This window comes from Eretmochelys imbricata, chromosome 11 (assembly GCF_965152235.1).
Source record: "Eretmochelys imbricata isolate rEreImb1 chromosome 11, rEreImb1.hap1, whole genome shotgun sequence".
NCBI classification, from domain to species: domain Eukaryota; kingdom Metazoa; phylum Chordata; order Testudines; family Cheloniidae; genus Eretmochelys; species Eretmochelys imbricata.
Genome location: NC_135582.1, coordinates 33,367,413 through 33,655,770, shown reverse-complemented (window position 1 = coordinate 33,655,770; position 288,358 = coordinate 33,367,413). Strand labels below are relative to the sequence as shown.

At 40.7% G+C, this 288,358-nt stretch overlaps 1 protein-coding gene across 6 annotated transcripts; it reads left to right on the top strand.

Annotated features, from left to right (window-relative positions):
- The first annotated feature begins 73,515 nt into the window (after positions 1-73,515).
- On the top strand, positions 73,516-282,845 carry RBMS1 (RNA binding motif single stranded interacting protein 1). Of its 6 annotated transcripts, none has more exons than XR_013347439.1 (15): positions 73,516-73,840; positions 184,796-184,971; positions 218,298-218,356; positions 221,156-221,247; positions 246,200-246,357; positions 250,341-250,420; positions 262,887-263,002; positions 264,737-264,786; positions 264,890-264,983; positions 268,614-268,664; positions 274,822-274,932; positions 276,073-276,153; positions 278,041-278,123; positions 279,132-280,218; positions 280,302-282,845. XR_013347439.1 is itself a non-coding variant. In XM_077829508.1 (15 exons), the coding sequence occupies exons 3-14, from the start codon at positions 184,820-184,822 to the stop codon at positions 278,116-278,118; spliced, it is 1,122 nt and encodes a 373-aa protein (XP_077685634.1). In that variant the 5' UTR covers positions 145,338-145,408; positions 154,085-154,161; positions 184,796-184,819; the 3' UTR covers positions 278,119-278,123; positions 280,302-282,845. The 6 variants fall into 6 exon arrangements, 5 of the variants coding, with proteins under 5 accessions (XP_077685631.1, XP_077685630.1, XP_077685632.1 ...); XM_077829508.1 differs by lacking the exons at positions 73,516-73,840; positions 279,132-280,218 and adding exons at positions 145,338-145,408; positions 154,085-154,161; XM_077829505.1 differs by having other exon boundaries at positions 279,132-282,845.
- Positions 282,846-288,358: the final 5,513 nt, after the last annotated feature.

Here is a 288,358-nt window from a genome sequence, read left to right as displayed (position 1 = left end):
CACACCCGGAATACTGAAAATTCATTCGACAAACAGATAACAAATAAGCATAGACTTCCATCATATCGTGTTGTGACAAACTACGGGGCAGTACCTGGTCAACAGCAAACAGAGGGTTAACTTCAGCCCAACTTCCCCAGCCATTGCACAGGGACCTGAGGGAAGGGTATTGTGGCATGATTGGAGACTGTAGGTCAATCAGGTTCCTTGTCCTGGGTCAGGAAGACTTCACAGGCAGCTTCTATAGGGCTGAGGTGGTGGTCTAGACTGGGGTTTCTCTCTTTACATTTTCTGGCAGTGTAAATCCAGTTTGGTTGGAATTATTATTCTCCACATATCGTGGCCTTAAAGATTGCAAGTGAATAACAGGTTTGTATATAACTCACTTCATCGGATGCTGTAGCTCACGAAAGCTTATGCTCAAATAAATTGGTTAGTCTCTAAGGTGCCACAAGTACTCCTTTTCTTTTTGCGAATACAGACTAACACGGCTGTTACTCTGAAACCTGAGGTTTGTATATATTTGGTAGTTACAACATTATTCTAAAATATTGTTATGATGAAGGTTGGGTAAAACATCATTTTGTGGGTGGGTGCAGTAGCCATCCTTCATTCAGAATTAATGTAAGAAGCAGCATGAGTCTTTTTTAGAGTCAGATAACTGAAACAATAGGAGCCATCACCACAAACAGAGGCCACATGCAAAGCCAGGCAGATGTTATGTGGATGGAAGGGTTTTGCTAGGGTCTGAATGCAAATGCAGGGAGCTGGGTATTGTTTGGAGCTGTGGGGAAGAGGGCAGAAACAAGACAGAGACAGACAGCAAGAGCAGCTCTGGTAACATGGTCCTGAAAGCAAATAGGGAGAGCTTTTTGGTCAGAGTGTTGGCTGGAAAGAGGCGAGGAACTTTGAGCCAAGAAACTGCCTCTGGTTGCTTGATTCCTATTGTGTTCAAAAAAGCAAGATGTTGTACTTTCCTTGTAATTAAAGAGGATTGCATCAAATAAATGCCTGACTCTATCAATTTCTCCAACTAACAGAAACAACCCACAAGACCCCAAATATTTGGCTAACTGCTGGGTAGTTTCTTTATAGAAAAACATAACAAACCACTTTAAAATTTCCATTACTACTGTGGAATTTCTCAGCTAGTTCTGCTGTACTGATGAACTCTGAACAGTAGCTCAGGACCAGACGAACCCTGCACTACTATTTACAGCAAATCCACTGAACAGGAATCAGTCTACTCTTCTGGGTTCATGTGAAATGGCTCAGGAAATTTTGAGCTGAAAGGCCAGAGAAGGAGTTTTCTCTGCATCCAGGAACTGGCTACTTACATATTATGAGAGCTTAATATTATGTGCTATAGTTCCAGGCTGCTTTAAAGCTTGGAGACTTCTTGGCTTAGTCCATGAACTCATTTTGCTTTAGAAAACTACTGACTTCTGCTTGATCTATTGTAAATGTGGAAGAACTGAGGACCTGACCCTTGTATATAATTAAATGCTTTACTTAAGTCCTTGGGCCCAAATGTTTCCCTTTGCTTCTGCAAGTGGAGGCGACCAGAAACCTGTGGATGCTGGCTAGAGAGGTGTAGAAGTAGGGGAAGGAAGAGCTGCATGGTTTTCCTTGTATCCCTGATTCTGCTCTTCAGGGTTCAGGCTCTCCTGGTGAAGAAGCTGATGCAGCCACTTTGCTGGGTTTTTCCACAAAATCCACAGGGCAAACTTAGGTCAGCATTACCTTGCACATCTAAATATTTTTTGAAGATCTGGAAGAAAGACTTCTAATTCCATGATACGTTAGCTCCCCAGATAGGAGGGACTCCCCAGGTGAGACAACCTCAACCATTTCCTACTTTGGAGTCCCTCTGCTAACTCCCAAAAGCCCTACAGGGATTTACTCATCTAACTCTGGGTACATCACTCCATCAGACTGCCATTTGTAATAGAAAGAAATCAATACTCATTTGGCTTGCAAAGAGGACAGGGAGTTCAAGAAACTTTTCCAGACATCCTGTGCTGGAAATACATTTTGATTTATTTAAAAAAAATCTCCATAATGATCTAAAATGTAAGGAACAATTGGAGTCTGTTTGTCATTTGTGAATAATCAACATTCCTTTCCTTCAGTATTTAGAAATCTGTGTTAATGTTAATCTTAGTAATTACTGTTCTACTGCTATTTATTTTGTTATAATATCCAGGCTATTTGAACACCACCAGACTAGGCATTTAATCAGAGTATGTCTCTCCATAATGATCTGGGAACTGTCAAAACACTGTCTGGAAAAGCCCATGTTACTTAATCTTTTCAGAATAGAGTTCAGAATTTTCAAAAAGTAAGTTAAAGGCCAAAATGAAGCTGCTGGTGGTACAAATTTTCCTTGTGCTGGGTTCTGGTAATCCACATCAGCTGAAGAGAAACTTATGATTCTATATTTCACTTGCATTTATATAAATGAGACTTAATTCTGGGGAAATCAATGGGTTTTCAGTGTCCTTAAACAGGCAGATAAAAGTTATTTTAGTAGAATAATTAGTTTTAAAAATACAAATGTTTTACATATAGGAAAATTTATATTATTTCATATTTGCCTTGTAGTCAAATGAGGAATAACATTGTGATAACACAAGACGGCGGGTTAACAGATTTTTCTAAAAACAATAATTACTTTTTCTAGGATTAATCAAGTTGGGACACAGGCCCCTCCAGGATGTAGCTGCAGTGCCTAATGAAAGTGGCCTGGCCTGTCATTCAAATTATTTAACCCTAGTGAAAACTGACAGAGTGGATTCTTATTTTTAAAAAAGTCATTGTGCATAATTATACTGTGTAAGCTATTGAGTAGATTACAACACTTAAAGACTCTCTCAGAACTGTGCAAAATATTTCCATTGAGACTCAAAGTCACTTGAGCTGAGCTTTAGGTACAAGGGTCCATACATTCACAAACCTCCGCCCATGTGCACAAAAGACTGCTACACGGACTGAGGTTGTTCAAACTAATAGGAAACTAAAGAGCCTGAAATCCACACCACCACCACACACCTGACAGATGACCCTGTCTCCAAACAAGGTACAAAGGAGGATTCCCAGAGCTTGTATGAGGGGAAGGAAATAGTTGTGAATATTTTCCTCTTGGCAGTTCAGGTTTAACTTCCAAGAAAACCTAAAGGGTGGGGAGGGACCATTCACTTTCAGCCCCAGCAAACAGAACTGCAAGTCCTTTGTGAACCAAGTGCTGCAGAGCTAGGCACATTTCTACACATAAACAAAACACTACATGCATACTGTGACAGCAGATAGTACATGCCTGCAGCTTTGTGTATGGAATCTAAAATTCTGTGATTTTCAGGCCTAGAAAAATGGAATTTAAAAACATCCTTCAGTTAAGATTGAATGAAGATCGCAATCCCTTCAAGAATGTGCATCTTTAAATAGATTTTAAACTCCTAGGGCTTGATTCCCTGATCCAACTGAGCTGCCCCTGCACAGGACTGGAAAATTGGGGAAGGAGTCAAGATTTTGCTACATTTTGTGGATCCTCAATCCTGGGGCTGGCTGGGGGTCAGTCCAGCCTCTACTTCAGTTGTGCCCAGATGCCTATGACCAAGCTACTCTGACAGCAAGGGATCACCAGAGAGTATCAGTGTTCTGATTCACTTCCTTATGGAGGAGTCTATTCTGGAGGGTCTGCATAATCTCTTTCTGTCAGTGATACCACTTATACAATGGGGCTCTCCAGATAGCTGGTTAAGTTGGCTTCCTGTATGCTTTGTACTGCCAGAATGGTGCAAAAGAGGCATTGCTGGGCCAAGAATCTGGCCCTGGTCTGTAGAACTGGAGTGTCTTTCCAAGGAGCCATTGTTTGTTTTTGCAGTAGAGATGGAAAGGTGATGCTGTTTTTGGCCAACTGTGAGTTTGTGCCAGGGAAGGGTTTTAGTATAGCTATAACCCTACTAAGGTTGAGGCTGGGTTTTGGGGTTACAAATAGGCCTTAAATAAGTGACTGGCAATAAGTTACTCAGTATTATGTTGCTTATAACTTAATGATAACAGAGCTGCATTGTTACCAAATAATTGCTGTCTTGAATTTATTTTGGTGGGCTCTCTTTATGAAGGATTCATTTTGTGTGGCTCAGTTTCTGACAGCGAGGCCCTGATGCTCAGGGTGCTGAGCTAGTACTAGTACTCCAGGTGAAGTCGGTGTGAGTTTTGAATGCTCCGAACAACAGGCCCTGGGATATGGAGTTCTGAAATGAAATTAAAAGGTCGTTCTTGAAAATCTGATCCTTATCTGCCTCATTCTCCCACCTATAGATTGGGAATTACATGCTTCCAAATGTATCATGAGGATTACTCAATAGTTGTACATCACTCTGAAGAAAATATATGGGGAAAGTATTCATATTATGTAAAATGTTTTATTATTTTTAACCTGCTTACCTTGCCAGTATTGATAAAATGTGTAGAATTCTGTTATATGTATCACTGTAACTTACACACACCCATTGAATGAGTATTGTCCTAACTTATCAAATGTGGCTGCAGAGTTGTACAATGAGTTCCAGAGTTCATTGTCATAGGGAGAATACAATGAAATAATACACTAGCCTCTGTTCTTTAGGTACTTAGGAGATTTAAATAAACAAATAGTGTATATTTTTTAAATTAGAAAATAATACATACATCCTCACATAAGTTGATCAGTAATTTAAATACAAATCTACACCATAAAATAAACGGAAACCAAAGAAGATATAGTGTTTAAAAATGAGCTTGTTAAAGCCACACACTTCATCCTCATCTTTCATCCTTAGCACACATGGAGTATACTAAAAAACTCAAAGCAAACAACTTTAGTCAGATTCGTAGTCCTATTTTTCCATTTGATATATTGCTTGGTTTATCTTTCTGAGGGCTTATAAAAGAATTGAACCTGAAAACAAGGAACAGTCAATAACTAAGTAAATGTCTTGCTGTGGCAGATATTTTTTCTTTTATGTTGAAGGTTAAAGCCAAAATTACTAAGATTTGTAACTTGCAAGTTAACTTTTTTGCTGTTTACACTATATTTTTTTCTTTAATTGACCAGATTTTTTGCAATGATGATTTAGGAGTTTTCAAAATGGAGGTATAAGCACATGAAACATAGAAAGAAATAAAATACAACCCCCCCACCTACTTTTTAAAATATTTTTTAGAACTTTCAATGACACTTTTAAAAATCAAGAGTTGGGGTTATTTTCATTTTCTAGCCCAGAAGTGATAACCAAAGTGGTATCTGTGGAACAGTTACAATCCCCAAGGTCCTACAACAAAATCAGTGGTGATCTTAATTGAGGAGCTGCACTATGAAGACAGCTGTCTGCAGCCTTCAAAGCTCCATCTTGATCTTAGCGGGAAGTTCAATGGATTTGGGGGCATGGCAAGAAGGAATGGTGGATCAAGCTTATCTGCAAACATGGTGGGCAAAAGTGCTTTTCATATCATCAAAACCCCCATTACTCTTTCTAATGGCACCAAGCACTGTCTTTTCCTGTTGAAAAAAAGGCTCAGGCCCAAATTCTGACCTGACTTACACCCCAGGCAAAAATCTCTTTTCACCACAAAATGGATGGAATTTTCACATAAATCTCAAGTCAAACAATTTAAGGATGCTCCAAATTGTGCACCCCTTCCAAAATTTGGTAGCCCTGATATCATCATCCCAGTCTCTCCCAGTTCAGCTTTTACCAGCAAGATGCTCAGCATTCACATGGATCTTCCTGATCTGGATAAATAAAACATAAACCTTGTACAATTGTCATAAGTGTCATTCTCTCTCTTGCACTAACTCATTCCCACAAGTAGCAAACAGGAAACGTGTGCAAGTAGTAACATAATTATTAAGCCTTTTTGTCTTTACAAAATGCAATAGGATTATTTGTTTCTGTTCTATGCTTTCATCTTCCAAATGCACAGCAGGCTTCATTTCCCTAGTTGATTGGGTGATTAGACTGGGTTATCGGTTCACATATTTGATGTCCTCAAACATTTTGGACATGCAAAAGTGCACATGCGCTTTAAAAAACTTGGCCCAAACTATTTTATTTTTAGCTCTTGGCAAAAGAGTGTTGGATATTTTCAGTGGCTATTTACAGGTCAGAGGAAGTTCCCACTAGATTATAACCATTTTAAGGAAAGTCCAACTTTGAGCCAAACTGCTTCACAGTTCAGTCAGTATCTTTTTAAGGGAGAAAATCTTTTACTTTGCACATACAGTCCTTGCATCTATATAAAGGAAATTTTCCATAAGAAAACTGAGAGTGTTGGACCTAAATGTAACATATCAGTAAATCTTTGCCTTTGTCATGAGACTTTGTTATGTCCCTGTGATTGGAAATGTAAACAAACTGCTGTAGGTCTGTTTTGATGAAAGAGCAGTCAAATGATACTATCCTTTATGCTGGATGGGAAACCCCGGGGACCGCAGTTGTAAAGATCCTGGTATCATTTTACTGTGACCAGAGAAATAAAATAAACTGGCTAAATAAACAAGTAGTAAATTTGACCTATCTTCAGCTGTAGGCAAAATAGTATACAGTGTAATTTTGTTGACCGTATTATAACTTTGACTCTTTGTTCTCTCCTGAAGATGTTTTTTTGCTGGAAGAAAAACAGTGCAGAATTTTCTTATAACTTGCATTTAATTGTTATAATTTATTGAGTGTACGCAGCCTGCTTAAAGCTAGCGGGAAACTAGCTCTGACCTAGCGGGAGACTCAGTCCTTGTCCCACAGGACTTTTTTATTACGAGAGAGAGCTTTGACTATATGACTTATATAAAAGAGATTAGTTCCAAAGATCAGCAGATTACTCAAACAAATACATGATGTTGTAGCGATCCAAGGAGCAATGCTATCTGCTCCAAACTTTGCATATATCATAAATATGGCAGGATGCACAAGCAAAAATCACTAAAAGCATCTGTCAGTGGTTAAAAAAACAAAACAAATCACCTTATTGGGAAGATGCAAAGGACAGCTCTTTTGACAGATGTTGATTAAATGCACAAATGTAAATCGGAGAACTCTGTGAAGGATTCTTGGATGGTAGGAGCTCAAGGGCTTTCTAAAAATCAGGCCCTGCCACTGTGTCTCAAGTTGGGCACCCAAAACTTTAGACACCAAAATCACTAGCCCCTTTTGAAAATCCTGATGTCAGTCTAGACACTTCCTCCTTTCATTCATTTATTTGTCATGATTGGACTCAACTGCACAGAATAACCAAAACCCCATGTGTTGTTCTCTGGGTTCCCTTGTTCTCTGGGTTCAACATAGAGCTGCACTAGAACTGTGTAGCAAAGGTGCATTTCTAGTTTCATCCTTTGGTTAAGAGTTATTGAATTTAATACAAAGCCTGTAATCTGGGATGGGAGGGAAACTACAAATCTTTTGAAACCAGCCCTCTGCAAACAAGTTCACTGAATGAAACCTGAACATTGCAACATCATCATGTTGGGATGTTACCCCAGAAAATCTGATCTTTGACAGAGATGGGTAAGAGAATCCATCATAGAATATCAGGGTTGGAAGGGACCTTAGGAGGTCATCTAGTTCAACCCCCTGCTCAAAGCAGGACCAATCCCCAACTAAATTATCCCAGCCAGGGCTTTGACAAGCCTGACCTTAAAAACCTCAAAGGAAAGAGATTCCACCACCTCCCTGGGTAACCCAGTCCAGTGCTTCACCACCCTCCTAGTGAAAAAGTTTTTCCTAATATCCAACCTAAACCTCCCCCACTGCAACTTGAGACCATTACTCCTTGTCCTGTCATCTGGTACCACTGAGAACAGTCTAGATCCATCCTCTTTGGAACCCCCTTTCAGGTAGTTGAAAGCAGCTATCAAATCTCCCCTCATTCTTCTCTTCTGCAGACTAAACAGTCCCAGTTCCCTCAGCCTTTCCTCATAAATCATGTGCTCCAGCTCCCTAATCATTTTTGTTGCCCTCCACTGGACTCTTACCAATTTTTCCACACCCTTCTTGTAGTGTGAGGCCCAAAACTGGACACAGTACTCCAGATGAGGCCTCACCAACGCTGAATAGAGGGGAACGATCACGTCCCTCGATCTGCTGGCAATGCTCCTACTTATACAGCCCAAAATGCCGTTAGCCTTATTGGCAACAAGGGTACACTGTTGACTCATATCCAGCTTCTCATCCACTGTAACCCCTAGGTCCTTTTCCGCAGAACTGCTGCCTAGCCATTCAGTCCCTAGTCTGTAGCGGTGCATGGGATTCTTCCGTCCTAAGGTGCAGGACTCTGCACTTGTCCTTGTTGAACCTCATCAGATTTCTTTTGGCCCAATCCCCTAATTTGTCTAGATCCTTCTCTATCCTATCCCTACCCTCCAGCGTATCTACCACTCCTCGCAGTTTAGTGTCACCTGGAAACTTGCTGAGCGTACAATCCATACCATCTTCCAGATCGTTAATGAATATATTGAACAAAACCAGCCCCAGGACAGACCCTTGGGGCATTCCGCTTGATACCGGCTGCCAACTAGATGTGGAGCCATTGATCACTAGCCATTGAGCCTGATGATCTAGCCAGCTTTCTATTCACCTTATGGTCCATTCATCCAGCCCATACTTCTTTAACTTGCTGGCATCCCCAGGTTGAAAGGAACAACTGATGATCAGTCATTGTCCTTGACACCAGCCCTCTCATCACTTATACAACATCTCAAAAAAAGGAAGATTTAATTCAGATTCATCCTTCATTTTCTTTTATTTTTCATCCACCTAGTCTTCATTATAACCCCTCAGACCACGCTAAATCAAATCTTCTCTCTCTCCTTAGTGTTTAAATCCTTCATATACTTTACTTAATTTGCTTTGTTTGCATCTGAAAGTGAAAATGTACTAGTGTTAGCACTAATTTGGAAGAAGAAAATGTTGTATGAGTAGCAACCCTAGTAGCAGCATATTGGACAGCCAAGCATTTATCTAATTGTTCAGTCACCTTCATTTTGGTATAAACTGGCAAATTCTTTTTCTGGGTTAGTAACTTCATTTAATCATCATCATGCTATGACGATTCATAGTTCAACCCTTCTAACCCGTGAAAAAACGTGTCATTGCAAAGTCAAGTTTGCAAATTAGTGATTAAGCTTCTGAGGTCTCTTTATAGCATGTACTAGATCAGTGTAGCAAGCAAGTATACTGCAACAAAATATATTTTTCTGAAAACATTTAGTAATTTAGTATAGATGCTACCACATTGATTTTACATTTCATATCATTTGATCTTAATAGTTTGCAAGCACACAAAGAATTTTGACAGATATAAAAAGGTCATTCTTTACTGGTACATATTTTTTAATTAAAATTGAAGAGAGAGAATTAGAAAGCGTCATGTTATTTATTGCTTTTTTAATGTTATGGACCATATAAAGATGAACAGTAAAAGCCTTTCAATGATAATCCATCTTGTCTGGAATGAATATATATAATTCTTAAAAAATGCACAACTTCCAGTGTGGTCCCTCAGTCCCCTGGGGTCCCTCAATCCATATTCCTAATATGTTTGGGAGCCTGATTCTGCACTGAATTGCAACTCCATTTGCTTCAGAGTAGTTGCAGGGTTGTAAATTAGGGCATAAGGCCCTCAAGCTGTATTTAACTCAGCGCAGTCCCTACCAACACAAATAGCCCACTAAAGATAATAGGACTCTTCACATGAGTAAAAAGATCTGCACTGTTGTACCCACTGTCAGGAACGATCTACTTCAGCTGAGCCTGAGGACTAGCCAGCCCAGCCTCCAGGCACATTAATGAGCTCAGCTGGGTTGTAATATGCAGGCAGATATAGCAGGTTCATCACCGTAATAAGGGAGTGCCTTATGAGGTCTATATGTAAGGATATTAATAGGATCTCTGCTTTTTTTCTTACTCTATTTTATTTTAATTAATACTGTGGGGAAGCCAAGTTGAAGAAGTGCACATTGCATTTTGTTCTGAAGATTCATGGTCATTCTGATCTCTTGAGGAAGTGAGTTTCTCAGTCACGAGACAGCTGCTGGCAAAACTCTGTTCCACACACTCATGAGTCTCATTCTTGTGGTTCGTAGATAGCTCCATTGCTCAAGTTGTTGTGGGAGGTTGTGGTTATGCAAAGTGAGAGATGGATGGTTTCTCAAGTAGTATAATCGAATCCAGTGGATGGCTTTGAAGAGTAGGACTAAGAACTTTGAAGATTAGACTCAAAACCTTGAAGTTGACACCAGAGAGCCAGTTCAGTGAGCAGAACACTGCGGTGGATGTGCCTTCTTTGAACTATGTTGTTAATGAGTCAAACATCTGTATTCTGAATCAATTGAAGCTCTTTCAAGTTGGCATATACTTTCTTTCCTAGAAGAAAAGCTTGAAGAGCTGCCCTATAGCTACAGGAAAATAGTCCACTTCCTAAACTGGCTTTTTATGAGAAAGTATTCAATCAGTAATGTGAAATGCTTATTTAATTCAATACACATACTTTTGGGGTTGGTGCTACCAGTATCTCCTCTCTTTTTAATTCAGTGGATGTAGAAAAAACATTTAATCAAGTAATCTGAAATTTGAAGAGTCTCACGGCCTTTAATTTTGGCTGAGATTTTGTTTCCTATGTTTCTCTTCTGCGCTGGGATCCAGACTATGTATAATTACCAGTACCACACACTCAGTCATTCCACTAAGCAGAAGGATGCGACAGGGCTGGGGGTTATTGTGGATCACAAATTGAATAAGTCAGCAATATGGTGCAGTTCTAAAAAAGGCAAATATCATTTTGGGGCGTATTAACAGGAGTGTTGTATGTAAGACACAAGAGGTAATTGTTCCACTCTACTTGACACCTGAGAGGCCACAGCTGGCGTGCTTTGTCCATTTCTGGGTGCCCCATACGCAGAAAGATGTGGACAAATTGGAGAAAGTGCAGAGGAGAGGGAAAAAAATGATAAAAGATTTAGAAAAACCTGACGTATGAGGAAAGGTTACAAAAACTGGGTATGTTTAGTCTTGAGAAAAGAAGACTGAGGGGGGACCCGATAGACTTCAGATATGTTAAGAGATGTGTTGTAAAGAGGACGGTGGTCAATTCTTTTCCCTGTCCACTGAAGGTAAAACAAAAAGTACTCCGCTTAATCTGCAGCAAGGGAGATTTAGGTTAGCTGTTAGGAAAAACTTTCTAACTAATAAAGATAGTTAAGTACTAGAATACTCTTCCAAGGGAGGTTGTGGAATCCCCATCATTGGAGGTTTTTACAAACAGGTTGGACAAACAACTATCAGGGATGGTCTAGGTTTACTTGGTCCTGCCTCAGAGCAGGCACTTCGACTAGATATTTAAAGTCTCTTCCAGCCCTACATTTCTACGATTAACTTCAAAGTTAAGGCTGGTCTACACTAGGAGCTTACATCAGTATAGCTATGTCTCTCAGGGATGTGAAAAATCCACACCGCTGAGAAACAAGGCTATACCAACCTAACCCCTAGTGTAGACAGTACTAGGTCAGTAGAAGACTTCTTCCCTAGACCTAGCTACAACCTCCTGGGGAGGTGGATTACTTATGATGACAGGAAAACCTTTCCTGATGGTGTAGGTAATGTCTACATTGAAGCTTTCCAGCAGCACAGCTGCAGTGCTGCCCCGTGACGCTGTAGCATTTCAGACATAGAAAAGCCCTAAGTAATTCCATTCTCTCCAACAGCCAACTAACATTAACCCTATTCTACTATGTTATGGGTTTATTATATTATTTAAAAAAAAAGATGAGGGAGGGAACAAATACAATGATGCACCTAAACTTTGTTATAATAATGGCCATGATTATTCTTACACTGTACACTACAGTGTTTATTTCCATTTCTACAGATTTGCATATTATAGTAATTCTGTCTTCAAGACAATTGCTATAATAAAAAAATAGGATTTTTTTTTCATTGTTTTGAAGAAGCGCTCAACAAAACTGAATCCTATCAGGCATGAAAAAGAATGAACTATGGAGTCTACTGTGTCATAATGTATTTAAAACAGGACCATGACCAGATTCTCAGGCTACCTCTAACTCAGACCAGTGGATTATATGCAATTGGTATCCTGTCTCCTTTTGTGTTTTTGTGAAAAGGACTATAAGCATCTTGGCTGAATCTTTGTCTAATTTGTTTATAACGTACCAACTGAACTGTTGATGCTCAAATTAATAAGGACACTGTTGCAATGCAGCACTGTTGGACTTTCCATTATAAACTGGAGTTCTCAGACCAGGAGGGGATTTTATTTGTAAAGTTCAGTCATATTTAATAAAAATATAATAGCAAAATACTCGTATAAATGTCAGTAAGTTAGCACGCTTATGTTCCAGCTCAAAAGCCTTTAAAGAAAAAATAAAGTATGCAGAGACAAATGTTCAGTCTAGTTGGGTTTGAATTTATAGCCAGAATTTTTATGGATGAAATACCATTTGAACAGAACAGTACAAAAAAGTTATTTTAAGGATTTTTCTATTTGAACTAAATAAAATATGTATGCAGGCAAGTTTCTGTGGAACAGAGGAAAGCATTCATAGAGAGCTGCTGCCTGTTTCTCTAAGCTTAGTAATACAGTAAGTAAAACTGCATGACTCACAGACCAAGAGCTCTATTCATTAACATATTTAGTTACGTGAGTGTATCTTCACATTTATGGTGGTTCACCAAGGCCAACTGCCTGTATAATCCATATATCAATCGTCATCAAGGAGCCAAGAAAACTGTATCCTATTCACAAATACCTGGTTAGGGATTATCTTGTCAAATACAGCAGAAGGAATTCCCTTATTAACTCCATAGAAGGTAACTGCATACTAGAAATAATTTCCGTCAGTGCAAAAGAACTAGAAACAAATAGGATTTAAGTCATAGCATGAAAGAACAGACCAATCGCAGTCATGTTCATTCAGACACTGCTGTTCCTAAAGACTAATGCCTGTGTATTCAATGATAGCCATGCAAGCCACTGAATACTTTCTGGTGGTGGGTTAACATTCACCCCTCCCCACCCAAGTTCGTCATAGGCCTATAAGATTTAAATCTACTATCTCTTAAACCTAATTATGCTGGTGCAGGAAGTCACATAGCATTACCAGTTGCTATCTAACATACTGTAGGACATTGATGAAGTACAGATGGGATTATGGTAAGATTCTGTAGTTCATCACAGTCCTGGTAGACTTCAAGAGAACCGTAAGAGAATAAAAACATAAATAAAAAGCAAGATTTTGTTTGCCTATATACAGTGCTTAGAAAAACAGAAATGAAAAAATGGACTCTAGCTGGTTGCTGGTGCCTGAATGCAAGTTGATGCTTAATCCAGTGGAGAAATTGCTAACAGCATTTCAACTTTGTGAAAGTATTATCCCAATAGTGTTTAAAGCCTGTGTGAGCCTTCGTTACTAGCCAAAAAGTGGCATCTACATAAATTAGGCTTGGCCTTTTAAGGATTTATGCTCACCTACCTCGGGCCACAATCTTTAATTATTATTTAATTTTATTACAGTAGCACCTGGAGGCCACAACCATATTGGGGCTTCATTGCACTAGGCACTGTACAAACAGTAAGACACAAGGAGTTTACAGTCGTAGTGTAAGACGAGACATAACAGGTGGGTGGAGCAAATGAAAGTGTCGGGGACCGAAAGGAGAACAGGGCAACTTTTCCCACAGATAACTGTGTGCAAAATTTAGAGGTTTGTTAATGAAGGGAAATAAGCCGTGGGCTGTCATTTCTCATTAAGGCCTCAATCCTGTGAAGTGCTTTGAGTTTTCAACTCTCATTGAAGTCACTGGGGGGTTAAGGGCAATAAGCACAGTGCAGGAGCGCTCAACACTTGACTTAGTTGTCCTAAACTGCTAGTGTGAATATTCATGAATACTGCTGCCACAGATTGTCCAGTGAAAGCCAATTCTCAAGGCTGTCTGAGAGCAAGTCATATGAATAGCATGTTATGTCATGTGATCCATGTGTAAAAGTCTGTACTGAATATCCTGGTATCTGAATGCCATGTAAGACTGGACAATCGGGACCAAGTTCAAACTTGGAAGTGATTGTAGCTGCATTGCTTTCAATAGAAATGTAACACCTTACGCAAGCTTTGAATTTGATCCCTAGTTTCTAGCTAGTATTAATGTTTCATCACTGTAGACGCATTTATTTCCTATTAGCAGAACTGAGGAAGGTGACATCTCATGCCCAAAATAACCAAAAACATTGAACTCAGCCTGCTGACCAGGTTCCTATGATATATCAATGAATGAATTCCAGCTCATACTTAACTCAGTCACCTGTCAACTCAGCTTCACAGCATCACATGTAGTGAGGTAGAGGTGGCCCACGGTTGTGCAGGAATCTCTGCCAATTAAGATATTTGGAACCTTGTGAATACATCCATAATTAAATAGTTTTTTAAATTATTATTCTTAAACACTCTCCTCTTTTCAACAAACTATTTCTCTTCTTCCCATCTGCTTTGCCTTCAGTTCTCCTTTCACTCAATTGCCTCCTTTTCCTCCACCAGTTTTGTCTCTCTCCCTCAATTTTCTCCTACCCACCACTCCTACATCTCTCCTCCACGTCCCTTCTTTTTCCTCTTCCCCTCCCCCACTCTTGTTTTATCCTTTACCACTCCTACATCTCTCCTCCACGTCCCTTCTTTTTCCTCTTCCCCTCCCCTACTCTTGTTTTATCCTTTCATTTTTCCACTCTTGTCATAACCATAAGGGTAGCCTAAAATTCCTCCTTACCTGTAAGGGGTTAAGAAGCTCAAATAACCTGGTTGGCACCTGACCAAGGAACCAATGGGGACAAAAGATACTTTCAAATCTGGGGGTAGGGGAGAGGCTTTGTTTTGGGTTCTGTGTTCGTTCGCTCTTGGAACTAACAGGGACTGGACATCAATCCATGTCCTCCAAACCATTCTGAACCAGTCTCTCATATTACAGAAATTGTAAGTGCAGCCAGGCAAGGCGTATTAGTTTATCTTTGTTTTCTCAACTTGTGAATTTTCCCTTTGCTGGAGGGAGGCTTATCCCTGTTTTGTTGTAACTTTGAAACTAAGGCTTGAAACTAAGGGGGTTCTTCTGTGTTTTGTGCATCTTCTGTTACCCTGTAAAGTTATCTTCCAACCTGATTTTACAGAGGGGATTTTTACCTTTTCTTTTTTTTAAAATAAAATTCTTCTTTTAAGAACTGATTGATTTTTTTTCAGTGCCCCAAAGATCCAGGGATTTGGGCTGTGTTCACTTTGTAACCAATTGGTTAGGATATTATTCTCAAGCCTCCCCAGGAAAGGGAGTGTAAGGGCTTGGGGGGATATTTTGGGGAAACAGGAACTCCAAGTGGTCCTTTCCCATATTCTTTGTCTAAATCACTTGGTGGTGGCAGCATACTGTTCAAGGACAAGGTGGAATTTGTGCCTTGGGAAAGTTTTTAACCTAAGCTGGTAAAAATAAGCTTAGGGGGTCTTCCATGCGGGTCCCCACATCTGTACCCGAGAGTTCACAGTGGGGAAGGAACCCTGGCAGCTCTCGTTTCCCTTTGTAGCATTTTCCTCTCTCCAGATCTCTTTGCCCAATATTTTCCTACCACCCATTCAAACCTTTGTGTAGTATGGGCGGCTGTCACTCACTCTGCAGAGCACGGGAATAGAGGAGCTGGAAGATGGCTGTAAGGGTGGAAACAGAAAGCTATTTTCACTTTTGACACCTGACTAAACATGTGGCCATGGTTAAGAGTAAGTCCTGTAAAGGCCCATGTTTAAAAAAAATTAGCTGAATTCCTGGAGGGTCTGCTCCTGAGCTGCTGTAAATTGGCATAGCTCCATTTAAGTTAATGGATCCAGGTTAAAATCAGCTTGGGATCTGGCTCTTGGTCTGTTCTGTTGAGATTTTGCCAGCCTCCTTTCTTTTTTCCATGCCCAGAGCATGGTGCTATACTCACTGGCTGACCATAAACAGTTGCTTCACAGATGGGCGCCGACTGTGTTGTGTCTGTCCAAAACATGGTGCCCTGCTTTCGCACACATTCTGCTCTTTTACACTGGTGAAAATCCAGAACAACTCCAGAGAATACAGTAGACTGTTACTTTGGATTTATACTGGTGTAAGAGCAGAATCTGGCCCTTGGTATGCCGATAGCACAAGCAAAGGGGCCCAACATCCCTGCAATGAGTGACAACTTCCATTAACTCCAGTGTGAATTGAAGTCCGCTCAGAGGATCCAGCATCACCAGTTTTCAGCACTAACATTAGCTCTCAGTGCTAATGATCAGCATCCTGGTGTTGTGCGCATATCAACTTTTAAACTAGTGTACCTGCCTTTAACTAAATTCAGAGCCAAAAAAAAAAAACATTTTAAAGAGACACTATCAAGGTTTTTGACCCATTCAAATAATTAATTTAAAAAATAATTTTGAGTTACATGTTTGGCTGTAATTTTCTGTTGACAACCAATCCTTGCAACAGCAGGACAAAATCATAACTGTGACTTCTAGGGCACTCCAGAAATAAACCAAGCTGTGTGTGCATATTCTCTCTAGCACAAGCATGCACGCACAGCTTTGTTTACAATAGGGCATAAGTCATGTTGTTTTTTAAATTCTTTTGACAACTGATCCTTGCAAGGTATTTAAACCAGAAAAGAAAAACATCTCTTCCTGTGTCCTAGGGTAAACAAAGTTGTGCAGGCAGAAAAAACTATTGTTAAAGCAACTCATTTTGTAAGCAAAAACCTTGCAAGAACTCCCTTTAAAGTGGTTATTAAAAGGAGTGGTGAGAAAGCGACATATGCAATGAATTCATGATCCATGTATTTGTGACCTCCAGGCTTGATTATGGAAACGCATTTTGTCTAGCAATGAAGCCATGTACATTGAGAAAGCTCTATCAGGTACAATATGCAGCATCCTTTCTCTTTAGCAATATGGGTTGCAATGAACTAGCGCTGTCAAGCGATTAAAAAAATTAATCACACTGTTAATAATAGAATACCATTTATTTAAATATGTTTGGATTTTCTACATTTTCAAATATATTGATTTCAATTACAACACAGAATACAAAGTGTACAGTGCTCACTTTATATTTATTTTGATTACACATATTTGCACTGTAACAGTCAAAAGAAACAGTATTTTTTAATTAACCTATTACAAGTACTGTAGTGAAATCTCTTTATCATGAAAATTGAACTTACAAATGTAGAATTATGTACAAAAAATCTGCATTCAAAAATAAAACAATGTAAAACTTTAGAGCCTAGAAGTCCACTCAGTCCTACTTCTTGTTCAGCCAATTGCTCAGACAGACAAGTTTGTTTACATTTGCAGAAGATAATGCTGCATGCTTCTTGTTCACAATGCCACCTGAATGTGAGAACAGGCGTTCGCATGGCACTGTTGTAGATGGTGTCGCAAAATATTTACATGCCAGATGTGCTAAAAATTCATATGTCCCTTGGTGCTTCAACCACCATTCCAGAGGACATGCCTCCATGCTCATGACGGGTCCTGCTCAATAATGATCCAAAGCAGTACGGACCAACACATGTTCATTTTCATCATTTGAGTCAGATACCACCTGCAGATGGTTGATTTTTTTTTTTTTTTTTTGGTGGTGGTTCAGATTCTGTAGTTTCCGCATCAGAGTGTTGCTCTTTTAAGACTTCTGAAATCATGCTTCACACCTCATCCCTCTCAGATTTTGGAAGGCACTTCAGATTCTTAAACTTTGGGTCAAGTGCTGTAGCTATTTTTAGAAATTTCACATTGGTATCTTCTTTGCATTTTGTCAAATTTGCAGTGAAAGTGTTCTTAAAATGAACAACATGTGCTGGGTCATCATCCGAGACTGTTATAATATGAAATATATGGCAGAATGTGGGTAAAAGAGAGCAGGGGACATACAATTCTCCCCCAAGGAGTTCAGTCACAAATGTAATTAATGCATTTTTTTTAATGAGCATCATTAGCATGGAAGCACGTCCTCTTCTCACTTTCAGGTGACATTGTAATTAAGAGAGGAGCAGCATTTTCTCCCATAAATTTAAACAAACTTGTTTTTCTTAGCGATTGGCTGAACAAGAAGTAGGACTGAGGGACTTGTAGGCTCTAAAGTTTTACATTGTTTTGTTTTTGAGTGCAGTTATGTAATAAAAAAAACTGCATTTGTAAGTTGCACTTTCATGATAAAGAGATTGCACTAGAGTACTTGTATGAGGATCAACTGAAATATACTGTTTCTTTTATCATTTTTACAGTGCAAATATTTGTAATAAAAATAATATAAAGTGAGTGTTGTACACTTAGTATTCTGTGTTGTAATTGAAATTGATATATTTGAAAATGTAGAAAAACATCCAAAATATTTAATAAATTTCAATTGGTATTCTATTGTTTAACCGTTTGATTAATCATGATTAATTTTTTTGAGTTAATCCATGAGAGTGATTAATCAATAGCCCTACAATGAACACATCGCCAGAGTACTCTGTGCTTCTGTCTGTACTGCCTCCCATTTGCTACGGAGTTCAGATGAAGATTGTTATCCTGCTATTCAAAGCCCTATCTACCCCCTCTCCCTCTGTGATCACAGCCTTCCACAACAACTGTGGTCCACTAGAATCACATAAGTTTTGACTAATGAGGGACTTTTTTTTACTTTAGCGTTTTCCTCAGTACATTTTCCACACACCGAAACACAGCATGCAGGCTAACATACACTAACAAACAGCTATAAAGTAACCAAGGTATTTCTCTTGCTGTCTGGGAAGGAAGAAAGAGATGTAATTGTTATTTATATTATCAAATACTGGAGAGGTATTTAGATGCTATTGCTATAGGGGCTGTATAAATACTTAGCTAGAGAGAGAGAGTGTATTTGTCTCTAGGAAAAAGTAGTTTAGATATCAAAATGAAGCCAGTGGCCCTTCGTTTTTCAGCTTATTCAGGGCAAAAAACTCTCAGAACTGCTTTGACAGGAATCGATTCTGCTACCCTATCCTCCCAACATGCACTTTAGCAGATGCTAAAAAAGTGCAAAAAGGACAAAGTATTGTTATTATTAATAATAATTTATTTATTATTATCTGTATATCAAAAATTTACATAATCCTGCAGCCAGTGAAGTTAATGCACAGGAGGGTTTTGGGGGCGAAGAAGGTTGTGTTCGTTGTGTTTAGCTACTGACTGCTGTTTGAAGAAGGATTTGAACCTGTAAACTCACCTCTCGCAGTCAGAAAGTTCCAAACATATCATAAGAGCTGAGTAGCAGAGTTGAGATGCACAAAGTAACTCTTAGAGTATATCTACACTGCAGCTGGGAACACAGGTAGACAGAAATGCACTAGCTCTACTTGAGCTAGCATGCTAAAATAGAAGTGTGGACGTTGCGGCATGGGTTGCAGCACAGGCGAGCTGTCCGAGGACAAGCCCTCTCAACCCCCTGGGTCTGTACATGTTGGCTAGCCGATGTTGCAATGTCTACACTACCCTTTTTAGCACACTACCTGGAGCAGACCCACCACAAGTCTGTTTACGCAGGTTGGGAGGCATGCTCTGAGCTGCAGAGTGGATGTACTCATAGAGGAGAATTTTGCTATTAAAGTTGCATGAGTTTACTGTAAGCAACATCTGTGTGTCAGTCTTATGTAAATTAGTGCTGTTTTATTGATTTTAGCATACTTAAATATTAGTGGTGCAGATTGTCAATTTAGTGTGAGCAGAAATGTTTCATTTTTAATAAACTACTAATGTGCTCTGCTAGCTACTGTATACTGAAGTGTGAGAGACATGTCTTTTTAAGGATCAAGGCCAAGAACACAATTATTATTTTTGTCTCTTACCATCCAGCTTTCACATGCAATTATGGCTCATGCATATTTTATAACAAGTATTTGGAGCTATTGCAGTGCCCCATAATATGGTCCAAGAATACTTATGGCAGTACATAGGGTTGTAGAGTATTACAATACAAACTGTTCTTTTAAATTTTAATCACTTATTTAAATTTCCATTTTCTGTACAATGACCAGATTATAGAATTATAATTTAAATCTGTGTGTATGTTTTGTCTATTGCAAATTAGCAGAAATGCAAAATATTTTCACCCATCTCTCTCACTTGGTGAGCTGGCACTTCATCAGAATGTAAAAGTGATAATAATAAAAAATAAACACAAAAATATGCAAATAGACTAATGATCCATCTAGTGTCCAACAGTGCTAATTTGTGCCAGGGCGTTCCAGCTTTAGCCCCGGCACCTCTAGGTTTAGCAGTTCATTGCCCCTGCACCTCTGGGCTTGATGCGTCAGTTATGAAAGTAAAAAAATTGCTTGAGCCCCAGTTCATGGTTTATGACAAATTAAACACTGGTGCCCAAACGTGTTTGCGCAAGCAATATTGTATGTAAATGAATCAAATTATATACAAGTGTAGATGCAGCCACTCACTTGCACATACATTTGTGCATATGAAAACACTACTCTCCATTTTTTAAAATTTGACCGTGAGTTTCAGCTACTTCAGGAGAAATTTGCAGGAATATATTTCTGCTCATATGTGTTCTGTAGAAGTTTTCCTATGCAGCGTTTCAGGGCTGTTACGCCCATAACTTTCCTATGAGAATGCTTGTTCTAATAACACTGAAATTAACTTCCCTGTCAGCATAAGCAAAGAGTTTCAGCAGCAAAATCCCCTTTATTCCCTTTTAACTCCAAACGCTGGAGAAATCTTCCATGCATGGGCAATAGCTTAAAAATGTAAGAAGCAGAACATTTGGCTGTGTGTAAGATGGCGCAGCAATTTGCCATCTCTGGCTTTCAAGCAGACATCTCAAAGCATCTAGGTAATAAATATCAAATTGTTACTTTGTTTTTAAACCTAGAACTTTTTATTCCTTTCACACTAACTACTGAATCAATATTTGAGAGGGCTGCTGTCCTAGCAGAAATTTTTTGGCACAGATAAGATTCCATAGAACAGAGTTTCTACATCCCCATTATGCTGATATTCTCATGAAACATCTGGTTAATTTCACAATAAGATTATAAATTTGGATTTAAAAAAACTGTATTTTGGCATATAGTTACACATTATGATTTATTCAGTTTCCCTAAGAAAACAAGCCTTTGGAATTTTGGCATATTTGTTGTTTGTAACACTATGTGAATGTAATAGCAGGATTGGCAATTCTGTTTTATCATGACAACACACAATCAGAAATTCCTTGTGTGTCTCATATTTCCAATGTGCTTCAGAAATAAGAGTTCTTATGTGAAATCCACATTATGGTAAATTAAAAAAAATTCTGTCAAAGGTTCATATTTGGGAGCGATCTAAATTAAAGCATAGTTTACAGTCTCTTGTGAATAACTAAATAACTTGGTTCAATGTCAGGTCACTGTGAAACACAGACTGTAACAGGAATACATAAAAGCTCTGAAGGGAGCAAAGAAACTTTATTCTGGAATGGTGAACAGCATTGCCAGAGTAACATAACCCTTGTGTGTTTTCACAAGGAAATGAGTCACTTGCTTCTGTTGGCCAAAACTTTGTTTTCTTTTAATTTCATATTTTAGCTGTCTAATATATTCTGATAGAACCCAAGTTTTCCAGTCTTTGGACTAAGATAACTTTTTAATTAAAGCTGAGCTGAAGGGTTGCATAGTAATTACACAATACCAAATAAAACTAATAGTAAATAAGACATCATCATATGTTGCATGAAAGAAAGTAGAACAAGTGAACCCTAATCCCTGTTTAGTACAATCCTATGAGGTTTTTTTATAAAGTTACAAAGAAAAAGTGAGGCTTTGTAATGAGAGTGTCTGTTTCTTCTCATTTGTAAAAAAAAAAAGTCATGGTTTTGTGTCCTCCTTCTTTAAAATGATTTGTAAGTTCTCTGACTTCAGTTTTTTGTGTTCCCTGGTGTGAGTTTAAGGATATAGGGCTCAATTCAATCCTGCTGCAGTCAATGGACAGATGCCATTAACTTCAAAGCATGTTGAATTGGGCCCATGTGTATTAAAGTAATTAGTATTTTTCCTCTTTGGACCAGACTCTCAGACCCACTAAGCTCACTTTCTACTGCTTAGATAATACAAAGGGAGCAAAGACAATTCAGGAGGGAATCCTGCCCCTCCAGTGTGGATGTGTCCCCAGCAGGAGTAGAGCCCTATTTCTCCCCCTGTTTCCTATTCCCTCCCACAGCTCTTGGCAATGTAGGTGAGGGGCTGGCAGGACATGTGGCCAGAGTGCAAAGGGCTTGAGCAGTGGGGAAACATAGCTAGCTGGTGCAGTTTAGGCTGCTCTAAACTGTGTCCAGGGCTGGGCAGAGAGTCCCTAACAGCCCCCCCCCTGCTGCGCCTTCTGTGAAAAAAAATGGTGTGACACTAAGCACCCTGTATTCACACACTATACACTATTGTAATAAGCTTTGTACAAAATATACCTTGTAAGATATCATTTGAAAACTAATGACTCCCTGATTATTAATATTCTTGTGTGATGTGTGTACTTAATGTGTATTAAGAGTTCTGGATATATGCTAGAATTATGACTAAAGTGTGTTCAAGCCAGGCATGCAGTGGGAGATGGTAAACAGGTCTGCCTTAGACAAAGGGACATGTATTTGATTCTCTCTGACCAGCCCAGTCTTCAGGCAAAGACAATGAAGGTCTATTTTTACATATTAGGTAAACAAAGCTATTAAGCTATCAAGTGGGGAAGAAAGAGCATGGAGTTTCCATCCCCACCAGACTACACGTCACCTCCCTCACAGCTTGAATAAACTTTACTTTGAGGGGTAACCCTCAGAAGAATCCATTTCAAAGGCTTACTGGCCTATAAAGACTGGGAAAGGGCCTCAAGTGACAAGCAATTGAATCGACTGTATCCATTATTACAAGAGTGTATGGAGTGATGTCTTTTTTGAAAGCTAAGGACACAGTGGTGATTAATATCCTTATAAAATGTATGTATTAATTCTCTATGAGGAAATATGGGTTATTGATGCATTTATGCTTCCAGTCTGTGACCAAAGGGAGAAACAGGCTTTCCCCCAGACAGGAGGGAAGGCAGCTATCTACCTGTTTCCAATGAAATTAAGCACAGTGACCAAAAACAATGGAAGCTCCATTTACATAGAACTCAGTTACACAGAAGTTCACAGAACTTTGGAAGATATCTGCAAGGATGGAAGCCATTTTTGGCATCCATCACTAGACAGACACAAGAGAACAGAGCTCTTGCAAGCTAAGAATGATGGGTCCTTCAACCAAGAAGAAAGCCAAGGAAAGTGTGGGACCCTTACTGAATGAGGGAGGCAACCTAGTGACAGAGGATGTGGAAAAAGCTAATGTACTCAATGCTTTTTTTGCCTCTGTTTTCACTAACAAGGACAGCTCCCAGACTGCTACGCTGGGCATCACAAAATGGGGAAGAGATGGCCAGTCCTCTGTGGAGATAGAGGTGGTTAGGGACTATTTAGAAAAGCTGGACGTGCACAAGTCCATGGGGCCGGACGAGTTGCATCCGAGAGTGCTGAAGGAATTGGCGGCTGTGATTGCAGAGCCATTGGCCATTATCTTTGAAAACTCGTGGCGAACCGGGGAAGTCCCGGATGACTGGAAAAAGGCTAATGTAGTGCCAATCTTTAAAAAAGGGAAGAAGGAGGATCCTGGGAACTACAGGCCAGTCAGCCTCACCTCAGTCCCTGGAAAAATCATGGAGCAGGTCCTCAAAGAATCAATCTTGAAGTACTTGCATGAAAGGAAAGTGATCAGGAACAGCCAGCATGGATTCACCAAGGGAAGGTCATGCCTGACTAATCTAATCGCCTTTTATCATGAGATTACTGGTTCTGTGGATGAAGGGAAAGCAGTGGATGTATTGTTTCTTGACTTTAGCAAAGCTTTTGACACGGTCTCCCACAGTATTCTTGTCAGCAAGTTAAGGAAGTATGGGCTGGATGAATTCACTATAGGGTGGGTAGAAAGCTGGCTAGATTGTCGGGCTCAACGGGTAGTGATCAATGGCTCCATGTCTAGTTGGCAGCCGGTGTCAAGTGGAGTGCCCCAGGGGTCGGTCCTGGGGCCGGTTTTGTTCAATATCTTCATAAATGATCTGGAGGATGGTGTGGATTGCACTCTCAGCAAATTTGCGGACGATACTAAACTGGGAGGAGTGGTAGATACGCTGGAGGGGAGGGATAGGATACAGAAGGACCTAGACAAATTGGAGGATTGGGCCAAAAGAAATCTGATGAGGTTCAATAAGGATAAGTGCAGGGTCCTGCACTTAGGACGGAAGAATCCAATGCACCGCTACAGACTAGGGACCGAATGGCTAGGCAGCAGTTCTGCGGAAAAGGACCTAGGGGTTACAGTGGACGAGAAGCTGGATATGAGTCAGCAGTGTGCCCTTGTTGCCAAGAAGGCCAATGGCATTTTGGGATGTATACGTAGGGGCATAGCGAGCAGATCGAGGGACGTGATCGTCCCCCTCTATTCGACATTGGTGAGGCCTCATCTGGAGTACTGTGTCCAGTTTTGGGCCCCACACTACAAGAAGGATGTGGATAAATTGGAGAGAGTCCAGCGAAGGGCAACAAAAATGATTAGGGGTCTAGAACACATGACTTATGAGGAGAGGCTGAGGGAGCTGGGATTGTTTAGCCTGCAGAAGAGAAGAATGAGGGGGGATTTGATAGCTGCTTTCAACTACCTGAAAGGGGGTTCCAAAGAGGATGGCTCTAGACTGTTCTCAATGGTAGCAGATGACAGAACGAGGAGTAATGGCTTCAAGTTGCAGTGGGGGAGGTTTAGATTGGATATTAGGAAAAACTTTTTCACTAAGAGGGTGGTGAAACACTGGAATGCGTTGCCTAGGGAGGTGGTGGAATCTCCTTCCTTGGAAGTTTTTAAGGTCAGGCTTGACAAAGCCCTGGCTGGGATGATTTAACTGGGAATTGGTCCTGCTTCGAGCAGGGGGTTGGACTAGATGACCTTCAGGGGTCCCTTCCAACCCTGATATTCTATGATTCTATGATAAGTGTCTGGGAACTGAATATAGGTGGGATAAGCATCCTGCACAAAGCCTGTACCTTGCTTAAGTTTTAGACTTTTAGTTGTGTTTTAATTTTTATTAGCTAGTAACCCTTTCTAAATTTATTCCTTTTACTTGATACCACTAACCTATGTCCTGTTGTTAATACATTTGTTTTATTTTTACTATAAACCAACTTAATACTGTGTTTAAATGGAAGTGTGTATTTACCTCAGTTAAATTAACAAACTGTGATGTGCTTTTTGTGCTTTCAGAGGAATTAATGAACCTTATTATTTCTCTGAAATGCCCAGGAGAGGGCTGGACATTACTTAGCACATGGTTTTGGAGAAATTCAGGACTGGGAAGTGTGTTGGGGTCACCTTGCTGGTCATAACCAAGGCTGATGAAAACTGGAGTGGGGTTGTGGTGCTGTCTACAAGCTGCTGGAGACAGCTGCTGAACTAGGGCTGTCTAGCCCACAGACACTTCAGGGTGTGACCTGCATGCTTGTAGGCTAGTTGTGTGCATCGTAGGCTGGGAACTGCAGCAGCAAAGCATTGTAAGAGACCCAGGATTGGCAAATGGTGTCACAACCCCACATTGGTCTGAATTGCTCCCCAGAACATCACAGGTTTCAGCAGAGAATCTGGCCTGTTGTATTTAGCAGGGGACTAAACTACTAGAATATATTTTAACTGTATGGTACGTCATCACCAGAAACAAAAGATTTGGGGGTTTTAGTGACATTAGAGTAGGTGCATGTCTATCAGTTTATCAAGACATCACTGATATGGTTTGATTTATTTTTATAATTTTGTATTTGTGTGTATATATATATATGTATTAGGATTGTCAAGAGATTAAAAACATCTATCGTGATTAATCACACTGTTAAAGCAATGTAAAAAACAAAGGAAATTGTATTTTTCAATTCACTTAATACAAGTACTGTAGTGCAATCTCTTTATCATGAAAGTTGAACTTACAAATGTAGAATTATGTACAAAATTAACTGCATTGAAAAACAAAACAATGGAAAACTGTAGAGTCTACAAGTCCACTCAGTCCTACACCTTGTTCAGCGAATTGCCCAGAGAAACAAGCGTGTTCAAATTTGCAGGAGATAATGCTGCCCACTTCTTGTTTACAATGTCACCTGAAAGTCAGAACAGGCGTTCACATGGCACTGTTGTAACTGGCATCGCAAGATATTTATGTGCCAAATGAGCTAATGATTCATATGTCCCTTCATGCTTCAACCCCCATTCCAGAGGACATGTGTCCATGCTGATGACGGTTTCTGTTTGATAATGATCCAAAGCAGTATGGACCGATGCATGTTCATTTTCATCATCTGAGTCAGATGCCACCAGCAAATGGTTGATTTTCTTTTTTGATGGTTCAGGTTCTGTAGTTTCCGCAACAGAGTGTTGCTCTTTAAGACCTCTGAAACCATCCACACTTTCTCCCTCTCAGATTTTGCAAAGCACTTCAGATTCTTAAACCTTGGGTTGAGTGCTGTATCTTTAGGAATTTCACATTAGTAACTTATTTGCGTTTTGTCAGATCTGCAGTGAAAGTGTTCTTAAAACGAACAGTATGTGCTGGATTATCATCCAAGACAGCTATAACATGAAATATATGGCAGAATGTGGGTAAAACAGAGCAGTGGACATACAGTTCTCCCCCCAAGGAGTTCAGTCACAAATGTAATAAACACATTCTTTTTTAATCGTGATCAATTTTTTTGAATTAATCGTGTGAGTTAATTGCGATTCATCAATAGCCCTAATTATATATACACCTAACTCTGTGTATGTGTGTGTGTGTATGTGTATACACAGACAGAGTAAGGTATCTGGCACAGTATGAGAGTCAAATCTTACAAGGTCTGTTCCCCTGAGTAAAGTTTCCTCACAAGAGCAAGGCTTTGTGATCAGGCTTTAATAATATAAAACATTATACAGGCATTTATATATTATTTACCAATAACAACACTTGCCTGTCTATTGTACCTTTCATCTAAGACTCATCTAAGACTCTCAAAATATTTTATTATAATTAAAGCTCTCAACACCCTTGTGGAGTGCAAGAGAACCCAGGAGTTCTGGCTCCACAAGGTATCTTGCACAAACCATTAGAACATGGGTAAGCAATTAATGCTTTCTGAATATGATTGCACTCCATTTTCTGAGCATACTAATGTGATATTCATTTTTGTATGTAAGCATGATTTTAAAGTAAATTAATTACTTCAGAAATAAGACTGTAATTCATTTTTAAATGTACTGTGCAACTGAGTTATTAGGGATTGGGTTTAAGAGAGAGCCTGCAGAAAATACCATCTTGAAAAACACTTACTCTTTGGAGTATATTAAACACCTCCCTTTCTTTTTTACATTCTCAGTAAGTGATTTATCAATAGGGGGCAAAGTTATCATGGAAATTAAAGAAACACTCCTTATTCACAAGCATTGTAGTTTGGTAGTTACTAATGAAATGGTATTCACAAATGTACAAGGCTGTTCAAGAATAACATTAACTAACAAGTCATGATTTTTATGTGATTGTTCATTTCATTATACTTCCCATTCCTTTACTCTAACTTACAATATCTCTCTCATCTCTTTAACTAAGTATTTATCTCCATTATGCACCATGGTATCTCAATGCCTTATAGAACCATATGGGTGCACCATGAAGTCTTAAAGGATTTGATCCTTTGGTTCTCCTCTTGGAGGAGAAGGAGGGAAGCATATAGCACATGCTATTGCTTGTTTGTGCATTCTTATAAATGTTGTTCTTGTAAGAGAGCTCTGGCAATGAAATGAGCCTTGCATATTTTACTTTGAAGAAGAAAACTGTGTCTCCTAATCTTACCAGTCTCAACTATGTAGTCAAATTAACTCCATTGTTTCTGAGGAGCATGGCCATTGTGGGAATACGATTGCCATACAGAGAGAGAGAAAAGGTCTCTGAGATAGCCAAGCCCAGGCCATTAAGGATCCATTCCTGAAGATACTGAGCATCCCAATCTCAGAGTCAGACCCTGTGGGCTTTGGAGATCAGAACTAGAACCTTGGATTCAATGGAGAGCTAGTGCAGTACATGGAACACTGAGTAGATTCATTCATATTGCTTTTTAGTAGATGGGCTGCCAGATTTTTTATGTTTTGCAAACACTAACTAATTATGTCAGACCCCATTCCCCATATTTGTAGTTAGTATCAAATGATGTTTGAAATTTGATGTTTCGCTGACAAATCCAAAAAGAGATATTACATCCCTACTGCTACCAAGTCTCCAGTGAAACTTTCTGGCTTCAGAGTAGCAGTCGTGTTAGTCTGTATCCACAAAAAGAAAAGGAGTACTTGTGGCACCTTAGAGACTAATCAATTTATTTGAGCATAAGCTTTCGTGAGCTACAGCTCACTGAATGCATCCGATGAAGTGAGCTGTAGCTCACAAAAGCTTATGCTCAAATAAATTTGTTAGTTTCTAAGGTGCCACAAGTCCTCCTTTTCTTTTTTCTGGCTTCAGTTTGATATTGTTCCACCCTCTATCTGCCATGCTAAATATATATTTCTGCAAGTGATGACTCATGACAAGAAAAATCTGCAGTTTTGGCTGTACCTGTGCAGGCTTTCCCTCCAACATATGCTAATCTGTGAGGAGGAAAGAAGTCCAGATCTGAGGAATTTCTTCAAGGATGTTTATTTTATAATCTATTATACAGAATTTCTACTCTTTTATTTTAATACTAAGTGTCATTCTAAGACATAAAGAAGGTCATTCAAATATAATATTTATTGCACTGTTTGCATTGTTGCACTTTCAGCTTGGTTTGCACTATTGTTTTATTTAAAGATTTGCCTTTTGTTGGTTAGTGAGGAGATTATTTTGGTAAATGTATTTTCAAATAAAAAGATTTATGTATCAGTTCAATTAAAACATTATTTTTGGCTTTGTTACTGTTGTTTCATAATAAAAAACATTTAAAATCAATTTTGGTCCATTATGACTCATCACTGCATGTAACACACAAAATCCTTTAAATAAAGCTAAAATAATCCACAAAGCTTTACAAAAATAGATATAGAAAATGTCCCATTTCCACCACTCATAAACAATACTGAGCTGCTCATAGTCTACCCCAACCCTTTCTTCCACCCCTCCCTCCACAGATTAGCAGCTGGCTGTGTGACTACATATGTGGAAGCCTGAAACTCAAAATATGAACAATAGGCATCCCTGACACTATACCCCTGGTGTTAGCATTCTCTATGGGACACCTTGCTGGCTGCTTGAACCTCCGAGCAAGTCTCTGCATCTCAGCCTCCCACCCATCATTAAGGTTTTCCTCCTTGGTCTCACAAATATTGTGCAGAACACAGCATGCAGCTATAATGGTCAGGACATTTTTTTCTGCTGCTTCCAAATGATTCTATAAGCAGCTCAATCTGCATTTCAAATGGCACACTTGAGCACCATTCTGCAGCTTCTTGGGCAATAGACAAAATGTTCCTTCCTTTTGTCCAAGCGGTCTGTGAATAGTTTCATTTGCTAGGGCATCTGAAGATAAGCCAGGTATCCCAGAATAACTAGACCATCCTCCACACCATTAATATCCACAGTGGTTCTGGGGGCAAACATTCCTTTCTCCATTAATCTAAACCCAGCTGAGTTCCAAAAGGTCCTCACATCGTAGACCCTTTCAGACAATCCACCATTCATGTCAGTAAAACTGCCATAGTGGTCAACTGTGGGGAAATATCCCTTTCTCTTTATAAATTCTGTGCCCTGCTGGGAAGGAGCAAATGATAGACAAAGGAGTTCCATCAACTGCCCCTATACAGTTTGGGAACCATGCATTCAAAGCCATCGATAATCTCCTGAGCATTGCCCAGCTTTAGGTCCTGGTTAGACAGCACCTTAGCAATGGCATAGAAGACTTGCATGAGAATGAGAACAGTGGATCTTCCCATGACAAATTGGTTGGCAGAGACCGGTAGTATTCTGGGGTTGCCGGCTTCCGATGGCAATGACAACCTGCTGCTCTGTGGATACAGGATACCACATGTTGGTATGCTGTTGCTGCAACTCCATGGTCAGTTCTGCACAGTTCTCAAAAGGTAGCCCTCCCCATCCTGAAATTGTCTCACCACAGCTGGTCATCCAAGATGTGCAGAACAGTCCTCTCCCACCATTCCACATGGGTTTGCCAGGCCCAGAAACAGTGCTGCACACCGTGTAGCTGATCCAGGAACTGGTCCTCTTGTTCCAATAACTCAGCAGCCTTGTCCTGGTGCAACAGCTTCGGTGTTCTGAGGCTGCTGGACGAACCGCTGATGCTGCCGTTGAATATTCTCCTGCACCCACACCAGCTGCTCAGTGTTGCAATGGAAGTCCAATGCTGAATGTGTCTGGGTTTGATGGCTGTCATACAGCCCAAGCAGCCTCTGCATATTCGTGCTTACCATCATAGCAGCACGACACATTTTGGGGTCCATGCTGGCAGACAGTGATTCACAAATGGTGCAAGCCCATCCACAAAGGAAATTTGGGATGGAAACAGGAAAAATATGGAGTTTGAGTTTGTTTATTGGGGGAGAGGGGAGGATTTAAATTGAATCTGCCTGACTTCTGCTTTGCATCCCACAACTCACAGCAAAAACAATCCCATTCTGCATGCTACTCGGCCATAAAGCAAAGGACCATGGGATACCCCTCAGAATGCTACTTCCTCAGTTCTCAGCAAACCACTGCCATGTGTATACAAGATGCAAATTGAAAATGGAACAGGCATCCCATGTGCACGCTATTGATGTGAATTGTGTACTGTGAGTTACCAGAGGCATATCAGAAAGCTTTGTACTAGCTTCCCAGGTAGACATAGCCTAAGTATAAGATGAGACAACAGGTGGATACAGATAGGTGGTGGAGTACAAAGAAACAATGAGGCCTTGTCTACACTACAGGGGAAATTCGATCTAAGCTATGCAATTTGAGTTACATGAATAGCGTAATTCAAATCGAGGTAGCTTAGATCTACTTACCACAGGGTCCACACTACACGATGTCGACGGGAAATGCTCTCCCGTCGACTCCCCCTACTCTTCTCGATCCAGTGGAATACAGAAGTCGACGGGAGAGCGATTTACGGTTGATTTAGCGGGTCTTCACTAGACCCACTAAATCAACCGCCGATGCATCGATCACCGCTCATCAATCCCCCAGTAAGTATAGACAAGCTCTGAGACAGTATTGGTCAGGATGATGGGCCATGGTATCAGCACACCAGTAATCTAACTGTTACTAAGTTCACAATAAAGGAGGCGGAGGCTTGTTTGATTTTAACTTTTTATTAAGGCAAAGTTACAATAACATATTACCATCCTACATTGTACATTATTTATTATTTGTTCAGAATCAGGTTAATATTCAAAGAACCTGGCTAAAGATTATAGAAACTTGGTCATGCTTTTTAGTGTATTCGGAGGAGAGCTCCCTCACCAGCAAGCCAAAGGAGAGTTTTTTCAAGGGGGGATTTGATGGAGGAGTTTTGCAGATGTTTATGAGGAACTCCTTCCAAGTGTGAGGGGCAGCATGAGAGAAAGAAGAGAGGTGCTTGTTTGAAAATTTATCAAATGGGTAATGGCGACTGTTATCATTGGCCAATCAGAAGAGGGAACTGACATTTCAGACGTGAATGAAAGATGATAGGTAAATGGGGATAAGTCATGAAGGGCCTTGAAAGTGAAGATGTAGCTAATGTTTCATGTGATAGCAAAGGGGAAGGCTGTGGAGGGATTTGCAGAGATGGATGATGGTCAAAGTGATTGGCTAAGAGAATGATCTTTCCAACAGTTTTGTGAATGGATATGAGTGGGACAAGATTGCATTTATCAAGGTCAGAGAAAAGGATGTTGCAGTAATCAAGATGCAGGATTATGAGAGCCTGGAGTAAAGTTAAGCATACAGATGTTTGCAGGATTAGGCCTATATTTTTATCTCTGTTTTAAAGATAACATCTCACAGCTGTCTGAATAATCAGAAGACTATTTAATAGATGCATGCTTTGCCTATGGAATGGATCATCAGGACATGATGGGTACATCTAGCAACAGAAGACTAGATGCTTCATTTACAGCAGACGATAGTTTTATGATTAATAACATTGTCATGTTAGAGAGTCTGACTGGATTGCAAGATTTTTATGATCACAAATTCAACAAGTCAGAGATTAATCAGTTTACACAATCCGAGCAACAAAAGGTGTTTAAGATGAAAGCTAGGTGGCTGTTCATCATGAAAGTTATTTTCTTTTCAATTAAATTCACCTGTATTTGAATTTGCAAAACTGGAACAATTTTTATTGTAATTTTGAGATTGACAAAATGTCACTGAAAAAATCTAAGTTAGTGGTGGGCAACCTGCGGCCCACGGGCCACACGCGGGCCTGTCAGGGTAGTCCACTGGTGGGCCGGGAGACAGTTTGTTTACATTGACCTTCCACAGGCACGGCCGCCTGCACCTTTCAGTGGCCATGGTTAGCTGTTCCCAGCCAATGGGAGCTGCAGGAAGCTGTGACCAGCACGTCCCTGTGGCCCACGCTGCTTCCCACAGCTCTCATTGGCTGGGAATGGTGAACCGCAGCCACTGGGAGCTGCAAACAGCTGTGGCTGTGGACGGTCAATGTAAACAAACTGTCTCGTGGCCCTCCAGCAGATTACCCTGGTGGCCCACGTGCAGCCTACAGGCCGCAGGTTGCCCACCACTGATGTAAGTGCTAACCACCACTTTCAAGGTCAGGCCCAGTGTCAGTAGAGTGTTAGTCAGTTTCACACAGGGGACAGAATTTAGGACCTCTCAGGTTCCAACAGTCTTAATCAGCTATTTCATGGGACTTCCCCTCCCGTGCCCCAAAAGTACGTTTGGGTTCTTTGGTTACCTGGAACTTGCTTGTAAAACTTCAAGCTCAGACTTGGTTTTGCAAGCTGATCCCTGAAAAGTGTTGGCACCTGTGAAATTTTACACAGAATACAATTCTACTGACAAACAAAGGTACCAGGTATCTGGGAAATATTCTATCTGTTTCTATCAGCCCTACTAGGTTACCAAACTTCACATTCTGTTAAAATGATTAGTTTAGGCCTTGTCTGCATAAGGGATTTGCACAGATTTCAATCAGCAGTGTATCTGCATCAATTGAAAACGCTAGTGCACACAAGGAAAGCCATGATTTGCATTCATTCAATTTACCCTTGCCTGAAACCAGACTAACCTGCCCAGGTGCAAATCATGACTTCATTTGTCCACAGTAGGCATTTGCACCAGTGCAGCACAGCTGGCTAGAATCAGGGCATGTCCCCATTGTAGTCAAGGCCTTAGATTCTGGAGAATTCAAACAACACCCCCTCTCCCCCTCGAGAGTGTCAATCTCCAGAGTACATAGAGGTCTTCTGCTTTCAGATTTATGCTTTTCCAGCACATGGGTGACCAATGGCATATGCTGTTTCCAGAAGTGACAAGAAGCGGACCTGCTGTCAGGAGCAGTAAGGAAAAGCTTTATTCAAATTTTCATTTTATATTTGTAAATATTTGCTACCATAGACATATACCCCCTCTCTTGGTCTTTTGAACAAAAATGTATTATAGGTTTCAGAGTAAGGAAATACATTTTCCAGTTTGCCTAAAATGGCAAAAAAAAAAACCCTGGTTCTGGGTATGTGAAATGGTAATTACAGAAATGTTATGCAGATCCACATTACATTCCATGTAATCAGTCCTCTGTGACCAAAAAACGTTTCCTTTATGTCTATGTGTCACTCATATGTATAGCAAAGCAGTTATTGTAAATCATCCTACATGCTGGTATGTGTCTGCAGAATATTTTTTATGCTGATTCGTCTTTTATGAGAATGAATGATAACTTTGAAGAAATCAAAGGTGTATTAAATTAGCTTGACTCTCCTTTCTGGTCTCAGTCATGGGGATTTATTTTAGTGTCTACAACGGTGTAGTTTGGCACAAATAGTATTTGTATGTACTGAGTCTGCAGTTTGATGGTGAAATGGCAATGCCTGAAAATAATCACATCATTTTTTTAAAAAATGAGAACTAAATCTAAGTCTTTGCCACATGTAACTAAAAATCAGCTATCAACTAGCATGTTAATATTAAGCCAATGTAAAATATGTGGTTTAAATTTCCATTCAATGTAAGCTTATTGGCTAAATCTCTAAACTGATCTGAGTTCAGCTCTTAAAACAGGTCTGAATTTGGCCCATTTGGGGCATTATACTTCATTAACACAGTGCTTTTTACTACCTCGCCACTTGACAGATATTAACTAACCAATCCTCTCAAAACCTTTGAGAGAGAGGAGGTTTAATATCTACAAATAGAGGGATCAGGCATGGACGGTGAAAGGCCATAGGGACAATGGCAGAATTTGGATCACAATGGGATTAAATTATCTTCTGGCTTCCTTTCCTATGCTCATAACTCTAGATTACACTCGGAGGCTGCAGGAGGACTCACAAAAGCTAGAGAAAAGGTCAGAAATCTTTACATCCATGTATCAAGTTGTCTTCCATACGCAGGCTACATCTGTGTAGCAATAACATTCTAAGCAAAGCCATCAAAAGTATTATTTTAACTGTATATTGTAAATTCATTTTTTCAACTGTTTTTACAAAAAACAAGGCCTTGTATAATGTCTTAAAATGGACCTAAATGGCCAAATTTGGATCCAGAGCCAAACCTCCCATAGTGAGGGGTATTCAGATCCGGGTTTTGGCTCAGCCTGGCATCTACCAAATATGTTGCGTAGCAACTCTGTGCATATCTCTGAACTTGTGTATAGTTCCACTTGGCTTCCACTTCATGATTGAATATGGAAATGTGTTTTCCTTTAGCATCTTTAAAGATGGAAACAAAAGAGTGCAGGGCATGACAGACAGGCATAAGCCTTGAGCTGGTCTCAGGATTGCAGTGCATAGAGGAAGGCTATGTATTCTCCCCACCCCACCTGTGTTGGGTGTGGCTCAGGATCTGACCCCAAGATTCCAAACTGAGTATCTTAGGTAGAAGAAAGGAAGGAAACAGACTACGAGATAAAATCACATTCAGCTAAGGGGGCACTATTCTTATCAGCCCATTCCAGGCCTATTCGCCTTCTCTCTGGGGAAAACTTCCTGGTGTGGGCTAATCTCTTCTCTTCACATGAAATTTGTCCCTTGTTGTTTTGTTGGTGGGAAACAGGTTCTTGTTCTATCCCACATTTCTCGTGGAACAGACAGCAGGGCTGGTCCCAAGCCTCACAGATCTAATAGAATCATGCTGCCAGGATTCCTGTAACTTGCAATTGTGCCTGGGATCCCCCTTAAAGGGGAATCTGCAGCATCAGAGTCATGGGGGAGGTGAGAATGGGAGATGCTTAGAGTTGTATTTTTTTCCATCCTGATCTCTGCTTGTCTCTTGGAGCAACCACTTGTCTCTTGGAGCAACCCCTTCCCTGTGAGGATCCTCAGAACCAGAGCACACTCCAAGTAGAGAGTGCCATGGAGGCAAACCCAGATTAAAGACCTTTAGGGAGTGTGCACAATTGGCTTCCCACCCCCCATATTGATGGAGGAGCAGTTGGGCCAAACATAAGCAATGTTGGAACCCTGTGCACAGGGTTCCAACTCCACCCACCAAAATCCTGAGATGGGGACCCTGTGAAAATGTACCAAATGCCCATTGTTTAATCTGGACAGTGTGGAGGTAGCTGAGTACAGTTTCTGTGGAGGAGGGGTGGGATCTGTGCATCCTTTCTACATGTAGATCAGGTCCTCAGATTTTAGACTCCCCATGTAGCATTAAGGGTTGGATTTACAAGGGGGGTGTTCTGGGCTGGGTTTCTCTCAATTTCTCCTGTTCCACTTCATGTAATTACTTAAATACTCTTTCAGTCAGAATGACTCCATAGCTGGTGGCTAGGGCACTGACTCGGGAGATGGAAGACCCAGGTTCCATTCCCCTTCTCCAATTAATATTTAAGGATTTCGGAAGCCTGTGTGCATGCCCAGGTGCCAAAATGTAGGCACCTCAGGGATTTTAAGAGTGGAAACTCCGATATCTGGGGACTTTAGGCGCCAGTATGGTTAGGCGGCAGCTGAACAACGGTTTTGTGAATGCCAATGGTGCCTAACGTTCAACTAAGACATCTACACCCTCCTTTTAAATCCCATTCTAAATTGTCTTCCCAAGCTGAACATTCTCTAAAGAATGGTGCATTGTAAAGATTTGCAGATACGCTCTAAATTATATCCTCAGCCCCTTTTTTCTATTGCAGAACTAACAGTTAACCCAAAACATATTGCTCCCTAGGCAAAATTATGGAAATGTTTACTTTTTGGTTTATAAATGCAAAGTCCCAGTGAGATCCAAGATCATCAGCTGCGAGTGCTTGCAATATACAGTGCTTCCTAGAAAAAGTGCTGGTGATGTTTTCCCTGTTCTCAGAACAATCCTGCCTAATCTAGTTATTGGTGTTTCTGGTTTTTCTCTACATCTTAAATTATCTGGCAGTAAAGTTTAAAGTCAGGGAGCTTCTTTGGCCTTTAGCAGCTATCAGTAACCTGCAGTTAGAGCTTGAACTTTCCCATGGCTGGTAGTAGATAGACCCTCTGCCCTAGGGTGTGGGAATCTGCATCTTCTAGCACATTGGTGCTGTGCTCCTACACTTTCTCCCAGTATAGTTCCTCTCTTTCTCCTAATATAATCATTCAGTTTTTCCACCTGAGTTCCTGAGAGACATTGTACCATCCCTTTATTTTTTTAATAAAGGTTTTGCTGTGTCTAAGGTGGGTGAGGTAATATGTTTTATTGGACCAACTTCTGTTGTGAGAGAGACAAGCTTTCAAGATTACACAGAGCTCTTCTTCAGGTCTGAGAAATGTACTTAGGGCTTGTCTACACTGGCACTTTGCAGCACTGCAACTTTCTCGCTCAGGAGTGTGAAAAAACACCCCCCCTGAGCTCAGCAAGTTTCAGCGCTGTAAAGCGCCAGTGTAGACCATGCACCAGCACGCAGAGCTATGCCCCTTGTGGAGGAGGGTTTTTTAGAGCGCGGGGAGAGCTCTCTCCCAGCGCTGTGCCGGGACCACACAAGCCACGTTAAAGTGCTGCCATGTAGACCAGCCCTCGGTGTCCCAGCTAAATACATGGTAGAACAGACTGTTTAGCATAAGTAGTTAACACACATTTCAAAGGACCATTCAAGGTAAAGTGGCCCATTAGTACCCTGTCAGTCATGGGGGGAGAAAGAAAGGAAAAGCACTGTTAGTGGGTTATAGGTTGTTGTAATAAGCATAAATCCAATGTGTCTATACAGTCCATGCGTTTTGCTGTCTAGCAAAGGTATGGATTTAAGCTCCCAGGCTTAAATGGGGTTCTGTGAAAAGTGTTCACTTAGGGCATGGCTACACTTGCAGATGTAGTTAAATCAGCCTTCAGAGAGCGCAGTAGGGAAAGTGCTGCAGTCTGTCCACACTGACAGCGGCATTGGGAGCGGTGCATTATGGGTAGCTATCCCAGCATGCAAGTGACTGCAACATGCTTTTCAAATGGGGGGGGGGTGGAGCGTGACAGGGAGTGTGTTGTGTGTATGTGGGGGAGAGAGAGAGTGGGTTTTGGGGGGGCTGAGAGCATGTCAGCATGCTGTCTTGTAAGTTCAGACAGCAGCAGACCCCCTCCGCCCCTCTCTCACACACACAGCATTCCACACTAATGGCTTGCTTTGTCTCAGAGCAGATAAGCAGCCGGCTGTCAGAAACGGAGCTTTCAAAGGGCATATCCGCATTCCTGCAGCGATTCAAAAACAATGAGATGAGTGGCCACTTAAGGGGATTATGGGACGTTTCCGGAGGCTGATCAGAGCACAGTAATGCAACATCTCGTTCACACTGATGCCCGAGTGTTTCAGCCAAGATGCGCCAAGCGTTAATCTTCTCACCGAGGTGAAGTACCAGGAGCGCTCTAGCTGTGGAGTCAGAGCACTCTACTTGCCTTGCCAGTGTGGATGGGTAGTGAGCTAGGGCGCTGGGGCTGCTTTAATGAGCTCTAACTCGCAAGTGTAACCAAGCCCTTACAGGTGATAGGGAGTCTGAGTCTTTTATCATTTTCCTGTGTGAGTTCATTCGAGAGCTTAGTGATTTGTCTGGTTTCACCCACATAGTTGTTGCTGGGGCATTTAGGGCACTAGGTGAGTACACCACATATTGTGTAGAACCCCTGGACCTTGAAAGCTGTGTTGTGGGGGGTATAGATCATTGCAGTAGTGGAGATATGGCTGCAGGTTTTGCATCTGTTTGTTATGGCAGGGTCTGGTGCCACTTTGAGTTGCCGTGTCCTGGCCCATTTCCTACTCAGATATGGTTTGCCTAAACAGTGTCTATCATTCTTTTCCACGTTTCATCTTTTACTCACTGCTTCATTGTGGTTTTCCAAGTGGGCCAGATGTTTGCAGTATAAGCCATAGGCGCTGACTCTGTAGGTGCTTGAGGGCCAAAGCACCAATGGAAAAAAATTAGTGGGTACTTAGCACCCACCGGCAGCCAGCTCCACCCCCACGAGTGTCTCCTGCCCGCCAGCAGCCCTGCCGATCAACTCTTCCCCCTCCCTCCCTCCCAGTGCCTCCTGCCCACCGCAATCATGCATGCAGGATGGAGGGGGAGGAGCGGGAACAGAGCGCTTGGGGGAGGGGCTGGAACTGGGCAGGAAGAGGTGGGAGCTTGGAGGAAGGGGTGGGGCCTGGGGCAGAGCAGAGGCAGGAAGGAGCAGGGGTGGGGATTTGGGGGAACGTGGGGAAGGGAGGGTGTGGGGGCAGGGCCTGGGGGAGGACTGAGGGTTGAGCACCCTGGCGGCAGGAAAAAAGCCAGTGCTTGTATTACAAGCCACTTTTCAGTCTTTCACCGGGCCTGTGTGCTGTGGGGCCATCATCACTCTGTTCATCTGCCTCTTTCTCCTCTATGGTCTCTGCTTCTCATTCATTTCTCACTGGGTGTATTTTTTTTTAATATCAACTGATAATCATAAGGAATATCAGAGTTACATGGTGGTTTGTGGCTTGGCTTTTTCTTTCAGATGTTTATATGCTTTCCTTCCTCCACCTCAAGCTTCAGAGAATCACAAAACCAATCATTCTGCTGATGGTAATCAAGCAACTGAACTGCCACACCATCGCGTGAATAGTTGTTCCAGTATGTCAAACCATACTCTGAGAACTTCATTAACTAGGAAACTTGTAAAGAGTTTGTTTTGGGCTTGCATCTAAAGGAAGTTTCTTCTTAATCTTGCATGTTTTCAGAGATACCCAAAGCGTATAATTTGGCTTCCAGTCTGATAGGTATATTAAGGGTGATATGGGTGTGGTGTTATCTGAATGTTTCATTTTATTTTCTGAAGGGGAAGTCTTAATGATCATGAAAAACTATGATAATTACCTAGATTCTTGATGACTTCAGCAAACTCAGGAACAATGCTGTCTGCTATCGAATTTTAAAACAACAATGTGTATTACCAAGGCTGTTACAAACCATAAACTGCTTCTTTGCAGTGCTATCAGCAGCCACATCATTATAGTGAAGAAAACTGTAGCTTGGTGGATCAAATTCTGATTTCGATTTACAACATAATTCCATTGACGTTGATGGAGCTAATCTGGATCCACCTCAGTATCAGAGAGCAGAATTTCGGATAGCATGCTTGTTCTGCATGGAACATATTTCCGTTCTTATTCGTAGATTACACTGGCTTTTAATGGCTTTTAGCTTTCAGAGTACTCTACCCTTCTTCCTCTTGTAATATAACATCTGACTGATGGCATTAGGAACTCTCCTTGAAAAATCAAATCACAAAAATCTGAGGAGCCATTTAATAACATTTCTCATCAGCTCTCAGATACCAGAACAATTGTTTGTTTTCCAAATGAGCCAGATTTCTTTATTGGGCTGTCAGTGTTCCAAAAGCTGCATTTATACAAGAGATTGTCATAAAAAATGTATGTACTTATTTCAGCCTGTAGCAACAGCCCTGGTCTAGAAATGTGAATCCTCAGTAGTGAAGTGCAGAGGATATAGTGCAGGAAAACATCTACAAAACAGAGGACGTTTTGTTCATTTTCCACTGAATGCATCCGATGAAGTGAGCTGTAGCTCACGAAAGCTTATGCTCAAATAAATTGGTTAGTCTCTAAGGTGTCACTAGTACTCCTTTTCGTTTTGCGAATACAGAGTAATACGGCTGCTACTCTGAAACCTGTCATTATACAAGAAGCTTTCCTCAACTACTGAGAAATGAGAGCAGCTTCCAGGGTTGTTCCTTTTGAAGCAGCTCTGCAAGAATAAATGTACATGTTAAACATTGTTGGGTTCATGCACTTGAAGAGCCCCCTAGGACTGTATTCTAAAGCCTTTTCATGGCCTTGATATTAATAAATAAGGGATCTACTGCATTTAGACACATATCAGGATCACAGTGAATGTTTGAATTAACATTCACTCTAAGGAGAATAAATGCCCTAGCCCTCATTAATGTCCACCTCTTAGGTACGCCTAAAGATTGAAATAAGAGGATTTTGAAAAACTCCTGTTCTGTCCTCTTTTTAAAAAGAGGGGGAAAATACTCCTTTAAAACTGCCAAGCAGCAAGATAGATGTGGGAGTTTGCAGTATCTTTGAAAGCACAGTTCATACTGCATGGGTATACTCTATCAATTTTCTGTAATAAAAACTACATGGCAACAAATCAAAAAGCTATCCAGGCATTCAGACATATATCTGCCAATTAACAACTGTAAAATACTCCATCCTAATGATTATTATCAGGCACTGTGATGGGATATATCTCGAAAACCTGCGATCATGAAGTCATGTTTGCCTGGATCTTGTATCTTAGGAAAACATACAGGGTCATTCTCATTGACTTACGTTTATACTGTGTAGGTTTTATTACTATGTAATTAAACACGGCTATATATATTATTCTGTCCGGTGGATGTGTTTTCAATGTTGCAAGGCATGCAACTCGGGTCTGCTGCATCTGGAAATGTACCAACCAGTCTGGATACACAAACACGCATGAGCTCTACTTAAGCTACTGCGTGAAAAATGTGTTGACACTGTGGCATGGGCTAGTCATCAGAGCATCAACCCAGCTTGTATTTGGATGGCTGTCCCATGCTGCCATCTGTGCTGCAACATCCACGCTGCCATTTTTAGTGCATTAGGTCAAGCACAGCTAGTTCATATCTGTCTACCTGGGCTGGGAGGCTCACTTCCAGCTGCAGTGTAGACATAGGCAGGCATGCAAAAGCAGGATTATTTTCAGATGTATAACTGAAATGACTTGTGCAACTGAAAATAATCCTAAGTTTTTGCATGTGCACCTACATATTTTGCACACATAGCTCAGATGCATTGTTTTAAATATGTTTGAATTTGTGTCTAAAACAAGGACAACAGCAAAGTAGAAGGGGCTTTGCACTACTCAGCAACCTGTGCTCCTCTGAATGAGCGGAAGTTAATCCAGAGTGTAGTTGGCATATGGTACGTAGGCAAATGGAACTGGGCTGTGTTGCTTGGGCTGGGGAGGATAAGCTACTTCTTTCTCTTAGTTTGTGATTGGTTCTCTGGGCTCTATGATTGGGTATTTCTGACTGTAGAAGGGGAGCGCTCACCTTTTTTAGTACTGTTACCCCTTTAAACCTGATTTCTAGCCAAAAACTCAGGGTCTAGTAGGTTGTTCCAGTTGGATGGAGAAACTGGTGATAGTCGGGTATTGCTTTGATGTAGTTTTTGTTTATTTACAAAGAATGTACAAAATCCTGTGTTTCTAAATACAGAAGGAATCAAATAGCAGGAAACAGTTTATTTTGCTCATGGGCACAAGCTTCTTTTCTGCCAGCACCCTGATCCAAAAACTTCTCCCCAGGTTTCTTCCAGGGTCAAACCTTGTGCTTTCAGCTGCTTCTTCAGACTCTGTGTGGCTTTCTTGCACGGTTTCTGGATATCTGTTGGTTTCTATGTGTTCTCCCCCTACACCCCCCACAAATAATACTCAACAAAACTCTCTGTCCACTCAGTCTAAACTGCTTGAGTGGGTTCACAAACTCTTTTGTCTTAGGTGGAGGGTTTGTGATTAACTTATCCTGACAATTGTGTTAATAGAAGGATAAATTCACACACATAGTTCCAATGAGATTTTAACTCGGCCCATAACAAGGTTTCACACAGCTCATGAAGTTACCTTCTAACTACTCTTCTGGGTTAGTGTCCTTTGGGAAAAGGATTTTAGCTAACCTGAATCTCTAACCACACTCAATCCCTCATTCACACAGACATAAGCAAGCATACAAAGGAAAACCCTGTCGGACTATTTCACCTACAGGTTACGAAGGAAAGGAGAGCGATAAGTTGTAGATAACTGGGAGGAGCTGAAATGCAGTGATAGGGGGGCCATATAAGCACCTGTAGAGACACTTTTTTGGACTGGTGGACTTGTTTTGACCCCTGAACATTGGCCAGTGCCTCTGTGCCTAAAAACCAGCTGAAACAAATCTGGGACTTGAAATGGAAATCCACGTTCATCTTGAAAGGTTTTCCAATGCCTTAACCTGGTCCTACGTGATCTCAAAAGGCCAGGCTTCCTCTTTTAGAACAGGATGATTTTATCATCTCTGTGATTCACATTTCCTCTTTGGCGGTGAAAATTGATTATTATTTTGCCCCATTGCAAAGGTTAGAGAATTAAATAGAAGGGTTAGAAAATATTTTATCCAAATCCTACTGTTAAAATGATCATCTTCTACTGCTGCTCTTACCATGTCTCTCCATCTTTGAAATTGAGTCTGTCACAGAGTCCTTTCACTGGTTTGCTTTCTCTAGGGATGGATTAAGACTAAATGGGGTGCGGATCTAATCCGGTGGTTCTCAACCTGTGTCCCAGGGGCCACTCGCAGCCCAATCAGCACACAGCTGCCCCCCATGGGACATCCTTGGGGCCACGCAGATCGCGCGTGTGTGTGTGTATCTATTATGTGGCTGCGGCCCACATAACACATTGAGCTGCATATGGGGCACACAATGGAAAATAGGTTGAGAATCACTGATCTAATCCAACCCAAGGGCCCTCCACAACAAATCAAAGTACTGCAGGCGCTCCTCGTGGGACAATGGAAAAACTCCTGCTTTCAAATAAGATATAGCTTTCTGAGTTCTTCAGCTCTACTGTGGAGGGGAACTTAAAGTGATCATGTGTTAAGGAGAGGAGAAATGCTTATACTACAGTGCGAACAATCAAATGAAAATAGCAGATACTCATTCTCTTTCAAACTTTAAATTAAAAAAAAATTGTTAATAGGGAACTGGAAAATATAGAGAACGTTGCTTAAAAATAACAGTGACTACTGGGCAGTATTGAAAGGGCTATTGTAAGAGAAGTAAATGGGAAGGTTTAAATATTACCTGAGGCTTAAGAGTCTGAGTCTATATTTGGAATATTATGTAAAATAATAAAAGTATATGGCATTCCTTTTAAACAGTCACTTATGCTGGAACAAATGCATCCCTCTTGTAACTCAGTTGAAGGCAGTGGAGACATACCAGTGATAAGTTTGTCTCTCTGAATTCACTGATGAATCAAAAGATATTGTACCAGTTAGTAACTTCAAGGACTCACAAAACTCATGGCTGTACAGTAATCTTTTCATTCAGATGTTGAAATGGATTGAGTCATGGATGCAGATAGGAGGAAGAAAATTTTTATTTCCAGGGATGTAGGATCTTTCTCTCTCTTGAGTGCCCCCCCTCATCCCCCCACCGCCGCTCCAGCTTACACAAAACCACTGAGAATCATACCAAGAGATTTGTTTCTACTGGGGAAAGAACTGCAAAATATTGGGCCAGAGGTATCCGTTTTTCATCCTGCATATTGAGGGTAATTTCTAAAAGAATAAAATATGCTTTTATTATTTTGATTCAGCAATTCATTTTACGGCTACATAAAGTAACCATAAAAATGATTCTCTGATATTGATCAGCTTTGCACTGAGGTTGAGACATTTATAAAGAAATCAGGGCCTTATAATTAACAACAAAATCAACTCTCTCTTGCTTTTTAATTTTTTCTTACAATTTCTGCATAATAAGGGCAAAGAAACCAAAGTGTGGAATGGGGCATAACTAGGATAATTATTGGTAGAAAATAATCTCTGGGTGAAATTCACATGCCCCTGCACAAAGAGTAATTGGGCTTTGGGTAGGGAAATCCATGTGAATGGGGGAAGAGAATCCATCCTCCAACCAACTTACAGGCAGGGAGCAAAGCTACAGTGTATGGACTTGAATACTGGCCACAGCCCCTTCCAACTCCATTCAGGCATTTATGCCCCTTGCCATGTGAAAGTGTGTATTCAGTGGCACACTCCCAAACACACTGTTCAAGATTAGTATAGTGTACAATCGGTTAATTTAATAGGCTTCATTGAGATCAATTTTCAAACCTGGACAGCTCATTTAGGGATCCTCATTTTGTGTTTCCCTTACATCACATATTGTATAATCAGTGCTGATGTGTCCGTTTGCCCAAGTAAAGATCTCAGTGCCTACATCGCCATCTCTGAAGCAAACCTATAAGAAAGCATTTCATAGTGGGTCACTGTTACCCAAGCGATAAACTAGTTACAGCTATCCTTTTAACAGGAAGTCTCCTCCTCTCTTTCTCTCAATTGCTTTACCTTCTTGATTATTCAAAACTACAAGATTCCTGAAAAAATTATAGGCCTCTACCTGGAGGATAGTTGGATTACTGAGTTAAAATGACTCATTCAACATGAGCAATCAAGATTTGTGAAAACAAACTATCTTCAGGCAGCATGATTAGGCTGTTTAATGTCTTCCATGTTGCTAGAGACTTCCTTTTGGCAGCACTCATACTGCCTGCACCCAGAGAGAGGAGAAAGGGAGAATTCTCTTTACTAACCTCACTGCATGATTCATAATTAGACACCTTCCAGGCACCTTTCCATTCTATTAAGCTCTAGTATAACATATAAGTTTATAAATCCTATGTCTAATTTGACCTTTTATGCCCCAAATGAGCAACATATGGCCATCACTCTTCAGCAGAGCACCTAAGTATGTGCTTGAAGGTAAGCATGTACTATAGTGCTTTGCTGAATTGGGGCCTACATGGATAAAAACATTTCTAAAGTGGTTGTTCATATAGATATTATGGGCCCAACTCAGCGCTGGCTTAAACAGATACAAATTTCAATAGGAGTTACCGTTGCGTAAGTCAGTTGTTCTATTTCTGACTTGGCATTTATTTACCCGCATAACATTTTGGTTTGTATTGTTTTTTGCTCTTTACAAAGGGATCCCTATAACAATATGAAATTGCCAGGGGTGTGTGTGTGTGTATATATATATATATGTGTGTGTGTGTACAGACATTGAGCACGTTGCATCCAGATTTTCATCAACCATGGGCAGAATGCCATGCAAATATAACGGCACAGTGAATGAGGATATGCACAGTGGTTGGCAATTTGCCAACGTCTGAGGGTCAGGGTTTATAGTTCACATGCTTTGCCAAACTTTTTGGGTCTGCAAAAATGAACTGAAGAGCATTTTATCACTTGCACATCAGATCCCAGGCTAAACATGGAAATGCGGATGATCATGAAAGAAATATGTATGAAAAAGAAAAGGGTTTGATGCAGATTCAATTTGTGCATTGGGTGGAGGTTCTGGGCTGCTCCCATTGTATTTCAAACAATTTTCCCATCCATAGAATGTACAAAGACTCAGGCTAGGACCTTTCATCTGAAAAGATGGGTAGACACATCACATGGAAAAAACAAAAACAAGACTCCCTCCTATTCTTAGTAATTAGCATGTGTAGAGCTGGACCTCCTCTCACACAGCTGTGCACTCCAGTACTCTAATTAAAAAGGCCTTTGTCCTTCCCTCCCTGCCCCTTAGTGAGACATGGGGATAAGTTTCCTTCTGCAGGGAAGTCCTGATATTCATTTAAACTTAATTAAGACTGACTTTATTTGTGAGTAATTATGGTAGGCTTGCTGACTTTTTTACAAAAAATTGTGCTAGGAGTCAGATTTTTGCAGGCATGGAGCTTTATTGCTGGCATAAGATGCACTGAAGCTCACCACTGTCTCCTGTACTGCAGCAGAGCAAAGTGCATGAAGAGTTACTAGGAAATGCATTGTATGCTGCTTCCACGAATATGCAAAAACACATTTTTGGGACACCTACTACAGCTGTAACATTAAGTTACTAAAAGACTCTTTTTTTCCCCCCCTCACCCCTTCATATTCCTCATCAGCTTTATCACCACCTCCATCTAATGTTTAACCCGAGCAGGTATGTTATGTAGTACTGCCAACTCCAGGCATTCAAAATTCATGACTTAGATTCTTTTAATCACATTCTGGTTTCTGAGCCAGTAGGTTTGACATTTTTAAGCTTTTCTCCACAACTGTGAGGGTTGGAAACTTTTTTTTTTTTTTAAATTAAAGCTGACATTTCCACATAATCACGTAAACACCTGATGCTGTGCTTTTAGGAATAAATAAAGAAATACAGAATATGATCATGTAATAAAAGACTATCATAATGCATATGCACAAGGGGAGCCAACTTAAGGTTCTAGAGGCAAACTTTATTCTAGCAATTCTTGACTTTTGAGGGCTTGACTCAGCAATCTTAATTTTTTTTATATTACATATGAATATTACAAATATATAATATTAAAAACTAAGTTCTTACGCTTTTAAAAATCAAACTGAAAAAAACAGAAATTCCATTATGTGGCATCCTATTGAAGCCCACATCATTTATCAGCAGGGCTAGAACCTGTAGGTCGACCACACAGCCCTTACCACTTGAGCTAATGGAATAACTGATAGCAGTGGTAGGTTGTCATCATCTGTATGGATCAGCACCAGAGAGGAACAAGACAGTGGGTTTCATAAATAAGTGCTGATGGCTGAGGAAATCTCTAGAACCCCTGGATCTTGAGTTCCATTCCAGGCTGTGGAGGGGAGTGAGCACAGACTCTCTTCTGTCTGTCTCCCGCATCACAGGCTCCTTGCCCCAGTCTCATTATCCTTGCCTACCAAGTCCTAGTCCCCATTCCTCAGGTTTCTTGTCCCAGTTCCAGTCTCCTTGCCCATACATTCTTGGTTTCCCCCCTGGGAGCTTGCTGCGTGAGTCCCAGTCCCCTTAGCTAGCTCCTCATCCAATCTCTCTCTCCCCATCCCTGCAACTAGGCTCCTAACCTCCATAAGACATCTCATCCAATCTTCATCTCTCTCTCCCACCATACTCTTCCTGGCTCATTATCCAAATCTTTTTGCCCAGCCAATCCCAGTCCTCACTACATCCTGTCTTCATGTTAGATCTGTCCTCCCTCATCCCATCCCCTGTTCCTTACCCCACTGGTTGCTACACCCAGTCTCCTTGTCCAGCCTGTCCCAATCTTCGCTCTCATCCCATGATCTCAGCCAATTTCAGTGTTTATGCCCACCCAGCCAAGGCTCCCAGTAGCAGTTTCTTTCCACCATGACTCTCAGTCACAGTCTCCTTGCCCAACTATTCCCAGCCTGCCTTACCCCTAGCTGCCAGTCTTCTTGCCAAACCAATCCCAGTCTCTCCCCCTTCTAACTCCTAGTCACAATCCCCGCTCTCGCCTCCAGTTCCAGCCTTATCAGACTCCTTGTCCTAATCTACACCTTTCCCTCTCCCCAGTCCAGCTTTTGTCCACTGTATTCAAAAGCTTCCTCCTTCATACTGCCTGGGCACCAGCAACCGGGTCATTGAAAGCACAGGAGAAACATGCTCCCTGCTCTGTGCCCAGACTGGAGCAGCTGGAAGGACCAGTTACAGGGAAAGTCCTTCTTAGCCACTGTTGTCATGTTAGAGCATGCTCAGTTGCTCTGTGGGACTGGCCCATGCCCAGTGTAGTAAAGAAAAGTTATTTACTTCTTCCCATAATCTAAGAACTAGGGGTCACCAAATGAAATTAATGGGCAGCAGGTTTAAAACAAATAAAAGGAAGTTCTTCTTTACACAGCACACAGTCAACCTGTGGAACTCCTTGCCTGAGGAGGTTGTGAAGGCTAGGACTAGAACAGGGTTTAAAAGAGAACCTCCATAAATTTACACAGTTAAGTCCATTAATGGCTCTATTAGCTAGGATGGCAGGAGAGAGATCACTTGATCATTATCTGTTAGGTTCACTCTTTCTGGGGCACCTGGCATTGGCCACTGTCAGTAGACAGGGTGGTGTCTGGATGGACCTTTTGGTCTGACCCAGTATGGCCATTCTTATGTGGTGACACATAGGAGCTGAGAGGCTTAAGCATGCTCAGTGAGGATGGAAACTTTAGAGATTCTATCTGTTCAAATCAAAGAAGACTCTACTGACCATGGCCGAACTGTGATTTCCAAGGCTTTGCCAAATGTGAGCAGATTTGTATGGTGATTGCAAAAGGCACATCCCTGATACACAGGCCACCTCATAGCCAAATTTCAAGTCCCTGCTCCAAAGCATGGGGCTCTAGAACACTTCAAAAAAAAATCTCAATTTTTTAACATGGGCAAAACAATATATTTTTCCCTAGTCTTGTTCTCAGTAGCGGCTGAACTGTTTTGACTTCTTCTTCTTCTTCAATATCAGACTGAGGCAGATACCTAGCATGGAAAACTTCAACCCAAATGGTTAAAGTTTCACAAAGTTACAAGCAACTGAAAACAGGGACTTATAATAGAAAGTGTAGGGCAACCTTAATAATAAGTAGAGCTACCAGCCCCACCTGTAATTTATGTATGTATTGCCTTTGGCAATGCTCCTGAAATATTCTTCCAACCAGTCAGTTTTATTTTTACAACAACAAAGTTATTCACATTTTTGTTTTCATTTTAAGTACAAATCCTGAAAGTTCTGTTTACATACTATCACTCTCTCTGGTTCATCTGATGAAATCTGATTTTTAAATCCTCTCCTACATCTCCCTTTTGACTATATTATATTTATTTTTATTTAGTAATTTTTACCAGTTGAAGTCTTGGACAAGGAAGACAAAGAAGAAAATTCAGAAGGTGACTAGGAAAAGTTTTCTATGACTACTAAGGAAAGATTTGTGACCCCCTCTAAGGATATCAATCCATTTGTGAATTGAGTACCATCAGGTACTCCTTCCCCTACCCAATGATCTGACCATATATTTCCCTCTGTAATATATCTTCTCTTCATTTGCCCGATAAGTGAGCATTACTGGACTGAGCCTAAATATGAGTCCTCACACATGCAAGCACTACAGGATGCCTAAACCTTTCATTTTTTGATAGTGCTCTTTTAATGAGCTGCAGGTGCCACAAACTTCATGTTCCCTATAGCTCTTTATTGCTTACTAGATAATTTATAGGGTGCCAACTGTTTTACTGCATCAAGTGATGATTATATTCATGCCCTCAAAACAAGAAGAAAATACTCTGTTAACAGCATATTTCTTCCAAAATGTGGTAATGAGATGTGTTACACCTCCTAGAAAGAACTTGCAGGGTGACTCTCTATTTAGATTGCTGCAGTTTGCATATCTATTTTTGGCCCAGATCTCCACAGTAAGAACTGATAGTGGCTCTGTAATCACAAAAGTAAATGCATATTTCCCATAACATTTAGCTGCTTGGTAAAAACAAGAGTATGATAAAGTGATGTAGTTAAAACAGGAAAAGTCAAAAACATATTTATTAATAAGATGCTGCTGTTAATTTTTTAACAATTTTCAGATTAAAACTGAGCAATGAGCTACAACAAATCAGAATGGCTTAGCCAGGCTATTCTGCTATTTTTCCACTGTTCCAAATGTCCCTTATATGTGAACACTCCATGACAGGCACATGTCAAACGGTCATAGCATCTCTGAATAGCATAGGATGCTTCCAATCTCTAATAAGCTTCTTTAATACACTATTCATATAATGCCACTCATCGGTACAAATTACCTCTGCAAGGTCAGTGAATGTTAATGTTTCCTGCAACAGAACCTTAAGGAAATAATATAGCCCCTCTCCCTCTCTCCTCCTAAAATAATTTCATGCTAAGTACTATTCTTACAGAAAAATAAATTAAGAAATACTAGAGTGTGTAGTTTATACTGACCATGTTTTTGTAATGCCCAAACCCACCCTAGATTTCTCCTTGAGTGTAATAATTATTAATTTAAGTATTAAAACAAACCTGTCAGAATTCTGTCATCACTGTAAACAACCAGGATGTTTTGCCTGTGTTATTCACACAAGATTAATCTTTAGATTTAGAATCTTCCCATGGGCTGTACTATTTCTATGCAAGCAGAGCAGAAGTCAGGGTATGTGTAGAAGTTAAGCTGTCTGAGATAAAGCTGCAATAAATTCTGCTTGCACATCATTAAAATGTTTCATTTTAATTACAAATTAATTTTATGTAGGTGTGTTTTTGGGGTTTTTTTTTAACCAAATCTTCTACTTCCCTGTTACCCATTTTAGCACTCTTTGTCACAGTTGGGGGGGAGAAATAAAGTTAAGAATGTAGGTGAATATCACAGTTGAAGGCTGACTTTTCCATATTCAGGCCCCACTTCAGGAAAGCACTTAAGCATATGCTTAAATCCAGCTCTTATTCAGGACACCATGTGGGACTTAAGCACATGCTTAAAGTTAAAGATGCCCCCTGAATAGGGGTCACAAAGCAGACTGGTTTTAATAAATTTAAACGTTAGGTGTCAGCAAATAAATTCTTCTGTTTAGCAAGAAACTATTTTGTCTTCTGGAGATTCTGCTGCTCTTTCTTTCACAACTAACTTCAACCACCTGTCATGTTTGTAGTAGACTATTAATTTCAAGGCATACAATTAGTATAACTAAGAATAATCTCTAAACCATATCACCTTCTTATTACTCTTTTGTCATGTGTCCCAGCCCATTGACTCATTTGTGCTCAGCAATTGCATTTACGTTTTACTCTCAGGCGAATCCACAAAATATTACCATGATAAGATAACAAACTGACACTGCTCATTATGCTTTGTAATAACCATAATTAGAGGGATAATCATATGCTTATATTTTACTCATACTTCACTGGCTTTAAACTCTGGTCATTGATAACCTTGTTTTATGCTTGTATCTGTGCTATTATGGAGCTTGAATAACATATTAAAAGACATATAATAAAACCTGAGGAGTTTTTTATTCAAAAGAAAGTTTAAGTATGGGTAGAAATGGGGTAAATTTCTGCCTGAAGCTTTGGCTAAGCAATATCTCTGAAAAGATGCCCCCAGGTTTTTTTATTTTTATTATTTTAAATTATTTCTATTAAGATGCTAGGCACCAATTAATTAAAATCAGTTTCACGTGGTAACATATATTAGTTGAAGAATGTGATTGCCTTGTGAGAACAGTAACGTATATTCTGTGGTGTGCTGTTCCTCACCCGATACATAATTTATACATACAAATGCTCTGCAGATATTTCAGCATAACTATAATTAATTGCTGTAGATCCACAGATGAGGCTGTGTGCCTGGGTGCATACACTACACAGACAGCCTCATTTGTGTTTATTTCAGGCTAGAGACTATTCCTGTGAAAAGCATAATAGGTAAAGGGAAAACATTCCTTGTTTAGTATTTAAAGACCCACATTGTCTTGCAGAATCTGTGTGGGCAGAACCTTGCAGAAATGTGTGCAGTCCACCAGGAAACTGATTAAAGTGACATGAGGTGAGGAGAAACAATTCTCCCATACTAATAGACATGCCCTAGCATGGTACAGAAATATTAGCATAGTGCAACTCAGCTGGTATTTATTTCATGTCACTTATGCAATGGTTATGCCACCGTGTGCCATTGATTAGTATAACTATTGAGGAAATGTTGAACATCAGGAATGTCCTAATAAGACTTGTTGATAGCTTTCCAAGATGGAGTCTTCATTGCTTTCGTAATTTTAGATAGATAAATCCCTAGCAAATATTATAAATAGGCTCAAATTGACCATCTTGAATATGTCAGAGTATGGAGCATTCAGATCTGGGATTTTGGTATTATAAACATAGGGGACATTTTGGCAAATTCTGATCCAAATTCCAATCAATATTGTAGGGTTCAGAGCCTGGGCTTTAGTTCAGGATACTCAGTAAAGAAATAATCCCATATTAGCAAAGAGTGGACTAGATGATTGAATAGGCCTTTTTCTTTTCTAGCTTCAGTGATTCCTATATTGATAATACAAAGTAGATGATGGCACAAAGGAAAAAATAAATGATGTTTGAAACATCTCTGAAATGTTACATTAGCAAATTGTTAACGATGTTCAGTAGTAATCAGATTTTACCATTGATGATAAATTCATTGATCGTATTCTGAATGCCTAATCAGACATTTTTGCACAAGAAAGAGTCCAGCAAGACCTTCCATTGTTGTTCAGTTTCTATATTTTTCCTACATATTTTTATTTAACTCTTTTTTTGTAAAACTATTGTAATAGCTGCTCTACACTTTGTGATTTTTCCATATTAACTATTTCACGTGTAAATTGAAGTCCATGACTTCACTAGGAGCTGGGTTGCTCAATGCCTGTGAACATCAAACTACTGATTTCTCTAACACTCTGGGTATATCTGCACTGCATTTTAAATCCATGCTTGAGCCCAGGCTCAAGGCAAATCCCCTTGCTTCTACACTGCAATTGTGCTAACCCAGGACTCAGACCAAACGACCCTGCCGGGCTGGAGAATCTGAACACAGTCAAACTGGGACCCAGGGTCCAAGCCCTCTTGATTTGTAGTGTAGCCACAGCCCAGCTTGCTCAGGTCCTAGAAATCACCTGGAAGTACCCAACAATTCCATAGGACAACTTCCTTTTGTCCTCTCTATCCCAACAATCTGCAGTCTATTGTTTTGAAAATGGAAGCCCCTCACCTTGGTAAATGAGAGCAGCTCAGGTCAGCGTTAACCATTCCATTCTAATCACTGATCTGCAAGCACACCATCAGAGTATATCTTGGCTTTGCAATGTTGAGTGAACTGATTAAGCTTTTTGGAAAGTGAACTACTTCCTGGTAATGTGCAGGGTGGGCAGTAAAGTTTTCCCACAGTGCAGCACATTTCTATGGTGACAGTAGCTACATTTTGTGGGGAGGGGCACTAGGGACTCTGGGATGTGGTCAGTTTGATTCAGGTCTGTGCACTGCAGAGTAGACACCAGAGTCCTAGGTTTGAGCATGGATCAGAAAATTCTTAACCTTGGGTTAAAATACAAGGTAGATGCTCAAGCCCTGGGTTCCCTAACATGGGCTTACATTGGAGTGTAGACATACCCTCTGTGAACAATTAGAGGTCCTACTCTGACAATCATTTCTGAGTAGAGCTCCCAATGGAGAGCTCTGTGTAAAAATGGACGACAACATGGTTCTTTATCACTGTGATTGCTTTGTGTTGCATCTTGTTTGTTTCTGTAATATAAGGTAACAAGAACTAGTCTCAATGTTATGGCTTCACTGAACCCTTATGCAGTGTTAAAATAGTTCCTTCAGCCTGGTATTCCATGCATCTTTTTATGCTTTCCCAGAATTCTGATGGCTTGATTTGATTGATTTTTGCTGATGACTATTTCAAGGTTTAGGTCTGTATCCATCTTGTGTAAATTCCAGATCCCTATCCTGCTTAGTATTGCACATTGAAAGCCCACTCAGAGTGTACTGATTTTTCTTGTTTTGTTTTTCACTTAATTCAGTATGGCAAAAATTTTTTGAAAAGGAGACTACAGTTAGGCTCCTAAATCCATACTTTACTTTCTCACAAGCCAATCTGGTTTTAAGAGTGCTGAGCAGCCAGTAGGGATTTGGAAGAGAAGAGGGTAAGGTTTTCTGTGCTTAAGCGGCAATGTGGAAGAAAGTACTGAGATATGTGGAAGAAGTGGTCAAATGGTCATTCCAAAGAGGCATTCTGGATGGGGTGGAGCAAGACAATGAGAGACAAAGACAGATAAGTGAGGAGCAGCCCAGAGTTAAGAATCTTAACAAACATTTGTGAATCTTGAAAATTTCACTAACGTTTGCACATGCTATCCAAAAAAGTCTTCCTGGATGTGCACTACTCACTCTTTGCTACTTGGCATTTGGTAGTCTCCTGTTTATAAAAGTTTTCAGTGAAGTAAACCAGTTGAGAGAAGAAAAACATGTGACTTAAGTGATGGTCACATAGCATGAATGAGGAATTCATCAATATGAACAGTTCACAAACAAACCATAGGCAGAAATTTATTCACATAAACTGTTCAGTACATTAATAGAAATCAGAATCAGATTCCAAGTGACAGAAAAGGCTAAATTTGCTACATATATTATTTTCAGTGAATAATATAACTATTTGTATTTGACATACTGAGGTTAAATTATTGGTGTGTTCTTGGAGCCTAGCTTCTCTGGATACTGTAACGGAGATAGGAGAGAAGAGGATCATGCTTCGTCTATCCACCACCACTAGTACCATTAAGGAATGGGAGTTGCAAGTGCTGACACTCCTACTTCATGTTGTGAATCTGTGCTGAGCTCATGTGGCCCGTTGGTTGGCATGTCCCATGTTAGGAGATGCATATTAAGAGCAACATATTGGAAGCTATTTGCAGTACATTTATTTATTTAAATGTACTTTATTTAACCTGCTAATATATTGATGATGATAATACAAATTCTTATGTGCCAGTAGATTGTGCTCCTTCTATTCACTACATGCACACAAATACAGAGCACTCTTGTAACATTGTCTTCCTGCTGCTAGCTGCCTCTTATGATCTGAACTATCTCACTGCATCGTAACGCATCTCATAAAGCATAACACAGTAGTATACTAAACTGAGGCATAAGAGACAACATAGGGAAGCCAAGACCAGTGCCTGCCCCCAAACAATTCTGTACATGCTGAGCATCCTGGTCCTGGGCTTCTCCATTAGTGAAGCTGTATGTTTTGTTGAGCTCTGGACCCCTGCCAGCTAAGTCTTGGGTCCACAGCTTAATGGATCTGTTCTTAATCTACCATTGCTTGCAGAATTGTTGGGGGTTCTCCTAATGTTGTGGCCTCCTGGAAAACATTCACTTTCTACTGTAGATCCGTCTGACCTTGCTCACTTTGACCACCAGCTTGATCAGCCCTGAACTGGAGAGACTCCCTGTGGAAGTGAGTAGTAGTTCTGTCTCCATCTCCATTCTAGTCCTTAGCCTTTCTGTTGACACTGCCAACCTTGGTGACATTGGGATGGAAGATTGTGCGATATGGACTACTGTCTTGTAGAAACTAGACTGAGATCACCAACAAAATGGATTTTGGGTGCATAGAAGGAACAATAATCAGGATAGGGTAAGGAGGTACCTAGAAAATTATGGTTAAGACTCACTAGCATAGATTCATAAGAGAGAGAATGTCTAATTTACACTGTAGATTTTTTTGACCCAATTAAAAAGCTGACATAGTAGATAAAAAGATGACTATAATTAAGCCAGTTCTTAAGAAGCCTTTTGAGACAATGCATAAAATACTAGTCTATGTGTTTTGTCAGCATGGTACATGGAGCAGAGCAAGTATTATAGCTTTTCTGAGGACATGCAAGAATTGCCTGGAGGGTGTCAATTTGTCAGAAAAGAAGATAGTAAGCAATTTGTTTATGGCAAGAGCTGAGGTGTAGCTAGATAAAATGTTCCTGCACTTAAAGTGAGCTCTAAAGGCATTATAGAAAAATAGCCAGGATTTGGTCCCTACAGGAAACTTTGTAGAAGATTTTTCTCTCTGAGGGAAACATGTTGGGGGTGGGGGGGAAGAAGAAGAAAATCTGAAAAGTTTTATTCAAAATATTGTAAAATTCTGAGATGAATGTTTGAACTGTTCTGGACAAGCAGGCAGTTATTTTCTCTAGGATAGTTTTGGTGCTAATTCAGACTGATAGTCCATGGGAAAAATATTGCAAATCCTTGTAAGACAGTTTTCTGTCTTTCATCAGCTAACTGTTAGAAATAATTTTGGGGGGCAAAACAAGAGACACCGGGCCATATATCCAACTGGTAGAAATCAATGTAGCTTCAATGAAGCCAGTGAGGCCACAGTTTCATGCCAGTTAAATATCTGGCCCATCAGATACTTTATCACAGTTTCCAGAGATGCTAACAATGAAGACCACACCAATTATTTAATAATTACACTATCCAGAGAAACCAGCAACCACAAGACCCCACAGATTATTTCAATGCAGCATCCAAACTAACCAGCAACTAAGGCAACTTCAGCTATTAAACTACAGCAGGGGTATCAAATATTTTTTGTCAAGGTCCAAATTTCTTGGTCAAGGTCCAGACGCCACAGAAAATAATAAAAACATAAAAATATTTCAGGGTCCCTTTAAAACCATCTGGTGGTCTGGATTTGGCACATGGTCCGCCTATTGACTACCCCTGTTCTAGCATGTTCTCCTGTGCCTCTCTGCAGAGCAACTAACAATAATAGGTTTGTGGTTTGGTTTTGTTTAAATTATTTCAAATGCCAGAGGAATCAAAGAAATTTTGAGTACAGAACCAGACAGACTATGGCCCAGTTGACCTTTATTTGGGAATATTCTGTGCAGGGGGTCAGGAACTCCAAAAGCTAGAACTTATAGTTTCCACCTTGATCGCTCCCTAGGAAGATGGGATTTTTATCTTGTAGCAATGGCAGAAGAAGTTCATGCATGGAGATCTTCCAAGGTTTGCCAGAAGCCCTGTGACCTCTGTACTGCTTCCCAACCTCATCCCACCCCTGCTCTCTAAGGCAATACAGCTCCTTTAAGAGTCATGTTCATGTGGTTTCTCTAGCTGGTACTGCCCTACTCAGAAGGGTTCCCATTGTGGGGCACTGGGAGGAATAAAATAAATGCATGCAGTGATGTATGCTGGGATGATGGTGTTGAGAATACTGTCCCCTCGTTCCATCCCTTCCTTACGCACACAGCCCAATCCCCAGGCGTACCCTGGAGGGGTTTCCCAGGATCAATGAGAGCACACTGCAGAGCCAGCACTCTTCCCTATCCCACATGCTTTCCTCACCTGGATCTGCTGCTGTCTGCTCCCTTCTGCTCACAATAGCAGAAGGAAATATTTTCCATTTACTTTAGGAAGAGGATGTAAAATAAAGTGTGTTTAGCTTTGTTTTCTCTCTCGTTCCTTCCTCTGGGCTTCCCAGTGTATCCTGTCTATTTTGTGTCTGTCTTGTTTAGATTGTCAGCTATTTGGGGTAGGGAATGTAAATTGTATGTGTCTTATACAGCACAAAACATTGTCAGCACGTAACAATAATAATGGCTTAGCTCAGAGATCAATTAGCATCTCAGTCATATAATTCCCTGCTTAATGTGTACATTATAATGCATGTCATTTTATTTGTGCACTAAGGTCATAAATGTGTTCAGTGTTCTCTGCTGGTTCCAGAATATTTGCTGGTAAGTATTTCTCTGCTGGCTTCCCGCCTACTATGCATCACTATGTAAATCAGTGAGAGAGACTGGCATGCTGCTAACTAAGGATGGGGTTTTGGATCCTTGTTTGGGAAAAACAAGAACCAGCATGAACCTAAAGCTTTTTTGAGGTTCAAAGACTTAAACTTTTTCTTTTCTATATTCATTTATTTCTAAATGTGACTCTCTGTGATTTCCTGCTTTCTGCCTGGCACTAGAGTGGGAAGCCCCAAAATATCATGAAAAGAGTTGTTTATGTAACATTTCTGGCCTTGCCAAAAGCAGGAAGTACTAAACATGTCATAAGACCGTCACAAGAGTCTCAGCTCAAAGCTATTCAACAGATATTTATGTTGCTGCTGCTATTATTATTTATTTTTATGGAGGCCTTTTACTTGGTTGAACACACTTCAGTCCCACCTGAGGGCACACATTACAGCTTCATGTTATAAACCAGATATATTAGGGATGACACCGTTTATTACAATCATGTAAAGGCCCTATATTTCTGCAAGATCCTGCAATGGTATAGGGAAGATCTCCATATATATGATAGTGATCTTGGATTAGGTACTCCCCTCCATATATATTAGCAGTAGCTGGCAGAAACTGGATAGGGGTCGTAAAAGAGAAAGTAGTAGTTTTGTCATAATCTTCCCCCTCCCTTAAGTAAGCCACTCTACAACCATGGGGCATGTTGGGGCGAGGAGAGGTTAAACAACAGGAGGAGCCCCTATGCATAAAGAACAAACCTTCACAGCAGCAAAAAAAGAAAAAAAAAAAAAGTAGTTTACTTTATGCTCTGATCTGCATTAACTCCCCAACCACAGCATTAATTCCCCATGGAGGAGGGAGCAGTGTGCAACCGCAGTGGGAAAGCTAATGACAAAACAACATGGAAGCTGGTTGTGCTGCCACAGGGAAGAGGGATCCATTTTTTCCATTGTGTTTGGGGATGTACAGGGCTGGGGACAGAACAACCCACACTTCTCTGATCTATGCCAGGTTTGTTGGGATCCTATTCCCCATCTGCATGACCAGCAACCCCAACCGCTGGATAGATCTAATAGATTTGGAACTCTTACATTTTATGGATATTTGATAGGTAAGGTGTCCCTCCAGTGGGTTTGTGTGAGGTTTTTTGGGGTGGTGCCCCTTGAAATTAATGAAAAACAAGCCATAAAATGAGTTATCTTATGAAAAATAAATAGATTGCTCATGTGTGGTTAATAGATTTTTATATCCTACATACAGGAGACCATGGATCTCTAATAGCTTAAGGAATTAAACACGTACCTAGAAAGGTTACCAAAAGAAGAAGAAAATGAAATTATCTTTGGTCCATCTGGGAGCAAGGGGAAAACTGCAAAATACAGAAATTTGTAAAGCTGACCTAACTAATCACTTCTGAGAGAAAAGTAACTCGGCAACGAGCTGTGGAAGAGGTCTCGGGGGAAACCCAACACTAGTATGGCCTCTGAAAATGACTATTTAAAATAAATGAATCATTACCATTAAAAGCTAAGCCAAAATCCTCTACTGATATCCGAGACAGTTTCTTAAAGTAGTTGCTGATGGTGAAATAAGCACTTATTATGTGGCGATACCCTCTTTACAAAGTAACTCACCCACCTTACTGAATGTGAAAAATAGAAATAAGCATGAGCCATAAAATTTTGATCCAGACTTAGATCTGAAGCACACCAAACACTGGTGATGTTCATACTGAGGTTTTGATTTGGACCACTGTGATAGGGATTATTTGTTAAATTGGGATCTGGATCAAGATTTGGGTTTTAACTCAACTCTCCTTCCAAAATTTGGGGGTGTTTAGATCTTGGATTTGGATCACATGCTACCTTTGGAGCAAAGTTCTCTGCTTCCAATAGAACTGGTGCATTGTGTATATACTCCTAATATGACTCAAGGTAATTTCATCATCTTTCTCTTTTAGTAGCCTCTCCAGGTACCTCTTTCAATCTTTAACTCCTTATACCAAGATGATAATGCTCTGTATGTGAAGGAAAATCATACAAGGCACTTGGGAATCAAAGTAGCAAAAAACTAAAGACCCTTGCAGCTTACCTGCTGATTTTTTTTACAAGAGATTTAGCTTTAAACTTACTTGACTGACAACAGCAATATGTGAATGCTGTCGGAGACTTATGTCTCTATTTTAAATTCTCATATAAATATATTGTGAAAAACATGGGCAGAAAATATAGAGGCTGGTGCATTTAAAATTGTTTAATATTTTTTCCCTCTTCCAGTTGTCTCAGCTTAATTTAACTTTCCTTTGCAATATTCTGGATGGTTTATTACTCTATACCGATTTTAAAAGAAAAAATGTTCACAGCATGTCAGCAAATACATAATAAACAGTAAAATGATCTCACAAAAAGTATAATAATCAGTAGAACTGAAGCATACAAAAGAATATGAAGAAAAAATTACAAAAGGAAGAATTGAAAAGAAGAGATGAACAGTGCGGAAGGAGGGGAGAATGGGGAGGAAAGCTGGCCCTGTATTAGGGGAACAGGACCTTTGAAATATGAGGGGAAAGATGAGATGAAGAGAGGGGTCAAAGAGGATGGCTATGATGCTGCTGTTGTGTTGGGTCAGAACGGGAAAGGAAAGGGGAGGGGATAAAATATAAAAAATTATGAAAACCAAATATTGTTTTGCACCCCTTGAAACTCTTTGTCTGCCTGTGGTCTAGGCAGATTGAGCACCTCCTCGGAGGAGGCAAGTGCCCACAGTGAGAGATAAATACCTTCAAAGTGGCTCCACTGAGAACTCAGGGCATTCACAGTTTAAGGGGTTGATCCTATGAAATGTTGAACTCTTGGGTCAAGACCACTTACATACTAGCATGTTTTTCCTAGTATAATAACAATGACTTCATCTGGGGGAGAGGTATCTTTATTTCATTTCTTAAAACAAAATTATATGCTTGCGGAAATGGGTGCATGTGTCCAGGGATAATCAGATGCACATTTTTCAAACTATAGTGGCTAATTGTTGCAGACAAAATAAAAAATATACTATTTATGGCAAGCAGCACCAGGTTGCACTGTTATACATGGTCGCCCAAGATTTTTTCTTTGCATATGAACAAATATTCAGTCTTGGGAAGAGATGCTATGGTGTTAGTTTTGGGCTGTGCATGGTTCTGTGTAGAGGCAGCTTTGGGAGAGAGGGAACTGTAAGCATATCCGAGTTCACTCTCTGACTGGGTCTCTGATTAGAGTCACTTCTTGAAGCAGAGTTGCTCCTGGGTACGAGGTACTGGCGTTGGCCTGAGATTCCTAAAGAAAGAGGGTTCCTGCATGGTGTTTGACCACCTCTGCTCCAAGACTTAGACTGGTATGTGTGTAAATAAAACAAGCATATTCAGAAACCACCAGATTTCTCCTGCACTGGGAAACTCATCCATAAGGCCCAGGACATTTACTACTTCTCTTCAGCAGTGTGACACTATGTCAGAACTTGAGACAGTGGTGTTGGAAGAAGGAACAACAATATAATAAAAACAAAACCGTCGGATGTGAGCTATTACTCTAAGCTTCTTTCAGTCATTGGAAGGGTTTATCTACTATACTTAAGTTTCTGCACTTCTGTGGCTTTTGCCACAGGGCTCCTGGCACACTAACAGTCATCTCTTAAGTGCCCTGCAAATCTGATTAGCTGGCTTTGACAGCGCTGCAAACTCCCAGAAGCACCTAATTTTCCACTGCCTTGCACATGTGTAGTTGTCTACTCCAAAAAAGAATGGTATCACTTTCCACAGATGTAAAAACAAGGGGTGAGGTCCTGCTGCAATTGAAATCAATCATATTTTTTTTGCTATTGACTTCAATGGGGCCAGTATTTCATCCCATCTATGAATCCATGAAGTTTTTGCAGTATTTTACTTCAGGCTTCTGTAGCCATTCCTTTGGTAAAGATATTCCAGAGTCTCTTTCTCTGGTTGAAGTGAGCTGTAGCTCATGAAAGCTCATGCTCAAATAAATTGGTTAGTCTCTAAGGTGCCACAATTACTCCTTTTCTTTTTGCGAATACAGACTAACACGGCTGTTACTCTGAAATCTTTCCTTTTAGTTTCTCTTCTTGCCTCCCAACTACTGTGGTGTTTTAAGAGCCAGCTAGTGGCTTCTACTCTTTTACATAATGGAACAAGGACTTATCCATGGAGATCTCACTTCTGCAGTAAGCATGCCACAGAGTGTGTAGGCCTCAGCAACTCAGGGAACTGAGGGAACATAGAGGAAAGCAAAAGGGTTTAGTCAAATAAAAAAAATAAATATTCTTTAACTTTGACTAGTTGCTATAGGTTGGGCTGGGACTCATCATCTCTGCTTGTTGTCTCCTGCATTCCTTGGTAAAGTACACACCTCATCACATGTGCCTGGCTATGTCTATGCTGCGCTGTTACTCCACGTGATTGAGCACCCAGGTTAGCCAAACCTAGGCGTGAGCGATTTCCTATGGAGATGCTATCTATTACTGTATCTTTACCATTTCTGCACTCACCTATGTGGGTGGGTGGGTGATGGGCATGGAGGCATAGTCCATGGTTCTTTGTGCTGAGACACTCTAGAATGCTTTCTCAGTCAGTCATGTCAACTACAGAAGAACTTGTTTGTCCTTTGGGGAGAATTGTGGAAAGGGCATTTTGAGGATTATCAGCACTCAAGTGATTAAGCCTTTTATCCTCACTGTAAAGTGGATAAGTTCCAGCCCAAGTTGAAGTGGAGCCCAGGCTCTAATGCACATTCCCAGCTGGGTAAGCTAGCCTAGGTTTACAGCACCTCCAAACCTGGGTCAGTGGCTTTTCGGTACGTATGGTAGGAGGAAGGGAGTTAAGGCTAAAACCAGATAAAAGCCTGGGTTAACTGTGCTCTGCAGCATGGTCAAATCCCAAATGATATAATGGGGTTGTAGGTATGTAGGTCGTTAAAAAGACATGGGAATTAACAATTAGCATTTCATGCATAGCCCATACCCTTCTTTTTTCTGGTTCCTCGATGCTTCTAGGTTGTTCGTTTTAATCTAAAACCAAGCATATTGGCAACAGATGACCATTAATGCGGTAGAGCCAGAATAGCAACCATAATGATCAGAAATAAAATGTTACTTTAGTTATCAACAGAATAGTCTCTTGCATATTGTCTCATGGGATGTTTAATATTTTGGGAACAAAAACAACAAACAACCAGTGGCGCTAGAGGAGTGAATAAACTATATATAATATGGGATAAATTTATTTTATCAATGGATATTCTTATAAAAAAAACAAAACAAAACAAATGAACAAACCCCCTCACCGCACCTCTAATGTTTTCATGGCCAATACACTGGTCTCTTTTATAGCCACATAAAATAATAATTTCATTTATCAAATATAACTCGCACATACTTTTTATAATCTCTAAATTCAACTTTTGCAGTTTTTAAAGGTAAAGCATTTTTTAAAGAACTCCATGAAATTAACAAACCTTTGGGCACAGGCCTCACCTGAACCAATCAGTCACAAAGGTCACACTCCAGCATCTATTGTAGGCAAGGGAAGTTATTTCACTGAGTTCAGCAGAAGTTGTGTCAAGCCCAGAGACAGCAACTTTCCATGTGTATTTCCATTATTGACCAATATGTGTATTGACCAACACATACACAATTTCTAACATGCAGTTGAGGTCATTTTTAAGACCTATAATGTGTTTTGACTTCACATCTTCGTGAAGCATAGATTGGTCTTGCGATATGAGTGAACCTTGAACAGTTTAAGTATCTTGTACATTCTTAGCACTCATCCCAGAGTTTTAAATGCATCCGTATATACATGCAACCACCCAGATATTAACTTTTGAAAATGATGTTATAACATGTTTGCTGTGCTCTACGTTTCCTATGAAAAGATTAACATTCTCCTTGTCATCCTGCAGATGTTTTAATTTTTTGCTACAGAGGTGTAGCTCAAATTTTAGCTGGTTGGATTAACATTTTAGTATGTCTCTTGAGAAAAAACTCATAGTGTTTTGTGCCATCCCTTGTGAAAAGTGAATCTCTGCCACATCCATTTTGGAAGTATAAAGGCCCATGTTTATTTAACTAAACACCAAACTATACAAAATGGATAAAATCTTATAAAATGATCCAACAGATCCTGCCAGCCTGTGGTCTTTCTGGAGTAACATCCCACTGCAACTGGGGGAACCAAACATCCTACGTTCTCACAAATCTATAATCCCTCAACTATCTGGCTAGGAAGATAAATAGAGATTGGAAGGGTGGGAAGCGAACTGGAGTGACCAATGGGACATGCTAAAAGCTGAGGGGTGTGTGTGTGTAGATAGATAGTTAGTTAGATAGATAGATAATTTTAAGCATCTTGCTGGATCAGGAGCTAAGACAATTGTTGTGTCCCCAAGAATCAAAATTCTAATTGCAATCTTGTATTTGGGTAACTTTTCAGCAAAAAAAATTAAATGAAGTGGAAATTTGTTGTGCAATACAAGATTTGCAAGGAATTTTAAATGCTAAAAATCTTTCCACTGTGGATCTGAAGCAGAAAAGTATTCCAGCTACGTTTCTTAATGCTTCTGACAAGTAGAGGAAAGAGTGAAGGTGAGATCCCAAAGCTTTTCTTGGATTTATTCTGTCACAGAGCCACATGTTTATATCAGGATTAAAACCTTTTTGCTAATATTAGGTTGGTTCAACATTAGGGGGCTAGTCTTGGGGTCAGGACATCCAGGTTCAATTCCCTCCTCTGCCAAAGATATCCTGTGTGACCTTGGGCAAGTCACTTAGTCTCTTTGTGCCTCAGTTCCCCATCTGTAAATTAGATATATTTCCCTTACTCACAGGGATTCTGTAAAGATAAGTACAACAAAATATTGTGAGGCACTCAGATACTGAAATAATGGGTGCAGAGGACGAGCCAATAGGTACCATAAACAGCTCCTAGAAAATGTTCAGGTTAAAAACCAAAAAAGTCAGGTTTTGTTCTCACAATCCAATCAAGGTGCAGGCTGAGAGAGTGCGGTGTTGTATCAACACACCCTGACGCTGGAGGATGCCAACTTATTAAACTGGTATTTCACTGGTTACCAATTTCAAAGAAAGAAAGCCCTTTTTTCAGGCCATCAATGAAATGCATCAGAAAGAGATAACTGAGCCTTCAACTAAGTGCCTGGACCTCACCCTTACTTCTGCAAGAAGAAAAGAAGTACTTGTGGCACCTTAGAGACTAACTAATTTATTTGAGCATAAGCTTTCGAGAGCTACAGCTCACTTCATCGGATGCATGCAGTTTTTCCACTGAATGCATCCGATGAAGTGAGCTGTAGCTCATGAAAGCTTATGCTCAAATAAATTTGTTAGTCTCTAAGATGCCACAAGTACTCCTTTTCTTTTTGCGAATATAGACTAACACAGCTGCTACTCTGAAACCTGTCATTAGTTCTGCAAGATAACTGCTTAACATTACTGCTGGGCTGATTATAGAAAACTAAACAAAGTCACTCTACAGGTTACCGTACTCCTCTTTTGCCACAGTAGAACATTTGTGGGATATTACAGCTGGATGAATTTGATTTTCCACCCTAGGAGCCTCCTCTGGTGTAAATCAGTGTAACTCACTGATGAGGACCTGGCCCTTGATCTCAAAAAGGGGATATTTGGAAGCATGGGCGGTGTTTATCACAGGCACGGCCTACCCCACGCTCTGCCCAGAGGCCCCCTCCTGCTTCCCACTCTTCCCCTGTGGCCCAGGCTGGGGCTAGGGTGGCCGACCTGCAGCCCAGGACTCAGGGTGGCTGGGGCCAGTGCTCAGACTGTCTGACGCTCCAGGGCTGGAGGCACTGGGGCTGTACCACCCAGCATTCTGGAGCTGAGGGTGCTCGGGTGGCTGGGCGGCCGGGGGCTGTAGTCGGGGGCTCTGGCAGGAGAAGGGAAGGGGTCTTGGGCGGAAGGGGTGGGGCCTACCTCCCCGAACGGCTGGCTCATGCACTACCCATGTGAACTAGATTCAAAGGAGGGGGGGAAGCCTCCCCTTCTACAGCAGATCCAGGAGTATGGCAATTTAAAGTAATGCCTTTTGAATTACTCAGTGTTGTTCCTGCAACCTCAGTTTCTCAGTGCTGGAGAAGTTCTGTGTGGCAAGCCTCTCTCTTATTTGCATGTACCTGGATGATATGCTAGTACATTCTAAATCATTGCAACATGCATTTGCAAATAGTTTGTGATAGCTAGAGAATGGCAAATTGGAAAGGAACCCCCAGTGTTTCGATCAGTAAGAAAGCAATTTCCACTGACAAAACTAAAACTGAGTCACTACAGATACCCATTGTTCTTATTGTAGAAGGTGGGGTTTTTTTTCACTTTGTTAAAATTGTAAAACTACAGAATGAATTAAATTGCAGCTTGACCTTTAAGAGGTCATCAAAGGTGGATTACAGGGTTAAAAGAGGATCTCATGATTGCTCCACTGTTGGCTTACTCTTTTTAACATGCCTCCCATGCCAAACACAGCTGGAAGTACCTACATATTGGGAATAGTTTTGGGCCAACAAAAGGAAGGAAAGGAAAAAATTGTGACATTTTATAGATTTTATAAATGACATTTTATTGATGATACATGTGGCATCAAATTTAATCACAATTTGCCTTGTAATCTGCTTAAAATCAGTAATACAATATGGCCCTAAATTCTGCAGAAATAAGTTAAATATATTTACTCATTTGCACCTTTATTTATATGGGACAAAATTTGTGCACAGAACAGTCCATCTTTGAAATGACTCCTTGGATTCAAGAATATCAAGGGATGGTTGGTCAGATGGCTGTGAAAACAAGAATGTGATATCCAGTCACACACAGACCTGGGCAGGATAGAGAAAACCTGATGTTTTCTTCACTAGTCCCTGTTGAGTGGTAGGTGGATGGGAAAGAATTGCAAGTATTGTCCCAAACAGGTCACAGAATTGACAGGTTATGTGCCAATGAAGGAATCGTACTCATACAGGTGCCCAACACTTGCAGAAGTGCAAGTATTCTGCTCCTTGTTTCTTTTCTGGAACAATAGAGCCAATATTGCTAGTGACCCCAGAGCAGTTAAGAACTGCACAGATGGAAGAGCCTAATAAATAATGTATAACTAGAAACTAAATTCTCAGCTTTGGCCACATTCCCTTAGAATACCACTAGCTTGTGCTGTCAGTGAGGGGAGTATATAATGTAAATACAAAATAAAGAATATCAAATGGATAAGTGAAATCAACCAGTGATGGGTGCAAGTGTCAACTGGTTATATGAGAAATATTTGAAAAAAGAAGTATTAAGATCATGATATCATCTTAGAATCACTGGATATTTTAGGGCAAGATAGACCAGAACATAGAAAACTACAGAATATGATGGTTATGTGGCAAAAAAGGATTTTATTCTTCAGGTTTTTATTACCCTAGAAATATTATCGCTACTGGCCACTAGAGCAGCTGAACTGGTGCTGAAAACAGTTCAACTGCAATTATAGATGAGACCAAATTTTGTTTCAGCACCAATCCAACTGCACCCCTTGCTGATACCCATTGTCAATAATGGATATGTTGCATAATGTAGATGAAGCTTAGGAGAGGGAGAGCCCCATTGCAGAAGTGTCATGTAGGTACACCAGTGGAACACGTTGGTATGGTTAAGCTTGGCAGTCTGTATGACCTTGTGTACCTTCCAAAACTGAATTGTTCCTGAACACAGCTGTCAGTAGCAGGTGCAGCTGAACCAGTAGAGAAGGTGGTTCAGTGCTAAGTGTAGACAAGAACAAACCATATTCAGCTAGGTGTCAGCTAAGTGTTGTTAAACCTTGGTTGGTGTTAAGGTAAAGATAGTTTCATCTCTTCACTTAATTGAAATAAATATCTGAGTCTGGAACCCACTGAAGAGGTTAATAGTTGCTGCAGCTACTGTGTTGATTTAAATGACAAAAACAATGAAATGCTTTTCATCTTGGTGGCCTATCAACAGTACCATTTATTTAGCCTTTGTGCTTAAGAGGGTAGCCAATTGCCACCTAAACCGAAGGGTCTTTCATCTGTGTGGCAATGTAGTCAAGGCCATAGGCTAGGGCTAAGGGTGGCATTACAACTGGAAGGTTTTGCAACTAGAGAGTAATTGGAACAGTGTGTGAAAGCAGAGCAAAAAACAGACTGGCTGAGGATTTGAAGCTGCAGTATGCCAGTCCTGTGAGTTCTAAACTGCAGTTTGATTTTTGTTATCCCACTTGTGAGTAGATTAGGACACAGTGAATATCCTATATCACCTCAGCACTCTCCAAGTAAAAACAATACCCTACTTCTGCTGCTGTTACTATGTATATTATGGTCACACCTAGAGGCCACACTATGCTATGCACTGTACAAACACATAGTAAGATACAGTCCCTGCCCTGAAGAGCCTACAAGCTAAATATACAAGACAGACAAGGAGTGGAAGAAGGGGACTATTATCCTCATTCTACATATGGGAAAACAAGCACAGGGAGATGGAGTGACTTGCAAAATATCATAAAAAGTCTGGGACAGAGCTGAACCCAGATCTTTTAACTGTTAGGCTGAGATCTTAACCACAAATCCATTCTTGTTCATTTCTTCCTGAGCATCAGCTGACTGCACTGACCTGAAAATGATCCAAGTGTTGATACCAAAATTGTCATAGCTTCTGAATGAACAGTGTCATGCACACAATTAATGGAATGAGTTCGGCTGAATATATTTCAACTGCACACTCTGCATTGTATTTGATTCCCATCTACTTCTTGGTAAAGTTCAAGGGTGTTGGATTTAATCAATAAAGCCCAATATGATTTTGGACCTTGATAAGACAAAATGCTTCTGCCTAAACACCATTGCTGTTGATGGGAGCACAAGATGTGTTTTTACTCACAGGCCTTGTTTACACTACAATTACTGTGTTAATAACAATAATAATAATAGCAACACCTAGACCTCATGTAGCTTTTTATTAGTAGATCTTTACCAAGGGACTTGGTATTCCCATTTTACAGGCATAGAGGAATGAAGTGACTTGCCTCACATCACTCAGTAAGGCAACAGCAGAGCTGGGAACACAGCCCGGGTTTCTAGAGTCCCCAGGCCAGTGAGCTAGCCATATGGCCACAAAATTAAAATATTGCTGTCTCTCAATCATATTTTAGCACTGTTTAGTTTTTTTCTGTTTTGACCAGACCAAGTCACATTGTTATCATGTTGAGGAAACAATGTTAAAACAACAAAGTTTAGCATTATTTCCTCAACATGATTATAACACAATTTGATCTGGTCTGGATAGGCACAACCCAACCACATTATAACATGGATAGGACACAACCATGTTGTAGCTGCACTCCCTAAGATGGTTAACATTGGTGCTCAAACACTCATGATTTACACTCTGGAGGCAGGGAATTCTTTAAAGGAAGGTTCCCAGCTATAGAATTTATTCAGTCTCTGGAGGCCGGCAGAGCCCAGACCTGTTAGCCAGCAGAGCAGGGTTTTCTTTTTATCCAATCCATCACCTGATAAGGCCTAAACTAGAGAAAGGAAGGATTTTCTTTAATTTTTATTATGTTTTTTTCCCCCTAGTGAGTGGGTAGTACATTGTAAGCAGTCTTAATTTGATTGTTTTGTTTGATGCACCCAAATGCCATGGTTATGGGCACAGTCTAAGATATTAAATACAAACATTACCATCAGTGCAACGTTAAATTTGACAATTCAGTCATTATTATTCAATATTATCTGAACTACATTGTGCAAACTGTGACGTTTATGTTTTAGTGTGATGCACTCATGCCCCATAATTATGGACACGTGATAGGCTATTAAATGAAAAAGCATCTATACAGTGCCAAAGTTGAAAACTCTGTCATTTGCATTTTATTCTCTGCTTCTCTATAAAATAATAACAAACATTAGTCACTTTGAAAATGTATAAATGTTTTTGGATACCTCAGTTTTCAAGTGCCTGACTTTAGACATCTAAAAGGGGCCTGATTTTCAGAAAGTGCTGAGCGCCCACCCTCTGGGAATCCACCCCACATTAATGTTTGTTAGGTTGGACACCCAAAAATTGGTGTCACTTTTGAAAATTCATGTCTTGGGTAAACAATGTTTACATTTAGCAAGGAAAATAGGTATAGGAAATATATTTATGTGCACTATGGAGGAGCTAACTATGTGTTAGAACCTTAACTCTGGGGAAATTCCTGACTTCTGAATACTGGATTCCTCTGACTTAACTTTTGCATTAAAGCAAAATTAGTTTCTTCTCCATTTAATCACAGAATATCAGTAATTAACTCATTCTATATGAAAGGGACACCACTGAGTCACCCTAAGCCTAGATAAAGATGTCTTACATGAGGCTTCCTCCACTGATCCATGCTTAACAAATATGTATTTAGGAGCAGTCTGCCTTAAAATGCATCTTTGAGACCAAACAGAGAAATTCTAATGGGCATGTATTTAATTGATGCTGATTTTAAAATTTAATTTCTTTAAATCTTCTGAACTCATTCTGAATTCTAGCTCAGAATCTGTGGAAGAGACAGGAGCAGATCTTCAATACACTGGAAATAAAAATATTAAGATGGATGCTTGGAATTACATGTTTGGAATGAATGAATTAGCGGAAGTGTGAAGGTGGTACCAATTACAGAAAAGCTGAGGGATTCCATGTTGAGATTGTTTCGGCGAGTAAAAAGAAATGGGAAGAATACACCAGAAACAAGGTGTTAACGTTAGAAGTGGAGGGTAACAGAAGGGCTGGAAAACCCAAAATTAGTTGCATGGGATGTCATACTAAGGGATTTGATTAGCTATGGAGTTGCTGATGAACTGCTTCAAGACTGGAATGGAGAAGAATGACTGGAAGAGCTGACTCCATATAGTTGGGACCAAGCTAAGAAGAAGTCGTCTTCTGAACTCATGTTAGTCAAACTGGGGCATGATCTGCAAATCCTCGCTCATCTTCTATAGGACTGAAGGACTGCTAAGAAGAGTGGAATTTTGAAGCATCAGGTCCTTTCCTTAATTTTTAAATTCTCAGTGATAAGTACAGTACCCGATAACTTTGAAATTTGTAATATCTGCTATTTTAAAAATAATAAGAGCAAATATTCCAATTGGAAGTAAGTGCGTGTGTGTGGGGAGCAGGGTTGGTAGAAGATCTAGCTCATGTAGCTCAAAAAAGTTGGACTCAATTTTGCTCCAACTTTAAATAAAAGAAATCACCTTTGGGGCAGAGACCAAGCAGGGAACATTTCAGATTAGAAAGACTTGGGGGTGGGTAGTTTTAAGCAACTGAAAAGGGGGATTAGAATGGAATTAGGAGCCCATCTTTAGTTATAGCAGTTGATATTAATGATCACAGTAATAAAATACTCTCTTAGCCAGATTTGTTCTTTCATGCTTTCAGCAGCCATAGTAACAGTGTGTATTACTACTCATCTCATTGGCAGCTATCATGCATTCCCAGTAACTTGACACAACTAAGTTAAAGATTGCTGCAGTCATAACTGCTGGAACTATATAGACCAGAAGTTCTCAGACTTTTTCATTGTGTGGATCACAGTTAAGAGATTTTGTCTTCTGGACACTTCCCATTCATGAGCCTCCACATTATAGACTGCTAACATTCTTGTGGCAACTACAACAGTTGCTTAGGTAGAAAGGAATACCAGGGAAACAATTGTGTATTTCTAATTGTCTTTAGTGCAATAAGAGTTTTATCCCTTTCTTAAAAAAAAAAAAGTTATTCACACTGTCTACTGTTGCTTTTCTTTTCCCTCTCTTCCCCCACATCCTAATCTGCCTCTCTCAATAGGAAACCAGGAGAATCAACACTCTGTGATCTTTGAGCTCTCTCTGCTGACTACTAGAGATCCTTGAACCACAGTTTTGGAAACCTCTGATGTATAATTACCAAGTTGGTGAGTCGCATCAAGTATTTTGGCCATGGCCACATACTTGTCAACTGTTTCTGAAACCCCACCCGTACCTACAGGTGACCACACATTCTTGTGTGACCCTTATTCATTACAGCCTCCTCACCTCATCCACTGCACAGTCCAGATTCCACAGCATAAACTCAGAGTCTTTGAACTGCATCTTTTCCAGAAGGAAGCTGCTTCTGTCCTGTGCTGACTTGGCTTTTTCAACTGTCTGACCTACTACTTGTGCTACCCTGGAGCATGGGATTATTATGGCATTGGCCCTTCTCAGCCACCTGATAGTTCCCTTTTGCCAGACTTCTCTCTGTCCATGACCTTTGTTTTTCCCCCAGGAAGGTCACCAGTTCAGGTACAAACTTCCTGTGTTCAGCCCCATTCCCTTTGGGGTTCCAGGCATTTCTAGCCCAAAACCCAAGGAACTCCTGTTTCACCCCCTGGATGCAGAGCCTCCTTACTATAGCCTCTACTTGTCTTTGAATCAGTGTGGTCCATAAGTATAGTAAGAATTTCCTCCCATGACCAAACTTGCAAATAGACCTGGCTTTTAGTGACAGATCCACTAATTTGCAGCATCATTATCCTGCAAACCTCAGAGCAGAAACCTAAATCTCTTCTCTAGGATTGGGTGAATATCTGCAGTCACCTATCCATACCTGGGCTAGTAACAAGATTTGATGGTTGCAGGATGCAGGGCTGCTCAAAAGCTGCCTTTACACTTTATGCAGGGATACTTGTGAATACTAAGCTTTTATACCACATCTTTCCCTTCCCCTCCCCCCCCCCACATTTTTAGCTAGGTTAACCCTAATAAGCAGAGCAGCTTTCATGGAGCTTGCAAATATATTTAATTAATAATCTAGCGCTCCTGGGACACAAACCATAATTTTCACAGCCTGACAAGAAGTGGCATCTGTTTAGACTCTCTGAGAATTCATTAAGTGCATGTTGGAAAATGCAGCATTAGGTAAGAGGAGGATATATACTCATCAGGAGCAAATCCAATCAGAAGAAAATGTTTTTTATTACATTGTAACCTGTTTTCCTTTGCATCATTAGCCATGACTGAAAACTTTCTCTAAACTAAGTTTGGGAAAGTCTTTTTAAGAAAACAAAAACAAATAACCATGCTTATAGTCTAAAGGAAAATATACAGAACTGTAGCCACCAACCGTTAGAATGGATGTCACACCTCCCCCGCCCCCGCATTTGATTACACTTGAGGATGAGGCCCACCAGTTAATCTACACTTTAGGCAAATCTGTAAGTGATGTACTGGGGTCCTGAGAAATTTCTAGCTAGGAATATGTACCCCCTGCAAGTGAATGTTAAACCTATGCTAGTTTTTTCTGAACGACATCCACTTCTGCACTGAGGCTTGTGCACTGCATTCGTGCCAGCTATCACAAGGCTCAAAGGAGATGATAAAGCAGAATCCAGCCAGCAAGGTCATGCACAGCGTGCGTGTTGCAGTCCCCCTTGGGCAGAGCGGGAATATGGAGTCCTTCCTACCCAGGAGCGTTAATGGCGAATGAGTTTTCCAGGGTCAGAACCGCTCTTGCTCTGATCCTAGATCACTTGTCGGCTGCAACCATGCTGCAGCCTGAGCCCGGGAGCGAGCATCCTTGCCCGGCTCCCTACTGCCAGTGAGTCCTGAGTGGTTCAACTCCAGCCCACACCTCGAGCCCAGCTGGGCCTAAGCACCGCCCCTGGCCCCCCTCCCCCAGCTGCCTGGCACCGAGCGCTGCCGCGGCTGCAGTTCACACTTGTATTGATCGCTTCCCAGCGCGCGGGGCCGTCGGAACCGGGCTGGCGCTGCTGCCGGGCTGTGGCTGGGCAGGGACTTGAGGAAACTTGTGGGGGGAGGAGAGCGCGAGCCGGAGGGGGGGGGGGGGGCGCGCTGCGGTCTCTCCCTGCTGCTGCTGGGAGGAGGAAGGTTTGGGCTCCGCTGAGGAGGAGAAGCAGCCGCCGCCGCCGCCGCCAGAAAGGAAGAGGCAGGAGAGAGGCATTTGGAGCCCCCTAAAGTGCCCCCCGCCCCTGCACGGCAGGCGACATTTCCAGCTTCATGGGCAAAGTGTGGAAACAGCAGATGTACCCCCAGTACACCACCTACTACTACCCCCAGTATCTGCAGGCTAAGGTACGGTACCGCCGGCCTGCCGGGCGCGGGGCGGGGCGGGGCTGGGCGGCCGGGCTGGGCTGCAGCGGTACTTGCTGAACGTCGTTCACTATCGCCCGAGGCCGGGAGGGGGCTGCGGCGGGGGAGGGGATCGGGTTACACACGCAGACTCAGACAGGAAAGAGCCGGCAGCCCCTTCCTGCCTCTGCCGCCGCTGCTCCTGTCCCTCCAGCCCGGGTGAGGGGGAGCGGGGGCTGGGCTCGCTGCAGGCGGCACAGCTGCCTTCTCCTCCTCTGCCGCCTCGCCCTCCTCCGTCCAGCTCTGCCTTTCCCTCCGCTGCTCCCCCACCCCTTGCCTTCGCTGCTCGGCCATCCCTCTCCTCGGTGTTCCCCCCGCCCCATCCTCCCGCTCCCAGGGGGCCGTGGCGTGTCTCCTCCTTCTGAGCCGTGTCCTCAACAACCCCCCTCCCCGCCGTTAAACAGAGATCAGGGCTGCGAAGGGCATTTCTGTGCCCCCGTGGGGCTTTATTGGGCATCTCCTAGGATTTAGTGTCGCCTCGGTCCGCTGTTACACGTTCATTTTAAGCAAAAAACCGAGCCGAAGTTTAACGCTAAGCGCCCAGGCTGCTGCTGCTCTCTATTGTAGCTGCTTTGTAACTTTCAACTGGGAGGGAGGGTGTTTTCAGCTCAGCTGCTAGATCTCAGCTGGAGATGTTTATTTCGGTTTTGTTTTTAAATCGTGTGTTTAAGTGTAAAATAACCGCTAGGCTGGTTTCACCCACACATTGGTTCTCGTTGTCTGTTGGTTACACCTTCAAAAATCATTTTTCACAATTGCTGAACTGAATTTAAAGAAAGTGTCAAAATCAAACTTCTGCCGTTAGTGTTGTGCCCAGTTAGCTGCTGATTGCAGATAAACGGTTGTTTAGTTGCTTTTTGTTAATTGGGTGGAGTTGAAGTCTCTCTCCGCCCTTTTTTGGAGTCTGTAAGGGCCGACAGTCCCACTGCTCTAGAAGCATCATGCTGCAAATTGGCAAATGCAGAGGTGGTTGCATCAGCTGTCTGGGACATTTAGCATAAGCCTCTTCAACCACCAGTGTCACTCCTCACAAATCACAACAGGTCATGTCTGGATACAGTGTAAAAAGAAAAGGAGTACTTGTGGCACCTTAGAGACTAACCAATTTATTTGAGCATAAGCTTCTTGAGCTACAGCTCACTTCATCGGATGCATACTGTGGAAAGTTTAGAAGATCTTATTATATACACACAAAGCATGAAAAAATACCTCCTCCCACCCCACTCTCCTGCTGGTAATAGCTTATCTAAACTGACCACTCTCCTTACATTGTGTATGATAATCAAGGTGGGCCATTTCCAGCACAAATCCAGGGTTTAACAAGAACGTGGGGGGGTGGGGGGGAGGTAGGAAAAAACCAGGGGAAATAGACTACCTTGCATAATGACTAAGCCACTCTCAGTCTCTATTCAAGCCTAAGTTAATTGTATCCAGTTTGCAAATGAATTCCAATTCAGCAGTTTCTCACTGGAGTCTGGATTTGAAGTTTTTTTGTTGTAAAATAGCGACTTTCATGTCTGTAATCGCGTGACCAGAGAGATTGAAGTGTTCTCCGACTGGTTTATAAATGTTATAATTCTTGACATCTGATTTGTGTCCATTTACTCTTTTACGTAGAGACTGTCCAGTTTGACCAATGTACATGGCAGAGGGGCATTGCTGGCACATGATGGCATTGCTGGCACATGATGGCATATATCACATTGGTGGATGTGCAGGTGAACGAGCCTCTGATAGGGTGGCTAATGTTATTAGGCCCTGTGATGGTGTCCCCTGAATAGATATGTGGGCACAGTTGGCAACGGGCTTTGTTGCAAGGATAGGTTCCTGGGTTAGTGGTTCTGTTGTGTGGTATGTGGTTGTTGGTGAGTATTTGCTTCAGGTTGGGGGGCTGTCTGTAGGCAAGGACTGGCCTGTCTCCCAAGATTTGTGAGGGTGTTGGGTCATCCTTCAGGATAGGTTGTAGATCCTTAATAATGCGTTGGAGGGGTTTTAGTTGGGGGCTGAAGGTGACGGCTAGTGGCGTTCTGTTATTTTCTTTGTTGGGCCTGTCCTGTAGTAGGTGACTTCTGGGAACTCTTCTGGCTCTATCAATCTGTTTGTTCACTTCCACAGGTGGGTATTGTAGTTGTAAGAATGCTTGATAGAGATCTTGTATGTGTTTGTCTCTGTCTGGGGGGGTTGGAGCAAATGTGGTTGTATCATAGAGCTTGGCTGTAGACGATGGATCGTGTGGTGTGGTCAGGGTGAAAGCTGGAGGCATGTAGGTAGGAGTAGCGGTCAGTAGGTTTCCGGTGTTTATGTGACCAGTGTTTGTTAGCACTGTAGTGTCCAGGAAGTGGATCTCTTGTGTGGACTGGACCAGGCTGAGGTTGATGGTGGGATGGAAATTGTTGGAATCACGGTCAGCTTTCACCCTGATTACACCACACGATCCATCGTCTACAGCCAAGCTCTGCGATACAACCGCATTTGCTCCAACCCCTCAGACAGAGACAGACACCTACAAGATCTCTATCAAGCATTTTTACAACTACAGTACCCACCTGCGGAAGTGAACAAACAGATTGATAGAGCCAGAAGGGTTCCCAGAAATCACCTACTACAGGACAGGCCTAACAAAGAAAATAACAGAACGCCACTAGCCGTCACCTTCAGCCCCCAACTAAAACCCCTCCAACGCATTATTAAGGATCTACAACCTATCCTGAAGGATGACTTAACACTCTCACAAATCTTGGGAGACAGGCCAGTCCTTGCCTACAGACAGCCCCCCAACCTGAAGCAAATACTCACCAGCAACCACATACCACACAACAGAACCACTAACCCAGGAACCTATCCTTGCAACAAAGCCCGTTGCCAACTGTGCCCACATATCTATTCAGGGGACACCATCACAGGGCCTAATAACATCAGCCACCCTATCAGAGGCTCGTTCACCTGCACATCCACCAATGTGATATATGCCATCATGTGCCAGCAATGCCCCTCTGCCATGTACATTGGTCAAACTGGACAGTCTCTACGTAGAAGAGTAAATGGACACAAATTAGATGTCAAGAATTATAACATTCATAAACCAGTCAGAGAACACTTCAATCTCTCAGGTCACGCGATTACAGACATGAAAGTCGCTATTTTACAACAAAAAAAACTTCAAATCCAGACTCCAGCGAGAAACTGCTGAATTGGAATTCATCTGCGAATTGGATACAATTAACTTAGGCTTGAATAGAGACTGAGAGTGGCTTAGTCATTATGCAAGGTAGCCTATTTCCCCTTGTTCCCCCCCCCCCCCCCCCACATTCTTGTTAAACCCTGGATTTGTGCTGGAAATGGCCCACCTTGATTATCATACACATTGTAAGGAGAGTGATCTCTTTAGATAAGCTATTACCAGCAGGAGAGTGGGGTGGGAGGAGGTATTTTTTCATGCTTTGTGTGTATATAAAAAGATCATCTACACTTTCCATGGTATGCATCCGATGAAGTGAGCTGTAGCTCACGAAAGCTTATGCTCAAATAAATTGGTTAGTCTCTAAGGTGCCACAAGTACTCCTTTTCTTTTTGCGAATACAGACTAACACGGCTGTTACTCTGAAACCTTGATACAGTGTGTGAACTTTCTTGTGCAGGTTATAATCAGGCTTTTCTTGCTAACGAAAATATATCTGGATTTGTGGCACTTGCAGAACAATAATCTCTTAAATTGTGAACTTGATAAAATGTCGTTTGTTATACCCCCTGTTTTAAAGTAAAACATGAATTATAGTATTTGGCTGAAAAATAAAGTTAGACAATCATGAGAGAATTTAAAAGTCAACAATGATAAGGCATTGAAATGCATTTCATTGTAGACCAAAACTGATAGGAATATTATGGTGAAAGCCATTTAAATGATATTGAATTACTAATTTTCTCTTAAATGTGTAATCCACATTTTCAAAGATATTGAAGTGAAGACTACTTTGTGTAAATAGTATTGTAGTTTAAAGAAATACTGTGGAATAATCAATGAACTACTTTTTAGATGCCATGTATGTTTAATGTATCTTTTAAAAATAATGTAGCATAGAGTGTCTAAAGGGAAGCCTGCTGTATCATTCAACACTGAGTTGGATGAATAATAAATAAATACTCTCAGGTGAAAAAAACACTTGTATACTGGAACATTCACCTTCGTGATTTGTATGTGCCATTAGTAAGTTCGAAACAAAGTACATAACATTTAATATAGATAATGCAATGCCACTTCAATTATTTACAGGCCAAAAACAAAAAACAAACGAAGAGGGAAACTGAAGAAAGATAATAGCTTGCACTCGCAATTAGGGTGTCGTTTATGATTCTAGAAATCCATGATCCTATGAAATAGTTTTAAGGCCCATCTTCTAAAAGTGTGCTTCCTGTATAAAGTTTTTAATATTGATTTGTGTTGCCATCAATGACATCTTCAAAACATATCTTGCAGTCTTTGCTATAAAATTACTCAGACTGAAATCACATTACTCCTCATGTATTTTTTTCAGCTGAGTAGAACCCACATCCATTTGACCCACATACACGAAATCACAGATTTGGTGATTAAATCCAAATTTCCTGTGCTCGAGATGTCCTGAGTTAAAAAAAGAAAATTGTGGTTCCTTACAACAAATAAAAAGGCAGATAACTGTATGCCTCAATATTAAAGTATGCATAATTCAGATGATGTAAGCCAGTTTCTCTTCATAAATCTTGTCTGAAAGTATAGAAAAATTACTTTAATTCATAAAATTCAGTTGCACTATTGTTTAGATCAGAAATAGACTATGTCACCTAATATGTTTACATTCTCTAGTAATTGAAGTAAAATGTCTGTGGTCTTCATTTAACAACGGTTGCAACTGTGCTGAACAGCGTTTGCTAAAGATGTAGCATGAGGGTGAGATATTACTCTGGTTAAAGGAATATACTCTCCTAAACCAGAGCGTTTTTGCTTCACCTTTTGTCCTGATCTGAATAATAATAGACACTGATTAAGAGATGAGCTGCAAATGTATAGTAGGAGATGGCTGGGACAGTTTTGAAGACTAATCTTTCCACAGAAAAGGTCAAAAAGTATTAATTAAAAATTGCAAAAAAAATTTAGTGGACCCGTAAGATCAAATGTTCATATTGTAAAGGACTTTGCCTCAAAAATACATTATGCAATTAAAATGATCCACTGTATATTTTTACTAACATATTCATGGCCCTATTAATGAAATATTCAAATTATTTCAGCAGTATACTCTGCTGAAATAGGGAGAAGGGAAATAGTTTGCTGTGATTCAATGACCCCTCCAGATCCAGATGCTGAACACAGTAAAATAGATTATTGAGGCCAGGGACTCCAAAAAATGTGTAGAATAAACAATGAAAGAGAGTGTCCTGGCTTTAGCATGTAAAATAAATATTTATGGCTATTTTAAAAAAGTTTGAAATTGTTCAAAATAGAAATTGAACAACACTCGGTGTCCTCTTAGGAGCAGCAGTATACATACAAGCCAATGAGTTATATGATTTGACATGTCTACTTAGTCTTTTGTACGTGTAATAAATGTGTATTTATTTTGACAATTCTTGTATCACATTATGTGTGGTACCTCAGAGATGCAATTTTTGAAGCATCATTGTAGAGAACATCAACTCTTTGAAGTTTGGGGTTTCTATATATCCCTGTGTGTGTTGCAATAAATGAGACTCTTTGTTTTTCACATTTCAATTCATTTTTATAATAAACTTTATTATGTAACTCTTAGGTTTCTAAGAAAGAGATTCTCAACTTTCAAATAAAAAAAAAATTCAGTGAGTGTCTGTATTGTGGTAGTGCCCATAGGCTTCAGTCAGAATCAAAGCCCTATTGTGATAGGTGCTGTACAGAGACCATCCATAATGTTTTCTTATGTCAGTACATATCACAGCAATGGGACAAATCCTGCTTACCTTACTCAAGTGAGAATTTTCATGGATACTGGTTTTACAATAAATATATATATATAGTACATAGTTTTTAAAAATACATTCATGCTTTGTTTTCCCTTTGTTGAATATGAAGTGGGATTCAGGAAAATCTCAAAGGATGGTCTACCAACTGAATATCATAAGCAGATAGACAGCTTTCCTTACATTCTAATTCTGTTGACTGGTTTCCGTTTTATAGTGGTGATTTGTTTATATAAAATATATTGTCTGTGCATGATGATGATAATTTCTTCATGCTGTTTGACAATATTTCTTTAAAGATTTTATTAATCTTTATTTTTAATTTAGACAATAATTTTGTGGTGGTCTGTTTAGTTGCCAAACACTTTACAGTAATTAATGAACACCATTTATATTATTATAGAATCATATTTCCTAAACGGTACAGTACTAAGATACAACCTTTCAGAAATGAAAGCTTGTATCTCCGAATGAAGTTTTGTTGTAGTATTTTGTAGCATGCTTCAACTGTGTAATTTGATATCAGCAAAATTTAATGTAGCAACTATGAAAGGAACTAATATTTATAGAACTTGATGGTGCAGGTTTTATACCTACGAAGTATTACTCTAACTTTAGAGGTAGTAGCAAAGACTGTAAATTGATGCAGAAAGCAGATACATTTCATTAGGTAAAATAACTTTTTTTTACAGGCAGATAGCCAAACTTAAAAGGGGAAATTGAAATTTTACACAAGCCTACAATGGTGATGAAAGAGCGAATAGAGAATTTATTGAAATGAATGTTTACATTGCTGTTAAAGCATATATGAAATTGTCTTATGAAGTGACAAAGGACAGTCCTCACTATAGCATTTTATGTGTCAAACTAAGCAACACACTGCTGTAGAAGTGTCCAATGCAGCATGGTATCTTGCTAGTACAAACATCTTCGCTACTTTATCCAGAGAGCTCTATATGCCACGTAAGTCTGTCATCCTTTTAAATGCACCATAAGACAGGGGTGAAAGTAAGATAAGACTTACCGGTACAGGGGCCTGGTGGGGTTGGGGGTCAGCTTCCCCCAGCCAGCCCTTCCACACTGCCGCCTCTAAATTGCCAGGCTCCTGGGCAGCTGCCTTTTTGTCCTCCCCCTCTGCCCCTTCTTCCCTTCATTGACCCTGGAGAGGGGAGCAAAAGGGGCAGCGATGTTAAAGTGCTGCAGGGGCAGCGCTTTAACGTCAGCTGTGTACGAGCCGGTACTGGCGACCACTTCTTACCGGTACACCGTACCGTCCCACTTTCACCTCTGCCATAAGAACTGCTAAAAAGTTTGTAAATGGCTTGTGATCTTATTCCTTAACTATGCAATGGAGACACTTAAAGGTAAATGAAGAGGTTTTTCAAAGTTGTGGTGATATATGACCACGGTCAGGGTTTTAATCAAAACTGAATCCCATTATTCTCTAAAAAGTTTAAGTTCAGATAACTTTAACTTTTGTTTTGTGCCCATTAATGTATTCACCACATCTCACTACAATGAATTATTCCTAATTCTAGTTAATTAGTCAGGCTTATTCTATATGTACTATGATTATGTGTAATATCTCTACATACAAAATTTGTTCTGGCAAGTTAAATATTACAAGAATCTAAAGAATTAGCTGTCTGTAGCCAGAGTAGTTTGTAAGATTTGATAGTCCTCTGTCACACTGTGTATATCAGCATTTTAAAACTTATTTTCATTTTTAATACTCTACACAGGAATAATCAACAGAGAGGAGTAGAAATACCATGAGTTTTAACTTGTGAAATTTTCATGCCATTCTTCCACAGAAGATAAAACTTTCTCCCACTGTTTCTCATGGGAGAAGCTTGGACATTCCTTTCTTTAACCCCTGGATTTCTCTTGAACGAAGAATCCCCTGGAAGCCAGGGGCATCTCAGGCAGGCACATTACTTCTGCACTCTTCCTGGTCCTGTTGGCTGCATTGGCTTTTGGACAGCATGCTCTGGCAAGGGCTGTGCTTTTTTCAACTCCCACAAATATAGCTGCCCAAAGAATCCCTTCAAGGAGGTTCCAAATTATGGAAGGGGAAGAAGTCTAAGTTACTACAGACTCCATCTGTGTTTGGAGGGGGAAGAATCCAGCAGAGCCATGACAGCTAAGCTACCTCCTCCAAATCTGGAGTCCTCCCAGAGACTTATGCAGGGAGCAAAAGAAACATTCTGCAGAGGTGGCACTCTCTTTTTCCCAGCTTCCCAGGCCGAGGTCTGCAGGTTCAGGCTTCCCTCCACATGAAAAATGACCCTGTTCTTGAACCGCTCCCCCCTCATATATCAGTTTGTTAAAGAAAGTATAAGGATAGATTTGTATTTGGTTTTTCAAACCAAAACATTTAGAGAAGGCAACCTCTACTCTTGTCCCAGTTAAATCTCCTATTAGCTTTATGGCTTGTTTTGGTAGCTGACTATTAACAAGGAGTTGGAATAAAGCTGTGAGGCTAGTGCAGAAGTGTAATGATAAATTGAGCGACTTCTTTCCAGTATGTATGAAAATGAAGGTCTGGGTCACCCCAGGCATAAGCTAGATTTGATGCTGTTTATAGGACTAATTTAACAACTACAAACCAAATGTTGGTCCCTCTATGTGAATCAGCTTTGCAATAGACTTAAATGGGACCACGATTTGGTGCTACCAGTCTTATGGGAAGGATGCGCCATTAAGCAGCAATGAGAAGCAGATATACCCTTTTGCAAAGCTTTGAAAAATTTACCCAATGCCTGCTCACCAAGGCTCAGCCTATTCACCAAGCTCAAAGACACTTGTGCCCCTAGCCTTAACCCCTCCGGAGCCAGGCTTCTGGCTCCAGTCATGCCCGTTCTGCCCCATCTCACAGTTGTGTGGTCTCTGCTGGTTGGTTCCAAAGACCTTAATCTCCTGCTGGCTGAATTTTGTGCCACTAATTAATGCCAGCCCCACCACATCTACATCAAGTAAATTAATTAAGGCTGCCCCTCCACTAAATCATTTAATCCTTGGCTGATCTCTACCATCAAACCTCCACAAAATAAATTAATTCTTAGCAGCCCCTTTTACATAATAAATCATTTTGTGTCCTCTCCGTCCACACAAGTCTGCAGATTCCTTTGCTGAGGTTGTAGGAGACCCACATATATAGAGGCTGCTGGTAGGGTGAATGGGGCTCATCACACATAGAATCATAGAAATGTAGGATTGGGATAGACTGCAGTAGGTCATCTAGTCCAGTCCTCTGCATTGGGGAAGGACTAAGTATTATCTAGACCAGTGGTGAGCAATCTGTGGCCCATGGGCCACATGCGGCCCGTCAGGGTAATCCTCTGGCGGGCCCTGAGACAGTTTGTTTACACTGACTGTCCACAGGCACGGCTGCCGCAGCTCCCAGTGGCCATGGTTTGCCGTTCTCAGCCCATGGGAGCTATGGGAAGCGGGTTGCCCACCTCTGATATAGCCCATCCCTGATAGGTGTTTGTGTAACCTATGCTTAAAAACCTCCAGTAATGGAGATTCTACAACCTCCCTAGGTAATTTGTTCCACTGCTTAACTACTCTGACAGTTAGGAAGTTTTTCCTAATGTCCATCCTAAATCTCCCTTGCTGCACAATACTTGCACAGTGGTTGGGCCCCTGTTGATTCTCCTGCTTCAGAGGTGGCACTGTCTGAGTATGGGTGTGGCAGCATCCTACTCCTAATGACAATGGTGGGTAACCCTGTCAGTCACCCTAACTGCAGCAGCGGGAGCTGAGACATCCTAACTTCTCTAGCAGTGATGGCAGCCAGACTTGTCTCTGCAGATTCAGGAAGACAGCACTGCATTGGTTATCATAACACCCACAAGGCCTAGAAACTCTTTTATATATGTATTTATTTTAAGGAAAGCTTAAATTCAGCAGAAGTTGATGGTTATCACTCGGGAAAGATCCCTACTTACCCAAAGTGGAATTTCATGCCCTGCTCTTTGCCTTCTACAATAGGAAAGGTCAATAACAATTTTTCAAATGTAATTTATATTTATATTTTTGGTGCTGGTCCAGCAAGTGGTTAGCACATCTCAGGATCAGGCCCTTAAATTGTTTCTCAAAACTACTGGGAACTTAAGCATACTTAAAGAGAGAAAAGGAAATACAGTTTTTTCAAAGGGTTTACATAATAAACAGGGTTTTCATAGTTTTCAAGCTTGCCATGGCACAGAGCATAAGAATTACTACAATATTGACTTGACTTTATAATAGTATTATGTTAAATCATATTTCCATAAGAACTGTAAAAATGGATTAGTGGCAGTCTTAGACTTTATATCTAACTAATCAAATCGTGTCAAATCCATATCTGCTCCTCTCTCTTCTGATTTTTAGCAGAAACAACATTCTTTGCTGCTTTCACAGTCATGAAGATGTAAGACTCTCTACCTCCACAAATGTGGATGGGATAGAAAACTATGATTTGATGCACATTTTCCCAAATACCCTCTTAGCAGAAACAAAGTGTGTCTTTCCTTTTAATAACCAGGGTGTAGATGTATGGTAGAATTTTGGAATAATGTACTAATTGTTGTAGCAGGTTTGTAAATCATATTACAGAATAATATATGATCAACAGGAATCATCATTATATCAGCACAACATATGGTATGGTTATAATTTAGGGCTCTGTCTGTCTCCACCTACCTTTGAGAGTCTCCTGGATGAAATCAGTAGAGCAGTTGTAACAACAGAATTAACCATTTTCCCCCCCAAAATAGGAAGATTGGAGAATAAATTCCTCTTGGAAAACTGGTAATTTTTCAAAACCTAATCTAGAATTTCTGTTTCATTTCACCAGTGTATAGCAAACAATCTCTTATTAGACCAATAATGTGTGGAGTGAAACTATACATTTTAGAATGTTAGTTCTCTGCTCCACTCCAGCAAAATGTTCAGAAAATCCCTCAGCTGTAATCTTGACAACTTCCATTGATTCTTTTAAATTACCCAGTCATTTGTGAATAGTGTCTGGGCTTTTAGATATCCACAAATCCAGATTCTGTGGTGAAGCCACTGACTCTGCTTATGATAGGAGACCACCATCTTTGCTGCCCGTCTTCTGCAATTAAAAACTCCTTTTCCTGGGCCAGTGGGTTTTTATTTTTTCATAAGTCTGACATGATAGCAACTACATGTCACTAAGCTCAGTAAGAGGAACTATACCCCATCTGATAAAATTGCTTTGAAAATGTTTTAAAGCTCAAGAATTTAATTTTTTTTATTTTTATTTTTGGAACAATATTTAAATACTGAGCCTGACTGTACAATCCTTATGCACACTGGTGGGCACTTACCTTTGACTTCAGTGTGACTGTGTGTGTGAGCAGAGAATGCACAATTTGGCCCTGTGTGTTGCATGCTATCATGTATTATTTTAGCCAGGTAAGTACTGTGGAATTATATAGAATCATGTTATACATCCATGGTTACACAATCTAATTTTACAAGATTAGGGTACATTCTGCCTGGAGTTGGAATAGAAGGGATTATTCTCTGAAAATCATTGGGGGATAAAGGATTTTATACCTGGTAAGGCACTGTCAGTGTAAGACACAGGGTATTCTTAGCTGTTCAGTCATGGGAACATGAGAAAATTAGCTCCATGGTTCAGAGTTTAAGATTGATGTCTGTACAGTACCATTTTCTACTGAAAGATATGTGTCCCCAATTCAGTGTTTTTGGAATAATCTCACAAACATCTTTTGATGATGAATTTGAGTGTAAATAAAGTGCCCTGCATGTGGTAAAAAATGAAAGAACAAACAGACTAACATGACTCTTTGTTTAAGGGGTTGGCCTCTATTTCCCTTGTTATTGAGGAGTTGGAGCCAGCCTCTTTCTCCCCATCTAGTGAAGGATGCTTCCATATGAGAAATACATGAAATAGATGTGCCAGTCTAGTTAGGTTTCATGGTACCCTTTTCTCTACGGGAGGTTTGAAATGCGAATAGAGAAAATAGTATGGAAGCATGGTTCCTGAAGTTGGAGAACAGATACAACCATGAAGTAAGATGGCTTTCTTAATCCTGAAGACTAAAATCATAATAAACAACTGTTAGAGGCCCAGGAAACCTGGTGAGCAGCATAGGAATGGGCTGAGGTAATATGGGTCCCCTTGAGAGCATCAGTATAGAGGCCTTTGTACTTTTTGCAAGATTGTGAAAATGAAACCAACTTTAAGTCCTGTTTTCTCTGATGGGGAAGTGGGGTTAGGGGCTGGTGTCTAGGGCCAGGACAGGAATAGTCATCAGTTGGAGGTGCCCCCTGATCTGAGAACCTTCGTGGTAGACAATCCCAGCTCAATTAAGTTTGGATACAACAGGAATCCGCCTGACTGAGATGCAGTGACAGAGGCCTGCGTTCAGAAGAGTTTGAAATCAATATGGTATCAAGAACACTGTGGTTTCTGTTTTAATAGAGGCTAAACAAATTCACGAGCAGGTAACAGACAGAAATATAATTTTAGGTTAATTGGATATAAACTGGTGAAATACTCTTTTCTATATTTCTTCTTATGGACTTGTCTGGCCATTATACCTGTATTAATGGTGACATGATTAGTTACCAAAGGTTACTGTTTAGTTTTAACATGGCCCTTTAATCTATTTTTAGTGAAATTATTATGCTATATTGCATGTAAAGTAGTCTTTTGAAAATAATTTTTGGCCAGGCCTGAGCATATGACAAAAATAAAAATCTGTTCAAATTCATCCACCACCCTACATTCTGCTACAGCATAGTCTATCTATCTGTAAGACTACATGAAAAAGGCTACATTTGTCTACATGCAAAGTTGCAGCAGTTTAACTAAAAGTGTGATTTATAATGGAGTTAATTAAACTGGTGCAACAAGCTGTGTGGACACTCTTAAATGGATATAAACTTGGCTAATATCACATTATCTTATGCTGATTAGGAACAGGGTTAAGATAAATTGAAATAAGCCACTCTTAAAGTGAAATAAGTGTCCATACAGGGTTTTGCATTGGTATAACAAAATTTGGCTTATAAACTGGTTTAAGTGAAATCAGTGCAACTTCAAGGCCTACTTCAGAAAGAAAGGGAGAAATACAGAATCAGTTACAAACATATCAAAAGCATTATACCTAGGGTAGGAACATACAGCCATATTTTGCACTCTTTCCTCATACACAAATCCTATTGATGTCAATGAGACTTGAGTGAACTGAATGCAAAAACCTGGTCCTCTGAAAAAGATTTGGAGGTTGTAGTGGATAATCTACTGAAAATGAGTTCCCAGTGGGACACTGTGGCTAAAAGGGCTAATGTGAATCTTGGATGCCTAAACAGGGAAATATTGAGTAGGAGTAGAGTGGTTATTTTACTTCTGTATTTGGCTCTGGTGTGACCGCTGCTAGAATATTGTGCTTAGTTCTGGTGTCCACAATTGAGGAAGGATGTTGATAAATTGGAGAGAGTTCAGAGAAGAGCCAAGACAAGAATGATTACAATTTCAGAAAGATGTCTTAAAGTGATAGATTTAAAGAGCTCAATTTGTTTAGCTTAACAAAGAGAAAGGGGTGGTGATTACAGTCTGTAAGTACCTACATGGGAAACAAATATTTGATAATGGGTTCTTCAATCTAGCAGACAAAGGTATAACATGATCCAATTACTGGAAATTTAAGCTAAACAAATTTGGACTGGAAATAAGGTGTATATTTTAAAATGTGAGCATAATTAACCGTTTGAACAATTTACCCAGTGTCATGGTGGATTCTCCATTACTGTCAATTTTTAAGTCAAGATTGGATGTTTTTCTAAAAGCTGTGCTCTAGGAATTATTTTGGGGGAGTTCTAGGGCCTGTGTTTTAAGGGAGGTCAGACTAGATGATCACAATGGTGTGGAATCTGTGCCGAGCCAGAGTAAATGGCCTTTGCTGTTGGGATTTCCATGGGGGTTGAGAACAGAATTCCCCTGTACCTCAGGCTGTGCAGCACCAGCCCAATTTCTATAACAACCCATGGGCTGTAATAGCATCCTTAGCTCCTTCTTTTCCTTAGTGTAGAATATTTTGTTGAGTTGCATGTGAGGTGTTTTCGATTCTCACAGTTATGGCCCCACTGGCCACTTTCCCTCTCTACTCCTGGCCTGTTGCACACTGCTGCCTCTCTGGTGAGAATCTCCTGTCTGACAGAACCATGGGGTTTACTTGGCTGGGATTAGGGCTTCCCACATCCATGAGAATGAGGAGGCATGATCTGACCCTGAAAGAGGGCAGAATATAGCTTTTAGGTTGCCGGCATCTATTGAGTGAAGTTGTGCGTATGTAACTAAGAGCAGTATTTAGCCCACCGCATGCTATTAAACATTTTAAGTTCTTTGTTTAGGTATCTGAGCATCAAATGGTACAAACCATTCCAGCCACAGTAGAGTTATTGTTTCAATATTTGTGACTGAAGGATGTTGAGGGAAATGGAACAAGCTGCCTTAATACATGCTGTGAGATTTTAAAAAATAGATACAATATTTCAGCTCTAAAGCCATCAAACATGACCTACAAAGAAATAAATCAAATGAATGAGAATGGGACTTTTGGAGGCCTTGCAGCAAAATGTCACATCTAATTTTCCATTTTCAGCATACTGTAATATTGATATTTTATTTCAATCAGGGTGGTAGTGGAGGAGGTTAGTACTTCAAATTATCAGCAGCTGTAGAGTTAAAACAAGGCTATTAGTGACTCATTTGAAAAAGCACTGGCTAAAACATTCTGTTTCTAAGAAAAAGCATTTAGGAAGGGGCATATGACATAAACTTTGAATTTCATGAATAATGTCTGTGACCTTCTGCTTTCCACTTGGTAGCAGTACTGATTAATGACAAAAAGGCTTTTGATAAATGCAGAAGATTAGAGGGAAAAAATTGATTGCATGGGAGCATTTGTTGGGGGACATCTCTGTTAACAGGATCAGAGACTCTAATATGCCTTGTACAAGGTAAGTCTAATATCAGTATCATTGTTTTGAAGAGAGAGGATCTGAAGGTTTGTTGCCTTTCTTCCTTCTGTGTTTCATCACTGTGAACTCTTGGCATGGTGTGCAGAATAAAGACATAAAAGGGATTCCCTTTTCTAGCGTATACAGTCTACAAATATGCAGATGGAATTTTACTAATGATTTCAGACTCCATTCCTTATCCTCTTTGGGCCAATATCTGGGGCAAACTGTTTAAAATGTGAGTTTCTTCTGCTGGCACAACACTACTGTTTTACAGTAAATAAATTATGGTTGAGACAGCAATTTCATTGAGTTTGTTTTCAGGCACTTATAAAACTAGAAAAACCACCTCTTTAGGCAGACATTTCCCATTCTTGTTCTTGCACCAAAGGTGAATTTGTTAGAAAAGTTTGGTCAAGTTGTACAAAATTATATACATGCACAAGCAAAACAGCTGACGGGGGCTAGAGCCATAACTTTGGATTTCCTAATTTTGACTTTAAATGATCAACAATAATGTTACATTTACAGTTTTTACACTCACTACTACATGTGGTCATTAGTTCTTTTGAGCAAACAATGTGAGTTCTTTGTGTGCCATCGCCCTGAATTATGGCCATCTCATTTAAATGAATGATCTGTTATGGTGTGCTTGTGAATTTGTTATTTATAAAAGATGCTGGATTGTGATCTGTGAAGTCCTTCGTGGGTAACATGGTCAGACACATGGTAACTTTTTCTACACCGCCTCACCCATGTGCTCAGTCTCTAATCTAGAGGGATACCTCTTGGTTGAAAAAATAGGTCATTTTCCAAGTTCATTAGAATCTTGGTCTTTCTATTGAGACTAGTATCCAATATCCCATTTATTTTGTAATTCCTTAGCCACAGAATCCACCCCGTTCTGTAGAATACTGTGCTAGAATCTAAGCTTTCGGTTTTTCAAAATAAATTTAATTTAGTATCAAAATACATTTCAGATGTATTTTATTAAAACTTCCATTTTTAATTTACATAAGGTTGCTGCAGAATTTCCAGGCTGCACCAGATGACTGTTTATGCCAATCCAGGGATTTTAAATCAGAATGTAGGTGCAACTTGCTGTGGAGCACATGGGGCCTTGCTGATATCAAAGGTGCTAAATAGTGTCTCTTGTCCTGATTATTTCTGTCATGTACATAGCTGCCAGTGTGTGTGCAGCTCCATATGTGACATTTCTTGTGACATGGCAGAGGTAGGACATGAAGCTATCGAAAACTGGACAGCTGTGGCTGAAGGGTGTCTGGGAGTGAGAAGCTGCGGTAGCTGCTGGGGATGATGGTGTTGACAACTTTTGTGATTTTAAAGTGAGGCTTGTGATCAGTATTTTTAAGAGTAGCATGGGCAAGAGAGAAGAGGAAAGGAATGGGGGAAGGCTCCAAAAAGGTGCATGACAAGATTAGGCCAGCCTCCATTACACATGTTCTCCTTTGGTGGCAGGTAAAACCATAGGCAGCTTCTTGAAAGCCACCTTCCATCCCTACTCGCTCTGGCTTCTTGCATCTAGCTACAGGAGTAGCTTGCATTAACAGGGCTGCAGGCTCAGGGATGAGCCTGCTAGCTCACATTTCTCTGCTCCCTTGGTATTCAGTTCATCGGGGCGGTTCATTAACTGGTCCCATAAAGCTAAGAGTGGACCAGACCTCGGACTTATGTTGCCTTTTGAGATGGGAAAGGGGTGAGGGGAGAAAGGAAATGAATAAAAGAGGAAAATAAATATGAAAGAGGAAAATTGCTAGGGAAAAAAAGACAAGGGGAAAGAATAGGGCAGAAAAGGGAAGGAGAAAGAAAATGTACAGAATAAAGGAGAGGATATCTGTCTGGAGATACCTCTAGCTGCCAGGCCAGCCAAGGGGAGTTCTAGTTCCAATACAGAGAGGTTGGAAGCAGTGTTCTGTAGGAGCTTATGTTCTCATCTCTAATAAAGTTCAGTCAGAGTGAAAGGGGTGATTTTTCCAAAAGAGTTGAGGTTTGTCTGGGCTGTTTGGTTTAGCTGGTGGGCAGGACTGCTGTGTGGGTTGTTCTGATAGTTTTGTCAGAGTGGATAAGGTGCTTTGGAGGGAGGATATGGGGGTTTATTTTGGCAGTTTCTTCAGGGCTGAGCTGTTCCAGCTATGCTGTGAGAAATTATCTATGCCATGGAGTTGTGTGACTTGGGTAATTCCTTGCTTGGAATTGAAGGTTGCTATTTCTATTCATTTCCTGTAGTTTATTGCCAGGATTTTTCCATTTGTGTCTAGTGCCTGAGAATGGGGTGAATGTCAGGGACTTCCTGACGGAAGGAAGAGGAGAGGCTATAAAAAAAGTTTCTGAACAAATGAAGCTTCCAAAAACTCTTAAAGTCACCCTCTTCCTCCCTTTTAAACACATACCTAGGTGAATTTTTGAAAATACAAAACTATCACAATGTCCCTGGGCATGTGTACAAATCCAAATAAAAGAAAAAATTAATATAGCAAAAACGAAACAAAATACACACCCACCTACCAGTCAGACTGTTAACATACCTCCTCAGGCACAAATGAGTAAACAGGTGAGCAGTGAAACAAGCATCTATCACAGCATGTGTATTTCTAGAACAGTATGTATATTAAATATTGTATTACAATTCAAAATGTGCAGCATATCAGCCAAAATATCAGTGACCTAAGCTTTATATTTTCATGTCCTCAAACTGTGTGCACATAGATATGTGCTTTCTTACATGAAAGTTTATATCATTTATAGTTACACGCTCTCCTATTTGTACCAATGCAAAATACTTGTCTGTCTGTCTGTAATCAATGTGAATTCAGGCATGTGCCAGAGCATGTTATGCTGGTTATGTGTCAATAGCCAAGGAAATTCACAAGAAGTTTGCTTGAAGGGAAAAAAAGCCATCAATTGGATGGGTGGACCTGTTACTTGGAGTAGAAGCAATATCCCAGTTTCCTCCAGTGAGTGGATAGAAGAGCTGAATGCTTAGCTTAAAGGCTCTTGGGGCCTCTCCTTCTGCCCCTCAACCCCCACGACATGATACAGTTCTGCGGTGACCTGGAATCCTACTTTTGATGCCTCTGACTCAAGGAATATTTCCAACACACCTCTGAACAGCACACTAATCCACAGAAACCTTCCTACCGACACTACAAAAAGAAGGATTCTGTGTGGACTCCTCCTGAAGGTCGAAACAACAGACTGGACTTCTACATAGAGTGCTTCCGCTGACGTTCACGGGCTGAAATTGTGGAAAAGCAGCATCACTTGCCCCATAACCTCAGCCATGCAGAACACAACGCCATCCACAGCCTCAGGAACAACTCTGACATAATAAAAATGGCTGACAAAGGAGGTGCTGTCGTCATCATGAATAGGTCGGAATATGAACGAGGGGCTGCTAGGCAGCTCTCTAATACCACATTCTACAGGCCATTACCCTCTGATCCCACTGAGGGTTACCAAAAGAAACTACACCATTTGCTCAAACTCCCTGAAAAAGCACAGGAACAAATCTGCACAGACACACCCCTAGAACCACGACCGGGGTATTCTATCTGCTACCCAAGATCTATAAACCTGGAAATCCTGAATGCCTCATCTCAGGCACTGGCACCCTGACAGCAGGATTGTCTGGCTATGTACACTCTCTCCTCAGGCCCTACGCTACCAGCACTCCTAGCTGTCTTCAAGACACCACTGACTTCCTGAGGAAACTACAATCCATTGGTGATCTTCCAGATCTCCTGGCCACTATGGATGTAGAAGTCCTCTACACCATCATTCCACACAAAGATGGACTACAAGCCGTCAGGAACAGTATCCCCGATAATGTCAGGGCAAACCTGGTGGCTGAACTTTGTGACTTTGTCCTCACCCACAACTATTTCACATTTGGGGACAATGTATACCTTCAAGTCAGCGGCACTGCTATGGGTACCCGCATGGCCCCACAGTATGCCAACATTTTTATGGCTGACTTAGAACAATGCTTCCTCAGCTCTCGTCCCCTAATGCCCCTACTCTACTTGCGCTACATTGATGACATCATCATCATCTGGACCCATGGAAAAGAAGCCCTTGAGGAATTCCACCATGAGTTCAACAATTTCCTTCCCACCATCAACCTCAGCCTGGACCAGTCCACACAAGAGATCCACTTCCTGGACACTGTAGTGCTAATAAGCTATGGTCACATAAACACCACCCTATACTGGAAACCTACTGACCACCATACTTACCTACATGCCTCCAGTTTTCATCCAGACCATATCACATGATCCATTGTCTACAGCCAAGCTCTACAATACAACCGCATTTGCTCCAACCCCTCAGACAGAGACAAACAGCTACAAGATCTCTATCAAGCATTCTTACAACTACAGTACCCACCTGCTGAAATGAAGAAACAGATTGACAGAGCCAGAAGAGTACCCAGAAGTCACCTACTACAGGACAGGCCCAACAAAGAAAGTAATAGAATGCCACTAGCTGTCACCTTCAGACCCCAACTTAAACCTCTCCAGTGCATCATCAAGGATCTACAACCTATCCTGAAGGACGATCCCTCACTCTCACAGATCTTGGGAGACAGGCCAGTCCTCGCTTACAGACAGCCCCCCAACCTGAAGCAAATACTCACCAGCAGCCATACACCACACAACAAAAACACTAACCCAGGAACCTATCCTTGCAGCAAAGCGTCTCTACACAAAAGAATAAATGGACACAAATCAGACATCAAGAATTATAATATTCAAATTATAGCATTCAAAAACCAGTCGGAGAACACTTCAACCTCCCTGGTCACTCAATTTCAGACCTAAAAGTCACAATTCTCCACCAAAAAACCTTCAAAAACAGACTCCAATGAGAAACTGCAGAATTGGAATTAATTTGGAAACTGGACACCATTAAATTAGGCTTGAATAAAGACTGGGAGTGGATGGGTCATTACACAAAGTAAAAACTATTTTCCCCATGCTAATTTTCCCCCCCTACTGTTACTCACATCTTTTTGTCAACTGTTTGAAATGGGCCATCCTGATTATCACTACAAAAGGTTTTTGTCCCCCCGCTGATAATAGCCCACCTTAATTGATTGATCTTGTTACAGTTGGTATGGCAACACCCATTTTTCATGTTCTCTGTGTGTATATATATCTTTCTACTGTATTTTCCACTGCATGCATCCGATGAAGTGGGTTTTAGTCCACGAAAGCTTATGCCCAAATAAATTTGTTAGTCTCTAAAGTGCCACAAGTACTCCTCGTGGTTTTTTTTTTTTTTTTTTTGCTTAAAGGCTCGGTTATCCCTCCTATGGAGTGAATAGCAGGTCCAGCTGAAGATTTGGACTTCTGAGTGCACCACAAGATAGCATCTTAGCATCTCATGACTAATAATTAAAATTACTATTTTAATGCCTGATTTTTTGAATTGTTGAGTGTTCTCGGCTCCAATTGTAGCCCATTGTGGGGGAGGTTGTCACTAAGAGGTCACACACAACTCGTCTTTTTCTGGTGGTGGTCTGCCACAGGGGACCATCATCACCCAAAAAGTGGATGCTGCTGTTTGGGAAAGAGGATAGATGTGGGATGCAGTGATTCAGTGCCTCCCTTCAGTAGCCTCTGACAGCAAGTGTCTTATGAGTCCTGGCACATAACATAAAGTATCCTTCCCTCTTACCTGTCAGAAAACCCTGAGGGTAAGTGTTCGTGATAACATCACCTGTTCTCTTGCTAATTTCCCCAAGATCTAGTATCTATTTCTAGTACAGATTGAAGAGTTCTGATAGTTTTTGTTTTTTTGTTTTTAAATCTCCCACAGTGCTGTTGATGCTGCTGATTGAAAATATGACAGTGAATTTTAAAAAAATCTTCCATCTTCCTCAATAGCAATAATCCTTTGAGGTTAGAATTTGGTATCTAGTTCCGTTACTCTGATATCACTGACCCTTAGGTAATAGCCGTACCGCTGGTGTTTTGATGCCCCACTTCAGTAGCAGAAAGCATTGATGAAAAGCCAGAGGTAGGAACTTTGTGCGTGTTACTTCTCCCATTCACTGTAGTGGGAGCAGCATTGGGCCCTAAAATGAATTATTGACATTGAAGCAAACTAAGTCACAGCACTGGAGAGTAACTAAGGACCGCAAGCTGCAGTATATTGCTGCTAATAACACACATGGCTTGTCTGGAATAGCTATTTCAGTAAATTGCCAAAAGTAGACAAGCCCTTTAGTTAGTCAGATAGAATGGGCCAAATTCATCCCTCGTGTAACCTCCATTGACTACATTATTCTGTAGTTAATTTTTTTTTTCAATTTGTTTTTTGTTAGCAGATTCGCTAAATCTGCTAATACAATGGAAAAGTAAATAAATAACTCTACAATCTGTAAATATTCATTCACTCAAGTCACTGGGAACTTTGCCTGAGTAAGGAACACATCATTGGACCCCAAATTTTTCTTGGGAATACAAGTGAGATTCTTCATGCCCTTGTATTCTGCTTTTTTAGTAAGTTATATTCAAAAGCTGTATAACTTATTTTTAAAATTGAAATTACAAATAAAAGTACAGTTTTATCATAAGAAACTCAGGCCTTATAGTGAGATAGCAAACCCAGGAATAGGTTCCTTCATGTTACATACAAGTACAAATTTGAAGTTGTTAAATATATAATATACCATATACACAATGATCTTTTATGAGCTGTAATTATTGGAGCAGGAGACACATTCTACCGTGTTACATCCATGCAAACCCACAAAGTATAATGAGGTTGCATGAGAGTTCCAGAGAGTAGAATTTGACCCCAATATGAAGAAAGGACTCCATTTTGCTATGTGTCAAATTGTTTCAGATATACATGTGCAACTCCGATTGACTTCAAATGGAAGTGTTTTGCATCCAAAGGCAGAATTTGGCCTTCTTTTTGGAAGCATAAATTCTCTCCAATTACTACTTCATAAGGATGGAATGTATCCCATGACTGATATGTAGCTAAGAATTCATAATCAAATTATGCATTAGAAATAGTTGAAACAGATAATTCTTTTTGCAAAGAAACAGATCATTATGTAACTAATGTTTTTCAGTTCTTTCAAGAATGGCCAAAAGTTTAAATCAGTTAACTGTAAACACAGGTTAGCAGCGGGGGAGGGGATATATATTTGTGGCTTTTAAATGTATATGCGTTCATTTCCTGTTTATTCTACTTCTAATATTTGTTTGATGAGAAATTAGAATTTTTTTTCATGTAGCTGGTTTAGCCGTTTTGTTTTTTAGCTGGACTCTCCTGAGCATCCAAGTTTTTATTTTGTTGTTGATCAGGGAAGGTCTAAATTTGTGATGTTAAGTAACTCATTTCCTAATGTACGGATAACTGTTCCTGCAAGGAAGGAGAATTTGCCCCTAAATCCTCATTGGCATCCGCACAGAAGCATCTGCTAAAGCCTTATCAAGTGATATTTTCATATAAAAATAATCTACAATAGAAAAAAGTATAGCATTTATTAACTTTGTTATCCATGTTCAGTGCCACTGAAATCAACAAGAATTGTATGAATTCATCTTCTCAATGGGTTAGGGAGTGTATCAGAGCAGCACTTGGTGCACATGGGGAAAGTGGAGCCATAGGTAGCTCTGTGCCCCCTTTACTTGCCTTCTGATCATGCAGGCCGCTACTGAATCAAGTCCTAGTATAAACTGGAGCTCTGGATTGCCAGAACACGTTGTTCTCCAGCCCCTCCTTCTCTTGCCTTGACTCCTTCCAACCCCAGCCTATTCCAGAACACTTCCTATTCTATGGGGGGAGGTAAAAGGGGAATTCTCAGATGCTACCACTGCATCAGCACAAAGAATTTCTGAGGATCTGGCCCAGTAACTTTATTTGAAGAGAGAGACAAAATGTTGTAGGGTTTTTTTCCTCAAATGGTAAACAGTATATTTGGAATTGGAATCAACAGCAAGGAAAATACTGTGGTTCTTCCTATATCTCCTCCTCCATATATTTCAAATTAATAATTTTGTAACTGCCAAAGACTAAGCATGTGAAGAACTTTTTCTGCAAAGTAAACGCCAAACTAAAATAAAGATATTTTTCTATAATTTCTTTTGTGTCTAAATACATTTATAAAATATTGCTTACTTTAAGCTAAGTCCCTGTCCTGCCATCTGTTCAGTGTGAACAGACCTTTTGTGGCCATGCAGAACCTCCTTGGCTTCATTGGGTCATGGTAGGTATAAGGGTTGTTGACGATGAGTGCTGCTAAAGTCAGGGAGATTTTGTCCAGGGATGCACCTTTGTGGAATAGCTTGCAGGACTGGGGCCTAAGTGATTAGCTTGGCTCTTATATCAATTTTCACAATATTCAGCTCTTCCATGCGTGATCCCCCAAACACTTAATCATGGGAACAGTGCTTGGAACTATTTCTGTGGGTAGAAACTAATCACATGATTAAAGTTTTGTAGGTTTAGACCCGAAGTGCAATCTCTTTTTTTACCTTCAACTCTATGGTGGCAAACTATGCCAGGAAAGTTTATCTGTATGTGAGACTGAACATTGTGTAGGTTGTTAGATCCACATGTAAGAGATTGAGGGCAAGCTGGAGAAATGGAGAAATTCATTATTTTATTTTGTTGTAACACAGTAAGACGGCTAGTTATGAAGAGCACATCTTGCAATATTTAGCACAGAAAAGGGCTTCTGCAGCTGAGAAGACTAGCATTTTATACCAGTTCCAAATAGTTATTTCTTTGGAGAAATTTCACTGCCCTGCTGGGATTTTCTTTCCTTTATGCACTAAATACAGAAGCAATTATATAATGGAAACTTGGAATGTGTAAGTGAGGTCCTTTGGACAATAAGTGAACTTTCTTCTTATATAGAATTAAAGTTCAGGAATGTACTGTTCTTTGTCTTACAGTTCTCTGTCTACACACCCAGTCTGCAGTTTCTAATAACAACTCACCACTCAGGGATTGCACATATTCTTGTATTTCTTGCCGCAGATGTATATTTTTGTAGTCAGAAGATTCCTTTACATTGAGAAAAATAACTTCATAGAGATTATAGATTATGATTAATGGTGCCGATTTCAAATGGTTTATGTGGGAGAATACCTGTTAGAACATGGCAGAGGTATTTTCAGACTAACTATAAATTGTGAAAGCACCGAAGTATTTCTGATTGCAGCATTTGCAGAATATGTGCATTCATTTTTCATTTATTAAAGCTATCATTTGTTAGGTTGTAATGAATATCTTCTCCAGTGCAAAAGAGACAAGCAAGCCAAAGATAACAGAACAGTGTCTGTTCAGAAAAATGGCACCACATGAACAGAATATTAGGCTGGGGCTATAAATGGCAGCTTGTCATGCTGAACAAGAAAACAGCCAACGCACTATGACATCCCTAGCTGTGATCTAGCACAAGATAAACATAAAATCCTAAAGAAAAGATAACTGTCACTTAAAGTTAAGAATAAAAAGCACAAGCTTCATTATTGTGCTGATCCTGACACACCTTATGCAATGTTTACAATAAGTATTGGAGAGTTGCCTAGCACTGGAGTGTACACAATGAAGCAGCAGTTGAACTGAGCTTTCATTTCTGCATACTGCTAAAAGACCTTCATTGTACTCATATGATAGTCATTCTTGGAACTTTTAACATAAACAGGAACAGAAAACATTAATTTGTAATTTTATCCCATGATATCTGAGTGCATGGGGAACGTAACTTTACATTTTGAAACTATGGAAACTAGAGATTAATTAGCTATATAATGATAAGGGCATTGCAAAACACAAACTCTCTTCCGACTTGTGGATGTTTGCATTTGTTTGCAACCGTGGCTCAGTATTCAGCTAATCAGTTTATTGCAAAGTTAATTTTGATTCCAATTGTGCACCTTCACATCTGCAATAAATTAAGATCAACACATTGGTCTCTCCCTTGATACAGTTACTCAGAAATAGCAAATAGACTATAGATGGAAAAAAGTAAAGGTATTTTTAAAGTGATGGACACATCATTGTTTTAAAATTGGATTAAACTGAATTGAAATTTCAATTTGGTATGCCAATAATACAATAAATGCTTCAGAGCGGTTCATAATAACAACAGGAAAATAGTGACATAGATAATTCTGTTTTTTCTATGAATTTTTTTAAAAGGATGATGAAACTTTGTGAAGGAGCATAAGTTTATAAAACTGTGAATCATAAAAGTTCTAAATGTGTTTCTAATTCTAAACTAATCTAATTTTTTTTAAAATTAAGTGTCTGTTAAGAAATATAAAGGCTATATTCTGCTACTTTTTAAATGAAAAATTCCTGTTGATATTAGTGGAAGTTCATGCATGGAATGATGGCAGTATATGGGTTTAAATTGGTAATATTTGAACTATCTAAATCTAGGGGAATTAATTAGATTGGGTGACATTTATGCTGGACTGTAAAAAGATTAACACCAATCATACTATACGTTAAAGCATTCTTCTCCAAGTTTTCATTAGTATCTGCAACTGATGGAGCACATTTGAAAGCATGTGAGTAACAGAAGGAATCCATGTGCCCAAAATACTCTACGTACAGTTTGGGGTCAAATTCTGTTGTCCTTAACTGAGCAGAATAACCATTTGGCCTGTGGTATTTTCTAGGAGTAGAAAAGGTAATTTCAGATAATAATTCAGCTATGTTAGAATTTTTGTAGAAATAAAATATCAATTGAAATTGACATGTTTGAACTACCTTTTCTCTTTAGGTTCAGAGAGCCGTATAAGTAGAATGAAAAATTGTAAATGCAAATCAATATAGTTATGTCACAATATCTGTCTGACTATTTTCTACACTGTAGTAGAGTTCGTAGTAAGGGGAATAAGGATGCAGAGTTGAGTTAATCTTTCTTTCTTTCCAGTTTTGAGACAGTGCCATCTTGTAATTCAAAAATAAAATACTATTCATATGGCGAGCACAGGCTTGATAGTATTATTGCTTTACACAGAGAACTGAGATATAGTGCAGTTGATGGACGTGCTTTTCTGAAAATAGGAAAGTTAAACAGAAATTCATTGCAGTCTTGCAGCATATTTGCTAATGATGTTAGATGGAGCTCTTCTAAGCAGAACCATCAGGTGATCTTTATTATATACACAATGACTTTGAGGCTGTTTAAAATATATTTTCTCCACCTTTATTCGCTGTTCTTTGAATTGGTTCTTTTTTCCCTGGATGGAGAGCAAGGTATCATCATTGTGCACCAACTGCTGCCATGTTGTATCCCCCATAGTCTTTTTCAATAAGAGAATGCTCATTCTGTAACTAACAAATTCTTCCTTTCCAAAATAAGTAGGTTTTTCTATAGTGTGGGAGGTTCCAATAGAGCTCCTAGCATTTAGAGTAAGACTGACATGCATTTGTACACTAACTGTGTAAATTAAGCACCTGTAATACTGTAAAATTTGAGTGGGATTCATGTGTGTTATGAGTGTAAAATAAAGTTAAGTTCATACTGGGTGGATGGGTACTGCTTTGCATAATATGCCTACACAGCTGAGGCCATCCATGGTTTGAGATAGGGTTTGTTATTCAGCTGTGCAAAAACTGTCGCCTAGTAGGCTGATGAGGAGGCAAAAAAGAATGTATAAAGCTAAAGGATAGGTTGTGATAGTGCTGCTGGTCATTACAGTGGAGGGCTGGCATCATGGAGTAATAATAGCTGTGTCCACTGTGGATCATCAAGCTCTGCTAGCTCATTGAGATCATTCTTTTTTTATTCTGTATTGTATATCAGTAATGGCTGCTGGGAGGCCAGTGTTCAACAAAATTATAAAACTGCATCCTGGGGAAATCCTGTTTCTTCCTCCGTGTCTGCAGAGGGCCCTCTGGCAGCTGCACCAATGATTTCCCTTGGCAATTCCATGGTGACGCCACACACAGCCAAGTGTGGGAGGAATGGGGCCAGAGGTATAGTTGTATGGGGGGGTGGAACTTACTGCAGCCACTCCAGCAGCCTCTGGGCAAGGAGGATTTCTATCCCCACATCTGTGCACATCTCCCTGATGCTGAATGCTTAGGCTGGGCACTGGTGTGAGGATTTGGCCTGTCACGTAAGCTCCCTCAGTGGAGCTTCTTGCCCCACTAGCTAAGGAGGAACTGAAGCAGCAACTCAAGCCTGAATTGGTACCTTGTAAACTACCAAACAGCAGCCAGTACCCATCAACTTCACTGCACAGAGTCCCTGTTTCTATTGCACTGGTTCAGATTAGTGCATTTTAAAAGCCTTCGCAAACCTGAGGGCTTGTCTACATGCAGAGTTGTAGTTGTGTAATTAAAAGTGTGATTTTTAAATTGACTTAGTTAAACTGGTGCAACAAGCTGTGTGGCCACTCGTAAATCAATATAAATATGACTTATAAAGATTTAGTTTAAGTAATTTAGGTTTAAGCTACACTGAAATAAGCCACTCTTGAACTGAATTAAGTGTCCACACAGGGCTTTGAACCAATTTAAGTAAATTGGATTAAAAACTGATTTAATTTACTCCACAGTGTCCTGGGAAAGGAGAGATATCACAGCATCTCACATCTTAAACATTCAGAACTTCCTTTCTCTTAAATGCAGAAGGAACTCAGCACTGCGAAGGAGGATATTTTCTGGTATTGGTCCCAGAATTAGGTTGATATAGGAGTCTTGGGCTACATTCTGCTCTTTTGCACAAATGTAAATCCAAAGTAACACCACTGATTTTAACAGAATTTTGACTTATCTGTGAAATTCCTCACTTTGAAACATTTGGTTTTGATAACTTTAATGGTCTAAAAATGACGTACTAAATTAACATATGATTACTTGCAAACTTAACTCGGTCCTGAGTTTTCTTGACCAGGTATATACTTTTACTTTCTGCTCATTTCTGTAAAAATACGTGATGGTATTCAATGGTAGTTACACACTATCTACTCTTTGCACTGGTGCCATTCGTTCTACTGTAGATAATGGGCTATCAATGTTTCCATAATAAATCGCTATTAGCAAGGATTAGGGCTAGACTGCAAAATTTCTTTCTGGATTAAAACTGAAAACAAACAGGGACTCCACTCAATAATAATTTTTAAAAATTGGAAAAAATGTTTTGTGATCTTTTTAATTGCAGGAGGACAAAAGAGACTTTTTATTTTTTCATGCTTTACTATCACATCGGTAATATAAAAACAATTTTTAAAGAAATGAGAAATGAAGTGACGTGCTACTCCAAAATTTTGGGGTAGTGCCTTTAGACAATAATAATAATTAATAATACAATTAAAAGTCAAAAATTCACATTAACGCAAATCATTAGTAAAAATGACATGCACATGCAGAATAAACCACAAATAACGTAACCTACATCTGAATGTAGACTTTCTCTTTGTGGATCTGATTGATTCCTGTACAGAGGGCTAACACAAAACATATGTATCACTTGAATGGCATTAGGCCCTTAAAATAGGGCTTAAGTGGTGCACAGGCCTTGCTCTGATCCTCTACACCAGAGGTGAATTTCACCCTATTTGCAATCCATGCATTAGTTTCACCGATATTATTTAGAAGAAGATCTCCGTAGATCTGAACTGCCACCATACTGAGCCAAATCCTGCTTGCCTCAGACCCACGAATAGTCTCATGACCTCAGTGGAACCAAGAGTCCAGTATTGCTCGGAAAGAAGTCATGGTACTGACTTCATTCACTCCTCCCATTCACTTCACGGGGGAAATACTATGTGAGCAGGATTTGGTTCTTTGTTTTGTCTGAAGAACTTTTCACCAGTAGTTTAAGTCATGCAGAGTGGTCCCATCAACATCAATGGAATTGCTCAGATGAGTAAGAATTGTAGACATGGACCATAAAATGAACTTCCCTTGAGATTATAACATTGTCTCCAGAAAGTTGCTTTGGTATAGTCTTAAAATAAAAATTATGCTAAATTCTATGCAAGCAAATGCTTATAGTATAAGTTCCCAGAAAGTTGCTATCACATAGCCTCATTAAATATTTCTCAAATTTAAATATCTTTACTGATTGAAAGAAATAAAGGCTTAGTTTGCCTTAAATACTAACTCCCTTTGAGGTTTGATAGATTTTTTTTTTTAAATAAGTTGAAGAGATAAAAAAGCAGCAAGAACCAGGCCAGCTTCTAGAACTAGAAATATAGTAAACCCCATAATTTATTAAACTAATTGTGATATTAAAATAAAGCATCTTCACATGCTCGTCTTCCTTCCATTTGTGCAGAAATTAGACAAAAATTGACAGAGTCCATGTGACACTACATGAATTTGCAGTCAGAAAAAATACACTTTAGTTTTCAAAAAAACCCTTTGAGGATGTGATCCTAAAACACTTACTGCCAAGCATGTCATTCCACTGAAGGCAATAGGATTACTCACAGCTGAAGCACTATGTTTAGTAGTAAGCATTTGCCTAGGATTGTTGCAGGGTTTCCAAACAACCATTTTGAAGCTCACAGGGTAAGCATATCTTCTAGAAAGTTAGCAGTTTTAACATACAGAAATCAAAAAAACAAATATGAACTTTTCTTATACACAGTCACACTACTGAGGGTATGTCTTCACTGAAAAAAAGTGTGTTCTTAACTTGGGTTAGCAAGCCTGGGTTAGCTAACTCGGGTTAAAATAGTAAATTGGCTTTTAACTCGATCTGTTAACCTAAGTTAGAAGCTGAGTTGCTGTGTCTTCCTTGGTATTTTAACCGGAGTTAGCTAATTCAAGCTAGGAACATGCTTTTTTTGGTGTGAATACCTACCTGGAGGCACCAAGAACTCTGAGTTATCAGTTTTTAAGCAAAACTCCCCATTGCTTTCAGTGGCATGTTCTGCATAAAAATTGATGACAAAAATATGACCTTCTGTGTTCTATGCTGCGAGCTGAATGACGGTGGGAGGCCAGCTGTGGAATGCAGGAAAGTGGTTGAATTCCTGTAGTCATGCAGGGAATGTTGAATGTGTCTCCAGGTGGCCATGAGCTATGCTAAACACTGTGGGTCTGATTCTGTGCAGCTTGTTATGTGCCTATATGGAGCCCACGTACTGATGTTTGTTTTCCTTCCAGCCTTCTCTTGGAGATACCCAGATCAGGTTTGGGACTGTGTTCTGGATGGAAGGATTTGAATGTTTACCGAATTAATGCAATTAATGACAATGATAGCAACAGAAGTGTTAACTGCAAACTTTGCCATTGGGGAGACAAATTAAATGTTGTATTTTAGTGAATAAAACCTGAAAATTGGACTTTGTGGTGGAAATTCCACTATAGTGGCTCTGATAGAATGATAAGCAAATTTGCCACCTACTCTGTGTCATCTTTGGAATACTGTAGCTCTAAAGAAAGATTAGCTTATTTAACTTTTTTTTCCTCCATTGTTTGTTTTATGATTTCTCCTATCGGACAATTTTCATATGACTTTTTTTTTTTAAAACCCCAGGCAGAAACGCAGTTTGAGATCAATATTGACAGAAATATCCTTTGGTTAAAGATGTTTTTTGTTGTTTGTCGATATTTTCATTAGCTACAAAGAGACTTGTATCTATTTTCAAAACTGAATCACATAGAAGCGTATGGTAGATATGATGTAATGAACACCAACAAATTTATTATTAAACAGTCACATGTGACTGTCAAGTTACAGAGCACTTTCTACAGCAACCTTTAACTGGAAACGCCCTAATGAGAGCTGTTGACAACAGGACTAAAACTTTGATTTATTGAGTAAAAGTGTTGATCAGCTGGTTTCTAGTTTTTATTTAGCCTGGTCATAAACTATTCTGTTGTTTGAATCATAATTCATATTTTTTAAAAAATGCCAGTAGCATAGAAATGGCAATGGACTCTCTCTTCTACTTTCTAATCCCCACCACAAGTAGGAGCTAAACTCTTAGGATAGGGAGTGGAGAAGTGAAAAGAAGAAAAGTTTTTAAGACTTTGTCTACATGAGAAAATTATACGGTTTTAACTTAAGGTGTGATTTTTAACCAATTTAGTTCAACTGGTACATAAGGCTGTGTGAACAATCTTATTTCAGTAGAAGAATGGCAGGAATAACTCCACTTAGCGGCAGAAGAGAAAGAGGTGCTCTGTGGGATAGCTGCCCAGAGTGCACGGCTCCGAATACTGCAGCAAGTGCCGCAAGTTTGAACATGCTATATTGCGCAGACAGCTGACAGTGTGAACACACAACAGCAGTTTCCCTTCAGTGCTCTCTGAGCAGCACTGTAACTTTGCCAGTGTAGACGTGCCCTAAGAGTGTCCAGCCGTTTGCACCAGTTTAATTAAATTGGGTTTAAAATACATCTTAAACTGGTGTATCTTTCTTAGGTAGAAACTCCCTGAAAGTTAGGCTTATTCTTGATACAACTGCTAAAGAGGAGTCCCAATTTCAGAAGTGACCACAGGATTATAAATCTATTGGTTGGTAAAAATTGGAAGTACAACAGCAAAATAAAGATGCACTTGAGTCCACTATGTCTTGTAACCAGTAAAAGCCAATGGCTGGGGAATCATTGCCTCTCTTTTTTAGCTTTCTGTAACAGGTTATGAAATCAAACAGTTTGTAGAAATGGAAGATTTGAAGGAGAAGATGAACATAAGTGGCATTCTGTGATGGATAAGCATTTGTGCTCTGCTATCTAGGATCAAATGCCACCAAAACCAAATCAAACAAAAAAGAACAAACCCGCCACCAAACCCAACAGTTAAAAAATTGGTGTGTTTTAATTTAGTGCTGTGAATTTAATAGCATTTTGGTATCATCTAGTGTAGACGATGCATTATAACCCACCATTAAAAATATCAGGTGATGCACACAACAAAATCTCAAATCTATGCACTGATAAGTGATAATCATGATTGTTCTTATTAGTTTATCTAGAACTTTAAAAAAAAAAAAGTTGTACAAACATGAACTATAACTAATCCTCACAACACCTTTGTGAATAGTATGCCCGTATAGGGGCCCTTCTCTTGAATTGGGGTCTGTAGGTATTAATGTATTACAAATAATAAGTAGTACAAATTACTCCATTTTTACAGTGGGGAACAGGAACACAGGGTCAGTGGTGGAGTCAGGATTAGAATTTGGGAGTTCCTGGCTCCCAGGCTTTCAGTTGCTTCTCAAAAACTTTGTGTAGTATTCCCAAACGAGCAGCACACATTCTTGGTAAAATATTAATTAAAATATACAAATGAGTAGCTCTGTATTTTCTTGATGACAAATGAACTGAGAACTCAACATTGAGAAATGAATAGCTTAGCTAGTATCCGTTGCAATATATGGAAATGGGGGAAAATGGGGTGTGACTTGTCTTCAGTAAAGGGTAACAAATATAGTACCATCGTGGGTTTTGGTTTTGTTCGTTTTTTTAAGGACCAACCATTCTGCTCTCATTGATTGAATTGTCTTGTCACCACTGGACATGAAGCAAACTCATCAAGTGAAAATTGAATGAAGGTAGTCTGCTATAGCTGGAAAAAATAATCATATCTATAAAGGCTGAGATACCACAGCTGAAGTATTTGTAAATAGCAATCTTGGTTGATAAGGCATGGCATACTATGTTTCATTTCTGTGGTTAGTTAAAAAAGAAACGTGACAGGGTGTGTGGATGTTGAGATGTTGGCACACTTTGGGTACATAGTGAGGCACCATGCCAAAGGCAGAGTTCCTCCCACACCCATGGAACTGTTTGCCAACCTCTTATAACATCACAGTGCCTTGGAGTAGAGTGTTCAGCTTATAAAGGAGAGCATTTAAAAAATAGTTTTAAGAAATACTAAGATGGGGAAACTATTTATTAGTTTGGAGTGTGATTATGCAATTTAAAACATAGTATTTTAACCCCTGTGTTTTAATGATTCATAAATAGCACAAAGGAACTCGATAGCTCAGTGGATTGGTAATGGCTTCAAAGATTTACCTGACACTTACTAGACAGAAAACTAAAGCTTCTGCCCCAACCTACATATAAAGAAGGTAGGGATTTGGGGGGGTTAAACTACTAATGAGGATCAAAGCAGTGTCTAGGAAGGGGGAATTTCCTGAATTTTCGATCAACATGCTGTCCCTGGACCCTGCTTCAGGGCTCCATCTTTCTTAACTAGTGTCTAGCTAGTGGGTGTCCTCTAAATGTGAAGATCCACTCCACTCCTCCTTCCACGCTAGAAGGAAGAGGAGCTCTCTGTCTCCTCTACCTAGCTGATGCAAAGGGTAGGGCTGAGCATAATGATGGAAGAGAAATCACTGCTAATCTCCTCCTGCCTCTTTTGTCCTGCTCCTCCGGAATGAACTACTCCAGCACACAGCAACAACATGAAAACAGCATGATTTCCATAAACTTCTGAATAGGTCTTGTTAATTTCAATCTGACCTGCCTGGCATAGTTATGAGAAGTAGCAGAGACATGGGAGCTAAATTGCAGTGTATTGATATCTGTGACATGAGATGCTGGTCTCATTTTTCAGTAATTTATGTTAGGAAGGCCAGTCATTGTCACCCTTTGTGGTTTGTGGTAGTCTCAGCAGAAAGGTCAAAGAGCTCTAAAGGCAGTCCCCCCAGAACAAGTTTGAGGCACATTGGCAGGTCTGTATGGGGAATGGCCATAGTGGCTAAATGGAGTATTGTTCTCGCCACAGCTGTCAAATCAGCTCTAAATTTACTTTAAAAATATAGGGGGGGGAAAGGATTTGAAGGTTAAAACTCAAGATCTTAATCCAAAGTTCAAGCAAATGGTTGACTGAGAAGGTAAACCTTGTGAAAGCGAGCAAACTCTGGCTCCTGTGCAGTGTCAGAGGACATGAGTTCCACAGCTAGAAAACCCCTTTACTGAGAACAGCCTGCCTCCTCCATTCCTTGAATTCAAGGGAGGATGGTCAACAGGAACACCTTGTAGGTTAGTCTAGAACAGTTGGGTCATCAGCTAGATTGTAAGATGTGAGAGGGTATCAGTGAGGTGGAGAAAGAACAGCCTATTATTCCATGCAGCTGGTATGGAAATAAACAGTTTTAGCTAACATTGGCAGTTGTTAATTTCTATCTGTTTTAGTTGGGGTGGTTAAAATTGGGATGGTAATTATGGCTAGCCATAATCAATGTATGTACTGTGTAAGTCAGGGAAAAAATTCAGTCTGGAGATTTAAAGATTCTAAGGATCCCAAGGCTTTTTATGCTTAGTATTGCAGCTGAACAATTTTGTGCTTTGTTACTGGGCAATTTAAAAAAGCAATTAACAAACGGGGGAGGGAGGAATTAAAGATTTACCCCGTGCAGTTTATTCTTGGGTAGTCCGCTATAGACATTTGTTTAGGTATTTCACCATCTGTGAAGTGGAGCCACTAATACCTAACAACACGAATGTTGGGGAAATTCATTATTTGTGCAATGCTTCAAAAGTGGAAAGTGCTGTATAAATCTTAAGTGTGTGTCTGGGTGTGGATTGGAAAATCGTTAGCCAATATGATCATTCCCTATTTTGGTCCATTTTTGTTTAATTTTTTTTTAAAAGGCGTGTTATTTTACATGTAGAATATAATGTTCATCAACACAAATAACTCCTGAAGTGTTAAATTACTATATGGAACTGCAAACAAATGTCTGCTTTTCTAGACAGCAAACATGGCTTAAGAACATGGCATTTGAAAATAAGAACACATTTAGGAAATCTTTAAGTGACCATCTCTATCCTCCCATGAGTGAGCCCTATCCAGCACTCCTTCGGTAGCATAAGATCAATGTGATCAGGCCTTTCTTGAAGGGAGTGAGGATTAAAAATGGGGAATCCTGGATCCGCTGAGGATGCTCCTTTCCCCTCATTGATGCACAATACACTTCTTAGTTACAGTGGATCAAATCCTGCCCCCATGGAGAAAAGCTATTGGGGATGCAAGGAAGCTAAGTTGAAAGTTATGGACTTTCCTGTGTGTCATCCTAGTGAGGCATTGATTGCTTCTCAAAGAGCAGACTGAGAAAGAGCCTTCCAAGCCTGTGAAAGTTTTATTATATGAGGCAAATCCCACAGCTTGTGGGGTATAAGCATTTAAACCAAGTCCTTCGATGACGTGTGTGCAGCACCTTTGAACCTCCATACATAATTGCCCCCATGAATTCCCTTCCCATGTATGGCCCACCTCTGCTCTCCATGACCCCAATGGGATTTGAGAATGTGGAAGGGTCCTTCATGTAATTTAATAAGAGTCAGTATTATCTTACTCTGGGGAATTCTGCTGAGCTTGGAAGGGAATGGTGATGCTCAATGGTTCTCTCTACCTCCAAACTTGGCCATATCTTTTCACACAACAGAAACAAAATTCCTGAAGATCATGCAGAAGGGCTTCATGCAGTGTGGGTGGGAGAAGGAGGAGAGGCATACTGTTGCCTTATTTGAAAAAATGAACCAGTCCTTTGAACTACAATTGGAAAGAGAAAAGCAAGTCTGAAATACAATGGTAGGCAACTCTCAACACCAGCAATATAGAGAACCATACGTACAACAGCACACATGCCTTCTTTTACACAGGAATTGTTTGAATGATTTTTAAACCCTCAGTAGTAGTAATAATAATAATTAATAATAATGATTCTTATTAAGTTTGTCGCCCATATACGAGAGCAGATCTGACCTATGCCTGATTCTGTTCACTTGCATTTAAATGCTTTCAAGAGCTGCAATTATCATTTATTCCCTTCCTCTTATTTTTAATTAAGTGAGAACACTAAGTTTATTTTAGTCAATAACGGTTTGCCCCTTTCTGCCTCTTCGTGCAAGATGCAAAATTGGCATGTGCACTTATGTGTCTTTATCAGAGCCTTTGTTTTCGTAAATCTTCTGCCCTTTGTCTGTGTCTTGATTTCAGCTTTAGTCAGTATGTCTTAATAGAAGCTAAATGGCCACTAGCTATGTGACCCAGAAATAAAGCAGATAGTTCTCCTTTGTTCATTCAAAATATATCCGTTACTAACAACCCACTTAAGACTATTCCTCAATATAGAGAACTGAGTAATGTTCATATGCAGCCTCCCTTTGAAAATATAGGGTAACTGAAATATTTACTGTGCAGAAGGTCTCCTTGTCACAGGGCAGGCCCTCCCTCTCCAGAGGCAGGAGCAGCCTAACCCTGAAGAAAACAAACAGCAAAGCCAAAGTCTGCACTTGTATAGCGTGCAACCAATAGTCCAACAAACCAATAATGCACTAGTCCATTGAATCTTAGTCCAAATGAAATGCCCTTCCCTCCGCAGTGTTTATCTAAAGTCTTTGTAAAACAAAAGTTCTCCCCTTCTAGATTTCAAGTGGGAATGTGCCCTTCTTAAACTGGGCAGCCTGATCCTGCATTGCCCTGCACCTTGTGCAGTCATTTATATCCGTGCCAAGAGGGTACCATGATGATCTGGCAGGGTTTTGTAGGCATCACATCAGAACTGATGGAATTAGGCACCAGACTAGGACACTGTATTTTCAGGCTTTGAAAGGCCTTCTCTATAATAGGGATTAGCCCTGATTTCAGCAGTTGGTGATTAGAAACTGATGTAGTTGCTCCAGTGCAGACTTCTAGTGTAGACAAAGAAAGCTGGAATTTGTATTGGTGGAGCAAATTCTGCGTTCAAACAGGGTTAAGCTCTCAGTGCAAATTATGGCTGTCATTGACTACAGCGGGGATTTGCACTGGTGCAGCTTTACTGACCACCAATTGCTGAAATCAGGACTAATTTCCAGTATATACAAGGCCTTTAACTAAAGGTAATCTGGTGCATACAAAACCCTGCTAGATCATCATGGCTAGGCAGGTGGCAAGGAATGATTTCGCTCTTCACCTTCCTTTTCTCATTTATACTAAGTGCCTTATTCCTGTCACTGCCTCATAACCTACCTTTACTCCCAGTTAAAAACATCAGTAACACAAAACTGTGTGAGTCATCACCGTGTTCATTTACTTGTATGTACTATCATCAACCCCAGCCATTCATCTGTTCTTGTGTCTTTTAGACTGCAAGGTTTCTGGGTCAGGGACTGTCTTTTGATCTATATTTGCACCACTCCAAGCACAATGAGGCTCCTCCCCCCAGAGTAAGGCCCTTTGGCATTACCGTTATATTAGTAATAATGTAGTAGGAGTAAAATGGGATCAGTGAATATTATGATCATAGTCCCAAATATTGCCTTTTTTGCCTATTCTGGAAGGTCATAAAATATAAGTGTATCAAGACCCTTAGGTCAATGGAAGAATTAAAAAATCAGTCCATCTAGTGGTTTTCCGGTTCCTATTTGCTCAGGTGCTAACACAACCTGCTGAATAGGCCTTAATTAAATACTTCAGTAACTCACATTTTCTGTCACAATACCCAGATAATTTTAAAGCATATGTCATCTACTGCTTTCTCTATCTCTGCTTTATTGTCACGGGGCCCAGCTCTGGCCCTGATTCAGCCAGAACTCAAGCACTTCCTTAACTTAAAGTATAGGAATAGTTCCACTGAAGTGTTTTACTGAATTAGCATCTTTAAATGCTGTACAACAATCCACTATCTAAAAGGAGTTTAGAATAAACATCTAGATGTCTGAACAACTGACATGATACCCTGCACATTGCACTGTGTAACATGCATCACACTCTTGTATTGTGCAAGCTTATGCAGCGTATAATCAATTTAATCTTATAGCCTTTTTACTTAAAGTCAATATTTTAAGGAGTATTATTGGTGCGTATTAAAATTAAAGCAAATCTTTGATAAGTAGAGTTTGGGTTTAAACATACAGAATATAATTAAAAGTTGTCTGTAGAGTGATGCATGATAACTGTTTTTGAACTGTTGGGAAAAGTTATGTAGTGTGAACAGAAAAATAACAGTAAAATCAGCTGTGAAGAATAACGATAGCTTCCCATCCCATTACAGCAGCATGTAGCTCTTATATAGTGCTTTTTGTTAGTAGATTCCAAAGCATCTTACAAAGGAGGGTCAACATTCTTCTCTCTATTTTAGATGGGGAAACTGAGGCATGGAGCACGGGGGTGACTTGCCCCAGGTCACCCAGCAAGCTAGTGGCAGAGCCAAGAATAGAACCCCGGTTTCGCATGTTCCAATGTAGTACTCTGTGCACTAGGGCACACCTACTACTGAATGCACGATTTGCTAAGGGCCAGCAGAAGGCTACGGATCTTGTAAGTCCCACTTGTGCTGGTCCTCTGAACATGGGTGAATTTTATCCTAAATGTTTAGGTGAAATAAATTAATTCAAAGTTGGTATAAAGCCTGTAGACCGTTAGAAACTGAGAACTAGCAAACTCCAAGCATCCATTCATAAATGTAGGGTAAAAGGATTTTCCAAATACATCAGTCATCCTTACTAAAAGCCTTTGTATTCACATATAGTTTTGCCAGTAATGTAGAATATTAACACTCCCATGCAGCAGAGTGGTCAGTGGGTTTGCACCCATGTACAGTACAAGAGAGCAGAATTTGGCCTTCTATAGGTCAAGCACTGATGCAAACTCAGGGAATTAACTGACACAAAATAATTATTTTTTGATCTTTATGTGGCATGAACAAACTTTGATAAATCTGTAGCTTTATTCAAAACTTTAATAAAATACAATTTGTAAAGAATAGATTGACCTTTAGATAGGCAAAAATATAGTTTTAATACACTTTGGTTATTTGTATGACTTACACATTTTAAGTATTCATAAATTCCCATGATGGATGAGTTGTCATATGATTTTAGTTGATTTGTACTGGGTTAATATGTTTTAGAGAAAATAATTCTCCATGATTTATTCAGGTTTCATTCCTGTGCATGAGGGTTGAGAGAAGAAGCAGCATAACTTCCATACAATCTGTACCCAGTCCTGCAAAGTTTTAGGCATGTGCTTAGCTTTAAGCAAATGGATAGCTCCAGTGACTGCAGTAGGACTTCTCCTGGGCTTAAATGTAAGCATGTGCGTAAGTGCCTTGCAGGATCAGGGCCAGAGCGCTTAACACCTTCAGCATCAGGCTCTGTGTGAACAGGACCAAATTCTGTTATGAGCAATTCTTTAACTGCTGAAATGCAAATCTCAAGTTTTTGTACAAACTTGCTCACTCTCCTCTCACATGGAGGAAATAATTATAATAGGTATATTACTGGAGGAGGCATTTTTAATGGGAAAAGCAGACAATTCTGGCTTTGCTCTTAGTTCACTTGATAAAGGCGAAATTCACCTCTCCTACACAAAGCCTGTGAGGCACTGAGTGGGTGCTTGGGCAGGTGGGATAGGAATTTATTCTCCCTACCTGCAGGCAGGTCACAGGTGCATCCATGACTGCTACGGCAATCCATGCGCTGAAATAATGGCTCTTCCAATCTGCACTCAATATATAGGGTTTTAGGGACACTGGATTCATTTAGTTGGTAGAGAGGCCCCATCTGTTCTTGTAGAGACAAATCCTGATCCCATTTAACTCAATGGCTAAATGCCTATTGAATTCAGTGAGGCTAGGATTTCATCCCTATTCCACATACCCCAATACAGCCCTGCTGTGGGACTTAAGCAATTATTGGTTGTTTATAATATGTAGGGCGTGTGTGTATGTGTATATGTATATATGTGCGTGTGTGTGTGTGTGTATATATATATAAATTGTACACACACACACGTGAATGCGTATGTCTCTTTGTGTGTTTTACATATACACACATGCATACATACATAAAAACTACTTTGATGCAGGGACCTCGCCTTCTATTATATCTCTAAAGTTGTTACATGTCTAGCACACTGTTAATAACACTAAATATAACCCTCGTCCTACAAAGACTTAGGCCAGGTCTATATCTCAAACTTACTTACATTGAAAAATCCACTCCCCTAAGTGACGCAGTTCAATTGACCTAACCACCAGTGTAGACAGCATGATGTAGACAGCACTTCTTGTGGTGGTGGATTAACTATGCCGATGGAAGAAGCTCTCCCATCGGCATAGTAGCATCTTTGCTAAAGTGTGGACATTTCAAGTGTGGACAAGCGCTTAGTCACCTGTTTAACGTTACACCTTGTGAAGAGTTCCATTGAAGTCAATAGGACTCTTTAGAAGGTGTAAAGTTAAGCATGTTCATAGGTCTTTGCAGGATCGGGGTTTATGCATGTATGTTGAAGGGGGTATGTAGTGTACGTAAACACAAATGTACAAAGGCTTTGACCAATTAAAAATTTCATTTCCTTAGTCTAGTTAAGTATAATTTTATTCCTACTAGCCGAAGAATTTCTGAGCTCCCTCTAGTGGCTAACTGAACACCTGAAAAGTCTTGTGTGTGCTTTTTTTCCTTTTTCTTTTTTTCAGACTATGTAGATGATAAATAAGATGGCTGACACAAGCTACAAAAGACTCTAGATTCAAAAAATCCTGTTCAAAGTCTGCTGTTGATATTTTCTTTGTTTTCAATAAAAAAAAAGTTAAGGAAAAAATTTACACAGCAAGTACAATGTGCTCATTCTAATTGAACTTGTCTGAAGCAGAGGCTATGATGTAGAATGAATTTAATAGAACCTCATAAAATAAAATTTCCTTAATGTGTATTGTAAAATGGTATCAAGTTAAAAATCATGATCCTCATTGTGCCCTGCAAGGGCTACTCCTGCAGAGGGAACAGGAAATGCAGTGAGTTTTAACTCTTGGGAATTTACTATAAATTCTTCTGGGAGGAATGTTGGATTTGTCCCTTTACCTGCAGAAACCCCCCAAATAGCAGATCCCCAAGACACAGGGCTGTCGGCATGGACACTCTGTGCCCAGCACTAACTCTTGGCACTTTTCCACTCCTATTGTCCTGTGTCATAGAATCATAGAGTATCAGGGTTGGAAGGGACGTCTGGAGATCATCTAGTCCAACCCCTACTCAAAGCAAGGCCAATCCCCAATTTTTGCCCTAGATCCCTAAATGACCCCCTCAAGGATTGAGCTCACAACCCTGGGTTTAGCAGGCCAATGCTCAAACCACTGAGCTATCCCTCCCCCCCGAATTGTGTCTGCACAATTGTGCTGCTGAAGAGTCTCCCACCAGCCCCCAACCATAACGCAGCCCCTCCTAGGGAATGCTTTCACATTGCAGTAAGGAACATGGGTAAGTTAATGCCAACAGTGTCAGTATTGACTTATCCTCTAAAGCCCCCTGGGATGGGTTGGAACAGTGCCACAGAGTGCATCTGGGTCCCTGACCCCATTTTCTGCTCTATCCCTGTAGGGGATGGGATAGCCCTATATATATATCAATAAGAAACAAAACAAATGTACTAACCTATGTTACAATAAACACTGTAGATGATTAACAATGAAAGAACTTTAGAAATCTCATTTACTCTTGACCATTTGTTATAGAGCGAACTAGCCTCTTTTCCATCACAATCAGTTAAAACTTTTATTTATAATCAATTTTCTAGTGATGTCCACTTCACAACCTGGTTCTCCTATACTAACACAGTGTTTGAACTGCAAACGCTGAAGGGGAATTTGTGTTTATGTCACAAGAAAGATTCCATTTGTTTTAATTTTTTTAAAGGCTTAATTTTTTAAAAACCTACATTTTGGACTAATTTGACCTGTCAGTGTCCCTTTAAAGACTATAATACATAAAGAATGTAGTGTGTTGTTGTCTGAGATATATGTGCTATAAAAAAAAAAGCAAATTGTAAATTATCCCAAAGAAAAATAACTACATAGACTTTTGAAAGATGGATACAGAAGTTATATAGCTTTAAATGTAATGATTTATGTATTATGCTTCTTATTTTGGAGGTATTAGAGGGTGGAAGAATTTCACTGAAACGATTAAAACAGCCAGTGAAAAATTAGTCGTCATTTCTTTCCCATACCTCCAGCATAGTTCAACATTTATAACTGAGTATGTCTCTCTTGTGGTCTCGATTACATCCTGTGTTTTTAGCTGGCAGCATTTCCTCTGCAGAGGCCTCACTCTATATGCCACGGTGCATTTCTGTGTATATTAAACCAGACCAGAACCAAAATGAAATAGTGAGTGGAACAAAAGAGCTACCAATGAGATTTTAATATTGGTGTCTGAAACAAAGCAAAGGGTGGTATATCATAGTCTTTCCTGCACTAGCAAATAATATAAATAACAAGACTGTTAGCATTCTGTTGTTTAAAAAATCAAATAGTTGTTTAAATAAGCACAACTGTTGCATAGAAAACTTTTTCTTATAGTTAGAATCTTTTCATATTTAAATAATATTTTTTTCAATAATGCTTTCTAAAAATACAGCCTGGCTTCCATGAAGTTTGCCACTCGATCAGAATCATACTTGTGGGACCAGTGAAAAGTGAATCCACACCTCTAGAACCCTTTTTTTCAGTTTGCATAAAAACATTTTTTGGAACAGTGGACTCTGCTAACAGCTGTATTCAATCTCGAGTAAAGTCATTTCCTGAAAAAAGTTAAATTCAGCTTAATATGCATGCTTGCTTGGAATTTAATACCATGGAGTCAGGGCGCTTTGTGATTATGAAACTGAACACACACACCCTGCTGAGGTAATTTCTTGTAAGTGGTTCACTATGCAAATCTTTAATCAATGTCAGTGTTTTTAAAACTAACATTCATATGTTTTAAATATACTTTTTATTTCTCATCAGTTCAGAGCTAAGTGTTGTTTGCTGGATTTTTTCATTAGTTAATTAGACATTTTCTGATACGGTTATTGGGGGGTTCTGGAGGCATTGAAGAATTACAGTGTCCTCTACAAGCATGAGTCAAGTTGATAAAAATCATGAGAGTGACTTAAAAATAATGAGATTGTAAAAATAAAACATTTTGGGTTCTTTTGTTTGTGTATGGTGTGTGTGATTAATTTTTTTTATTTTCATAAAGAAACAGACAATAAAAAGTACCAAAAGGTAAATGACTTACAGCTTGTGTATGTTTCCAAATACTGCACACTTCACGGAATCTCCAATCGCATTATGCACTTATGCAATTTTACATCTTGTTAAAGCTGCAAGACCAGACAGTACAAAACTATATAGACATAACTTGGGTGAAGGTAACTGTAATAAAATAGGCAAAGTGAAGACACACATGAATAGGGAGAGGACGGGTGGGAAAAAGAGAACTGAGTAGGTGGAGTGGAGGCCTGGCATTATTTGAGCCATCTGAACACTTTTATCCAAAAGTACCTAAAAACGGAGTCCACATTTCTTCAAATTCATAATAATTGCTCTCTCTGGCAATAAGTTATTATTTGTTTAGCTGCTAACTCAGGTCCAAATACCACAGCTCTGTTTGGGCATAAGCCTTTCCTTCCACTTTTGTAAAATCATGCTTTTGGTGATCACTGCAGTGTGCAAGAACCAAAGTCTTTGTGGCAAAGATTAACTTAGTTTAGGAGGTAAATAACCTAGGATATAATTTTTGACTGAGGTTTGACTTCTGAAGTTGAGCACTATTTTAACTCGTGTTCACCTCTTTCCACAGCTGCCTGGCTGTTGGACAGTCTCATAGCATGTGCATCAGAGTTTCTTTTCCTTTGTTACAGCGCCAACAAACATCAAAGGACAAGGCCTTTATCTTGCACAACTTCTGTGGCGCTCAGTACATTTTAAATAAAATCTTTTGTTGTAGCAAGCGTAGTTTGAGACCCTCAGAAGCCTTTCTAACATAACATAATATGCTCTGCCATTGGGGTTCTGTTAAGGGCTGTGACACTTTCACAAAGAACTCTGGACTAATGGAGTTCCTTTTCATTAACGAAGTATTCCTAGATGACATGGCCCTGAGGAGTTTATGAAGCTTTTCTAAGGTTCCCAGTAGTTCTGGAGTGTCTGGCAGACCTAGTGCACCCAGACAAAATTGATAAGTTAGCAAGTATCTTAGTTGTAAATGCTGCCACGCTGCGGAGGGTGCCAGGTCATAATCTTGCTTTAGTATTAGAAAAGTGACAGAGTCCTCATCACAGACAAATTGGGGAACTGAATCCATAGAATGTCCCTGTTCAACCAGTTCTTCCAAATTATGGGTTTGTTCCTAATTTGCATAGCTGGGATGCCCCAAATAGGTGTTTTTGGATGACAGCAAGGATGAACTTGGTACCTCTCAGCTAAGATAGCCCAGACCCTTTACTCAACCACCACTGTAAGCACCTTATTTTCTCCATTTTTGACAAAAAGAGGAACTGAGGAGACCTGCAGGGGGAATTGGGTGTATTAATATACATTCAGTTTCCAGTCACATGGGTATAAGAGTATTAGCACCATTTTGAGTTCTTTTTATTTGCCTTCCTGTATTTGAGCCTTTAGCATTCCTGATTTTAAGCTGTTTTCCATAACCCTGAGGGCTAGAAACTTAACTTTTGTTTTGTTTAGTTTAAATGAATGGTGAGATTCTGATGTAATCACCTGATTCCAGAAATTGGGGCTTGAAGAAAAATACCAAATATTGTGGGGCTGATGATAAAATCACAAGCATTGGCACCACTGGTATAACTATATTTAAATTTCAAGTAGAGTAACAGAATACTTAGTTTCATGTCATGCCACGCCACCAACTTTAAACCCATACTCTACCTTGCTTTGAGCGAGGAGTTCTGCTTAAAGAACAGTGGCATGATATGGCGTGTAAAGTTTAGTATCTCAAACAAACAGAAAAAGACAGAGAGGAATGTATTTGAAATATTGTAAGAGCACCAGAGAATGCTCTGAATGCATTGATTTGAAGCAGAAGAATTTACATTCCCAACCCTTGAAAATAATTGAGTGCTGAACCCTGGGCTGCATTTAGCTATCAAGATGTATGCAGAATTTGTTTCCTGTGTCATCTTGTGAATTCAGAACAATTTTCCTTCAAAAAATGTAAAATATGCCTTGTAACAGTTAAATATTAAACTCATACACCAGCATCCCTCCCCCCATTTAATAGGGACAGTCCCTAATTTGAGTGATATTTGCCATTTTTCTGATTTGTCCCTCTAAAAGCCTCTTTGGGCAAAATTCTCTCTGTTGGTGTAAATTCGTGTAGTTCTTATAACCTGATTTTATATCCTGTCATATCCTTATTTTCTCCTCAGATATCCCTATTCACAGATTTCTAGTGTTGGCAAATATGGAAAATGCAGATGTAAATTATTCAGCCATAATATGTCTATTCTTTAGGCATTACAGCAGAAATACTTTTCCATATGGAGTATTGAGCATTAGAAATTTTAGTGAAAATAAAAATAATTATTTTCACCCACCCAAATCAATTATACTTAGAAACACCCACAGAGTGTACCTCCGGCTTTCAACAGCTTTATGGGCAAAACAGATATTTTAGTTGGCCTTCTTGTGAAATATAGATTATATACTCATCTGATGGGAGATAAATCCTTCTGGGAACAGAATGTGTTCCTATTTCAACATGACTTCCCTCTATTTTGTCCAAATTGATATAGCTAATATTAAAATTATATCCAGCCCCAACCATCTTCTATTTTTTTTAACTTGACCTCCAACAAAGTACTGAGCATTTTTTCCATTGCTTGCCCAAATCATTAAGTTGCCCTTGAGGACCTTTTTTACTGTGTCTTCTCATTCTTTTTTCCTTGACATGCTCCCCTCCCTCCAGCAGTGAGATACTAATTAAAGAGAGGACACTGTGACGCTGGGTTGTTTAGAAGTCACAGAGAGGGGTGGCGGCACAATGACAAAACCATGCCTGCAGGAAGCCTGAGTCCTAGCACAATACTTACTTCCATTACCTTCAAAACCCTTTCAGTTTGGAGATCCAGCCAAGAAGGGACTTTACCCCCACCCTTATTAAAGTATCTTAATTATGCACAAAAATTAAATATCTTGTCTGCATTAGTCCATTTGTGTAACAAGTTTGTTATCCAGTATTTTATAATAATAAGTGTAATTTGTTTACTCTTTTAGAGCTTTTCAAAGGAAAACACTTTTAATACCCAGATGTTGTTGAATTTCAGTTATATTGCCCTTTAATTTCAGAAAAGAAGCCAGTGGTCACAGTGCACATCACATGGCAGAATCAGGGCTTATACATAGTACAAATGAGTTACATAAAGTAGGTGCAAATTTGATATTTCATGCTGTTCCCAACATTATCATCTCTCAGTATTACGTCAAGGGGACGTTTTGTTTTTTTTTGTATTTTTAAACAAATAGCCTTCACAATCGATAAGGTCTTTAAGCATAAAAAGGAGAAAGCTATTGTCTAAAATTTATCCCCGTGAGTCACCAATCAATCCTGACCACAAACTGACTCCGTAGGTTTAGGTAGTCAGGAGTTTCGTTAAGCCCTCTGCGGAATTCCTGCATTAGGTGCTCAAATGCACTTGCTCTCTTCTGATTTTCCTTAACGTTTTCACAGTGCCTAAGAGCGCTGTCTTCTGGAGGTCACTGATTGTGATGTCTTGTATTCCTAAAGTGTCCTTGAGCTGCTTATTCATATCCTTAGGGATTGCTGCAAGTGCTCGACTAATCACTGGGATTATCTTTTTACTAGTTTTTCATAATCATTCCACTCTGTGGCAGAGTTCTTTGTACTTTGCTGTCTTCTCTTCTTGTTTCTTTTTGATATTTCTGTCTGCTGCTATGGCAATATCAATTAACAATATTATTATTATTATGCCATTGATGTACATGGCTCTTTAAAATTGTGTGTGAAGAAATAAGTGCAAATTCTGCTCCCAATTATACCCATGTACATTTGAACTAAGGGAATCACTTTGGATGTACACCAAGTGTAGATGAAACCTCAGTTTGTCCCTAAAACCCTACTTTGATAAGTTTACAATCTAAGGACTAGGTCCTACAAATTGATCTGTCTGGGCACAAGTCTGACCTTGTGCAGTGGCCAATTGGGAGAGCCCCGACACCAGAGGTGCAAGCACATAGATCCATTTGCAGGATCTATCCTTCATACCCAATATTGTGCAGCACGCAGAGACCAATTGATTTTAACGGATTTCCACATAAGTTTGCATGCACATATCAGATTGTAGGATCAAGGACTTGACACCGCTCCCATTGAAATCAGTGGAAAAAATCCCATTAACTGACAGAAAAATTGAACATCAAAATTAGACACATAAAACTACATATGTATTAAAAACTAACATGAGAGTTTTTTTCCATTTTATCTTTTTTTTAAAATTTTAATTCAATGCAGTTTAAAAAAAACACAAATGAGCTGGGAAAAGTAATTGAAAGAAATACTATCTTTGGGGCAAAATGAAGAAAAAAAATCATGTCTCACCTTACAGCTTGTATAAATCATCCTCTTCCTGGATATAAATCTGAAAATCTCAGTTTTCACTTTGTTTTAGAAATTCTTAAGGATATATTGGTAGCTGAAAAAATAATCAGTAAGGTATAGTACACCCATTTCTCTGAATATTTGTCTCTGATAGCACATGTGTTTTTGTTTGTTTTTTGCAGCAAGATTTTCAAGCTTAGTAATCAAGTATTGTATAGTTAGCTAATAATTAAAGTTAAAGTGTAACCCAAACCGGAGTAGGCATGGAGATTACTTTAGGATCTGTTAGATTGATCCGTTCTAGGTACCTACCATCCCTGTAAGCCTTTTAGTAAGAAATGTGCCTTTCCCTTTAAGTGCTAAAGAATGTAAAATGTGTTATAGTAAACTTGTCAAATGTAATATTTGTGTGGCTATTTTTCAAACCTTTTGACTATTCCAATCAGAAATGGCATCTTTCTGGCCAAATGTGATAATTCTTTGTAGGAACAGCAGGCAGCAGAAAGCAGAGTTCTGATATCATTCAGGCTATGAACTGGCCTCCTCACTCTTTTTTTTATGATGACATGTAGTAACTCCTCCCTAAACTAAGGCCTGTGCTGTTATTCATGATCCCTTAGAGCTAGTCTACACCGGAAGCACTACAGCGGCGCAACTGCACTGCTGTAGTGTGTCTGGTGGAGATGGTCTATGCCGACGGGAGAGCTCTCCTGTTGGCATAATAAAGCCACTGCCACGAGAGGTGGTGTCATAAATATAAAGGGAAAGGTAACCACCTTTCTGTATACAGAACTGTAAAATCCCTCCTGGCTAGAGGCAAAACCTTTTCACCTGTAAAGGGTTAAGAAGCTAAGATAACCTCGCTGGCACCTGACCAAAATGACCAATGAGGAGACAAGATACTTTCAAAGCTGGAGGGCGGGGGGAAACAAAGGGTCTGTCTGTCTGTGTGATGCTTTTATCGGGAACAGATCAGGAATGCTCTTCATAACTCCTTAAGTTAGTAAGTAATCTAGCTAGAAATGCGTTAGATTTCCTTTTGTTTAATGGCTGGTAAAATAGCTGTGCTGAATGGAATGTATATTCCTGTTTTTGTGTCTTTTTGTAACTTAAGGTTTTGCCTAGAGGGATTCTCTGTGTTTTGAATCTGATTACCCTGTAAGGTATTTACCATCCTGATTTTACAGAGGTGATTCTTTTTCTGTAATTAAAATTCTTCTTTTAAGAACCTGATTGCTTTTTCATTGTTCTTAGGATCCAAGGGTTTGGGTCTGTGTTCACTTATGCAAATTGGTGAGGATTTTTATCAAGCCTTCCCCAGGAAAGGGAGCGTGGGGCTTGGGGGGATATTTTGGGGGGAAGACGTCTCCAAGTGGGCTCTTTCCCTGTTCTTTGTTTAATACGCTTGGTGGTGGCAGCATCGGGTTCAAGGACAAGGCAAAGTTTGTACCTTGAGGAAGTTTTTAACCTAAGCTGGTAAGAATAAGCTTAGGGGGGGTCTTTCATGCAGGTCCCCACATCTGTACCCTAGAGTTCAGAGTGGGGAAGGAACACTGACAGGTGGTACCTATGTTGGCGGGAGAGCGTCTTCTGCTGACATAGCACTGTCCACACCAGTGCTTCTGTCAGTAAAATTTATGTCGCTCGGGGGTGGTTTATTCACACCCCTGACTGACAAAAGTTTGACTGACAAAAGTGCTAATGTAGACATAGACTATGTCATCTTAGTGTCTGTAAAGCATTTAGTTGTGTGTTCCTCTCCAACCCACTCTAAGGAAGCTGAAGAGCCAATCATCTTGGAGAAGGCTGGCTTTCTGTGCAACAAATCTTGCAAGTATGACTTGCCTATACAACCAAAGACCTGTAAAGAGGCTATTGTCTATGCAGCAGATAGGTTTTGACTCTTGCTATCTTCTGATTAAATCAGACCAAACGGTAACAGCAACTGTTATTTTCATCACTTATGATTATTATATTGTCCATGTGCCTGTCTGTTACTGTTCAGGTTCCTTTATGGTTTTGTAATGATTGTATTTCAAATTAAAGTTCAATGGTTTTAATTAAGGAAATGACTGAATAGGAAGTAAGTGTAACCATGAGTTTAGCCTTTAAAGGAAGATTTTTATAGAGAGAAATTTTGAACTTAAGTTTTCTCATTATACACATGTGCTGAACACATGCACACTCCTTTTATATGTATAAGACACTGATATTCAGACATTAGATTCAGATTGGTAAATCACAGCATTTTTACACTCATGTTAACAGTTACACAACTTCATTAATCAGATTTCAAACATACAGTAGTACATGGTACTCTGTTTATTACTGCAATAATTGTTTTTAAACAAAGATGGCTTCATTTGCAAATCCAACTGAGGGTATGTGTTCCACAGGACAGCTACAGTGGCTCAGCTGAGGTGCTGAAGCTGTGCCACTGTAGTGCTGTGGAGTAGATGCTTCCTGTATTGACGGAAGGGATTTTTCTATAGATGCTGGTAATCCACCTCTCCAAGGAGCAGTAGTGAATTGACGGAAGAATTATTCCATTGCCCTAGCTGTGTTTACAGTGTGGGGGTGTTAGGTTGACCTAACTAAGTCATGCAGGGTGCACAGTTTTTCACAGCCCTGAATGATGTAGGTTGATCTCATTTTTAGGTGTAGACCAGGTCTCAGATCTGAGGACAAAAGCCATGGGCATTTGCTAATGTATTTTTGAGATTTTCAAAAGGAGGCTGGATAGCCATCTGTCTTGGATGGTTTAGACACAACAAATCGTGCATCTTGGCAAGGGGTTAGACTAGATGACTGTTGCGATCCCTTCTTTAGTACTATGATTCTATGATTTATAGATGTGACATTCCAGTACTTAAAACTATAAGTAGGTGTTTACTTTCTGTTTTGACTGTGGTCAGAGCTGAGAGTTCAGTGAAAAGAGGATATACATTCACCACATGATTCTACCAGCTCTTCCAAATTACATTTTGATTAGTTTGATCAGCTACCAAATAAGCTTAATAGTACAGTAAATAGCATTAAATCCTGTACTTCACTTGAAATCTGGAGTTTCTCGGCATGAAAACATTATTTTTTTGCTTATTCGGTGCTTTTATTTTATGGTTCACAACTCTTGAAAGAAAATTTTAAAAGTAACAATTTAGTAGTCCACCACAAAATAACATCTGGAGCAATGTATCATAAAATAATTCCCATCATTAAGTGAGCTGCTAATTTCATGTAATCAGCACTGAGAATCAGGTAGTAGCTGGTAGTTAATGAGTTGTTGATTATTTAACAGTTTTATATTTTAACAAATCAATTGTTGTGAAATTGATTCAGTGCTTGAATTTTGACAGATTGATGTAATGCAAAATCACTAATTAACCAATTTTCATCAATTAAACCAACAGAATAATTGTACTGTGGAAGATAGAATACAGTATATTGATAGTAAGGTGATATAATTGTCTTAAATTGAAATGTTTGAGTAATACATGTTTCCATTAACCTTTTGGTAAATTGACAAATGGTGCAATTTGTTTTATTAAAGTCTTCAAAAGTAGTCTAAATTATTGACGTATATATTCTGAGGAATAGAGGCATCGTTCCTGGGGAAATGAACACACTCTTCACTGTCTGCTACATTGGTATAATGTTAAAATATTTCATCTGAAAATTGTTTCAAAAATGAGTTTTTTCTTTTGAGTGAATCTGCTCAAAGGAATTTCTGACAGGGCCTTAGCTTTCAGACAAAACTTTACCTTTTTTTGTTTAAAAAAATATTTTTCCATAGAGATCTAGCTGTGTTTGCATTTTAAGTAGTTATCCCTATCTCAGGTAATAGCTTCTTCAGTTTCCTGTTTTCTTTACATGAATTAAGAGCATTTGACCAAATTCATCTGTGGTCTAATATGTGTTTGAAGATAATTAGTAATCATGAATTACACCAGAAATTAATTTTGCATCCTTTTTTTATTCACTCTGGTCCAAATCCTGCAAAACCATGCACATAGAAATTGTGCTCACATGAGAAATCTTACGGTGTATCTTCACTTGGAAAAAAGGTGGGTTCTTACCTGGAGTTAGCTAGCACAAGGTAACATGAGGTAACACAAGTCAATTTGTAGTGTTCACATATACTAGCAGGTTGAATTAAAGACTATGGGGGAACCTAGGGTTTACCTTGACCTAATAACACATGTGAACACTACAGATTGACTTGTCACTAGGATTTTACCTCGTATTAGCTAACTTGAGTTAAGAATACACCTTTTTTCCTCATGTAGACAAAGGCTGTAGTATCTTCAAGACCACTCAGATGAACATATGCTTTAATTGTGTGCATGCTTAATTGTTTTGTGTGGTATATTGAGGACTGTTGGAATTGCAAGTGATCACTTCAAGAGTGTGTGTGTGCATATGGTGGTGGTAAGGGGTTTTCCTGGTCCTGCTTGCAAACTAAGGGACTCTGTAGTGAAGTGTCTGGGAGCAGCAGTCAGTCTGTAAACAGCTAGCTTATAGTAAAATAGGGTGAATTGTGTCTCACTGTTTTTACGGAGCAGCTTGTTTTGTCTCTCTCTGTTTTATGGCTCTGGTGTGTTAGCAATTTGATTTCTAAGAAATAAAGTCGTGTTACTTTGCAGCCTTCCAGCAAGAGTAGTTAGGTTTTTATCTAATTTTTCTGTGTGTATGCAGCGACCATAATGTCTTGCAGGATTAGGATCTCTCAGGAACTGGTCTTTCTGTGGAATGGAATAACAGCCTTGGTGAAAGTACAGTGGGTAGGAGGAATAATATACAAAGATCCCAGCCTTTTTTAGGTGTTTAACTTCCTTTTCATATTGTCTGGTTTATTGGGGCCCACAGTCCTGTTAAGATTCATCACAAAGTTCTGAAACTGGGGCTCTATTCATAAACCAATCTGAAATTTCTTGGATGTGAAATGTATTTTTCACTTTGTAGAAAAATGTGATTTATATAACCTCTCAGCTGACATGATCTGACATGATTTTTATGAATTCCTTTGCAAGTCAAAAATGCCTCCAGTGCAAGTTATAGTAATGAGACTGCCTGCTTTAAAATAGCTGATTATAATGCAAATATAAGAAGCACGTATGTTTGCTTTTCGAAGTTGGTAACCTCTCATAGTTTATAAAGTATGTCTCAGTATTACAGCACACAAGTTACCTGTGGGTGTACAAAACTCACCTGTTTTTCACAGCTTACTTCACCAGACACAATTGGATGTTGTTTTGGACTAGACTGTGACACACTAGATTACATTAATGACCTGAAAGACATAACATAGTCCAAAGCAGTGTGTGATTATGTAAACAGATTTTACAAACTCCCAAGCCATATCTTTTCAGTTATATTTACAATGTGGAGGGGTAAAATACTTATCTTTAATAGGATGGAAGGTGGTATTTATTGACTTTCACCTCTTGTTGGCACATCACCAGAAAAGGTATCACATAAACATAATCAACCAACTTTTAACCCTGGTATTACTCCATGGGCTTTATTGGAGTTGTGTCCAGTTACACCAGAGACGAACTTGATAAAGAAACATAGAAACTAATGTGTGCAAATGCAGATGTCTGGGCAGTTGCACAATTAAACACCATAGAGAAAATAGTTCAACTCTACCTGTCAGATACATTCCCTAGTTCTTCCCAGTAACAAACCCTAGAGTGACCCTATGGCCAGCTGCTGAAATCCTTATTGTTCTAGAGCAGCGGTTCTGAAACGTCATTGTATCACCACTCCTTTCTGACAACAAAAATTACTACACAACCTCAGGGTGGGGGGGAATGAATCCTGAGCCCACCCGAGCCCCACTGTCCGGGGGGGTGGGGGCAAAGCCCAAGAATTTCAGCCCGGGGCAGGGGGCCTGTAACCTGAGTCCGCTGCCTAGCACTGAAGCTGAAGCTCATGCCCCGCCACCCAGGGGTGAAGCCCTCAGGCTTTGGCTTCAGCCCCAGGCGGTAGGGCTCAGGCTTTGGCCCCAGGTGGCAGGGCTTGGGTTTCAGCTTTGGGCCTTCAGCCCCGGGCCCCAGCAAGTCTAACACCAGTCCTGGTGGCCCCATTAAAATGGGGTCACGACCCACTTTGATGTCCTGATCCACAGTTTGAGAACTGCTATTCTAGAGTTCCATAAAGTCTGAACAGTGTTTGCACTGAACTCCATGGACCGACATTTGGTAGTAAGCACTATGCTCAGAAATAACTGTAAGTCAGTGGATTGCTGGCAGTGGGACAGTGTGAAGGTCCTGTCACTGGCCCTGATGCAAGTCTCCTTTTGAGATCTTGGAATTGGGAGACCCCTTGCTGTGTGGAGTCCCAGGGAGGAGCTGTAACTGGCTAAGATAAAGAAGAGTTACTAAAGCAGTGGAGTATGTCAAAAACGTTCAGGTAATGGGCAAAAGTTCAGGCTTGTTCTTCCTTTTCCCAGACTAGCTCACCCAAACCTATCGTAGTACAACTTCACAATGGGGATGAGGTCAGATCATTGTAGCAACCTTAACTAGAAACTTCCTGACTTTTCTGGGGCCCAATTATATGTGCACTTGTAAAACTTAACTGTCTGCCATATCCTAGGATGAAAAATAAGAGCCCTGTATGAAATCCTGGCTCCTCTGGAGACAAGGGCAAGATTCCCATTGGCTGCTGCAGTGCCAGGATTTCACCCCATGTTCTACTTTAAATTTTTGCCCATTCTACTGATTTCAGTAGGGATTTCATGCACAGACCATTAAGTGATTTCAGTGGCAATTGATCAATAGAACTTTCAGAATCTGTTTAATAAAATAAATATAAAGCTTTATTGTGAACGTAAGTCAATTACTTCACCAAACTTTTTTCTGAAATACTTTCCCACAGTGATTTGCACTGTTGCCAGCTTGAGACACTTAATACAGAACAGCTAGTAAATAGCTTCGTGAAAACTAAGTCTCCTTAAATTGGTCCCTGAAATAAAGTGCTCCTCGTCATCTGTGATGAATTTAATGATTATTGAAGATAAATATTCACCTCGGAATTTAGAGTGACAGGAATTGAAATGATGGCTCTAATGAGGAACACTGTAAATAATTTTGCACATAAATGGCAATTTGTTTTCTTATGTCTACTGCACAACATCACCTCAGAATAATAAGTGGAAAAATGCAATCTTTGAAAGTAGTAATTGGTGTTGGAACTATTGGTTGGACTGATATTTAGTTCTTGTCATGGGAGTTGAGGGAGTGAATGGGTATGGGGGGATGGTAAAGAAATTCACTGCTAGTTATAGCTCTGAATGGTGGTAGCCAAAAATTGTTTTTAGTTGATAGCTGTTCAGCGGATTATGAAATAAGTTTGATGGCCTTCCTCCTTTTCACACAGCAGCTGACACTCACGGATACCTTCTTGGCAGCTTGGAGGCCAAGAGCTGGATCAGTACGTCAAACAAATATAACAGTACTTGGTTCCAGGAAACATTTTCTGAAATCACGGTTTTAGAAATTAGCAAGAGTCCGTGTTGGGACAAAGGCATAGTTGGGAAAGTGTCTTGATTTTTGTTTTTGATCTAAGATATCGATGTGAATACTATCATTGGTGGAGGGGGAAATTCTTCTCTCCAGTCTGCCATGTGGATCTTATGCAAGTTCAGAACAGGGGATAGTTATCGGAGAGGGCGTTACAGAGGAACCTTTTGCCCTTTATTTTCTTCAAGGTTTCTGCAAGCATGCAGCTTGGGGCTGGTGGCCTAGTGTTGCCATTAATGGCAATAATGTCCCATGTTCCTGTTTGTCACATGCTTGCTATTCTTTTGTATGCTATGCCATATTTTAAGTTACTCCTTTTTCTGCTTCTATTTCCTTTTTTTATAATGACCTATTTTGGCATAGCCACGTACATCCTATCATTATTGATTGCCAATCTTCTTCATTGTTTTATTAGAGAACTTGTTTCAGTTAAGAATAGTATTTAACTTTCATTCAAGGGTTTACAAACATCTTCACAACATCTCTGTGAATCAGTTAAGCACTTTCCCAATTTTATAGATACGAAAACTGAGCCACAGAGAGATTTAGGGCCACATTTTCAGAAGTTCTGAGCACTGAAATACCCCACTGGTGTCAGTCCACAGTCCCAGATACGAAAACAGTGACACAGAAGGGAATAAAATGCATAAGTTTTACTAACTCTCAGTTCCGTATTCTAACCACTAAATAACATTCCCTTTCTTTAGTATTGCTGACTATTTATTTTATCTTCAAACACATTTTGATTGTGAGTTTCTCTACATTTCTTTCTGTCTCTTCCTTATTTCTGAAGTTTCTAAGAAATAAATAAAACCCAGCCAGTTTGTAGTAGGAGAAAAATATTGGCTCACATGGTCCATCCTCTGCTGGAGCACCAGCATATGTAACCAAGCTTTGCTTTATGGAACACCTTTATTTTGATGCTTTACAAAGTATGCTTGGGAATTTCCAGATTTTCTCTCTTTTATTACCATCCTTAGTTTCAACATACTCGCTCTCTTCCCCCCCTCCCCCCCAATGTACAAAACAGTGAAGCAAATAATTATATCAGAGCAGCTGGGTATTTTAAGTCTTACCTCAAGTGTATGCAACTCTTGATGAAGTAATGAACTTGCACTGTTTTCACTGCTTTACTGATTAATATTACCTATATACTTTATCTCACTCCATCTTTATTACTTTGTTTTACAGTGAATCTGGATTCTTTTATACATTCCAACAAGTGTCTGGCATCATTATCATACCAATGGCAGAGTTGAGCTCTTTTGAGCCACTTTGGTTATTTTCACAAACCATGATTGGTTTTTGTCCTGTGTTGTCATTACCTAATTTGTCAAATATAAGCAACTTCCTTAGATTACTGTTGTATTATAATGCATTACAGTAATATCTTTCAGTCTTAAACTTCCCAGAATGTACAGCATATGATAAGCAAAGGGGCATTTGTTTTGACAGTGGAAATGCTCTTATGAAGTAATGTCTTGACCATAGCTTTCAAGAAATAAATAATACATACCATACCAGCACTTTGTAATATTATGGAATTAACAATAGATTGGATCATTCACTATATTCACATTATTTGCACTAATAATCAGTGAAGACAATCAGAAAAATTACTGATTTATGGTGTGATTTGCTTTTATATGTCCTTCATACAACATTTCACAAAACACAGAAGTCAGTCATATATTAAAATGGAAAGGTAGATTTTTAAGGGTAAATTTCAAAAGAAGAACCAACTCAGTGGCCAGAGCATTTCATATACACTAAATTTGGCAGCATTAATAAAAGAGTGAATATTACTCAGAGAGAGTTGCAGGGAAAAGACAGAATAGAGCTTTGGAACAGATGGGAAAAAGGGGAGTGGGAATCAGAGATTTAGGCTAGAGGAAGAACTTGTTTTGAAAAAGGAGATGAAATGGTAGGGTGGGATTTGAACTGGATTTCTGGATAGGTGAAGGTGACAACGAATGGGTGTGATATTAGTCGTAATACAGCATTTTTTAAAATTGAATTCAAAATTTAAATCTGGATATCTTACTGCAGCTGTTTGAGTCAGCCCTGGTGAAAATGGTTTCCCTGAAGAATCTGATCTGTCTTTACCTTTTGCTCTTGAATGTAGGAAGGAGGTTGCATTCTTACTTTTGACTATTTGACTTCTGTATATATTCCTGTGACTATTTTTGTAATGTTAGGAATATGTTCTTAAACAACTGTTTCTCATTCTCTTAGTTTTCTCTGTTTTGTATCTTTCTTCTGCCTCTTAGTAACTTTTAAGTTTTTTTGCAGAAATCATTGTTTTTTCAGTACGTCCTTCCTTTTCCCAAGAAAAATGTCATATTGTAGTTTATGAATAGAAGATGCTTTGCATGTTCATGACTTCAATTTCTTCCATGTTCTGCTGACCTCTCCCTCACTTTCTCATTTAGCAAAATATGATTGATTTATTTTTTCCTTTTGGTAATCCAGACACTTAACTTATGATACATAAAGCTTAAACAAAATCAATTAATTCTGAGATTATTTAACAGTCTCTAAAGCAGCTTTCCTTGTAATTTAGTTTGCTTTATTCCATGGGCCATATCTTAAGAGCAGGAGCAAGGAAAGCATTTAACAGTTTAGTGCTAAAGTTAAAGTCTGATTTTGTGTGATGCTGTGAGCTCTCTTGACAGCATTTCCCCTCCCAGGAAATGCTCAGCACCCCTAACATGCAGTTTGTTTTCATATCCCATCTAACATATTTTAAAGTGTTTCTTATTCATTGTTCTGCTTCTCAGCATCCTGCATGACCTGTTTTGTGTCACACACTGGAAGATCTTTACCCAGTGCTGTAAATTGACTCTGAGCATTCCTTTGTGTCAGTATGGCACACCCACTTTTAGATTTAGATGTCACTGTTCATGATATGTAGAATACAGTCAATTAAATTACAAGGAGAAACCTCTTTGGAGCAGCGCTGACTGCAGAAGTGATTACAGATTTTATCCTTTTGCTCAGTGGGTTGGGCTTTGTAAGTTGACACATACTGTGACAAAGGACCATGATGGTAGTGTAAACCAGGGTAAAATACTATTTTTAGGGTCACCGGTGCCCATGCCGCTAATACCTGTGACTTTCCCCAGTCACGTGACTTGATGTAGCAAATACAAGATTAGTGTCCCGTTGGTACGCTTACTTTGTTGGGGCCCTTGACACCAAAATTCTTCTCTGCAGTGGTTTAGCAGTGTGGCTGACTGGGTTCAGTAGAGTCCAAAGAACTCACAAGTGGGAGAAGGTGGTAAATCCCTTCACACAGGTTTAATATGCAGTATGTTATAAAATCCCCAAACCCTTATTCCCTGGCTTGAGAACACAGTTCAGGGAGTGGGGGTCCCCAAAACGAATTCCCTGACTGACTGACTAACAGGTGGTGCACTCACAAACTCCATGAATGATCCTCAGGTCCAGAGATGACTCTGGACTCCTCAGTCACTGCAGAGGGGCTGATCTCTGCTGGCAGAGATCCTCTTCAGGCAGGAATCAGGCTGCTTCGGTCCCAGGATTTCCCCTCACCACAAAGGGGTGCAGAGCTCAAAGTGCAGATTACACAACTGTTCTAAAATCCAAACTGTAGTCTCCTAGCCCAGCATCCAGGCACACTCACAACAGGCAACAGCCCTGAACTAGCAGACAGAGCAGAGCTGACCATGTGGTGACTGATCTCACCTAGGGAGCTGGAGGGCTAACTCAGCCTGGCTGGGGAAGTTTCCCAGCAAAACTCTACAAACTGGGAATCATCAGCAGAGAAGGAAGAGCCCAGCTGAGGGAACTTGCTTTCAGGTCCCTAGGGGCCAGTTCTCAGCGGGAACCCTGCATGCAGGCCTGGGGGGAGGGATAGCTCAGTGGTTTGAGCATTGGCCTGCTAAACCCCGGGTTTTGAGTTCAATCCTTGAGGGGGCTATTTAGGGATCTGGGCCTAAAATTGGGGATTGGTCCTACTTTGAGCAGGGGCTTGGACTAGATGACCTCCTGAGGTCCCTTCTGACCCTGATTCTATGATCTATTGGTTGCTGGGCAGACTCGGAGTTGCCTTGGCTCCCCCTCCCTACCAGGGACAGTGTGCCTCTCACTGAGCTACTCCGCAGACAGAGCCCCAGGAATCTAGGTAATCTCCTTGTGGGTTACACTCTCCTTGGGCAAAAGTTCTTGCCGTCCTCGGCAAGGGTCATTTAACCACAACACAAACATGCAAGGTCCTTTTCATCAGGTAATAATAGACATGGCTTAGTGGACAATAAATGTTATTTGCCAACAAGTAAGTATTGCCGTGTCCACATACTATATATGGTATATTAATTTAAAACAACATTAAATTGTTATTCTGTTTACATTAATAACATTCTTACTATATTGAAATGAATGACTTAACCTTGGAGTCTCCCTTGTTAAGTATCAGGCACAAACAATAATAGGCCACCCGCATCCATCTATTTACTAAGTGCAAAGGGACAGAGGCAGAGGTCCCTGGAACGTCATACGTGAGTTTCTGTACAGGTTTTCGCTCTCGTTCTGAATGTCAAAGTACAGGAGCTTCTTTATTCTGAGGGCTCTCAGCAGTAATAGCTGCAGGACAATCAATGATTTCTCTTTCTGCAGGTTGAATGGTTTTTCCCACATCCTCTGCAAGTGGACCCATACTAGCTGGTAAACCACTTGCCTCTTCAGGTGGTGCCAGCAGGCAGGGGTTATCATGCTGTATTGTTGGCAGATGGGATACAAATGGTGCAGCTTCAGGGTTAAGTATTTGAGCTAGAGGAGGCCCAGATTCTCTCTCTGTAACAGTTTCTACCTCACGTAACAGCTCATGAAGCATAGGAGATGTGGAAGAAAACTCAGTTTTCACTCTTAGGTTATTTGCAACAAGTCAGAGACAATTTATTTATGCAATTGCAGGGAAGACAGCAATTAGACAGAAAAGGAGTACTTGTGGCACCTTAGAGACTAACCAATTTATTTGAGCATGAGCTTTCGTGAGCTACAGCTCACTTCATCGGTTTGTGAATACAGACTAACACGGCGGTTACTCTGAAACCTGTCAATGAGACAGAGTGTCTGTCCTTAGGCAAGTCTTCAAAGTACAAACAATATAAAGCAATATTTATACCCTTTTGTTACATATAGCTGTGTCCTGTTTATACATTTTTCTTCCCATTATCTTAGTCAACATTGCATTCCAATCTTATCTTAAAGCAAGGTCCCTTGTAGTTTTCCCATCCACCTCGCACAAACTCTGCTTCTGCAAATCTCGCGTTATTAGGGTTAAGGTTGGCCTGTTTCTTGCTCTGTCTCTTAACCAAACTAAACTAACTGCACACAAATCCTCTCTTCCCTTTCACGCTTCTACAGAGGCGTTAGATAATAGGGGAAGAATTTCTCCTCACAGCTACTCTGTGAATGAGGATCATTTTCTCCAGGGGAGGTTAAAGACTTGCTGTCTGCCTTGCCAGCAGATTCAAGTTGTGCAGTAAGGCTTCTTTCTGCAGGAACTTGCTTCCATAGTCTTGAACGAGTAATGGGTGGCATTAATTGTTCTCTTCACCTATTAACTGCCCTGCTGGCAAGAGGTGGTTTCGGTGAATAGTCTTAAACATTTTTTCCATTTTCCATCCTAAGGCGGTACACAGGAAAGTCTGGTAGCTTATCAACCACTATGTAGGAGTTTGTATTCCACCAGTCAGCTAATTTGTGCTTTCCAGTGAGACCTAGATTTTGGATTAAGACTCTGTCTCCTACCTGCAGATCCTGTTCACGGACCCGACTGTCACATCTCTGCTTGTTGGCAAGGTTGCTTTTTCTGGCTGCTTGAGAGGCCAGTTTGTAAGCTTTCTGCAAGTCACGTCTAAGACTCTGAATGTACTGGAGATACCTTTTTTTTGCTAGCTTCATCAGAGGATATCCCGAAACATAAGTCAATTGGTAGCCTTGCTTCTCTACCAAACATTAAATAATAACGCGAAAAGCCAGTGGACTCATTTTTAGTGCAGTTATAAGCATGGACAAGGTAACTGACATGGCTCACTCCATCTGATCTTTTGGGATGGATGCAGAGTTCCCAACATGTTTTGCAAAGTCTGGTTGAATCTCTCTGGTTGTGGATCTCCCTGAGGATGGTAAGGAGTGGCTCTGGACTTCCTTATTCCCAGGGTTTTTGTCAGTTCGTAAATTACCGGTAGTCTGCTTTCAAAATCTCTTCCCTGGTCGGAATGGATTCAGGCAGGGAAACCATAATGTATAAAGAATTTATCCCATAAAATTTTGGCCACTGTACTGACTTTTTGGTCTTTTGTGGGATATGCTTGGGAATACCTTGTAAAATGGTCAGTAACTACCAATATACTGGAGTGTTTTTTTCTATCAGGCTCCGACAACAAAAGTCAATGCACATGAATTGCATGGGTGCATCTGTAGCGATGTTCACCACAGATGCTGCCTTTTGTGGCAGGGTCTTCCGCTTAACAAAAGAGCACCATTTGCAGTGGTTTTCCACAGATGCTGTCATTTTGGGCCAATAAAACCGGTCTTTGACCAATTCCAAAGTCTTGTCTATCCCCCAAATAACCATGGTCATCGTGCAAAGACTTCAACACCATCTCCTGGTATTCCCAGGGTAAGACCAGTTCTTTTCGCACATGGCCCCTTATAGTCTGGATGTTCCGGAATAATCACTAAACGATCCCACTCTTTTAGGAGAAGAATTGTGCCGGGGGCAAAGTTAGCCTTGGAGATGGGTTTTTTACCCTTTTCCACAGCTTCCAGCATAGGCCCAATGTCTGAATCTTTCCACTGAGCTCTTCTCAATTCAGTCGGAGTTATCTGGGGCAATTCAAAAGTCTTTAGCCCAACAAGGTTTGCATAAATTGTGGGTATAGCCTTGTCAGATAACCCCAGGGTGTCAGCATATCTTTCCTCATTTATATAATGGGACTGCAGTTTTCCTATTATGGTCTTGCAGGTGGCACAAATAGCAGGAGAAGGTATTTCCATCCACTCAGACTCTTCCTCGAGTGGGTTATGAGGGTGAAGGGACAGTGCATCTGCATTGGTTTGACCCGATCGGTACTGCAGCTTAAAGTCATAAGCAACCAAAGCAGCCATCCATCGCTGACCAGTAGCATCTAGTTTAGCTGTGGCCTGCACATAAGTAAGTGGGTTATTATCTGTTTTTCTACAAAGGTCGCTCCGTATAGATGATCATGAAGTTTGTCCACAACAGCCCATTTGAGAGCTAAAAACTGAAGTTTGTGCACGGGTTAGTGTCTTTCAATGCAGTCAGCCCTTGACTGACAAAGGCCACGGGTTTCCACTGATTCTCATAATTTTGATAGAGAACTGCTCCTAATCCATCAAGACTGGCATCTACATGCAGTTCATAGGGCTTGGTAGGGTCTGCAAAGGTTAACACAGGTGCAGTGGTGACATTCTCAATAAGGGCATGGAAAGTGTTGTTGCATTCCTCAGTCCAACGGTCCCCAAAGGGTTCATTCACCTTGAAATACCTCTCAGGAGGACTCACAAGCTTATGTTGGGGTGTTCTCTTCCATGTTGGGGGGTATCCCCTTGTAAAATTGGTGAGTGGTCTCACAATGGAGGAGTAATTTTTTACAAATCGGTGGTAATAACCACAGAAGCCTAGGAAAAATTGTAAAGCTTTCAGGTCTTTGGGTATAGGCCAGGTGGTTAATGCCTCAAGCTTCTCTGAGTCAGTCGCCACACCTTCTGCTGACACAATATGGCTACATATTTTACTCGGGTCTGACAAAATTGACATTTGTCAAGTGACAGTTTCAACCCACTAGCTTCCAGGCGGTCTAACACTTTCATTAGTCGAGCTTCATGCTCTTCCAGAGTTTTCCCCAAAACAATGAAGTCATCCAAATACACCAGCACTTCTAAGAAATTCATATCCGGCACTGTCTTCTCCATCAAACACTGGAATGTAGCAGGAGCTCCCAAGATACCTTGGGGCATCCTCTCAAACTGGTAGAATCCCAAAGGGCAAATGAAAGCTGTTTTCTCTTGTCTTCAGAGCTGATCGGGATCTGGTAGTAGCCGCTTCATAAATCTCAGACGGAGAACCATCTGCTTCCTGCTAGGCAAGCTAAGGCATCATCTACCCTGGGTACAGTGTATTGATCTGGGATTGTCCTTTTATTCAGTGTGCGATAGTTCACACACATGCATACAGTCCCATTTTTCTTCCGCACCACCACAATGGGGAATGCATAGGGGCTTCAGGATTTAGAAATTATTCCTGCTTCCAGTAGTTCTTGGATATGCTTTCTCACATCCTCAATGTCTGCAGGTGCCAGTCTTCGGGACCTCTCCCTAAAAGGCCTGTCATCTGCCAAATGAATGGTGTGTTCCTCGTTAATGGCATACTCCACATCCTATTCCTCAGTGGAAAACACATCCGGTCTCTCACTTAGCTGTTTTTTCAACCAGTCATTCCAACTGGGAGACATAGGAGAATCACCAGAATTACAAAGATCAGGATCCAATGCCTTACAGGGCTTTCTGCCTGCAGTTGCAGGGCTCACAACACTCTCTACCCTATACAATCATGCTAACACCGTTCCTTTCCTGATGGCTATCGATGGTTGTTTTCATTTCTTACTCTTACCATAATGCCAGCTTCCTCCATCTGTAGTAAGGACAGTAAACCTCTCTGAACCATCAGACCACTAGGGAAGTTATCTCCAGCAGAGGACACCATCATCACTGTATGAGGAAGGCTGCAACTGTGCTTCTCAAGTTTTCTTCTCAAGTCAATCTCACCATGTGGGGGTATGGACAAAACAGCTTTGGATACTCATACAACTTTCCCTAGTGACTCATCAACAGAGCTATCGTGGTCATAATGCATTGTGGATGAGCCCAGGGTTGGCTCTTGCCAGGGAGGGCGAAACCATGCCTGGGGTCTTCTGGCCCAAACGACCACAAAGAGTGGCCAAAGACTGGAACATGTTGCTGTTGATTGCAATCAGTATGGGAATGCCATCAGAATTTTGCGTCTCAGGACAAATCAAAGCCAGAGTATCACAATCCTGGAAACATCCAGCCAGTTCTGCAGAAAAACTTAGAGTCACTAATACATATCCATCGTACAGGTAACTAGCATTGCTAAGGTCCCATATTGCCAATCCCTCTAGAGCAGGGGTCAGCAACCTTTCAGAAGTGGTGTGCCGCGTCTTCATTTATTCACTCTAATTTAAGGTTTTGCGTGCCAGTAATACATTTTAACATTTTTAGAAGGTCTCTTTCTATAAGTCTATAATATATAACCAAACTATTGTTTTATGTAAAGTAAATAAGGTTTTTAAAATGTTTAAGAAGCTTCATTTAAAATTAAATTAAAATGCAGAGCCCCACCCGAACCGGTGGCCAGGACCCGGGCAGTGTGAGTGCCACTGAAAATCAGTTCGCATGCTGCAGGTTGCCTACCCCTGCTCTAGAGGCTAGATCTTCACTTGAAGCAGGAATTGCTGATGGAATTCTCTAGTAATGATGGTGACCTGAGATCCACTGTCCAGCAAGGCCCTACAAGGAATCCCTTCTACCATCACATTAACTACTGCTGTTGGGCCTATCAATCCCTCTGGGAATGGGCTCCAGGAAGGCTGTTCATAACACAACTTAGTGGAGCTCTGACTGTAATGGCTCCAGTATGTTCCATTACTGGGATCCTTGGGAGTTTCCCTGTAGCTCCCTTTTTCGTTGTGCTACCTTCTTTTCGTTCCTCGGGTTGTCACACTGGGTGGCAATGTACCTTTCCTCACCACATTGGTAGCAGAATCTCTTGTTCCTTGGGAGGGTCGCCAAGGTTTTATTTACAGGTTCTCTGTTGTGGTCCCCTCTCCCTGGGCAAAAGGAAGGGTACTTTCTTTCTGTCAAAGTTGGTGGAAGAATTTCACTAGGTGACCCCTGAGGCATCTTACTTGTCATAAATTCAGTGAGCTGTGCTGTCAAAGTTTTAAGCTGTTGATGGAGGTCCTCAGTGGTGGACAGACAAGGGTCATCCTTCAGTTTGTTAGGAGCAACGGTCCTACTTACTGAGATCTTATTCCTCTCTCTAATAGTTCTCTTTTCCTCCTCCTCCCGGACTTCTCACAGCAATTGATGGAATTCTGGAGGACTGTCCAATCGGTCTACAAGTTGCAGCTTCATAATTAGAAAGTCATCATAAATGGCACCTCGTATGATCTGTTCTAGTTGTACTCTGTTCCTTGCTCCTCTCGGTGCCTTTATGGCGGATGCACAGTTGAAGGGATGGTTCCAATCTGTGAAGATAGAAAGATAGTTTTTTACCTGGCTGTTGGTAACAGGACCGAAATTGAAAGTAGCGGTCTTCCCCTGTCTCTAGGCTCCCAAAGGCATCCTCCATCGCTGAGAGATAGTCATCAACAGTGGCAACAGGCTTGCTGGCTTTCAATGCACATTCCCTGCAGGTCCTCGCAGGCTTTCTGCCACACGTTTCCTCTTTTCAGCCTCACTACATTGCCATTCCTGCATCATCCGATTTAGTTGATGCCTCCAAGTGTCATAGTTATCTTCCCCTACAGGCACTGGTTTAATGCCTGAAAAGAACTTCAGCTTTCTGTAAGGGCCCAATTCATATACTGTCTTTATGGACTCTCCTATGGCTTGTCTCATAGCAAAAATTATTTGGTCCGTAGACCTGGGAGGAGGTACAGGATTATTTCCCAAAAGAGTCCTTAATTCAGTCATGGTCGTCCCTTCCTTCCTAAGAAAGTCCCCCAATTTGGACTGAAAATTGATGGTTTCAGATGGTGGGGAAGATGGGGAGGGAAAATGTGATTGTGCTTGTGTGGTTACCTTCTATCCTTCCTTCTCTCCATCTGGTAGAATTACATGGAGGATCACTACAGTAGACAATATAATCTTGCCCTCTACAAGAAGGGATAAAGTAGCTTCCCCTTTTGCTTGCATATGACTCCGAACCACACAGGTTCCCCATTCTCTAACATTAGCAATCTCATCTTCAATTTGTCTAACTTCCCATTCAGTGGGTACATTAGTGAGCAGGAAGTGGCATTCAGGGTCACCTTCCTCCAGCTCACACCAAGTTACAAGCCTCTTCTGGCAATCCATACTGGGAATTTACTTAATTTCCCAGGAAGACAGCAGGGGTGTATATAAGGTCTGAGTTTAAAAGACGGGATCCCAGTGGTGCCTCCAATGTAGTGCCCTCTCTCCATCCGGTTACTTTCTTTAATGCCAGTCTGCTTACAGGTTTTGATGGACAGGTCTGGGTTTTTCTGGATCCCGCCACCCACTCAGCAGAGTGTATCTTCTTTATTTTTTCCGATGAATTATTTGGTGGCCTCCACCCCCCTCGCTCCTTCCTGGCAGGGTCTCCAGGGCAGCTTGGGTGGAAAATTCTAACCACAGAGTAATCCCCACTTACTTGCCAGATAGTTGGAGACTTCCAAGAAATAACACAAACACATACAATATATTCAACACAATAATTATATTAAACAGGAGACAAATATAACATAACAGGGAAAAACACTATTTTTAGGTTCACCGGCGCCCACACTGCCAATACCTGTGACTTTTCCTAGTCACATGACTTGACGTAGCAAATGTAAGATTAGTGTGCCGTTGGTACACGTACTTTGTTGGGGCCCTTGATGACCTATGACACCAAAATTCTTTTCTGCAGTGGTTTAGCACTGTGGCTGACTGGGTTCAGTAGAGCCCAAGGGACTCACAAGTGGGAGAAGGTGGTAAGTTCCTCCACACTTGAAACAGGCAGCAGGTTATAAAATCCCCAAACCCTTCCTCCCTGGCTTGAGGACACAGTTCAGGGAGTAGGAGGTCCCCAAAATGAATTCTCTGACTTACTGAGTAAAAGATGGTGCATTCACAAACTCCATGAATGATCCTCAGGTCCAGAGATGACTCTGGACTCCTCAGTCACTGCAGAGGGGCTGATCTCTGCTGGCAGAGATCCTCTTCAGGCAGGAATCAGGCTGTTCTGGTCCCAGGATTTCCTCTCACCACAAAGGGGTGTAGGGCTCAAGGTGCAGATTACACAACTGTACTAAAATCCAAACTGTAGTCTCCTAGCCCAGCATCCAGGCACACTCACAGCAGGCAGCAACCTGAACTAGCAGACAGGACAGAGCTGACCACGTGGTGACTGGTCTCATCTAGGGAGCTGGAGGGCTAACTCAGCCTGGCTGGGGAAGTTTCCCAGCAAAACTCTACAAACTGGGAATCATCAGCGGAGAAGGAAGAGCCCAGCTGAGGGATCTTGCTTTCAGGTCCCTAGGGGCCAGTTCTCAGCAGGAACCCTGCATGCAGGCCTGAGACTCACCAGCTCCCCACACAACCAGTCCTGCCCTTGCCCTGGCTGGCTCCAGAATGACTAAAAAATGTCTTCTCCTCTTTCCTGAACTCCCTGGGTGAGGCATCTCACTCCCTATTGGTTGCCAGGCAGACTCTGAGTTTGCCTTGGCTCCCTCTCCCTACCAGGGACAGTGTTCCTCTCCCATTCTGCCAGCAGACAGAGCCCCAGGAATCTAGGTAATCTCCTTGGGAGTTACAGTAGAAAGACCCAACTGGAAGGGGAGAGTACAAAGTGCTCATAACCTTCCCTGCACCAGGGGTGTGTTTAGGCAGCCCCCCAAATGGGTGGCACTGGCTCACGAGGGGACATGGCCAGGGCAGCTGGCAGAATGCATGAATTCAGAACATCCAGACTAGGCTCTAGAAGCCCCTAGCGGAAACTAAAGTTACCCTACTAAAACAGAACCTTCTAGGGAGGGAGGTGGTAGAAACAGTAACTGTCCCACCACAGCAGTGAATGACCCTTGATGGAGGGTTTCCACAGAGTTTATTTAGCTTTGTGTAAATTAAGAAACCAGGGGTTTGATTTGAATCATGAAGCTGTGATTTATGGATGTGGAACTGTTTACAGAATAAGGGTTTGGTTTCACCAATCTGCTGTTTGCTGAGATTGATGGTAATTACTTGGAAGCTTCCAAATTTTCCAGATATTCTCTAGCTCCTTTGAAGGCTTCCTGTTGCTGTCTAAATCTTCAGATACCCTTTAGTGGTATGCTCAACTCAGATCTGGCCTTAATTTATCTACAAATACGCATCTTTAACTGTCTCTGAACAATAAACATGCAATGCATGAAGATTTTAACCACAAAATATAACTAGCTCTGCTCTGCAAGCCACCTTCTTTTTTGACTGAGCAACTCCTGCTAGTTAAAGAAACTGTCAAAATATTAATCCAGGTACCTTTAGAACCTCCATGCTTACCAGTACTCCTCAAAAACAAACTGAAGTACATATTTATAACTTTAACCAGGAAGGTACCTGCATACTAGTACATAGGTTCACATCTGTTATAACACAATTAATATGCATTTCCTTGACAAATGTGATTTAAATTTCCACTTCTGTATACATTTCAAAGAGTCTGTTTCAATATTTTTACTCTTAGCGGGGTAAGACTGAGGGTCTTATCTGCAAACATGTAATGATCCTTTTATCCTAGAAAAGATGTAGGGAAAGTGCTTAGTAAAATCCTAAACCTATATAACACCTTCCCTCCCAGAAGGTACTGTCGAGCCTTATTAGTCTTCTCTCTCTCTCATGCACACTCACTCCCACACACAGAAATCACTTCACCCACCATCACATCACTAAAATGCCACTACCGGCTCTGGGGTAGAACATAGCTATTGTTTAACAGCACACAAGGCAAGACTGTTTCATAATTTAGGGCAAGAATTGAGGAAGATTACCTTATCCATTTGGATATGCAGGGAGGATTTTGGTAGGCTGAATGCTACTTTGGCCAGGACATCAAGGCTAACACACTTTCTCCTCTGAAAATGCCATTGCAAATCTCCTTTAAACAAAAGCATAAATAAAACAAATATCTCTTGAGGGTGATATTTTCTATCAAATTTTCACTGAATGGTTTAATGTTACATGTTTTATACCACAAATGTTAGAAAAACAGAGTATGTATTGTCCATGAAAAAACATGTGCCACATGGTGAATCCACGAAAGGGAAATCCACATCCTCTCTAAAGAATAGCAACCTGGGGATGAAAGTGCAGAGTTCCTCCTTTTAGAGTTCCCTTTTGAAATGTTCTTAAATCTTTTAATTCCTGTAATGGTGTCTAACTACCACAGTGATTGGTGCCTTAAAAATACCTGTGATGGAATAGGAAATGTCTACATCCTGCCAGTTTTTAATTGTATTGGGAAAAAAGGGAAAAGTAAAGTTCCTCAGAATCCTTTGTCATCTGGGGGGGAAGATATCAATTCCCATGTCTCCTATCCCCAAAGTCATTTTGTAAGAGTAGAGGATTCGTGAAGATCTTTCTCACTTTTGTTGACTATTAGAAGACTATGCTGCCAGTACTGTGCAGTTCTTCTATTGCCTTAGAAATACTAATTCAAAGCATGCAGAATTAAGATTGCATGTGCACATACCACACGCTGGGCATGGTTTTTGACTAGCTCTGAACAGTTATTCAAAGGTCAGGTTTAACATGGAACGTAACTGTGGATGAGTTTTTAGGTGCTGTGTGGGGTTTTTTTGTATTTTGGCGGTGTTTACTGGTACACAGATAACAATTCTGCCAAGCAGCACTGCTTTCTCACTGTTCGCTATACTAGAATAGGCTGTTGTCTAGGGCAGCAAAATGCAACGGCACGAAAATATTTAGTGACTGCTTATTGCAAAAAGTAACTGAAGGTTGAGAGGGGTGGACATTTTCCAAGTTGCTACCAGCACCAAACACTCTAGAGCTGGCATAGCTGTTCTGGGATGCAGCTCAACATTTCACTGGTGAACCAAGTGGCAAATCTATGTTTCTTTCCAGCAATCTATGTTCCCAATCAATTTTTGGAGTGAGTGCTTACTATCAAAGAGAATTTAAAAATACCAAAGGAAACCTTGGAACTAGGTGTCCTCAGTGGAAGGTCCTCTTACAGAGTCACCTGTATGAAATTACAGAGTTGAACAAAGTCTAATTTTATTTTATAGATGAGACTGCTAGTTATAACCAATGATGGGTACACAACAAAAAGGGTTCAGAGTTCTACGTAACACATCTAAAATTTGGAAGGCAGTTGCAGCCCTTTCCCTCAACAAACCTGAGGAATCTAATTTTCCGGTAACTGCAAAACTTCCCAAGGCCCTAAATTTTGGCAGAAAAATGGGATTTCCCTCCAACTTCAAAAAAGCTTATTCGGAGGAATTGGTGAGATTTAGGATGGATGAACTCCCTAAAACTGTGCTAGCCATCTCAGACTATAAGGCTAGACTTTGGACTTTATGACTTTTGTTCCTTGTTCAGGCCATGAGGGACAATTCAGTTGATTTCACACAGGCAAAATCAACTTGTGTAAGGCAGAGTCATGTATTTTGAATTAAATCCTATCGCTACTGAAATCATTGGCAAAATTCCTATTGACTACAGGGTTCGGTCCTTTTGAAAAGTAAATTTGCAATCTCTCTCTGACCTTGTGTATGTGTGAGAAGGGGATCAGATATTTGAAGAGATGTACACAAGTTGCAAAGTTCTGAACTAGATTTCTGACTATGGTGGCGTCTCACCCCAAAGTCCTGGGTGTTTAGATCCAGAGTTTTGAGCTGCTGGAAAATTCCAGAGCCAGATGCTGGTTTTCAAACCCCCGGCCACGTGAGAAGTCACCCCCTTCTGATCCACTGAACGAGTTTCGATCCATTCTCGATTTGCACCTGGTTTCCACCTTGGTCTAGAGGTCGAGCATGCAGAACCTCAGGGTGGCCGGTTCTGACCCCATCTCCCCCTGCGCTTGTGCGGCTGAACTGTGCGTCCGGGCCAGGGCTGCCCAGCTCTGTCGAAGGCGCAGCTGTGGGGGGAGGTGCTTTGCTGCTGGCCCTGCAGAGTAAAGGACTAGAGTAGACAGCTGCTGGCTGCATACTCGGGCCCTTCCCCAGGTGAAGCGGAGGCGACACGTCCCTCCTCCTGCTGCGCTCACCTGGCCGCGGAGCGCCTGGCCCAGGGGCGAAGTGCTGCCGCCGCTGGTGCGCAGGGAGCTGCTGGCTGCACCGTGGAATGTGCGGAATGCGGGGGCCAGAAGCAACCATTCGGCGGGGCAGGGGCGGCCGCCGCCTGCTCCTCCGGGGCCCCGCGCAGTGGGTGGCTGCTGAGCGCCCCTGCGCAGAGCAGAGCGGCCAGGGCAGGAGGCGGCAGCGTGCGGGGCAGGCCGGGCGCAGGAGCCGGGCGCAGAGCCTGCTGTGGGCCGTCTCCTGCGGCGCCGCGCTCTCTCTGGGCGGTGGTTGAGGCCGCTGGTAGGTGGGATCGGCTCTGCCGCCGCTGGGGAAGCGCCCGCCGCCGCCGCCAGATCAATGAGCTCCCTTCGGCCGCTGCTGCTCGTGCGGGAGGCGCTGCGCGGCTGATCCCCGGAGCGGAAGGGGGAAAGAGGCGTCGTCGTGCGTGGACCTCCGGCTCGGAGGCAGCCGCCGGGGAGGGAGGGAGGCACCGCAGCCGCCCCTGCGCGCAAGTTGGCACAAAAGTTGCTGCCCATCCCGAGGGGAAGCTGGGGCTTAGGCGGGGCGATGATTTTCCCCAATAGCAGCAGTAACCCGGCGGGCGGCAGCAGGGCTTCCTATAGGAAACAGGTAAGAGAGCAGCGCTCCCCCCCCCCCCCAGGGGAAGGGGAGGAGTGGGTACGTCGCGGGGGGGGACCTGTAAGTTCCACTCCCTTAGCGCTCCGCTGCGCGCGTCCCGCTGGCTTGCACGGAGAGTCCCCCCTGCTCCGAGGCTGCGTGTGACCTTGTTGGGTCCCCGAAAGAAAGGCGATCTGGTGCCGGTCAGGCGACTTCAGCCGGGTGGCCCTAGCGGTGGAGGGGGGTGTTGTGTGGCGCCTAGCGAGCCCTGGATGTGCTGGGCGCTGCGCCACGGTTCTTTTTTGTTTGTTTTGTTTTTTAAAGGAGTGAAGTTGCAACATGCATTGAAAATCGAAACTTCAGGCTGAATGTTTTCCTTTCTGATAAAATGACAAGAAGGGCGAACGTGCTTTCAAAACAAACAAAAAAGCCCCATACGCTCCAAAAACCCCTCTGCTGTCGCGGCTGAGCGTCACCCGCCGCCGCCCCCGGCCTCCCCCTAGCAGTGCGAGGGAAACCCTGTGACATTTTATGAGCAGATAGTTTCGATAAGCTTGGACCATTCACATCTATGGAACTGTTTTGAAACGGACATTTTAGCATCTTAAGTTTTGAAAGCAGCTGGAATGATTAGACCAACATCCTCTGCTGCGGTGGGGGTGGGAGAAATTAGGAAAACTGTTTCTGATTTTTAGTGTTGGCGTCGTCACACAATTATTTACTACAAAACAGACCCGTTTTCATTGAACCTTTGACCAGACAAACAAAAATCACGTGCTTCAGGTTTGTCAGGAAAAGTGAGGACCCTCGTGTTTGTATAGAAAAGGTTACATGGATTAGAAGTCAGTGACAAGATGCCTGGTTGACCGAAAAAACAATCAACTCACAACCACCCCCCACTCTCATGTATTTTCTTGGGGCTGGGGAGGGAGGAAACATAAATCCCCTTTTGTGTCCGCCCCCCTCAGCAATAGAAACAAATCATAATAATGGTAAAGGAGGTATTGTCACTCTCTGTGGAGTTGGGATGCATTAAAGATAGAAATATCAGATCACATCACATTGTAATGGAGAGTCACTTTACTACAGGGCTTCATAGAATTATTGATTTTAATGGATTTTTTAAAAAAATTCCAATTCATGTATGTTTCTCTGATAGGTAAGCATGTGAATTATTAGGATTATGATAACCAGTGCAACAGTTTACATTAGGTTTATCTTTACTTGGAGTTTAAGTGAGCTTTCATAACTTGCTGCTCTCGTCCCCCATTTTAAAGAAACATCCTTATTATAAAAAGAAAAGGAGTACTTGTGGCCCCTTAGAGACTAACCAATTTATTTGAGCATAAGCTTTCGTGAGCTACAGCTCACATCATCGGATGCATACTGTGGAAAGTATAGAAGATCTTTTTATACACACAAAGCATGAAAAAATGGGTGTTTACCACTACAAAAGGTTTTCTCTCCCCCCACCCCACTCTCCTGCTGGTAATAGCTTATCTAAAGTGATCACTCTCCTTATTGTACAAATCACTTACAATGCTATCTCAACAACATTTTGCAGATGACACCCAACATTGTGTCATCATCATTGCATCTTGCATCTGAAGTGTGTGTATGTGATAAAATATTATTGGGTGGTGATTTTTTTTTAAATAAATCCCCCTGATACAACCACAGTGTAGCTCTTGTATCGTGTGTCTACATACTTTGTAAGGGAAGCCAATGTATTAAACACTATTTTCTTAAATTACCTGACAGGATAGTTAATTAAGGCACCTTAGGGTCTGGTGTGTTCATTTGTTTGTTAGCGTGCAACAGGGTGTTAGCGAGGAAATAGGGAGGAAAACTCTGAGGGTGAGGCCTTTTTACTGGAAGGGTTGTATGTTTTGTGTAGGGATCTGAGTTAGCCTGCTGGTCTGGAGCATGCTGATAAGATGCTCTTCTTTTCACAGTGCACTCCTTAGATTCAAAGAGCTAAAAGGCCTGACTGAATTAGAAAAACAAACAGACCTTTTTTTCTTTTTCAGTAGCAGAGAAAGAAATGAATGTGTGGGTATTATGTAGTCTTAAGACCCCGGGTACCAAAGCATTCTTTTGTTAGTGTTTAGCCATTCTGTATTCAAACATTTCCTACATAGGGAGCTGGGGTTTGAGAACTTTTCCCACTGAAGTGTGTGCAAAACTCCTATTGACTTCATTGGGAATAAGAGTGACTTGGTGATTTCATTTTCACTGAGACTTCACCTGCATGGATGAATTAGTGTCACAGGATACGAGTCTAATCCTCCATTTGTTATAAAGTAGATTTACTAATGTACAATTAAATCTAATCCATTTTCAGAATATTTGTATTTGTATTTTATTCTAAGAGGCTAGTTTTCTTCTATGGTAAAAGGGAGTATTCAGTATATGAGACAGAGGAGTTAAAAGAATTTTAAAAATGAAAAGTAAATACTCTGGGATAGCCTGTGCTGGCTTTTTAATTATAATGTGTTTTTAGTGGTAGCAGAATGGTGTAAGATTTTAATAGAATCCTAAATCTTTGATAAAATAATATGTTTTTTCTATCATAATTTCTGGTTGGTGCCAGATTGTGGCTGAAAGTTGACTGCAATCTATCAGCAAAAGGAAAGAAGTACCCTGTCAGTTTTAGTGGGAAGGAATTGTAATATAATTTTGCCTCATTGTAATCCATGGCAAAAATCCCAGTGGTTTTAGTGAGGCCAGGATTTCACTGATACAATCTATTTGTTGCCTAAAAGTAATGTTAATTTTACAAAGGAATCTGTGATTACAGTACTATGCTTGCTATCTGTGTCTCTCTGTGTAACTCAGGTTTCTAGGAGCCAGTCAGCTACTTCATTTTCAGGTCAGACAGAGGTGGGTGGTGCCTAATCTTTTTCTCTTCTATAGTGGTAGGGTGAGCAGCAAGCTCTGGTCTCTGAAGTCATCTGTGTTAAATAGGATTTGCCTGCATTGCGGACAGACAAGAGCACATTAAAAATGCTCCTACTGAGCTCATGTCAAAGTTTGAAGCTGCAAAAGTGAGTAGTAACTTGGCAGGTAATGCTCTGACAAAAACAGAATGCAGGTTCAAGGCTGGCTGAAGAATGTGGGCAATGCATTGCCTATCCCAGTTGGTTTTATACTTCAGTAGTTTGTCTGTCAAAACAGTTCTGATTATACGTGAAAGTGGCTAAATACAGTCAAATATTTTTACTCTTCCTTTAAAGGAGGATATTCTATCTACTGTGAAGAGGCTATAATAAGTGGTAATACCTCTTCACCCGCTGCTGTAGACTCTTTTAGGTCTCTCTTCAATACAACCTACGTATATAAGGAACCTGAATTTTCACCTTTCAGTTACGCCTGTGTAAATCCAAAGTAGTAACAATGAAGACAACATATTTACGCCTGTGTGATGGAAAATTGGGTCTCCTCCCTTCCATCTGCTCTTTGTATCTGTAGAGCTGCTGTAGACATTTGATTTGGGATTTTAAATCACTGTGTTCAGCCCACTTTTCCTCATCTCTGATTTTTGGGGGCCAGAGCAAGTAGCTATTTAGGTTTAGGATGAAATAACCATTGAGTCTCACCAATAGATGCTGGATCGGTATCTGAGCTTCTGTAAGAAAGCCATGTGTTTTGTTTTTTTTTTAATTTATTTTTAACAGCTTTGCCTGGTAACAATGGTTCTTGTTACATTTTGATGACTGTAATGTTTATCTCACCAGTATAAGTAGATTTACATAGTTTGCTGCTTTCAAGCAGATTAACTGGGTGTAACTGCAGGTGAGGAATCTAACTCTGATTTAGTGTTTTGCCTTGTTTAGAGACTGACGTACTATGCAGTTGATTAATCCTTTCATGCAGCTCTGTTCACAGCAGTTTCTATGTCATCGGTGGGGTTTTCTTGGAGTTTGAAGATAAAACTGGCATTTAGAAAATATTTAAATGAAACAAACCATTGCTAGTCTCAAGTAAAAAATGTTTCACTTTCAGGATGATGGGTTTAAGGTATCAAGATGCTATACCTGTAATCCTATATACCATTTGACAGCTCTGTAGGGTTTTTTTTTTTTTTTCTTCTCTTGCTTCAGTTTTCTTTTTTGTAAACATGCATGTCAAGTGACCTCATTAAATTTATGAGATCAAGAAGTATAACTGGCATGGTCAGAATTTAAAGCATGAAACGCTGTAGAAAAATCTAAGAAATAGTTCTTGCACAGTACTGTTCTATGAATGTGCATGTATAAGGGAGGGGGAGGGATTGGAGAAAGAGACCAAATACACTTTTAGTTTATAACTGAGTTTGTTGTATTATGGTTAGTAGTTTATTTTTTCAAATTGGTAAGACTTGTATTATTTTATTCCTTGCATTGACCTGATCAGTTGCATATGAAGTATGTTTGACATTAATGACCTTACATGGACTTAACCAGACTCTGAGCTTTTCTATTGAATATCAGTGCAGAGAAAGCTCACATTTATTATTATTTTTTGTAATGCTCCTATAAAGATGTTTGTATAGCACTGAGCAAATCTGATCTCTCAAGCATAAATAATCAGTGAGTTTCTATAGGTATAATACAAACTTGAATGAAAAAAAATAAAAGGAAGCGCCCTAACCAGTCAGATATGACATTCTAGATTAGAAAAAGTGATCGATTACGTTTTCTATATTTTGAAAAAATGAAATTGCTGTTTAAGATTTCTTACAGGTTGCTGCATTACCCTTTTGTCTGTTTGTTTGAATGCTTAATTGTTTTACAGTGTGTGTATATGTAAATATATATACACACGCACACATACTTGGGAGAAAACAAGTGTATGTTTTGTCTTGAATGTCTGCTGTTTCTTTTTTGAAACTTTCAACTCTGAAGAATGCTTGACTTAACACATTTCAGAAAGCGTAGTAAACTATAAACCAGGATTACTCAGTGGGTGGGGGGAACCTTTTCCAGAGGCTTGACAGGGTTTATAATACATCACCATAGTGCTAAAGTCAAGTAAATAAAATACGGAGAAGGTGGTTTAAAATGTGTTCTCACAGGAGTTGGTGAAAATGGTAGCTGTTACTAATACATCTCTTTTGTATTGGTGAGTGCATTTTTCATAGCTCTAAACATTCTATTATTGGTCTAGATTTGTTTTGAGAGGCAGGATAAAACAAAAGTTATAAAAGGTCATGGAGACTAGGAACTCTGTACTAGCATTCCTTCAGAGCTCGCAGTCTTCAACGTCTTATGAAAGTTTTTAGTGGTCTGTAAAGCAGATGCTTTTATTTTATAATGAGAGCTGCTTAGGGGAAAATGTTATGTCTTAAAATTTTATGCCAAATTAAATATTTTCCAAAAATGTATCATTTTCATTCTTGGTGAACTGTTAGAAAGGATTTCTAGAAAGCCAAAAGAACCACATTAAATTCTGCCTGTTCTAGCTTGTTGAAGTAGTTGTTACATACTTTGCATAAGTTTCACAGTTGCAGTACACTGTGGTAATTATAACAGCGCCCTGCAGAAGCCACTGTATTTACAGTTTCCTGATGCAACAGGAAAGGGAACGGATGAGTTACAAATAGAGAGGGGAGAAGAGTGCAGGGGAGAACCATGTGTTAGCTAAGCAGAGAACTTAAACTAGCATTGTTTCTAACTCAAATGTTAGAGGACTTATCTACGCACAACTTGCACACGTTTCACTAAATTGTTTCTAGTAGATTTTAGTTTAAACTAGTGTAAACTCCTGTGTGGTCACTCTTAAACTGATATAAAAATCGGTTTCTATTGATTTAGGTTTTGCCACTAATTTAAGCTAAGATCAGCATAAACTGGGTTTAAATCAGTTTGTGTGTCTATATACAGGAGTTTTCACTGGTTGAACTACATGGACTACTACTTTACCCAGAGTTGCACTGGTTTAATTAAACTATAGGCCTGCTTAGTCTTGGCTTAAAGTTAATTGGTCTCAAAATATGCTCCAAATATAGGGAAAACTTTTGAAGGAATCAGAACTACAGCTTAAACTTGTTTGGGTGTTTAAAAACCTTAAACATGTTAAAAAGTTGGGAACCTTTCATGGAAAGGAATGCAGAGTCATAATTCACTGTATAATATTTTTGTTGATTTGAACTTATTAAAAGTGCTAGTTAACAACAGAGTATAGTATAACACCAATAAAAGAAAAAGCAGTATTTCTTTATTTGTTTTATGTAGTGACCTGGGGAGCTGCTTCAAATATTCCACAGTTTAATGATCTACTTACTATGGGATTATGGATGTTTAATACAAAGTAAAAAGATTAGGGGGAAATAAAGTCCAGCATTACTTCGATGCTAAGTCTGAAATGTTAATTGCACGAATGTCAAAATTATGGTCTCATCAGCTCTCTTCCCTATTGCCCACAACATGGATAGAAAGCTCAATTTTACAAGGTGCTTTTGCTGCAATGAGAGCTGAGGGTGGTTGGTCCAGTTGCAGGAGGCTTTCAGATTGTTTATGAATTCATATAGAAGGTGTGCAATAGGGAACATTGTTATTTCTTCTTCCAGTTAAGTTCCTATGGACTCTTCACTGCAGGTGCACAGGCACCTCTCAAGCCCTTAATTGGAGACTTTTCTGCTAGCAGTGCCTGTTTGGCCTGCACATGTGCCCTGTGCCGCCTCATGCTGGATGCTGAGTCTGTATAGGGATGCACAGGTGAACCGCATTCAGTCTTCTTCTCAACCTGAGATGGATCTCTAGCGTGCCCACCTCAAGTGTGCCTCCGCTATTTCACGTTCTTTTTATAGTGGTTTGTTTTGTTAGTGTCGTTAGTTGTTTTTAGTAGTTATTAGGGCTGTCGATTAATTGCAGTTAACTCACATGATTAACTCAAAAAATTAATTGCAATTTAAAAAATAATCGCAATTAATTGCAGTTTTAATCGCACTGTTAAACAATAGAATACCAATTTAAATTTATTAAATATTTTGGATGTTTTTCTATATTTTCATATATATTGTATTCTGTGTTGTAATTGAAATCAAAGTGGAAAGGAGTACTAGTGGCACCTTAGAGACTAACCAATTTATTTGAGCATAAGCTTTCGTGAGCTGAAGTGAGCTGTAGCTCACGAAAGCTCATGCTCAAATAAATTGATTAGTCTCTAAGGTGCCACTAGTACTCCTTTTCTTTTTGCAAATACAGACTAACACGGCTGCTACTCTGAAACCTGAAATCAAAGTGTATATTATTTTTTATTAAAAATATTTGCACTGTAAAAATGAAAAATACAAGTACTGTAGTGTAATCATTGTCCTGAAAGTGCAACTTACAAATGTAGATTTTTTTTATTACGTAACCACTCAGAACCAAAACAATGCAAAACTTCAGAGTCTGCAAGTCCACTCAGTTCTACTTCTTGTTCAGCCAATCTCTGTGACAAACAAGTTTGTTTACATTTACAGGAGATAATGATGCCTGCTTCTTGTTTACGTCACCTGAAAGTGAGAACAGGCATTGGCATGGCACTGTTGTAGCCAGCGTTGCAAGATATTTACATGCCATATGTGCTAAAGGTTCATATGTCCCTTCATGCTTCAACTACCATTCCAAGGGACATGGTCCAGGCTGTTGATGGGTTCTGATCGATAACAATCCGAAGCAGTGCAGACCGACGCATGTTCATTTTCATTATCTGAGTCAGAGGACACCAGCAGAAGATTAATTTTCTTTTTTTGGTGGTTTGGGTTCTGTAGTTTCTCTTTTAAGAATTCTGAAAGCATGCTTTACACCTTGTCTCAGTCAGATTTGGGACAGCACTTCAGATTCTTAAATCTTGGGTCGAGTGCTGTAGCTGTCTTCAGAAATCTCACATTGGTACCTTCTTTGCGTTTTCTCAACTTTGCAGTGAAAGTGTTCTTAAAATGAACAACATGTGCTGGGTCATCCTCCAAGACTGATATAACATGAAATATATGGCAGAATGTGAGGAAAACAGAGAAGGGGACATACAGTTCTCCCCCAAGGAGTTCAGGCAGAAATTTAATTAACGCATACTTTTTTTAATGAGCATTATCAGCATGGAAGCATGTTCCCTGGAATGGTGGCCGAAGCATGAAGGGGCGTACAAGTGGTTAGCATATTTGCGACATAAATACCTTGCAATGCCGGCTACAAAAGTACCAACGCCTGTTCTCACTTTCATGTGACATTGTAAACAAGAAGTGGGCAGCATTATTTCTTGCAAATGTAAACAAACTTGTTTGTCTGAGTGATTGGCTGAACAAGAAGTAGGACTGAGTGACTTGAGGCTCTAAAATTGTACATTGTTTTATTTTTGAATGCAGGGTTTTTTGTACATAATTCTACATTTATAAGTTCAACTTTCGTGATAAAGAGATTGCACAACATTGAAAAATACTATTTTCTGTTTTTGTACAGTGCAAATATTTGTAATAAAAAATAAATATATAGCGAGCACTGTACGCTTTGTATTCTGTGTTGTAATTCAATATATTTGAAAATGTAGAAGACCTCCAGAAATATTTAAATAAATGGTGTTCTATTATTAACAGTGCGATTAATCGCACGGTTAATTTTTTTAATCGCTTGACAGCCCTAGTAGTTATATTTATTACGTAAGTGTTAACAGTGAGAGGATTGTTTATTTGTTTTTGTTTTTCCTCCTCCTCTCTCTTTCTTTCAGAAGCCTTGTCTTCCTGGTGGGGCATGCCTGGCTGACCAGGCTTCACATGCAGCCTATGCTGCCAAGAGGCTATCCCAGTAAGTGATGGCTACTCTAAGTGTGCTCATTATTTGGAGGAGTCCCATGTCTCCCAGAAGTGCAATTTCTGCCTACCTGTCAGGTTGAAGGCAAGGAAGAACAAGGAGATTAAGCTGAGACTGTTAATGACGGAATACTCAACCAGTGTCTGAGGCAGGTTAGGAGGGTAAGCGCCCCTTTTTAGTACCATCAGGCTCAATCCCTCAGTCTGCACCTACCAATTTGATACGCTCAGTACAGAGCAAGCAATGGTGCCAGACTCCATCAGGGGGGCTTACATCGGCACACCTGCCATAGACGGTATCATAAGCTTCAGCTACTGCATCTCGGTGTCCATGTCGGTACCAATTCCCTACTCAGTACCGTAAGAATTTAGATACACAAGAGACCCATCCATATCAGATGAGCCTGAATCCCGGCTCCTTGTAGGTATGAAGTGTCTTTTGGTACCAAGACCTCAGTCTCCAGCGTGCTACTCTCCCCCGTTCTGCGGGACTCTCCATCCTTTTCTCTGGAGGCTCTTCCACTGGATGAGGAGGATGAAGGGGACTTAAAATCAGTCTTTTCTGTTTCAGTCCAGGGTTCCCAACATGTCCTGTCAGGACCCATTCGTTGACCGTTACAGAAAAGATAATGACCATCATCAAGAATGGTGGAACCAACCCTGAAACCCTACTCTTCTGTATGTCTCTCTTCCCTCCCCCCCCACAGCCATACGGGATCCTTCGGCTGCTTACCAACAGCAGTTCTCCAGACCACTGGTACCATCTCAAAGGGAGACTAGGATTGTTCAGTCCTCTCCTCCAGAACCAGCTACCTCACAAAAAGCAGTTATACTTCCACCACATTCCATGGCCAACAATTTTCAGCAATTGCAAGACCTCATAAAGAGAATAGCTGTCATTCTTCAGATTCCACTAGAAAGGGTCAGGGATTCACAACACGAGATATTGGCTGTCCTACAGTCAATAACACACTTGAGGGTGGCATACCCATCAGCGAAGCACTCCTGGATCCAGGTAAAACTGTGTGGCAAACACCTGCTACTATTCCATCAGCATGCAAAGGAGCGGATTAAAAAGTACTACGTTCCCCCTAAGGACTCTGATTTCTTGTTTTCCTACCGTCTACCTAATTCCCCTCTGGGGAACCTGCTTAGAAGTCCCCTGACGTGGACCACCCACAGGGACACTACTCAGAGAAAGAGAGGAGTTATTCATCTTATGCAGTAACTGCATTTCTTCAAAGTGTGTCCCCCTTTGGGTGTTCCACAACCCATCCTCCTTCCCCTCTGCTTTGGACTGCTCTCTGTGGAGACATTCAGCAGGAGAAGGAACTGAGGGCAGTTTGCTCACACATTCTTATATAGGTGCCTGGCACAAGGAGGCATAGGGACGCATGTATGAGTCGAATGGGCACTGCGAGAGGAAAAGTCTCTGATACAGGGCTCAAAGTTGCATGTGCACTGAAGGTGGCACACCCATAGGGGGGTACATCTTGAAGAACTGCAGTTATTGCACAAGCTGAGTAACCTCTTCTTGCTGTGGAGTCCATTCTTTCAAAGTTCCTGACCTTGTGTGAGCTCAGTTCTAATGTTGCACTTTATTAACATCATTGTTGCTTTTGTAAAGATATACATTATCTATAATGTATTTCAGTACTAATTTATGTTGTTTTTGAAATGCACTCATTTTATCTGAGTATTTGAGCCTGTAAAATGGCTGAATGGAACATCTTCAAACCACTCCACCCAACTACGCCCCTGCCCCACCCCCCAAAAAATAATTGGGGGTGAGGGGATGACACCTCCCAGCTAGAATAACCCTGAATTATTAGCTCTACAAAGACTCCCTCTACCCCCGAAAGTTTTAAATCACTGAAATTAATGGTTCAGCATCAAAGTGTAATCTCAGCCGTAAATATATATGTATGCATTGTTGCAAGAATAAGTTAGTCATAAAGCTTCATGTGCACAGTTCAGAATCAAAGTGACTAATTTGGTGTTCAAATACTGCCTGCCATACGTACAGGAGTAGTCTCATTGACGTCCAGGGGAATACTTGTGTTAGTAAAGTAATTGGGATTTGCCCCCAAATTAGGATTATGGTTTTTTATAAGAAGTCCATTCCAGTAACAAATTGGACTGATGACACCAGTGCCCAAGTCTGTAGTTTGCTTATTCAGTTAAAGGAGAAAGTGTGTTTCAGCAGGAGTCCTATTTCTGGCTAGTAAGCAAAAGTTTTGTGTATGAAAGATGCTTAATTCAGTCACAAATTATTGGTCTTAATGCAGGAGTTACAGGCTCTCAGATTTCACCTAGTATTATGCAGGAGGTCTAATTATGTGATCACAAGGGCCTTAAAAGTTATGAACCTATATGTTTAATTAACTCCTTTTCCCCCTTGATGTCTCCTTTCCAAATATTGAATGGGCTCAACACTACATAGTTTATGAAACCAATGCAATCAGAGCTACTCAGACTCACAGTTTATTCTCTTCTGGATCCAGCCCCTGGTCTTTCAATTTCAAGCTAACATGGCTGCTGTAATCATTTACTTATTTGGATGCACTTGTAAATCATTATTAGAGTTTGTTATAAACATTAAGAATTCAGTAGTTACACAGGTTGACATGTTGCAAAGGTAGGATTATTGCTATAGGAAAATGAAGTTGAGCAATTCTTATCTGGTATACCAGGACCAAGTTCTTTAGAGTTTACGTACATGGGAAGTGACTATAATAATGCAACTACAGCTGAGTGAATAATTCTCACTTAGCAGCTAACCACTCATGGAATATCTGCAAGCAGATCCCCTTTACTATATTTGGCAAATACAGTCTTGAATTTTCCTCTACAGTTTAGGGCCCCATCAATGATTTCCTGTCCTGTTTAGGGGCAGGATTTTTAAGCAGTGCTGATGTACCAACGAATAGAGCACCACTGGTAAAAATACAGCTGAGGCAGCCTCAGTGGCCACTTCGAGCAGTTTTATTTTTTTGCATCTGTTTGACAGGAGACTGGTGCCAAGACAGGGAGGGAGAAGTGGAGATGGAGTGAAGTGTCCTCCCACCCCACAACAGAACACTGTTTCAGGCAGGTGCTCGGCTCATGTGCACCAGCTGTGATGCCAGCAATAGCGTTAGTATCCTGGCCAGCTGCCTGCACATGTGTTAGTAAAGTGGTTGCTGTTGTGGCACTCTGTGATTATAGTGGATCTGAATAAAAACTGTATTATAGTATCAGTATTTAGTACTAATAGGACCAGATTCACATCTAGCGTCAAACAGTATAGCTCCATTAACTTAGTAGAGCTACATCAGTTTACATCAGCTGAGGATCTTGACCGTCTAGTGCTTTACCTACATTAAATAATATTGAGAAGTTTTTAGATCTATCTTTATTCTTCTCCTTTTGAAGTAGACCATGTTCAGGAATGGCTATGAAAATGATTGATTATACTATCATACATCCCATCCCTGCAGCCTTTCACGGTGCTATTTTCCTTATTAACTTAAGCATGCAGTGAAGAGCAGTGTCCTGCTCTTGTTGAACGTTCATAATTCTGTTTCAAATCCAGATTTCTTAATGTGAAGGATACGTTAATCATTCTGGACTAAGTGTATGCCAACATTTTAGTTTTAAGACAAGGCAGTTTCAGTTATTTTGAGCTCCAAACAACTGAACAATGTTCTTAATAGCTTAAAACCATTTTTATACTCGGATAAGTAAAAAATGTCTGTTTCATCATCACACTTTCAAAAAAAAGTTATCTCTGGGTCAGGCAAAAACTGAAGTTCCAGGCCCAAAGGCAAATTGTTGGGAATAAGTTAAGGCAGTGGTTCTCAACCTTTCTGGACGATTCTACCCCTTTCAGGAGTCTGACTTGTCTTGAGTACCCCTAGTTTCACCTCACTTAAAAACTACTTGCTTACAGAATCAGACATAAAAATACAAAAGTGTCACAAACAGCACACTATTACTAAAAAATTGCTTACTTTCTTATTTTAGCATATAATTATAAAATCTAGCCATTGGAATATAGGTATTGTACTTACATTTCAATGTGATACTGAGCCTGTTTTGCACTTGTGAGCCTTGTCTGAAGCCCAAGCTCTGCTGCCTGGGGCTGAAGCGTGTAACTTCGCTTCGGCTGTGGCCTGGGGCAGTTACCCTGCTTGCCACCTCCTAATGCCAGCCCTCCATTTGCAAACCCCCTAAACCTGTCCCATGACCACCCTTGAGGCTGCAAGCACCAGGTCGAGAAACACTGATCTAGATGAATTGAGTACTCCCTGGAAGACCTCTGAGTATATGTACCACTGGTTGAGACCCACTGAGTTATGGGTTTAGTTTTGGATGTGCCACCTCTACCATCACTGTATAATTGCCATAACTTCTGATTTCAAGAATAACAGGAAGTGTAGTGTAAAACACAATTGTAATATGACAGTGAGAACTGCAGAATGGAAGATGTCACTTATAAAGGAAATTATTCTCCACAATTCTGATGTATGTTGATTCTGATAAGGGACAAGCTCTTGCTAAAAATACGTCCACATATAATCATTTTTCATGTGGATTTGCAAATGTTTTTTAAATTCAAATTTAATCGTTTCCCTGTGTTGCAGGTTTATTTTTATGCTATCTTTTTTTCAAACAAGGCAGTGTTGCCACATGTGGTACTTTCATGGGTTCATGTATGTTGATATGTTCATGCCCTGTGAGCATTTTTGCCTTCCACTCATGATGGTCAGTCACAGGAAAAACATTTGGTACAATTCAACTGTGACTCTGTTTGGGAGATATGAATATCAAATGTATTTACTACCTTTAAATTAGCGTATACATGTCAATTTAAAGTCTGTTTCATTTAAAGAGCTTGATTTTTAAGGTCACTAAGAATCTTTTGCACCATTATTTCCCTATAATAGGTCTGATTCTAAGATTGCCAAGAATCCTCTGTGCCACTCTACCTGCCTGAAGGGGACATAAAGCTGGTTTAACAGGCCAGGTGGGGCTTCCCTCAGCATGCTTATGCTGGCTCTGTGCCACCCCCCTTTGAAGCTGCTGGGGTAAGGTGCTCAGCTGGGGAAAGGGTGCTAAGTGATTTTCTGCTACTAGAATGGCCACTGACAGTAGGGTTCAAATTGAACTGGAGGCTTAATCAGACCTCTGCTGGACCTAGAATTGAGTGGCCTAAAGGTGATGTGAAGTCATCTTTGTTTCTCCCTTTGGGGCATGCACTAAGCACAGTTTGGCCAGACCTCAGAATGTGGCCAACTGAATTAACATTTTTTGACATTACAACAGCTCACATAACCAACCTAGGAACTGTTAACTCCTGATCTTCGAAGCCTAAGGCTCCTGTCTAATCCGTCTTCCCTTTGAGTCCACTTTCCATCCCCAACCTTGTCAGGACCTGATTTTTCTCAGTGTCCTTTGCCCAGGACATTGCAACAACTCCAGCTCCTTCTTCAGAAACTGCTTGGACCTAGACATAAGTGCGGGTATTGGCAGTCCATTCCTATTGCACTAGTTTAAACCTACTGGGGAACCCCACCAGCAGTTACTCCTACAGGAGGGATGTCATCTTTGGGGCATTAGTAGAGTCCTCTGGACAAGCACACTTTGACCACCAGTGCTTTTTAACTTGTTCTAGGTGTAGAGCTTGGAAAGTATAAAACTAGACTGGGAGTGTTTTTTGCTTTGGTTCTGTTTGTAAAATATTGTTTGCTTTTATGTCCATTTTAGGTGAGTGTATTCCCATGTGTTTTGCATTGAGTAAAAGCTGGTATATTACATTTTATGTTTGTGACTTTAGAAAGTTTGTCTTTGTGCTTAATATGTTCTGCAGTCTAGACTGGTGACTTGAAGATGTGAAAATTACCAAAAGGTTTTAAAAGGTTGTGCACATGCAGATTAATTGCATTTCACAGTATACTTGCCACTTCTATAATGATTTCAGTAATTTGTCTTGATGAATGGAAGAGTTGCTTCTAAACTGTGGACCCCGACCATCAATTTTATTCTTATTGATGTAGTGCAAGGGAGAGTAAGCCTCCTGACTATGCTTTGCCATAACACTTCTCATTTTTTCAGCTGGTAGTCACTAATGACTTGATTTTTCAAAAGTGCCGAGCACTCTCAAATTCTGTTGAAGTCAGTTGGGGCTGAAGATGCTTAACAGCTCTGAATATCGGACCATAAGGCTTTTTGCTGATATCAGGAGCATAACTGCTCTGGTGGGCCACTGCATGTAGTCGTGTACCAGTGTCCTTGAGCTAGCTAACATCAAACAAAACTAAAGCCACCTTCTGATCCAACAGCTCTTGGATATAACAGATATTTGGGGAGGTTATCATTCTACCAGGACATGAATCAGGCTGTGAATTCAAGACTGTCATGTAGATGTGGAAATAAAGAATGCTGGTCATCTGACCTGCACATAAGAATGGTGGTATCCGCCACAAATATAGCATCTGTTTCTTGGAAGTAGCACTTAAGAAGAAGCATGTAGAACTTGCTGATACTTAAAGGGAAACTCTCAACATAAAGTATGCACTTTAAACAAAATTTTTAGAGAGTGTTTAAAGTAGTTTCGGATGTTACACCTGCCCCTATATCCCCCTGCCGGTTTTTGTTTGTTTGTTTTACAGTCACATTTTCCTATTTTAAAAAATGTTTTGTGTCTCTCTTGTCATTCTCACAGAGAGGAATTGACTGGCTACATAGGGAGTTTCCGTGATTAGGTACACAAAGTGCTGCCAAAAGCACAAAGCAAACAAAGTGGAAAAATGAAGAGAGTACGTTTCCCTATAACCTCTTTGAGTTCCAGAAATCTTGGGAGTTACAAATAACTGTAGCAGATTAGACCTTTTCAGACAAAAATGTGTGGGCTTTTTAATTCCTATTTTTTAAATTGACTATCCCTTTAATAGAAATCTTTGTAAGACCATTTCAGTTTATGATTTTCTTTACCCTTTGTATAATACCTGCTTTCAAAAAAATTGGTTATTGTGCAGTGTAACCTAAAGCACCCCTTTCCCCTGTCCCGAATCCAGGAGTTTGAATGCAGAAGGGGTTATTGTAACATCATCCAAGAGAACACCATAACTTCAGTAGGGGATTGAACAGCTATGACAGATTAATCTCAAAAAAGCAAAGGTGTTGTCCTCATGCACATATTCCTTATTAAAAAGGGAAAGCAACCCAGAGAAGCACACTCTTTCTGTTCCTCATTGCAATCTAGCCAGATTTCCCTAGACATTAGGGAATTGCACTTCTAAATCATGTTCTCTCCTTTGAAACTATGGAGGTAAGTTCTCTTGTCTCTCCCACCTCTAGGCTTAAACAGAATTCACTTTGGCTGTCCTTCTCTGAGGTCCCTTCCAACCCTGATATTCTATGATTCTACGATACCTGGGGTTTATTCTCTATTGTCTGTCGCCCTGTGTAGTCATTTACACATGAAAAACAGATGTAAAACTGATTTGGCAGTATTGTATAGCTATTTTGTGCTCACTTTGTACAGATGTAAATAACTAAACAAGATGCAAGACAATGGAGAATCATATCTATGAAGTGTATTTAAACTACACCACTAGTGGTTTTTTTTAAATCTTAACAGCCTTAAACAAATGTGGTTTGGTTTTCAAATTAAGGTCCTGGTAGTTGGTTTTTAAATTGTTAGAGAAAAGTCTAGCAATTTAAGTTTCTTAATTCATCCTTAAAGAGCTGCTGATTGTTTATGGAAAACATTATTGAAACAGCTCCGTGTACTTCTGTATACTTATAGCAATTTGGAAAGGAGATGCATAGAAGGATCAGTAATATGCAATACCAGCATATAGCTTTCAAGTATGCCTGGCTGGTCTCTTCTGGTGATATCACAGACCTACACCTGCTCCCAATGATGCACAGCTGGGGCCTGGTCTCTCAAATGTCTGCACCCATTATATGAGATGGATGTATGGGACAACACTGATTGGGGGAGTATATGGTATGGAAAAGGGTGTTAGGTGTGAAGCGGCTGAAGGAGAAAATAGTGACAGGTTTGAAGTCCCATTCCTTTCCATTGAAGGCCCAAACTACCATTTCAACAGCAGTTTATTGCCCTTTCACCCACTTTTATCTCTTCTTCAAGTGTAAAGGAGAAGTTGGAAGCTATTTGCTATTACAAAATGGTTTTCATAGAAGGAAGTGAATTGAATTTACTCCTGGGACACAAACTACAGCTGCTTGGCCAGGTGAGCTTCTGGGGAAAGGGAATTAGGAGAAGGGGTCTGAATAAATAAATAGTCCAGGTCCTTACAAAGAGAGAAGAGTGTTGGTAAAATTAATATGTATAATCTCAAAACTGTAGAGAAATTCTATTTATAGCCTTTTCCCTACTTTCCCTTAGTGAGGAGCTACTTTTTGTGGTGGAAGCATAGGTATACGTAAACATGAATCAAAACAGTTTGTTTTTTTTTAAATGAAGGAAAATGAACAAGCCAAACTTTGCTAGCAATTATGCACTCTTGCGTGTGCATTAGGAGGCCACTGGTGCACTTCTCTGGTAGATGAATTTGAGCCATGCACCAGTAGCCTCCTAATAAATAATGCACATCCTGTTGTGACTTATTCCTATAATAAATGATAGCAGCTCTATCTTTATCATGTTGCATAATACAGAGGCAAATGAGTGTTTGTTGAAATTAAAAAGCAAGCAATTCAAAACTAATTATACAATGTTTTGCTCAACATAATCTGCACAACTCACTGCCACGGCAAAAGTATAACAAGGAAATATTTGTACTTGCGTAGGTTCACAGTGAGAACCCAAGCACATGATTCTCTATTGTCCGCACCTTGTGTGGTCATTCACTCTAGCGCAAGGTTGTGTAAGATACAGTACTACCATTCTGATTTGGTAGCATTTTGCACCCAGTTAGCTCTTCTTGCATGGGTGTAAATGACAGCATGAGGTACAGAGCAACTGAGATTCAGACTACAGGGTAGAGGGCCCCACACCAACCAGAGTAAGCAATGCTGCTTCAAGCCTTGTGTTGTGTTGGTGCACCACATCTACTCAAGAGGAGTGGGCCTACAGCGATATGAATATCCCCAGGATAGACAGAGTCTGAGGGTATGTCTACACTACGAAATTAGGTTGAATTTATAGAAGTCGTTTTTTTATAAGTCGTTTTTTTATAAATCGTTTTTATATATTCGAGCGTGTGTGTCCCCACAGAAAATGCTCTAAGTGCATTAAGTGCATTAACTCGGCAGAGTGCTTCCACAGTACCGAGGCAAGCGTCAATTTCCGGAGTGTTGCACTGTGGGTAGCTATCCCACAGTTCCCGCAGTCTCCGCTGCCCATTGGAATTCTGGGTTGAGATCCCAATGCCTGATGGGGCTAAAACATTGTCGTGGGTGGTTCTGGGTACATATCATCAGGCCCCCGTTCCCTCCCTCCCTCCCTCTGTGAAAGCAGCTGCAGACAATCGTTTCGCGCCTTTTTTCTTGAGTTACATGTGCAGACGCCATACCACGGCAAGCATGTAGCCCGCTGAGGTAACCGTAACTGTATGTCTCCTGGGTGCTGGCAGACGTGGTACTGCATTGCTACACAGCAGCAGCAACCCATTGCCTTGTGGCAGCAGACGGTACAGTAGGACTGGTAGACATCATCGTTATGTCCGAGGTGCTCCTAGTCGCCTCTGTGAGGTCGATCAGGAGCGCCTGGGCAGACGTGGGCGCAGGGACTAAATTTGGAGTGACTTGACCAGGTCATTCTCTTTAGTCCTGCAGTCAGTCCTATTGAACCATCTTATGGTGAGCAGGCAGGTGATACGGATTGCTAGCAGTCCTATTGTACCATCTTCTGCCAGGCAGTCAAGAGATGAGGATGGCTAGCAGTCCTATTGTACCATCTTCTGCTGAGCAGCCATGAGATGTGGATGGCTTGCAGTCCTTCTGCACCGTCTGCTGCCAGCCAAAGATGTAAAAGATAGATGGAGTGGATCAAAACAAGAAATAGACCAGATTTGTTTTGTACTCATTTGCACATTAAACACCACACGCGTTATCTAGCAGTAGATGCAGCACCAGAACCTGGCAGAGCGATACCAGGCGAGGAGGCGACATCAGCACGGTCACGTGAGTGATCAAGACATGGACACAGATTTCTCTGAAAGCATGGGCCCTGCCAGTGCATGCATCATGGTGTTAATGGGGCAGGTTCATGTGGTGGAACGCCGATTCTGGGCTCAGGAAACAAGCACAGACTGGTGGGACCGCATAGTGTTGCAGGTCTGGGACGATTCCCAGCGGCTGCGAAACTTTCGCATGCGTAAGGGCACTTTCATGGAACTTTGTGACTTGCTTTCCCCTGCCCTGAAGCACATGAATACCAAGATGAGAGCAGCCCTCACAGTTGAGAAGCGAGTGGCAATAGCTCTGTGGAAGCTTGTAACGCCAGACAGCTACCGGTCAGTTGGTAATCAATTTGGAGTGGGCAAATCTACTGTGGGGGCTGCTGTGATGCAAGTAGCCAACACAATCGAAGATCTGCTGATATCAAGGGTAGTGACCCTGGGAAATGTGCAGGTCATAGTGGATGGCTTTGCTGCAATGGGATTCCCTAACTGTGGTGGAGCCATAGACGGAACCCATATCCCTATCTTGGCACCGGAGCATCAAGCCGGCAAGTACATAAACTGCAAGGGGTACTTTTCAATAGTGCTGCAAGCTCTGGTGGATAACAAGGGACGTTTCACCAACATCAACGTGGGATGGCTGGGCAAGGTACATGACGCTCGCATCTTCAGGAACTCTGATCTGTTTCAAAAGCTGCAGGAAGGGACTTTATTCCCAGACCAGAAAATAACTGTTGGGGATGTTGAAATGCCTATAGTTATCCTTGGGGACCCAGCTTACCCCTTAATGCCATGGCTCATGAAGCCGTACACAGGCAGCCTGTACAGTAGTTGGGAGCTGTTCAACGACAGGCTGAGCAAGTGCAGAATGGTGGTAGAATGTGCATTTGGACATTTAAAGGCGCGCTGGTGCAGTTTACTGACTCGCTTAGACCTCAGCGAAACCAATATTCCCACTGTTATTACTGCTTGCTGTGTGCTTCACAATATCTGTGAGAGTAAGGGGGAGACGTTTATGGCGGGGTGGGAGGTTGAGGCAAATCGCCTGGCCGCTGGTTACGTGCAGGAGGGCGCGGTGTGCATCAGAGAAGCTTTGAATAACAGTTTAATTACTGGACAGGCTACGGTGTGAAAGTTCTGTTTGTTTCTCTTTGATGAAACCCCCCGCCCCTTGGTTCACTCTACTTCCCTGTAAGCTAACCACCCTCTCTCCCTGCCTTCGATCACCACTTGCAGAGGCAATAAAGTCATTGTTGCTTCACATTCATGCATTCTTTATTAATTCATCACACAAATAGGGGGATGACTACCAAGGTAGCCCAGGAGGGGTGGTGGAGGAGGGAAGGAAAATGCCACACAGCACTTCAAAAGTTTACAACTTTAAAATTTATTGAATGCCAGCCTTCTGTTTTTTGGGCAATCCTCTGTGGTGGAGTGGCTGGTTGGCCGGAGGCCCCCCCACCGCGTTCTTGAACATCTGGGTGAGGAGGCTATGGAACTTGGGGAGAAGGGTGGTTGGTTACACAGGGGCTGTAGCAGCAGTCTGTGCTCCAGCTGCCTTTGCTGCAACTCAACCATACACTGGAACATATTGGTTTGATCCTCCTGCAGCCTCAGCATTGAATCCTGCCTCCTCTCATCATGCTGCCGCCACATTTGAGCTTCAGCCCTGTCTTCAGCCCGCCACTTACTCTCTTCAGCCCGCCACCTCTCCTCCCGGTCATTTTGTGCTTTCCTGCACTCTGACATTATTTGCCTCCACGCATTCGTCTGTGCTCTGTCAGTGTGGGAGGACAGCATGAGCTCAGAGAACATTTCATCACGAGTGGGTTTTTTTTTTTTCTAATCTTCACTAGCCTCTGGGAAGAAGATCCTGTGATCATTGAAACATATGCAGCTAGTGGAGGAAAAAAAAAGGAACAGCGGTATTTAAAAAGACACATTTTATAAAACAATGGCTACACTCTTTCAGGGTAAACCTTGCTGTTAACATTACATACATAGCACATGTGCTTTCGTTACAAGGTCACATTTTGCCTCCCCCCACCGCGTGGCTACCCCCTCAACCCTCGCCCCTCCCCATGGCTAACAGCGGGGAACATTTCTGTTCTGTCACAGGCAAACAGCCCAGCAGGAACAGGCACCTCTGAGTGTCCCCTGAAGAAAAGCACCCTATTTCAACCAGGTGACCTTGAATGATATCACTCTCCTGAGGATAAGACAGAGAGATAAAGAACGGATTTGTTTGAAAGCAAGCAAACATACACTGCAATGCTTTGTTGTACAATGATTCCCGAGTACGTGCTACTGGCCTGGAGTGGTAAAGTGTCCTACCATGGAGGATGCAATAAGGCTGCCCTCCCCAGAAACCTTTTGCAAAGGCTTTGGGAGTACATCCAGGAGAACCGCGAATGCCAGGGCAAATTAATCCTTTCATATGCTTGCTTTTAAACAGTGTATAGTGTTTTAAAAGGTACACTCACCGGAGGTCCCTTCTCCGCCTGCCGGGTCCAGGAGGCAGCCTTGGGTGGGTTCGGGGGTACTGGCTCCAGGTCCAGGGTGAGAAACAGTTCCTGGCTGTCGGGAAAACCGGTTTCTCCGTTTGCTTACTGTGCGCTATCTACAACCTCATCATCATCATCTTCTTCTTCATCCCCAAAACCTGCTTCCGTATTGCCTCCATCTCCATTGAAGGAGTCAAACAACACGGCTGGGGTAGTGGTGGCTGAACCCCCTAAAATGGCATGCAGCTCATCATAGAAGCGGCATGTTTGGGGCTCTGACCCGGAGCGGCCGTTCGCCTGTCTGGTTTTCTGGTAGGCTTGCCTCAGCTCCTTAAGTTTCACGTGGCACTGCTTCGGGTCCCTGTTATGTCCTCTGTCCTTCATGCCCTGGGAGATTTTGACAAAGGTTTTGGCATTTCGAAAACTGGAACGGAGTTCTGATAGCACGGATTCCTCTCCCCATACAGCAATCAGATCCCGTACCTCCCGTTCGGTCCATAATGGAACTCTTTTGCGATTCTGGGACTCCATCATGGTCACCTCTGCTGATGAGCTCTGCATGGTCACCTGCAGCTTGCCATGCTGGCCAAACAGGAAATGAGATTCAAAAGTTCGCGGGCCTTTTCCTGTCCACCTGGCCAGTGTATCTGAGTTGAGAGTGCTGTCCAGAGCGGTCACAATGGAGCACTTTGGGATAGCTCCCGGAGGCCAATACCGTCGAATTGTGTCCACAGTACCCCAAATTTGACCCGGCCAGGCCGATTTAAGCGCTAATCCACTTGTCGGGGTAGAGTAAGGAAATCGATTTTAAGAGCCTTTTAAGTCGAAAAAAAGGGCTTCATCATGTGGACGGGTGCAGGTGTACATTGATTTAACGCTGCTAAATTTGACCTAAAGTCCTAGTGTAGACCAAGGCTGAGATTTCAAAATAGACTAGATGTTTCAACGAGGAATAGTATTTGCTATTATGTTAGACAGGATAAATTACAAAGATGATGGATACTTCAGTGTATATTCTAGCCTAGTGCTAAACAATATATATTCAGGTGAGGACAAAAAGAACATTCCCTTCCTAACTTCCAACCTCCATGATACAAACTCACATAGCTAGTCTCTTTGTGTGCGTTTCATGGTTTCCTCTGAAACAGCCAACTGTTGGTTCCTCCTCTTCCACAGGGGAATCGGTGCAGCTCTGTTAGGTGAAGATCAAGATTTGGGAGCTCAGTCACAGCCCAGTTGCACATAGGCTCACCCTATGTTTCCATTCAGGGGGAAGGAGCAGGCCAGGCAAAGGCAGGAGTAGGGCTGGTATATCCTCTGCTATACAAAATATGGATAGTTGATGCACCCATTGAACACACTGAGGATGGAGGTTGTAGCATCTGCAGAGGTTGAAGCAGTGGCTTTAGAACAGCTCCATTGGGGTTCAGTGGCTTGGGGTGAGGAAATGTTTCCCCTGCATGTTCCCCCACCCCCTACAGATGAGACCTGACTACTCACTCTTGGTATGTGGAGATTCTGGTACCAGAACAGGGTGGTAGATTAGGTGACCCATTGGCCTCTTACAAATGGCAATTACTATGTTTGTGAGTAGAGTATTTTAAGTTATCAGCCAATATTTGACATTGCCTGTTAGCAGCTGTGCAGTAATTAGTCTCTAAGTCTTATTCAGTTTCTGAGGCTTGATCTACACTAAAACCTTATATTGGCATAGCTATGTTGGTCAAGGGTCTGAAAAAAACCCACTCTCCTGACAGACACAGCTATGCCAACAAAATCCCAAGTGTAGAAACAGCTAAGCTGCTGGAAGAGTGCTTCTGTCAACGTAGCTAGGAAGGTGGTATTCCTACACAGATAAGAAAAGCTCCTGCAGTTGGTATACGCTGCATTTATGTGAAGGGGACATGCCAACATAGCTATTTTTGTAAATGCTGGAAATAGCTAGAACCATGTGCTGTTTGGAAATATATCCAAAATTACATATAATGTAAAATAAGTGAATGGCGTAAGTACTGATTTTAGAGTGACCGTGACTTACCTTGTGTAAGGTTGTATTTATGAAGCTTAAATACAAAACTGCATGTGCAAGCAACAGAAAGTGTATGGAATTAATACCTAATTCATAGACAGTATAGCCAAATGAGTTGTGTAGATTGAGACAGTCATAGCAATGTACCACCTCCTTTTAAACTATCATGTAATAATTATTTGTAGTGCCTAAAGGCTTTGCTCAGGAATGAGGAAGGGGCGGGGAGGCTATGTGTTAGGTACAGGACACGTACATAACAAAAAGTTGGGCCTTCCCCAAAGAGATTATATACTAATTTTAAGATTGGGTTGGTGGTGTTCACATAGTAACAGTGAGACAGTTATGCTAAGTGTAATAAGCAGCAGGCACAGCAGACTTAGTCATGTACAAGGTGTTTTTAATAGGACTGGATTTCCATATACACAGATGTGCACTAGTTCTTCAGTGTTTAAAATATATATATATTGAATAAATAGAAAATGACATGCCAGCTCTCATGTCAGCCAGAAAACGCATCTGTGGTCTAACCCCTGTGACAAACAATCTAGCAACAGTTCCAGTGCTACCAACGCTATGGAGTTTGCCAAAAAAGCAGGTGCTTCTTCCGACAGATATCTTACATGGCTTAATATTTGTGTCCTGTAATTACTGTCTAAAGGGAAGAGGGGAATGCCAGGATATTGCAAAATGAACAGGAACACAACATTTTAGTTTAAAAAAAAAAAACCCCACCAATCCCAGTTGTTGAAAAAATACTTAATCTTGCATTTCATCTAACGATTAACATTTTTATAATTTGATTTTTAAATATTTTTAGTTTGTATTTTAACAGGATATAGAATTTGTAACAGAAATATAGCATGAATTGGTAAAATGTGGTTGTTAGCAGCATCTAATCCCCATTACACACGATATTCAGTGCAAGCATCAAACAAGCTGAAATCAACATTTCCAGTGTTTATCAATGTTCCCGATGGAACAACTCTGTGGAGTTGGGGTAAGAAAGAGAGACTATTTACTAGAGCTGTTTGGGAAGTGTTTCTGATCTCTTGAAAACTTTAGATGAAAATGGAGAAAGGTTTTATTTTTTGTCAGAATTCTTTTTTACAAGTTTTCAGGTTTTCAACAACTGAAAACTGAAGGTTTTTTTGGGGGGCGGGGCATGGGGGAGGTTTATTAAAAGGACACTTGCTGCAGAAACTTTTGTTTAAACAAAACCATTTTTCTTCTAAAAAATATTTTTTTGGAGAAAATTTACTAGTCTACTGTTTTACACTGGTACCATTATTCAAAACAAAAAGGCATTGGGCAGGTCTCGGAATAAATTTAAGTGAGTTCATGGTGTCCAAATCTCAGTACAGTGCGCCTATATTTAAAAGGTGCCCATAATCCTAAAAGCTGTTTATTGGGATATGGGTCTTTTTGAGACATACACAAATGTGTAACTGAGGCAAACAGCAGACTTCAAAGCAAAATGATGTCTAGTACCCTGAGAAGGTAAGAGCAGAGTGTGAATTCATGCTGTACCTACTCAAGTGTTAACTTAACTCATAGAACCCCAATGCTGGAGCTTGCTGGTCAGTTGAATACCGGGGGTGCCTGTGTTTTTGCAGCCTCCAAAGGGATAGTTAATGCCCCCTATGAAAGCTGAGCTGCACTCTTTTTTTCTTGAGATAACTTGTGATTGCTGTGGTTGGCATCTGTGTTGGTAGGGAGAGCTGAAGTTTTGAAAAAAACAGTATTTAATGGACATCTTAATGTCTGTCAGGAGAGCATCAGTTTCATACAGGGTATTTCACAACAATCAGATATTTGCTGACTTGCAGAGAAGTGAAACTATAAGAAAATTCTGAACATGCCAGCTCTGATCTAGCTAGATGTTATTTTTATGCATTGGAGTTTTGGATAATTTTCCATGAGGTAGAATAAATGCCTGAAACTGTATTTTATATAGGCTGGTTTTTGTCATCTACATCTGGGCTGATGTGTCAGAAGCACATAAAAGGGAGTTGTGGAGGACAATCTCAGAGGATAAGCCAGAAGGGACTATTGTATCATTTAGTCTGACCTCCTGCGTGTTGCAGGCCCTGGGATTTCCCTGAAGTTCATATTAGACATACAGCGTATCTTTCGGAAAAACACCCAATCTTTATTTTAAAATTTCCAGTGATGGAGAACATTGTAATATTGCATTCCCTGATTCTAATTTACTCCAACAAATGGAATACATTCCCTAGCTGTTGTATAAAGTAAAGCTCATGCTTTATTATTTGCATTCAATATTGTGCTCCGAGCTTATAGCTCCTGTATAAACTTATTAATATTTAATTAAATAAAATTGCTCCGAAGGCCTTTTGCTTGTTTTTTGTTGTAACCACAGCTTGATTCCTTGGCAACAAGTTCTCCATATCTTCGTATTCAATGAAGGGTTAACCACAAAAGCACACAGATATCATCTGTCCCAGCAGCTCACAGTTCCTAGCAGAAAGCTCTCATCTTCCTTCAGGCACTTGAACTTCTTGACCTTCCCTGGTTTCCTCCTGACTAACTCCCCTAGGTTACCCGTGGTAATGCTGCATTCATGGATCTCACCAAGAAGCCCACTGAGGCCCTAGAGAGTAAAATGTGAATTAACTTTGGGCCTAAATTTAGTTTAGTTTTAAATTATTTAAATTGCCATGTCGTGCCTCAGTTGCCTGGCTGGTGCAAGGTGCTGTTCTGATCTAGATAGCAGAAACTTCAGAGCCTCCTCCAGGGAGTTGAGAGGCAGAAAGGATGGGTAAGGTAAAGGCTGTCACCAGCCATGAGCAGGAGAGTTGTTGCAGAAAATCACTGATAGCTAGTGCAAGGGAGCAGGGGAATTAGCTCAGCTCTTTTTTCCTCTGCCTGCTCTCTTCTGGCGATAGCTTGTATGTTTCAGTGTTGGTAGTCCTGGGTCTCAGAGACAAGTGGCAGGAATGTGCACCTCCACTGGTACTGATCAAAGGAGCCAGTCAATGAAGCTTTCAGAAACACTTCTTGGGGAGAACAGGCAGATCCAGGAGCAAGGTCCTCAAGGGAAGAAGGTCCTCTGCTTCCATTGAAATTTTAGAGATGCTTTCAAATCAGCACAACTGTAAATGGCTCCCTTTACCTTTTGCTGCTTGCACTGGTCCCCAAACCCAGTTTAATAGTATTTAATAATAATGCAGAGATTTTGTGTGATGTTGTTGCATGGAAGGGACTTGCCTGCTCCCAGAATGCACTTGTTTCTGTTTCCAACCTCTGGAGCATCAATACCCTTGCCAGCTGAAGAGAAAGGTCTGAACAAAGGAAATAATGGAGCAGGCTTTGAATGTCCATGGGGATTTCCAGACATACACTGGTTTGCAGCTGTCTCTTTGCACTGAGAGTCGCCCAGATGTCAGGCCCATAGTCCCATGTGAAAGGGGAGGATGGAGTAAGTCTGAGAGACCTAGGAAGATGTGTAAGCCTCACAGATAAAGCAGGTACCACTCTCCCCTCCGCTGCAGGGTCTTTCTGCTCCCCACAAGAGTTTAGGAGGTTGATAGGTTGTGGGTACAGAAGGGGCCACGTAAGCCTGAAGACTTTCTCAACTGTGAGAGGATCCAGAGGACCCAGCTTCCTGAAACTCTCTCTGTTGAGTTGGGTACTGGAAGTGCTTAGAAAGCAGCTGGCTCTCTGACTCTGTGTAGGAGAGCTGACAGACTGCAGAGAGGGCCAGAGAGCCTGCCTCAGGACAGAAGATGCAAACTGCAACTGCAGATCTTCTGTGTCATCCATTTGGGTATCCTTTTTGCTCAGTGGACGTTGGACTCCAAAGACTTCCAGAAATCACCACCTTTGCTCAATCTGTCATATTGCATCAGAGAGGGTGGTTGAAAGATGGAAAATAATTAAAGGGAAGCCTGTGGGACTCTTCCAGTGAAATCCTCACTACAGACATCAGTTTGTTGGGATAAGGAGCACCTTGGAAGGCAATGGCCCAGGTTCAGTGTTTGCTGATAAAAAGGAAGTGGAATAGTCAACTGTCTTCATCAGAGAGAAGTCAGACTAATTTCTCTTTGGCATGTATTTTTAGCACAGAACATGTATCCTATTCCCAACCTCCTCCTGTTAGCTCATTGATTACTTTTCAGTAAAGGATAATAACTTAACACTTCACTGGATATTACACGTTCTATTTCCCTGAGTCCAAGCCGTCTTTGTGCATGTGAAGCTTTACCTAAACTGTGGACAAAGGATTTCATTCTGTAGTTTAATACCTATCCAGAACCTTTCAGGAGTAATGTTATCATTTATTTAGATTCACCCCACCCACCTGCATGCACGCGCACGCACACACAGTTCAGTAATTTCGCATCAATACCAATTTGTATATTATCTCAACCTACCTACCTTTCATCAGCCCGATATTTTAAGTGGATTAAGTGGTAGGTGGTTCATATGTAATTCCTTGACTAGCTGAATGCCAATGACAAGATTCTCTAGAACCATCCAAGTGGCATTTTAGACTAAAACAGGCACTTTGTGTGTGCTGTAAGTAACTTACAATCTGTACTTCAGTTAAACAACATAAAAAAAGACTTCTACTAAAAATGTGATCTTCTCCCCCCCTCCACCCTGCATGGAGCATATCAATTAAACAGTAAAATATAATTAAATATTCACACGATATTCAACTCCATAAACATGCTTTTATAGTCTGAATTAAATTAGAGAGCTATAGATGGCTGGGACAGGAGTAGCTCTCTGTGTCAGCATGCGGGATATTCAGGTTCAAGTCCCCTTGTTTGAGTTTCCCTGGGCAATTGGAGACTGGGAGCACTAAAGGGCAGTCTGCTGGACTTCTGGATCAAAGGAATATCTTGAAGCACCAAACAGCAACCTTTCCCTTTGATTGTGAAAAAGCACACTTCTCCTTGGCTGGCTGTGTCCCAAGTCCTCAAATATAGATAAGTTTATCTATAAATTTCTAATGCACCCACCACTGTAGTATCTAGTATACGAAATTAAGGAAAGAATGGTTCAGTCCTAGATGACCATACACTCCCATCACTTTGTGCTGCTTTCTTATTCGGGATTACATAAGGTTATAAGGTTGTTAAAAGGAGGAGGGAGAAAAATTGTTCTTGTTGACCTCTGAGGATAGGACAAGAAGCAGTGGACTTAAATTGCAGCAAGGGAGGTTTAGGTTGGACATTAGGAAAAACTTCCTAACTGACAGGGTGGTTAAACACTGCAGTAAATTGCAAGGCAGGTTGTGGAATCTCCATCATTGGAGGTTTTTAAGAGCAGGTTAGACAAACACCTGTCAGGGGTGGTCTAGATAATACTTAGTCCTGTCTTGAGTGCAGGAGACTGGACTAGAAGATCTCTTGAGGTCCCTTCCTGTCGTATACATCTATGATTCTCTGATTATTCCTGTTGTTCGTCTTTTATATCCAAAGGAAAAGCTGACAGGCAATTCTGCTGTTACAGAGGGACTGCCTGTGCCAAAAAGGATGACATTTCACATCCCATAAGAGGAGCAAAGGCTTTGCCTTCCTCAGATGAGGGCCTTCCACTGGGAATGCTCAGCCTTTGAAAATTTCACCTTAGTGACCGTTACCTGTAACTTCTCCATTGATCACTGCTCTCAGGATGAGGTTGTGAGGGATTAGCAATAGGGTCTCTGAGTGAGGCCAGCTGAGGGCTTTGAAGATTCTCACCAGTGGAACAGGGAGGCACAGTATAGCAATAGAGTGACCTATTTTACATAGGTGAGTCAGTCTGTGCTGAAGGGGATATAGAGGAAACTCCTGGGGGAAAGTCTAATCGCTGATTAGTTCTGGGAATGAGAAGTAGGAAGGAAATGGTAAACCAGTGTGGACTGGGGATGACATTTATAATGAAAAGTAGTATTGTCACTACACAGCAAAGACCATCTATTCAGCTTTATTCATCATTTACACTGATTTAGCGTTAATTTTAAGATCCTGTAGTTCATTTTAATAGGAAAAATGTTCAACTAATTAATGTGTTGCCTTGTAGATTCCAGTTTAAAAATCACATTGCAAAATGTTTAAGTTCATATCACTAGATCAACTGCTGCTCTTAAAGAGACTCCATTTTAATTTGGAGCAGAATTTGTTTTGTAAAATAAGCTTTTATAAAACCTAAAACCAATCAAAACATTTGCAGTTATTGTTCATAAAAACTGCTATTAAGCAAAAACATTTCCCAACAGTGTTTCAAAGCCAAGCTATGCAACAATAAGAATTTGAAAGTAAAACTAGCAACAAACAAAAGTGAAACTAACCTAATTGATTTCTCATTGTACATGCTAAGAGTAGTTAGGAAGTACGTAAAGAGTATAAATAGTAGCAAATGAATTTTACTTTTTCGGTTATTTCATTCTTAATATAACAGTGTTACAAATAAAATAGGTAAAGAAATTTGCTTACAGTATATGGTTTTAAGATGCCACTGTCCCTTTAATCCAGTGATTGTGTGTTTCTAAGTCACTCTTTTGAACATCTGTAATTGTAAAGCATTTTGAGGTTGGTAAAGTTATGAAAAGCTAGCAGGCACTGAAAGCTGTCTGTAGCTTTAGGAACACAACACTGCATAGACTTACATTCACTTCCTATTTGAATGTAATCACTAGGACTAGAAGCAATTTCATATTTTAGAAAAAGCTTAAATTCCTCATAAGTGTGTGTCTTGGGACTTTCCCCCTGCACTCAGGAGGAAAAACTCAGTCTCCACGTGCCACAGACTAGAAGTGAGCTTTTTATTTATTTATTTATTTTCCCCAAACCCAGTTTATAGTGCTGGGGTGGCCAAACTTACTGACCCTCTGAGCTGCATATGACAATCTTTCAAATTTTGAGTGCTGGGTCACACCTGATGGGACTTCAGCCCCATGGGAGGTACCTGCCAGGACTTGGGCTTCAGCCCTGCTTCTGCTGAAGCCCCAAGCCCCAACAGACATGCCCTGCGGGGCTGAAACCCTGAGATCCCCCGCTCCCTCGCTGGGCAGAAGCCCCTACTCCATCACCCTGCTACAAGGGAGAGGTCCCAAGCTCCCCCACCCCGGTAGGTCGAGAATGGAGGAGGGGGTGTACGGGGCTCTGCAAGTTGCACTTTAACTGTAAAAGAGCCTGGTTTGGCCACCCCTGTTACAGTGTTTATGCTCTTCATAATATAACAAGATTTTATGATCCAAATTGTATACAAAGTGCACAAAAAAAAAGCATTGAAGCATTGAAAATAGTTTCTGTTTGCTATACGTGTATATTATAATTACCATCTGAGAGCCAGATTTTGGCCACATACATATATGCATGAGTGTGACTGATTTCAGTGGAAGTTGTACGTGTGTGTCTAATATGAGGAAAGCAGTTGACTGTAAAACTTTAAACAGAACAATTGTATCTTTCGTCAGCTTACACATTAGTGTACCTTTCAAAAGAGATCCATTTAGGGAAGGGAATAGCATTATGCAAACCTAGCTTTTAGTGCAGTATGAAAAAGTTTTGAAGTTAACTGCTTTGTGCATAGCTTACAACCCTAAAAATAGTTGCTTTGCGTTAGTGGAAGCAGTATGCTCTAACTGCACCTATCGTGCTGCTATGGTTAAGAATCTCTCCGTGTTTTTGTTACAAATTTAAAGGGAGAGTTTAATTTCTATCCCATTTTGAATCATGCCTGGACAAAACTCTGGGTCAAGGCTTGAGATCAAAATGTAAATCTTTCGAAAGAGATTTGATATTTTATAAAAAATTTTCTACAGTGACTGCTTTTGAATTATAAAATTGCAAAAAAATGCTATAGGGACAGATTTTTTTCATATTTAAAATAATCCTTTGAGATTTAAATTTGAAGTCTTTTAGCAGTTGAGCATGCATGAGAGCTCAAAGCTTTATATAACATTTCAGTTGGGTATTGATGTTGTCTAAAAGTCATGTTTCTGCATTTCAAACCTAATTTTATGGTGTTAAACTGGATGTTGCAACTAAATGTTATTGTTACTGTATAATAAACCTTCTTAATATCCTGAATTGAAAGATTACAAAACACTCCCAAGAAAACACAAAAAAAATAGAAACACAATTATGATTAGCTACAAAGGTATATTTATATCTGATATAGTTCTCTGGCTCACGACAGCATGCCTTTCCCGCCGTACCCCACAATGATTCCTGAATAGTTTCACTCTTTTCGTGTCCTAAGTGTCCACCTCCAAATCTATATTAGAATTCACTTTTTTTCACCTTGTCTTCCATCCTAATCCATTGTGGCTCTTTACTCCTACCTTCCCCAGCTGTGGAGCTCTGAAGTTTTGCAGGAAAGGGGCTCTGCCCTGTGGACACGCACTACTAGTGTAAACCTTGCAATTTATGGAATTTACGTACGTAACCTTAGCTCTGTCCCTATGTCCATGCATATACATTAAAATGCTCTTTAATTACATCACATAGGAATTTCCATACAAAAAACTTTCTTGTTATAGAGTGTCATATTGTGCTGTGGTTAAGGCACAGGATTAGGATTCAGAAGTTCTGAGATCATTTCCCAGCTCAGCCACAGGCTTTCTGTAGGATTGTAAAATGGTCACTTAGGGTCAGTTTATTAAAAATTATTTAAATACCTAAAGATGCTGAGAGGTGCCTAGTGGGATTTCACCATGCCTTGGTTCCTAACTCCCGCTGAAACGTTAATAATTTGGATTTATATGAGCCCTTTACCTGAGATTCTCAAAGTATTTCAAAAACATTGAAATCACTCAGTGATTTAGTCACAGATGAATTAGTCACATAGGCACTCTTGAAAATTGCACTGGGTACCTACCTGCATCTTCAGGTGCTTAGATACTTTTAAAAATCTGGCCTGTAACCTTTGTTCTCTGTCTGTAAAATAGTGACAAAATAAAAATACTTCCTTACTATACAGGGGAGTTGTGAGGATAAATCAATCTTTGTAATGTACGCAGAGGCAACAGTGATAAAGGAGGACTTCTTCGAGTGCTTGCTCACGTATATTCCACAGTAGGTGTGTGTGCGAGCCACGTGCATCAGTGCTGTAAGTTTTTCCCTTAGCAGTACCCATAGGGGGAGTGCTGCTGTGACCCCTGGAGTGGCGCCTCTATATCGCGCTATAAGGGGAGCCGTGAGCTCCACCCCACCCTCAGTTCCTTCTTGCTGCCAGTGAAAGTGTGTCAGAACTTCTTGCTCCAGCGTTGCTGCAGCCTTTCCAGTTGATCTTAGTGGTATCTTTAGCTAGTTGTTAGTAACTCGTGGTGCACAACGGAGCCCCCTCCACCAGTTGGCACCATTCCCCTTCCAAGAAACAAAGGAAGAGCTCGACTTTGCAGCAGCGCCGAGAGAAGGGGGAGAGGCTGGTCACGTGTTGGGTAGCCCTCGGTCCTCTCCGGGCTCGAAACCTCCGACTTGTGCTGAGCGGAGTAGCCCAGCAGCACTGACACGCACCTCTCCCGCGGTCAGAATACCATCGACGCCGGAGACTCTACAGGCTGCACGAGACATTCTGAGCTTGCTGGTGCCCGGGGTGCCACCGGTGGCGGGCCCTCGGTCCTGAGGCAAACCGCCGCTGGGCACGCAACAGGAGTCCCCAGCACAGCATAGCTCTCACGCAGCAACCGGTCCACTCGCAGCTCACGTCCGCCACCCTCGACGCCAACCAGGGTTCCATCTGGGCAGGAGTCTCCGGGTCCCTCCACCCCACGCAGCAGCGGATGCAGGCACCGAGATAGGTATTGAAGGCGCTCCTCTTCACGACGCAGCTATCGTAGCCGGTCTCGGCACGACTGACGTCGACGCTCCCACACAAGCTCCCGCTCTGTCAGGCGTCGCAGACAGGGCTCCTGCCGTGTGGCACCGTAGCTTCAGGCGCAGAAGCGAGTCTCGGAACAGTACTTCCAGCGGGTACCAGTCCTTGACGTCGAGGTCCCAGTCCCGTGGAAGACGGCATTGTAGGCACTGCCGCTCCCACTGCTCTTATGGTACAGTTCGGTCGGTGGTGGCCTCGGCCTCGGCACCCAGCCGCCCCTCGCTGGGCTGTACCGCTCTGCCGGACCAGATAGCGCCACTGGGCCCGCAGCCTGGACAGTGGCAAGGAGCCCCATGGCAGGGACAATGGTGTCAATGGGCACCAGGGCCATCGATGCCCACCCAGGTGGGAACCTGCTTGGTGGCCGGGGCGTCCGAGGCCTCATTGGCCTCGTTATCTAGGCAGAGGGCAAGTCGACAGTTCATGAGTCGGCTGCGCTCCCGGATTCCGACCTGGGGGTTGATCCTCTAGCACTGGCTGAGTTGGCCTCCTCTCCTGCACCAGATGACACCATCACGGCACCGCGGTCCTCTGCTCCACAGGAATACTTCAGGGCACATCAAGACAGGTTAAAGTGGGTGGCGTTGAGCCTCCAGCTGCAGGCCGAGGAGATGGAGGGCCCGTCCAATTCCCTCTTTAATGTACTGTCCCCCTCGGTGCTGGGCTGTGTGGCTTTACCCCTTCACCAAGGAGTAGCCAACATCTCCAACGCCTTGTGGCTAACTCCTACCTCTCTGGCCCCGATTTCCAGGAAGGCTGAGAGGAAGTATTTCGTGCTGGCTAAGAACCACGAATACCTCTACTCTTACCCAGCACCTAACTCTCTGGTGATGGAATCTGTGAACCACCAGGAGCGGCAGGGCCAGCCCGCGCCCACCCCGAAGAATAAAGACGCCAAGAGACTAGACTCTTTTGGTAGAAAACTTTACTCCTCTTCGAGTTTCCAGCTCAGGGTGGCCAACCATCAGGCCTTACTGAGCCGATTATGATTTTAATTTATGGGAGTCCCTGCCAAATTTCAAGCCACTCCTCCCAGAGTGGGATAGGAAGGACTTTAAGGCATTGGTGGAAGAGGGGGCGATGGCAGCCAAAGCTGCCCTGCAGGCAGCGACAGACGTGGTGGATACAGCGTCTTGCTTGATGGCGTCCGCAATCTCCATGCGCAGGGCGTCATGGCTCCACCTGTCCGGCTTTCGGTGGAGGCCCAGTCCCTCATGCAGGACCTGCCCGAAAGCCCTGTTCACTGAACAGACAGATGTCAGGCTGCACGGGATGAAAGACTCTTGCACCACCCTGAAGACCTTGGGCCTATACATCCCTCCAGCTAAGGACAAGGCCAAACTGCAGATGTCGGCTCACCCTGCACAGAGCAGATATGAGCCTCCTTACAAGAGGCCGAGAGACCAAAAGCGCCGACCTCAACGACAGTCCCGCTCTGCCCCACAGCCTGGGCCCTCTAAGGGCAAGAGGCAGGGAAAGAGTCGGTTTTGACTATTTGCAGGGGGACATCAGGGTAGTTGCCATGGGAAAACCCCCTACTAATAAAGTTTGTGTTCGGCAACCGATTGTCTGCCTTCCGTGGGGAATGGTCACGAATAACCTCGGACCACTGGGTCCTCAACACCATTTCCAAGGACTACATGTTGCAGTTCAGTTCACCCCCACCCAATCACCCCCCCATCCATGGCGAGCTCAGAGGACCAGAGCACGTTCACCTCCTAGGTCAGGAGGTGGAACAATTATTATGCCTGGGGGCGGTGGAGAGAGTGCCAGTAGAATTCCAGGGCAGGGGCTTCTACTCCCGATATTTCCTGATCCCAAAGGTGAAAGGGGGTCTCAGGCCCATCCTAGATCTGCGGAATCTCAATCGGTTTATGGTCCGCTCCAAGTTCCACATGGTGTTCCTGGCTTCTATTATCCCCTCCCTGGACCCAGGGGACTGGTACGCGGGCGTATTTCCACATCCATGTTTTCGAAGGGCACAGGCACTTCCTCCGTTTCTTGGTGGGGCCCAACCACTACCAGTTCACGGTTCTCCCTTTTGGTGCCCAGGGTATTCACAAAGTGTTTGACGGTTGTGGCGGCCGACCTCAGACGAGCAGGGGTCCAGATGTTCGCATATCTGGACGATTGGCTTCTCAAGGGCAACTCACAGCCTCAGGTGAGGGCCCGTATGGATCTGCTCCTGTCTACATGTGCCAATCTCGGCCTCTTGGTAAATGAGACCAAATCAGCGCTGGTCCTGGTGCAGCATATAGAATTCATAGGGGCACTGTTGGACTCCTTAAGGGCCACAGCTTTTCTCCCAGTGGGCAGTTTTGAAACCCTCAACGGTCTTATCGCCTCGGTCACGGCTTTTCCAGTGACAACAGCAAGGGCGTGCCTTCAGGTCCTGGGACACATGGTGGCATGCAGATATGTGGTCCGCCATGCCAGGCTCCAAATGAGGCCCCTCCAGCTTTGGCTAGCTTCCCACTTCTCCCAGGCGCGGGACGGCCTGGACAAGGTCCTCTTGGTACCGACCCCGGTAATTGCCTTCCTTCAATGGTGGTCCTCCTTGGGCAGTGTGCTCCAAGGGGTTCCTTTCTGGGAGATGGCCCAGTCAGTAGACCTGGTGTCTGATGCGTTGGACTTGGGCTGGGGAGCCCACATAGGGAACATGAAAACCCAAGGGATGTGGTCAACCTCGGATGTGTCCTTCCATATAAATGTCAGAGAGCTCAAGGCGATATGGTTGGCGAATGTGGCTTTCGTCACGCAGCTTCACGGCAAGGTTGTCAGAGTCCTTACGGACAACACCACCACGATGTTCTACATCAACAGAGACGATGGGGTACAGTCCTCGGCCCTCTGCCGGGAAGCCCTGAGCCTATGGGAGATCTGTATAGTCCACGACATCTCCCTGAGGGCTTTCCACCTACCGGGCACCTGCAATACACAGGCTGATTGCCTCAGCAGGGTTTTCTCCCCCCATTACGAGTGGTTGCTCCACTCGGAGATCACTCACCGGCTCTTCCGAGAGTGGGGAATTCCCTACGTGGACCTGTTCGTGACCCACCAGAACTGGCGTTGCCCCCAGTTTTGTTCCAGGGGCGGGGTTGGGAAGGGACGTGATCTCAGATGCCTTCTCCTGTCGTGGTCGGACCAGCTTTTCTATGTTTTTCCACCTTTACCCCGTACAGGCAAAGTTCTAGAAAAAGTGGAAACAGACAAGGCACTTATCATCCTTATCGCCCCAGCTTGGCCCATCAACACTGGTACGGGACCCTACTGGACCTGTTGGCAGCCCCTCCGAGGAGGTTGCCGCTTCACCCAAACCTCCTCTCCCAGAGTGGGGGCCGCCTCCTTCATCACAATCTGGTCGCTCTCCAGCTGACAGCATGGCTGCTCAGTGGCTAGACAAGGAGGAGAGGAGGTGTTCTGAGGAAGTCAGGCAGGTCCTCCTGGAAAGTAGGAAGCCGTCCACATGCTGGACGTACCTGGCAAGGTGGTCCAGATTTTCCAGGTGGGCGGGAGAGCGAAGAGTCTCCCCATCGTCCACACCGCTCTATCCGTCTTATCCTTGAGTACTTCCCGTCCCTTAGGACGCAAGGGCTGACTCCCGCCTCTGTCAGAGTATGCTTGGTGGCCGTATCGGCCTTCCACCCACTGGTGCAAGGGCACTCAGTCTTCTCCCATATTATGACCTCCCGCTTCCTGAGAGGCCTTGACCATTCATTCCCATATGCTAGATCCCCTGTACTGCAATGGGACCTAAACCTGGTGTTGTCCCACTTCATGGGGCCTCCCTTTGAACCCTTGCGCACATGTTCCTGGTCTCACCTCTCCTGGAAGGTAGCCTTCCTTGTAGCAATCACGTCAGCCCGATGTGTCTCAGAGCTCAGGGCCTTGACCTCGGAACCTCCACATATGGTCTTCCACAAGGATAAGGTCCAACTTCGCCCACACCCTTCATTCCTCTCGAAGGTGATCTATGCCTTCCATATGGAACAGGACATCTTCCTTCTCGTGCTCTGTCCCAAGCCCCATTCCTCCAATGAGGAATGCTGCCTCCACATGCTCAATGTGCACAAGGCACTGGCCTTCTACCTGGATCGGACTAAACCGTTCCGTAAATCCTCGCAACTCTTTGTTGCCTCGGCCGAGCATATGAAGGGGCAGCCTATTTCCACCCAGTGTCTTTCTCGCTGGATCACCTCGTGCATACACATGTGCTATGATCTGTCAGGGGTTCCCCCGCCACTGATCGTCAGAGCACACTCAACAAGGGCTCAGGCCTCGTCGGCTGCCTATGTAGCCCATGTCCCTATCCAGGACATCTGTAGGGCTGCCACCTGGTCTTCAGTACAAACATTCACTGCACACTATGAGATCATCTCCCAAACTAGGGATGACGTTGGGTTCGGCAGAGCAGTACCGTGTCCCGGGAACTCATGAACTCCTACCTACCTCCCACAGATATAGCTTGGAATCACCTACTGTGGAATACACATGAGCAAGCACTCGAAGAAGAAAAGACAGTTACCTGTTCCGTAACTGGTGTTCTTCGAGATGTGTTGCTCGTGTCTATTCCATATCTATCCCTCCCTCCTTCACTTCTGTCGGAGTTGTCTGGCAAGAAGGAACCAAGGGTGGGGGGAGCTCACGGCTCCCCTTATAGCGCGATATAGAGACACCACTCCAGGGGTCACAGCAGTGCTTCCCCCCCCCCACGGGTACTGCTAAGGGAAAAACTTCTGGCACCGGTGCACATGGTGCGCGTGCGCATCTACTGTGGAATGGACATGAGCAACACATCTTAAAGAACACCAGTTACGGAACAGATAACTGTCTTTTTTTGCTATGAAATTTAATATTTAGCTTCTATAGTTCTGTTGTCATTGGGAGTACAAATTTACTGCAGTTGTGAGCTCCACTGTAAATAAGTGTGAAAGTTGGTAAGATGTCACAATACCTTATAATAAATGTTGATGGGAAAAGGTATGAAAAGGAGAAAGAAATACTGGATTAACCCAAACAAAAAGGGCCCACTGATATGATCAAGCACAGTGTTAAAATCATGCTTTGGAATAACGGAAAACGTGAAACCAAGAATTAATGGAGCAAAATTGATGTATCCGATATTAGGCCTAACTGGTGGCATCTTTAAAGAAAGAGGCTTTGGGGGAAAATAAGAGATCATGTGGAGTCTACTGGCATGAGACTCACCATCCTGGCTGCCACCTCTCCTACCCCCCCCCCTCCCGGGGGGGAGCCCAGGCCATCTTCATCATAATCCTGAGAGGTGTCCTGATCAGAACAGCCCAGAAAGAGGTGGTCATGTCTTCTGGATCCCTCTGCGAGCTCCAGCTGAATCCCAGATGCAACGTGAGATGAAATGGGGTTGGACTTTAGCAGCAGCAACAGCTCCAGTTCATCTCAACTAACTTCTTCTTTCTTCCCCCAATTAGCTGGAGTTTTTAGAAGAAAAAACTATTAAAGGGAACAAACATTTTGTTAAAATTTAAATCCTTACTTAATACAGTACTTCATATTTCAAATGGTTTAACTGTTTTTTCTTCTTCTCTGTATCTTTAATAAAAGATTAAAAGGATGTTTAATGGTGTGTTTGCCATGGTACTATGCAGGCTCTATATACCAAACCCTGAACCTAGTTTAAACAGATTAATGTTGAGCAGTGAATGGGTTATGTAACGTTAATACATTTGGCCCGCATATTCAGTCTAAATTAATACATTTTTAGTACCTGTAATATTTAATTCTTTTATAACATATGAAACTATCTTTGTGAAGTTAAATTGTTTTTATATATGTTAATGAGAACCTGAAATCAAATTTTTTTTTTTTAACATCTAATGTCCCAGTGGAGGGTGGTGATATAGTCCTGTGAGAAATATAAAACAGAGGGTATATGTAATTTGAATCAGTGCATGCATTTAGAGTGCTTGAGATTATTATTCTGCATATCAGAGTACACCTAATGATCCCATGCCAAATATGGTGAAAACGGGCGTATTTAAAATACGAGTAGCTGCACAGAGTTAACATGTTCAGAGTGGCAAATATGCTGTTAATGCTGCAGGTAGTCCGTATTTCATTCTGACAAGCTCTGTCTTTGTTTTGCAGCCGTCCATTGTACCATCCCACCCAATGGCTCCTCCTAGCCCCAGCACCACCAGCAGTAATAACAACAGCAGTAGCAGCAGCAACTCAGGCTGGGATCAATTAAGTAAAACAAACCTTTACATCCGAGGACTGCCTCCAAACACCACTGACCAGGACCTGGTAAAACTATGCCAACCGTAAGTACTACTCTTAAAATTCAGTCTTTTAAAACTTACAGGACGTTTGTGATGCGAGTGCTAATGTCATGAGGGGAGAAGAAATCTAGCCCCATGTTTAGTATTCTTGAGTCTGTGATGTGATGAGAACTGTCAACTTTTGAAATCAGTAGGCGCTGAGCATGTGTGGCACCTTCAGGAGCAGAGAACAGACTAAATATATAGTAAATAAGTGTATCCCAGGTTCCTGATTTTAAAAAAACATGGACACCCATTCTCCTGACTACTTGTTTATCTGCTGTAATCACAAAAGATTAAAAACATTTGAAAATTATCAAACAGTTGTGTAGCTTGTTTTTAAAAGCATATGATTAAGATCTTCTCAGTTAGCAACTGATGTAGCTGCACCAAGACAAATAATAAAGCTGAACCAGTGTAAACTTGCACCTGGGCAGCTTTCACCAGTTTCAAACTAAGATTGGCACTAGTGCTGTATGATTGCAGTAGGGGTTTGCGTATAGTGCAGCTACATCAGGGCTAAAAAACGCAGTATAGACATAGCTTAGAGAAACTTTTTCAGACAACACTGTTTAGCAAAGTTCATATCAACGGGATGTTGTATAAATCCATGCATTTTGGGTATTTCTGAATATGGAGTGGGTATATAATTATATTATTTACACTTTTTTTTTTTTAAATCACATTTCTTCTCTGGAACATATAATTTTTGACTGCTATATTGACTTTCTAAAAAATGAAAAAATTTCAAGATTCACAACACACTTGCCAGACCATTATTGAAACAAAATATTATACCTGTAAAATTTACTGATAGCCTGTAAGTTTCAGTTTCTACTTTCTATCTGGTAAACAAGGAAAGCCCCTAATTTTTCATTCCTGCAAAAGTACACTTTAATAGTTTGGGTTTATATGGAACCTCTTTGAGATTCTCAAACACTGATTAAACCTCAAATAACTTTATGCAGGCTTTTGTCCCCCATTTAACAGATTTATAAATGAGGATATCTAAAAAGTCTTGTCCATGGTCACGCCACTAGTCAGCAACACAGCCAGGAAAAGACCCCTACATCCTGGCTCCCAGTTTATTTGAACCACTAGATGACACTCTGGAAAAATAGGTGCTGGACTGTTGATTTGTACTTTAGCAAAACTTTTTTGCCGTTCTGTCCATAATTTCAGAAATTAATATAAATTAAATCTGGAGGGGTCATATTTAGGTTCGATAGAATTTGATTTATAATTTCAATGGATAATATCTGTTTGTTTTTAAGCATTTTTTTCTATTTTTATCTATTTTAAATTTTCACAGTTGCTGGAAATTATGGGCGGAGGTGTCAGATAATAATTAATGACAGTAGGCATTCAGATTCAAAAGGTTGAAGCTTTATAAACATTAAAACACAAATTGTCAACATCACATGTTACAATATGCAAAGTAAATTTCCTTAAATCAGACACTAAGTTCTCAAGCAGCATTTTTCTGACTTTGTTTATAAATTTCAGTTGTCAATTGAAAAAAATAGTGCGCGTGTATGGTGGAATCAATGTTTATTGACATTTACAGATAAAAATAAATCTTTCCAGTCTAATCATGCATATTAATTGATCTTGTCAATTTGTCTGCCAAAGCAGAATTGTTCTCTGTATTATATCTTTTGAAGTTCTCCTCTGTATTTCATTATCCCAATGATGGAGCTTCCACCATTTACTCTGAGCTGTATTCCAAAGTCTAAATGACCTCACAGTTTCCAGATTTTCAAATGATGTTCAGAAGGTGCAATTAAATACATACATGACATTTGTTCACTTTTGTTATTTTTAGAGTTCTTGCTCTCCTGTATGCAAATAGAGCCTCTATTCTAAGGATGGGTGGGTTCCCCCCTTCTTGCTCCCTCTTCTAAAAAACAGGATTCTTTGATCAATTTTGGTGCCCATATAACTGTCGATAATCTTACTGAAGTTTATTTTACAATTTTTCCTTAAAAGTAGTGTGAGTTGTGCAGGTCAGTTGATGAAGCTTTGTTTTATACTAATTAGATTGACATACGTTATGCCAGTATTCTTGTCATTTTCACTTATGAAAATGCATCCAGAATTAGTTATTCCAGAGTCTGCACCAATCCATATCTGCCTTTATGGCTGCTCGCTCTCAGAAGTTCTTCACACCCACTTGACTACATGCCTGTTTCAAGGACACCACCTGTTCTCTTCCCAAATAGTGGCTGCTCAATGCTGGTATATTTCCATGATCTCCTCCCTCTTCAAATAGCTCATCAGCTTCCTGTTACGGAAAGGTATGTTCAGCTGGATAGAGCTAAATACTTACAACTCCTATCAAAGTGCTTAGCACTTCTAAAAAATCAGGCCCAAAAATATTGAGTACCCAAAAATTGCAGCATCTAAAATAAAATATATGGCTGTTTTTGAAAATTTTGGTATCACTGGAAACATCAGGTTCACAGGTCCTCTCTTCTTACTGTTCTTTCTCTTTCTTTTCTACCACATCCATATCCCTCCTAACTTTGTTTACCTGCTCAGCAATAGTTCCTGCCAGCCACTACCAAATATTGCTACCAGTTGTCTGTTCCTTCCAGCAGTGTTTTGTTGTTGCATTTTTGCCCATTTCTCATAATTTTGTTCTCATTTTCTCAAACAGGCAGTGTCAGTTATTCCTGTATTCTTTATATCCAGTTGAGATCAAATTATATGTAAAGATAGCATAATTAAAAATCATGGGCTAACAATGCAAAAAGTGGTAGGGATGATGGGGGAGGGTATGGGGCAAAAATCTAGTAACTGTATAATAGCTTCTTCTTTCTTCTTTCTGTCTTTTTTTTTTTTTTTTTTTTATAGGCATGACATAATATGGTCAGATTTTCAAAGGACTGGTTTGTTTGAAAGACCTTATAACAGTTCCAAACCTTCACAACTGAATATTGTATCTGTAGATAGAAAACAATATTATGCCTAATTTAGAAAAATGAAATTTTTATTGCGAGAAAATTACAAACTTCTAGTTTGAGAAATGTAATGTTTATTGCAAAAATAAAACTTTCTGCTTTCAGGATAATACTCACTGTTTCAATAGTCTTGTGATTATAATGAAAGAGCTGGGCCAACTATCAGAAAAAAATTAGACTTATTACAGTGTATATCCTGAAAGATTCCCATAAATCTTACTAAAAAAGGAACAGATAATTAATTTTGTGAAAGGAGCCATTCATAAATTATGAAATACTAGAGCCTTGCACAGGAAGATGACTTCTCTAAGGTTTAACTCATTCTAGATACATGTATGGTAGAAGAGTTTTTCCTTTTTTTAAAACTTGTTTTTTAAAAATAATACAGAAGCACCCTGAGGATCCTCCAAGTTGAGACTGTTGGGTTGTTGCTTCTCTTCAGTAGCTGACTGGTAGCAGGAAGCTCTCATAACTTTAAACATTTTGTCATCTTGAGCAGACTTCTCTTATCTCTCTCGGAGCTTCCCCAGTTTGAGTGTGTGTGTGTGTTTCTGGCAATCAGAGAAAAAAAATTGTGATCTTTTTCTGGTTTTGTTCTTTGCCTCTTGAATTGGGCAAAGGTTCTGAGTTATTTGCTCAATCTGTAGTTCATTATAGAATGATCTTTGGCTATGTCTACACTGCAGAGCCTATTCTGGAATCATTATTCTGTACCTGGCTTTTGGCTCTTGCCTTTTTTGTTGGAAGACAAATGGTTCCTGAAAGCGAGCTTGAGGCCTCTCAGGATAGATGAAGCTTCTATGAGTTAATTTCTATGAGGAATTTCTCCGGTAAGAGATTCCTGTGTTAAGATATTCTCCTCTTCTATCTTAAAATTCTCCATTTCTGCTGAGGAAGCAAGTGAGATTTCCAGAAGATTTTAAAATCGAAGAATTGGAACATTTGACCAAAAATCTGAGTAGTTTATTAAAAACTGTAGGCTTTTCTGCTAACATAGCCCTTTAGCAACTGGAGTTAATGTCAGTTCTATCATATGGAAACAAGACTCTCCTAATGCAGAGGCTTACTATTAGAGGCTCACTTTTATGAATTATGGAAAGTTCCAGATGCCAAATTCTCACTTTCCGCAATTCTGTGTAAACGGTACAGGTTTCCAGGAAGTAGCTGGGGAACATGGTATTTAGTTTCCAAACTGGATTTTGCAATATCCAGCTGCTTCACTGGGGCTTTCTTGCCACTTACTGATCTTATAACTGCTAAAAACTTCTTAGATAAACAACCTTTAATATGCACTTGGTAAATGAGAAATCAAGAGAAATTCTATTTTTGTCTTGTCTAACTCCGTTTATATCAATCCAACATAAATTACTCACACTTTATTTAAATATTTTTATTAAACAGATACTGCCAGGCTGCTTTCAGGAAAAAAGGTGTTTTCATTCATTCATTCATTTATTTATTATAGAACGTAAAATTAGTAAAAATGTTGTGTTTGATTTGATTAACTGAAAACAGGTTTTGATGTATATTCAGACCTTTCCTTGAAGTGTTTACAACCAAAACATCGCATCATTGTGCGATCTCAAAAAAGCCACAAAGTGAAACTGATTGTCTGTTTTCTTTGTTCAGACTGAGTCAAATATAAAATAAACCGGGGTGAAATCCTTGACCCACTGAAGTCAGTGGCAAAGCTGCTATTGATGCTAAAGGAATCGGGATGCTACCTTAAATCCTTAAATGTTGTTTGTTCTTATAATTCAAGATGTTGTTAGAAACACCTGTAATAATTTTTACTGGACAGTTTCCAGTTATAGGATGGAATTCATTCTCTTGCAAGAAGGCTCACACAAAGTCCCCTGAGCTGTGAAACTCCAGGGATAGTCTTGAGCAAGGTGTGTGAGTGGAGAGTCCACAGTATACCTGCATGTTGCAGAAGTGGTTTCTCCTCTGGTTCACAATAAGCAGCTGTTAATAGGTGTGTGGTGAGTAGGTTAGGAAGTGGCCTAGTAGATTTACTCTTTGGCAGATTCAGGATCTAGAAACCTTTGTGGAAGGATTAAGTTGTAGTCTCATAGCCTTCCTTGATGCTACGAGCTGAATTCCATCCTCCAGTTCCTACTTAATTCCTTGTGCTATGCCCGTTTCTTCAGGCCTTGTGGAGAGAGGAGTTAATTTAGTCCATAAAATAAACAGTTGCATATAGTTTATTATGTTATATATAGATGTTTTAAGTGTCCAAATAAACTACAGTTAGAGCACGAGCTACTTGTCATGCATATTGATTTTTATTTCCCTTTCCAAAACAGCATTGTACATTATACTATAATATTGAAAAATCATATTAAATAGGGATTATTTTATAGCAAAATAACCAATCTTTAAATATAATTAATCAGAGTATTTGAGTCACTATACAGATTCTTCTATTAAGAAGTGGCATATGTAGTTCTGGTGGTACAAAGACTTCGTTTTTCTTCTCATCGCTTCATTCAGTAAGTTCAGTTCTGGCATAGAGGAGCTGGCAGTGCTGAACTTGAATGGTGGTTTTTATTTTGATTAAATTCTTTTGGGAAGTTGCTATAGAAAGTTCTTATTTAACTACAGAAGGGTAGAGCTTGTTGTTCTGTTTGCAGTGAGGCCCTATAGTATATTTGTAAATTGTATTCATTTATGCACCACTTTAAATAATGCCTTTTTCTCCGGAAAAGTACTTCTCAAAAAATGATAGAGAGTTTTTGTTTTTTTTTTTCCCCCAATATCTTTACTACTATAGAAATCTACTACTCCCCACCTCCTTTCCCCGGCCCTTTTAACAACACATGAGTAGGAGCAGCTTGTCCTTTTTCTGCCAGATTAAAACAGTATATTGTATTTTTTGTGAAGGTGGATCGCCTGGGAGTGCAGATATTTTCAGATGGTATTAGTGGCATTTCCATTGAAAATGAAAAACCTACAATTATGAATAGGCCATTTAAACACAAGCCTACTATTCCAGTCCTGTGCTGTAAAAGCAAAAACATATTTGGTCTGCCAGAGGCAGAAATATGGAAAAAGCAAAATATTTACCATGTTTATTACGGTAGTGCCTAGGGGTCATCTCGGAACAGGGCCCCATTGTGCTAGGCACCTGTGCAAATCTGCAATAGACCACCCCTGCCCCCAAGAGCTTACAATCTAAATAGATAATACAGATGGAGGGCAGGGGAAATGAATGTAACATACAAACAGCGTGATCAGTGTGATGTCTGGCAAATGTCATCATGTTTTTAGTATGTGGGGTGGTGGGGGTGATGTTATGTTAGAAGGATATTAGTTAAGCGAAAAGACGAGGGGGGGGGAACAGGAGGGATTGGAGCAAACAGCCAATCAGCCCAGGCAAGAGAATGCTCACAGTGAAAACTGCAGAAAGCAGTGATGATATCATCAGTCTCTGTCTGTCCCTGCATGAACTATTTTTGCAGCTGTTCTGCTGTCTTCAGTTTCTGGCTGGCTCCTTCCTACAGTTTCTTTCCCCAAGCCCATATAGCTGGGAGTGCCACATAGGTTCTCATGCCTTAGAGTGGATCTCCCCTGCACAGTTCTGGGATGTAGGGGTGGTCCCATCTGGGTCTCATGTTACTCCTTCTCTCTCAGTGCAGAAATAGCTGGTGGAAGTGGGCTGTGCTGTTTTTTGCACTCCAGAATACATTATATGGGGCTTGTTTTAACTGTAGCTTTTATTTAGGTTCTGTTACATAAAAGCTCACTACTTACAGTTTACAGTTAATGTCTGAGGATCTGAAATTGCAAACTCTTACTCATACCAGCAGTCACTGACTTGAGTGAGACTACTGATGGTATTAAGGTCCACTCATGTGAGCGAGAGCTAGCAGGATTCAGCCCCTAATTGGTAACTTGCTCTGACATGTATTCTAGGTGCTTTCCAGCATCTCAGTGTGAACTGTGCCTTACCACTCGTGACCTTTATGCCCAATCCACATGGTTGCTCAGCCCTTCATCCTCTTTTTTTTTTGCCTGCAGTTTACCTCTCCTCTGCAGTGTTGCATCATCTTCAGCAGGAAGATCTGAAAGGTCTGACTGATAGTTTCTCCCAGGTCCTCTTCTAGTGCCATTATATCAGAGGTCCCCAAACTGTGGGGCATGCCCCCTTTGGGGGGGGTGCAGAGGAATGTTCAGGGGGGTGCGGCAGGCCCCGGCCCCAGCCCCAGGCCTCAGCTCAGCCCCCAGTCACTTGATTGGGGGTGGGGAGAGGGCATAGACAAGTGTAAGGGGGGGGGCCTGACCCTTAAAAGTCTGCGGGCCACTGTGCTACATCATTAATTCAGGATGGGGGTACAGAGAATAATACAGCAGACCTTCTTCCTCCTCACTGATGCTCCATAATCCCAGGAAGAGCATTTAACTATTGCTGCTAAATTTACATTTCTTGTATTCCAGTGCAGCCTAAATCACCAGACCAGACCAGTTTAGGTATATTCAATTCCAAGCCTGCTTGATGACAGGTTTCAGAGTAGCAGCCGTGTTAGTCTGTATCCGTAAAAAGAAAAGGAGTACTTGTGGCACCTTGCTTGGTAGCACAGCCTCACTTATATCAAACTGTTCACAAATATATTTTTAAACAATTCTTGCTCTGGATAGCTTCACTTAGGACTTCCTCCTTATCATGTTATTGTTGTAGTGGATATTATGTAGATGTTTAATTGGATTACAACTAGGAAAGCAGCTGGTTTAAGGTAATAAAATTAGTGAATATAATTGCCACTGCAGACCATTGTTCTGTTCCAGGATGGTCAGAACATTGAAACACAATCTTGTAATGGCTGGCCTTGTTTTATATGTACATGGGAAATCATAAATCTTGTAGAGTTTTTATTTTAAGCATTTGTTTCAGCAAAAAGGTAGCTGCACAGCTTTAAAAATTCAGCCTTGTGGCAGAGAGGTAACTAAAACTGTTTTCTTGGAAGGAGCCTGTTCATATTGAAATGATAAAATCAGATGTGGTAGACAACTTTGTTTTCACAATCTAAGATTTTTGTTGATTAGTTTAATACTTTTTTGTTTTGGTCAAGAGCATCCAGAAATGTGCAAAATGAAATATTAATATCATTTTATAACTGAAACTAGTTATGTGACCAGCCAGTTGATGTGCTGGTGCCTCACTGTTCTTTGTGGCTATGTGATTATGACCTCTGATTGGGTTGTCATTTGTCTGCTCTGTTCATTTACCTTCAGTATTGATTAGGGTGACCCAGATGGTCCCGATTTTATAGGGACAGTCCTGATTTTTGGGTCTTTTTCTTATATAGGCTCCTATTACCCCCAACCTCCTGTCCCGATTTTTCACACTTGCTGTCTGGTCACCCTAGTATTGATATGATGTGAATTAGAGTTTTAAAATTTACTGTAGCAGGGAGCTGCTGCCACTCCAGTCAGGGAAGATCAGCACAGACCAACTTTTTTACACAGTGGATTTCATTAAGAGAATGTGGTTGGGATATAGTAAACAGCTTTACCAGTTCTGTTTTGTTTTTAACTCATTCAGAAAGGTGTTCTCTCTGATCACAATCTTTAAAGAAACTTGTACATCTCATTCAGATTTTTAATGGTTATATAGTTCAAAGAAATGGGGGAATTAAAAGCTAAATTCACAAAAGTATTTTCTCGTAGTATCTTCCTGTCCAGTAGTTCTCCTCTATTCCTTTTTCTCCACTTAGTTAGTCACTCCTTTCCTTTAGGTCTAGAGACTATAATGATTGAGCTCCTTGAGTCTGTCTATTTAGCTTAACAAAAAGAAGCTTAAGGGATGACTTGATTAGTCTGAACATCTACATGGGAAACAAATATTTAATAAAGGGATTTTCAGTCTAGCCGAGAAAGGTGTAACACCATTCAGTGGCTGGAAGTTGAAGCTTGATGAATCCAGACTGGAAATAAGGTGTACGTTTTTAACATCAATTTACCAAGGGTCGTGGTGGTTTCTCCATCACTGACAACTTTTAAGTCCAGATTGGATTTTTTTCTAAAAGATACTCTTTAGGAATTATTTTGGGGAAGTTCTGTGGCTTGTGTCATACAGGAGGTCAGGCTAGATGACCACAGCAGTCCCTTCTGGTCTTGGAATATATGAATCTTGGTGTGTCTGTATCTCATAGTTGCAGTGAAACTTTACATCAGTTTTACATTATAATTAAACGGAATAGTGAAATAGGTTGTTGGGTGGGGGGGAAGGAGGTTTTAAAGTAATTCTTAAGAGATTTATATTTATTTATTATTTTTTGCATACATCTCTGGACAAGAAATGACCAACAATCCTGTTTATAGAAGAGTTTTATTCTACTTTTTATTTGGGGAAAAAAACAGAATTCCACAGTACTTGACTATGATGCTCAGTTATATGCTGTATGATACCAGCAGCTACTCTGAGTTCCTTCTTCAAGGACTGCTGTTGTTGGCCTTATTTAACACAGTCTGCAACACATACCTCTCTTAATTGTGCCTTCTCCACTTGCCCTGACTCTTCACCCATCTGTTTTCTAAAACTAGTATTTAATTTAAAACCTATTCTGCCTGTTGGTGGTTGCCACTGATTCTCAGCTGAATTGAGTTGAAAAAAGAAGGGACCTCATTTCTATAGCAGTCCTTGTTGTCATTTTCAATAGAGAGGCCCAAGACTGATGGGAGACAGATACTGAAATATCTTTAACCCTGACAGGTTGTCTTTTCAGGTCAGCATAGAGGCATTTGGGAATAATGGCGTTTGGATGATCTATCATGGGAATTGTGCTTGGCATAAGTTGTTAATTGTTGTCTTAGGTGGCAATTTCCGTGACTTGTGGTGATTTGCTAGCACACTTGAGCAAATTTAACTGTAAGCAAACAAAGCTGCTTGTGTGGGTTGTAATGAGTGGCTGTACTGACATTGCACAGACGAAAGAAGACACTGTCCCCTCTCCTAAGTGTTTACATGTTAACTGGACAGAAAGTAAAGTTGAAAGATGTTTATAGTGCATGATCAAATAAAGGCCCACTCTCAAAGTAATTTTGATGGGTGCATGGGTCTTTTTGTTCTAGATTCATATCTTCTAGTGGATTGAAAGGCTTTGTGTATTTTTTTAGGGGGAGCTTGAAGGAAGACCTGGAAGGGAAAAGAGAGTTGTCATTTCACACCTGATCCTCTGAGGTGCTGTGCACTTCCTGAGAGGCTTTTGTGTTTAAAGCAAAAGCAAGTAAAATCTTAACTTAATAGTAGCAACCATTTTAAACTCCATCTTCACTGTGATGATTAAATTAATTCTAGATGTAAGAATAAGTCAAATCATAATTTTGACAGCCTGAGTCAGAATTTCCTTTGATGGGAACAGCACATTGGCAACCCTGGGTCCAGTTGTTCCCACCCTTCAGCAAGATCCACACATGGATGAGTCAGTCAGCATGCACAGCTTGTTCTTTGCTCACAGAAGTGGGAGTCAGCCACCTCCTCAGCACTCCACCCCATGCTACATCCCATGGAAAGTCGTCTGTGGGGAGAGCTCTCATGCAGGGTGAGGCATGGGCTATGGGAGAGGAATTCACTCTTTATGTTTCAAAGGCAGCTGCTGGTGAAGGAAGCACTGACTACAGTGGTCTGCAGCCACTCGGCTGAGGGTCTCAAGTAGGAGAGAGGTGATATGGCATCATGTTGCCTGTAAATGCTATGGGATCCCCAGGCTTTCATTCTGTGGAGGGGCAATCCTTCTCCCCTGCAGAAGAGCTTAGGGAAAAATCTGCTAGGGGAAGCTCATGGTGTATTCTTCCCCAGGGACCCTTCTTGGAGGCTTTTCCGTGGCAGGATGTGGTCTGGCCTCATGTGAGATATGGGAACATGATCCTTAATAAGTAGCATCAATGTAGGCTACTATAAATGTTAACAAGTATTAAAACAATTAGTTCAGCTGGCTCTGGACAGCTGATTCCAGAAACTGTCACTTCTCCATAAGCTATCCAGCATGTTCTGGAGAGTCAGACATGTTCAGTTTCAGCTACAGACACTCTTCAAAAGTGCTTCACAGTTTGGACTCTGAGTTGGATTCTCCCCACATGAACTTTCAGAATGCTGTGCTGACAACAATAGGGGCAGTTTTCTGTAAAGAAAAGGAGGTCACATATATGAGAACAAGATTTTAAAAGCAAATACAGCTTAGGCTCCAATGCAGTTTCACTTAACTCTTTGAAACAATAGTTGTCTTGTTAACCATATTGTTAAAGGCTCATTCTACTGAGGTCTGAACTATGTAACGTTAAAATTATCCAGCTCTGTGAAGGAGAAAAGTGAACATTTTTTCTCTTCTCATATTCTAAGACCAACTATTTGTATTGGTAACATTTTATTAGGGGGATTTTAATGCAGCATTGCTAGTGTTCAGCACTGTTGGTAGGTTTGATAAAATAATCCTGTGACCAAATCATAAGCAAAATGAAAAATAACCATTATAATGTTTCTTTGCATTTAAAAAGAACAGCAAATGTAAATAAACAAGCAAATTCAGACCCTGTCAGCTCTGACGGTCCTTTGTTACTGAGGAAGTGGAGAGAAAACTGTAAATTATCTTCAAAGAATGGTATAAAATGTTAACCCAGGGCTTGAAATCTTTCCCACAATCCCTAGCATTCTATCATGTAATGACATTCCAAACAGTGCTGCTTGCATTTGTGTAATTTAAACAACTCTTGAGGCAAATCAAACCTATAGAATTTTTTCCCCCTCTGGAATGTAGAGAACACCCTGCCATTTATAATATTAATGCTTGCAAACAGAAATATAGTATAGAGAAAAAAATTAACTGGAATGCCAAATGTTACAGTACAGGAAATATGAAAGAGAATCATCTGTGGTGATGATAAAATGAAACAGCTGATTTAGGACACTGTTCTTGTAACCTTTACTCACACAAACAGTTTCTTTGAAGTAACTGGAGCAATTCATGTGAGTAAGGGCTACTTGTGCAATGGTTTGCAGGATCGTAACTTAGTAACAGAAATAAATTGCAATGTGTGTTCTGCACTTCTATCCTGTTGTTTGCATGTCCTTTCTTTCATCTAGTTTAGAATCCAACTCCATTTTCCCAAGAGAAAAAGCTTCGAAGTACACTGATTTGCTGAGATCAGATCCTCTGCAAAATATTTGTCTTGTTCTTTCATTTGGTTTTAATTTAAGCTGGTACCAAAAGTTCCCTCTTCTCATATTAGAACGACATTGCCATATATTTTAGGCCAAAAATTGTGACCTTTTTATTCTGAAGAATGTTAATTTTTGTATCTTATATGTGTATATAGAGACATGCTACTTTAAAATACATTGTAGTTAACTAGGTTTTATTTTTAAAAAGATATTATTTAGGATTTGGATATAAAAATATTTCATATCATCGTGCTTTCTTTTTTCCTCCCTCTCCCCCTTATTTTTCTTTTTCCTATCCTTTGAACTGGCGTCTTAGCTTGTTTCACTCCATGTTAACAAATGGTGGGTGTGTGTAAAAAAATAATATGCCCACAAGAGAACAGCAGCCTTAATTTTTGCTTGTTATTTTGCAGTATGATCCCCAGGGCCTAATCCTGGAAAGCACTAATCACCTCCTGCAAGAGCCTACCGTTCTCATTGGCTGTAATGGGAGCGAGAACATTCCCCAGTTTGCTATCAAACTAATGTTGGGTCTGTGTTGCCAAAGGCTTAGCATTTAAGCAGTGTAAAAGCACACTGCCAGATGCACTGCATGCTCACTGTCTTCCACTAAGGCAAAAATCTTCTCCATAGCATTCAGCCTGAATAATTTGGCTGGGTGCTTGGAAACTGTCTGAGGTAAAGTGAGAGAGCAATCCTCCTCTCAAGGTCAGAGTGGTAGCAGAGTTTCTGCATGTCATTTCTGTACTATAAGCATGCTTTCCCCTCCAGCATAACAAGGGAGCAACCATGTAGTATCTGATCCTCCTGCCCCATATCACGTCTCTCGGTATGACACTGTACAGAGCTCCTTTTTGGATCAATGGGTTGAGCATCGGGAGTTTAACCCATGTGTGATGTTTTCAGTTACTTACTACCCTATACTTCTCACCCGCGCCTGCACAGTAGAACCATGCTAGTTCTGCTGCAAAACAGACTTCTGCACCTATAAAATAGATGCCAGGTTTCCTCTCTCTCTGAGGTTTATGCACCTTTGTATTCTTGCAGAAAGCATATCAGAATTAAAGTATTTTAAATGTATATTGATGTCAGGCTGCTGGGCCTGATTCTGCTGTTTCTTACATTGATATTAATCGTGAATAACTCGTTGAAAGTCATGCCACTTGACTGTACAGTGCTATGCCAATATAAAAATGACACGAAGAGACTCAAGATCAGTTTTCTGCTTCTTCCCAGATGAGTTGCATGTTGTTTTGTTCCATGGGGAATTTTAGGATTATTTCCATCAATTTATTTAATTGCTTATGCAGTCAAACTTCACTAATTCCCCTTAAAATCAGGGACAGCCACTGCACATTACAGAATTTTGAAGATGAGCAAGTATGTGAGCAAACAGGATGATACAATCAAGGATGTGGTATCACAAAATGCTCTCTGTCAAATTATTTTGAAAAGTGTAACTGTCACAGGGTGACTAGCCCTTTTATGGGGAGATGGGCCCAGCCCCACCTCTGGCTTATCAGATGAGGCTGTGGAGTTAGGGGTCAGGTGATGGCCTGAAGAGCACCTAGTCCTTACAAAGACCAACAAGAGGTCAGGTGAACTGGAGAATGGCAGGAGACCCTGGGGTAGGAGAAAAAAACCCAGCCCATTGGTCCCAGGAGGCTTAGGAAGTGAGAACTTCAGGGTGTAGAAAGACTCCCGTGGGAGTTGTTGGGTCAGGGTTCTGGCTGAGAGAGGTGAGGGGGGAAGGGCCTTAGGCAATTATAACCCATGTTGGGCAAAGAAAATGCTTTATTTTGGTACTTTGCCTAAGTTCCTCTTTTAACTAATAAATTGTGTCCTGAGGCAATGCCCTGAAATATACTGGTGTGGTATGGATCCATGCTGGGCTGGAGAACTAGCCCATTGGTGTACAGTAATTTAGTGCAGAGCGTACATTCTGGTTCACTTAAACAGCACAGCTCCACAGAAATCATTGTAGAGAATCCAGATACTTGTTTAAATCTCTGCTGCAACGGGAGGGGAGTACTTTGCATTTGTCCTTATTGAATTTTGTCCTATTTACTTCAGATCATTTCTCCAGTTTGTCCAGATCATTTTGAATTTTAATCTTATACTCCAAAGCACTCGCAACCCTTCCCAGCTTGGTATTGTCCTCCAACTTTATAAGTGTACTCTCTATACTATTATCTAAATCATTGATGAAGATGTTGAACAGAATTGGACCCAGAACTGATCCCTGCGGGACCCCACTCAATATGCCCTTCCATCTTGACTGATCCACTGATAACTACTTTCTGAGAACAGTTTCTCAACCAGTTATGCACCCACCCTATGTAGCTCCATCTGGGTTTACAGACCTAAAAGTGGCAATTCTTCAACAAAAAAACTTCAAAAACAGACTCCAACAAGAGACTGCTGAATTGGAATTCATTTGCAAACTGGATACAATTAATTTAGGCTTGAATAAAGACTGGGAGTGGATGGGTCATTACACAAAGTAAAACTGTTTACCCATGTTTATTCCTCTCCACCTCACCCCCCACCCCTGCTGCTCCTCAGACGTTCTTGTCAACTGCTGGAAATGGCCCACCATGATTATCGCTACAAAAGGTCCATTCCCCCCCTCCCCCCCACTCTCCTGCTGGTAATAGCTCACCTCGTTACAGTGTGTATGGTAACACCCATTGTTTCATGTTTTCTGTGTATATAAATCTCCCCACTGTATTTTCCACTGAATGCATCCGATGAAGTGAGCTGTAGCTCACGAAAGCTTATGCTCAAATAAATTTGTTAGTCTCTAAGGTGCCACAAGTCCTCCTTTTCTTTTTGCGGCTACAGACTAACACGGTTGCTACTCTGAAACCTGTCATCTAGGTTGTATTTCCCTAGATTGTTTTATGAGAAGGTCATGCGAGCCAGTATCAAAAGCCTTACTAAAGTCAAGATATACCACCTCTGCCTCTTCTTCTTCCTCCCCCTCCCGGCTTGTTGCCCTGTCAAAGAAAACTATCAGGTTGCTTAAACATGATTTGTTCTTGACAGATCCATGCTGACTGTTACTTAGCACCTTAGCACTGTTACTTAGCACTTTTAGGTTGTGATTGATTGCCTGATTAGTTGCTCCATTATCTTTCCAGCTACTGAAGTTAAGCTGACTGTGGTTTGTAATTCCCCAGGTTGTCTTTATTCCTTTTTTTATAGATTGGCACTATATTTGCCCTTTTCCAGTCCTCTGGAATCTCACCTGCCTTCCATGACTTCTCAAAGTTAATCACCAATAACTCAGTTATCTCCTGAGTCAGCTCCTTGAGTATTCTAGGATGTATTTAATAGGCCCTAGTGACTTAAAAACATCTAACTTGTCTAAGTAATTTTTAACTTGTTCTTTCTCTATTTTAGCTTCTGATCCTACCTCATTTTCACTGGCATTCATTGTTAGATGTCTAATTGCTACTAAACTTTTTGAGTTATTGTGGTCTGAGTCATTTGATCTGCAGGGTTCATTCCCTGGCCTTCCCACACAGCATTTCCTCTCTGTAGTGATCCTTTGGGTGTGCAGGAAGAACTGCAGGCTGACCTAGATACAGCCTAAGCAGTAGTTTTCTGACACTGATGCAGACATTACAGGGTTGTTGAAGAATTAGTTCCTCCTCACATGTCCACATAGTTTCTCTGGATTCTCCTTTTTTTTTTTTTTTTTTTAAAGATTGCTTTATCTGTTACGTTTCCCTGCTTCTAAATAGCTTTCATCCAAGCATGTTCAAAGTTTTCCAGTTAGACTTACTTTAGTATCTGACTTAGAAGAGGGCATTGTCAGGTAACCACTTCAGTAGCAAAGATTCATACACTGTAATGCATCGTCACGTTCACCTTTTGGTTTCTTTCAGATAGTCATTTAGCATCCTAAAAGGGGAAGGTTCATGCTGCTGATCCTTTCACAAGCAATGGAGTGGTCATCCGAGAATAAAATTAGGTTGAGAATGTAGTAGTTCCGAAAGACTTCAGTCATGATTCACTGACTAAGGTTACTTGACTAATGGGACTAGAGCTGCATAATGGTGATTTGGACTGAAACAGTATATAGCTAGGTTACAGAAAACAAATTTCCAGATAAGTAACTGCCATTTCTTCTTGCTGCAAAACTCTAGAAAGCAAGCTCTGCCTCCTGCTTGTTTTAATCAATATTCACAGATTTGTCTTTCTTCAGCAGTGTAAAACTAAGGAAGTGGTACTGAAAATGACCCTGATGCATCAGCAACCAAGGTTGCATTTTAGATTTTGTGCTAGAACTAGTGATTGCTTTTGTGTATCTAAAATTGGGCAGTAGATGGATTGCATTTTTTTTCTAAAAGCATAACATTCCTCTGCCCCAGTCTCTCAGTACTTAAGACTATTGCAGACATCTTTGCAACAGAGCCACCCAATTATGATCAATAATATGTGAGCTGATGTTTCCGCTCAATAACATAAAGGCACTTAAATGCCCTGCTGCAGTATTTTGACCCTTGGGGTGAACTACTTGAGAGCAAACCTTTTCCCTATTGAAACTGAGATATTTGCTATTCAGCACAGCTGTGATTTGAGACTAGGGAAGCAGTACCAAGTCAGAATCAAATCTATGTGCCAGCTTATTAAGGTGACAAGAAATGGTGTCTGTGGAGGTTCAAGCAGTGATTTAGAATAACTTGTCCTTTTAATGCAGTTTCAATAAGATTGACATTAAGTTATTAGATGTTAAAAAAAATAATGCTAATGGATACAACAGAAATCCCATAATGTTAGTTTGAAGTTAATTCACAGATACATTAATCAGGAGTTAAGTACCATCATACTACAGCTAGTTTAATGTACAGCATTTATTGTTATGCGTGTTTTACTAATAGATTTATGGCATTAATCTAGTTATATACTACAGTTCACATAAAGTTGAAAGGGATCAAAGATTATTTGAACAAGTAAGGCTTCCCCCCTGCCCGCCAAACAGAGCTGAAGTCACTTAGCTCCTCATGAGAGGTTGATTTAAGAACAAATGAGTACCTTTGCTTAAAAATGGTTTGAACACCATGCACCAGATCTGAGGGTACATCTTCACTACCCGCCGGATCAGCAGGCAGTGATCGATTGATTGGGGATCGATTTATCGCGTCTTGTTTAGACGCGTTAAATCGATCCCCAAATCAACGCCTGTACTCCACCTCGGCAGGAGGAGTAAGCGGAGTTGACAAGGGAGCTGCTGTGGTCAACTTGCCCCAGTGAGGACAGCCAGGTAAGTCGAACTAAGATACTTGAACTAAGTTGCGTATCTTAGTTCAAACCCCCTCTGTCTCCTCCCCAGTGTAGCCCAGGCCTAAGTCCCATTAAGCCTGCTTTGTGTCATCTTAGTCACACAAACTGACAGTAGGTCTTTCTTTGACTTGTGTGGCATGCTTTCTCTGTCTGTCTCTCTAGGTTTTTATAAAGACTGCCATCACTGTGGTGTCTGAGCATCTTTCATAAGAAGTAAACACAAAAATCTCTCTTCCAGCCCTGCTGGAAGGAGCAAACTTTAAAGTTATTGTTTGGAGTTTTCAAAATACGTAAATGAAATAAAGTGCGACTGCTGATGTGGTTGAAAGCATCTTTGAATTGTATAGTGTTGGCTGTACCCCTTTTCCTTACAGCCTCTGATGTAGAGAGCCCTGGGTGAGGAAAATGGGGTGTGGCTGGATTGCCAATGCATTCTAGTAATCTCTGCCTGCTATAATGGCCCCAGAGGCTGCTGTAAATTGGTCCTTGGGACTGACCAAATCATGCTTGTAAATCAACAATTTGGGGGTTTAGTGCATCAAGGTGGGGATGAGGGTGGAGAATAATTTCAGAGGCCTTCCAGTGACAACGTACCATAACCAGGCTCCACATATACATATCTAGGAATCGTCAACTCATGCTTTCCAACTGATCTTGACTGGTTGGAGCATGAAGGGAGAGGAGAGGGTTGCATACTGTGGTGCATGTTCTTTAACTGCATTCTGTGTCTGTTCACAGTTATTTCTGGTGAGCTTTTAGTCTGGGCTTTACAAAATGGACCTTTTCCCTTGAACTCCATTTCCCAACTAGCTTTCAGATCACTTTGTTGCCAGGACTTATGACTGAGTATACAAATGTTTCCCTGCCTTCAGATTAGGGCAGCATGCATTGGTAAATCCACATGCGCACGCCTACATAGTTATCATATACTTGGCTTGTACACGTATATTAGCATTCCGCCTTGTTTAATTTCTCAGCTTCCACATTCCTTACATAGATTTGGGATCATGTGTGGACGGGAAACCAAGAGCTGAAAGAAGTTGTCAGACTGTAGTAAAAATGCTCCAGGGTTGAGGTGCTTAAACCTGAGGAAGACTTCTTCATTTTGCCTCCAAATGAGTTGCGTTTTTCTATTGTTTATGTGGAACTCCATTTTCTTTCTCCCTTTTTATACTCCTGGTATGAGCCACACGAACGATGTTGTTGTTGGTTTGTTGTATTTTTTAATAAATGGCTTTCATTTTTGGTGGGGGGTATTTGAAATGCAGCTTTTATTCAGCGTTTTAATCGTAATCCACAAATACTGCCTTGTGAATTCTGTAGTCTTAAAGCATGAGAACAGGGTGAGACTGTTTGCTTTAAAAAAAAAACCCAAAAAACACTTTGCTCTTCCATTTCTTTCTACCATGCACTGACTCCTCCGCCCCCACCACCACCACACACACGCACGCACATTCCCCCCAAAACTGGGATTCTTTTCAGATCTTTTTTTACATTGAAGTGTATTTTGTACTTAGAATACTTACTCTGCATAGCTGTATGAAACAGCAAACCCCTTCCATGTACTGAAATGTCTTTAAGCTAGTTAGGACACAGGCATATGTTGTGAATATTCTGTAGCAAAATATAGATTCTCATTTATGATTTTTATTGATAATGAAATAAGGAATTTTTGTACCTTTTTTGTAAAGGTAAGCATGTAAGGATTCAGTGTCATTTTTTAAAATCATTTTCTATATCTATGCTATTAAGAGTTTTCTAAAGAGTTTCCTTTGTTAAACTAGATATTGCTCACTCTGGATTGGAAGATGATGGTTGCTTCTGTAAAAGAGAGAATAGGGACTGGTTGATGTTAACTTGATTTTTCTAATGGTGATATAATCATTACTGTTGATATGTTTTAACAATATATATTCTTACATTTTGATTAAATAGCATTTGTAGATTTGGTTTGACCCTCTGTAAGTGCTGCTGAGTAGCTGTAAAATATTTTCATAAAATTGCAGAAATGACCCTCACCAAGTGACTTTGCTTTGGAAGTTTATAATCTTTTGATTGAAGAACTACCTTATGTTAGTTGCCAACTGCATTGTGCCACACTGAAAATATAATGGTAATATGTCAGTTTCTAAATAGATCTGTCTAATAATGATCCACATACAACTGCACATTTAATCTGCTTTAAAAATAGTGTTCCCAAATAGAACACAATGCTGCCTAATCAACATAAAATGCATATTTGCAATATTTAATAGAAGTAGCTTTTGATGTTTGTACTGACCTGAATTATTTAGCTTTGGATAATGCTTTTATGAAATAAAATAACAAGCGTACTAGTCTTCAATATCGACCAGCATTTGTGGTTAGAGTATTTATTGGCCAGTAAATGTAAATTCATGCCCCTCAAAAATATTTAATAGATTCGTAGAATAAATAGAAAAGCTCCTATCGTATATAAACAAAAATATATTCTGAACTTTTTCGTAAACTGTGCTAAGCTGTCAATTTCACATAATGTAAAAAGGAAAATGGCATTACCAACTATTTTATGGTTGATAATGTAAGTTTGGAAGGATTCGATTTTTATCTGTAAATGTTGATTTCACCATATACACACAAACTGACCATTGATGATGATTGAAATGTATAGCAAAGTAGGGAAAATGCTGCTTGATAACTTACCAGAGCTTTTTTTTTAAGGACATTTATTGTATATATTTTTTGACATGTGATGTTGATAATGTGTTTTCATGGTTATAAAGCTTTAACTTCTTGAATCTCAAACTCTACTATCATTAAATAATTGCCTGACACACACACAGACCCCCTCATAATTTCCTGCAACTGTGAACATGTAAATAGGTAAAAATAGAAAAAAAAGTTTGAAAATAAACATCTGTATTATAAAAAATATATCAAATTCTACCTAATCTAATAACATATTTACCTCTGTTCTATTAAGATAAAATGTTTTGATTGACACATACGTTAGTATTTGAAAAAATTTAAGTATGGCACAGTTACTGAGATTACATATGTACTTCTGAAGTGTGAGTCAAAGATCAAATCACTTTGTGTTTCTGCTAGGTGGTTTATCCTTCTTAACCCATAAACTGTAAGGAAACCAGGCTATGAAACTGATAGACACCCTGGCAGATGGTTCAGAGCTTAGACTAAATCACCTTAGGTTGGCAGACAATAGGTTGGGTTCCTGGAGTGGAAGGGTCTGTGAAGAATACAGAAAATTATTCTTTTCTCAGTTTACAGTTCGCTGCTTAAACTCCAACTCTCCTTATGTTTCCTCGGCACACAGACGCATTTTTTTTGGTCGGAAGTGGGAACTGGCATAAATAACGTGTGACCTCAGGACCACCCTGTTAGTAGCTTCATGTTTATGAGAAACCAAAGAATGACCAAGATCTTTGCATGCTTACTGAGTTACGTACAGTAACTCCTTGCTTAACTTTGTAGGTATGTTCCTGAAAAACACAACTTTAAGCAAAACAAAGTTGAGCAAATCCAGTTTCCCCATAAAATTAATGTAAATGGGGGGGGTTAGGTTCCAGGGGAAAAAAATTTTGCCAGACAAAAGGCATTATATACATTTTAAACAAGCAATTTAATACAGGTATGAGATTTAAACAATTTTAAAGAAACAATTGAATACTACAGTCATCATTGCTGAGTATGAAGCTTGGTTGAGATGGTGGAGTCAGAGAGTGGAAGAGGGTGGATTGTCCTGCTGCTTCTCTTGCTGAACTTGAAAAAACACATCTAGAGATGGTTGTTTTGCTTTCCTTTTTTTATCTTGCTTAATTTCTTTATAGCAAGTCATTAGATGACCAGCTCCCCAAATCACTTTGAAGCTGCGTTCCCTGTCAGAATCGTCATCACTCAGGATTTGCAAGCCAACTTTAACCTGCCTTTTCTCCTCCTCTCCTCTCTCCCCCGCACCTCTTCCCCCTTTACTCCACACACCACGTCCTCACTCCTCCCCTGCCTCCTGCCCGTGGCAATCAGCTGGTTTGCGACATTCAGGAGGCGGGGGAGCAGCAAGGACGAGGCGCGTGGGTCCCCCCCTCCTCCCACCCATGGCAATCAGCTGGTTCACGGTGTTCAGGAGGTGGGGGGGGGGGAGGAGCGAGGACTCTGCGCACAGCCTCCCCCTCCCTCCCCTGCCTCCTGCCTGTGGCTGGTTTGCGGTGTTCAAGAGGCTAGGGGGGAGCCTGCATGCCTATTCCTCGCTCCTCCCCCCTGCCTCCTGAACGCTACAAACCAGCTGATTGCCACGGGCAGGAGGAGCAAGGGGAAGGCACTGATCTGCACGGTCTGCCAGCGGGTGGGAGGCTCTGGGGCGGGGGTGGGGGGTGTAGGGGAGCTGATAGGGGGCCTGCCAGCTGTGGACAAAGCAGGCAGCCAAACAACATTATTGGGGAGCATTGCACAACTTTAAATGGAGCATGTTCTGTAATGGAGCAGGCAAGTAAGATTGAAACAACGTTAAGCGAGAGGATGTTAAGTGGGGAGTTACTGTCCATATAAAATGACCTCTTTAGGAGACGTAAAGTTAAAGGGGGAAAGTTGCTGGATAATTTTTTTTTTTTTCACTTTTCCAGTTTTTTTGGTCTTAATTTCTATCTTTTCATACTGGTCGTATGGCAAGTCAAGCAAGCATTATGTAACTTGATTATGAGGCAACTACTGCCTGAATAGGTGCACACCAAACTAAGTTTAGTAATTCCACTTCTGTGTTAATGTTGAGCATCCTGGCTGTGTGGCTTTCTGTTTACAGATTTCAGAGTAACAGCCGTGTTAGTCTGTATTCGCAAAAAGAAAAGGAGTACTTGTGGCACCTTAGAGACTATGGTTAGTTTGTAAGGTGCCACAAGTACTCCTTTTCTTTCTGTTTACAGTTAGATTTGGGGTGTAATTTTCAGAAGTGCTCAGTTTTGACCTACCTCTGATCCCTTTTGAAATCAGTGGGTGATTACCATTGACTTCAATGGGAGTAGAATTGGTCCTGTGGTAAAACTCCTTTTGGAGTGGGAGCGGAGTTAGACCCATGTTGAGCACCTTTGCAAATCCTACCCTAAATGACAGGTGACTGAATAATGGGACCATAGTTCCATGACGTGTTTCTGGTGATGCCATAGCTGAAAAGACTAGGCTATAGTCACATGTGAAATCACCAGAAACCAAAGAAAAAATTACAGACCCATCATTCAAAATTTGCTTTATTAATTAAAAAAAAAAATCCAATCCATAGATTTCATTACTAGATTAAAGCCTTATACAAACCCTGCTTTTCCTGCTCCCCTAGGACTGTCCCTGCTGCCACACCCTTCCTTGGCTGCTGTTTTGCTCCCACAGATGGCTTCAGTTGATTCCTTCCGCCCCGAGGGTCGTCTTTAATTGCTGCCTGGGAGGGATACTGGCAGTTTCCCCTCTATTTCTGATGGCTGTTTTGGGGTGAGGGAATGACGAGCTATTGGCTAAATCATTTCATTATTGCATGGATGAGTGTGGTGTCATGTCAATACACTGAAGCATAGGTTTTTTTCCATAGATAGTTTAATGTTAAAAGCAAAGTTCTGATGTGATTTGTATTGCTGCGTTTCATTATTTAACTTGACAGTGGAAGCATTTCTGCAGTAGAACCATTGGAGCTACCTCTCTAAAGTTACAACAGAACACAGAGCCACAATCTGTCTTGGTGATGAGAGTAATCAATTTTAAATGTTGGTTTAAACTGTCTAGAGGTGTGACAAGAATAATTTTTCTAATACACTAATCTAAATTTCCACTTGGTTTACCAAAAACTAGCACACTAAATTCTGATTAAAGGTTATTCAAAGATCCATTTTTCTCTCGCAAAAATTGTTATTGGAAGCTAACAGATTGTATTGATTCCTACTCCTCCAGTCAGATTGTGAGGAATGGACAAAAATTATCCACTTTTCCATAACGTGAGAGGAAGCAAACATTTCCTGATTCTAAATGCACTTCTTCCCCCCACACCTCCAGCCTCCCTCTGCTAAACCAGAATAGAACAGCTCTTACAGGGAGGGAGCGGAAGTCAATCATTCTTCATTAGAATTTCCGGAACTTGGACACTTCTTGTTTGTCAGAGGCAGACTTATTAGTGTAGAAAGAGCTAGAGCACTATATAACAAAATACCTAACAAAAATGGAGCATATTATATAACAAAATACCTATTCTTCAAGTACATAGTTGACTTTTTTATCTATTGTATTCAATATTGACCAAAAATTGGAAAGCTCTTTCCCAGTTTTCTATTGATAAGTATATAATTTTATCCTTCAGTGTATCTGCTCTTCTACACATTACACCTCAAAAAAGTAACTTCAGTGAGTAGATCCAAAGAGATTACTAAACTGCAAGGGTTAATAGAGTAGCTGTTTCTGCTTTTCATAGACTCATAGAAATGTAGGGCTGGAAGGGACCTCAAGTGGTCATCCAATCCATCCTAGTTGCACTGAGGCAGGACCTAGACCGTTTCTGAGGCAGAAATACCTAGACCGTTCCTGACAGGTATTTGTCTAACTTGTTCTTAAAAACTTCCAGTGACTGAGATTCCTTTTTGCTCCTCCTACAGCAATTCTTAAAATATGTTATACACAACCAAACCTTCCAATTATTGGTTTTGAACCTGAAGAGCAGCTCACCTGTTTGTACCAAATTATTATTGTTAATTGCTATACATCAATAATAATATCTAGTTCTTACAATAACTGTCAATGAAAATATAAATATGTACAATCTAAATGTTGAATTAAAAGGGGGGGGATGCAAAGAATGAATATTCTTGGCATTCCAGGGAACATACACGCTCAAGGATTGGAATTCATAATAATAATAATAATTGTAGAAATTGCACTCGAACCAAACTTTGTATTTAAGATACTTCTACAGCATGAAAAAGTAGACTTTCTACAAACAGACAAAATATCATCTCCATCATTTTGTAGGCCTAGTCAAAACATATATATGAATCAACAAAAATATTCTCATAAATTCCTTGATTACTTGGTATCACAAATAAACGTAATCCACCTGGCTAGATGGTATTTATGCCCTATAAACACTTCAAGTGAGACTTTCAAAAGCACTGAAATGAGTTAGTTAAAAACAGTGAGACTTAAATCAAATGAATTCTGAATTTTTGAAAATCCCATCCTTCATTCTGAAGTGGTGGAGATTCAAAGGGACAAATACAAAGAGAAATGCTCTAGTTTAAACAAGAATTGATTGAGGTAAATCCTAAGGCCAGTATTATAAGGAGGTCAGACTAAATGATCACAGTAGTCCCTTCTTGCTTTACAATCTATGAATCAATTTCTTGTCAAAACCACTTGGACCATTGGCAGAGCCACCATCAAAGTAGTGCTCCAAGTAGTTAATTTATCTTAAATGAACAGCGGTCACCATATTTGCTTACAGTGAAGTACATCATTCTGTGCCTGGAACAGAGAAAATCTGGCAATGTTAAATAATGTTTTAATTGTATTTCTGTAATTGATATGAATGTGTTAGCTGAATTAAAAAAAGTAGCACATCTCTTGCCAAACCTGCAGCACATCTCAAAGTGGAATCTCAGACAGGTATTAAAGAAGATCTCAGGGACTCCTTCGTTCTCTATGGTATCATCAAAAACGTGAAGAATTTAATATGAACATTTCCAGTTCTTCATGCAGTGAGAGGATACATCTACAGAACATTGCTGCTAGATCTCTTTTATTGATTAACCTATCCAGGGGTGAAAGTAACTTAAAGGACTTACTGGTATGCCAAAGTCCTAAGCAGGGGGCATGGCCTCAACTGGAAGAGGTGGGGCCTTTAAATACCCGGGGCCTTTAAATCAAAATTTAAAGGCTCTAGCTGTCGTAGCGTCGGCTGGGAGCCCCGGGCCCTTTAAGTCACCGTTAGAGCCCTGCCGCCACTACCCCAAGGTTCCAGCAGCTGGGCTCGGAAGGCAATTTAAAGGGCCCAGGGCTCCAGCCTCTGTAGGGAGCCCCGAGCCCTTTAAATCACCAGCCTGGGGAAGCTAGTCCAGTCCGGCACGGTGTACCAGACCAGACCGGCTTACTTTCACCTTTGAACCTATCCCACTTATCCCTAATCATCTTTGTGTTCTGGTGAGCAAGTCTTTATTAGTTTCATGATGGCCAAGAAGCAACTGACTTGTCATTCTAAAGCAGTGGCTCTCAAACTTTTTTACTGGTGACACCTTTCACTTAGCAAGTCTCTGAGTGCGACCCCCCTTATAAATTAAAAACACTCTTTCATATATTTAACACCATTATAAATGCTGGAGGCAACGCGGGGTTTGGGGTGGCGGTTGACCGCTCGCGATCCCCTGAGGGGTCCCGACCCCCAGTTTAGGAACCGCTGTTCTAAAGAGATTTGTTTTTCAGGGCATTGCTTGCCTCCCAGTAACAAAAGGCAACATACAATAACAAGTTGTGCCCAATGATATCTCCTCCCAATCCTTCCTTGACTGCTGGAAGGACAGAAGGAAGGAAAACGTAGAGATGGTAAATGTCTGGCTGTATCCTGCAGTCATGGTCCCCAAACCCACTACTAAGCCAATGGAAATTATTCTTTATCGGAATTTTTATAAGATGATGCTTATGCATCATTACATAGCAGGGATGGAGCAGGTTACAAAGATCGGCATCTGACACAAACCAAAGGTTTTACAGATAGAGAAATAAGTGACTGGAAATATGTAATTTAATATAAAAAAGACTAGGGAAGAAGAGGGTTTCTGAAAACAGCACAGTATTTGGAAAATTCTGCTTGTCTATACTTGGGAATGGGCAAAAATATAGGGTGAGTTTTTCTGCGTGCCCCCAGCTTCCCTAGGGAGCAACAGAGAGGAGCCTCTATCTGGGAGCCAGATACCCTCCCTGATTTTTCTCCTCAGCCTCAGCTCAAGTCCTGCTCTAAACTGTACCAGCTGGCTATTGCAATCCAAGGGGCCATATGCCACCTGAGATTGTGGGAGTTACTTGCTCTTCAGCTAAACTCCCTACATGCCCTTCCCCATCCCCAACATGCTCCTGCTTTGGGAATTCCCTGCACTGGGAATGTGTGCAGGGAAAATGCAGGAACCAGCTCTGCTGACTCTGTGCTTGCTGGAAACTCCCTCATCCTGCTGTTATCCCCAGTAGTGTGCTTATAGGCAGTCTCCATTCTCTTTGTACCTCCTCAACACTGCAAAGAGAGCAGAGCAGGGATGAGAATCTCCCTTAGTTTTCTCTTAGTTTTACTTGAATGTAGCTGGTCTGTCTGGCATTTCATCTCCGAGTGTGATAAGGTTTGTGATACAGAACTTGCTTACTATATTTCATGTGAAATATTTTAAGCCAAGTTGCTCCAAAATAGGATTTTTTGTTTTTTTATATATATATAGTGTGTGTGTGTGTGTGTGTATATATATATATATTTATATATAAGCATTTTGTCTCTTTGAAACTTCAAAGTACTGATTTGCCCCAAAACAAAAAAGTCGCATACACTGTTGTGCTATGCATGTTCACTTGGGGAGGTACTTAAATGTAGTCTTTCCTTCCCCTTTTTAAACAGAAAGGGATCTAGCAACCTGCAGAATGTGTATAATTTGCATAGAGACAACATAAGGTACACCGTAAGGCCTTGTCTACATGGCAAAGCTTTTTGTTTTGTTCTTTGGACTAACTTTTATTTTTTTTCCAGATAAACTGTCTTGCATCCACACACAAGTTACTTTTGGGAATTATCTGGCATTATCTTATTTTGCATAATTTCACTTCCAAAGTGACTCTAGACTGGAATGAGGGTGGGTTTTATTTGTTTTTTGAGTAGAGTACTTGTGGATGTGTGCAACAGCTGTAGCATTTCGGATTTAACTATTCTGCTTCTGGCAGTCCTCCCACTGTTCTCCCACACTACATGGTTTCTTGCCTGGATTGGCTTGTCTTTTTATTTCTGTTCCCTGTACTGTGTCAGGGTCATTTTTACTGTATGTCACCTCCCCAATTAAATGCTAGCGCTCAGCCAAGAGCTCCCCTTTGCGATTCCAAATCCTGGCGAGTTCAAACACGTGGAGCCACATACCATTTATAGCAGCCATGCCCTGGGCGTCTGCGTGATCCTCTAGACAGAGGCGCATATCCAGGCCCATCTGAACTGCTGTCACTGGATCTACTAATGTCTGTCAGAGCAAATAAAAGAGAAGGGGTATTCCCAGGATATGGAACAGTGCTGCCACAAAGTGAAGGTGCTCTGCCAGGGCTACAGTGACACAAGGGACAGCAACAGGACCTCCAGTAAGTCTCCAGCTACCTGCCCATTCTGTGAGACCCGGATTTTGACAAGAGAAGCCACCATCAAACCCTGGGACAGGCTTCTGGGCAGTCTGGGGAGGAGGAACACAGAAGGCACCCAAGCAACCTTCAAAAGCACTGACCAGGAGGAGACTCCTGAACAGCCAAGATCTCTTTAGGATGCCAAATTCCTAGCCAGACACCCAGGTGCCAGAGATGCCCTCCAGAACCCAGGCTGAGAGGCATCCTGAAATTACTGCATAGGGGAGACTACTAGTAAGTATTATGTGCTGAATTACAATACAACAGCAAAGGGGGATTTAAAAAATTTTGTTTCATGTACTGGCTGGCAGCTGCCATTTTAAACAGAGCCTCTCACCACATGCTTGGCTACCCTTGTCTCCCTGTCTTACCTCCCCTTTTGGCCCCTCCGCCCTCCCAAAAAAACCCAGCCCTGCTCAAAGTGGCATCTTTATCAGAGACTTTAAGCTCTAAAGCATTAGTTCTGTGAAGTATCGTATCCCAAAACCATTGGCCAAACATGCCACCCACCCCGTGCCTTGTAATTCTTCATTCCTTCTGGTTGACTGCCATGCCCCTGCTCAAGATGATGGCCCCTCAGGAGTTAAAAATGAAGCACCTTGCAATGCTGGCATGTTTATAGTAACAGCAAATACAGAAACAGAAAAAGCAATAGAAAAAGTACTTGGGCTCACAACTTAATCACTGCCCTCAGCTTTTAGCTGGCTTTACATTCGGTGAAGTAAACTGCTAAAACTAGGCTACTGACCCATTTCAGAATTCATAGAAATTATACAGCATTCATGACTATTTTTAATGAGACTCTCAGAATTAACCCTGTATGTCCAAACCAATTACTGCAGAAGTCTATTTTGTAGTGCACTTTGTACTGATATGTAGGAGTACAAAAGAGAATTTAAAGCAAAGACGATGCTCTGTTTTTGCATGGATGTTGCAAGGCACTTGCAGCTTTCTCAGGGCAGCCAAGGGAGGTGGTGTATCCCTTCCACTTCTGCACAAGCTGGAAGCAAATGGTGGCATTGCATATCTTCCCAGTTTGCTTATTACCTCGATGAACAAGACTTCTCTGCCTCTTTGGGACATGCCTCAAGTAAACATCCTCCAGCGTAAGGACAGCCTACAGAAATGCACATGCGGTTACTAACCTACCCCTTCTTCACCCACCCACAGCTCATCACCAGCCTGGATTGGTACAGGAGCCCTATAAAAAGGGGAAATGAGGTAGGAAAACCACTTACCATCTCCCCAGTCTGGGAAGAAAAGATGACAGTAGGATTCCAAATGTGGAGGGACAAATAATTTTTTATCACTTTTAGCATGGAGACCACTATTGAGCCAACAGCAGTTTGTAGTGTTTGTCTGGTCCCGTAGCACCTGAAGTGCCCCAGCCCTTGTGGTCAGGAGGCTTATTAGTTATGAACACCTGAAAAACCTTACAAGTAAAGTGAAAGAAGACAAGGCAGGAGATGTTTGCTGACTTTCTCAGTGCATCTTGGCAGAGGGCCCGGGGCTTCAAGGGAGTACCGAGACACAGAAAGGGACATGCAGGAAAGGCTGCTGGCAATGTTTCACCAGCAAGAAGCAAGCAACTCTTCTAGAGCATATTGTGATTCTGGTTGTGAACAATGTCCCCCACCTAGCTATGTCCTGCGCCTGGTGGGGAACACAGGATACTGGCAGCTAACTTTCAGCCCTCCAGATTACAGGGGGATCCCGTTCTTAGTCACCAAATCCAATCCTTTCCCATACCACTCCACCCCCAGAAAAAGGAGAATGGTTTGGAGAACTGCCTTCTCCACCAACACACCTGTGTGAGCTCATCAGTCAAGATATGGAAGCACTTCAATACTTTTATGCATGCTCCACCACAGTTCCACTGGTTTTAAGTTTGTACTATTACATTGAATCAATAAGTTTTTATTGTGGAAAAATTAGGCTGAGAAGTTTCATTGGAATTCCCTCAATACATCAATTCCTAATAAAATGTTAAATGATAAAAGATGAAAACACCACATCATCTGTGTGTGAACACGTTTTACAAAGTGATCACTCTGTATCTAACCTCTCAGTGACTCAGCAAGACAACCCACGCTCGGCTTCCAGCTCCCCAGCCATCTCCTTTCTTCATGGGGACCCACATCTCTCTCCCTTCTGACCAGGGTATTCCTTGGCTGCACTGGTCCTGGCCTTCACTTTGTATTTCCCAGCAGACAGCTTGCCATGGATGCCTGCCTGTTTTTCTCTTCATAGACTGATAAGAGTGATTGTCAACAGCTATAAGTTACCAAACAGCACTTCCTATACAAACCTACTTTATTCTTGAGGTAAAAAGCATTGCAGAAAAAACTTATTAAAAATAATAGAAGAACCTACATGTATGCCAATAGGCTTATCAGAATTAACCTCAGCCCTAACAGCGAGCAGTGTTTTCTCCATGCTGCCTGTCAGTAGCTCAAAAATGGTGTGGCCTGCAAAAAAGAGATGATTTATAGGATGCCATGAGGGGAATGATGGGAGTTTCGTTTGACATCAAATGTCAGAATTCCAGTAGGTTCCAGTAGGCATCCCACAATGGGGCACAAAAAAACCTAAAACAACAAAAGTGCTTTGTGGCTATTTGAAAAAAAGACAGAGCTGCGTGGATGCAATGATTCCCAAGAGAAGTAGCTTAAGATGGAATAAACAAAGTGTGTGGATGTACTTTTTTTGCTATACTATTTCAAAAAAGCGTATTCTAAAACAAGGTATTGTGTAAAGAAGGCTTAATAATATTAAGCAAGTGAGGATGAATCAGTTAGAAGGAGAAGATAATATAGAAGATCAGTGCTTGTAGGGAGGGAGAACAATTAATCTGGAGAAAAATATGCACCAATTTATGATCATCATCTTAGCAGTCATTCAGTATTTTGAGATTTCCCAGTATTTTTGAAGCACTGTTTTTCATAAAGTGTGGTTCTCCTCTGAAGATGGTTCTACTCTATAAAAATGACAGGGTGGGGTTTACGATCTGTCATCTATCCGATGACTTTCATGTTCAGTTCACAAATAAAAGGATTTCCAACTGTGAACCCTGAAAACTAAGTTTGGGATCTGAGAATCAAACTGGGTTATTTCCTCCTTGTACCTCTTTTAAAACACAAGTGATTTCCCTCATATGAATTCCTTGGAGAAACAAGGCTAGGGCATGCTCGGGGATCATAAAAGTTTTCATGAGTCTCTCTGTGCCACACACAAGACCCTAAATAACTGTGAGATGTACAGTTGGACAAAAAGGTTCTACAGATGCTACTCTGATATAGAAGGGCAGTGTCTCATTTCTCGTGTACCTGCCAGACCCTCTCCGCTTCCTTCAGTCACTTGTATATTCAGGAAACAACTCTTGTGATTTACATTGTTATATGTACATACCCAGACAAATAAAGGACCAGAATGTTTCCACGAGGGCAGGAAAGCCTACAGCCTCCGATTCTAGCTTGGAGGTGGGGAATTAAAAAGGGAAAGTATCACCTCTGCTGTATGACCATCACAGAAATACTGTGATGGCTCTAGAGTTCTGGGCCCATGGCTTGACAGGTGGCAAGGTCTCCAGCAACTGGCATGGCTTCATCCTGTTGAAACCCCTTATTGGATTTCAGGGCAGCTGGTTATTTGTAGGAGTTATGCTGTCTAGGGTGCAAGGAACCAGGGTACACATAGCACTGCTGAAAGTACAGGGCCTATATGCAAATGGCACTGGCTTCTGTTAGATCCCCAGAGCTTTGAACACCTGGCTTCTTGACTCATAAGTACATCCCTGCTTCTTTCAGAAACATTTCAGTGAAACTTCATGAATACAAGTGCAGTTGCCCTGAATTGTGACATTACAACTTTTTACATAATATGCAAAGATCTGCATATAGTCATGTATTATGCCAGGAAATTAAATAACTTTTAGACTATGTGGCTGCTGTGGTCTAACACGTTGCCTTATTCACTATCTCTAAGTGGCTTACTGAGCTCCATAAGGAACCAGCAACTCAAAGTTGCCTCCCCCTCTTTATTGTGGTTGTATATCCATTGATGAGCTGCCTATACTGCACTCTCTCCTGCATTCCATAATATGTTGGTTTATGCATATTTGTGATGTGTTTTAGCATTTTCCAACCTGCGTAATTCAGTTAGCATTTTCAGTTCTTGTACATTGAAAGCACAGTATCCTGTTAGGTATTAATGTAATACAGTATACTATTTTTCTGTGTAAAGAACTAGCTGTGTTCCATATTCCTCCTTCTCATGTACTGCTTGTGTTTGGAGTAAATGTAGTTTGAAAGCAAATAGAGGAAGTTGTGGTCTAGTGGGAGTCAAGAGACCCACGTTCTGTTCCTAACTCTCTCAATGACCTCTGGTCTGAGCTTGTGAAGTGCTGAATGCCAGCAGCAAAGTTGGGTTGAGTACTTAGTACTAGAGCTGAACTGGGAAACAGAATCTTCATACTATGAAAAATTTCAATTTGGGGGGAAATATTTACATCTCATATTTGGGCTGTCATCCGCCTGCTCCTCCACTACCACTAGAAATTCTTCATGGAACTGAAATGTCATAGTATTTTGTTTCAGAAGCACAGAACATCGCCACAACGGGACAATTTGATGTTTCCGAAACAAAATAAACCCCCTTGGATGCCTGGCTGCCCGCCTGACAGGCTGCAGTGGAAACAAAATGCCTGGGAAGCCTAGGCTGGCTGCCAAGGAGTGGGAAAGCCATGGAACTATAAATGATTTTCAGAGGGAAAATCAAAAAATTTTGGCGGAAAATTTTGATTCTCCAGAAAGTGAGTTTTCCAGTGGAAAATTCCTAACCAGTTCTACTCAGCACTTTGTAGGATTGAGGCTTTCATTTCTTTTTGGGCTTGTCAGTGCTAGGAAAAAGGGGGGGTTATTTTTAGTTTTAAAGTGTCAGCAAATATGTTTTAGAATCCTAGTGAAGTTAAGGCAGCTTCTAGTTTTGACACACAGTTACTGGTCCATGTATTATCTGAGGGAGTCCAGAGTTCATCTCAATCAGCTAACACTTGTGAAAACCACTTCTTATCCTGTCTAGGCTTTTAACATGTGTTAGCTATCACATGTTTTTGTTTGTTTAAAATCATACACATACTTTTCCCAAGTTTGGGTAAGCACTATGTGTTACACATAAGGTAATGTAGGAATAATAATGTATGCCCAGCTTTTTAAAGTGGTTTCAGACTTGTAGATGAAAATAAGATCTAAGCATTATTTAAATTAAACATTTTCAAAAGTAAGAATAAGCTCCATCTTTAGCATAATACATTTGTCGTCTTTATATAGTTATGGAAAATTAGAGAGGAAACCTTACTATATAAATCTAATCAAGGGTTAAAGTTTGAAGTTTCTTCTTCTTTATATGATTTTTTTCTGTTTCTATCAATATTTTCTTATATTTTGTTAAATTATAAATTAAAACTGAACAGAATTACATGATCTTGGTCTCTGTTGTAACAGGATATCACAAGTATAATATTTATTTCCTTTTTAAACAATTTTTAGATATGGGAAAATTGTATCCACAAAGGCTATTTTGGATAAGACAACAAACAAATGCAAAGGTATGTTTGTCTTTAAATTATATTTGCCTACTTGTTTTCAAATTATTTTGAAATATTCTTAAAATTGGGGTGTGTGTGTGTGTGTAAGAAATACATTCTTATTCTACACCAAAGTTTAGTCTTGCCCAATGTCTGTATAGTTGTCCCCAGTACAATTGGCAAATAGTCCATGCCCAAGCTGTGTGCCAAAACTTCAGATGACTCCAGTTAAGTTAACAAGCACAGCACTGGCTGGCATTTAGCCCCTGCTTTAAAAAGGAGAATGGAGTTAGAAAACAGCTTTTTTTCCCCCTTGCCTGGGGAGATTAGAGTGCCTTACAAAAGACCATTAGACTGTATTAAGTATCTGGAAACATTACACATTGTGCAAATTGGCTCTATTAATTAGAACAGAGTAGTTTTAAGCAGTACTTAATTATATGTTCCAATACCCTAATTGTGTTTTTGTTCTATGCCTGTTTGAATATATTGGTGGGAGAGAAAGGGTTTGTTTTCATGAACATAATTATAGCTGGAAAAAATAATAAAACTTCTATCAAATACACTGGAAACGTTAATTTAGTGCACTGTCCTTCAAAATTTCATATAATTATTATGAGAGCATACCCCAATAACACAAGTGGTGGATGGAAGTGTAGCAACAGACACTGATGTATTAGGTTTCAGACATTCTTTCTGACAATAATTAGGATAATTTCTAAGCAAAGGGAAGAATGGAGTCGGCTGACTTAGCAATGTTAACTACTGACCCCATGAATGAGTACAAAGCTGACAAGCAGGGGGCAGGAAAGGAAAGCTCATCATTAATAGAGTTCCAGCTTTTTGTGGGGAACTTGGAGGCAATGGTGCAGAATGGGTTCTAAATACAGGATCAATCAAAGGGACACTGAATTCAAAATCTGTACTTATCTAAAAACTTCTTACCTCCAAGTTTTACATATACACCTGCTCTTACTATAATTGGGGAAAAAATAGAGAGAACTATTTTTCTACATTTCCAATGTATTAATGCATTTGACAGTACTTAGTTTGTCACACACCCACACCAATCCTGAAAGGACTTATGGAAATCAACTGATTAGTACTTTTTATGGGTCCAATCCTGCAAAGACTTTTGCATGAAATTACTTATAATATGTAAGTGACCAGAGTTAAATCTGATGGGTGTCCTTTTAATGGCAATATTCCTTCAGAGAAGTTATGTTTTGGCGCACAGTTTTCTCTATACAGAGTACCATAAAGGTACATTTAATTGTATTGTAAGCCTTATATGTTTAGTATTTGAAGCTAAATTTCCATTCTAACACCCAACTCTTTCCAAAAGTGATGTGGGATTTTTAATGATTACAAGCAGCCAGTGGATTAGTTTTATATCTCATCTAAAATGTGGCATTTCCAGCAGCACAGAGCCCTGTAATGACCTGCTTCGTGATTTGCTTCAATACTAAGAGTGAATAGTGCCACTTTTTGAAACACCAGGGCCATTTTCTGCTGCAATAGGATTTTATTTATTGTTATCAAAGTAGACTTCAGTCAAAGGTTGCTCTTGTTTTTACCGGGCTGTTTATTTTGAGTGGGATTTTCAAAACACCAGGGGGATTAAGTCACCTAACTCCTAGTGATTTTCAGTGAGACCTGAAGACAGTGGCTAGTTTCATTAGGTAATGGCACCTAACACCTGGATACCTTTGAAAATCCTAGCCTGTAAGGTTACTGCCTGATAAAAGGCTACATTTGTTTGCCATCCAATTCCACTGGAGTCTATTGGCAGATTCCCTCTTAATAACCTCCTTTCAGAGTAACAGCCGTGTTAGTCTGTATTCGCAAAAAGAAAAGGAGTACTTGTGGCACCTTAGAGACTAACCAATTTATTTGAGCATAAGCTTTCGTGAGCCACGGTATGCATCTGATGAAGTGAGCTGTAGCTCACGAAAGCTCATGCTCAAATAAATTGGTTAGTCTCTAAGGTGCCACAAGTACTCCTTTTCTTTTTGCGAATAACCTCCTTGTAACATATAAACAATTCTTGAACTTCCCAAAATTATCAGGGGCAATATTTAAAATTAAAAATTACTGTTATTTATTTAGTTTATTGTACTTAAAAAAATCTGGTGTTGTCTATAGCATCTCTGTGTGTTGCTGCAGTATAAAGCATTTTAGAAACAGTTGATGAAATCTTGGCCCCAATGACGTCAATGCAAAGCTCCCATTGACTTCACTGGCAGCCAAGATTTCATGCATCATATAATTAAACTAACCATTGTCTCTCGTGTACACATGACGGAATAGCTATAGCTTACCAATTTATCAGAAACCTGAGTTTGATAGCACACCATGGTTTAGATGATTGGTAATAGGGTACAGAGGCTTTCCCTTCTAGGTCACTTGTTAAAATCTGGGCGAGGATTTTAGTGACCAAAAGTTAACATGAGATTGCTATTCAGATGCCTATACTATCTCAGGTTAGTTCATAGTGGACTAAAAACCAGATCACACAAAGCATTATAATAATTGTTGGAAGCTTTGGCATAAGCCACAAATGAATGGGCATGAAAACTGACTTGTCTTCTTATTGCAAGAAGTAGTTCTTCCAACTCATGGTTAAAGGACATTGATGGGACAGTTCTGGTCAGCTTACCCACCTGCTACTCTGTTCTGTGACTAGATGAAGATCTTCAGCCTCCAAGGCTGTCAAATTGTCCCTTCCACCAGCACAAATTTTGTGTTAAAAAAAGCTTTTGCACTGTTTGATTATAAAATGGTTGTTTGCTTCTCAGTAAAAGTTGTTTTAAATTTCAGGTTACGGTTTTGTAGATTTCGACAGCCCAGCAGCTGCTCAGAAGGCTGTTTCTGCTCTGAAGGCTAGCGGAGTCCAAGCACAGATGGCAAAGGTAAGTTTAAAAGTACTCTGCAAATTCTTGCAGTGTAACCTGAAGGTGAACAAACTTGTGCTTTTTCAGATCATTGGCAACACACATTCTAAAGCTGAAGGCCCCCTATTGAGGATGCAGTGTCTCCAATCACCACAATACTTTAGAGTTTAAAAGTGGGGATAGTTAGCTGGAACGCAGCCTCTGAAAGATGTAAGGAAAGGTGTGCTCCACGCCCCCCTTGCTGTGCTGAATGGGATTTTTGCCACTGATTACAGTAGGAGAAAGAGTAGGCCCTAAAATAACAACGATAAGACTTCACAGATTAAAGTCAACATCTCAAATCGTAGCTGGAAACAAATTAGTAGTTGATGTAGTTTGTAGAACACAGGTATTATGTGCTCTGTATGTGGAGCACCACTGAGTAAGCGATTTGCCATATTCTTTACTAGCTGAAACTTTCAAGTGGTCGTTATGGAGATCTTCAGATAGAGCACATTGGAGAAATCCACTCTGTATAACTGTAGCTAAATCCACAGCTAACATGAAAGATTACAAATTTCCTCACTGCATTTTCCACTTTATGTATCCGATGAAGTGAGCTGTAGCTCACGAAAGCTTATGCTCAAATAAATTGGTTAGTCTCTAAGGTGCCACAAATCCTCCTTTTCTTTTTGCAAATTTCTGGTTGATACAGAAGGAGAAAAATAGCAGTTCTAGTTACCAAAGAATCCAGGAGTAGACATGGTTCCTAATGTAGCTACAGATGGTAAACCTCAGTAATGATAGGGAAGCACACTCTAAATTGGGGGTGGGTGAATTTTCAACAGCACATAATGGAATTGTTTCTGTAGAGTTTGTAGTATATTTTATGTTAAGTGAATTAAAACTTAAATCTGGGATTTTCAGAAGCCTGTAAGAGTTAGGTGCACATAGATCATTGAAAGTCCCAAAATATTTGTCAAGGTATTCTTGCATTAGGGTGTCTGCTCAAGGTAATTGGAAAAATTCCAGCCGAACAGTGTTTCGTCAGTTTTGCAGATTTATAAAACTCAAAACGTTCCTTGAAGACAGACTGGTTTCACCAAAATTCTGATAGGAGTTGGACTCAGGCACGTTTTGAAACCTCAGGCACGTTTTGAAACCTGGATTCCTGCTAGACCACCTGGCTCTTCAATAGCCTGCCTGGTGGGCTTTTTGGGAACCCAGAGGCTTACATGGTTTGTGGCTCAGGAACATCCCACCAAGTGGACGCACAGGGGGTAGGGTCTGTGGCCCTGGGGCAGCCCACCAGCTAGGGTGACCAGATGTCCTGGTTTTATAGGGACAGTCCCGATTTTGGGGGCTTTCTCTTATATAGGCACCTATTACCCCCCACCTCCTCTCCCAATTTTTTACGCTTGCTATCTGGTCACCTTACCACCAGCTGAGAGCCAGGGACCCCAGAGCTTCCAGAGTGTGCTGTCTCAGAGCAGTCTGACCGTCAGACTGCCTCAGGGCCAGGGATCCATTCCCTTTTTTGGAGAATTTCAAAATTTTTGGTTCTCTTCCCAAAATATCAAAATCTTCCATGATGCTGAATTATCTTTCTCTGAACAGCTCTAACATCTGCCTTTCATGGTACCTGCCTGTGCATCAGATTTTCAGTTAACAATTACTCTTGGAAGTTTTTGGTTTTTTAATAGAAGGTGAGTTTTGTAAACCAGAAAGTCATAAATTTAGGGAGGTATGAATTATAATAATGAATAATCATTTTGTTAAATGCCCTGTTTCCAGTTGAATGCCATAGAGACCAATGCAAATTTATAAATAAAGACAATATTAGTGCATATTTTGTGTATATGAATAGTTTTTAGTAGTTCTTAAAACTAATAATTCTGAGGTGGAATTCTAGCTAGAGAAAATATTCAAATGATTAAATAATATGAGTTTTTAAAAATGTTACAGTATACAAAAGATCTAGAAAGCCTTAGGAGCTATCCATGAGGTTCTGTGTACAGATTTTTTTTTTTTCAGTTGAGATAACTGTTCTCCTCAGCAGAGAAGCTGTGGAAAAAATAAGCTAACAACACGAGATGTCTGGACAAGTTCCAGGTCAACAAAATAGAAACCATATGTTTAATTCTTAATGCATATTTCACTACAGACAGGCACACATGAACGTACATACACACAGGAAGGTGTGAAATTTCTTTGTGTGAGCATGTGTGTGTTTTCATTGGTGGTCATGTAATGTTTTAAATATTTTTTTAAGATATGGGATGTTAAAAGAATGATGAATGTTTTGTCTAAATAAATAATATAATTGTTGTTGACTAATAATGCCTTGAGAGCAAGACCAACATTCTAGTTTGAGATAATCATTTTGAATTATGTATATAGTGGGTCTACCCTAACTGGTAACAAACAGGAGCAGGTTTTGTATAGCAATGAAATACGTTAATATCGCTTTATGTGAGCACTAATGTTAAAACTGAGACCTGAATATGTAAACATTTTGTTGAATTTCTGAACCACTCAAGTACACATAGGCCAAATTTTGCAAACGTGAGTGCCTAAAATAAGTGATCTGCATCCGTACAAGTTTGTTTTGGACTGTAACTTGGTGTGCCAGCTTTTGATATGAGAGTAATTTTTGTTTCTTTTCAAAATGTGAACCAAGACCAAGATTTTCCAAGGTGACCAGTGACTCTAAGTGCCTCAATATTGATCATCTAATCTGTAACACCTTAAGGAGGCCTGCTTTTTCAGAAAGTGCTGAACACCAGCTCTGTGAAAATCAGGCCTATTTAAGATGTCTCATCTTGGATGCCTAAAAATTGAGACATTCAGAGTCACTAGTCATTTTAAAATAATTTTGGCCAAGATTTGCAAAATCAATCTTTTTATATACAGGGAACTATATAAAATAGTATGTATATTTTTACCCATTTTGCATGCTGTCTTATGCGCTAAATTTTGTTACAATTAAATGGTGTGGTCCAATTTGCTCACAGTGTCATTTGACAAGGTTGGGGTGTACCTTTTCCATAACAACCGGTTGCTGATGGTCTGCCTCAGAGACTGATGCAACTAGTTTCAAGTGAGCTTGGGGAAGAATACTGGTCAACTGATTGACTGACCTGTCATTGATATGATAAGACCGTATTTGCCCAATGATCAATAATGTGGCTCCTAAACAGCCTCATCTTGCTCATGGTCAGTATGGTATTGTGAGGACCTGCAGCAGATAAAGCAATAGGAAAGCAGTCTAGCTGATGGAAGTCTTGTTCTGAGTCTGACTGTGGCAGCACTTTTGCAATCACATGCTATAGCTGTGCAGGATGTGAATTAAAAACGATTTGCTTCCACTACAGCATCTGCAAGTCCCAGTTGGTAGAACTGCTTCAAGTTGTGAACAGTATAATTAAGACAAGTTGTTTAATCCCAGTGATTATGTTAAATATTTGACTTGATGCACTCTCAAGCTACTTTGTGGATAAGATAATTCAGAATCTGACTGAGCTTTGTGCTTTGGAAGTGGATGTGGTGGCAGGGGAACATAATCTTATCTACTTGTGTTTCAGCGATCGTTGGTCACTGAGGTGATTTGGGGGCCTGAGGCATAGGCTTCATAGAATCATAGAATATCAGGGTTGGAAGAGACCTCAGGAGGTCATCTAGTCCAACCCTCTGCTCAAAAGCAGGACCAATCCCCAATCTTCAAACCACATCCTGCGAATTAGATCCACGTACCCCTGGCTGCTGAAGACTAGTATGGATATGGGTCATTGTAGATAATTGGCAATATCTTCCTTAGGGATGTTAAAATGCCAGTGTCTTTTTAAGAAGCAATTTCTTGCTCAAGAAACTTTCTCTTGGTTTTCGCAAAAAGAAAAGGAGTACTTGTGGCACCTTAGAGACTAACCAATTTATTTGAGCATGAGCTTTCGTGAGCTACAGCTCACTTCATCAGATGCATACCGTGGAAACTGCAGCAAACTTTATATACACACAGAGAATATGAAACAAAACCTCCTCCCACCCCACTGTCCTGCTGGTAATAGCTTATCTAAAGTGATCATCAAGTTGGGCCATTTCCAGCACAAATCCAGGTTTTCTCACCCTCCACCCCCCCACACAAATTCACTCTCCTGCTGGTGGTAGCCCATCCAAAGTGACAACTCTCTACACAATGTGCATGATAATCAAGTTGGGCCATTTCCTGCACAAATCCAGGTTCTCTCACCCCCTCACCCCCCTCCCAAAAACCACACACACAAACTCACTATCCTGCTGGTAATAGCTCATCCAAAGTGACCACTCTCCCTACAATGTGCATGATAATCAAGGTGGGCCATTTCCAGCACAAATCCAGGTTTTCTCACCCCCCCCCCACCCCCATACACACACAAACTCACTCTCCTGCTGGTAATAGCTCATCCAAACTGACCACTCTCCAAGTTTAAATCCAAGTTAAACCAGAACATCTGGGGGGGGGGGGGGGGGTAGGAAAAAACAAGGGGAAATAGGCTACCTTGCATAATGACTTAGCCACTCCCAGTCTCTATTTAAGCCTAAATTAATAGTATCCAATTTGCAAATGAATTCCAATTCAACAGTTTCTCGCTGGAGTCTGGATTTGAAGTTTTTTTGTTTTAAGATAGCGACCTTCATGTCTGTGATTGCGTGACCAGAGAGATTGAAGTGTTCTCCGACTGGTTTATGAATGTTATAATTCTTGACATCTGATTTGTGTCCATTTATTCTTTTACGTAGAGACTGTCCAGTTTGACCAATGTAAATGGCAGAGGGGCATTGCTAACACATGATGGCATATATCACATTGGTGGATGTGCAGGTGAACGAGCCTCTGATAGTGTGGTTGATGTTATTAGGCCCTGTGATGGTGTCCCCTGAATAGATATGTGGGCACAGTTGGCAACGGGCTTTGTTGCAAGGACACCATCACAGGGCCTAATAACATCAGCCACACTATCAGAGGCTCGTTCACCTGCACATCCACCAATGTGATATATGCCATCATGTGTTAGCAATGCCCCTCTGCCATTTACATTGGTCAAACTGGACAGTCTCTACGTAAAAGAATAAATGGACACAAATCAGATGTCAAGAATTATAACATTCATAAACCAGTCGGAGAACACTTCAATCTCTCTGGTCACGCAATCACAGACATGAAGGTCGCTATCTTAAAACAAAAAAACTTCAAATCCAGACTCCAGCGAGAAACTGTTGAATTGGAATTCATTTGCAAATTGGATACTATTAATTTAGGCTTAAATAGAGACTGGGAGTGGCTAAGTCATTATGCAAGGTAGCCTATTTCCCCTTGTTTTTTCCTACCCCCCCCCCCAGATGTTCTGGTTTAACTTGGATTTAAACTTGGAGAGTGGTCAGTTTGGATGAGCTATTACCAGCAGGAGAGTGAGTTTGTGTGTGTATGGGGGTGGGGGGGCGAGAAAACCTGGATTTGTGCTGGAAATGGCCCACCTTGATTATCATGCACATTGTAGGGAGAGTGGTCACTTTGGATGAGCTATTACCAGCAGGATAGTGAGTTTGTGTGTGTGGTTTTTGGGAGGGGGGTGAGGGGGTGAGAGAACCTGGATTTGTGCAGGAAATGGCCCAACTTGATTATCATGCACATTGTGTAGAGAGTTGTCACTTTGGATGGGCTACCACCAGCAGGAGAGTGAATTTGTGTGGGGGGGTGGAGGGTGGGAAAACCTGGATTTGTGCTGGAAATGGCCCAACTTGATGATCACTTTAGATAAGCTATTACCAGCAGGACAGTGGGGTGGGAGGAGGTTTTGTTTCATATTCTCTGTGTGTATATAAAGTCTGCTGCAGTTTCCACGGTATGCATCCGATGAAGTGAGCTGTAGCTCACGAAAGCTCATGCTCAAATAAATTGGTTAGTCTCTAAGGTGCCATAAGTACTCCTTTTCTTTTTGCGAATACAGACTAACACGGCTGTTACTCTGAAACCTCTCTTGGTTTTGACATTTTCAATTTTACCCCTCTTTCTAAACTTAGGGAACATTATTAGGAAGTTTGTGGTGAGGCAGCTTCAGCAGTTTCTGGTTATGATGGCTCTCGGTGATAGCAATCAGGTGTCCATCTTGATTCTTCCAAAGCTGTCAGAAGCCTTTCATACAGTTTACCATGAGATGTTGTTGACTCACCTGTGGATTCAAGCAGCTTCATTCCTTTTTATTCTGGAAGATTCCCAAGGATAGTATTGAGCAATTGTTCATTTGTCCCAAGTGTTCTTTCATGTAGGATCCCATTGTGTTACCTCTCTTTTTCAGTGTGTTTATGGGGCTGTTGTGATGTAAGATGTGAGGTGAATTAGGAGGTAGTGGCCTCCAGCTGGTTTCTGGGTGCAGCTTGAGGTGTTGGCTTTGTGTAATGTTCTAAATGTTTTGGCCCTGAATAGCTGAGAGATGCCCTCATTGATCAGCTGTGGCACTCAAACTCACACCCTCCAGGTGTGAGTAAGTAATTTTTCTGTAAGGGGCATTCTCACCTTCCTCACTTGGTCTGACAGAAACAGAGTCTGATGACCTTCAGGGCATAATGCAAGGTCTGGATCTCATCACAGGCTCTTGAGGCAGGAAGACAAAATGTGTACTAGGCATGAATACTAATAGTGCAGATGATATTGTTAGTCTTGATTGATTAATTGACGATCCAAAAGGGAGGGTCCAATTTCTAATTATTTTATGTTCTTTTTGAAAAACAGGTAATTGCCTAATTGTACATGCACTTGGAGTATCTAGACAAGCACTTCAACATATAAAATAAAAAATGAAAATCTCTCATTTACTATTTCAAATGTAGTGATTGTGCTCTCCTGTGGCTCCCTAAATCAGATTAATAGAATAGACTTTAATAGCTCTGAAGAACCTACTATTCTGTATTCTTTGAAAGCTCTGCATAGCATCTTCATAGTAAGGATTGTCCTTTTGTCAAAGATGCACTTAGGAATGTCTCCATGCTCATGAATTGACAATGAATTGTGTCTAAGACTTGTTCAGCAATTTTCCATTACTGTGGATTGACAAGGAATAAAGATCCCTTTCAAGCATGCCTCTTGTCTTATTTGAAAGGTATAATGTTCAGGGATCTATGAAGGTAAGCCAGGTTTTGGCATACATAGACTCTCCTCAGAGCATTAAAATGTTGTTGAAAAAGGCCTTTTGTAGAAGCAATGTTTAAAATGCCATCTTGAAATTAACAAATCATACTTTAAAGGCCAGTGGGAAAAGGTTTAGAGGTTTTAAGGACTAGGATTAAACTACTTATTATTCCCTGAAATCATATGATTGAATTCCGGTAGAGTGGATTTAGCCATCCATAATTCTGAAAGATACATAAACTGGGGTAAAACCGAAGGGTTGCTTACTTAAATCTTGTAATACTGTATATGATGTTAACTGCAATAAAATATAACTAACTGCGAAAATGTGTGTTAGGGCATTCTTAGATGATAAATAATGGAGTTTACTGTGTGATAGCATGGTATTTTGTATACTACTTGTTGAAGTGGATAGTAAACAATTAGGGCCAATCCTGCTCCTGTTGAATAAGAGAGAATGGGACCCTTAAAGAACAGAGATAACCTTCCATTTTTCAGGGTCAGTAACTAATGACCGTTTTTCTAATTCAGAGTTTTCTACTTATTTCATACGGCATTTTGGTTTTCCCCCTTGTTGGGCTGTCGTAAGTTGCTAGTATAACAATATGACATATTTTATTTTGTTCAGGTTTCCTAGGTAATATGGTGAAAGGTGTATGGTTTGTTTTTAATAACTATTCTGTATGTTGAGTCTTTATTGGATAATATTTGAAATTTTTCTTACTCATAAAGAGCTTTTAATATATTCAGTAAACATTTCACAGGATGGATTGAGAGGGTTTATGTAACTTACACCAATAGCAGAGATGGGTGTTCCATGTGTTAATGTTTACATTTGATTTTTGTGGAGGAAGGCACCACTGCTAATCCATTTAGAGATTTGCCTAATCCCACTCAACTGCTGTTGGCTTTATACTGTCCCCATAGCAGCACCTTCCTAGGAACCAGGACTAGGAGTTTCATATTGTCATATTTTCCTCCCTTTTAAATCCTCCCTTACTTTCTGACTCCGTAACAACTGGGGAATGCCTCTGCCTTACAGGACATAGCATCAGATCTCCAGCTAAAACAATTCCAGCCATCCCAACATCCTCCAGGGATGACCAGGAAACAGGGCCCCTATAGAACACTGTTTCCCACCCAGATTGTCGAGAAGGGATGCCTGTGATAGCAATGCAAAGCACATTTTCCACCCCACCCCTTCCCTGATTCTCCCTCTATCCTTGAGAGTGTCATCTGTCTGTTGTGCCAAGTTCTGCTGCCTCAGAAAGCAAAAGACCAAATATCTCCCACATGACAATGTAATGAGCTAATATTAGGCCACTGTCTCGTCCCAGAATGGTCTGTGTGCAAACGTCGGCCAGTAATCTTTATATTCTTTTACTAATAATTAAGAAGACAGAGCCATGAAGCACTCACCACATGCTGGCAGCCCAGCCAGAAGTATTGCACAACCATTTTTTAAAGCACTAACTCACTTTTAGTTGACATTTTATTTTTTAAGTGTATTTGGGAGATATGCATTGTCACCATTACATAAAATCTGACTTGCACGTCATTGTCCCTGCTTGTATCTAAAAAAGACCTTGTGTGCCACCTGTAATCATCTCTGTAAGAGAAGTTAACGGTTAACCATTTTTTATCTCTGTTCAGTGTTGTAAGGCAGACACCCTCTTAGGTCACTGCCAAAGAACATGGTTTTGAGTGAACAGCTATGGCAAATGGCTAACTCATATGACTTTTGAGAATGTACTGGTTTTTTGTACTTGTCTTCACTGTGTCAGCCTGCTGGAGAATTAAGTCAGTTTACATTCCTGCAGAGAAAGGGAAGTAAATAATTGTGGATTACCATGGTAACTAGGGCACTAAATCTGACTAGTTAGGGTAGTAAAAATATGGTGAGCAATGTTTTATTTTGCTAGCGGACTCTGCTATATAAAGACTCCTGAATGTCTAAAGCAGGTTACATGCAAACGGGCAAGTTTGAGCAAACTTTTCTCTCAGCCATTTATGGACATTGAACACTTGCATAAAAATATTTTATCTACCCATTTTGCAGTCATTTCTATACACAGTACAATAAAAACCCATATTACAATGATGATGGATTAGTTTAGGAAAATTAAGCAGTTTTCCTTAACTTTCCCACTAGCAAACTCTAATTAGCTGTATAGAAAACACAGGGAACTTGTAGGAATATTACTTTACAAGAAAGTTGATTAAAATTGTTTATACAGTAGATTAACGGAGGACCAAACTTTGCCCACCTGAGGACTGAATGACCATCATTTCAGGAGTCCAGGGGCTAAATTTGAATTTGCATAAAATGGAACAGTTGTCTTCAATTCAATTCAGAGCTGCAGTCCACAGAAATTACACGTCTCAGCCTGTGGTGCTGCATCTTGTTCCCATGCTAAAACCTCTTGGTGGGCTGAAGGTCTGTGTTGTAGATGAGGATGACAATGGGCCATGTTACAGAATTTCTTAGGCTCCGCTGCATGTTCCCCTGCAGTAGATTTAACAAGAAAGCAAGGGTGCCAAGGAAGGCAAGAAGCATATGATTAAATAGATGGTCTAATTGCAAACTTGACTGCAGTGTTGTACTGTAGCTAAAAACTACCGTTTAAACCAGTCTTGTTCTAGTCATTTATACTATAGCTGTGCTTTGTGAAAACAAATTAAGATATTTAGGTAGCTAATTAAAAATATACCCTGTTTGTTTGGAATGCTAGATAGCAAATGAAAATTAAGCTAATGCTGTTTTAACTCTTTTACTTAGTCACTGGACAAACTGTCTTAAAGCTGGAGCTACAACTGATATTTAAATTAGATATGCGTCAGTTGTAAACTTGAAGAGTTTCTGTAAAAAGGCAGACAAGCATTTAATCCCTGCTGTATCAGCCAGAGGATCTTCCATGCTGTGAGCACTGCCATGTCACATGTTTCTGAATAGCTATCTGTTAGCTGTGACCCTATCCAGAGCAAGAGAAAACAGATGTCTTATCATTTTGCCAAGTTTCTTTCTTGTGTTTTAGGATCTGTTCCACATGCACAGGGAGGCTTTTGTTAATTTCTTTCAGATGATGGCTGAGCATTTTACACCATGTAGGGACCCCTCATCACCACTTTTCTACATAAATTAAAATTAGTGGCTGTTTGTTCTTGTCCCTTTTACAACAAATGTCGAACCTAATTTTCAGCTTATTAAGGTAGGCATTTAACCCTTCAGTGCCTTGAGGAATATGGCATGCATTAATCTAAAGGAGCACTCTTTTTATGTTTGTCTCATCACGTCCAATCAGGACAAACTTGGAACTGTGTGGTGAGAAAAGAATAAGGGAAATTTTGCTGATTCCTATTGCTAAAAGTAAACCTTCCTATTTTTTTTTTCAGTAGAGCAATCATTTATTATGACCCCCAAACCCCCAACATTAGGCCATTTCCTGAAGGGGGCTAAGCGCCCACTGAAGTCAGTGGGAGTGGAGGGTGCTCAGCATATGATCACATTGTGCCAGTTATCAGGTAAAACACTCTACATAAACTACTAGGGCTGTCAAGCAGTTAAAAAAATTAATCGTGAGATTAATCGCACTGTTTAAATAAATGGTATTCCATTATTGTTTAATATTTTTTCTACATGTTTTCTACATTTTCAAATATATTGATTTCAATTACAACACAGAATACAAAGTGTACAGTGCTCACTTTATATTTATTTTTGATTACAAGTATTTGCACTGTAAAAAAACAGAAATAGTATTTTTCAGTTCACCTAATACAAGTACTGTAGTGCAATCTCTTCATCATGAAAGTTGAAATTACAAATGTAGAATTATGTACAAAAAAACCTGCATTCAAAAATAAAACAGTGTAAAATTTTAGAGCCTGCAAGTCCACTCAGTCCTACTTCTTGTTCAGCCAATTGCTCAGACACACAAGTTTGTTTATATTTGCAGGAGATAATACTGCCCACTTCTTGTTTACAGTGTCACCTGACAGTGAGAACAGGTGTTCTCGTGGCGCTGTTGTAGCCGGAATTGCAAGATATTTACATACCAGATGCGCTAAAGATTCGTATGTCTCTTCATGCTTCAACCACCACTCCAGGGGTCATGCATCCAGGCTGATGACAGGTTCTGCTCGATAAGAATCCAGACCAGTGCAGATCGACGCATGTTAATTTTCATTATCTGAGTCAGATGCCACCAGCAGAAGGTTAATTTTCTTTTTTGGTGGTTCGGGTTCTGTAGTTTCTGCATTGGAGTGTTTAAGAGTTCTGAAAGCATACTCCACACCTCATCCCTCTCCAATTTTGGAAGGCACTTCAGATTCTTAAACCTTGGTTCGAGTGCTGTAGCTATCTTTAGAAATCTCACATTGGTATCTTTGCGTTTTGTGAAATCTGCAGTGAAAGTGTCCTTAAAATGAACAACATGTGCTGGGTCATCATCCAAGACTGCTATAAAATGAAATATATGGCAGAATGCAGGTAAAACAGAGCAGGGGACGTACAATTCTCCCCCAAGGAGTTCAGTCACAAATTTAATTAACCCATTTTTTTTTAACGAGCGTCATCAGCATGAAAGCACGTCCTCTGGAAGGATGGCCGAAGCATGAAGGGGCATACAAATGTTTGGCATATCTGGAATGTAAATACCTTGCAATGCTGGCTACAAAAGTGCCATGCAAATGCCTGTTCTCACTTTCTGGTGACAGTGTAAATAAGAAGAAGGCAGCGTTATCTCCTGTAAATGTAAACAAACTTATTTGTCTTAATGATTGGCAGAATAAGAGGTAGGACTGAGTGGACTTCTAGGCTCTGAAGTTTTACATTGTTTTGTTTTTAAATGCAGTTGTGTAACAAAAAAAATAGACATTTGTAAGTTGCACTTTCAGGACAAAGAGATTGCACTACAGTACTTGTATGAGGTGAATTGAAAAAAAAACATTTATTTTGTTTATCATTTTTACAGTGCAAATATTTGTAATCAAAAATAATATACACTTTGATTTCAATTACTACACAAAATACAATATATATGAAAATGTAGAAAAACAGCCAACATTTCAATTGGTATTCTATTGTTTAACAGTGCAATTAAAACTGTGATTAAATTGAGATTAATTTTTTTTAATCATGATTACTTTTTTTGAGTTAATTGCATGAGTTAACTTGATTGATCGACAGCCCTATAAATTACTGAATCAAAATTTATGAAATCTGGCTGGCTCAATGGCTTAGAATTTAGTGCTGTGTGTACTGTCAGATGAGAAACACGTGTGAATGTCATGATTGATTCCCTTGGTGCCTGATCCAAAGCCCAGTGAAGTCAGTGAGAGTCTTTCCATTGATTTCAGTGAACTTTCGGATCAGGCCTTAGAGCTATGCAAACCCTGCTTGGTTCATCAGGTGTTCATGACAGATTTACATATGAATAAACTCAGTTTTTTCACAGTCAAATATCATTGCTAATCCATAGGCAAGTTGTGGGTTTGTGCTTGCTTGCTTGCATGTGTTTGCCACAGTTTACCGATTTGCCAGACATGGAAGTGAGGGTAGACCTCAACTGTGATGAAATAACATAACTCTGAACTCAAAGAAACCAATTTTCCCTTGTAAAATTGGTCTATAATTTTGTTGTGGAACAAAGTACAATGAGACAGTTCTCAGTAAGGAGGGGAATTGCAGAAGATAATAATGTACTAAGCCATTGCCTGCCAGAGTCAGAGGGGCAAGTTAACAAGTTTGTTTGTTTGTTTTCTCCTGTCTTCCTGAATTTTAAATTGTTTAACCAAGTTTGGTGCCAAAATATTACATAAAAGCAAGCATCTGGTTTGTATGGTACTGTCCTCTGTAGAACAAAGAAGGATTGGGAGCCCTGGTTATGGTTGTAGTTTGAAAGTGGGTGTGGAAATCCAGTGTCCTAGGGAGAAGGATATAATTTGCTTTACGTAAACATTCAAAACTTATCCTCATGGATTTTTTTAAGGGTTTATTAGGTTTGTGAGGGTGACAGAAGCTGCATGATCACATCTGGGGTCCTGGTGCACATTTTGCAATATAATTTTTCCACTGTCAAGTTATTCTGAAATCCCAGATAGGATTCCTTTTATTGTTTTTTGTTTAGTTCATTTGCTTTTTGCATAAAACATCTTAGTCTAAGATGCAGGAAATTTTACGTAGTATTCCCAACTTTTCACAGGAAGATCCCCAACCCACCCTTTCTGTCCGATGTCTGCGCACACTTTCTCTCTTGCACTCTCTTTTCTTAAATTTATTTATTTATTTATATGCCCTCCCTACCATCAGTCTTTCCAACTTAGCGACTTTGTCACTAGATTTAATGACTTTTTGGTTTCCCTAGCGAGAAAATAAGTGTCAGAATGACCAGTGACAAATCTAGCGACTTTCACTGCCAAATACAGAGACATTCAGAGAAAGAAGTCACCATTATTTAGTCACAAAATCATTCAGAAGCAGCTCAATAGTGTTAATAAATCCATTCCATGCTCTCTGTACTACATTCTGTTGTGCACCAAGTCAATGTCATTATGTCTCAATTGAGCATGTCCTCGAAAGGAATCACATTCCAGGGCTTCTTGGGCTGAGATCACTATAATCTGCAGGCGAGGAAAAGAAGTTTGTGGAGGCTAATTAAATACTTTGCTAAAGCCAGGCGTGCTGTGGAGAGAGCAGCACATTAGCCAGGGCTTGTTTTTACCCAAATGTGTTCTTTCTCGCTGTTCCATAGTAGGTAGCACTCCCTGTGATGCAGGGAAAGATGGCTAATGAAATGAGCTGGGAGGTGGAGGCAGGTTAGCCAGCAAGGAGAACCACACGGATGGAAGGTGGGGTAGAATGAGACAGGACCATGTGCCCTAATGAGGCGGGGGGCACCATGCCTCCCAGAATGAAGCTCTTACTACAGGATCAAAGGTGGAGCTAGCTGATTTCAGTTCCCCTTTTCTCCTTCCCCTGGGTTGGCCTGGAGTTAGCTGCCCAGCTGTTTTCAGAAATGAAACCCTGGAAACGGGGGGAAGGGGTCCGGCTAGCAGACTTCTGTTTTTAAATCTATTTTCTTGGCTCCCTACAGCATCGAGTTCAGGTCAGGCAAATGCCCTCTTCCCCGTGGTTCTGGGCTCTCCCTTTCACTAACCTGTTGTCTTAAATCCAGGCTGGCAAGAAAGGCAAGGTTCAGCTGAAATTAACCAACCCCAGCCAACCTGGGCTGCAGTGTGCAGAGCGCCCTTCCCAATGAGCAGAGGGTGCCTCCTGGTGATGACAGCGTACTGTTGTAGTTGCTTCTGGTGTGCAACAGAACGTAGTAAGAAGAGCATGGAATGGATCTTATTGAAACTGTTGAGCTGCTTGTGAATGATTTTATGACTCTACTCCCGTGTGTGTGTATACACATATATATATATATATTATATTCTTCTCTGTTGAAATCTCTGGAAATTTTGTTCGGTGACATTTTTGACTCCTTTTGAGTGCTTAAACAACTACATCTAGTGACTTTTAAGGGTTTGTCTGGTGACTTCCTGCTATGTGGAGCTGGCAACGGTACTACCAGTTTCATACTTTTATTTGCCTAGTTGTGGCGATAGGAGAGAGCACTCAGAGTCCCGTCTTCTTGCTGTGCCATCCACTCTGACACTGTGGTCGGGATGTCCTGTTAAGAGTTTCAGGAACGGAGTTAACTGAGCTTTGAAGGCAGCCCTTCTGGCTTATGCGGGTGGCTATAGTTCTCTCTCTTTTACACACACACACACACACCCACACACACACACACACACACACACACACTTTTTATCGAAGTCATCTCCAATTGCCCATTTAGGCCCTCAGACTTCAGAGAACTCCAATCTAATGTGCTCATTAGGAATACAGATTATAACACCGGAAGAAGACAGAGCAAATTTTGGGGGGCTGGGAAACCTGGTATTAATAGTACGCATTTGTATGTATGTGTAAAAAAAAATAGAAGAAAAATAAACAAAGACTCGTTACATATTTGGTGTTTTCCGTAGATAAATGGGTTCTTGTCTTGGAGCACAGAACTTTTCCTTAATGCAGCCCTCCCAACAGGCTAAATTTACCACTGAAATAAGGGAGTACAATTCCATTGCAATTAAAGATGCAATGCACTCAGTAAGGTCAGCAATGAATTTGTCCTTATGGAAATGTCTTATATAATTTAATAGAAAATGATAACCTTTTCATTGTTTTTTGTACCATCCTATAGAATTTAATAGGATGCGTATTTTACTGCTCTACAGGGTGATTCAGAAAAGTCTCAATTAAATCCCACAGGTTTTAAGACCCTAAGGATAGTCCAGAGTATTTCAGTGTCAGGCATCAAAGCTTCATGCTGTTTACTGTAAATGTCATGTTACTGTAATGTTCTAATATCATAAATAAAAAGACTTCACTTTGTTTTACATGGCACACCCCCTCATTTGTAAAGTGAGATGATTTGATGCTGATAATATGTAGCTTGGCTTACAAACTTGGCCAAAATTCACCCCATGTATCTTTAGAGAATTTTGCTTATTTTTAAAACAACCAATTTTTGGATGCAAAATAAGCAATTTGAGTACAGAAATTTTTAAAGCAAAAGAGCTCTTACATTTTCTTCAAGAAATGTCACCTGTTTTAGAGGGAATAATTTCTAAAAATACCTTTGCATTTTCAACTTGAAAGGATTTACATGTAGAGCTGATGATATTCATGCTAACCCTGAAAATGTATTAAATAATCAAGACTCTTCCTCTTACAAAATATTGATGTGCTTTTGTAGAACACTTTTGTGCTCTTCTAGAGTGAAATTCACTTTGAAGAGGAGGATGGGCAGAAGGGTTAAGGCTCTGTGTTGAAGCTGTGCGGGGAGAGCCATCTGGGGCATAGTGAATGTGGAAAGGGCTTAGTTCTCCCTACTTGCCAGGGATGATTGTGATCTACCAGCCTTAATGCACCTTACATACAGCACAAAGGAGCAGTAGCAGCAACTCCAACCCCTGGATTGGAGTAGCAGCTTCAGACAGGGGTACCCTCCCATTCACTTACATAAAGCCTAATTATTCTGATTTTTAAGTGAATTTCCCCCTTTATTCCTTGTTTCTGGATATAGCATGTTTTCTTTTGCATACAAATATGTAACTTGTAATATTTATTTTTCAATCTTCCCAAATGTTGGCAAGCTTTTGTCATGAGAAAGTCTTAGATTTTAATGTTATCCTGTTTATTATACAGTAGTAATGTTAGTAAAGTAGGTGAAAACACTCTAAGGAGCTAATTTCAGACTTGTACGGTATACATTTTAAAGTGATAAGTTTTAGGACACTTGAGCGCAAACATATTTTACATCCAGTACTAAAATGTGAAAAATCCAAATGAAGTATTCTTGCAAAGAACAGCCTGAGTTTCAGAAAATTAAAATATGACTGTGAATAAAACGTTGTGTTGCCCCAGGCAGAAACGTCAATTAAATCCTTTACTAATAGCGTTCATTAAAGAAGAAACTGTAAACCCACATCTCACCCAGCTCAATGTATAAAAATATAGTTTTCTAATAGAATCTAAATAACAAGCTAATTCAAAAATCATTAAAGCTATCCTCATCTCAAATTTGTAGCAGAGAAATCTGAACTTTATGTCAAAAATATTGCTATCATAACGTAGGCTTTTTCCCTCGTGATTTGAACAGTGCACGGTAATGAATCTTAATGTGAGCTCTAGACTCTCAGTGGATCCATTTTCTTGTCTTCTTTTTCTGCTGACTCGTCTAATGCAAAGGAGAAATGAGATGATCTAAGATAACTGAAGCCACAGGCCCTCACTGTATACTATATGGGTTCAGTATTATTTTCAGTAAGTGCCCGAAGCCATCAGATTGCTGCATGACCTGCCTCGTACTAGGTAAATCATTTTTTCAATACAAAATAATAAACCCATCATATTTGTCACTCACTGACCATTGAAATGCAGTTAAGGAGACATCATTAAGACAACGCAAATTTTGCCTTGAGCCCAGAAAATTATCAGTTGTGATGCGGCGATATGATTTGATTGAAAATTAAAATCATATAGACGAGAGTGAACAGACAAGGGAAGAGTCTCTGGGATTTCTCTTTGGAGGATTCTTTGAACGTGAGAGTTATTCAACCCCATTAGAGGAGATTTGAAAACAAAGTGCTCATTTTTTGGAAAATTAGAGTCAAGGTGAATAAATGAACAGTGAAGATCTTTTTTTATATGTGTGTGTGTCTATATATAAAATAATACTCCTTGTTTCTGAACATAGCATGTTTTCTTGGAATACAAGTATATAACTTGTAATATTTATTTTTCAATCTTTTTATATCTATACACACACACGATCACACACATGTGTATAATATATTTAGATGCACACACTTTAAAAATTTGAAAGGTTTTTGAAGCACCACAGCTCCTGACCAAATTTTTTCCTTGGAAGCACCCCACTTCTTCCTCTTCCCCCACCTACCCCCCAACCCAAGAGCTACTATCTGTGACCTTGATCCATGACAGATGTTTATCATGAGAGACAAGGAGGGTGAGGTAGTATTTTTTATTGGACCAACTTCTGTTGGTGTTAATGAGCTCCTGGAAGGCACTCAGATATTATGATGATACAGATGATATAAGAACCTATATCGGTCTTATCTACACAGGAAAATTTCTTACAAGTTACACTGGTATAGTTATACTGGTATAGTTGTACTTCGTTTGTGCTCCTTCCGCAGTGAGATAAGCTAAACCAGAAAATGCCCTCTTACCAAAACACACTTGCCCATGTAGACGAGGGAATAGAATAGAATAGTTCCAGCACAAGGGTTCACTAAGATGGACCCTTGTATCCACTTAGAGTCCCATTGACTTAATTAGAACTTCACATGAGCATAAGGATCTGCCCTTGTACATCTTTTCACAGGTAAAGGATTAATGTTATCTTGGTACGTGGCCAGTATTAGTAGCATCAGAGGGCAGCAGGGGCACAACATAGCTTGAGACCCCCCCCAGCAAACCCTTCTTACTAGCCTTTTCCAAACACCGAATACTCTCAGCTGAGACTGGTACAACCTCTCTGCTCCATCTCAAATATTCCCCACCCAACTTTCACCTAGGGCTAGACTGGAGGGTGAAAGCCTCCTGCTCAAAAGAATATCATCTGGCTCATAAAATTCTACCTCAGTTGTTGTTTTCCCAGAATGGTTTGTGTACAGAGTATGTGTGTAAAAACAAATGGAACTGTATGTTGATTAATATGTTCATTTGGTCTGTCTTGTACACTACATAATTTTTGTGTAAATACAAATTTTTAATATAGTGCAACAATTTAATCTTAAAGAGATCTGTAAAGCAAAGCTCATGATCCCAATATTTTTGGCTTTCTTTGCAACCTCCTCTCAAGCCATGTTCCCTAGACCCTCAGTTAGAAGTGACTTTTCTGAATTCTGAAGCTGTGAAGAGGCTGGATACTTGTATGGGGAACAGGGTATGAATGTCATCAAAGTGTGCAGAAAGGCACAGGGAGCATGGCTGATATGTACTATGTGGAGGGAAGATCGGGGTTCCGATTTGTTCTGTTTACAGGCAAAGCTGGGAGCACCGTTTTTATAATAGAAGTGTTGGGCAACGTTAAGACTTTCTTTTCAGTTGCTTATAACTTTGCCAAACTTCAACCATTTGGGGTGAAATTTTCAATTCCAATTTCTGCTTCCGGCTGAATATTTTTGGGAAATTTCTTCCAAATGGCTCTATCATTTCTGAGAACAAGGCTAGGGAAAAATACATTATGTTGCCTATTTTAAAAATTCTGTCAACCTTTTACTTGAAAAGCTTTAGCATCCCTATGCTTTGGAGCATGGATTTGGCAGCAGTTTTGTCAAGATCGTGCCATTTATTGTCCCCATGAATCTCTGCACAAATTTGGCCAAGTTATAAGTCATTGAAAAATCACAGTTCAGTTCACATATGCTCAGAAAAAGGTTCTTAAATTCTAATAGCTAAATTCCCTGAAGATTCAGTCTGCACTGAGCATGCACCCACTCAGGGCTACAGTGATCTATAATGCTAAGTACTCTGAAAAATGAGGTTTTAGGAATCTCAAATTGGGACTCCCAAATTACCGCATATTTTGACCTTAATCTCTGTGCCTTAATTTCTTATTTGAAAAATGGAGATAATAATACCCCTTCATCACAGGAATGTTTTGAAAAGAAATTCATTAATATTTGAATAAATTATAAGAAGGGGATGAGCACAATAGACAGACTCATGAGAAAATTAATAATTCCAACATCAGAGTGGGGTTTGAATAGTGGGCAGTAAGTAAGGTGTAGGGCCACACATTGAACAAGGTGGATAAAACAAAATATTGAATAACTGTTTTTTAAGTGAGCACCATCCATTCTCCCACCAACACTCAGGGAGGAAGGGAAAATAGTATATTATCGTGTAAAGAAAGACTGTATCTTAATTTAAAGGCACAAGAAGGTTGAAATAAGGTTGCCCAGTCAGCCTTAATTCTGGCCTTTCCTAACTTTTTGGTGCTTGACTTTGCGACCTTATTAATGCTCTTTTAACACAGAGGAGGGGTTGTGTGTAATTTTATATAGGTTCTTATATCATCCTCATCATCGTAGTATCTGAGCACCTTCCAGTAGTACATGTGACAAAGTTCCTCCTCTACCTTGATGGGTCTTGCACTTATTGGCGGATTTGCTCACCTTGGAGCTTCACAGCAGCCCTCAGTTCGGCCGTTTTCTTGAACCCACAGTCCAGGTCAACTCCTCCTGTGTCTGACCAGGAGTTGGGAGGTTTGGGGGGAACCCGGGCCCGCCCTCTACTCCGGGTTCTAGCCCAGGGCCCTGTGGAATGCAGCTGTCTAGAGTGCCTCCTGGAACAGCTGTGCAACAGCTACAACTCACTGGGCTACTTCCCCATGGCCTCCTCCCAACACCTTCTTTATCCTCACCATAGGACCTGCCTCCTGGTGTCTGATAATGCTTTTACTCCTCAGTCCTCCAACAATACACGTTCTCACTCTCAGCTCCTAGCGCCTCTTGCTCCCAGCTCCTTACACGCGCACCACAAACTGAAGTGAGCTCCTTTTTAAACTCAGGTGCCCTGAATTAGCCTGCCTTAATTTATTCTAGCAGCTTCTTGATTGGCTGCAGGTGTTCTAATCAGCCTGTCTGTCTTAATTGTCTCCAGAAGGTCCCTGATTTTTCTGGAACCTTCCCTATTACCTTACCCAGGGAAAAGGGACCTACTTAACCTGGGGCTAATATATCTGCCTTCTATTACTGTCCTCTAGCCATCTGGCCCGACCCTGTCACATACATTAAGTGAAGTAGCTAACATCTTGTCACGTGGCATTCATTTTCTCTCTCATCCTGGCCAAGTCTATGCTAGCACTGCTGCAGTGGTATAGGAATACTGGTATACTATACTGGCAAAGAGTTCCTAGTGTAGACTCAGCTACATTGACAAAGTTGTGCTTTCTACTGGTATAATAAAACCATCCCCACACACGCATAACAGGTAATACTTAAAAGCACAGTTTTGCAGATATAGCTGTGTCTACACTAGGGACTTCTGATGCGATCCCTGATCGATACAGCTGTGCTGCCTCTTCAGACCCTGGACTGACATAGTTTTGCTGGCACCAGTCTGTAGTGTAGACCTAGACCAGACCTCATATCCAGGGGGAGAACTGTGTGTATTGTGCAGAGGGTTCTTTTGGTAGGGTTTTGGGTTTCTTTCCTGTTTGTTTTTTATTTTTTAAATGTACATGCTGCTGTGAGTTTATATTGGGGAAGGAAGGGTGAAGAAACGTTCTTTGCACATGGAGCAGAAGATAGTGAGGTTTGTAATAGTCCTTAGTTCCTTTGGGAATTGTTCCTGACTCCTAGACCAGCCCCAGAAGATTCTGTTTCCTGCACAGATGAGCTTTTCCGTATGGTAAAAAGCTGCCCTAAGTGTTGTTAGATTCATGCTCACGTATGTTTCGTTGCGGTATTTCAGATGGGAGATGACAAAGGCATGCTTTGCAGAGGCATTATCCTCTAGTTAGATTGTGAGGAATCAAGGGCCAGGATTTAAGTGGGTTTATCGTCAAGAAAAAAAAATTAAGTAATCACAAGTTTATAGAGAAGGATTTGGTCAGTAATAAAGCTTAGAGCAATGGCTGAAGGCAGGGCGAGGATTTTTTGTCCCTCTTGTGTCCTTTCTCAGAGAGAAATGGGACAATTAAAATTCTGTATAAAATTAAGTATAATGGAGGGAAAACCTGTTATGTTTTGTGCAGAGTGAACCTGAGTAACTGTGTGACCTTGTCACTCTGTCCTTCGTCTTCCCTTTCTCCCCACTCGTTATTTGTTCTGACTTGTTTTTTTATATTATATTATATTTAGACTGCAAGCTCTTTGGAGCAGAGACTGCGTTCCTCTTATTTGTGAAGCACGTTTTGGGGTATTGTACGATTAATAATTAGTAATATTAAAAAGCCTCTTTAGCAGCTTCCATCACAAGCTCTCTCACACGATACCAATCACACACCATTCATCCCTCCCTATGTCTTCTATAAAAGCCTAGAAATATGGGTGTATCTTGCAATATGTCCTAAAGATCATCAAGCACAGGTTCTGGTGAATTCAGGGAGGAAGCAGTGTTTAATTAACTATATTTAATGTTACAGGTAATGTAAAACTGGGCACATATTATTTGAATAAATTCATGGATTTGTATCACTCACTCAAATAATTTTGTTTGTATAAATCTAGAGCTGGTCAGGAATTTTTCGACAAAACTAATACTTTTTGCTGGAATATATTCATTTGGACAAACAGGTTTATCAGGTCCAGGATGGAATTTCTGATCAAAACCAGTGAGAGAGGGAAGGCCCAGAACAGCTAATAGCCTGGCGGTCAAGGCTCTCATTTGGGATGTGGGAGACCCAAGTACAAGTCTCTGGTGTGAATCAGGTCTCCCAGATCCCAGGTGCATGTCTTGCACGTGATTCATAGATATTAAGGTCAGAAGGGACCATTATGATCATCTAGTCTGACCTCCTGCACAATGCAGGCCACAGAATCTCACCCACCCTCTCCTGCAATAAACCTCTCACCTATGTCTGAGCTATTGAAGTCCTCATATCATGGTTTAAAGACTTCAAGGTGCAGAGAATGCTCCAGCAAGTGACCCGTGCCCCATGCTGCAGAGGAAGGCAAGAAACCTCCAGGCCCTCTTCCAATCTGCCCTGGAGGAAAATTCCTTCCCGACCCCAACTATGGCAATCAGCTGAACCCTGAGCATGTGGGCAAGACTCACCAGCCAGATACCCAGGAAAGAATTCTCTGTAGTAACTCAGATCCCATCCCATCTAACATCCCATCACAGGCCATTGGGCCTATTTACCATGAATAGTTAAAGACCAATTAATTGCCAAAATCATGTTATCCTATCATATCTTCTCCTCCACAAACTTATAGAGTATAATCTTGAAGCCAGATAGGTCTTTTGCCCTCACTGCTTCCCTTGGAAGGCTGTTCCAGAACTTCACTCCTCTGATGGTTAGAAACCTTCGTCTAAATTCAAGTCTAAACTTCCCGATGGCCAGTTTATATCCATTTGTTCTTGTGTCCACATTGGTACTGAGCTTAAATAATTATCCTCCCTCTCTGGTATTTATCTCTCTGATATATTTATAGATAGCAATCATATCTCCTCTCAGCCTTCTTTTGGTTAGGCTAAACAAACCAAGCTCCTTGAGTCTCCTTTCATAAGACAGGTTTTCCATTCCTCAGATCATCCTAGTAGCCCTTCTCTGTACCTGTTCCAGTTTGAATTCATCCTTCTTAAACTTGGGAGACCAGAACTGCACATAATATTCCAGATGAGGTCTCACCAGTGCCTTGTATAGTGGTACTTAACACCTCCTTATCTCTGGAAATACCTCGCCTGATGCATCCCAAGACCGCATTAGCTTTTTTCACGGCCATATCACACTGGCGGCTCATAGTCATCCTGTGGTCAACCAATACTCCAAGGTCCTTCTCCTCCTCCATTACTTCTAAGTGATGCGTCCCCAGCTTATAACTAAAATTCTTGTTATTAATCCCTAAATGCATGACCTTACACTTCTCACTATTAAATTTCATCCTATTACTATTACTCCAGTTTACAAGGTCATCCAGATCCTCCTGTATGATATCCCGGTCCTTCTCTGTATTGGCAATACCTCCCAGCTCAATACCTCATCCGCAAACTTTATTAGCACACTCCCACTTTTTGTGCCAAGGTCAGTAATAAAAAGATTAAATAAGATTGGTCCCAAAACCGATCCCTGAGGAACTCCACTGGTAACCTCCCTCCAGCCTGACAGTTCACCTTTCAATATGACCCGCTGTAGTCTCCCATTTAACAATTCCTTATCCACCTTTCAATTTTCATATTGATCCCCATCTTTTCCTTCAAAAATTTTTTCAAGACCTTGCTTACTACAGATGTCAAACAGGCCTATAGTTACCCAGATCACTTTTTTCCTCCCCTTTCTTAAAAATAGAAACTATGTTAGCAATTCTCCAGTCATACAGTACAACCCCGAGTTTACAGATTCATTAAAAATTCTTGCTAATGGGCTTGCAATTTCATGTGCCAATTCCTTTAATATTCTTGGATGAAGATTATCTGGGCCCCCGATTTAGTCCCATTAAGCTGTTCGAGTTTCGCTTCTACCTCAGATATGGTAATCTCTATCTCCATATCCTCATTCCCATTTGTCATGCTACCATTATCCCTAAGATCCTCATTAACCTCATTAAAGACTGAGGCAAAGTATTTGTTTAGATATTGGGCCATGCCTAGATTATCCTTAACCTCCACTCCATCCTCCGTGTTTAGCAGTCCCACTTCTTCTTTCTTTGTTTTCTTCTTATTTATAGGGATATATAACTTTTTACTATTGGTTTTAATTCCCTTTGCAAGGTCCAACTCTACTTGACTTTTAGCCTCTCACTTTACCCCTACATGTTCTGACCCCAATAAGGTAGCTTGCCTTGCTGATCCCTCCCATCTTCCACTCCCTGTATGCTTTCTGCTTTATCTTAACAGCTGGGTTGACTGTTCTGCTCATGCTCTATCTCACTGCGTGTGTGTGTGTCTATTCTCCCAATGTGGAATAAGAGAATTTTCTTGGGTTAGGAAAACCATTTCCTGCACAGCTTTATCTGCATTGGACAACTGCCTATTTTTATTGTAACGTTTTGCCAGTGTACTTTTAAAAAAAAAATGCATTGTATCATTTGTCTTTTCCATTCCTTTTATCTCTTCACTCCAGTTTTTTCTTCCTTTCCTATTGTTTCTTATCTCTTTTCCTCCTCCATTTTCAGGGTAACATTCCATTAGTCTAATTTTTCCTCTTCTCCCAGCTTCAATCCTGATTTTCCTTGAGTTGCTCCACTCTAATATTAACCTTCTTTCCAAAAACCTTAAAATAAAGATAAGATATATATATATGTTAAGACTGGTCATTTGTTCATTCTACTCTCCACTTTTTATCAGAATGGTTAAGGTTAACAAAAAGTCGCTCCAGACATGCTTTAAGCAGTTTTCTCTTGCTTGAATAATTATACTGAGACAGTTTAAAATGGGTGATGCGGGGAAAGAAAGGCTTGTATAATGGGACCTGAGACTCTTAAACATAGAAAAATAGATGTAATGATAGACATAGTCTATGCTTAAGATTTCTTTCTACTCTATTGGTTTTGAAAATTAAATGGCAGTTTTTAATTCTGTTTCAGCAACAAGAACAAGATCCAACTAACTTATATATTTCCAATTTGCCGCTGTCAATGGATGAACAAGAGCTTGAGAATATGCTCAAGCCATTCGGGCAAGTTATCTCTACAAGGATACTTCGTGATTCCAGTGGCACAAGTCGTGGTGTTGGCTTTGCAAGGTACTATAGTTTGCTTATCCACTTTTTTCATTCAGTACTATGTAAACCATGTGTCCATCAATAGTGTTAATCATAAAAATGTCTTTTTCTAGCTATTGTCACTCAGGGCTCACTCAGAATAGGAGGAGGAAGAGGTGATTACAGAAAGCATACCATACTTTTAATTTGAATCCCTTTTTAATTAAGAGATGCAGCGGAACTTTGGTAATCTGTCCTTTGTTTAGCCAAACATGTCAGACTCTCAACTAAGATTTGGGGCCAATTTTGGCTTGCTCTGGGCACCAGTGCAGGGGTTCAAGCAGGAACAAGACTCCACTTTTCACTTCTGTGGGGTCTACTGGCATAAGCTATTGTTCCCACCTCCCCCACACCTGAGTAAGTGGGCAGGAAGTATGTGAAGCCTTCTCATCACCACCTCTAATGATAGCCAACACTCGTGGAAGGATTTGGGCTGAAATCCTCTCATCACAGACCCTCCTTTCCACATTCCCCTAAGACCTTCCATTAGGAAAACTTATAACAGTGCCACATGCTGATAATCTGACCTACTTCTGCTAAATAGGGTCTCTTCAAGTGCAAATTTTCCCTGTTAAGTATTGTATGAGCAGAACCCCACCCTGGCCTCTATAATCCAGTTTTTGAGGCTAGGCTTCCAGAAGGAGGAGATGTGGGAGGGCTCCTGCACTACTGAAATACCTTTCTTTGCATCAATTTTTCTGAGGAAAGAGACCCATCACTCTGTATTATCAGTGCTTGGCATATTCTGGCTCATGAGCCTGTTGCCATTTTGGAGAAAAATATATTTTTGATTCTCCACATAAATCTTACACCAAAAGCAGTTGACATCTAGATGGGAATGGTTCTCCCTTAGAGTCAATAAGATCAAACACTATTTCCATGGTCCACTCAGCTCTCAAATACCCCGCCGCTAGGGGTCTGTGTTTCCTTTAGTTACTGGCTATTTGACTACTGCAGATTTCCAGGCCAAGAGTTCTCCTGTGGCCCTTTAGCATTTATTTTCTCTATCTCTAAGTCCTGCATTAAGCCTAGATCGTCTCATGATCACTCTTTAAAACAGTCAAGATCTCGTCCGTGTGCAAGCTGAATGACCAAATTTGAGAACTGGATTGGAGATTTCTGTTAACAGTGTCTGCAGTAAGGAGCACTCCTTGAATTAAGGAAGTAGATTCTAAAAGATATATGATTAAGCATATAGATGTGCCACAAAAACACTGATGATAGGTAGAATTAGTCCTTTTGGAATTTGAAGACCAGGTGACTGACTGAACATTTCTGATATTTTGTCTATCTTTTGGTAGTTTTGTATTTGAACAAGTAGGTGAATATAAAATTGTTGGCGCTCTAATGGACCACACAGAGAGGAATCTGAACAGTGTATGGCACCTGAATAATAGTCAGGAGTTTGTTGATTTGTTCAAATTCAAATGTTTTAGGGTGTGGTTTCACTGAGTTTGCTTGTGGGAAATTAACAAGACCATAGGGCCTCCCTGAAATGGTTCTCTTTGCATCTCATTCTGTTAAACAAGAGGTATTTGGGGCAAGATTTTACCCTTAACTCTTGTGGCATTAGATGCCAGAAGAGCATTAAAATTCTACCTGGAAAGTGCACAAGAGATATGCAAATCCAAATCACCGTTTGTGTTGGGAAAAAGACCTTAGCTTCAAAATCTGTACTTTCTAAGTGGGTTCTCTTCTATACTAAGACTGAAACGGCTCCATGTGTTCATTTAGAAATATGGCTGACTTTTACATTAACAGGAGAGGAAACCTATGTAGATGAGTTGTATAAGACCATATTTTAACATCTATCCACTGTGATACAGCATGGCCAGAGGGCAGCAGGAGAGTGTTAGAAGGGAGCCTTATTCCCTGTAGAGGGAAGAAAGTTTGCTATAGATTAATTAAAGCACCTGAAGCCAGTCACCTGATAAAACGCCCCTGCTTCAATCAGACAAGGGAAGCAGAGTGAATTGGTGTTGGAGCAGTTTGGAAGGAAGCAGAGGAGAGTTTGGAGAAGTGCTGCGGTGGGCTAAGAAGACCAAGACCCTAGGTAAAGGGACACCTGGTTTGTGTAGAGGGAGGGCAGGAAGCCCCACAAGCTGAAGGGCAGTAGAGGGAAGTAGCCCAGGGGAAGGAACCGCTAGTTCAAGCGGTTTGCTGCTATCCCTAGGGCCCCTGGGCTGGGACCTGGAGTAGAGGGCGGTCCCGGGTCCCTGCCTCTCCACTCCCCTCCTCTAGGACACTAGTGGGGCAGTTAATACCCCAGTTCAGGGGCAAGAAACAGTGCCTTGAACCCTCCCCAAGAGGAGAAAGCGTGAAACCCATCAAAGTAGTGCTGGCAATTTGCCACACCACATATACTCAAATACTGCAAGTTAGATGTCTGAACGTTAATGAGTGAGTGCCTTTTTGAGACTGAAGGTGTTTCAGGGACATACGAATGAATGTACAGTAAGTTTTCAGTTCTTGTGTCCATGATGTTTTAGGAGGTTAGTAGAAAGTAACCTCAGAATAGATTTTTATCAAATCCAGATTTAAATCTGAGACTAACACAGTGACTCAGATCCAGCAACCCAGAGCCCCCTCCAAGCTCTCTTGGTTCTCCAATTACATTTGTGAAAAAACCCTTTTGTTCAGTCTGCCCATTTGCCGATCCTGGTTCTTGGCTGTGGAAGAATTTCCCAGGGTCTGAATGGGAAGACTAGCAGGAGTCCAAAAGCACCAATATTTACCTCTCATTGGCTACTGTAGATTGCTGATGAGCGGAAGGTGACTTACTCATATGGCCTAACCTGTGGATCTGAGTTTCACAAATGTAATATGCAGATAACAATCCCTTTAATGATTTTGTATATATTACCTAAACTTCATTTTATAAACAACTGTGAAACGTATGCTCCTATTAAAATTGCTATCTCTTTGCTTTTCATCTCTGGGTGAGCAGTTCCAGTGCAGTCCAAGTTGGTAATGACTAAAAGTCAGGACTGTCTGAAGGCAGTTCAGTGTGCTGTGTGAATGGAGTTTCCTACTGTTAGATGCCTTGAGGTCTCCTGTTAACCGAGCCTTACCTTTTTGCTGTCCTGACTCACCCTATTCCCAGTTCACCTGGTGCAGGTTGCACTTCTCTTGGGATTTTCTGAAGGAGCAATGGAGTAATTAGGTCAGGGCCACTGTGCTTCACTAAACAGCAGCAATGGGGAAACAAAATGATGGCCACACCCCTTTTGGCTTAGTTCCGTAGCTAGGGCAACTCAGGCTAGCAGTTATGAGCTGTTCCAGCTATCATGCCCTCTCCAGGTAAGCGAGTGGATTCCTTAACTACTGTTATAAGGTTTATTGGGCATCTCTGTTTTTGCATTTTCTAGGATTTTGCAGGAGTCAGTGTTCCTGCTCCTTCTGCATCATTGGGATGCTAAGCTGCTTCCTGTTCCACTTTCTGAAGAACCTAACTGAATTTTGGGATAGGGCATTGGCCTTTATTTGACCTTCCTTATAAAGTTGGAAGATGGCGAAAGAGAGACCCTCTTGAGGAGAATTCAGGGGTGAGGGTTTTCCTGTTACATGCCTCCTCTACCTTTAAGAAGGTGGGAGGGAGGGAGAAATTAGGGAGGGTTTCTTGAAGCATTGGGTTTAGGATCCAAACACCAAGAATCCTGTAGTGATAGTCCCATTGTCAACCCTTGGAAATTGAGTATACGTGGCCTAACTTGTATAACCCATATTATCTGACCTCTGCAGGACATGACCTAATAAACAGATAAATTAAATTCCCAGAGTGTCGAGTCTTATCACTTTGCACAAAAAGTTAATTCTCTTTAATTTTACCCTGTTGCTCACACACACAAAAGGAAGTCACAAAAGTGAAAGGAGAGCAAGAAAACCTAGTAAATCTGTTTTGTTTTTTTTTCAAATGCAGAAACCGGGCAAAAGTTTAATTTCTATTTTATCCTTTATTTACATAGGATGGAATCAACAGAAAAATGTGAAGCAGTGATTGCTCATTTTAATGGAAAATTCATTAAGACACCACCGGGAGTTTCTGGTATGTTGCTTATATTGCTATTCTGAGAACATATATCAATAGATGACTGACCTTACAGTTTAAGCATATCCTGGGGATTGTTATACCTGGTTTGTCATTCTTTAAAATGTAACACTGCTTCCCTGGATAGCTAGAATATTTGCTGGCCTGGAACACAGTAATGCCACTTTTGTAAAAAATAATACCATGATTGTTTTCATTTTCACAGTAGAGCTTCACTGGGAAGTTGTGCTGTTGTGTTCCACTCTACAAAGTAGAAAAGCAGTTCAGATGTCTTGAGCCAAATTCTGCACTGACTTACATTCTGTGTAACCCCAACGGAAGTTAATTGTTTACTCGTTAGAGCAGAGGTTGATTAGTGGCCCTTGGATCAATTAGCTGCAGTTTATTTTAAAAAATAAATTTAAAAAAAAGGTAACCTAAACTTACTGTTTTGCCATCTACCCATGCTTTTGTTTGAAGTCATTCACTTGCTGGCAGACTGGATTCGATGAGCAACATCTTTGTGGCCTGCCTACAGAAAATCCTTTTGAAGTGCATTGAATTTTTCCACTCAGGCATCTGAAACAGATTTTCAAGTTCTTGAGCCAGGGAAAAAAGAGACCCACAGAAAATGCTAGAAAAATATAAAAGAATTTGGAGTCAAAATGCACAGGAGTTCAGTGGCGAGAGACTATACTCACAATACCTTCACTGATATCTTGCCTGTTAAAAATATAATAACAGGAAAACATATATATTCCATTAATTTAAATTTGAAGTCACTCTATATAACATGGAAAGAGAATTTTATCACACAGAGCAGCAGAGTAAATTAGGAAGCAAAACAGGACAATACATGAGGAAAGCATACATGGCTAAGATTCCAGGCTTCCTTTGGTAACTGTTTTACAGGGACACTCTAAGAAAGAATTTTACAAGTTACAGTGGTGTTGACGCATTTACTGGTGTTCTCATCCCATTGATGACACATCCTTCATGCCAAGACCTTGGCACAGAGAACACAGGAAAAGGAAAAAAGCAAACAAAGAGCAAAAAAATAATTTGGCTTGTTTAATAAAACTGCATACATGCCTCATCCTTGAAAGATTACTCCTGCATGAGTCAGTCTGTGCTTTGGTAGGCATGGAAGGCTGCTTCCCCTTACCCAGCTTGATCTATTGCAGGGTGACATTTTGACCTGAGTGCCTTTTGCAGACTCTCTGCACTGGGATGCGTTTCATGGCCTACCAAATAATAATTGCATGAAAACTGTGGACTTTAGGGCTAGGGGCTATAACTTCCATTTTCCTATTGACTATCTTTGCAAATATCCCTTGTAGATTATTTATTTTGTGAGGTGGAAAATCCACGAGTCAGCAGGTAGATAATGGTACTATTTTCATTGAATGTTAACTGCTCTCTTGTTCCCTTTCATTTTGCTTTGTTTTATAATACTGAAATTGCTAAGACACCATTAAAAGTCTCATGAATAGGAGCAGACAAAGCTCTAATCAGTATTTAAGTATTTCTAACCAAAAGGAAAGGACTGTGTAGAATCTGTGCAAAACTGGCAACTGCAAAATTGTGGGAGTTTCTGCTAGTGCTTTTTAGCTTGCTCATTTGCAGCTCTTGTGTCCTACCCACATCTGGATGGGCAGCTGTCAGCTTATCATAGCTGATCACACCCTGCCTACACTGGGCCCTTTTGAAGCCAGAGTTACACCCTTGTCCTATCAGGTTTTACCAGGTAGAAGCAGCAAGTTGTTGGGCAGGATTACATTATAGGAGTGATTTCTATAACAAGTGGGGTGAGGGCACACACTTTGTAAATGTGACTATCTGGGGACAGTAAGATACACTCTTTGTTAATACTACAAATACTTAGCATTACACTGCTCGTTATTCAAATAAGTAGGTGAGGAAGGGTGTCACTGAGAAAAGCTACATCATCAAAGACTCAGTGGTACTACCATGTAGGCACAGCCCTGAGTTGTGGGTGGTGAGAAGCTTCCCTGTCCCTTGGGGAGAATTTCTGTGGAGGTAGAATTGCTCCTGATGCTCCCTGACACAGGCAGAGTTCTTCCACTGATACACAGTAACTCCTCACTTAACATTGTAGTTATATTCCTGAAAAATGCTACTTTAAGCAAAACAATGCTAAGCGAATCCAATTTCCCCATAAGAATTAAGGTAAATAGCAGGGGTTGAGTTCTAGGGAAATTTTTTTCAACAGGCAAAAGACTGTATGTATATGTATACACACACAGTATAAGTTTTAAACAATTTAATACTGTACACAGCAATGATGATTGTGAAGCTTGCTGAGGTAGTGAAGTCAGAGGGTGGAAGAGGGTGGGATATTTCCTAGGGAATGTCTTACTGCTAAATGATAAACTAGCACTCGGCTGAGCCCACAAGGGTTAACACGACATTGTTAATGTAGCCTCACACTCTACAAGGCACAACAAATGGAGGGAGGAGACAGCATGGCAGAGAGAGACAGAGACACACAGTGTGTGTGTGTGTGTGTATACGTGTGTGTGAGAGAGAGAGAGAGAGACGTGCGTTGCCCCTTTAAGTATGCTAACCACACTGGAAGTACACTGCCTTTTTTAGTAGATCAGCAGGTTGAGACAGCAGCCGTCTCCTTCCCTGAGCCCTGTAGTGTCCTGTCCCATTCTCTCCCCCCACCACCTGCACCCCCGCTCTGTGGAGATGAGGTACAGGAGGAGGGGTCCACCCTGACATTAGCACCCCTCTTCCCCCCCACCCTGTCCTCCAGTGTGGGGGAGGGACACTGAACTGCCGGCAATTGATAGCCTGCTGAGCGACTGCCTCACAGGGAACTTAGGGGAGCTGATTGGGGGGCTGCCGGTCCATCCTGGTTCCGAGCCCCTACCAGCTAGCTCCAACGGCTGCTCTTTCTGCAACCAGTGGACAAACCAGGAGGCTGCCAAACAACGTTATAAGGGAGCATCGCGCAACTTTAAACGAGCATGTTCTCTAATTGATCAGCGACTTAATAACGAAACAGCATTAACTGGGATGACGTTAAGTGAGGAGTTACTGTAGTCCTGCAGGCGGTACAGCTGATTACCCACCTTGCACTGCAGTCTGCTCCTAAATGGATAGTAAAAGGGTAAAGTTGTACAAAGTAGATGGTTATCCTTTGGGGGAGTGAGGAGGGAGCAAGTTTAGAGACATACAAAATGAAACTGCAGAAGTGGAACTGCATGTTTAAAATGAAACACTGTGTACTAGAAACTTGGCTAAAATCAGCAAACAGAGCTGGATATTTAAACACTGATACCAGGATGGAGAGAGTAGGAGAGGGGGATTGTAATGAAATAAGTATAGGAGGAAGAACATCTCTTTTAGTTAAAATAACAAAGATTGGATTTAAATGAAAGAAGGGTTTAAACACAGTTGTAGGAAACAGAGCTGGACCTCCTGGGCAGCATGAGAAGGCAGATCAGGATACCTTAATGCAAAGTGCCTTGTGAAGGCAAAAAATAATGAATCTGGCTCAAGTATGTATCCTGGCACTGGAACTTCCAAGAGAGGTGCAGGATAGAACTATTTCCTTATGCAGACTATTAAACAATCAACAGTTACAGGAGCCCAACCCTGAGAGTTATCCAAGATTAATATTAAAATGGTTCTTTACCCAAACACCTATATCCTATATTAAGTGCAAACTCACTCCCTCACCCCAAAATTGATGTGGTGTCAAGATTGCAAAAGGTTTTTTTGGTTTGCGGGTTTTTAAGTCATGCAAAAAGATGAGGCTCAGACATCAATGTTAAATCAACCATGTTATAAATCCACAGTAGTACCTACTATATGTTGAAGCATTTCTAATATGCCAAACGCTAAACTCAGAACTCTGTGTGTCTTCTCCACAACAACTCATGAAAGGAAATCCCAGACATTTTTTGTGTGAAATCTGTTTTATAGCTTATTCCAGAGCTAAAAGCCAATTCAGAGGTTGTATAAAATTGATCTGATTTATGGTCTGAAGTTCTGAGCTAGAAGACAAAAAAAAAAAAGCGGGTGTTCTAGTTGCCCTAATTTGGAGCCAAACTCTTCCACCTTTACTCATGCTATGTAATGCTTTCCTCCATGAGTAATCCCATCAAATTAGTGAGACTACTCATAGAGTAAGATACTGCTCAATGTAAGAATCTGGCCCTTGGTAAATTGGCAGAGAACAGAAGTAGCAAAAGGATTTTCAGAAGACCCTAAATCCAGACTGTGGTCCTTATCTCTTCTCCTTCTCAAAAGATTTAGGAGTCAGAGCTGGAAAATTCTTTTAACTGCTAGGAGAGATAAGCACTGGGTGTTTTTAATTTTGAAAATTAATTTTAATTTTCCTATGTATCCACTAGGTTAAGCCTGTGGCTTTGCTTGTGTATACAATCCAGCTGGTGATTTCTTGGGGCCAGATGCTAGTACTTCACACCAAGTGGCTCCTTTCTCCATGAGTAGTTCCACTGAAGTCATTGGGACTATCCATGGTGTAAGGTACTATTCACTGCAAGTATGGGAATCAGAATCTGACCCTTAATTTTTATTATAAGGTCACAGTCTTATAGAACAATTTGTTTTCCTAAAGTTGTTTGGTACTATCTGTAGCAATGATCTTTATAGACTATCAATATATAGTAGAACCTCACAGTTACGAATTCCTTGGGAATGGAGGTTAAGGCAACATCTCGGGAGAAGGACCCCAAAAAGCTGGAACTCTTTGGGCATAAGACATTTCATAACTCTGAAATGTTCGTAACTCTGAACAAAATGTTATGGTTGTTCTTTCAAAAGTTTACAACTGAACATTAATTTAATACAGCTTTGAAACTTTACTAGCAGAAGAAAAATGCTGCTTTTAACCATCTTAATTTAAATGAAACGAGCACAGAAACAGTTTCCTTACCTTGTGAAATCTTTTTTTAAACTTACCCTTTATTTTTTTAGTAGTTTGTTTAACAAAATACTGTACTGAATTTGCCTTTTTTTTTTTTTGGGGGGGGGGGGGGGGGGAGCGTCTCTGGTGCTGCCTGATTGCATACTTCTGGTTCCAAATGAGATTGTGTGGTTGACCGTTCCGTTCATAACTCTGAGGTTCTACTGTAGGTAGAGAGTTAGATACAGGCAAGTGCCTGTGCAGGTTCTTACAACCTTCATCTAAATTCTAAGACAAAAAAGTGCATTCTGGAAATGTCTTTGTCTGCCACAAATACGTTTTAAATTGAGGGTTTTTTTTTCTTGACTTAATAATGAAAATGAAAGTCAATCAATATAATATTATAGTATTCTGTGTAATATTTAATTTTAAACAGCCCCTAAGTCTTTAGTTTTCAAAGTACTGCTGATATTTAAAATATATATATTAGAAAAAAGGTAATTGAAATTCTGAGAGGGAGCCTGGAAATTTTGGCAGCTCGGTGTGGGGGACAGATCAGGCTTGGCACCTAGGAAGGTGTGGAATGCAATTTGGAATTGATGCATGCACACATTACCTGAATGTTCCTGCTAAAATGATAAGCTGAAATAGTTAAATGCTAAAATGTAAACTGTAGTCATTAGGTTTCAAAAGTTAATACTCCAGGGAGAATAATAGGGCAGTTAACATCTCTGAGCTATTGGTTAGACACCACAACATCAGTTTGCACTTGGTTAAGTTTCAAAGGCTTTCTTCGCAACCATTTTACTATTTTAAATGAAAGCTTAGATTCTGAAGCATAATTGCAAATACATGGCAAGAGGTGAATTGCATGGCTGTGAAATAGAGTTGTTCTTCTTGGGATTTTGTCCACGTGTATTCCACATCTGGTGAGCGTGTGCCCCATGAATGAGGGATAAGAATCTTTTTGAATAGTAATATCCATTGCGACCACACCTGCACTTTGCATGCCCCCTGGAACCCAAAGCCAAGTGTTTAAATGTCAGGGCAGCTCCATTTGCCCTTTTATTCCTTCTTACCCCCTAGGCTTTGAGACAGAACCCTCTAATGTCCCCATCTCTGCATACTGTCCAGTTGTTTTCTCTTTAGTTAGTATATAGTTAGTGCAATTAGATTTACAGACTTTAAGCTCTTTGACAAAGAAAGAAGTTTTCAAAGTCCGGGAGGTGCCCTGGCACTGGACCCTCCTGGACATGGAGGCATTGAAGTCTCCAGCATTCAAATCCTGTCCCTTCTGCAAGGTAATTGTTTCCATTAATGATGACACTCTAAGAACATCATCTGCCACAGGGAAGTACATATACCTCACATGTGTTCTATATGCTGCTCCTTTACCAAAAGGACCCAAAAAGTGAAAGAATTTCACCTGAATCTTTTCCTCTTCGAGGTTCCTGACTGCTTCATCGGTTCCTGAAGGGGAGAAGATGGCCACACCAGATCAGACTGACTCTTAGTACTTTGGTAAACCAGGGAATTACCCCGAGATCCAGAGCTCATTTAGCACTGAGAAAGCCCCACCCTCAACTATCGAATTGACCGGAGTTTCTGTACCCTCTCCTCTGAGGAAAGAGGAAGAATGGAATATGATGTTTATGACGAATAGATCTAGCTTAGGAGTCCGTTCAGAGCCCGGAGGAGGTCCAACCGTTGACTCAACACCACTCAGATGCATTGGAATCCAAGTGTCTGGCACCAAAAATCTCAGAACCAAAACTGCAGCACCAAAGCAATGGGCACAATCATCAGAGCTTCCCTTGCCAGTACAAGGATCTAAGATCCCACTCTCAGTACTGACATCAGAGCACCCCAGACTGTGCTCTGCAGTAGTGAACACACTTCCAGAGTGGAAAGAACGTTCTCAGAGCTGACCTTGTTGGTGCCCATGAGGTTCACCATAGTAGGAGACTTAACGGTGTCCAACCAGCCAGTCACTATTGTTCGTCTCCACTAGGACATTATTGGCCCCAGCACTGACTACAGCCACCACCTCCATCCCAGTACAGAATATTGTGGGACCTTAAAACCCCCAAAAGAATGGCCCCACCTACGAGAGCATTATATTCTTGTTCCTCCTCTAGTTCTGAAGGTCTTGAGAAAATGTCACTAATGTAATTGCCCACTCATTGCCCTGTGAACCGAGCTCTTCAGACAGGGAATCCAGAGGATGCTCTTACGTTGCAAAGACATCGAGACTCTTGGGAGCAACATCCTTCCATGGCACCCATTTCAAAGACACTACCAAGTCTCCATTAAGGGAATTGAATATTTTTATAACTATCCAACACCTGCCCTTGGGAGTGGCTGACTCCAAAAGAAATCTAAACAGCAGAGACCACCTAAGGCAACATCTTGGGACCAGGACCCCAAAAAGCTGGAACTCTTTGGGCATAAGACATACTCCTCAGCCAGTTTACAAATACCCATATCAAATTACCAAGCACTCATGGCTAAATATACTTTCCTGAACTGGGATCAACTGTCGCTCCTGCAGGAACACAGAAAGGCGCTCAAGTCGCTGGTGTTAGAGGGATAACTGGTTGCACAGACTTCATTACAGGCCACTAATGCCATGGACACGGTAGCTCATGGTATGGCGACTGCAATCAGAATGCACAGGGCCTCCTGGTAACAAATCTTCTGGAATACTGAAGGAGGTCCAAATGACCATCAAGACCAACCCTTTGAAGGCTGCCATCTCTTCTTCCTGACAGAGCCCTGGACAGAAAGGACTCATGGGCCATATGCTCTCTGCAGGTGTACATCCTAGTCCCCAGGAGAAAACAATATAGGCCTCAGAACTATCGAACAGAGACAACCTTCTTCATACTACTGCAGCTAGCAAAGATTGTCCAAGCCTCTGAGGAAGACACGCTCTGCCCCTTCCTCCTTCACCACACATTCTACATCGACCTTCCATCAGCAGTTCTGATAGTGCAGTCAAGAGTCACTTAGACCACGGGATTTACCTTCCTCTCCTACTCCCATGCCCCTCTCACGTTCCATCCCTGTTTAGGAATTGTTTTGGGGAGTCCTGAAACTAGATAACCTCAGACCAGTGGGTCCTGGAAACAGCAGACAAGGGATACTCCATCCAGTTCCAGTCCTTCCATTTACCTTTCTCCATGATTCTTCAGGAACTTGTCTCACAAGATATTGCTAAGAAAGCAAGTGGACTCCCTTCTATAGCTCCAAATTGCCCAAGTCATCCTGGAGTTCCAGGGCAGGGACTTTTACTCTCATTTTTTCCTGATCCCAAAAAAGAAAAGTGTTTGGTGCCTTGTTCTGGACCTTCAACTCTAGTTAGTCAGTCATTTCAAGTTCAGGATGGTAACATTAGCTTGTATAATTCCTCGCTTAGATCTGCAACATTGATTTATGTCTGTTGACTTGCAAGACATCTTTTTGCACATTACAGTTCACATGGCTCACAGAAAATACCTCAGGTTCCTGGTGGGAAAGTCTCAACACAAGGGTGCTTCCCTTCATACTCTCTGTGGCTTTGAGAGAATTCACCAAGTGGTTGGTGGTTGTGACAACTCATCTAAGGAAACAAGAGATTCAGCTCTACTTAGCTACCTGGAGTTCTGTTAACAGCTTCACTCAGCACTTTTCTTTGGTAGACTGTTCCAGTTCAGAGCATCCACCTCCAGGAAATGAACTCACTGCTTCTGAGTCACCAGGAATGGAATCCATATGGACAATCACTAGAAGGACAAAGATCGGTTACCCAGCCTATAGTAACTGTAGTTCTTTAAGATGTGCTTTCCACATACATTCCATGAACTGCCTTCCTTCAGACAGAGTCCTATATCAAGTGAACTCTGCTTTAGTGAAAGAACTGATGGACAATTGCAGCTGACCCACTCTTTGTGCCCTCAGCTACAGGGTGCAGATGTGGTCCCAATGGACAATGCTATTCAAAAAAATTCTGATCTTGTGCGCATGGAGCGTGTGTGTACCAGAAGTGGAATACACGTGGACAACACCTTTGAAAGAACCACAGTTACTGTAGGCCTTGGAATTATTGGGTAAAAACTTGGCGCCTCTGAAGTCAGTGGGACCAGGATTTCACCTATTAAGTCTAGAATAAAATGCTAAATTTGAGAGAGAGTTTTATTTTTTTCTTAATTCTCTCATCTTGTGCCTGCTGTTTAATTTTAAGGAACAGTAATTAAAGAGAGAGAGAAGTTAATTGTGACAACTCAAAATGTGCTACTGTGGCAATATTAGAAGGATCAGGGAAATGACCTTTGGCCCCTGAGCTTTATATTCAACAAAACGAGGATTAATTTGGTGACAGTGGAGTCCATTCAGTTTCTTTCTAAAAAATATAAAGTTACTGATATTTGTTATGATTTTGGGCCTGCACTAGACACATGATTTAGTTTGGGGGTTGGGGGGGGAATCCAGTTTTTGGCAAAAGTGTCTAGCTGTATGGTCCTGCTGCATCACTGTAGTGATGTTCTAATGTCAGAATTCATTGGTACCATATGCTTTGTTACTTGGCAATATGCTATGAAAAAAATACTAAAATAGGCAGCATTTAAGCAAACTGTTTAAGGAACTAGTATTTTAAAACCACCTTGTTGAGTTTTCTGTATTTTAAATGCAAAAGTGAATGCAGCTGTAGTGTTGAGAAAATTAGCATTCAGAAGTAAAGGAATTAAAAAGTTTAGTGTGCTTCACCCACTGGTCTGAGGTTATAACTTCGCCACTGTATATTTTTGGTAAATATTTGACAGCTCAACTCAGAATATATGAAGGTATACATTTAACAAGCAACACAGATTGCTGTTGTACATACATGTCCTATATATGCAACAGAAGAATTTACATCCTTATAGGAAACGTACCATTTGAATTGCCTGAGTAACGTTAGTTTTCTTCTCTTTTTAAAGGGGGGAGGAGGAAGAAATTTGTGGTAAGACGAAAAAGACTTCATGGGATGTGCAGGGGCTCTGTACTTCCGGCCATGAAGCACTAGTCACTCAACCAGTTTAACTGAGGAAAAGTTCATACAACAGATAAAGAACATCTTAGTTTAATAGCACAAAGGACATCACTATAGTAGTTTGTTACAACTAATCATATAGAACAGGATTTTCAAAAGTGCCTCAGTGACTTAGGAGCACAAATTCAATTGGAAGTCAATGAGACTTGTGTTTCTAACCCACTTAGGTGTTTTCCATATTGTCAGCCTACATTGTCCCTAGCTTAATTTATCACTATGCAATATTAAGTAATTTCCCCTTAAGATTTATTTTTAGGAGTTTTCATGGAAGATGCCAGATTTCTAGACCCAGACACTGAATATTTCTATTTGTCTACTGAATATATACGATGTAGGCAGTAGCAGTGCAAGCTTCCTCACTGATATGCCTCATATTCAACCTTGACCACAAGGGACCACCTGTGAGGGTGTTTCTGCCTCTAAGTCCATGCATCTTTCATGGAAAGACTGCCAAGAAGTATGCAGGTATGATGTGGGTATTTTCCCAGTAGAACCAGAAATAGTATCAATAATTCATTTCACATAGGCCAGCCCCAGGTAATGACTTGACCACTCAGCCTGAGGCAGACTTAAACTGATGGCTTAGAGGTGAAAGTCTTTGCCTTGTTATTAATCCTCTGAGCTATCCAGTCTCCACTGTTAGAGGGTTCAGAAACAAGTCATACAAAAGATGGAAGAAGCAATCAGCTTTAGCACTTTTAGACAGCATGAATAGCATGTGGGCACTAATGATATCTATATTGAAATTTTTGGGTTTATTTTGTTACAGGTGTGCTACCATTTTGATTCTTGTCTCCTAATCCTAATTCACATTTGGAAACCTACAAGTTTTTAGATCCAGGCTTTTCTCACTGGGGTGTTGCCTATTAGAGAAAGAATAAAGGAGTGTCACAAAACATCTTAGACAGCTCATGTAGCAGGAATTATTGGCAGTGAATTGTGAAGAGCCAAGTCACAATGATTCTTCCACCCTGTCGGTGAGGTTGGATGGGAAAAGACTGTGTATCAGTGAAAGGTGCTCAGAAAGATAATAAATTAGGGTAATAATAAATAGGGAAAGAGTAAGATGCAAACTTTTCCAGCTATATTTTCTATTTATGACTGCTTACATTTTGAGATAAGGAACAGAAGTGGTGATCATGGTTAGTCTACTGTGTAAAGACTAGAAAAGGGAAAACATCATAAAGATGTAGGTGATCCCTTTTTCTGAGGCTGCCCAAAGAGTGAGGTAAAAGGAAAATAGTCAAGAATTTCAGGTTTTATTTCTGGGCTCTGTCTCCTCTATGCTGCAGAGGTGAAAAGGGGAAAGCAGCTGGGAATCTCCCAGTGCAAGGTGGCATAAGATTGGGTTAATAGTCTACACTGCTTCCACATCAAACCTTCATTTTTGTGGCATGACAAGGTGTGCAGAAGCAATGTTAAGAAAGGAAGGTTTTGTGCCAGAGTGCCTAAGCTCTGGCTATTTTGGCCTGGCCTAGCCAAGCAGAATGCAGGCACCTGTGGGAAGCTGCTGAAATGTCTAAAGGCTGCTATAACTGACTATGGGAACTAAACCCAGAATGCAGGAAGCCCAAAAGTGACTTAAAGCTCCCTACCCAAACCCACCTCCTTCCTGGACTGCACCTCCTGAAAGTCACAGCTCAGAACTAGATCCACAGTCTTCATTAGTTCACAGAACAATGGAACATGCATGGGATACGTGGTAGAACATATCCTGGTCGTGTGTCTTGCTAACAGTCTTATTATGTGATCATTTTAAATTGAAATATAATAATCTGACTAGAAGAGCTAAGAAGAAACTATAGTCCATAGCTGTACCTGATGTTACTGTCTTGTTATATCTCTATGTTAAAGGGACAAATCAATTAAAATTTTTCATTTTATATTTCATTTAACCCGTTGTTAGACGTAACACATGATGACTACAACTGAAAGAGATTAGAGAAAATGTTATTTATTTTTCCATTTAGTTTGCTTTAGGCATTTGACAGTATTTGTATGTGATCAGTTTATATGTTTACACTCCATAGATAGTTAAGGACCTGTACCACAACTAATTCCATACTGCACATCACAGTGCCCATGTAGACCCCCTTTGACTTTTAGAAACTGACTAGATTTTACATTGAGAATGCCCCTTTATAACACGTTAAACTATTTTAAAAAAATTTAACAGAGAAGTGTTTTAAACAATTTGGGGTTTATATGGTTAGAAGAAAATGGATTGGTCCCCATATCCCTCAAGATTTTTATTCTTTAGTTGTATGTGACTTGATTGTCAACTATTGATGGTACAGTGTATTGTGGAATACATATTCTCATGTTCAGTCCTGCCCACTAGTTGATGCTCTATCAATGGTCTGTGTTAATGCTGTAATTTTAATATTACATATTTTTTGAAAAAGTAAATAAAATTTAATGTGTTTTACTGATAAATGTATACAATATTTGGAATGCCTAATAAATTTTATACAAAACTGCCTAATTCAAAGTATTCCTTATTCCTTTAGCTCCTGCAGAACCTTTGTTGTGCAAATTTGCCGATGGAGGACAGAAAAAGAGACAGAATCAGAACAAATATATACAGAACGGGAGAGCGTGGCATAGAGAAGGCGAGGTGAGACTTGTAAGTCCTCCCTTCAAGCTTTAGTGTGGGTGTGTGATAATGAATACTTACAAAAATGATAAGCATATAGACTGCTTGGCTTGGCCTTTTGGCACATTGAGTGTGTGCCAGCAACTCTCTCATGCCAGTTTGTAACTTTTTATAAAATATTTAAATATATCTTTAGTTTTCTTTAAAAAAACCTGTTGATCATCAATGCAAAGGAGGATCAGAATATTATACAGGAGGAACTGGGTGGCCTTGAGTAACAGAAATGGATGAAATTTAATAGTACAAGGTCATCCATTTAGGGACTACTAAGAATTTCTAATAAATTTGGGGCTCATCATTTGGAAACAACAAAGGAGGAAAAAGACCGGATGTCTTGGCTATCAAAGGAAGATTATGAGCAACCAGTATAATGTGACCATGAAAACGGCAAATGGAATTCTAGGATATATCAGGAAAGGTATTTCCAGTAAAGATCGGGAAGTATTAATGCCATTGAACTGGTAAGATCTCATCTGGAATACTTTGTACAGTTCTGGTAATTGATGTGTCCTTGCAAGAGGAGACTAAAAGAGCTTAGCTTGTTTAGCCTAGTAAAGGGAAGGGTGAGAGGGGATATGACTGCTCTCTATAAATACGTTGAGGGAGTAAATACCAGGGAGGGAAAAGATCTATTTAAGCTAAAGGACAGTGTTGGCACAAGAACAGATGGATATAAGCTGGACATGAATAAACTTTAGACTGGAAATTAGAAGAAGATTTCTAAACCGCAGAGGAGGAAGGTTCTGGAACAGCCTCCCAATTGGAGTAGTGGGGGCAAACAATCTAACTGGTTATAGGATGGTGTTTGATACATTTATGAATGGGATTTATATGACAGGGTTGACTGTGATAGTAGGGGACTGAGCTTGGTGACCCAGGAGTCCCATTCCAGTCCTGTATCTCTATGTAAATGCAAAAGATGAAATCCTGATCCTCTTGGGCTCAATTGAAGTTTGCAGGGGAGCAGGATTTTACCCACAATATATACTTCCAGTGTAAAACTGCCAAAAAAAACATAACTTCAGTCATATATAACTAAACATTTTGTTTATACAGCATTGAAATGGTATACAGCATTATTATGATTATTATTTATTATTATACAGCAAAGTCATGTGAATGTTGTAAATCAGTTAGGATTGAAATACAGTGTTGTACCTATTTTACAACATATGAGAGAAATACACAAGTGCCGGGCAACATGGTGTTTTTTTCCAATCACACTGATGATATAGTCTTTCTTAAATTTTAATATCCAAGATAATTCTTTCATATACTTTTACTGTCTTTAGTAAGACTAAACATTTGAGGCTATGAAAATGTTCACATCTGTCTTCTGAGGAACAGTTCTCCACATTCATTTTTATAGTTAATGCACCACACACACAAACACACACACACACACACCACACCAACTTTGCAGTTACTGCATTTCTCTCTTCATACTGAAACTCTGTATTCTGAGCCAACATTATAGTTCAGTGACTCCTTTTACTATATCATTACTTTTGCCTGCTGTTAACCTTTCCCTCAGCATAGGAAAATAAAATATCACTGATCAATTTTTTTTACTAAAGAATAATATATTTAAAGAAGGATTTATGTAAACAATTTCCAAAATATAATTTTGTCAACTCTTCCATTTTATATTTTTATATATATATATATATGTGTGTGTGTACATATTTATTTTTTTCCTTAAAGGCTGGAATGACGCTTACTTATGATCCAACTACAGCTGCTTTACAAAATGGGTACGTCAAGTGGTGACACTAAACAAAAGAATTTTCTGCATTATGAAAGATGCATAGAGTTATTACATTTGTAGGGTTTAATTTTTTTTTTTGTATCTTGTAGATTTTATCCTTCACCATACAGTATTGCAACAAACAGGATGATCACCCAAACATCTATTACGCCATATATTGCTTCTCCAGTTTCTACGTACCAGGTTTGTACTTAGAGCTCAGTTACCGAATTGATTCATAGGGAATGGTGCTATTTACTGGTTGCTACATCTTTTTTATGGGTCTCTACAAAAATGCTAAACTTAAATGAAAAAGCTATTCAGTTCCATACAGGATTAGCACAAATGCCACATGGATTACTAACAGGTGCTTGTTTTGAAGTGCTGCTTGTTTTATGTAGCACAGCAATGTAATTAGATGTAAGGAATCTTGCAAAATAAAGGCTCTTGCTTGTGGTTACAGCTAGGGTATTTGTTGGCCATTTGTAGATTTCATATATAGTTCTCTATTGTCTTCCATGGCAGTTTGTTGAATCCTTTTTATGTCTGTGGTGTATTTGTAAGAGAATACCTTTATTTAAACCCTCTTTGGTTTGGTTGGCCGGCTTTTGCTTGAAGATTTGCCCATGCTCCTGTGGCTTCCTTTAGGCATAAGGAATCCTAAGAAGAGATTAGACACTCACTACATCCTAGGGGGAAAAGTTTGAAGAAGAGTTCAGATGACTGGGAGAAAATCATGAACAGCCGTGAGGTCAAGTACAAATATTTCCACATATGAGCAAAGGGCCTCTAAAAGGGCCTTTTAAAGCAGGAGTTACTTTGGTATCATAAGGATTGTAAAGCAAAGAGTACTCAGTGTACACTTTGCAATCTCAGAGCCCAGTACAAAGCACACTGAAGTCAACTGGAGTCTGTCCTTTGACTTCAGTGAGCACTGAAACAAAGGCAACTGGCATGAGTAATTCTGCCTCCCACTGCAATAAGCTTACAAAAAATGTAATATGCTGATAAAGCAGTTATCACGTTTGGTATAAAGCTTTCAAGAATGTTCGTTTTTAAATACCACTCTGATCTTCTGTATTTCCATTTATTGAGAGTCCGGATTTACTGCTGCAGTTCAGTAGAATCAGGCAAAGGCTGACTTGCCACACCACAGCTTAGAGACATTTAGCTATTGCTGTTTGCAGTGCTTTTGTAGCTGTGTTGGGCCCAGGATAATAGAGACACACATTGGGTAAGGTATTATCTTTTATTGCACCAACTTCTGTTGGTGAAAGAGACAAGCTTTCAAGCTTACACAGAGCTTCACTTCTTCCTCAGGTCTGAAGAAAAGCTTTGCATAAGCTCGAAAGCTTCTCTCTTTCACCAGAAGTCGGTGCAATAAAAGATATGACCTCACCCACCATGTCCCTCTAATTTAGCTATTGTAGGCATTTACTTCATATAGGAGAGACATCAAAAAGCAAAGTAGATTTGATTGAAGATTAAACCAAGGGAGTAAAAAATCCTAACATGAAATGCTGAAGATTTTGGTTTGTTAAATTTAGCAATTATCTCCCATTTCCTAGCATAAAACTGAGTTTAGGGGCCAAACTGTACCATTTGTGCAGAACAGGTGAAATACAGCCCCATACAGAGAGTAGGCTCAAGACCTGCATGTCCCTCTGGTCCCATTTAAGGCCTATATTATGCCCTTGTAGAAACTTCCATATGGTTCAGCAGCCCCAGGTGAGGGAAGTGAAGGAGAATGGGCCTACTTGTGCTTCTACTATCTATTGCAAATTGGTCATCTTGGGGAGGACATTATGGTACTGCCTTGATAGTCAGTAAATTCTGAGAATTATTATAAGCTTCCACCCTTCCTCCCACCTACCCTGCAAAATTCCAATGATTTTAGTTTTTTATTCCTTGTTAAAAACACAAAGCGAATCCTTGTTAGGCTCTCACTGTCCTTCAGGGAATCTCTAATTCTTTCCTTTGTTGCATGTGAAAACTGGAATTTGGCATGGAAGCACTGAGAAGTTACTTGTGAATAAAATGCAGGCTTTCTAGGCTATTTCCCATTCAAATATGCAGCATATGGTATTGCATATTTCCAAATATCTGTTACTGGCAGTGTGTTTTCAACATGTGGCACAAGGCTCAGATTCTAGAGAATGGAACAGTTTAAACACTGTTTACACTGTACTATCTGAAATTATTGCATCCTTTTAATTAGAAATGAAAATGAAAGAATAATTCTGTGTAGAAGGAAGTGATGTTTTTTTCTGGCCAAAAGAGTTTCATAATACAGATATTAGTCACATCTTAATTACAGATCCACGCTTGCTGAACATACAGCATCCTATCACTTACACAACCAGAATGCATCATGAAATTGAGATTGTTTTTTCTTGAGGTGCAGCAAAACCTGTTCTTAGAGTTAGTTTTCCTGAAGGACATCAGATTTCATAATGTTTGGTTAGTGTTTGTTCGTACTCTTTCTGCACCTCTGATACACCCAGATGAAAGTTGTGAGTCAGCTGAAGAGATCAGTCTAAGCACCAGTCAAATTGCACCAACAGTTTTGAAATTAAAGACTCTGGGTTCCTGAATTCCCTGGTCCTCGCTCTACCTTCTACAAAGTGAGCTGCAGAAGCAGGCTTCTGCTCTTTAATGTTTGAAAAGGAAGAGAGTCATTCAGTGTGACTCAAGAGAAAAATAATCAAGAAAGAAGGGCAGGAAATATTGATCTTGCAGAAAGTCACCTCAGTTCACAAGGTCTAACTGCCTCTGCTCTTCACAGGACTCCATGTGAGGTGGTTTAGGCACCTCGTAGCCCTTAAGTTTCCAGCAGCACTAATTAACCTATTTTAGGTGCACAGAAAAGATCGGAAACCTTCCTCATCCTCTGCATACTTTCTTGGTAGGAGATGGAGACGTGACAGCTCCATATTTCTAGCCTGCCTTGACTTCTCTCACAAAAAAGTCTTTTGTAGAAGCAGGAGTACTAGATGGTTCTTTAAACCAGTCTCTTTCAACTAAGAGAAGCAGATTAGCATATCACTGAAGTTATAAGAATCTTTTAAAGTTATCCTGCCTCAAGTCAGAAAGTCTCAGACAAAGTTAATCTCACTTCCTCTGAAAAATCAAAGAGCTGCTTGCCATTAAGGAGAGCGTGCTTCTCAGGACCACAGTCCCTGTTCCTGGTCTTTAAGAATACTGTACTCTGTTGGCCTATCAGGAGAAACCCAAATTTGCCAGTCCTTATTCTTGTCCCTGTAACAGGTTGAAGCAGAATTACTGGTATTTTAACCATTGCAAACTGAGTAGAAACTATATCAGACTAGCCAGTCCTTTCAGTCCAATGCCACCTGAGCATAAACTCAGAGCAAACAATTCTGTGCTTTCTGAGACTTTCTGATTACTTTTCCCATTGGGATTTCCAAGGACACATAGGCATTTCACACCTCAACATGAGTGGAAGCTAAACGTCTCTTTCCACTAGGACCTTTACAGAGTATTCCATAGAGTTTCTACGGCCTGCACTACAAATTAGATTAAAGTGAATAAAACATACTGCTTTGAGAGTTCCACATAGTATGTTATGTCCGTATCTTGCCTTCCCATTAGACTGTAGTTTTACTCCTTCCAACAGAGCTGAGGTTTGTAAATAGAAGTTTTAATAGGAATCAGTGTTTCCTAGTCTAAATCAGACAGAGGCTGGTTTAGGTAAGCAAATGAACACGTGAAGGCTTTTTATGTTATGATTGATAAAATAATCATGATATTTAAAATGGGTGCATTAAAGAAAAATAGTGTGATGATGAAAATTAAAACTTATTTTTGTTCTAGGTTCAGAATCCTTCTTGGATGCAACCTCAACCATATATTATGCAGCACCCTGTAAGTTCTTATGCTTCCTTCTCCCACTGTTGCTCTTTTTGTGTTTGTGTAGATATTAAACACTTTGCAGCTTTCTGAAGATCTCAAACTGTAGGAAATAGATCTGTTCTTCTTCAAGTAATTGTCCCTATCGGTGCTCCACTTCAGGATGTGCATGTGCCCATACGCTCTTGAGCAGATATTTTGCCAGCAGTTCCTGTGAGACCACACCTGCACCCTACACATTCCTCATGTTCTGGTCTGATGGTATATAGGGAAGACCAGGCCCATTACCATTTCAGTTCCTTCTCAGCCACCTGCAGCTCGAGATGGAGTGTTGCAGTGCCCACTTAGCTAGATGCAAAGCTTGCTAACTTTTTTCTTGTTTTTTCTTAGTTTTTCATTTGTTTAGTACAGTTTGTACTTTGGGGGATTCCCCCTCCCTTTTTTGCCTGTTTTGTGTCTATATTTAAATTTGGCTCTCTTCTGCAGACTTTCCCAATGGGTTATGCCAAGATACTGGGCTTCACACCTGTCTGACTTGCCGTATATCTTTGCCCTTTAACGACAGGCACCCTGGCAGCCTCTGCTGCCTTGGGGAGATTCCAAATCCCCTCCAGGTGTGAGATCCGCACAGGATTCAAAAAGAGATCTAAAAAAATAAACGAAGGGAGGATAAACTAAAACTTTTTATGGAACATTCTCTGAGACTTTTGGGGTCTGAGTCCATTCCCCACCCACTGTACATCAGCTTCAGCTGCTCAGAGCTCCCTGGTGACTGTTTCTGCTTCAGTAAGCAAAGGCCGTGGGGGCCCTTTAGATTCTTCTGAAACACCAAAAAAGAAAAAGAACAGAACAAGAAACCAAGAGGAGGGGAAAGTAACCCCCTTGAACTGGGATTAATGAGTCCTCGCATCCCAGTATGGGTACTGTTGAGGCTTCTAATCCCTCTAGTACTGACCTTGCTGAATACTGATAAGCATACAGCAAGCAACTTCAAGGGGCATCAGAGATGGTACTGGACTCCATGCCTCTGAAGGATAAGGACTCCTCAAATATCAAGGTGTCCAACTCCTTGGTACTGTCTTTCTGAGTTCATGGTAGAGAACCCATGGACCATTCCTCGATATTGTCTCTGGTACCTCCCAGCGTGCAGCCTCCCAAGGAACACTATCCAAACTTCCCAGTACCTGGAAGAAACTGAATTCTCTCCTTTGAGAGGTACCGGCCGGGATTTCCCTCTAGCACCAGTTTACCTTCCAGAGTCTGTCTACCCTTCCAGGACAACTTGACCTCTGGTATCAGTGTGGTCTCTGGGTATCCACAGGGGGACTTGACCTCTGGCGTTGATGTGGTCTCCAGCTACCCACAGGAAGGCTACTTAGAAAGACTTCCCGCTGATACCAGCTCATGATCCAGAGCTGATGGTTCCATCTGTGAATTCTCAACAGCCAGTACTGATGCAGTTACTGGTCCCTCACCAGCCACCTGTACAAGCACCACTTGCCCCCAAGACGTCCTCTGACTTTGAGTTGTTGGTTTAAGGTTCCTCACCCTTTTCATTACCCTCTCTTTTTCCCTTGGAGTGCATCCCAAGGAAGAGTGTCCCAGCAGTATATACAGCTGGCAGAAACAACCTTTGGGTCCTACCTCTTTTCTTTACATCCCACTACAGTGGACCCCTATGGTGAGCACTTTTACAGGGTACCCTCATAAGACGACTCCTCAAGAACTACTGACACCAGGTCTTAGTTCACAGGAGGAGCTTCCAGAGAAGCAGGAGCCAGGTTCAGAAGAGGAGACACCTCCTTCCCACAAATCCTCCTCCTCACCAAAGGAGACTGTTATGCCCTCCACTTCCAATCCTACTCAGGCGCAGATGATTTCAAGGCCTTCCGGGAACTTGCGAAAAGGACTACAGAGACCTTACAAATCCTGCTAGAGGAGATGCAAAACCTCAACATTCCTTGCTGGACTTCTCCAGGCCTCACTGCAGGGCAAAATTGCCATACCAATCAACAGCACTCTACTGTCACAAGCTGATGAGTGCCAATGGTTCTGTTCAACTCATTGGGAGGTGCTCTCCGTATCCCTCGGCCTAGTATTCCTCTGTGCTTATCCCCTGATGCCGTTACTCTTCAGTCTCCTGAACAAGCTGAAATGGGACAGATCAGTGGCTATCCGCTTCGCACAATCATAGATGAGGCAAATATGGTTCTCAGAGCTCCTTTGATTGTTCCTGCAACCATCTCTGTCTTCCTCTGTCAGTGAATCGCCACACCCAGGAATCAGGATCCATGATTCACCCCAGCCTCTTGTTGCGTCATTTCAAGGCATGGGTATTAGATGGCTCTTTGGAACATAAAACAGGACAGCTCTCCGGAGGTCTAGACAGTACTACTCAGTAATAGGAAAGCCAAATATAGAAATGTTTTCTGATCTGGTACCACCTCTTGAATCTCACCTTTCCAACACTCTAAATTTACCTGGTAAATTTGAAAACTACAGGTTTTTAGCTGAACTCAAATAAGATTCTGCTAGCTGCTATTAAAGACTTTCTCTCTCACACACCATTGAAGAGCTTTCAGTCTTTGCTCACCCAGCCAGTACAAAGTTCATTAAAAGCGTGTTTAACCTTTTTCCTATTGTCAAGAAACCAACTCATCCAGGGGACCTCAATTTAGTTCTTAATATGCTAAGAAAACCCCATTTGAACCTATGGGGAGCTGTTGCCTCCTTCATCTATCTCTTAAGATCTCATTTCTTATAGCCGTCTCCTCAGCCAGGACAGTAGAAGAGCTAGAAGCCCTTATGGCTGACCCACCAGACATGGTGTTTTATTGTGACAAAGGGACATCATTTCCCTCACCCCCATTTCTTACCTAAGGTATCTTCAGAGTCCACATTAATCAGTACATTCATCTATCGACGGTTTACCCCAAGCCTTACCCCTCAAGAGAAAGAGCTAGTCTCCATACACTGGACATAAGAAGAGCTCTTGCTTTTAACTTTGACAGGACTAAGCCCTTCAGGGCTTCTCCTAGACTTTTAATCTCCACCACGGAAAGAACGAAAGGGCACCCGATCTCCACCCAAAGACTGTCTAAATGAGTTTTGGGATGCATATTAACCTATTGCTAAGTCTCAGGGGTGCATCCCACTCCTGGAGTGATAGCTCATTCCACCAAAGTGCAGTCTACTTCTGTAGCCTTACTGAAGAAGGGACATGTCACAGACATTTCCATAGCTGTCATCAGTGCATGCCTTTTCCCAGCATGCTGTTCTTGTGCATGCTTCCAGAGCTGATGCATTACCTGCCCTACTTTCCCTATGCTCGAGTTATTCTTGAGCTTTGAGGTTCAGAAGGAACTGGAGCAGTGGCAGGTCCACTCACACCTATACATCCTCACACTGGAGCACACGGTTGCATGGGAGGCAGGTGGGACCCATGGGTACTGCTGACAAAATCTCCAATCAAGAGTGCACAGTTATGCACACATCCTGAAGTGGAGCACCATAGGGACAAAACACCTCAAAGAATTACAATTTCTGTACAAGGTAAATAACTCTCCTTTCCATAATCTTTCTTGGATTTTGGTGATTCTACCGTGGGACGCTGTATGCTAAGAAGGAAGGAAGAGGACATGATCAGTTGGAATTGGGGCTCAGTCATGACTCCTGCTACTTCAAATTTTAACTAGCCCAGCCTTCCTTTGCCAGGGCTCCACTTTACTGGTCCTCAGTAACAATGGCCCAGGTTCACCAAGGGATTTAAGTGCCTAAAGCCAATATTTAGGCACTACTGCAATCCACAAAATCCCTGCTCAGCTGCCACTGAACACTGTAGTTACCTAAATTCATTCATCACCTAAATATTTGCTATAGAATTCCCTTAGGTGCCTAAGTTTCTGTCTCTGGGCATGTGCACTGCTTCCTCAGGCAGGTGCCCCAATGCATTGGATGCCTAAGTCCCAACATGATCTTCAGTCCAGCTGGAGATAGGCATGTCCCCGCCTATTTTGCCTGTGGGAGTTAATCCAGTAGACACACTCAGAGCCTGTCTAGCTCCATTCAAAACAGCCAGGAGGAGGAGGTGGCGGCAGTGGCTTTCCTTATAATCTTCAGCCTAGTGGTTAGGAAACTCACCTGGGACATGGGAGGCTCCAGTTCAATTCCTCTGCACTCCTAAATGATGAGATGAAAGAACTTGAACCTCTCAGGTGAGGGCCCTAACCACTGGGCTATAGTGTCATTCTCACATTTTTTTGTCACTTTGAAAGGGAAAAATAGGAAGGAAAAGACACACGGGTCCATGTGTTCAGGAAGGCAGGTTGATGAGGACAGCTCCATTTATCCCCAGTGCAATTTCCTGTGAGATAAGTACATCCTTTTTTAGGATGCTGAGATTGAACGCTTTGTGACATAGCCCATGTGGTGGTAATATGCATGTGATAAATTGCAGAACCAATTTTAAAAATGCTCTAGAGCAGATCTAAAATAATTCAGGCCACCTGTTTTACAGAAGCAAAATATATGGTATGATATACACAGATTTATGGACACTCATTTAGTTGCCCATGGCTTCCCCACTCATGAGTAATGCAGGTCACCCCCACTCATGCCTATGATATTTTTATATCACACAGTCATGTATTCTTTATATATAATTTGCCCATCTCATTTCCCCCCTCATCAGTACCATTCCACATCAAAATGACTGAGTTCATTGGTACTGACATTATATACACTGACTCGTCCTTTAATATATGCAGTGCCATGGCTGACAAACAAGCACATTTTCAAAGCTAGCAAGGAAATTGCCTGGACTTTAATTAACCTCCTTATGCAGGCTGGAAAACGTAAATCTTTTTGGCAAAGTGTTTTCTGTATGTGCAAGCAAAAAAGATGGTGTTGAACACTTACATCCTTTCAACATGCCCAACTGATACATATTTTTTCCAAGTATGTCATTAATGGACACAACGGATTTTATTTACACCCTTTATCAACATAGAGTTTTGAAATTATAAACAAGGATGAAAGCCTGCAAGTTATGCTGTGAGAAATGCAGATTAATAGGTTATCATGCTATTAGGGATATTCCATTTACAGATGTTCAATTCTAGCTATTATCTCGGTGAAATGAAAGATCTAGATTCCTGACTTCTCAATTTTGGTCTTCGGCCTGTGTGGAAGCTTGTGCTCTCTCTTTCTCATTCATTTGCTTTGCAGAGACACTTGCAGTCTGCAGAACAGGAAATTCTTGCAGTGTTTGTGCCTGTGACTCATTTCATCGAGACTGGTCACATGGTTGTTTTTCTAACAACACTCAGTACTTCATAAAAAAATATAAGACCTGCTGTAAAAGGAATAAATTATTCATTCAAGAACACTGATTTTCCGTATGCTGTAATTATTTCTATTAATTTTCAACCTAAACCTCTTTTCAGTCACATGCCTGCATACATAACACATACAATATATTGAGAAATGTAATTTTACAGGAACATCTTAGGGTGGAAATAAACCCCATCTGTATCCATCCATCTAAATTAACCCCCCATGCATTCTTAAGAGTTTTCCGAACACCTGTACACCAACTGAATATTTGGCAACTTCAGGTGCTTAAAAACTATGTCCACTGTACATATAAAGATAGAGAGACGTGACACCAATGTGGTAATCCCATCGTGTTAGATAGACTTTCTACAAAAGAAATGGTATTTACAACATAGCCCTCTGGTACTCGTGCCCTAGTGAAACTGGTACTTCCCTGATCAAAAGTTACAATGCCTAACTCAAGGGTATGAAACTTGAACAGGCAGTCATGGAAGTGCATCATTTGTTGCTGTTGAGGAAAGTATTCTCTCTATAAGACAGTGGCACATGAAATATTTGCAGGTCTATCCGTTGTACATCAAATCTTGCACTTTTGGTAGGTAGTTAAGTAATTACTCAGTTTACAAATTCAGATTGGTGCATGTATAAATTGGGTAGTTAGCTATAAAATGGAGTAAAATCCTTAGGATCTCCGAGACCAGCTAGTATCATTGTTGTGGGTTAGGGCAAACCCTACTGGTTGGAATTAAAGGCCGTATTTATGTGCCTGAGCCAAAAGAGTAGTGTAATTAAAATCTGGACAGTCTCATTCTTAAACTTGCTTTTTTCTCTCCTATAGGGTGCTGTATTGACTCCCTCCATGGACCACACCATGTCACTACAGCCTGCATCAATGATAAACCCTCTGACACAACAGATGAGTCACCTTTCATTAGGCAGTACTGGAACAGTATGTGGCATTTAATATAAAGCTCAATATATACAAAGGGAAAATGTTGTGTATTGATTACAATATCTGTGTAGTGTACATGAAAACCACTAAGAATTTTTCCTCCTCAATTAAAATGTAAATGGCTGTCTCCACAGATTCTTTAGGGCAAAAGAGTAAGCAGACAAGCTAGTGTAGTAGTGTGAAATGCACTCCAAATGCATGGAACAAAGCAAATGAAAGTAGCCCAGTTTAAGTAGTTCTAATTCTAGAACTGGACTTAAAGCAGAAATAATGGTGCTGAGTTCACTCTGCAGGGTTCGGTGTTGTAAATAAATTATTTGATTCACATACATTTGTCTGATATGAAGACATTTCATCTGCTAAAAACCTCTTACATCTGTATATTAAATTCTATGCAGTGTTATATCTAGCATACCAAATGGTAGTTTGACATAGAGAAGTACTTATACCGATCCATTTAATACAGATGATTGAAGAGACCCATCTGATGGTAACTTTTGCTCATTATTGACTTAAGCTAAATTTGAACCACTGACCTAAAGGAATACCATGAGCTTCCTAGTTTAAACTGCATTCCTCATGGAAACAAATACATTGGATTAATAAAAAATACATGGCACACTTTATTTAGATAAAGTCTGGCCTCCATTAGTGTAGTTTCTTGCCACTTATCAAACATAAATGCATTTATCCTCAGAACACCTCTGTCAAGCAGAGAAGTATTATCCTCAGTGTTCACAGATGTGAAACTGAGGCACAGAGTTAAGAGTCTTGCTCAAAGTCACACAGTGTATGGCAGAACAAGAAATTGACCCAGATCTTCTGTAACAAGCCAGTTCCTTAACCATAAGAGCATCCTTCCTCCTTGGGTACATACTGATAAGAAAAAGACTCAGACTGGAATTTTGTTGGAAAGAAAATACTTAACCTCTTTGTTTCTGAAGGCCAAAGTTGAGTTTGTGTACTAACACTGCTCAGTGTAATACACCTCACTTCTCTGCACTGGTTATTGATTTTAGATAAAGCTTGCTTTGAATCTTTTTCCCTACCAGAGCACTCAAATATATATTTAAAAAATCTTTATGGGGTTTGCATCAGATTTTATTTTAGCTGAATGTATTGTCTCTGTCTTTTTAGTACATGCCAGCCACAACAGCTATGCAAGGAGCCTACATACCCCAGTATACACATGTTCAGACAGCAGCTGTTCCTGTTGAGGTTGGTAAATTTTATAAGCAGCAGACTATTACAGCCAAAATTGTTATATTTATTGTTTTGCCAGGAAAAAAAAATACAGATGAAAACGTTACATTATGCAGGACCTTTGAGTACAAATGGAGTTTAATAAAACTACCATCATGTCATTATTTTCATCTAATAAATATACTGCACCAATGTGAACTTCTAATAGTTAATTCTTCCATCCAAGCAGCGACCCAGCCCAGCCCTGCTTAGCTTTGAGATATGACTGCATGTTGCAGTTCCAGGGGGAGCTATACCATTGACCACTCTCTCTCCTTGGGCACTCTTTCCCAGTTATAGGCCTGTAACTCTCAGGGTGTAATCACACTATTTACACCACTCCTGTCCATCAACTATGTCCTCAACATGGCCAGCTGGATTTTGGCCCCTGCTTAGACTTCAGACCCATGACCACTATAAAAATGTAGTGACCGAGAATAGCGTGTTCAAATCAAAGTATTATTTGTTCATCCACAGGAAGGAAAAGGGTTAAGGAACAAAAGCCTATATGTGTATTATCTTACTTAAACTTGCAAGGAAATGCTAAGGTTTATGTAGGCCCCACTTATCCCAAGAACCCCCAGCATTGGGGCTGGGCAAGGCAGATTTCACCCCTGCAGCCTCTCATTCCCTAGTTTTTATTTTATCTCTCTCTGCCCACATCCTGAAGTTTACAGGCCACATTTTATCCATTTCAGAGTCTGTTTGTCCTGAGACACTTGACCCTGGTCAGTATGATTTATACACCTCCCCAGATGTGTCAGAGGCAAACTACAAGTGGTGGATTCACTGTATTGTCCTTTTAAGTACCAGACACTGAATTATGCTGTGGTATTGTAGTTGTGTAGGTCCCATGATATTACCTCATCCATCTCATCTCCTCTCATCTAGTATCTTTTATCGGACCAACTTCTGTTGGTGAGAGAGAGACAAGCTTTCGTTGACCTAAAAAAGAGCTCTGTATAAGGTTGAAAACTTGTCTTTCTCACCAACAGAAGTTGGTCTGATAAAAGATACTAGCCCGCTCACCTTGTGTCTCTAGCAGTTGAATTAGTCATCGCCTGGTTACTGGGCTATGTGTTGAGAGCTCCAGCGGAACTAACCCTTAGTCTTCCGTAGAGCCAGCCACACTACAATACCGAAGCAGATACACACAAAATATATGGTTTCAGAGTAGCAGCCGTGTTAGTCTGTATCCGCAAAAAGAAAAAGAATACTTGTGGCATCTTAGAGACTAACAAATTTATTTGAGCATAAGCTTTCGGGAGCTACAGCTCACTTCATCGGATGCATCCGATGAAGTGAGCTGTAGCTCCCGAAAGCTTATGCTCAAATAAATTTGTTAGTCTCTAAGGTGCCACAAGTACTCCTTTTCTTTTTACAAAATTTATGGGAATGCAGAAGTCTGTGTTCTTCACATTGACTCACAGCACAAAGATGGTGACTTGTAGTGGTCTACAGAAAACATTAGAATTTATTCTCTCATTTTTTAATATGTTTGTGTGGTTCCATTCTGTTAATCTCATCACATTGTCTAGTTATTGCTATAGCAATTTAGGAAATAGAACATGTACTTGATCATTTTATATTTCGTTAGATCTTCTGTTATAAATAAAAGTGCAGGCCAAGTTGGATGCATCACTTTTGGGGTACCTAACTTGAGAAACCTTGGAGAGGGGCCTGGTTTTTTAGAAGGATGAAGGAGAAGATGCTTAACGCTTTCTGAAAGCCAGGCCCAGTCAAGTCTCTTGGGTTGTACAACAGAATACAGAGGCATCCAAAATCTCTAGTCATTTTGGGAAATCTAGGCGCTAGCTAGTATTGCTGGACATCATGTCTCAACCCCTTTTTCTTCTTTTACAGGAAGCTAGTGGCCAACAGCAGGTTACAGTAGAGACATCCAGTGACCATTCTCCATATACGTATCAGCAAAACAAATAACTGAGGTAGGGGCTTGTCCTGTTACTCTGAAAAAGACATGAATTCAAAACTAAATGTACAATATACTGTAGCTTACAGAAGTGATATAATCTAAATAAAACCCCTAATAATTTAGGGCCAGAGCCCAGCATCAGTTTGAGTTTTGCCAGAGTGAGAAATTAGAAAAAATAGAGTAAAGGCTTCAAGATTAGTCCCTTAATGAATTATCTGTAATAATGTATTAGTAGTTTCTCTGGCACACAATTGCCTACCATTCTACCTTAACTTGTTCACATTGAGATATCAGTGCTTCCATGCATGGCATCAGACTTGTGCAGAGAACAGTTTGAATCCCAGCACTAACTTGGAAGTGGCTTTCCTACAGAGAAGCAATGCCACCCACAGTGAGATGATGCAGTGGAATCTCCTCAAGGAAATCCTTGTTGAGTTTCACTTGTAAAGACTCCCCTTTCATGTCTTTAAGACTGTAGGAAGGAGACAGACTGGTCAACAAAGTGTTAGTCCTGGCTTAAATTTTTCTCAGAGTTAGTTAATTTCCTCCTTTTCATAGAAAATGTTCCATTTGCTTTCCTTAATAAGTCACTCATTTGTTTGGACTGTAACCCCTTCCATGCAGCACTGCTTTTTATAGCTTGCCACCCTTAAAGTTTTGTTTGCATTGACCATTTCCCTAGCATTCCATTTTCTTCATTCCATCCTTCCAAGACACAAGCTTCTGGAGTTCAGTTCTTCTCTGTACTTCAGTTCCATAAATGTTTATAAAGTTTTGCAAGATTTCACACTGAAAGAACTTTATTCATGCACTAGAAAATGAATCTCTCACTACATTGCTTATGTGCCCCGAAAGGTTCATAAAAGTTCATTTCTGTAGCTCTCATGACACAGGTTTATTAGAAACACAGAATACAGAAAGCACCAGCAGTTTTATGATTGTCCACCTTCTGTACATAATCTTGTTTGCCTAGTGCACATTCACTAATACATACATATCTCAATTACCTTTGGTTTTGCAGGTCAAGTATGTTCTGTGGTAATGGTAACACTGTTCTCATCCCAAGTATTCGGATAAGAATTTCTTCTATACTCAGGAAGACTAAAAATTGTCATATAAACAAATTCATTAGCTGAGCACATTTTATCTGATGCCATGTTCCATATAATAGTGAACATGTGTGCGTGTTTGTTACTTTACATTGGCCAGACACTGGCCCCTACAGGATTCCCAAGTAAACAGGCCTTGCACATCCCCATTCTTCCTTTTGAGGTTGAGGGGCCTAAATCCTACACTTCGCAATTATCCAGGCACATCCTGTGGACTGTTACTGCACCATGGCCCCTGCATGCTCCCAATTCAGGGCATCTTGCTTGTGGGTCAGTATAGTTCAGATGCGTGGCTTGTCCTAAGCCTTCTCTGTGGGCCTGTGAAGATTGCTGCTGCCAAGCAGTGATCCTGGGCACACAGAGAAGCAAAGTTCTGCTCTTCATATCCTGTCCCTAGCACAAGATCAGTATTATCTCCACTCGTTTGGGGCTTTGCATGTTCACAGAGCAGAAGGGACAACATTTGGCCTCTTGAAGAGATGGTAAAACTGCTACCCAGTTTCTCTGAGGCATATTATAACCACCACCATTGGAAACATTGAGCACTCCCCTTAAAAGTCAATATTGCATGAACGTAATGTCTTAAGAAGCATTGTTCTTAGTGTTTACATGCACTATGAGTCAGTATGGTCCCTATAAATAATGAATAGCAGAGTGGCAAATAGTGTTAATATTATTAAACTGAATCTGCAAAATAATGTTCCTCCCCATGAATGCACCAACAGTAGATGCCATTAAAAAAACAAACACACGCACACACACAAACCCTCAGTTTGAGTGCAGGGTCACAGTCCCTAAGCTCTCAGCAAGCAGAACTCCCAGTGGGGAATCAGTGGGATTTTGTGTGAGAAAAAAACTATAGGATAAGGCTGTAATTAGGCAAAGGGACTATCTGCGCAGGTGCTGAGAACCCTCAACTCCCAGGGCACTTGGCACCTTCCTGATCAGTTGTCAAGTATGTACATGGGCTCACTTGGTCCTCTCAAAACTACGTCTGAGGTAAGAAACAATTTCACAGATGTCTACAATAGAAGACAATGCAAAAGTAATTCTGCCCTAGCTCTGACTTCTTTATGTTACAGATGTCCAGTGTTGACCTTGCCTGGAGAAGGGTGCAAAGGCTGAAACAATCATGGATTTTACTGATCAATTGTGCTTTAGGAATTATTGACAGTTTTGCACAGGTTCTTGAAAACATTATTTATAATGAAATCAACTAAAACTATTTTTGCTATAAGTTCTATAAGGTGCATAAAAAATCCTTAAATTCATCTAGTAGCTGTTCCTGTGAACAGGTTTATTTTAGTAAGAAAATTTTTATCAAGTATTATGATGCAATTTTTTTTTTTTTCCAAATTTCTGGGTATGCACAGATGACCACGAAGACTTATTCACGTGCATGGCAGAATTTGTATTTTGGTTTGGTTTTGTTTTGTTTTTTTGGTTTTTTTGTTTTGTTTTGTTTTTGTTTGTTTTGTTTTGTTTTGTTTTTTATTGTATGAAATGGGTTTTCTGAAGTTTAAAATAGTAAAACATCTAAAATGATGATCTGTGCTTGCAGTGTGTGAGTGTTGCTACAGTGCAGTGTTGCAGTTAGTGTCTGTTCTCTTAGCTTTCTGTTTTTCTTTTAACGTAGTGTGAAGTGTCTTATCCTTTTCTATAAATTCCAATTTGCCTTAAATCTTTCATGCTGTAGCTGTTTCAGTAAGTAGTCCAAACTAATGGTGTAGAATGCTTTGACCAAATGAGCTGGTCTATTATGCCTTGTAAAACAGCAGCATAGGGCTTTTAAAAGGTAGTCAATAAAAATTGCTGAAAATTTGGCTTTTTTTAATGTGTAGTAGGTGTTTTTAATGATTTTTCACATAATGTGTAAGGTAGTGAAATGCAAGAGGGGAAAAATGTTTTGTGTGAAACACATTTTCTGACTGGGGGAATTTTAATAGGATAAATTGTTTGTAAGGCCATATGCCAATAGTTTCCTCTGATAGTTTGAATGATTTAGGAACTCTGCTGTAAGATGCAATGTAAAATCTTTTTTTGCCTTTTTTCAGAAACTAACTTGATGTTCTAGTTTTAGTGTAGGTAGAATGGGGAGTTTGGGGTGGGAATATCACAGAACATTTTTGTCCTTCCTTTATACTAATGATAGTGCTTTAGAATGATGATTGTGCTGAGACCTAGCAAACAGAAAATTTGCTATTACAGCAAAATGGCAAAAGCTAAGGACTTGTTTGCAAACATAAGCTGAGATGTAAGTAGACGCATAATTGATTGGGTACTAGCTCTCTATAGGAGGTAAATAAAAATAAAAAGACTTGGCACTTTTAAAGGTAACTTTACCAAAGAACAAAGAGCCAGTAACCAATAATTCTGATTTGTCTCAGCATTACGTCTTCTGTACTCTTTATTTTTGCCGGACCAGTTTGCGGTTAGGAGAATGTGCCTTTTTTTGTACATTTGCCTTTAGGTTTTATAATTTTAATTGAAGTATGGTCACAAAAAGCATGAAGGAAGACTTGGATCCAAGCAGTGCCACGCTTTACATCATCACTACAAGTGTTAAGTGTAAAGAAAACCAGTTTTGAAACTATGAAATTCCTGATTAATAAATACACAGTTATTTGTATTTTTACGTATTAGATAATTCACTGCTATTAAAGCTCTTTTATTACAATGGCATATGTTTTAAATCAAATGATAAATTAAGTTGTCTTCCAAAACTGTGTACTTGTCTGGTCAGCTGTATATGATCAGTTATCTACCTCAAAGTTTATTTCTTTTTGTATTGGGACAGGTTGCTGGCCCTCCCTGTTTCCACAGACCAAATCATCCTAGCTCAGGAGCTAGGGCTAAGCAGTTACTTCATTCAAGTATTTTTTAGTTGTTAAATTGTGTGAGTATTGGAGTATAGATGTCGGTGACATTTCATAGTTTCAAAAATAAATTGCTGCTCTGAGAAGTGTAGATTCTAGTGAGTTACATAGTCATAAGAGATGTTTGTTTTTTCTTTTTAAAAAAAAAAAAGGTTGTGGTATTATTGGTTCTGTGCTCCCTGGAATATTACTGCTTTGTAAAAGTCCAGACTTCCTGCAGCACCTTCCCTGTATCTGGTATATCGCCATTCTTGGATCTCTCACTACTTGATATTTTTTGCATTCGTTAAAATTGCAATACAATAGCTGTATTAGAGGGAGGGAAGAGCTGCTGCTAGAAGTGTCTGAACTAAGTGCCATACTCATTGTCCGGGTAAGATTTGGGAAATTTAACCTCTGTACATAAAGAAATAATCAGTTACTTAAACATCACATAGTAGACAGCCATTAAATTATAAAAAAAAATTAATTTATGAAGAAAGACCTTTTGTACAGATTGAAAAAAAAAAGATTTTCATAGAGATATCTATATGATCAAGAGAGTTAATTTTTTATTTTTGTTTTTCTAGTGCCACAAACTTGCCAGTGGTAACTTATTTGTCCGGTTCAAGATAACTCTGTAGTTTTGTTTCCTAGGACTTGTTAAACGCCAAAAGACATTTTTGAACTGTACATTTGATTAGATTGTTAGCTTTTTCTGTTTTATTTCTTTTGAAAACTTTTGAATAAAAAAGATTGAAAAAATGAAAATGCTTTCTTTCTCTTCAATTCTAACTATATCTGGAGACTGGATGGACCCCAAACAGCTTATGGTGAAACTTTAGTGTTTCTTCATGTTGAACTGCTCAAATTTGGATTCCACTTCTCAGAGGCCCCCTTCCCTCCCAAATGTTTCATTAAAATTGAATTTTAGCTTTCTCAAACTACAAGTCATTTATTGTTCTTTAAGAGCAAACAGGAAATAATTTTTTATAATAGTTTTATCAAATATCTGATTTGAATGCAAAAGCTATGCCCTTCTTTGCCTCAATACAGGCCTACACACGTAATGGTAAATTCAGGCCTGGCTGTCTCCACAAGAAGTCTGCAAGCAACATGGGATTTAACAGTTACAGTCACTAGCATCACACTGCTGCATAAAAGTGCTTTGCCAGTGCCAGCTGCCGTGAATTAAATTGGCTGAGGATGTACAATCCCAGTGAATTTCACTCAGAGCATTAGCATCACTTCAGTGCAGTTGTATGATGTTAATTGGTCACCTTCCGCCTCAGTCTGAAAGAGAGTTGAAAAAGAAAACATACAGAAGGACCCAAACACATTCATGTTCTAAAGAGATTTCCCCTCAATTGTGATATCTGTAGCAAAAGGTGCTGTTCCATATGTTGTGTGTGTTGTCCTGCCCCAGAAGTAATGCTTCTAAACCAAATAACTTATGGCAAAATATCAAAAACTATTTCCCCTGACCAAAGCATTAAATAGTCAAATATCTAAAATAGAGCTATTTCTGGGATGTTGTAGATATGATGTGAAGTAGACTCCCCACACTCTAGACATTTTTGTTACTTTCCCTCTCCTTAGAAACAGCCCTATTTTATATATATATATAATATAGGGCTGTTTCCAAGGAAAGGGAAAATAACAAAAAATAAAAAAAAAATCGCTTCTATATAAAGAGGAGAGAGTCCCTTTAGGAAGAGCCTAGCCTGTAACTCCACATAAAAAGCTTCCTGTGTCGGGAACTTTTTGAGAAGCAATTCTTAATGCTAAGTAGTGTACCTCACCCCATATAGATGTAGTGACATCCAGGATGCTGACAGCATGATTTTTCTCCTTTGGAGCTGATCAAAGGAGCTTTGAGCTTCAGTTTGTCTCTGGGAGGCGGGGGAGGAAAGATGATTTTGTTATTTTAGGCTTATGTAATAAAATAACATCCGTGAGTACTAATTCCTCTTGCATAAATGAAAAGACTGGACTATACTGCATACTAATTAATGATAAATAAAATTTATAGAGACCCGTAAGTGAATGTATACTGTGTTTACTGCTTTGTCGAGCTGTTCATCTAAACTGTGGCTCAACAATTCACCCATCTAAAATTAAATGGACATGAAGATTTACACAAATCTGTTGAGGGACCATATTTCTCTTTTCTATCGTCCTTAAATTAATTGGAATGAATAAGTAGTAGTCATGTATTCAAATATGAATATTCTATTTTATTACAATTTTATATGGCATCTTACTAGTTTTTCTAATTATCACTATGATGCACTTCAGCTCTTTATTGTATAATCAAATGTATTTGAAAAGAATCAATACTCTGAGATCAGTAGTTTGTGCCTGGCTGGTGAATATGCCACACAATATATCACCCAGTCTTCAATAATACGGATCTCTGTATCACCAGTGTGGGGAAGGCCAGAGGGCCATACCCCCACACACACTTCTTAACAAAAGAAATATATGCACTTTCTGTGGGATATTTAAGTATTAATTCCTCTGCCACTTTGGCCATGCCCACCACCACAACAGACACTTCTACAAAGGTTCCGGCGCATAAAGGGCCATTGTCCCCCACCCCTTAAAACCTGACTGGGTGGGAATGCACTGTGACCTGGCCCAGTTGGCTGGCACCCGGGTCCCCCTCCACATTGAGTCACTTGCTGGCAACTGAGCCCTCACCAGTCAGTTAGCAAAACTACAGCAGAAAGGTGCCGGGGATCCTCCACGTCTGGGAAGCAGGAAAGACCTGTCACCAGAGAGCTTCGGGCTGGTCAGCAGGAAGAGTAAGGTAAGGAGAGTGGGGTGGGAGGAAGGACCTGGTAGGAGGGGCAGGCGTTCTGGTAGGGTGGGACTGGTGTGAGGGGCTCAGGCTCCAGGAGGGTTGGGCCATTGTGGGGGCATGGTTCCCCCACTCTTCCAGTCCTTCTGCTGCTTGTGCTCTGTATGCAGTATACTTTAAATAACACCTAAAACTCAGCATATATAACACAATTATTATATATATTATTATATATCACAAAATTACTGAAGAAGGGCTCTGTGTAGTTCAAAACTGGTCTTTCTTTCACCGACTGGTAAGAGGTCTCTTGTTCAAAAATTGACTTAACTGACCATTGAACACAGTTTTGCTTTGTTATTTTGTAGCTTATTTGCTAAGATGCTGTTAATAAAAACATGTTCTCCATTGTTAGCTAATTTAGTATTAGTTATGAAAGTTTGTAAAACCACAGTTTTATGCAACTATAATCACATGTGAGACTTGCTCCCTGGATAACACTTTGGTCATATCTCATGGTTTTAGATTAATAGGAAAGGAATCCTATTACTGAGAATGTTGGACCAAGACCATTTAGCTCTCTTTCTAGTTCCAAAAACTAATTAGACTATGTTGCCTAGTGTTGCTAGACAAGGTCTTTCTCCATTCTGACCTGGGCTTCCCATGCTGGATTAAAAAGATTTATAAATTTGATGTGAAAAGCAAAGTATCACAGTGTAACTGGAATACAAATCCAAATAAAATGCTTAAGAAGGAATTGATGTTCAGCAGGCTTCTGACGTTCACTTTTTAGGGCCTGGCCAAGAGTAGAGCCATTTTGGTTATATGTCTTCTCTTGAATGAGTCTGGATCTCAAGTTGGTATTACAGTTGGCCTTATCTCCTGAACATCTTTGCAAAGTCATTTCAAGAAAGGTAAAGTTTTCAAAAATGTCTTAATTCTATTGACTTTCTCTGAGCTCCTATGTGACTTAGATGTTTCTGAAAATTTTAACCACAGTTCACAAGAGTTACTTTTGCCTAAAAAGTCATTTGCCTAAAAATATAAATGCTAATGAGATAGGAAAAAACCCTTCCTCCTTGATAAAAGTAATGGAAACATAAGTAAATATGAGAATCATGAATAAATAAATGGTTAAACTAAATATCACTTTGAAAAGATCTGGCCACTACTTTGTGATTTATCTGCAGGACACCCACAGTATGTTGTGTACTCTTGGGAATGTAACTGCTACACTTTGAGAAGGGGATTCATTTTATTAATTCTTCCTTTTTTAGTTTTCCTGTGTTTGTATGATGTCTCTTATGGTTAGTTTACTGCTTAGTCTTCAATCACAGAAGCAAGTGGTGCTTTTCATGTATATGTGGTTTGTTCTCCCTGTGTGTTTTTGTTGCTTGGTTGAGTGTCTGTTTTTTGGAAGGGTATTTTGTTTGTTGATTTGCTAATACTAATTTAGAAATAAGTGGGGTTTTACAACAAACACTGTGAATATATTTCTTCAGTGTTTTTGTATACTTACTCTGTATAAAGTTAAGACAAACAAATGCGGGTACAAATAAATTGAATCTTGTTCACATAAAAATGCTATTCTTGTAATTAACTTTACAGGAACCAAATAATAAGTGAGACAATTCCAACGCTGTCCACTACTTCTACCTAATCAGTAGGCTGCCTCTCCAAAAATACATCTGAGGTTTGATGTATGTATATCTAATGTACTGGCCAGGACATATTAGCATCCTTGGTGAAGACACAATCTGCCATTCCCATTGCTCCAGACTACATCAGAAAATTTCTTTGAACTAGTTGCAGATGAGGATTTCACAATCGGATGCATCGCTTGGAGACAAATGAGTGGGGCAGTCCTAACTATATTCTAGCATCCTCTTCATCGTGGTGCCTGTGGAGGGTGCCTCTGTCAGCTTTTCTGATAAATCACCAGCCCTGATCCCGCCTCCTTTCCCCTCCCAGCTCGGCGCTCTCGCACAAAAAGGAGAGTTGATTTGTGCGGAGGTAGCTCCACCATAAGACATTAGCAGTAATTCTGTACTTACTAGTAAACCAAAGCCGTGATATCACCTTCTCCAAAAACCTTGACAGTAGCTAACTGAAGAATATCCAACAACATCTGAAAAATGGATCCCAACCACAAGCAATGGCATTGTATGTAACTGTATGCCCCACATACACTCACTACACTTGTCCATTCTGCTCTTGCCAGCCACTCTGGAATTATTTGCAAACCTTCATGTGCATTGGGATACATCATCCAATCCTCTGCTGTCCAACAATGTCGTAATGTGAACAAGATAGCATGTTATTTTGATGGTCTTTAAGCCATACATGCAATTACCTCCCAGATGCACTAACGGAGCTTGCAAAACTGGCATACTCCTTTCAAGAGAGAAAGATCATCTGTGTCAGTTTCCTAGCCAATGGATCCTCGCATTGATTAACACCAGACAAAGCTGAACTTTTTGGCTTTCTCATTTGACCATTTAATTCTGCCCAAAATATGGCTAGAATATACAAAAACAATTCTGTCTGGTAACTTCTTCTGCAGCTGTTAAGAAAAAACAAACTATGTCAGAATAGCAAAGATTTAGGGGCATGGGTGTCTGAAGGGCTCTAGGAGTATAATTAGGGGTCTTTACCTTTCAGCTCACAAGTTCACATCTGACCCACCTCAGGAGTAGCTGAAGACATTGCCAGCTGCTAGCTGTGCAGTGGCTTATATAAAGAGTCCATGTCCTAGCAAATAAGTGGCCACATCACAAAAGTCACCATTACATTTGGATCTTTGTTCCCCAGTCTCAGCAGAGAAGAGAATTGGTGACTAGAGTAGGAGACTGAAGGTGATGTTTTCAGAACAAGACTTGAGGCATAGTTCAAGCTATCAATCCTGCCCCTTTCAGCAGCATTAATTTACTTAATATATTAGAACCACAGTTAACAAATCATTCTGAATTCTGCTACAGTTCATTAACCTGCCTCTAGCCAATTAACAATTCATTCCTCCAACTAATTTACTGTGATACTGTCACAGACTTAAGGAATTAATGTATATGTTCCCTAACTACTTCCGTAATTACAGCCCACCCCTAATAAGCACAGTGGGCCACATTCAGATCCCTTAGCTCACTCTAAACAGCACCTTACTCCAAGTAGCCTCATTGTTTTGTGGAGCGTTAGCAGGGGGGAAATGGAGTCTGACACTACAGACTAACTCCTGCTCCCATTTACTCTGCACTTCTGCTGGTGCAACTTTACTGAGCTCATAGGAATCACGCCAGATTTACTTGACCAACTTGTTCATCAACTGGTTATACTGACATTGTGATACATTTTTGGGTTGCATATATCCCTAAGCTACATCTAGAAAGGGCTTGAAATTAATGGAGTTAAACAGTGGTTTAGAGAAAGGGAGATAGAAATAGAGGGTGCCCAAACAGGATCATTTAGCAAGTAGATCAAGTTGCCCCAC

Coding starts and splice junctions, on each gene's coding strand:
- RBMS1 (XM_077829505.1), top strand. CDS start 73,766: ATGGGCAAAGTGTGGAAACAGCAGATGTACCCCCAGTACACCACCTAC. Junction 218,357..221,155: donor GACAACAAACAAATGCAAAG/GTATGTTTGTCT, acceptor TTTAAATTTCAG/GTTACGGTTTTGTAGATTTC. Junction 221,248..246,199: donor TCCAAGCACAGATGGCAAAG/GTAAGTTTAAAA, acceptor ATTCTGTTTCAG/CAACAAGAACAAGATCCAAC.